At 39.9% G+C, this 288,358-nt stretch overlaps 9 protein-coding genes and 3 long non-coding RNA genes across 19 annotated transcripts; 8 read left to right on the plus strand and 4 right to left on the minus strand.

Moving 5' to 3' along the window:
• Positions 1-3,963: 3,963 nt before the first annotated feature.
• On the minus strand, positions 3,964-15,362 carry LOC146491218 (tetratricopeptide repeat protein 39C-like). Its single transcript, XM_085150139.1, has 14 exons — positions 14,805-15,362; positions 14,034-14,082; positions 13,071-13,199; positions 12,512-12,626; positions 11,010-11,370; positions 9,848-10,016; positions 9,441-9,534; positions 9,235-9,342; positions 9,034-9,143; positions 7,159-7,282; positions 6,974-7,071; positions 6,780-6,884; positions 6,639-6,677; positions 3,964-6,542 (listed from the first exon to the last, which is right to left on the minus strand). The coding sequence occupies exons 1-14, from the start codon at positions 14,954-14,956 to the stop codon at positions 6,453-6,455; spliced, it is 1,743 nt and encodes a 580-aa protein (XP_085006265.1). The 5' UTR covers positions 14,957-15,362; the 3' UTR covers positions 3,964-6,452.
• Positions 7,282-8,115, plus strand: LOC146491219 (uncharacterized). Its single transcript, XR_014872202.1, has 2 exons — positions 7,282-7,701; positions 7,792-8,115. It is a non-coding gene; the product is annotated as an uncharacterized LOC146491219 (long non-coding RNA).
• An 82-nt stretch (positions 15,363-15,444) lies between the features above and the next one.
• On the plus strand, positions 15,445-24,368 carry LOC146491220 (allantoinase, mitochondrial). Of its 5 annotated transcripts, none has more exons than XM_085150142.1 (11): positions 19,542-19,931; positions 20,081-20,232; positions 20,718-20,832; positions 20,947-21,093; positions 21,224-21,266; positions 21,408-21,501; positions 21,651-21,837; positions 21,929-22,067; positions 23,100-23,272; positions 23,340-23,372; positions 23,472-24,368. In XM_085150142.1, exons 1-11 carry the CDS (start codon positions 19,722-19,724, stop codon positions 23,619-23,621), a joined length of 1,443 nt encoding a protein of 480 aa, XP_085006268.1. In that variant the 5' UTR covers positions 19,542-19,721; the 3' UTR covers positions 23,622-24,368. The 5 variants fall into 5 exon arrangements, with proteins under 5 accessions (XP_085006271.1, XP_085006267.1, XP_085006268.1 ...); XM_085150144.1 differs by having other exon boundaries at positions 19,543-19,931; positions 21,224-21,268; positions 21,407-21,501; positions 23,446-23,543; XM_085150145.1 differs by lacking the exon at positions 19,542-19,931 and adding an exon at positions 15,445-15,556 and having other exon boundaries at positions 21,224-21,268; positions 21,407-21,501; positions 23,100-23,372.
• A 246-nt stretch (positions 24,369-24,614) lies between these two features.
• Positions 24,615-29,384, plus strand: agxta (alanine--glyoxylate and serine--pyruvate aminotransferase a). The gene is made up of 11 exons (XM_085150148.1): positions 24,615-24,902; positions 25,044-25,236; positions 26,565-26,629; positions 26,721-26,821; positions 26,897-26,967; positions 27,056-27,140; positions 27,223-27,321; positions 27,413-27,482; positions 28,640-28,735; positions 28,833-28,961; positions 29,058-29,384. Exons 1-11 carry the CDS (start codon positions 24,744-24,746, stop codon positions 29,163-29,165), a joined length of 1,176 nt encoding a protein of 391 aa, XP_085006274.1. The 5' UTR covers positions 24,615-24,743; the 3' UTR covers positions 29,166-29,384.
• Positions 29,385-29,507: 123 nt separating this feature from the next.
• dtymk (deoxythymidylate kinase (thymidylate kinase)) lies at positions 29,508-35,431 on the plus strand. The gene is made up of 5 exons (XM_085150149.1): positions 29,508-30,574; positions 30,672-30,780; positions 33,045-33,135; positions 33,234-33,431; positions 34,296-35,431. Exons 1-5 carry the CDS (start codon positions 30,349-30,351, stop codon positions 34,419-34,421), a joined length of 750 nt encoding a protein of 249 aa, XP_085006275.1. The 5' UTR covers positions 29,508-30,348; the 3' UTR covers positions 34,422-35,431.
• Positions 32,891-44,255, minus strand: atg4b (autophagy related 4B, cysteine peptidase). Its single transcript, XM_085150147.1, has 13 exons — positions 44,121-44,255; positions 41,115-41,216; positions 39,964-40,035; positions 39,772-39,870; positions 39,568-39,669; positions 39,401-39,473; positions 38,336-38,415; positions 37,816-38,012; positions 36,612-36,690; positions 36,323-36,468; positions 35,783-35,839; positions 35,584-35,677; positions 32,891-35,219 (listed from the first exon to the last, which is right to left on the minus strand). The coding sequence occupies exons 1-13, from the start codon at positions 44,128-44,130 to the stop codon at positions 35,146-35,148; spliced, it is 1,185 nt and encodes a 394-aa protein (XP_085006273.1). The 5' UTR covers positions 44,131-44,255; the 3' UTR covers positions 32,891-35,145.
• On the plus strand, positions 40,016-41,275 carry LOC146491224 (uncharacterized). Its single transcript, XR_014872203.1, has 2 exons — positions 40,016-40,119; positions 41,078-41,275. It is a non-coding gene; the product is annotated as an uncharacterized LOC146491224 (long non-coding RNA).
• A 742-nt stretch (positions 44,256-44,997) lies between the features above and the next one.
• Positions 44,998-57,083, minus strand: boka (BCL2 family apoptosis regulator BOK a). Of its 2 annotated transcripts, none has more exons than XM_085150151.1 (5): positions 56,894-57,083; positions 56,332-56,664; positions 53,663-53,791; positions 51,617-51,780; positions 44,998-46,960 (listed from the first exon to the last, which is right to left on the minus strand). In XM_085150151.1, the coding sequence occupies exons 2-5, from the start codon at positions 56,543-56,545 to the stop codon at positions 46,835-46,837; spliced, it is 633 nt and encodes a 210-aa protein (XP_085006277.1). In that variant the 5' UTR covers positions 56,546-56,664; positions 56,894-57,083; the 3' UTR covers positions 44,998-46,834. The 2 variants fall into 2 exon arrangements, with proteins under 2 accessions (XP_085006277.1, XP_085006276.1); XM_085150150.1 differs by having other exon boundaries at positions 56,332-56,667.
• A 5,339-nt stretch (positions 57,084-62,422) lies between these two features.
• Positions 62,423-95,887, minus strand: farp2 (FERM, RhoGEF and pleckstrin domain protein 2). 3 transcript variants are annotated; one of them, XM_085150138.1, is made up of 28 exons: positions 95,751-95,887; positions 94,951-95,171; positions 88,085-88,189; positions 85,448-85,490; positions 85,288-85,366; positions 84,649-84,746; positions 84,022-84,136; positions 80,205-80,352; positions 80,007-80,102; positions 79,750-79,913; positions 79,592-79,660; positions 79,387-79,444; positions 78,962-79,220; positions 74,358-74,494; positions 74,002-74,091; positions 72,819-72,952; positions 72,557-72,638; positions 72,229-72,466; positions 71,472-71,602; positions 71,316-71,384; positions 71,136-71,225; positions 70,915-70,935; positions 66,952-67,034; positions 66,246-66,364; positions 65,892-66,055; positions 64,171-64,278; positions 63,937-64,088; positions 62,423-63,853 (listed from the first exon to the last, which is right to left on the minus strand). In XM_085150138.1, the coding sequence occupies exons 2-28, from the start codon at positions 95,149-95,151 to the stop codon at positions 63,760-63,762; spliced, it is 3,147 nt and encodes a 1,048-aa protein (XP_085006264.1). In that variant the 5' UTR covers positions 95,152-95,171; positions 95,751-95,887; the 3' UTR covers positions 62,423-63,759. The 3 variants fall into 3 exon arrangements, with proteins under 3 accessions (XP_085006264.1, XP_085006262.1, XP_085006263.1); XM_085150136.1 differs by having other exon boundaries at positions 74,310-74,494; positions 95,751-95,886; XM_085150137.1 differs by lacking the exon at positions 70,915-70,935 and having other exon boundaries at positions 74,310-74,494; positions 95,751-95,886.
• A 12,905-nt stretch (positions 95,888-108,792) lies between these two features.
• Positions 108,793-127,454, plus strand: hdlbpa (high density lipoprotein binding protein a). The gene is made up of 28 exons (XM_085150135.1): positions 108,793-108,927; positions 112,601-112,672; positions 116,017-116,131; positions 116,222-116,388; positions 119,147-119,362; positions 119,448-119,654; positions 119,762-119,977; positions 120,188-120,394; positions 120,484-120,591; positions 120,687-120,791; positions 121,102-121,180; positions 121,262-121,401; positions 121,481-121,585; positions 121,719-121,832; positions 121,942-122,028; positions 122,124-122,255; positions 122,374-122,592; positions 122,913-123,134; positions 123,237-123,455; positions 123,540-123,678; positions 123,911-124,062; positions 124,142-124,246; positions 124,330-124,464; positions 124,759-124,902; positions 125,029-125,208; positions 125,474-125,590; positions 125,673-125,813; positions 125,919-127,454. Exons 3-28 carry the CDS (start codon positions 116,056-116,058, stop codon positions 126,006-126,008), a joined length of 3,822 nt encoding a protein of 1,273 aa, XP_085006261.1. The 5' UTR covers positions 108,793-108,927; positions 112,601-112,672; positions 116,017-116,055; the 3' UTR covers positions 126,009-127,454.
• An 85,547-nt stretch (positions 127,455-213,001) lies between these two features.
• LOC146491228 (uncharacterized) lies at positions 213,002-218,690 on the plus strand. The gene is made up of 2 exons (XR_014872603.1): positions 213,002-217,670; positions 217,941-218,690. It is a non-coding gene; the product is annotated as an uncharacterized LOC146491228 (long non-coding RNA).
• Positions 218,691-278,471: 59,781 nt separating this feature from the next.
• On the plus strand, positions 278,472-287,137 carry sox14 (SRY-box transcription factor 14). Its single transcript, XM_085151521.1, has one exon. The coding sequence runs from the start codon at positions 281,253-281,255 to the stop codon at positions 281,967-281,969; it is 717 nt and encodes a 238-aa protein (XP_085007647.1). The 5' UTR covers positions 278,472-281,252; the 3' UTR covers positions 281,970-287,137.
• Positions 287,138-288,358: the final 1,221 nt, after the last annotated feature.

Here is a 288,358-nt window from a genome sequence, read left to right on the forward strand (position 1 = left end):
AAAGTTATTTGTTAATAGACTTGATAAATATATTGAGAAGCATAATCTCCTAAGTGATAACCAATATGGCTTTAGAGTGAAAAGGTCCACTTCGATGGCAGTGATGGAACTTGTAGAAGGGATATCTAATGCTATAGATAATAAGGAATATACTGTTGGTGTTTTTATAGACTTAAAAAAGGCGTTTGATACGATTGATCATTCTATATTAATGAATAAACTAGAGAGATATGGCATAAGAGGGTTAGCATACAAGTGGATGAAAAGTTACCTGGATGACAGATATCAATATGTCGAATTCAATAATGTAAAATCTAAGCAGTTGAAGGTAACTTGTGGTGTTCCTCAGGGCTCCGTGCTGGGCCCTAAATTATTTATATTATACATAAATGACATATGTAGCATTTCCAAACTGTTAAAATGTGTATTGTTTGCTGATGATACCACTCTGTATTGCTCAGGTAAAAACCTAGAACAGCTTCTGACTACAGCGGAAAAGGAGTTAAATATATTAAAAAACTGGTTTGATGTAAATAAGTTATCATTAAATATAAAGAAAACAAAATTGATTATTTTTGGCACTAGACAAATGAAAAATGTATCTAAAATCAGGGTTAATGGAATTGAAATTGAAAGAGTGTACGAAAATAAATTTCTTGGAGTGATAATTGATGATAAGCTGAGTTGGAAGTCTCATATAAACCATGTGAAAACAAAAATGTCAAAAACCATTGCTATTCTCTATAAAACAAAGCATGTCCTGAACAAAAAATCATTATACACACTCTATTGTACTCTGTTGCTTCCATATATGACTTACTGTCTGGAGATATGGGGTAATGCATATAAAACGAACACTCTTCCTATTTTCAAGTTGCAAAAAAGAGCTATAAGAATTATAAACCAATCAAACTATATAGAACCAACTAACATTTTGTTTATTAATCTGAATACCCTGAAATTTTATGATTTAGTTGAATATAAAATGGCACAGATAATGTATAAAGCACAAAATAACTTGCTTTGCCCCAGTACTCAGAAGCTGTTCAAAGTCAGAGAGAGTCAATATGACTTAAGGGGAACAGATTTCTTTAAAAAAAACAAGATAAGGACAAATATAAAGCAGAGATGTGTTTCTGTTAGAGGAGTTAACCTGTGGAATAGTTATGACAGTGATTTAAAAAGGTGTAGTTCATTTTCCTTGTTTAAAAATATGTTTAAAAATAGAGTATTAGAAAAATATATATATCAAGAATGAAAAGAGCAGAAAAAAAACAAAAACAAAAAACAAAAAAACCTCTTGATTCTTTTGCTTTGATGTAGTTACTTACTAAGGTGGAAAGTTTTTTGGGTTTTTTTTTGTTTTTTTCTTGTTTGTTTGTTTGTTTGTTTTGTTTTTGCTTTGTTTGCCTTCTCTCACCCCAACCGGTCGCAGCAGATGGCCGCCCCTCCCTGAGCCTGGTTCTGCCGGAGGTTTCTTCCTGTTAAAAGGGAGTTTTTCCTTCCCACTGTCGCCAAAGTGCTTGCTCATAGGGGGTCATATGATTGTTGGGCTTTTCTCTGTATCTATGAAGCGCCTTGAGGCGACATTTGTTGTGATTTGGCGCTATATAAATGAAATTGAATTGAACTGAATTGAATTTTATTATTTGCTTCGAGCCCTGTGTACAGGAGCTGCATGCTAAAAGATCTTTTGTTAAAAGGGTTGGCGTAATAAGCAAATGCTTCAGCCAATACCTTTTGATTAGCCTTGTCTCATGCTTTCTTGCTTTGTGGTAAATCTTTGTTCTGTCTTCACTGAGATATTTGAATGCTAATCAATAAAAAACATATCACTCATATCACTCACTCTCTCCCTCTCTCTGTTACCCTCTAACTCCCTCTCTCTCCCTCTCTCTCCCCTCTCTCTCCCTCTCTCTGTTCCCCTCTCTCTCCCTCTCTCCCTCCCTCTCTCTGTTCCCCTCTCTCTCCCCTCTATCTCCCTCTATCTGTTCCCCTCTCCCTCCCTCTCTCTGTTCCCCTCTCTCTCATCGTAAATTCCCACAGTGTGCACTATGTGCTTCGAATACTGTGTGTAGTTTTTGTTTTATACAGTTTTCAGCCAGGCATCTAACTATGAAAAAATTACACTCCAAAAGACCCCTTTCTTCTGAAAAAACAACCCGGGCTTAAGCCCAGTAAGCCACCCCCCCCGCTCCGCCACTGGTCTACACAGTTACACATGGGCACTTTTTTAGTATCAGTTACTCCTGTATGGACAGATCACATGGTTATAAACCTGATGTGCTGATGTCTTTGGAAAAAGATTTCTTGATTGACAAGTTTGGATTTAACATGAGAAATCTGACAGTGGTTAACACAATGTACCACTGAAACAACAGGTATAATTGCTGAAAATGGGCCTCTGTAGATGTCATGGTCCCCAAGCCCTCTTTTCTCTGCCTGCTTTTTTCTCTCTCTCCTCTGTCCGTGTTGTTGTCCGTGTGCTTATCTTTTTCAGGGAATGCCCCTCTGCCTTCCTCTCCTTTGGTCACTTGTCAACAATCAGCTGATTGCTCCCCTGCTCCTCATGAGGTGTCCATGCTGTCTTCTCAACAACCAGATCATTACATCACCAAGGTAACATAACAGGCCACAGTCATGTCATATTTTCCATTAGTTCTTTCCTTTGCTTACTCTTTGTTTTTGTGCAGACCTTTCAGCCTTTTCGGATTCCTGCAATCTTCTGTGTCAGTGCCTGAGTGTGCCTTCAGACAACCCATCCTTTAGTTATGCTTTTATAGGACACAAGTGCTAATTAACTTCCCATCATGCACTGAGCACTTCTGCTCCACTTCCGTCTTTTACTCTCAGTGTGTTAATTTATCACTACTGCATGTCAGTAACGTTGGTCCTCTTCCTCCCATCATGTGGTTTGTCCTGTCCTCGTATGCCCTTGATTTTTTTTCTTTTTTTGCCTTTTCTTTCATCCCCAACCATTTGCACCGTCCTTGAGCATCATGCTGCCGAAGGTTTCTTAAAAAGGGAGTTTTTCCATCCCACCATCCCCATTTGATTGTTGGGGTTTGATGAGCACTTTTGAATAATTTTCCATCACTGCATATTTTCAGCGAGTTCACATTATTATCGTGACTGTGCTCGGCTGTCATTGTGATGAAGGTGCGGTAAAAATCCAGCTTATCGTATTCTGCACGCTTACTTTGAGATACATACATACAGCAGGATAAAACACAGCACAGGCCACAACGGTGTGATTAAATATACGCAGCATCTCATCACACACCAAGGGACCTCTGCCTCTGCAGGAAGAAGAGGCGGCTCTGTCCCTTCTTGCAGAGCATATCGGTGTTCAGGGAGCCTGTGATCCAATAGGACTGCGAGATATTTATAAGAGTGCACATGAATGGAATTAAAATTTTAATGAATGTAATGTATTGCCATTTACATAATACGTTTCTGGTCATACTGACTATTCAAACCATGAACTCATTTAGCACATTTAGGCCAATTTAGAATAACTAATTCACCTAATCCCAAAAAGTTGATATAATGACTGAATAAATGACAAGTCAGTTTACCTAGTATGCATATTTTGGACCGTGGGAGGATGCTGGAGTTAGTAAAGATAAATTCAATGGGAATACATAGAAACGTGACAGCATACCAAACAGTTTCACAGACCATCCATCCATCTTCATCCGCTTTATCCGGGGCCGGGTCGCGGGGGCAGCAGCCTAAGCAAAGAGGACCAGACCTCCCTCTCCCCAGCCACCTCCTCCAGCTCATCCGGGGGAACACCAAGGCGTTCCCAGGCCAGCCGAGAGATATAAATGTCAGTTTCACAGACATTTTCTTGAAAGTGCAGTTACTGTGTGTCTACCAAAAGTCATCGGTGCAACATCACTTTTCGAAGCTGCAATTTCAGTCCAGAGTGAAGAGAACAACACACACTGTTTACCTGGATTAATGGAGAACAGTTTATTGTTCAGTGACACATTTGAAAACCATCATCCTGACTTGTAACTTTAATTCCAACATAATCTCGTGACAAAAGAAAATCTTTTGGTGACTGAAGTACTGGGTGCATTCAACTGCTCAACATTTACCACATGTTATATCCATCACAGCCACAAGGGATGACTAGCACTGTCTTACCAGGTATGTCAGCAAAATAAACCTTTAATTTTACAATGTGATGTAATGAAGAACACAGAGTCGGTGTGGAAAGCCTTTTTAAATGACTATATGATACCCTTCATTTGCTTGTATTGCTCGGATAACAAAAGCCTCGGAGTGCTTGTTCATAAAAGACAGTTCTCTGCACAGAAGTTTTCATATGTACAGTGTTAAACTGGTTAAAAAGGTTGTCAAAACCACTCTCACCAATGTTCTTTGTCCAATACAAGATCATACTGAGTCAGTTCAGCTGCTAACGCCGGCCATCACAGCAGTCAAACTAAAAACAGCATAAATACTGCTTGTAAAAAGTGCACCTCCTCTTATGTAATATATAAACTTGCCACTATTAAGAACTAATTCAAAAGCTTCAATCACTAAAACACTAACAAAAGAAGTCATTTAGCTGACATTTAGCAGCACCTTTCAAGAGGTAACATGACAGCACTGAAGGTACTGTATTATAATACCTTCATATATATATGCAGGACTGGACACACAGGTACATTTGACTTCAGTACAGTCTTAAAGCCACTGTTACCCTGCCATGCCATGCATAGTGCACAGGAGCCACGCCCAATGTCTTCACATAGCAACACCATGAGGGCATTGTGAAGTGTGGTTGTCTCATTTGTTAAAGGTCCAGCTACTTGAGCTGCTGTAAGATTAGGTGACCAGTGACGTTATTTAACTATTCCCATGTTAGTTTGCTAGTTTATTTCCACTGTGAATAGTAATGAAACTGTGTGATACGGTATGACTCGTTTCAATGTAAATTTTGTTCAAAGTCCACAGGCAGATTACTAAAATTTAGTCACCAAAAGCATGATTTTAACACTGAAGTGACAGTTGAAACATTAGCAAGCTATTTAATCATTTACAGACAGGTGACAAATGAAAGGAAAAGCCAATATTAGTAATTAATGAGGCCATACGACGGGATTCGCATAATATTTGTACTTATGGATCAACTCTGTGACCCTCATGTCTTATAGATGGAGGCACTGTCACCCTGGAATCGCCTTTAAGGATTAAACTGTTTCACTATAGGATAAAGCCGTACTGAAATGCAAAAATCTAGGGTTTGTTTGAGCAGTTTTTTGAAGTAGTTGCAGTGATTCATATCTCTAAGAGGACAAGTGAATCAAAACCAAGAGATCAAAATAACCCTCCACAGCATAACAGATCTCTTGGATCCCCTCAGGGCCCACTTGTGAGGAACATAACCGCAGAGAGGCCGAGGTTGAAAGTGAAACCAGGTTTATGTAGGGAAACAAACAAGAGTTTGCTGATGTCATAGTGCTGAACCGTCTGTTACTAAAATTCAGCTTTGTTGCTTTTTTATTCAAAACTGCTGATTTAAAAAAAAACATTTCCGAAAGGTGACACGATAGAAACACCACTGCTCTCTTTCCATTAATTTGTCATCTGTCTGTATAAGAATGTATTAAATATATCAAATATTACATTTTACTCACTCCTGTTCACAATATGTTATGTGGTAAAAAAAAAAAAAAAACTGAATTTAATTTAGCATTTTTTTTTTTATAGTTGGAGTGAGATGGCACAAATGTAAAAGCAATATTAACTGTATCGTATCCATTTTAAAACTATTATTGAGGGAATTCCACTCTCATTAAGAGGTTGTGTGCTGAGTAAACTGCTCACTGAAGGGAGAGGCTTCATTAAAGTCATCCAAATACACAAGTTAATGAGGTACACTGTTACAAGCTAGCTTACACGTATGCATGAGAAAAACACTTAAAGGAACAGTTAAAGATTGGAGGAAATGAGTTTGTTTGTTATTTTTCCCCAGGGATAAGGACTCATTTAGTTTCATCTACGTGGATCATATCCAGAAACAGGACATGGATGCCTTGGAGGTGAACTAAACTAAAAGAAACACATTCGTAAAGCTCCCAGATTTTCTTATTTAGATTTTAGCTTGATGTCTATGATTCACCTCATCATACAATGAAAATAATCTGCCCTAAAGTTTTTAATATTTCTTGCACCATGCAGCAACAACATAGGTTTTGGTGGCTAACTTGCTGGCTAACAATATACATCTATAAAAGTATAACTTTGAAAACTTTAGGCATAGTTTTAAGCCTGCTAGTAATAGCCACACTAGCTATTTTTATGATGACACTTGGTTGTCAGTCTGACTGGGTGGGGTAACAAACATGTATTTCCCCAAATCCTTCACTAAGACATCAAACAGTTACTCTGAACGGCTTAAAAATTCAGCCATTGATGCTCATAGTTGTCTGGAGTCACACAGGCACTACTTCCTTCAAAGAGGCCAGGGCTGAATGGATGCGAACATGAAGCCGGTTCTCAAAGTCGTAGCCTGTAAAATCCTCCTAAAACATAATATAGACATGTATTAAAATGTTTATTTTGAGAAAACTGCAAATGAGTTCATTCCAATTCAAATAACTTATAAGTTATTATTTTACCTTTGCTTGAAGTAGCAGTGATCTACCTTTTCCCACCGTCTGAATAGCAGCACAAAAACCATGGGGTTATAATCAGGCACAGCATCCAACATCTCAGACAAATTTAAAAAAAAATCTAAAAGCTGTGACCAGCAAGCTGACCTCTGGCTTTGCAAGGAGTACACATCCCAGCTCATAGACGGCATACGGCTGAACGTATGAGTTGATCTGTCGTCCGTACTCATCTCTAGCAGCCAGCTGGAATGACTGGAAGGCCACACAAAAGAGCAAAATGAGTAAATCTGCCAGTGTGGATCCACTGCAAAGCCTCTCAGTGTGTCGCTGCAGATTGATACCTGAACAGCGTCTCTCATATTTCCATGACATTTATGAATGGCACCAAGAAGGAGGTGTTTCAGGCCTCTGCACGAAGTGTCATCTATAGTCTGCAATACTGAACCCCCCCCAAAACAGGAAATGATTACACAGGATAGATGATGACAAAGGTAATGCTGATCTGAATCGTATGGGCTACGCTCACCCTGATTCATTATCTGCAGTTTAGATGAGGAGCAGTTCTGCAGTGCTTTCCACAGATAAACAACTTCGATTACGCCAAGAATGCATAGCTCTCTGGAGGGCGACATCTTTCTCAGTCTCTCAGCCTGCAGGCAGGAGACAGAAAACATAGAAAAACATTAGAGAGGCTGTCGTACGGTGGAAGAGTCAGACATTTCACCAGAGGTCACCACTTACCACCACAAACACTTACTTGGCACAGAAACTGATTTCTTTTGGTTTTAATAGAAAGTCCTATTGGTCACTCCCAGTCATTATTATACGTAGAACTACACAGGATTGCTACATAAAAAGGCTTTTTTAATGTAACTCTCAAATGATTAAAACAAACTTGAAAGGCTAATGTTACTGCTTTTAATTACAATTTTAATGGTTGATTGTGCTGTTAAAATGTGTCTGTGGGGGAATAGCTGCCAGAAAGAAGAGGAAACAGCTCCATTTCTAAACTGAAGAAAGCTTCAACCTAATGTGAAACCCAAACCTTTAAACTGATCAACAAACTAGAGTAAGATTAAATAGTTCCTTCTTTTCGTTTAAAAGGATTCATTTTTGTCCTCTGTTGAGTTAATTGTTGAGGCTAACTCTCTCTTAACAGCTTATGTTTTTCCACCTGAGAGCTTCCATGATCCATCCATCCATCCATCCATCCATCTTCATCCGCTTTATCCGGGGCCGGGTCGCGGGGGCAGCAGCCTAAACAGAGAAGCCCAGACCTCCCTCTCCCCAGCCACCTCCTCCAGCTTATCCGGGAGAACGCCAAGGCGTTCCCAGGCCAGCCGAGACATATAATCTCTCCAGCGTGTCCTGGGTCTGCCCCAGGGCCTCCTCCTGGTGGGACATGCCCGGAACACCAACCCCAGGAGGCGCCCAGGAGGCATCCTTGTCAGATGCCCAAACCACCTCAGCTGGCTCCTTTCGATGTGGAGGAGCAGCGGCTCTACTCTGAGCCCCTCCCAGATGGCTGAACTTCTCACCCTATCTCTAAGGGAGAGGCCAGCCACCCTTCGGAGGAAGCTCATTTCCGCCGCTTGTATCCGCGATCTCACTTCCATGATTTAAACTCAAAATAAAAACAAAATATTTTTGGAGGTCTAAGACCAGAGAAGTGATTATTTAACTTATATACACTAGGTTTATTTTATGAGCATTAAGTTATTAGTTTATTATAAATAATGCCTTTCTGTCCGCATGCAGTACCTTCACAAGCCACCAGGGTGCTGGAAAAATCCACAGAAACTAAATTTTATAAACATGGTTTTAACCTCTGAGTCTGAAAAGTGAAAGCAAGTCGCCTTAGTCTTGCATTCTTTCTACTGTCCACCAGGTGGTGCCCAGGGTGGCAGAAACACTGTTCCTGCACTGTTTTAAATGAATGAATGCTGAGGACAGCGCAGTTTGTATGTTTTTGCTGAATGACAGTAAAGTAGTCATTCTATTCTATTGTATTCTATTCTAAGTTGTATTTAAGACTATAGGAAAATGGGTGTTGGCTCTTTTCTCCTTTGACCTCAATAAACACCGTCCTCACAGGCTCACAGTCATTTTGAATAAAACATTTTGAATACAAGTCCAGCTTGTAAAATATGATCATTATAGAAATTAGGCTTATCCAGGGCATGCTCGCTGGCTAAGAATAATGTGACTACTCATTAGTCGTGATGGCTATGTTCATGTTTTGTACCGTCCATGAATTAAATCAGGTACTAGATGTAACTTCTGTCCTGTGAAAATGTCACAATTGACTTCAGCTGTGCAGTGAAGCGCCACCTGTGACCCTCACTGGCTCTACTCTGTGTTAAAAAAAGAAAAGATAAAAAGGTGTCATCAGAGTGCCCACCCTTTTCACAGCAAACTGCTCAATCTGGTTGTTTTTTCTCTTGAAGAGCTTCTGCACGTCTTTGAAAACTCCACTTGCTCCATCCAGGTCTCCTGAAGCACCCTGACACACTGAAAAAACACACCAAGAGGACCATTTAGGAGCTAAAGCAAAAGGAACAGCATCCTAACAGTGTCGCTTGTTAGTGTATGCCAGACCTACCTCCGGTCAAATACGCATAGTAGCACTGTGACCAGCGAGACTCATTCTTCAGTCTTTCGAATGCCCTGTATGCATCCTCAAAATTCAGCTCTATCATGCTACACCAGCCTGTTCCAAAGACAAGCAGGCAGAATGCAATTAATCTATCACTGCAGTCTGCGCCAACAGCCAGTATGTCACGACTAACCTGATGAGGAAACACGTACCAATCTCATAGAGACACACATGCTGGATCTCTCTTTGGTCTGATGCAAGTTCTAATGCATCATGGAAACAGGCCAAAGCACTGTTGATATGGCACTGGGGACAGAGGAGAGAGCACACACACCAACAGGTAACGGTAATCATGTTAGACAGACTACATGCATGCGCTGGGTGATGGATCAGTAGGTGGTTGATTAGATGCTGGTGAGTTAATGAACCGTCTGACATGCATATTAAGTGCATGTGCTCAAAACACAGAGAGGTGAATGATATTTTTCATACTCTACTACAGTGAAGAATGTTTTGTCTACTGTGTATTTCTCATGGAGCACAACACAAATAAACCATCTGCAGCTAATATGGACTTGCTGACTGATCTGTCGCCGACCATTACCGAAAGGTTACATACCTCTAGCCTTTGGACTCGTCCTTTAAAGAACATGAAAAGAGAGGAGTTGGGGTAAACCACCGACTTTCTCTGCAGAATAGCTTTAGCTTCCAGCAGCCCTGCATGCGTATCCGAGCCCTCCAGAGCAAAGAAAGGCAGCACTACGGTGTGGTACCACAAGAGGGCCAACCTGAGCAACAAAACAGGAGATTGAGCCCAGAGTGGTCAGATAACAGTTCTCACTACTTCAGGCTAAATCTCTGAAATGGAATTAAGTTTATAAACGTCTTGTCAATGTGGCTTAAAACTTGAGATTAAAAATTAATTCCCAAATCTGACACGCAGCTGTCAAATAAACCCATTAGTGAGACTCTATTATCAGCTGCTTTTTCCAGGGTGAAGATAGGACCCTGATTGGCTAACAAGCTCTATGTTATGTAATCAAAAACCTCAAAATAGCTGTTAAATGACCGTTGGTGAGACTGTTTTAAATTTAGAAGAGGGGGAAAAGAAGAACTCGTATGTGACGATCTTTTACACATATACATATTTACTTATACACATTTATATGCTTCATATTTTGTGAAAGCTTAATTAACAAGTAATTAAGCTTAAACAAAACCATTAAGAACCACTCAGCAATTCCTAATTTGTTTATTATTATTATTAATAATAATATTATTATCCTAAAGGTCATTTTCTACCGCAGGAACTTGTGGGCCATTTTAGGGATGCAGGCATCTTTGCATGCTGTTTGAGTAACAGTAACTGCCCCCACTGGACCTCTTCAGGATTGTTTTAAGAAAAAGGGAAAGGGTACACGCTTAGATGAAGGTACTTCTGAGTGCCGATGAAAAACTGCACTGTTTGCTTGTTGCACAAAACATTTCTAAAAGATGATGAAGAACAGCAGCTGCATTGCTCAAATAGCAGTATTTTTACACTGAAATATCACCATCAGATATCAACCATTTCTGTTCCCTTTATTGTTGTTAATATTTATGTTGTTTAAACTAACAAAATATGTCACCTCAGTTAGTTTTATGGATCGTCGTTTTCTGCAATGGAATTAGAGGGTTGAAACAGCAGATTAGGGAGCTGCTCACATATAAAACTTCTGCTCTGAGTTCCTGCTGTAGAAATGAGCCTGATGTAATAAACGGTAAGACCTCCGCTCACTCACGTAGCTAGAGGGGCCTTCATGTCCTTGCTCTCGCTTGCATACATAAGGGAGGAGAGGCCCTGGAGTCGGTCCCCAGGGAAACCCAGCAGGTTGATAATCTTGAGCAGGTGTGGCGGTACCATGGAGATGCACAGGTGGAAGAGGCCGTAACCGAAACTGACTGAGCCCTTGAGGCGGTCCAGGGCTTCGGCTGTGACACCATTCTCCACGGGTGTATTGTGGTTGGCGTTGTCTGCTGAGAGGGAGTCCTGGTTCCCAGAGGACCTCCGCTGATAGGCCTCCTGCAGCTGGCTGATGTCGCTGTGGCACTTATTGTACATTTTCCAAGCCTTACGGAGAATCCAGCCTCCTTTGATATACGCTGTCAGTGGAAACAGGAAATAAGAAATTTTGGAGGATGCTCTGCACCGACATGCTGAGGTGGAAGAACAAACCCAGAAACCCAGAAGACAACTATAAAAACCTCTAAATCTTCTGTTATGGTTTTGAATTTATTGCTAATTTGTCTAACTGATTGCAACAACCCATCCATGAAAGTAAGTCTTAGGCCTGACTATAAATTCTTACCATTTACTCAATATGTAACTTTATTAAGTGCCAAATTGTGTCAATTTCAGACCAGAAACAACTATACTTCATTTAGTTTGCTGTAGCCAGATTCTCACTGCTGGAAATACTGTTAATACACTGCTGGTGTATGATTTGTAACAAAAATGCTGAGAATCAGAAGAAGCTGGTAGAGTGTGCAGGAGAACAGGACAAAAGATGACAATTTAATCACTGCAAACTCTCCAAACAGTTACTTGCACTATCTCACACAGTCTCACATGGATATTACACAGACTTCGTGCTACAGATCTTTGAACGTCTAATCTTGACAGCATCAGACATTTGCACTCTCACATCTTTCAGGCGGCAAATTACATAAGAAATGAGGATCACCTGTGAATCATTGAGCTGAATTTCTGTGTTATTATTTCATTAATCGCTTAACACTTTTTAAAACAAAACTCATCTGAGTAAGTGGGTGTTTGGTGACAAATCTCCATCACACTGTGTGATGCTATTATACAGATTCGCCAAGGCAGGTGAGTCTGCTGCCTGACCTCCGGTGTAAGACGCTTACACTGAAGGTCGTGGACAAGCATGGACCATCTACTGCACTTGCAAGACAGGCTTTACTAACCAAAACAACAAGACTCTTCCTCTGAGGGCACTAACAGCCAACCCTGTGTCTGTCACCACTTGCACCTCTCTTAGCTTTTCACTTGAGTTATATTTAAAGTTCAAGAACATCCCACAAGTTCGTTAAGTTAATGAATCATGCAAAATAATCAGAATTATAATGTCAAGTACAAGTTCAACAATCAAGCAAACCTAGTCATGACAGACCAACAGCAATCCCCCCCCCCCCCCCCCCCCCACACTTTCCCACACTGGTTTACTTCATGAATGATGCAGTTTCAGATCATACCAGCTTGTGATGGTTCTTTGTTTATTACCTGAGAGTTCCTGTTTGACAAAAGAGAGCACAGCAAGGTATACTTGGCAGTCGGCGACTATTATCTGTCTTTGCAGGCGGTCCACGACAACAACGCCGGACCGTTGAGAGTCCATCTGTAACACGCACACACAGGCACACGTCTTTAGTTGCCAGCATGCATCTCGTTTCCCCAGCGGTTGGCAGGCATGAGGGACGGGGAGTTTCCTGAATGACCCTCCACTCCTCACCCAGTTTGTTGATTAAATTTCCCAGGAGTACTAATTGAATCTGCGAGTGAGTTTGGCATGATCTCATTGCTGCCTGCATCATTACGCCTAAAGCTGAGGATCCTAACATAGTTATCTGAATTGCAGCCTGTACCGGCCGTGATACAAGAAGATGCCAGCAACAGTGGAATCCATCTAAATCTGTACTAACAGTATCTCTGGATTTCAGTTCAGCCCCAAATTTAATGGAAGCTCTCTTATCAGTTCAGTCTACAGTTTTTTTTCAGCGCCCTCCAGAAAGCCCTATAATATACACTTTGAATTCTTTTTTTTTAATAGCGTTGCACTTACACTCTTTTTAATCTTGTTCCTGATTGTCTCTATGACTCCAGCGCTGTCGCTCTCACACAGTTTCTCAGTGGTCCTCAGATCATCACAGGCAGTCTGCATCTTCTCCTCCTCAAATGTCATCATGGCATTCTGCAGTGAAAGGCAGGAAAAAAGTCCTTGTCTGGTGATATTTCATTGCTTTACATTAGTACTATCTTGATATGAATTTGTATTGTTTTGTAAGGCATGTTTATGCATTAGCTAGGTTACAATCTAAGAGTGAAGGAGCATTATGTAATAGCTTTAAAAGCAGGAAAGGACAAAGGGTTCTTTCTACAAAATAATGAATGGAGGAACACGGTGACATCTGTGCAGCTGTGTTTGGGATGGCTGAAAAGATGCAGCCCAGCAGAATACACACACAGGGTGAAATGCTAAATATAAAACAAGACTAATTTCTTACATTGACATAAGAAATTAATTTTGTGGTTTTATGCTAGCTTGTAATAATATTATGCATGATGCATTAAATGCCACTGGGCATGTGTGAGTGCCTGCAATGATTGGTCAGATGTCAGCACCCCAACAGCCTTCAGGGCCATTTAGCATCTGGGGACACAGCATGACATCATGCTGTGCGAGTGTCGACACGAGTGGGAGTGACACAGCAGTGTCTGTGAGTGTGTGTGTGTGTGTGACAACCATGCTGTGAAAAATGTCCTTCTGCCATTATTGAAGCATTTCAGTAATGTGCTTCACTGCAAGAGTGATGCTGATCTTGAGAGGAGGAAGCATCCATTATGTTAATTGATTTAAAAGCAAATCAAAGGAGAGGATGCAGTGGTGACAATGAGGTCCTAATACCTGGGTGAACTGTGATGGGATGGCCATTATTTTAACTCTGCTCGTGCATCTTTCACACCTCTTTCAGTGCATTGCTATTTTTTCTACCAACTATTTGGACTACTGGCTAAGAAAACTCACCAGAAAGCTGACAAAACTGGCCCCAAAGCTCATTAATGGGCTCTGGCCCCTGTGGAGAAACAAAAAACCAGAGAACAAGAAAAAAACCTTTATTATGCTTTTTGTGTATTTTTGGGGTGTCCTGCAAAACCAAGATGAACATTTTTAAAAGGAGCTGCAGACAGTAACTTTTTCTGTTGGCACAAACAGAGCAGAAACAAGTCTCATCTTAAGCTGTCATGACCGCTGCCAAGGACTATCTGTCTGACATGCAAGGAGGAAAATGCAAGTGTCTCTGTGCATACATTTACCGAAGCCACGTAGGGCTGCAACAAACAAGTATCATTAATCTGTTGTGCCTGAAAAAATATCCTTTATCCTTCACAACTCTTCAGAGCTAAAGCTGAAATCCCAAAATGTTTTATCTCGACCAATAAGTTAAAATACATTTGAACTGATTTACATTTATTACAATGTACTAGAAAATCACCAAATACTTTCATGATAGAAAATACAGCAATAAAGTAACTGACATCGTTTAACCTTTTCTTTGATTTCTTAACTTTTTATGTCTGTCACCTGGTTTCTTAATTTCAACTCTAGTGCTATGACTTCCATTTTAAAGGTGGTGACATAAATCAGACAGATCCTCAAAGATAGTAAAGTTCTTTAAAAAATATTCTTCCGTTTGAGGTATATGTGGATCCATCGGGACATACTGTACTGTGTATATAGTGTTTCAGACTTGTAGGCTTCAGCAAGATTGCAGCGATTAATGCGCAAAATAATTACCTGTATCTCCTGAACAGCTCGTCGCTTTCCTTGAAGCCGTTGTTGAGCAGCATGTTAATGCCTTGCAGAGCCATCTCAGCATCATCTATGTGCTCTGCCTTCTCCTCTACCTGCTGCTGCTGCTGCTGCTGGGACTGCTCGGGACCCGCCATTGTTTATACCACAGCTCAGCGGCTGTTGGCTCAAACCAACGCAATAAAGAACAAAAAACGATGTTGTTTCTTCCGTCAGCCAAACCCGCATTGGTTTATTTCCACTGAGATAAGAGAACACGTTGAACAGAGACGCGCCAGCGGCCGGCTAAAAAAAAAAAAAAAAAATTACAAGATGTGCAGCTTCCGCAGGCTCCAGACGTCTGTGCACCTCAGGGATGGGCACCGATGTCCCAGTCAGGCTCTATTACACTGCACTCCTACAGTTTACATTTAGCATTGTAGTTGTAAGCTCAGTCAAACGCCGGCACGCGGTTATTTGTTACCAAATCGGCCATCCGTCAGTTTTTCCTCCAGATCTTGAGATCCGTGCAGCAACACCCGATGCATTACATAACGCGGCTGCTGTGCTGCTCTGACAGCCCCACGTAATGCGCTCGTCAAACGGCCTGGCGTCATAACGCACAGCGCATCGCCGGGAGGATGAAGGGATGAGGGGTGGTGAGGCCTGCTCAAGCTGAATCCTGTCAGCCTCCATCCCTCACACTCACCCCACGCCCACAGACAGCCAAAGCCAGCAGCAGCCTGCAGTGATGACAGGTGAGGAGGATCACATCTGTCGGATTTGCGCACGAGATTTTTATTTTTTTAAAATACTTGTCAGGATCGGCGCAGATGTGTGCTCAAAACTGATTCGGTTTAAAAAAAAAAGTGTAAATCTGCATTTTTAAGTTAAATCCGTTTCATTGTAAAATACAATCAAACAAATAATAGATTATTGTAGCGCTTTTACCCTACAGTATAAAGTGCCTTGAGATGACTCCTGTTGTGATTTTCGTTATATAAATAAAGTTTAATTGAATTAATTTTAAAAGTGATATTGGTCATCATATCTATTACTATACTATATTCAGACATTCAAATAAGCCCCCTGAAATATGTTAAATGAAATATTTAAATGGAGCTGAAAAAAATCTATCTCAAACATGAGTATGAAAATGCCTTTAAAAGAAAAAGTATCAGTATTAGTACATGCAGTGTCAGACACCACTACTCAACATGCTCACAATTTGTCATATGTCCTCTAGAATCAGTATATTTTATGGTCCTACTTGTGAAATTTCATACAAACCGTGCATGACTGGCCCTGCATGTCACGTGGCCAAACAAAGGTCAATAAGCCCGTTCAGTAGAGGGTTGTGCCTCCACATAGGGCAACTGAGCTGCTCAGATTTTATCTAGAGTTCAGAGGAATATTAGTGAGGGTCTAGCGCAAGGGCGTAGATTTGGTTTTGGCATTGGTGGGGACGGATGATTCAACCACTGAACCCTGCCCTGTTTCTTATTTTTGTCCTTTTTGTCTTTGCTTCTTTTTTTTCCTGTCCCATTTGGTTCTTTAGCCGTCAGAATTGTTGTCTGAAGACCAACAAGGATACCCAATGGATTTATTTTGCCAAATGGATCATCATGGCATTGCCGTATTGGTCCATTTGATCGACCTTTGTTTTTATTATTTATTTTATTTTATTTTCAGTTGTTACAGACAGGACAGACATGAGTGAGGGATAGGAAAGGGAGAAAGAAAGAGGAAGGAAAAGAAAAACAGAAGGGGAGAGGGACAGTGAGAAAGGGGTGGAAAAAAAATATCTCCGGGATCACCTGTTGAGAGAAAAAGAATAGAAAACAAGCAAAAAAAAAACAAAGCAACATACTAAACACAACACCATCGCATTAATCTAGCTAAGTGTAAACAGCAGTAAATACTAAATATTGAATGTTGTTGTGCAGCACGTAGGACAGACAGCGCTCAATGTGCTTTGAAGTAGCAGCCAAGAAAGGTGTGATTTAAGTCTACGAACAGTGAACACCCGTGTGCACACCTGTGTGGATCGGCGCGCTTGTATTCAAATGGTTTCCCCATGTAATGGTCTGCAAGAGGATGTAGAGAGCCATAGCCCTGTCCCCCAGGGCATGAAGCAGGCATGGAGGAGATCCAGGCCCCAGACATCCAGAGTCCCCAGAGTGCAAGAGCCCAAGGAGGATCACCGGAGGGGCATCCGTGCCACCTTCATGGGAAGGGCTGAGGATCCCCAGACGAGGGGTCACCCAGTAGCCACCGGGCAGAAGCTAGAGGGGGCTGCACCGGCGTACCCGCCGGCTCCGCCGGCAGCCAGCTGTGCCAGAGTGAACCGAGCTGCAGGCACAAAGGCCGGAGGCCCGAGGCCCCCCCGTGCCCCGGAAGAGGCCTGACCGAGCAACAGGCGCCAGGCCCCACCAAGTAGCCACCGGGAGTGAGCTGGTACATACCTGAGCGCCCAGCCCCGGACACCAAGAACCACCAATGCACCGACCCCTGAGGGCATCAGTCACCGGCAGGGAGTGTGGTGAGGGGAGATAGGCCTCCACACTTTGGAGGGCCTGGGAGTTCCCAGAGAGGTGGAGTCTAAGACCCGACCTGACATATAGACACAGACAAACAGGCACACACAGACACAGACTTGCATTCCCACCCTCATGCACACATATACAAACACTCAGCACTCACCCAACGTAGGGATAAACGTAAATGGACATATACACACAATCACACTCCCCAAACATACTCTATACCCCGGGTCCAGGTACCCTCGCCCCCAGAGGGGGAAACGGCACCCAGACCCAAGAGATGTTACCTTTCCCTCCGGGGTGGAGGCAAGCAGACCGTCCCAGGCTCCGCAGCAGCAGGGAGGCCAATCGGACAGCCAGCATCTCCTCCCAGCCCCCCCGCCCCGATGGCTAGCAGAGAACGGGGGTGTGTTAAGACCCCATACCTCCCTCCTCCCGCTCAAGTGTAGTGTTGCTGCGTGTTGCTCTAAAGTGCATTTAAAACAAGGGAGAGCATGGTGCTGCTGCCAGAGAGCAGCAGGTGTTAGCACGGCCCCTCCCGAGAACCCTCAATGTCTACATGGATTTAAAATTGAGAGGTGGGCACCGGCGCCAGAGGTAGGTTTGAATACACAGACCGTCTACTGGACGCCGTTAATGTGCCCACCCTCAAGGCCCTATATATATATGTGTGTGTTATGAGAGTGTAAGTAATGTGGATGTCTAAGTTGTGAGATAAAATTGAGGCACAGGTGGCCAGGAGAGGACGGGGGGGGGGGGGGGGGGGGGTGAATGTCTCCCCTGCACCCTGGTGACACACCCGCACCCCAAGGCCCTACCTGTGTGGGTGGGTGTGGTGGAGCGGGAAGAGGGAGGTAGCCAGGGATGGGGAGGAAAAGAAGGGAGGGGAGGATGCCCCTCCCTAGGGCCAGCTCCCCCGTTGACCCCAGTAGGCACCCCCGTACTCTGGTATCCACCAAGGCAAGGGCCCATCCAGACCGGGGCCTACGGCAGCAGCACTGCCAAGCCCCACAGGACCCGGGGCAGCCCACCCTACCCCACCGCAGAGGAAACTGTACCCACCCCAACATTCAATCATCTCCCAGACTACACAAGACAACAGACACCCAGGTTAAGTTTATTCTCCACCTCTCCTATGTCTCTCCCCCACCTGCAGAGTGGACTCCTGCAAGGATGGAACAACCTCCCTGCCAGATGAAGAGCCCCCCAGTTAGGCCGATGCACAAGAGGCCCCCTTTGCTTCTTGATAAAAAAGGAGAAATATACTTGCCTACATATGCTATTCTACATGCTTTTAAACCATTTAAAATTACAATTCATAGTTTTATATGTGAATTATATAATGTTAAATTACTATTAAACAAGTGACTGACTAAGTATTTTAGGCTTTAGTTTACTTCAGCCATATTCCATATAAATCAGGTATCATGCTAATATAAAATAGCTTCAAATACAGTCATGACAATAAAAGAATATGACTTTAAGGACTTAACAACATTACTTCAGTTATACTACACCAACATCTCTTATACATTAGCACAAAATGAACACTGAATGACCTGGTGGGTTTTGTCCATAAAACTACTCGTCTAAGATGACCACAGAGTAAAAGATCTCTCAGCAAGATTATGCAACATTTTAGGCACTATTGCCCCGATCAAATCAGTGAGCTGGGATGTTTTATTCTAAACATGAACTACTGTTACAGCAACAGACATGGACTACTGATGTCCCACACAACAACTCAATGTCCTCTATGTGAAGGAGCCAAACACATGCCTTCTCTCATTAACAGAGATAAACTGCTGGCATATTTTAACGTTAGACATATAATTTTAACAGCCTCTGTAAACTAAAATCCTGGCCTGCTCGAGGCTGCCGTTTTCTCTGACAGTTTCAATCAAAATTAGAAATGCTGCTCTGAAACTGAGAGAACTAATAATGCTGCCTGCTGTGCATTTAGTTTCCAAAACACGTTATTCGTGGTTACATACAGTTTTAGACTGATGTGGGCCAAAGCCGAGCATAGCCTGTAACGTGATTATGACGGACACATTTTATGAGTGAACTTGACTTTAAGTGAGTTACAGGTTTCTTTGAAAAACACTTTCTTATATCTAGGTTCTTCCTCTTTGCTGCCGTCCTCCTCGCAGCGCAGGGTTAACAGGTAAACAGAGCTCCCTGAAAGGCTCAGCCAATCACATTGGCCAAGTTTGTCACATGACGTAGGACTCCAGTAGAAGACGTAATTTAACTCTTTCTGACAGATAGTTTTTTTTCTTTCTATCGGGATTGTTGTTCTTTACTCGAAGAGATCTAATTATTGGTGGGGACAATTCAATAATCGCTGGATATTGGTGGGGACACGTCCCTGCCGTCCATGCCAAATCTACGCCCTTGGTCTATCGTACTCAACTCAATAACAGTCAATAAAAAAGAAAACATGGAACTCGGATCAACAGTCAGTGCTGTGAGGAGTACGAGGGTGCTGGATGGTGACAAACTACGTCCTGCAGTTGTAGTTATAAAGGATGGGAAGATACATGAAATAGTGTCGAGCTGCAGCTTTTCTGAGGATGTGGCCTGTCAGGTAAGCTGGGTCTCACTCCTCAGAACACTGCTCAGGATAATTCGCCTTTCTGTAAAATTGTAATTCACTGATTTAACACTCCTGAAGATCTTATTTCTCTCAGATGCTTGATTCATTGCATTGTTAAAAAACTTTTCTGTGGTTGGAAGGTGCTGGATGTGGGTGACAGCGTGGTGATGCCAGGCATTGTAGACTGCCACGTTCACGTGAATGAACCAGGCCGTACCTCCTGGGAGGGTTTCTGGAGCGCCACCAGAGCTGCAGCAGCCGGAGGGGTGACGACAATTGTGGACATGCCGCTGTAAGTTGGAGACTTCACCAATTCAGAAATCAGTCCCTGCAGTCTGATCATACAAGGTCACTGGTAGAGCGTGCAGGGTAAACAGACTGCAAAATAAATGTTGTTTTCCTCAGGCAAACATCAAAATGAATCTGAGAAGCACTGTACGTCCATGGCTTGGTTTAAAATGTCAAGGCTGAAATTTTAACTTAACTTTTAACTTTAACTCTTTATTCTAAGAATTATACTTACAGTGAATGAGTTTAGGGTAACTGGAAAAGGTTTAAAGCTAGAAAACAAAACATAACGATGCAGTCTTGCCTGACGGGTTAAATATAGCACAAGTAATGAAAACAGTAATAGTAATGTAACATGTCTTCTTTATCAGTTTTATGTTTTATTCTATGGCTGAAATGATTTTTGGCTTTGGCCTGAGACCATTTGAGAAAGATTCTTTTTTAAACAGTAGACGTGAAGCTCTCATCAGGCCTTTGTTATTCACACAGAAACAGCATCCCTCCCACCACAACTCTTGGCAATTTTCACGAGAAGCTGCGGGAGGCAACAGGGAAGTGTTTTGTGGATGTAGCCTTCTGGGGAGGCGTGGTCCCTGGCAATCAGGTAATGTGTGCACAGCTTTAGCATGATGAACTCTACAAACAGGCAGGTTGTAAAAAAAAAAACAAAAAAAAAAACCAAGACTAAAGCAAACACTCCATGAATGTCTCCTTGCAGCTCCATCTACGTCCAATGATCCAGGCTGGAGTGGCTGGCTTCAAGTGTTTTCTCATCCATAGCGGGGTGGATGAGTTCCCCCATGTAAATGACAGCGATCTACATACAGCCATGAAGCAGCTGCAAGGCACAGGAAGTGTCCTGCTGGTAATTTACAAACCAAAACATCTTACGTAACATTAAGTTCTCTTACTCTGTGTGTGATTTGCCTTTAGTTTGCACACAAAACATTGCCAGATGAAATAAAAAATAAGCCTTTTTCTCCTGTCTCCTCCAGTTTCACGCAGAGAGGGACGTTTGGGAAGGAAAAGGAGAGACTGGTGGGAACAATCATTACAGTGTTTTATGAAAATACTTAAAAATATAATGTAGTTAGTGTCCAAAATTCATTCACCCTTTATCCTTTTTATTTGTTTTTACACTAATAAACACTGATATTTTCTTACCCAACCCCATGTTAGACCCTTGCCAGTACTCCACCTTCTTGCGGTCCAGGCCAGACGTCATGGAAACTGAAGCTATTCGTGTTGTCACAGAGATTTGCCTGCAGTACAGGTGAGAAAATCAGCATGTTAACGAATAACCATAATATCATAGTTCATATATTTGTATAGGTTCTGTTTGTAGCAGGAAAAATTGAGTCATTCCATAAGAAAATCAACCAAAGGGAGATGCTGATGTTTCTTATAATATCCCTGCTCCAGGGTTCGCTGCCACATAGTTCACTTGTCTTCTGCAAAGCCACTGAAACTGATTGAGGAAGCACGGCAGGCTGGAGCTCCTCTGACTGTGGAGACCACCCACCACTATCTCAGCCTGTGTGCAGAAGACATACCTGCAGGGGCCACGCAATTTAAGTGCTGCCCACCCGTCAGAGGATCTGTTAACCGAGTAAACAATCATATGTACAGAAGACACAAAGTTGACTATTTTCAGCAAACAACAACAAAAAGCTACTCTCTGACTGATTTTCCCCCACCAGGAGCAGCTATGGTCTGCGCTGAAAGCTGGACAGATTGACATGGTGGTCTCAGACCACTCCCCCTGCACCACCGACTTGAAGAAACTGGACAGTGGAGACTTCACACAGGCTTGGGGAGGGATTTCTTCTTTACAGTTTGGTACTGACTCGTGCAAACACAGATGCAGAATATTTAATATACAGTAGCAACTATCAAAAAGGCAGGCAGACCTTAATGTCTGCCACAGTCCCGGGACCTCAGCAGCCTACATCAACCCCTTCTGCATATCATACCGGCAAAGTTGATGCCACCTGCCTGCAGTTACTGCTGCCTCAGCAAGCCTCTCTCCTCCATTATTAATGTCATGTCAGATGCGTGATCTGTTCTGTATCCTGAGGAGGTCTTGCTGCAGCTTTCCAAGTATTTGTTTGGTGCAATGGAAAGACCAAATGCCAAAACTGTATTTGGATGACAGTAATGTGAATTGTTAACAAGCATTCGCATCAATAATAACTGCAGATGGAGAAACTATTCTACTCAACTACCGCAACATAACGTAGTGTTTCAGGCAATACAATTATAATCACAGCACTTTCAGCACTTTTATAGTACCTCGTATAATAGTGAACGCTCTAGTGAGAATCAACCAGTTGATATGAATAGAAGAGATATGATGTCTCTGTGTGTTAGCCCTCTGACAGACTGGTGACCTGTCCAGGGTGTAATCTGCCTCTCACGCTATGACAGCTGGGTTAGGCTCCAGCACCCCCCCACCACCCACCCCCTGACCCTGAATGAGATAAGCAGAAGAAAATGGATGGATGGATTACAAATGAATTCTAATCCGTGGAATATTACAGGGATATGCTTCTTTTCTTTTGGGTTGGATTAGCTGCCCCCTGCCCCCACGTATCCCCATAATGCTTTTGACAATCACGGACAGTCAGTCAAAGTTCAAAGGAAGGTAAATATGAACGAGTTCCAGTTTAAAGCAATCATTTACTGTTCTGCCTCAGTGAGAGAGCGGTCAAAGTCTGACACCAACACATCTCGTGACAGTGATACGCAGTGTTTCGCCTCATACAATCTTATTATTAAAGGGTAAATAGAATTAAGGAGTGGAAAAACTCTGATTTGATTAGTCTCAGTTCAGTTCTCAGTCATCTTCTTTATTACTCTCATCGTTTTCAGGCTTGTCTCTGTTCTGGAGTTCAGCCAGTAAAAGAGGTTTTCAGCTCCCTGATGTTGTGAGGCTCCTGAGCCAAAAAACAGCTCAGCTGTGTTGCCTCGACAGCCGGAAGGGCTGCCTTGCCCCCAGTTATGATGCTGACTTGGTTGTATGGGACCCAGAGAGAGAGTTTGAGGTAAGAAACCATAAACAGTCATCATATCCTGAGGCAGACGTGTTTCATCCTTTGCTCTGTTTCACAGATTCAAGAAGAAAACATACATCACAAAAACAAGGTAAATACAATCACTGAGAAAATTTTAACATAAACACTGTGTGATGAGTTGACGAGTGTTGTTTGCATAACAGTTTGCTGTTTGTGACTGTGCAATCAGCTGACTCCTTACCTTGGCCTCAAACTGCAAGGGGCCGTGCGCGCCACCATCCTGAGGGGACGGCTCGTGTACAAAGATGGCAGCTTCTGCGCCGAACCTCTGGGGAAGCATCTCCTCATCCCTCAGAAGACAAATCAGGCCCAACTGTGAAGCACAATGACAAGCTGTCATAATAAACCTCAAATATTCAATTCACCACTGATTCTCACTGAGTGATGGTTAAAAAGTTATTGACCTCATAATAATGGAAAACAAAAACTGGCTTAAGGGTCATTTAAAAAATGAAAACTTCTGCTGAACTTTAGCATTTTAACTGCACAGAAAAATTGAATTACGATGCCGCATATTTACTTCAAAAGAATACTCAAACAAAAGCTTTCATCTGTGCACTATCTCTAAAATTAGAAACATCCTTTCTCAGAGTGACGCTGAAAAACTAGCTCATGCATTTATTAATTCTATGCTGGACTGCTGTAATTCATTATTATCAGGTTGTCCTAAAAGCTCCCTGAAAAGCCTTCAGATGATCCAAAATGTTGCAGTGAAAGGACTGACAGGGAGTAAAGTGAGAGCATATTTCTCCCATATCGGCTTCCTTTCATTGGCTCCCTGTTAAATCCAGAATCTAATTTAAAATCCTTCTCCTCACATACAAGGTCTTGAATAATGACAAATATCTTAAAGGGCCATACTCTCCCAATAGAGCACTTTACTCACAGACTGCTGATTTAATTGTGGTTCCTAGGATATTTAAAAGTAGAAGGCTGTCCACTGTGAGTCTTGTTTTAACAGGAGATCCTGTTAAAAATGAGTTTCTCCTCATCAACTATTTCCTTATGAGAGAATTGTTGGGTTCTTAATGACCCGAGATGTGATAGATTTAATTAAGGTTCATTAATGCATTTCAAATATCATCTTACAAAGTGATTTTTTTTTAGCAAACAAACTCTGTTAATGTTTTAGGAACACTGCAGTTTAATAGTTAAACCTGAGACTCTGGTCAGTTGGTGGTCAATGATTAACATCTCGGGACATGCTGGATCACTTGGTTATCTTGAAAAATGAGGACACATCAAACTACATGAGCTCGTTACGCAGAGAGACCAACAGGTGTTGACATAAGAAGAAAAAGATAAAAGCAGAACATGTTATGATGGTCTTCTGACCTGTGGTGCTCACTGGTCAGAAAGAGAGGTGTGTTAAGCTGAGGTGTGGTTTCTCTGGTTCCACGGCTCTTTGCGGTTTTGTTTTTCTTGTTACACTGCTGGGAACATGTCGTCCATCTCTGTACCACCACCAAAATGCCTGCAGAAACCTCTGACTGTTCCCTATCGTCACATGTTTGGACCAGGACCTTCAAACGTCCCTTCACGGATCTTGGAGGCCGGTGCCAACCCTGTCATTGGACACATGCATCCAGAGATATTCGAGGTAACTTCAAAGGTTTAACACCAATGACTAGGATCTATATTTGGGTTGCATGCTGTCTGTGCTAGAAAAAGATTGGGAATGGTTCTAACATCAGATAGATCGCTACTCGTTTCACCAAACCCGGCCCTTTTTCAATTACAGATAATGAACGACATCAAGAGTGGGATCCAGTATATGTTCCAGACTCAAAACAAAATGACTCTAGCTGTGAGTGGCACCGGCCACAGTGCTATGGAGTGCGCCATCTTCAATGCAGTGGAGCCTGGGGAAAGTGTGCTTGTAGCTGTGAATGGAATCTGGGGAGAGAGAGCAGCTGAGATGGCAGAGAGGATAGGTAAGGCTCATTGTATCATTTGTACCTAACAAATCCTGGAAGATAACCAAATTCAAAAATATAATTTCCTACAACAGATGGGCACTGTTCAAAAAGAGCTTTTGCTGTGGAATACTTTCACGCCTTTTCCAAATGTACAGCAAAGTTTATGTGTGCCATCTGCTAATCTCTGAAATCGCCTAAGAAACTGTCTCTCTCACGCAACTGTGCCTCGACCCGGGCCATTGTGTGAGTTCCAGGTTACACAAATTGTGACAGGCACAACATACATGACACCAAAGCACACTGCAAGTCAAGCTGAACATTTTCACAGACGCCATCATAGCTGTTTAAAACATTAACTTAATGTTGTGCTAGCAGCTGAACCTATAATCTCATGAGAAAGGTTTTTACTGAGGTCATACAATAAGGGAACCATGAGCCATATATGCAGTCTATGGTGAATACTCATTAGCTGCTCTAGTATTTGCAGCATGGCGGAGCAAGTGGGCCTCACTCAAAAGAAACTACAGTGGCCACGTCCACAGTAACGAACATGTCAGGCAGTGCATTATACTGACTTTTAGGAAAATAACAAAGCATTGTGGAACATAAATAAATAAACTCCCATAGGTCTTTTCACAAGAGTACTATATCATTGTAAAATTCCCTAAAGGAAAAAAAAATTAATGATCTTATGTATATCTTTCGAACTTTCTAAATCCAGAGTATTTACAGAGTATTACTGCTGCTGTCTTTTTTTTTTTTTTTTTTTTTTTTTTCGCCTGTCCCATTTGGTTCTTTAGCCATCAGAATTGTTGTCTGAAGACCAACAAGGATACCCAATGGATTTATTTTGCCAAATGGATCATCATGGCATTGCCGTATTGGTCCATTTGATCGACCTTTGTTTTTATTATTTATTTTATTTTCAGTTGTTACAGACGGGACAGACATGAGTGAGGGATAGGAAAGGGAGAAAGAAAGAGGAAGGAAAAGAAAAACAGAAGGGGAGAGGGACAGTGAGAAAGGGGGGAAGAAAAAATATCTCCGGGATCACCTGTTGAGAGAAAAAGAATAGAAAACAAGCAAAAAAAACAAAACAAAGCAACATACTATACACAACACCATCGCATTAATCTAGCTAAGTGTAAACAGCAGTAAATACTAAATATTGAATGTTGTTGTGCAGCACGCAGGACAGACAGCGCACAATGTGCTTTGAAGTAGCAGCCAAGAAAGGTGTGATTTAAGTCTGCTTACTGCTGCTGTCTTTTAAAGGTGGCTTTCATTGGTGTAATTAAAAAAAACCAGTTAATTAAGAAAAAACATGTGTATCAAACCTACAGGTGCGAGAGTAAACACTATAGTGGCTCCTCCTGGTGGCTGCTTCACTATTGAAGAGATGGAAAAGGTACTGTTTCCTGATGCTCCAGTTATCAGGCTACTTTAATCATTTCTGTCACTGCTGCCACTTGTGTAATCAGACTGTTATCTCACCGCAGGCTTTATCCAAACACAGGCCTGCGCTGCTCTTTGTGGCACACGGAGAATCTTCTACGGGAGTCTTGCATCCTTTAGATGGCATCGGACAGCTGTGCCATAAGTAAGACACAGCACTTTGCAATCACCACATCTGCAGCTAGACAGATGATATAGGTGTTTTGTGATTTGCTTGCAGGTATAACTGCCTGTTTCTTGTTGACTCTGTGGCATCAATTGGAGGAGCCCCTGTTTACATGGACCAGCAAGGTGCACTGAAAAATCCTGCCAGATGTTTCCAGTGTTTATTTTATGACATAATATATATGGATTTTTCTGTCGATGTTTGTACTTTTAGAGATAGATATCCTATATACAGGCTCCCAAAAGGTTCTGAATGCCCCACCAGGTACAGCACCAATTTCCTTCAGTGAGAGAGCATGGTAAGAACTGCACATTTTTATCATTTTTATTCATTCAGAATAATAGGGTACCATAAGTATTTAAAGGTAAATTTATCCACAGCCAAAAAATCTTCAGCCGAAGGACAAAGCCCGTGTCATTTTACTTGGATTTGAGTTGGCTGGCAAACTACTGGGGATGTGATGGAAAGCCATCAAGAGTGTAAGACTTTCTCTGCAGATTGGACCGTGTTTCAGGCTCACTTTTAACCTATTACTAAGATCATTTGGTATTGCTTTGTCTCTTTTCATAGATATCACCACACAGGTCCTGTCACTGCTTTTTACTCTCTGAGGGAAAGTTTGTCTGTCCTTGTTGAAGAGGTGAGACATGTCTAGCAATTAAAAGGGTTCATGAGCCTGCAGTTTTAACATTTTATGCAATTAACTAATGAAGCACAGAATACAGTAATGGAAACAGAGCGTATCTCCTCTGTGGAAACCTGAGATAAAAGCACTGCAGCTAAAACATTTGGTGTCACTAAGGAAATGTCACATTTTTAATTAAAATCCTGACTTTTATTAAACAGATGAGCTGCAGAGTGAACGCAACATATAGACCCCTCACTTTTCTTGAATCAAAAAAGAGAGAATAATTAGTCCAGCTGCAGCAGATGCAGAACTCAGTTTGTTGAGGGAATCTGCAGACACCTCCCACCAGTTGAGCACTTCTTATGGCCCACACAGTTAAGCTCCAGTTAAGCAGCTGGATCCTATGTGGTTCAGTAACTGCCTTGGGAATCCCATAGAGGGGAAAAAAATATCTATTATCCTGCTTATCTCAGTCTGAGTTGCACGACAGGAGTTTAAGCAGGTATGATCAGACAGCCCCCAGCCACCTCCTCAGGTGAGGAGAGGGAAGTGGCTTTTGTAGTTAGATGCCCAAACCACCACAGCTGTCTAGATCCATGGTGGAGGGGTTTACTTGGTTAAGTGATCCCAAGAGTGTTGATGTCAGGGGCAATTTGTCAAAACAGCCACACGGTAGTGTATGAATTCATTAATAGTTAATTAAATAATGAGTGAACAAATGTTTGGTTTTTGTGCAGGCTAAAATATTTCAGCCTTGTACTGATGTTCCTGTTCAGAGAATTAATCCTACCAACTTTAGGATCGTTATATTTCTATAGTCTCCAACAGTTATCAGGCCAAAATTAATTTATCCACAGCTTTGATTGGAATACCAACAATGTGACATTCCCACCACACTTGGTGTTGTGTGCCTAATGCTAATATGAAAAGTGCTAACACACTAGTCTAAGAGTGAACATGAAACACTTTCCCCTGTTAAATATTCATGTCATCCAGCATTAGAATTTAGCTGAACATGCAGCTTCACAGCACAGCTGTAGAGCACACTTTTGTGATCAGTACTCTGAAAATTGAGATATGGTTGATGAGTAAAGGACTTGCAGCTCCCTAGTGTCTGCGAATTGTCTGTGAATATTTTAGTTTTAATTCTATAATTCAATTTTTTTAAGGGTTTGGAGAATTCATGGGAACGACATCTGAAGGTAGCCGAATATTTCCATGCTGGCCTGGAGAGCATGGGTCTCAAGCTTTTTGTCAAAGAAAAGGTAAGTTTTAGAATAATCATAATAATCTGTAAGGGAATTTACATCAAGCTTGCAGCTCTTTCTTATATAAGATTAAATAATGAGCTGTTTGTTACAGCGTCTGAGGCTGCCAACAGTCACTACAATTGTTGCTCCTTATGGATATGACTGGAAAGAGATCACAAGCTACATAATGAAAACACACAATTTGGAGATTTCTGGGGGGCTCGGACCATCAGTTGGTTTGGTAGGAGAACATGATGATCGAGTGCCAATATGCATCATCCAAACACATTTGTTCCTGCCTGTGTGTTTTACATTGGATGTTTTTGTCGTTTTCCAGGTGCTCCGCGTGGGACTGATGGGATGCAACAGCAGCAGGGAGAACGTCGACATGGTGCTGGCAGCACTGAAAGATGCTCTGAAACACTGTCACAAGAGCAAAGTGTAACACGTGTCTAATGCTGTAAAGATCATTTTCTCATAAGGATGAAATCTGGTGCTCATGTGTTGTGCAGTTAAATATTGGCCATTTTTAACAATACAGTAACTTGTCATGACAGTCTCTGGGAAACAACCTATTCCACCCCCTCCCATCTGCTTTATGGTCTTTTGTTTTTGCTGTGTTCATTCACAAAACAAACCAACGTATCAATAGGCTATAATTTAATATATATATATATATATATATATATATATATATATATATATATACCTAATTATTTAACTAAGAATTAATGATTCATTTCATTCATCGTGTCAAAGGGAGTGAAACAGATTATTTCCCTCCATACTATCAGAAAAAGAAAGGTGTTGAATATCACCTTTAGCTGGAATTAGTTTTAAGTGATCACCTTCATCCTGATGGGAGTGTTCCCTTCCAGGATGCCACCGGACACAAAGGGACAAAAAAGGGATAGCAAACAATAAAAATATATAGTCTTTATGACCTCCAGCTCTAAAAAACAACTAAACAGTTATGGGACATTTTGTGTCTTTTTGCTATCTACCACCATTATCAAAACACCAAATCTGGGAATATCTTTTAAAACGACATCCAGATACCTGGAGAGTCAACGCCAACTCTTATAGAAGGGGTTGTCATCTTATTTCGCCGTATATATAAATCAATCTCTAATATAAAGCATATCAAGGAGATTGCTGTTGTGATTTGTTGAGATTTTCTGATGAAATTGAATTGACAGACTTGACAGGGGTTCAATCTGAGAGCGAACTTCGGGACACTGCACACTCACAGGTGAATCAGCCAGTAAATTGCCCTGTGCTAATAAAACATGTTTTATTCAGCATAACCGTTGCTTGTGATTAAGTGTATGAAGTTCTAAGTACAGCCAAGGAAGTAGAGAGCAGTTTTCCATAGATATTGGAACAGTTGTAGGAGTTTTCTTTCCTGCATTTTTGCTTTTTTTTGAATAGTCTAATTCAAACAGACTGACGGAGTATTTACACGGTGTTGTAGGCAAAATCTAAATGATCTGTGAAGGGGGATGATGGGTAAACGGTAGAGGGCAGCAGTCGGAGAGCTAATGGGCTGGCTGAAACGTGACGAAATGAAACAGGAAGTGCGTCACTGTGTTTCCTTGTTGACGTTTTGTTTTAGGAAAAGGCGGTAAATGGTGATAGGGCACAGGTCTGTTTCTAGGGCTTGGCTTCAGTTTGTTCGCGGTTTCTGCAACGTTCACCGCAGCACTGACGGACAGTGGTCGGAGATGGCGGGTAAGAGAGGAGCGCTCATCGTGCTGGAGGGGGTGGACAGGGCCGGGAAGACCACGCAGTGCAGCAAGCTGGTTCAAGCTCTGCAGCAGAGCGGCAGGCCGGCTGAGATGATGAGATTCCCCGGTGAGAATGCTTTCCGTTTTTCACCGAAGGAGCTTAAAGTTCTTCTCTGGCTTTAACGTGTCTGACGTGTTGTCCCGGGGCGGTTTTCTTCATGCAGACAGGACCACGACGATCGGACAGCTGATTGGGGCTTACCTGGAGAACAAGAGTGATTTGGAGGACCACACGGTGCACTTGTTATTCTCTGCAAACCGCTGGGAGATGGTGTAAGACTCTCTACGTTAGTGTGAACATATGTGCCAATGAAAATCTGTGTGGAAAGAAAATCTCAGGTGTGTTCAGTACCTTTAATCAGAAGGTCTCCTGAGGTCGGCTTCCTATTGGCTGCAAATCAGTGTCAGTGGACTGATCCTCGAGCTAACATGTAGGAAGTGACACGTTCCCAAGTTACTCTGATGACAGGCACTACAGTAGGAATGATACAGAGAAAATGGGAAGCAGTCCATGTTTGGACTTTTCAGTGCTTTAGGTTTACTTCATGCAGTCTTAAACAGGGGCGGATCTACAGGGGTGCCACCCTATTTGCATATGACAGTGTTGTTTATTAAAAGAAGCTAGCATTAACACCTTGAGCCTAGCTACAATTAACACTGAATATAATTTCTAAAACTGAATATACTGCATATTGTCAGGCCTGCAGGGTTAAGGCCTGTGGTGTTATGTGGCAGACAGACTACTTCACTGGCACAATCAATTTGTGTGACATCTGATTGAGATGACCTGTGTCCTTCAACCTTTCATATTTCACTTTTTCATCAGAATTAATGGGAAATTTTGGATTTTAAATTTTGGTAGTTTTAAATTGTTTTACAAAAACGCCCGATGCATTGGCTGCATTTTTAGCTAAATAGTTGTATATGTCTTTGTTTACAAAATTTGTGCATAGGTTTTTAAAATGTACAATTTATATTTGCATTTCAAGTTATGAAAATAATTAACTAAACATGTTTGTGGTTTTTACAGTAAAAAATAAACTGATTTCATATTTTTTGTGATTTTAGATCACATGTATTATTACACTATAGCAATGAAAAAATAACTGTAAATTCAGACATGTGAGGTTGTGCTAAAAATAATAATACCAAACTAAGCAAGGCAAAAAAAAAAGGATCAAGCTGTAGTCAAAAATGGTAGTTATACCCTGGACCCCAGAGGGTTAACCTAATAAAACATGAAATATTAGGTTTAAATGTTTGGTGATAAATGTGTTCATGACAGTGCAGATTTCTGGCATTTTGTTTACATTTAAGCACAAAACAATCTGATTATTTCTGATATAAAAATGACTGTGAAACGTAAGTTAGACTTGTGATTGGAAATTAACCGCCCCATGTTCTGTAGATTTGTGGATTTTATAGTTATTGGGCTACATTAATTTTTATTATATAGGCTATGTTTTATGTAACTGAAATATATAATTATGTGGGCTAAAGAAAATAGTGAAGTTATAGAATATATTTATATGAAAGGTGTATACTTATTGCAGTTGACTTATTTTAATCATATATAATGCATTTTACAGAATGTAACACCTGCATATGTGCCTAAACACTAATGGTCTGGCTCAACTGGAGACACCAGGTTAATAAAACCCAACAGTGTAATCAGCAGCTGGACGAGTGTTTTAATGTCAGGTGTAAAACCTAAAGCAGACAAACGGGTGGATGAAGAGGGAGCAAAGATTTCTGATCTTGTCTTTCTTTTTAAAAAATGAAGGGACAAATTCTGAGAAAAACGCTAACAAAGCAGAAACCCAGTGATTTGTATTGATGGCTTTGTTTAATTTATTTCAGTAGCATTTTTTTTTGTGTAGAAAAACTCAGATGTTAGTTTTTAAAGGACCCAGAAAGTTCATTGGAAATTTTATGAAACAATAGCTTATTACGTGTGATTTTTAAATTTTTTTAATAATGTACATTTACTAAAAGAAAAGTCATGATTTGCAGATAATTGTAGCAGTTTGGTCCTCTTGAGATCAAACTGGGCTGCCTGTGGCACGTGAATTAAAATGGTTTGAGACCCTGTAACACAGGCTTTGAGCCTTATGGCTGAGAGGACTAGCTGTTTATTGATGCACAACTAAATATTTCCTAAATCAATATCACATTTTTAAGGTTTCCTAAAAAGTAAAATCCTTCTATGACAAAATCAGTTAGTGCTTCCCACCTCAGAATCAGCTGATTTATTTTTTTTACAGCAAGTTTAGTACAATTAGATAAGCCATGTTCATTTTTTTTCTTCATGCTATGAATGTTATAAATCACAGGTCCTTAAAAGTGCATAGTGGTGAGTTCAGTTTCACGCTTTTTTAAAAAATTTTATTTGCATTGGTTCCTTCTCCAGTTTTTTAAGTGCAAATGGACTGAGTGGCAAACACGACAGCAAACATTGCTGGTTGTATCAAATGTGCTGACATTTATGTTTCATTTCCTTTAAGTCTTTACACAGCCTAACAGATTCTAACCCACAGGCCTTTAATGAAGAAGAAGCTGGAGCAAGGCATCAATCTGGTTGTAGACAGGTATGCTTTCTCTGGAGTTGCTTTCACCAGCGCTAAGCCGGTAAGTGCATTTATTCTGCTTTTCAAACTCCATCCATCAGTTTGGTATTGCAACATGCAGTCGAGCGTGACAGATGGAGGTTTTTTTGTCTTCTTCAGGGCTTCCGCCTGGACTGGTGCATGCAGCCTGATGTGGGACTGCCAAAGCCAGACCTCGTAATGTTTCTGCAGCTGAACCCAGCCGAGGCTGCTCTCAGAGGACAGTTTGGGCAAGAGAGATACGAGACGAGCGTCTTCCAAAGAACAGTGCAACAGCGGTTTGAACAGCTGATGAAGGATCAGACAGTAAACTGGCAGGTATGAGGGAAGCCTGAATGGAAGATTTATTCCGACAGGATGTTTAAAACGGGGATGCATCGGGCCAATATCTGTGTGATCAGGTGCCACCTGTCAGCTGCAAAGCACCACCTAAACTCTATTTCATGCCTGCGACACCAACAGCTTTTCTTCATGTCTTTATAGTTGCACTGGCTTCCCTTTTCTGATCAGTCTGTGCAATCACATACAGTAATGTATCATGTTACCACCTCCTGGGTTATTTTACTTCACCTGTGTTCGTCCACTCCACACTGACAGGTGTTAGTGAGAGCAGTATAAAGCTTGACTTGCACTGCAATGAGACTGAAATGAATAAATACTGTGAACAATGAGTATGCTTTATCATACTTTATCTTGGGCCTAGTGTTATTTATTGTTCTAGAAATAAGAATTCAGAATGTGAATTCTTGGATAGTTTTCATTTTTACAAAGTTATGAAAGCAGTCTGAGGTTCTCTTATGGGGCTTTCACACAGGATGTATCATGCACCGAGCTGTGCTCACTACTAGAATCAGCGAGCTGCAGAGCAAAGAGCTAAACAGGCAAAGCTTCACTACTGTTAAACTCCACAGCTGCATCTATTTGGATAGAAACCCGTTTCCAAGGAAGTCTTTTCCTCCTGTGGTTCTGATATGAACTTTTCCACTCTGTCTGCTGGATGTCTTCTTTCTACTTTAGGGCAGTCCAAGTTTATATTTGCTGAACTGTGGCAGCGGTGTCCAATGCTGCCTCCTGTGTGAAAGCACCTCCACAGTCTCTTCATTGCATGTTATTAACGTTAAACTATCTGGAAAAAGACTAAAGTCGCCGATTTGTTCTAATTATTGAAATTTTCTTCCTCAGGTGATTGATGCAGCACAGAATATTGAAAATGTTCACAAAGACATCACAGCCCACAGCCTCAATGCCATCAACAAAGCACAGAACCTGCCGCTCGGAGAGCTCTGGAGTGAAACTCTTAAAAACTAGAGTCCTCTCCTGCACCCCACAAACTTTATCCCACACGTTTACTTGAGTAAAATATTACGTCCCACACTTATACAAGTCAAGAGAGCTATACAAATTGAAATTCAGCTCTTTTTATTTTTGCTTTTTTCATTCTTTTACATATCTATTGTTCTGTCACCTGCCTATATACTGCTTTGATTAAATAAATAATCTTCCAATGGATGAGTGTATATGTTTCAGACTTGGCGAGGATACAACTAAGACAACTTGTCTTCAGATTTGACTAAATTTGGTTTCGTTACAGGCTGTTACAGACGTCAGTTATTAGTGACAAACCGCGTAAGCCGTGGGCATCATGACCGCACCGTGTTTCTACACAACATAAAACTGTTATGGCAATTTTACTAATGGAGTCAGGGAAAGGCACCATATCACTTCAGAAGAAACATTTAAAAGTGTTAAGACTTAAATGGAAACACGTGTATGTGAAGATGTGCATACAGAATTTATCCTGAGCTCCTGCTACAGCTCCCCTCCACCCCCTTCCTTCCCCTCCCTCAGGCAGTCTCAATGATGGAGCATTCAGAGGCTGTGTGCCACACACTGACTACACCACTGGAGCTGGACTGGCTCAAGAGTTTTCCAGTTCATGTTCCTTCACTCAGGCTTCCCTTCTGGTTCAGAGAAGAGACGGTGAATCTCCCGTCCGCCATCGAGAACAGCAAATCATTGTTCGTTATGTTCGTCACAGGGAAAGGATTTCAAATTCCTCGTCCTCTGAATCGAAGAATCGTTCCAACCTGTCTGAGTCTGAGAAATCTGCAAAGGAAAATTTTAAAGAAAAATTTAGATTCATGTTTATTAACTCTGTGAGTTGAGACACCAGAAACAGTGTTTTATTTATCTTTAGAGGGGATTCACACATCTTCCTTGCTGTCATGCATTTTCTTGTTTGGTGAGCTTTACAACCAATCAGTGTAGCATTATTGCCACTGGCCCCCCTCTTAAAGGGGGGTAAAAAAAACCCCAAACATTTTAATTAACACCCATCAAAAACTAACTTTTCTTACCAAAACGTCCTCTTCCTCCCAAAAGAAAGAGCTAAAGAGTAGCTACAACACTCCCCTCACAGAGTTGAATTAGTTTTTAGCATATTTAAGAAAATAATTTGCAGTATATTTACCAGGAGTAAGGTTAAGGGTGTCCACGCTGACCATATGAGAGGGCTGGCTGTCTACGAGTTCGAACATAGGCAGGGTCCCTCTGTTGCAGGACAGCTACAAGACGAGGACAATTATTTTTGCGATATTCCAAAAACACAGCGATGCCTTTATTAAGTTGTAATAAACAAAAATTAATGTTACAGACAGAGAGAGACACACCCTTCTTATGCGCATACACCAGTCATCAAACTCATCCTCTGTTCTGCAGAAGAAACCCTGGAAGAGCACAGAAAACACATTTATGTCTAACTATTAATATTCATATCTGCACACAACAGCCTGTGTGTCATCTGATATGTTGTTCTGTTGATTGTTGTATCAGCCGGAGGCACTTCTGAAAGGTCTTTAGCAGCATCTGGACACAGTATGACATTTTTTCCAAGCCCGTCGTTATTCCACTAGCTCTTTACATGCCTCCACTGCCTTATCAGACTCTTTCATACTTTCCAACAAATGCTGGACAAACTTGGGATGAGATCTGTTAACATCTGTTAACCTAATGGAAGGTTCAGCTATGGATCTTTTTTTTAGTTAGTGGGTAATCTGTTTTCCCCTTTATTATCCTCTTTACTGTACGGAGGAAAATGCTGTCAGACATAAACTGCTCCGTGGCGCAAAAAAAGGTTGGGGACCGCTGGTCTAAGAGACGAAGACTGTTCTAAGAGCTCTGCACTGTCAAACTCTCCCTGGCAGTCCTACCGCTGCGATGGATGGGTCCAGTTCACAGATGTGCATGCGACAGGGTGGGTGCTGGCAGTGGTACGTCTCATCGGGGACCTGACTGTCTTCAGACGGCTCCACTGCAGGCTGTGTGGTGTGTGGGTCTAAATAGATGAGTTCTTCTCCTGGGGACAAAAACAAGTGTTCAGACCCAAGCGGGTAACTTAATGAAGGTGTTTAAGAAGAGAAGGAAAAAAAAGAATCACATGATGAACATGAGCTGTTTAGAATGCACAGTTTATTTCACAAACACAGAGACTAGACATACCGACATAACCAATGAAGTAATGGGCACTGTTGGGTTTTCCCCCAATAACACCAAGGGACTGAGGCAGCATGAAGCATTGCTGTGAAAAGAGACAAGAGGGTTTATCTCACCCCAGCTGTGGCTGAATTTGGCTTATATATATTTATATACACCATGCTGGCACTGAATGGTTCCTCAAAATCCCTTTCACTAAATTAAAATCTATGATAACGTACCGGGAGTTTTATTCAGGTACCGTTCTTGCATTGTTGATCTCATAATGCTGTCAGTCATGAGGGGTCATTAAATTAATAATGAAGCTTTTTATTTCCGTTTCAGCTGAACAGAGATGTGCTTTTTACTTCATGTGTTAGAGAGACGCTGGGATTGAGAAGCGGGCAGTGGAAGGCTGTGCCTGGAGTTGTGGCATACATAAATTCTACAGCACTGAGACTATTGAATCTGTGGAAGTGGCTTGTAATTCTGGAAGTGGATAGAGATTTAAATTAGCAGAAGCTGCTTTTGAACACTTTTGTATCTTGGCACTGCTGATGAATTATTTATCTTGTTCCCAAACAGACATCTGCACTACCCACAACCCTTTTCGAATTTTAGTACGGATAAAAGTCAGGCACACGGAGACTACATCCATTATCTGACTGAAAAGCCGAGGACACTACATGCTCAGACTGTGGTAACTTTTAAATAGTTATTTTCCTGGTCACTAAAATAAAAGAGCATCCAAAGACAAAGCATTTTGCTCATTGTGCGTGACTTTCTGACTGGTGGTTGGTCACACTTGCTCCAGGCTCCAGTTGCCTAGGTAACTGTCTGTAAATGTGTGTACCAAGCTGTTGCGTGTCAGTCAACTGTATCATTTGCTCTCATTGGTTGTCATTTTGTAGTTTAGAATAGTTTTGCCTGAGCCCACTTTAATTCACCAACAGTTATATCAGCTGTAGTCTGGGCTCAGTGTCATTGATTTCCAAGGTCTCTGCACTGCTACTTCCTTCATGTGTGATTCTCCTTAACAGTATTGGATTTCTGATTTCTAAATGCCTCACATTCTACAGTTTGTCATTATGTCACTTCTTTGTGGTTATCTGTCATTTTTCCCATTTTGCAAATCACATCTGCACTGACAGTGCTCATTTTTCATGATACAGTGGTCATAACTACTCACAGAATTAGTTGTGTCATTATGCTGTACATGCTAGTTTCTCACCTTGAGGGTATCAATGTAGGCATCATTTATATCGCTCAGGCCCAGCCTGAGGGGGATGAGCAGTACCAGAGGTCTCCAGAGCGCCGTCTCCTCCTCAGCCATAGCACACGCTCCCTCCAGGCATCCATTAAGCTCCCCAACTCCCTCCGATTCTCCATAGGCTCCTGCAGCATCCAGCCAGGGCATGCAAAGGCGCTCTACAGAACAATGATCACAAAAACCAGAAAATTACTCAGATTACTGTCGACCATGCTGCCATTACAATACAGTGAAGGAAAACTACACCAGATACAAATTAGGTCTGAGTAGAGTTATGCCTCTACTGGTAAATTAAGTAGCAGCATAACTCTGTCTTTGGATGAACTTTGTTTCTTTGCAGAGACTCATATCAATCTGCAGATGTTTACACACAGAAACTGTTAGATTTGGTCAAACAGGAACTGTGTAAACAGTCCACAGTGACATTTATGCAAGTTAAGCTAATGAAAGAAACACCAAGTTACAACATAGCTGCACTCACTGATCTCCTCGATGACCACAGTGTTGTCCATCGCCACGTGTACAACTACTTTGCTCCACGTATCAAACACCGCCAGCTTCCTGAAAGCAAAACAGCACAGGACAGTCACACGTTTTAATTTTACCCCAGCGCTCCGAAACACTCGAGAACTGCCCACCCTCTGGACCTCCTGATCCACTGGGAGCTTTGTGAGTCAGTCTGATGGAAGTGCAGCCCAAAAATGTAAATTTCGTGGGGCAAACAGGAAATTTTTCATCAAGTTTCAAAACATGGTGGTTCCGTGTTTCTAACATTTTTGTGTTTTGATTAGCGTGAAATACGATTCTGAGACTATATGTGATGTCACAGCACCGTAATTCACTTTAGCAGCAAGCTCCTGACAGCATCACTTTTGACAATCCGAATCAGCGCTTTCTTTTACATCCATACGAGTTACCCCTCAGACATAAAAGGCTTATGGGGTATAGATGACACCCCGCTGGGCAAGTGGCGTGGACACCAAAGTTGTGAATGAGATATCTCCAAAACAAGTCGATGTAGGACTTTCTCAGACCAGTACAAATACTGGTGACCTTGAACTCAAGGTCAAGTGATATGAGAGTGGGATATTTCATTGGGGGTTTTTACTCAGCTTTCTTTTTTCCTGTTCTTACCAGGATTCTTTTTGATTTTCCTGCAGTAGTGATAAATGTCTGAAAAATGAACATAAATAGCCGACCAATGAGCAGAAAAAGCTAATGGATTAAAGTCCAACAAGTAGCAACAGGTGGATCCCAGATTTGTCAAGGAGTCAACAATTACCCCATAAACTTGAGAGCAGCAGAAATGCACTAAAAATGCTTTAGGCCTTAAAGACACAAATAATGTGTGCTTAAGAGAAATGCTGAACACAAAAACTGTTGTTTGCTCACAAAAATGCTGCACAGCACAGCTTTAATCTTTAATTTACAGAGCCAGTAATTCCTTTGTTCCAGCTTTCAAAATGTGGGGATTTCTTGCTCATTTTGGCTTTGTGTGTTTGCGTGAAGTCCACAATGGACCCTTGTGGTACTTTCCTGTACTTACTTTAGAACCTGGGCAACTGTGTTTGGTCCATACCACTGGCCAATAGGCTTTCCCTCTCCAACTCCCATTTGAGCTGCAGCATTTAATAAGAACAGAAGAAGAATTTCCTGTGAAGTTGTTCACTCAAGCCTTGGTGTAACTGGAATGGTTTGAAGCTCACTACTTACCAATTTGATGGATGGAATAATAGCTGTCTTTTTTGTCGATGAAGGCGTTGAGAAGACTGATGTACTCCTCTCTTTGTTTCTGTCCTTTGGCCCATCTCCAATCTGAAAACAAAAAGGTCAGTTATGAATCTGTCAAAAACGACCCTTGTTTCTATTCACTGGAGACGGGCTGTTGGTGCCACGCAGAGATAAAGTCCGCCTTACCTCTTCCTAAAAGTCTGCACACCAAGGCCTCGCCCAGAATCATCTGGCCACACCGTAACATACATCCCCACCCTGTGTCTGATGTTGGTCCGGTCCCCCCTGTAACAGATTCATGGGTCACCCATAACTCCTTTTGATAGCCAGAGGTCACATTAGAAACGTGTGACAGAAGTTATGAAGACCAGAACTTACCAATCGGTGGGAAGTTTTTTCTGTATGTGAACCACAGCCGTGAAGTGACATCTGATAAAATCTCATCTTTCTCTACAATACAGACATCGGCACATTACAACATATCCACATCATAATGACAAAACAGAGTGGCTGACTTTGTGATGTGTTTCATAGGTAGGGATGGGTATCGTTTAGGTTTTATCCGATACCGGTGCCAAACCGGTACTTTTGAAACGGTGCCGGTGCTTAAACGGTGCCCAAACCGGTGCTTAAAGAATGGAAAACACAAAATTGGTCCAAAAACCTCTCATGTTCAGCTGTTTTTTTGTAAAAAGATAACAATGTTAGTCTTTTCTGCAGGTATACGGCATATATGGTATCACTCTGGGCTGGAAGCAGTGCTTAAACAATGGAAAAAACACAAACTTTGTCCAAAAACCTCTCATGTTTAGCTGTTTTCCACTTTTTCTTCGGTCATTTTAGCCTTTTTGGCCAGGGTGAAGGGAGTATCTGACATCAAACAAGAAGACAGCCGCATGTAGCTATGATGGTGTTTGCTAGTTCACGTTACATGCATTAATTTAATAACGCGGTTAGCTTACTCAACGTAAATTACACATGAACAACATTAAGCTACTCACGCAGAGAAGAACGGCTGCTGCTGCCATCATCATTTCTGCTACACTGGCAGGGCTAGGTTCATCGGATTTAAAGTGTGACCTCCTTTGACAGTATCAGCTTAAAGCACTTGTTGCAGGCTGCTGAGTTTGCATCTTTTGCTGTGAAGTACAGCCAGACTTTTGACCGCTTTGCCTTGGGCATTTTTAATCTGTAGCTCTGCTCTAAAAGAACGTACGTACCTGGACCCGCCTACTATCCTCGAAACGTAAAATGATTGGCTAGAATCTAAAGTGTATCATTCCATACCAATTGGTGGCGGTAATGCACCTTTCAGTTGTTTGCCAACCGCCAATAGAAATGTAAGGAAGAAGAAAGTGTATCACAGCTCAGGAAAAAAAAGCACCGAAATAAAGCACCGAAATGCGCGCTGCTTTTCGGTCTGGTTACTACCGTTTATGTCAGAACCGGTGCCATGATGGCACCGGATACCGGTACCCATCCCTATTCATAGGTATTGAAATTTTTATGCGAGAAGATTCAAGTCCCACCTGTGAGTGCATTGTATTCTTTACCCAAGATCCACACAGGCTCCGAGGTCTCGGGAAAATCTTCAAACTCAACAAATCGAAGTGTGTCGTATGTCAAGGTAGCTGCAAAAAAAAAAAAAAAAAAAAAAAAAAAAGAGTCTGAGGGAAGATAAAGCTGTTTTCACTCTACTCAACTCGGGCAGCTTACACGCTGACAGCTGAGGTGGTTTATCTCTTGCTGTGCAGTGCATGTGAGTGAGGACCATATTCAGACTTGTCAGTAAATGTCAGGTGATCACCAGCATTATCACAGGCCATTTACTGCAGCTGATAAACATGAACCTATCTCTCAGGGAGTTCAGATGGAGTATCCATTAGTTGCTGGAGTGGACTCTAAACCACATCCAGGAACAAAAATTTGGGGGCTTTTAAGAAACTGATTAAATCAAGTGCTCACATTTGTTGCAGTGTCCAGCCTTTAAGCACTTAATATCCAAACCATTCAATTCAATTTATATAGTACCTAAATCCAAACAACACTTGCCTCAAGGCACGTGAAAATGTAAGGTAAATACCTCACAATAACACAGAAAATCTCAGCAATCAGGCGACCCACTATGATTTAGCACTTGGTGACAGCGGAAAGGAAAATCTCCCTTTTTACAGGAAAAAACCTCTTGTTTGCAGTAACTTCTCTAAGTCAACATATAATCTTCTGCAGACTGCCTGCCATGCACACGATCAGCAATCCAAAGTAATGGACAGTGCACAAGAGAGGTGAAGGGAGGGCATGTAGGACGGAGTGGGTGGAGAAGTGTCTGAAGTGGTTTATGTCAAATGCAGAAAAAACAAAAGGGAAGGTTAAAAAGATGGTAGTGAGACCTGCTGAGATGCATGGTTTTGAGACTGTGGCACTGATGAAAAAACAGACCGGTGATCTGGAGGTGGCAGAGCTGAAGATGTGAAGACGCTAGATTTTCATTGGGCGTGACCAGGATGGATGAGATTAGGAACACATACATCAAAAGGGCAGCGTACATGTCACAGTTTGGAGACAAAGTCTAAAAGTAAGGCTGAGAAGGTTTTTGACATGTGCAGTTGAGAGACAACAGATATATGGGCAAAAGATGTGGAAGGCTAAAAAAAAGGAAGAAGACAAAAGACGTGATTTGTGGATGTAGTGAGAGAGGACATGGAGATGGTTGGTGTGACAGAAGTGGATGGAAGACATAGTGTAAGATGGAGGTAGATTATCTAACATGAGGACTCCTAAAAGAAACAGTCGAAAGAAAGAAAAACACTGCCACAAGACCAGGAGAACCTGTATTTGTTTAGTGTCAGGTTAATGTGGTTAACGACTGTCTATTTGTTTCTTACGATCGCTCACTGCTTACATAACACACACAGCGAAATTCCCTAAAAAAAATTGTTCTCAATTAAGTTTTTTTCCTGTTTAGTTAACCCCAATCTGAACCAGCCTATCTAAGCTTAATCTAGCACACCCTCTAAAACAACCAGAAAACTGCCTTTTGAGTCATGAGTAGCTAGTAACCACGAAGAAAATGTATGAAGCTGAATTAAACTCTGGAAGTAGCAGCCTTGCTGGGAGCTAGGAGAAAAGAGCAGGTACCATCTGGATCCTGTAAGCTTCTGGTGCTTCATTTTAAATGTGAAACAAAGTTGGAGACAGCAAGTCAATCAATATTTGAAAGACAGGTATGGAGAGGTCACTTTTATATTGAGAGGACTTTATTTTGAAAGGCCATGCCACTTGAGTCAGTGAAAAACACTCATCTATCAGCCTGAAAATGATTCCTCCATGCTCTTACTTTAAACTCAGAGTCAGATAATTTTACTGATCCAAAAAAAAGCAATTCATTTGCAACTTACCTACACAACCTACTTGCAAAATAGCAATAAAGTGAAGAAAATGGACAAAAAAAACATAATAGATTGACAAAGAAATGTGTATAAAAATTAGTAATCATAAAACGAAGTTATTCTAAATTACCACTGCAAAAGTTAAGAGATTTAATAGCTGATACAATGAAGGATTTTAAATATCTCTACTTGTTCTACAGTGGGTTACAAGGTAGTAACGACCTGTTACTTCCTGAACACAAAAGATAAAACTTGGTCAAGATGTTTAATAATAAGTGAGCACAAATTTCTCTGCCTAACCCCCGTGATTTTGGAGCAAGTGCTAACAATGCTGCTGAGGGAGTTTCTATCATTAAAAGCTAAAAACATTAAACGAGCAGATACAAGGAACTGTTAAGGGACTTTCAATAACTGAATAACAAAAAAACATAAAATTTAATTTTTGTCCCTAAAGACTTGATGAGGATGGTCAATGTCCAACCACAATAACAGGCTAGATTCAGGCTTCTCACTGCAGCTGGAAACACTGCGCTCAAAGCCAAGATAAACTTCAGCACAACAGTAACAAACATCAATAAATGACCGAGTTCTGATTAAAAACAGGAGCAAAACTCCCATTAAACCTGTTATCAGACACTAGAAAATATCTTAACATGCCTTAATATTCCCACCGAGCTTTAAAAATACGTGTTGCCCACATAATTAACAAGAGTCAGGCTAACAGCAGCTTGATAACCGATGTGATGGTGACAGCGCATCAGCAGGGATGCTCATCTTGGGCGTAACAAAACGTTAGCTAAAAAGTCAAAAGATCTATAGAGGACAAATTATTTAGAACAACATATGGCATCACAAGAAACGACACCTTAATGAACGTTTTGTGATGACACCACAAGTTGTCAAAGCGGGAATCCCGCAGATTTAGCAACAGTAGCAGCAAGCTAACGATAATTAGCAGTTAGCTTTAGTCATCACTTTAGCAGCTAGCGTCACCGAGGCAGGCTGCCAGCTGGCGACGCTGATCCCAAAGCGACAGAGCAGAAGTGCCACCGCCAGGTGTTAATGAGTGATGCTGTAGTCATTATGACTTCTAACGAGATTGCTAAGGGAGTAAAATATAATATTTTCCTGTAAAATCTCGCTTACCTGCATCCATCCCGACGGTCTTCACCCGATCTTGTTTGTTGTTCTCTGCACTCGGACACGCTGGACCAATGGGAAGAGAAACCTGCTGCGGAATCCGGAAACAGCCGGGACGTTTCTGTCAATATCCAATCGAATCTGGCGTGGCGGCTTTAGGACCAATCGGGAGTGCGTGACGTATCCATCCCGTGGAAAGCGGTTTCATGGTGCGTTCACGTACACAAATAAACACTAAAGGTGCGTTCAGGAGAAACCCTTATTTCCCTGCTGTATATAACCAACTGAATGTCAAAACATCTAAAGAGGCACGGTCTTTAGAGGTTTATATGGAAACTAATTAAAAAAAATAAACCCAACTGTTAGCTTATTGATTATATAGAAAATATAGACTTATAAATGATGAAAATTGTAGTAGTAGTGTTATCAATAGAAGAGTGTAGGTGAATGGGCTGTAAACAGCTTACATTAAGTCAAATGAGGCCAATTCTTTTCTGAAAGGTTTTCCTGTGAATGAAGACCCCAAAATCTGACTTTATTTATTATAAGAGTTTAACAGATATTTCACTGAATGTGGTTCAGCGGTAACAATAGCCTTCAGTGTTTATGCAGTTTCTTTGCAGCCTACACATACAACAGTAAGTTTACATTTGAAAACAATTCAGTAAATGATGTACAACTAGAGATCAGTCCTGGGATATGAAACAAAAAAGACTGAAACATAAACACTGAAAAAAACCCTGTAAATACAGGTGTTTTCATTTCATGCACATAGACCACTAATTAATACTTTGTAACGAGGAATCATTTATTCAGGGTTTACAAGCGCTCCTCCTTTGGAAAACAGCTGAAAATCATCATTAATGGCTCCAGACTTTACAGATTGCTTTAAGAATATTTTATTTATGTCTGCACATTTACAGTCAAAGACCATTCACAAACATTTATGTATTTAACATGCCATATAAACAGTGAAATTATTCATGGAATAAATTCTACTCATGAAATGAAAGTGCTCAGAAAAAAACATGTTGCAACTCACTGCAGTTTTCAGCAATATAACAAACTCCCTCACAGTGACCACTGAAGATGAATTAAGGGGCTGTACATAGAGACTTGGTGTAAGCATCAAAGCCCATTAAAAAAAACTAAAATGTTCTAATTTTATATCCTAATAAAAAAGTATTCATAAATAACTCGGGATAAAGCTTAATCTCAGCTTCAACATTTGTAATCTTAATGTTTACTATGGATTCACCAGGTAGAATAAATGTATGGTCTACCCTTTTTATAACAAAGGTACATTTCACCCCAAAATCAAAACTGCATTGATTCCCTCTGGTCTATGGTCTTATTGATCCTTCTAGAGTTTGGCTCAATGCCACCCGTTTCATCCAACTGTAGAACCAACAAGCTTATGCCACGGTGAGGATTACTCCTCCTGGAGTATTGATCAGAATGTAATCACACTTAAACACAATGATCACCTAATGGGTTTCCATCCAAATTTGTTTCATCAAGGTCAAGGTCACATTTGCCATTTTAAAGATAACAGCACACCATGCATCGTTTTGCAGAAATCATGACAGGGTTACTCATTTAAAAAAAAAAAAAAAAAACTATCTGCAAACCTTGTTGTCAGCAGTTTGATGAGAGACTGACTTTCTTTCTACATTTGTTAACTGTTTTTTGTTTGTTTTTTTACAGTTAACATTTGTTAACTGTATCGCTGGAATTAGCGATGATGACATATTCATGCTATGGTAAAATTTTATTTTGTAAAAAGAAAATAGTGAAACAGGGCTGATGATTTAGCGTAAGAGGCATTGCTGCTGAGTTTTTGATGCTTTGAGCATCAAAGGGCCGTTGTCATTTAATTTTATTATTTTCAAGTGAAAGCAGACATATATAAACCTGTCACCTCCAAAAACAGCAACTCACGCCTGAATAATGTAGACTGACATACAGCATAAGAGGGCCAGAGGAAAATCTGTCAATCTGACATTGGGACGAACTGTCACTTTAAATGCTTTCAGAACAATGTTGAAGAGTGACTGTAGGAACGAAGAGAAAATGTCAAAGCTGCTGCCAATCATGATAAGAACAATAAAGGCCTGAAACAGAGAATGTGCTGTTCTGAGCATTTCAGACTGCAAAGTCAAAAGAAAAACAAATACACAAACCATGTTTTTTCTGATCCCTCGATAACAAGGAATTTTGTACAGTCCTTAGTTGGTCAAAAATATGTTGAATTTTCTCTTTATCTAGCATGAACTATTACAGCCCAGGCAAAAAGTGTAGATTTCCTCTAATACCAAGTTCTCATGAATGGCCTCAGGATTATCCTGAGTTGACTTCTCTGTGTATAGGCCTAGTAGTTACCATTTGGTACCACTAGGAGCAGCCAAATACCTGCAAAACAGGCACCAAGACTGGAAGCTGTGCAGTTTGATGAAAAATGAAAAGCTAAACTTGCTCACAGATGCAGTTTTTATACGTTTGCATCCGATGTGTGCCATTATATAACCATTAATAATAAATAGACAAGGGGAAGCCAAAGACGCGAGGAAAGTTCGCTGTCTGTGAAATGGGTGGGTGTTCATCAACGAGGCTCAGTGCAAATAAGTGTAAACATATTCCAAAGCAGTGGGTGCTTTAGTGGTGTTGGTGGTGTGCAGTGCCGGGCAGTGTGCTCACAATCCACTGTGTCTCTTTTTCTTTCACTTCTCGCGGAGGAGGTGTAGCACGACCGTCTTCAGGTAGTGTCCAAAGGCACAGACAGCAGACAGCAGCCAGTTCGAACAGAAGTTTGGGTCAGTGCTCACCACGCACTTTGTTACATCCACCTGCAGGGGGACACAGAGGAATAAAGATAAGTTTCACACAAGTGGCAACCTTTGTGGCTAAAAATAAAAAGCAACCAAGAGATCCAACTTTTCAGGAGAAATCAACATCTTCACCACCTGATACAGAAAACAGTTTGAGCCAATTTCCCCCCTTTATAACAACTGTACAAATGATTTATTTATTTATTGATTTATTTATTTTTACATAATTCCCCTGTTGTATGGTTATAATCAATTTATCACTAATCCGGCCCACTCAACATGTGACATGTCTCAGTTTTAGCTGTTTGTGAAGTTTGTGCTACTGCTTAGGTGAGTCAAATGTAAGTATTTTTTGTGTTACTTAGCTCTAACAAGTAGATATTTGTGTCTTCCAGATGCATCTTCTGTGAGTCATGAACTGTATATAAAGAATGAATGTAGCAACGATAACATCAACCATTTGTTTTGGCATTTTGAAGTCACCATGTAAATATTTTGAAGCTAGAAGAGAACGTATTTGAATAAAAGACTGTAGTGCTAAGTTATTAGCTAAAGCTAGCTTTTAACAAGCTGCATCCATATGCTGTGTGTACAGTAGCCCTGAAAGGTCAAACACACTGCAACTCAAAAAAGTACCAGCAAATAGGAAAATGCTGCAAAACCACACAAAGGAAGTTCCATGAAATACAACAGAAGTAGAAAACAACAAAATCTAACAAAACACCTTGGAAATGTTTCTGGGGAAACAATAACACTCCCTTTTTCTATTTTGTTTTGTTTAACGTTCATTGTGTTTTGTGTGCTTTTACAGCATTGCTGTATTTTCTGGTCTTTTCTTAAGTTACAGTGCACTTGACCTCACTGTCTATATGGGTGCAAAGCAAAGACACAAATACCTGCTTATTAATTTTAAGTAGCAGACTAATAAAATACTTGTCATATGATGCAGGTTTAGAACCCAGGAGCCAACTCTAAGTGAGGGAGCGCTAAACACAAAACACACCTTTAAGAGAGTTGATAAGCAGTCCCAAAAATACAAAGTCCATAAGACAACATACCGACAAAACACAAAGGAGAGACAACACACTCACACACTGAGGGCTAATATCATGAGGATGAGACAGTTGAAATAAGGCAGAGGAAAGTTAAGAGTTTGAACTAAACACTGTCCATAGAGGGCCAAACTGTTTTGGAGAAGGCTATGAACAGCATTTCTAGTGCTATAAAGCTGACTTGTTTTTCAGTTGATTGCTAATCAGCTAACTAACTTTAACCAATAACCTGGCACAATACACCTCTAGCTCAAAAAAATCAAAGCTGTCAGTGGCTGTTAAGTTTTCTTTCATAGCAGAATTTCACATATCATGATGTCACGGTGGCTATATCCATCGTTTATTTACAGTCTATTGTTTTAACCCTCTGAAGTCTAAGTTGCACTGTCCCCGGGCTGTGAGAGTATGTTATTTTTGAAAGCTGTTCTCCCAAGTCTTGGTAATCAGGGGACAAAAATAAATAGAATAGAAGAAAGTAAACCTTCTGACTGACACACATCAAAAGCTAATTTTTACTTTTTTTTCCCCCCAAAACAGATGGTTAGAGTTTCTCTTCGTGAATGATGACTTGGTTCTCACAGGGTTTAACAGACACAAGAAGACCTTACAATTTCAACATGTGTCCTTCATTTTCCACTAATCTGACAATCTGCAGATATGCAGCTAGCCCACAAGAATGCCATTTTAAAGCCAGAGCCCACACTTAATTCTGAGCACTGCTTACAATACGAGGCCATCTCCTCAGACTTTTACAGACAATGAAATACCACAGAGAGTGCAGTTTAGTGTCAGCTCTGACACTAAACACTTCTCCTCCTTCAGCTCCTGCCGCTTCTCCCAGTCACACAACGTTATTTAGGTTTTCCCCACACACTGACATCATCTGTCAGAGCAGACGTCTCTGGGTTAGAGTGAAAAACAGGTCACTCATTTGTACTCAGGAGGTCAGTTATACAATGCATCGCTCTCCATTTTGTCACACTCCACTTCTCTCTGAACAAAACAGGCTCGGGTGCCATGTTTCAGATCGCACGGGCCTGTGGTTCGCTCTGCTGGAAAGGCATTAATGTGCTCTTTCCAGCAGAGCAGAACGTGGACAGAGGCACGTTGTCAGGCATCGTTCCATTTCACACACTAATGTTTGTCCAGGACTTTATCAGATAGGCTATTCCTATAAACACAATTCTGCAGAAGATCATCCCCTTTCTGTCTGAACCATTTGTTCCAGGTTTTTCCATTTTTTGTAAACAAAGAATTTGAGTTATTTTAAAACAAAAGGATATTGCAAATCTGATCTGGGTGGGTGTAACACGATATGACACACCAATCACAGGTTTAAAACATGCTGTTTTAAAATTAGGCCGACAAGCACTGAGAGGATTAATAACAATGAAATATAGTTAGCTTTGCTGATTTGTTTCCTCCCAGCCTCTGCTACTGTTGTGACGAACTTCATCACAGCTAAATAAAACAAAAATGTTATTTTTGAAATGAATTTAATTTAAAGTATTAAATACAATCTTTTTGGTTTAACTTCAATTGAGCCAAAGCAGATCGCATAAAAGACAAAAAAAACAAAAGACACACACACACACACACACACACACACACACACACACACACACACACACACACACACACACACACACACACACACACACACACACACACACACACACACACACACACACACACACACACACACACACACACACACACACACACACACACAGAAAAAATAAAAAAAATCAAGGTTAAAATCAAAAAACGTTAAAATCAAAAGTCAAACAGTCAGACTTTCGGCAAGCTTTAACCTTTTCATGCATGAATTATGACAACCTCAATCAACATTTTTATTCATCTTTAGGCATGAAAAGAAAAGAAGAAACTTAAGAAAAACTTAAGAAAAAAAATCCTGATTGAGGTTGTCATAATTCATGCATGACAGGGTTAAATAACAATTACAATGAAACACGTCATACATCTATGGTAACATTAAACGCCCAGTGGGTGGCAGGGTATGGGATGTGTCCAGTGTAGTGGTTTATGTGCATGTATACCATCAAAACTGACACAAATACAAGAAAATAGCCTTTGAATAGCTGGCCACTGTAGTGACCACCATGTGTGAAAGGGTTAAGGGAATTCTTAAGTTTATTTGACCAACAAAAATGTTTTCATTTAAAACTGATTTTGGCCCACAATTAATGTGATCAGTTGAGATTACTCTGCTAGGGCCTTAGGAGTAACTGACCTTATGTATCCACTATAGTTGACCTGGATGCCAAAAAGTTCAAAAAAAGGAAGAGCTGTGAGTGAAAACACAAAGCAGTGAGGTTGAGCCAGGTAGGCCAGCAGCAGCTTGGAATGAATGATAAGAAAATGCTGCTTCAGAGGGACTATTTAGATTTAAAAGTGTGCATGTGCTGTCTTTCTTTAAAATAAACCCTATTTGCTTCAATAAAGTTGTTATCTAATGAAATAAAAATCCCTGTACGCTGAATCACACACGCAGACACACACGTTGCGATTGATAACCACCACGCCCAGCACAGGAGGGTGTGCGCTCTCAGTGAAAATGTGAGATCAAGCTGTCAGTAAAAATCCTGAGCTCGGTAAATCTTCAGAAAGCTTCTGAAAACATGCAACTGTTCATTAACATTTGTCGGTGTATGACAAATAGAAAAGACCTGCACGTGATGAACTGAAATGTATCACGAAGGCTGAGTGAAAAGAAAGGAAAAATTGCCTCACGTCAACTCAAAGCACAAAACTGAAAAGCGGGACTCTGAAGTTACATGTCCACACAAAGCTCCAGTTTCAATTTCAACCCTGCTCGAACAGCCTAAAGCAAAGTTTCTGACTGCATGTAAGTAAATCACACATAGCGTGGGAAAAGGGGAAGGTGAGCACTATTTTTACAGCAGCCATAAATCCCTTCTACACGTTCACCGTCTCAGTTCAGTACATTTTTACAAAGAATAAAATATTTCTCAGCATATGTGGAGGGAGAGTTTCCTAATGTACATACACAGATACCTGAATATGTAACAGAGGTCTTACTTTGCATTTAGGAAAGCCATTTTAGTAATGGAAGAGCTAAATATGAAATAATACATTGAAATATTGCACTAGGTAACAATAGTTGTCTCAGGGCACTTTATATTGGAAGAAAAAGTTGTTACAACATCGGAGAAAGAATGCAACAATCAGATGATTATAAATGAGCAAGCAACTGGTGACAGTAAGAAGGAAGAACTCCGTTTTATCAGGAAGAGAGCTTCAGTAGAATCGGGATCAGGGAGGGGCAGTCATCTGTTTTGCCCGGGGGAAAAAGAAGACTGAAAAGAGCGGCAAAGAGAAACCACAACACATAAGCAGGCTGTGGTTGGTTAAAGTTATAGTCATTGTGGGGAACTGCATTAACTTAACAGACTAGACTAGCTGATGGCTTCCTCTCTTCTTTGGTTTTATGAGCTCTTACTGACACTTAACCGAACCCACAGATGCCGGCTATTCATTTTCAGTTACTTGTCTCATAGCTGCCACATAGTCCTACATTCATACAGACTAACACACGCTTACGGAAACATACAAACAAGTAATAATAAGTCATCCTTACCCAGCCTCCTCTCTTTTTTAACCAGGAAGTCAGGCTCTTGCGGACAAACTCCCCCATGCAGTCGACAATGATATGGACCATTGCTGGATGACCATGGCGTACACAGTCCACCGCCAAGGCTCCCGCCACAGCGTACAAGGAAACCACCTTTCCCCATGTCACACCTTATGAGAGAAAATAAACCACATCTTTACTTAAACCTATTCAAGCATCAATGTCCTGCTGTCTGTTGTGTGAGCACATACTGAAAGTCATTGTTTCATAAATGGAGAGACCCTGCTCTCCACTTGAATAACTGCAGTAGGATTTAATTCAGCAAATGTGTCTGTCAGCAGCTTTCTTTAAAGGTGGATGAACAAATTATTCAATCTCAGCAGGAGGCCTGCATGCCTTTCTGTCCCACAACGGGGAAAACCCAAACACCAGATCTGGGACGGCAGGCAGAATGCCTCGCTAGATTAGTGAGCACATCATTTCTCCAACTAAGCTTGCGCGCTCAGTAGAGCTTTCTGCCGCCACACCATTTACAGTCAGTGCTTCGGACTATTTTTGTCGTGTTTATATGTCCAACACATACAAACCGAGCCCCGGCTTCATCCATCTCCTCTAACTGTCGTCTGATCTCTTTGAAGAGGAAATCTGGAAACTGGCAGGATGATACTCTAAAAGTTTCTGCATATTTCATACTACTATCAACATCTGATAGGTCAGGAATGTAGTTTTTTTGAACTGTTCAGAAAGATTTTAAATGTTTGAAAAGGACATGAAGGTATGAAGGTAAAATATAATGGAAATTAAGCTGTACTCGATACTCGATAGGAAGTAAACCAAGTATGATCTCCCTGCTGCTACAAAAACAACACTATGTAAGTTTTAGGTGCTGTGAATGAGAAAATCAGCTGGAGTTAAATAAGGCTTTCACTTGTGGTTACTTTTACAATAAGACACACAACATCAGAAGGGGTCTAAAATATCTATTATTATATTATTATCTATGTTTACTTTTATATAATTAATATATACTTAGTACTACAGGAAATGGAAATTGTAACAGTGTAGTCGTGTAGTCTGTGTGTGTGTCGACTACATGACTAAATGACTACAGCTACACTGTTGCGCGGGTTGCGTTACGATGCCTGGACATATTGCCGCTGTAGTTTATCTTTGTCGTGCGGAAAGCCAAATGACATTTCTAACTGTGCTCGTGCAGATTACACAAGTTTGTGGTCATAATCTGCTGTTGCTCAGGACTTCCTCTTTGTTCTCTTCTTCTGTCGGCACTGCGGTTTGTCCATGTTTACACTGTATTCACTGATACGCAAGTTTTCAACATGAGACTGTGACGTGAGACCTTTTTTTCCCCTTTTTTGCTCGTGGTATTGAATTCCCTTTGTAAGTTATCATAATCAGTTGTGAACTGTGAGAATTAAGGCAGATAATCTTTAAGTTCGCTACATTTGAATTACTAAGTAACTCTGAACTTTACTGAGGACCAGACTGACTGGATTTTCTCTCGTCTCCAGCCAACTGTTCATTACCTTTTCATCAGACTGCTTTGTTAAAGTTCCCTGAAGAATAACCCAGCTGGGACTCATGTCTGAACTCCTTGGGTGGGGTCCAAACTGTCTGTAACAATCACTCGCTCCACCATCATGTTAACCTAATATGGACTGAATGTTTTCCCTCCAGCTCCTTTCATTTGAGGGGGATAATGGCAGCCCTAAAAATGTCTCTCACTAATGGAGAATCCTGTGGTGAGCCTAAATAAGAAGTGTTTACACGACAACAGGCGGCATTATCACTTATACAAAACGTTTTAGCCATTTGCAATTTGTAAAAATAAGTAAAGTAACTCAGTTCTCCAAACTTTCAGTACATCTTTATTTTGTCTGTCTCAGGCTTCCTCCTTCCCAGTGATAACCAAAATACGTTCCCTTTTTTCATTTTGAAGTACAGGTTAGTACAGGTTAGACCAGTTAAGAAAGCACCAACATTAGTTCCTGTGATGCAGATCTACACGGCTTGATTTTCCAGATTTTGACCTACCTGTGGAGAAAATGTCTGCAGCGACAGCCAGGAAGGCGTCGGACACCACGCTCTCCGATGCCACTGTGATGTTCAGCTGTCGGGCGACGTTACGGTACACATTGGGACGAAGGTACTCCAACTCATCGCCTGTCCAAAACAAGAGAAAGCAAACTCAGTCAAAGCTCTCACTTTAAAAAACTCTCAAAGGCTTTTAAAAGTAACTATTACACATTATAAGCCACAGCTATCTCATCCAGTAGCTAGTCATATGGCTAATAAAGGCAATTTTGACCACCTTAGATAATGCCGTATAAAAGATATGACTTTTGAGAGATATTACTGAATAAAATACTTTGCATTTTACAAAATACTTTGTATTTGATCTAATTGGAAAAATGTTGTCAATTGTTTTGATTTACTGGGGAAGCACTTTTGCTCAGTTAGACACCCTGGCTTGGTCAAAGAGCAAAGATCATATATTAAACATGAACAATGTCACTGTGAAGTTGAACCCAATGTAAAGATACCCATTTCCTTAATCATGTTGTTCCTGAAAATGGCTGAAATTGACCTCACTGAATGCAAATCTACTTCTGGCCAAAAAAAACTAAAATAGTTTAAATTATGCGGCCTAATTGAAAGGAAACAATAATAATGTTCTTTAATTACTCATACAGTGGTTTTGATATCAACAATAAACTGCTGGTTAGCCTACATTCTGCTAATGTGGGCTAATTGGTCGGTTAAGACTTCACAACAGGGCCTCCTTCCATGGAACTGTTTTTAAATAATAATGATGACAAATAGCGAGACAAATGACAAATAGGGAGTGTAGCTACATCAAAACAGGAAGTCACGTGTTTATAAGAAGCAGCTGGTTTGACCGGTAGTCAGGAGGCTGGTCCTGAAAATGGCCTGCTCACCTGAGGTGTGAAACCATCTTGGTGCATGCAGTAAAGTGTCCCGTATGTCATTCCCTAATACTCACAGAAAGATATTTTACTGCAATTAAGACACTGTAAAAAATCTAATCTACAGACTCAACCTCTTCTATCAAAGAAATAAGGAAAATTGAAAAAAAAATGTTTACAGTGTAAAATTTATATTAACAGGCAACAACAGCGTTGAGCTGAGCTTGGACTATCTCGCAGGCAACCCCCTATTAAGCCAGTCAGTCCGTTTTTGAGTTTTCAGAACTTCTTTGGTGAAGTTGTGAAGCCTCAACTTTAGCATTTTCACCGTCACAAGCAAGAAGTGACAATCACAACACAGCCATGCCCTAAAGGATATCACGCTTTACTGCCCCTTTGGACTCCAGTGTGGACCATAATTTACCTAATGAACATCATGTTGTATTTACTAAGAATTGAAACTAGGGATTGAATTCATAAACACATTAGGAAAGCGTTTGTAGAAGTCATAGGTGCAGAGAGCAGCGGAGACATTTTCTCATAGATTTCTATAGAACCAGACGACTGTTCAAAAGAATCAGGTTTAAAGCACTTCTGTGTTGGTCTGACTTTTCCAACCCAGAAGCTGTTTCTATCTGTTACATACATTCATTGGCTGTTCCCATCTTTGTATTTTAAATCAGGGTATGACAGCCAAGCACCGGATCTGACTAAGAAACAAAGGGACACTGCCCGGTGATAAAACACGGATTTATCATCTCTTTGAATCTTAATGGAACCCTTTTAACAGTAAACACTTTAGTGAAAGTATTAACTGAGCACTGTAGAAAGACTGAAGGCAGAGGAAAAGAGCTAAACTTTCCAAAGATACCAATAACATCCTGGAGTCTCTGACCCGGCCAAAAAAAACCCTCTGTGACATAAATGTTTTTACACAACATAGTTTTTGTTGAGATTAAACAAACCAGATATGACATATCAGTTAGTGAGCTTTTAAGATGCTGGAATTAAGTGAGTTTGGTCAGAACATGGCTAGACTGGTCCTCCCTGTTTGGAGTTTTTCTGTTATTTTGCCAGATATTAGTCTGCTATCAAAAAAGGTGAACTATTTATGAAAAAAGTCTCATTATTGTCGAAGTGTTTTGTAACTCTATTCTTAGAAGGGTACAAGTGGTTTTGTTCAATTTCACTATTTAGCAACAGTGTACCCCCTCCAGGATTTTCAAAGCTGAGCAGCCGCGTTTCAACATGAACTTCCAGTGAATTATCTGGAGGTGGGAAGTTGCCCACGCATGGTAAAGGAATCCTCCCAGAGGAAGGAAATCCACCACACCAGTTTTTATACTGGGCCAGCATCCAGAAAGAAAAATATTACGCAAACTAAACGGTGACCTTAGCTTTATTATGGTGATTCCTGGGAATCACGTCATGATTCTCTAAATAATAAAGGTGTTCTCCGATAAAGTCGTTTACGTGTTTATTTATTTATAAGTATAAATATAAAATAAAGACATATCTTTATCATAAATCCCAATCTGGCCATTTAAATGAGTAAAAAATATAGATATATTCTATAGAAGATAGAATATTGTGGCATTTGGCTGCACAAAAACGTGAAAGGTGAACTCAGCGCTCTCGGAAACCATATTAGGATTTACCAGGAATATGACACATTTTTGAATATTAAACACACATTTGAAGGTGATCGCGGGTCTCTGTTTGAATTAAGTGTACTATTGTGCGCAAAAAACGCACGAACGTTTCCCGAAAACTTACCCAGCCACAGCAGGACCGACGATATCTCTCCCAGTGTCCCACCTGATGCCGCCAGTCCGTGTTCAGGCTTGGACCAGCCGATCCCGGCACGGTTCAGCCTGGAGTGGATGTATTCCCTGCACAGTGCTTTGGCTTGGGACACCAGCTCCTTGTCGGTGGGCGAGCGGTCAAACACTTCAGAGGCAAACACAGAGGAGCGACGCAACATCTCCATGCCCCCGTCACCCTCCTCTGAGTGCCCTCCTCACCTCACCGCCTCCACCGCCTCGCTCAGCGGCCGCTTCTCCCCAGTGGACGCCCCCTCTTCGAACCTTCTCCTTCTGCCCCGTCTCTCTGCTAAGAGAAAGGAAGACTTGTGGAGATTATCCTGCAGAACAAACACGGGGATTAGGTTGTGAATATCTTTTGATAGCCTAGTTAAAGCTCCAGGATCCAAACGCAATCAAAGTCTGTCGAAAACCCAGGATGGAGACTTCAAGGAGAAGCTTGGCACTATACCTGAAAAGTTGTGTATGAATCCTTAAAGGTGTGCGGGCATCAAACATCATTCAAGCGCACTTACCCGAAGTACTATGTCGAGAAGGTAAAAAACCCCGACATCCTAAGTGTGCTGCATTTTAATCTCGCGGTGAGTAGAAAATGTTTTCACTGACGTTTAATGAGTTACTGCCACGCTGAGTGTAAAAAATGCTTTCCAGTTTACAGTCAGCAGGCAGGCTTTCCTTCTAAGGGAACTTATTGTGGAGTGAAAGGCGGAGATAAGCTGTAGCAACACAAGCACCGCCCCTCTGCCCCCGTCCCACCTCATATAAAAGACACACATACAGGACATGACCCAATTGTGTCTCAGCTGTTAATCAACAACTGTTTTTATTAAAGGTGTGTCTACAAGAAAAATTGTAATTTAAACTTAAGTAGTTCTGATTTGCGGAAAGCAATGAAGCATTTAATGTAGTTTAAATGAAAACAAAACGTGCGTGGTTAAATCAAGTGTGGGATCATACTGGAACATGAGAGCGGTATTTAGTTAACTGAAAGCAGGTTGTGAAGAGATTAGAGGCAGTTCAACAGTAAAATGTTAATAAAAAGCCCTCTGTCTCAGATTAGAAAATGAAAATGGACATGATGAAAGCAGTATTTTTTTTCTTTTTTTTTTGCTGTATTATGTGATGTAATCTTTTACTGCACACAATTTTTCTTTCACAACAAAGCCAAACCCATTTAATAGCCACCATTAAATCGCGTGACTTTCTGACAGCGTATTAAAGACAGCAGCACACATGCATGTTAATGACATGCAACAGTGGGATATAAATGCACGAGGAGTTAAAAGAGGTGAGTGGAACACAAATACTCAGGGTTTATGGTCACCTGATCCAAACTTAACTCTATGCTTCATCAAAAAGGAAAGTTTGAAGGCTAGTAGGTGTCTGCCTCCTGAATCCAAAGTGGGGGCTTGTTCCAGTGAAGAGGGGCCTGAAAACCGAAGGCTCTGCCTCTGATTGTACTGTTACAAATATCTACAAGCCACAAGTAAGCCTGCGGTCAAAGGGCAAAGATCTATGTTGGGATAATATGATGCTACATGATCATTCAGGACTTTGGATGTGAAGAGAAGACTTGACATTCAGTTCTGGATTTTAAAGAAACCAGTTTAGAGAAGGCAATATGAGATAAATGGGATCTCTCTTTCTCGGGCCTTTTAACACTTTTGTTGCACTGAAGGCTGAAGGAGGAGTTTGATATTTGATATTAAACATATTTATTTATCTGGAAGTTGATAACACTTGTGCCTGTTTGGCTTAGTCTGAGAAAGGGCTAGCCTTGCCGTGTCCAAGATAACATTAGCACTCACTAGAGCCATTTTCACATAAAACTATATATCAGATTGTCAGTACAACATACTACAAAGTCATTCTAATCTTTAATTGAGTGCACAAAGTGTTGATTTGGTTATTTGTCTAGAGATCTCACAGCCAGAAGTGGCAGGCAGTATCGTCATCGACTGGAGTATGTCCAGTAATGGGAATATATATGATTTGTTTCTGGCTACGACAAACACAAAGCTTGGTTCACGTCAAGCGTCTTGTCCAGCTCAGCAAGAAAACAGGTTGGCACACATTTCTTACATAAGTAAATCATTCCTTTAAACCAAATAGGGGCTGGGTGGTTGTGGTGGACTCACAGCTGTTGTTGTACATTTCACAGGAGGAGATAAGCTCAAAGTCACACGGTGTCCGCCTTTTTCATAATGTACTTCAAATGAGGGAGGTCGCTTTTTTATGGGAACCCTCTGTGACACAGTCGTCCAGCACAGATAAGAGTTAGCCGTGATAAAGAAAGCAACACGGTGCACAACTTTACTCAGTTTATCAAGGCAGAAATCAGAAGCTGTAATCTTAGAACTCTGTGTTAATGCAGATAAAGGTTGTGAAGTGAAGAAAATGAAAAAAAACTTAGCGACAAAGGTAATCAAACAAGAACTAATTCAGTCATCATTACTGACAGCCACAAAGACCCTTCTGAAGTGGAGGCACATTGTTGTCTGAAAAGTAAAGGAGACACGCCTTCACCACTCCCCAGCAGAAAAATGTTTGAACACATCAGCTTGGCAGACGAGCAGTATCAGCATTTCTGGGGAAGACACCACACCCACTGCTCAGTGCTGTTTGGACAAGCCTGAGGAATGCCCTGCTTTGTTTATGACTGACTGGGATTATTTTTTGCAGATCCTCTGTAATACACGAGACATAAAAAAAACAACAACTCCCCAAACTGCGAGTCTCACCCTGAACAGGGAGAAGGCTGATTTCTCTTATCTTCAAAAAGTCCAGCACAAAGTGTATACATTTTACCGTCGTTGTGGTTCAGGTTATGCAAGCTGTGCAGATCTGATGCTATTTCTCAGGTGAGCAGCAGTCTCATCAATACTGCTGTACAGTCAGGTGTAAAGTAAAGGCTACACTTCCAGCTCACTATTCCTCTTTGGCATTTTCTTAAATATGTTGTTTAACCTCATTATCCTATCTATACATGAGCAAATGCTTAATTTGATTAATGGGGGATGTGGCTCGTTCCTTGAAATCCAAACTATGAAATTCTGCATGTTTCAAAGTCGTCTCGCTCAGCCAAGTCTGGCATAAGATCCAGCAGTTAATATGAGAAAATACATGCCGTGATCAGCGTAGCTGTGGGGAACTAGTTTGTCACGCTAGTTTTAATTTTGTGTGTTTATTTTCTGACAGTCTCAGTCTCAAATCAAGACTAAAACATTTTGTTTTGTACATATAAATTACAGTGGGGCAAAAAAGTATTTAGTCAGCCACCGATTGTGCAAGTTCCCCCACTTAAAATGATGACAGAGGTCAGTAATTTGCACCAGAGGTACACTTCAACTGTGAGAGACAGAATGTGAAAAAAAAATCCATGAATTCACATGGTAGGATTTGTAAAGAATTTATTCGTAAATCAGGGTGGAAAATAAGTATTTGGTCAATAACAAAAATACAACTCAATACTTTGTAACATAACCTTTGTTGGCAATAACAGAGGTCAAACGTTTACTATAGGTCTTTACCAGGTTTGCACACACAGTAGCTGGTATTTTGGCCCATTCCTCCATGCAGATCTTCTCAAGAGCAGTGATGTTTTGGGGCTGTCGCCGAGCAACACGGACTTTCAACTCCCGCCACAGATTTTCTATGGGGTTGAGGTCTGGAGACTGGCTAGGCCACTCCAGGACTTTCAAATGCTTCTTACGGAGCCACTCCTTTGTTGCCCGGGCGGTGTGTTTTGGATCATTGTCATGTTGGAAGACCCAGCCTCGTTTCATCTTCAAAGTTCTCACTGATGGAAGGAGGTTTTGGCTCAAAATCTCACGATACTTGGCCCCATTCATTCTGTCCTTAACACGGATCAGTCGTCCTGTCCCCTTGGCAGAAAAACAGCCCCATAGCATGATGTTTCCACCCCCATGCTTCACAGTAGGTATGGTGTTCTTGGGATGCAACTCAGTATTCTTCTTCCTCCAAACACGACGAGTTGAGTTTATACCAAAAAGTTCTACTTTGGTTTCATCTGACCACATGACATTCTCCCAATCCTCTGCTGTATCATCCATGTGCTCTCTGGCAAACTTCAGACGGGCCTGGACATGCACTGGCTTCAGCAGCGGAACACGTCTGGCACTGCAGGATTTGATTCCCTGCCGTTGTAGTGTGTTACTGATGGTGACCTTTGTTACTTTGGTCCCAGCTCTCTGCAGGTCATTCACCAGGTCCCCCCGTGTGGTTCTGGGATCTTTGCTCACCGTTCTCATGATCATTTTGACCCCACGGGATGAGATCTTGCGTGGAGCCCCAGATCGAGGGAGATTATCAGTGGTCTTGTATGTCTTCCATTTTCTGATGATTGCTCCCACAGTTGATTTTTTCACACCAAGCTGCTTGCCTATTGTAGATTCACTCTTCCCAGTCTGGTGCAGGTCTACAATTCTTTTCCTGGTGTCCTTCGAAAGCTCTTTGGTCTTGGCCATGGCGGAGTTTGGAGTCTGACTGGTTGAGGCTGTGGACAGGTGTCTTTTATACAGATGATGAGGTCAAACAGGTGCCATTCATACAGGTAACGAGTGGGGGACAGAAAAGCTTCTTACAGAAGACGTTACAGGTCTGTGAGAGCCAGGGATTTTCCTTGTTTGAGGTGACCAAATACTTATTTTCCACCCTGATTTACAAATAAATTCTTTACAAATCCTACCATGTGAATTCATGGATTTTTTTTTCACATTCTGTCTCTCACAGTTGAAGTGTACCTCTGGTGCAAATTACTGACCTCTGTCATCATTTTAAGTGGGGGAACTTGCACAATCGGTGGCTGACTAAATACTTTTTTGCCCCACTGTATGTCAGTTCTATAAATGATACCTGTATTTTGAAATTACTCAGTGAAACTTGACACATTTTTCTGTTTGGTTACTTGTGGGATAATGTGCACTTAACTAGGCAACATGCAAGTGAAACCTCTTCTCATCCCAACACTTTAGATGCTTTTTGTCTGGTTTTATGTACAGTTAAATGCCTCCTTATGTTTTTATATTAAATTTTTACAAGTAGTCATATGTGACCTTAAGGTTTTATCTAATATTCATTATGTAAAGCAACAGATCTGAGATATTAAAATGTACTTAGACCCTACAAGAAAACCATTATTAGATAAGTTCCACTCTATTTAATAAAGTAATTTCAGAGACAAATGAAGAATTTCTTTCAATGCTTTCAAAAGCTAGTCTGGTCAAATGTTAGTGTTGCATAAAGACGGGCTGACTTTTATAGGAAGTGAAGATTTTGTGCAACTTGTCTAGAGATGATCATAAAGGGGAACTATTATGCTAATTTCTTGGGGGTTATTGCAGTAGATTTGCATGATGCAGTGTTAAAAATAATTTAAATTTATCTTGTATTCAGCCTTGGGGCAGCCCCGGAGTTCATCCTGCATCTAAAATAAATAATTGTGGTCCTCCTCTTCCTCCTTTAAAGCCTTTCTTCCTTAACGGTTGATTTTTGAAAGAGGGTTTGAACAGCAGAATGGTGATTTTTTTTTTTTTAATTTGTTTGTTTTTTTTAAAAACAGAGCCAAAGCTCCACCTTGGTTGGAGACATCTATACAGATTGTGCATGCTCTCATACTTGCACAGGATTTCTCAGCCATATGAATATGAAGCTCAGGTGGCTGTTTATTGCAGCGATGTTAATTTCTTTGAAGTTCACATCTTCAGAAAAAGTAAATTCAGTTGCTTTGAAAATGCAATGTGTACTTGGGTCCATGCTGCTTATCTTGACAGCAAAAGAGATTAAGACTTCCTGGGTAAATAAAGATTAAACAAGAAAAATCATTAGGTGGGAGAGCCTTCTGTGCCCACAGCATATCTTTTGAAAACATTTAGGTATTTTTAAGTTGAGCATTCACCATTGAAACAATATACACATGACAGTAAATGAGGCAAACTTTATTAGGTCAACTGAACCAAATACATATAACTGATGTCTTAAACGTAAAGTAGTAAACGGGCATCAAAGCACAAAGCCACAAGGAGTCTGATTCAAATTATGCTTTATTTGTTAGGTTTTTAAATGGAATAACATGAAGACTACATGAGTGTATTCAGGAGCCTGGCCCTGACGACATCCTACACAATAAATAGGAATAACATACTGGTTAAGTGTGCAGCAGAGTCTGCCTCTTACTCGCACAGAATGCCTGATGGTTCGGAGATTACCTCCATCATCACTTTCTCTTTAAGCTCCAGAGGCGGGGAGGGAGGTGCAAGTAGAACTGCACGCTTGGCTTCACCACAAACACACACAAAAAAATATATATAAACACATCACACACAGAGTGACAAGATTCCAGTCTTCTTAAAAATATATAAACCAAATAATACCATGGATTCATGTAAAACGCTACATTATCTGTGCAGCTCCCATTCGTGTAAAAGTCTGACATGTGGCAAGTCATCCTCAAACGATTACTTAAAAATATGTTCTCTTTAGCTTTTAGAAGGAAAATCTGCAAATTTCACAAAGTAAACACTAGAAAAAAAATTGTTGCGCAGCATGTCCTCAAGTAGTTAATCCCTATGGGTCATAAAAACAGGAAACATGAGATATTAAAAGAGAGAACTGTAGCACCAGACTGACCTTAACGCTGCCTAACTAACCAGGCGCATAAAACACAACAGCTCCCTTTTAAAAGTTTCAAACACTGATTGCATTCTCCCACTCAGAGCAAATAAAGCAATCAGGTCTGGCCTCAGAGTATAGAAACAAATAATGCTCACAACAAATCCCAATTCCTCGCAGCAGCGTGAATTCCCTAAAACTTCCCAAATCTTCGAGTCTCCCACTTGCTTCAGCATCTCATTACCTTCCCGTTCACCTCTTCCTCGCTAATGCCCTCAGCGCTTTCAAAGTACAGTTTAGAGAGCACATACAATTTACAGTACCTTCATTTCCCCACATACTGTATTTCATCTGTATCCCAGTCAGTCCCGGTACAGTACTGTACCCAGTAAAGCTTCAGTCCTTCAGAAAACCTGAATTTAAGCCCTTTGTGTTGGTCCCATAAAAACAGCATCTCCCATCAGTCTATGCAATCAAAGAAACAAGAACACAACATATGCAGGAAAAAAAAAAAGCTCATAATGTACACCTCTCCCTTTCATTATATCCTGTATAGTGGGAAAAATGTTACCATTTACATCATTAATCAAGCAAAATGCAGAGACCATTAGAATCAAGAAGAAAAATGTTAACACTTGAAACTGGCAGTATCTTTCATTTGTTAATGTTTAAATGTCTATTTCACATAGAAATGACAACGACAAGTCTCTGATGCCCCAGAGGCCCAGCCTCCAGATACACGACGCTCATTTCAGTTTCCGTTGATCTCCATGGGACCTCCTTTAGGTATGAGGAGGCTCATCCTGCCTGTAGTGCTTGCTGCACTTTTGATCACCTCCATCCATCTGTGAAGAGCAGACATGCTACTGTAATCTGACGGATGAAGAACTGCACGGTTGGAGGAATCAACTGACCTGAATCAACGTACCTTTCAAAGGTGTACTCGCTCTCTGCTCTGAAAAAGTATACGTGAGACTTGAACTGAAGTTTGAAGACGTACTCCTTGTGAATGCTGTCCGATTCCTCGGGCGTGCTGACCGTGTAGCCGAGCAGTGGAAGGCTAGCCAGCGGGAAGTCGTCCTGCAAACGAGACATCGACAGACACCTCAGTGACGTGCTTTTACGTGGGCTCGAACTCTGTCGGAGATCTACGAGGGCTGACCTGATGTGTCTTATAGAAGAACAAGCAGAAGTTGGTGAAAACGACCCAGAGTTTCTGCCAACCGTTACTGTTCTTGAACTTCCTCAGGAGGTAACCCGAGAGCTGGTTCTACAGAGGAAAGAGGAGAAAGAAACAAGGTTAGACACTGATGATTGCTAAAATTAAATGGATTTAATGCTGGAGTTTTAAGTTTAATTCATGTGATCTGTAGATAATGCATGTTTGTGTGTTAATTCTAAGGGGAAAGAGTTAATGCATGCTGGTGCTCTGAAGGTGGAGTTTGATCTGTAGTAATTATAACAGTAGTTTTGTTTTGCTCATGCATGTCCATGTGATACACGGCCTCACTAACCCTGCGTTTCATCAACAAGTGGTTGTAACTCGGTTGGTTTTGCTAATGTGCTTCTACGTTAGCTGCCGAGTAGAAGATTCATTCAGTTTGTTCAGCGTTACCATGGTGATTTAACCAGGTAAGGAGAGACCTTCCTGGCACAGTAAACTCTGGCTTGCCAACACTCAGCTCTGATTTGCATCTAAAAATTTGAAATCGCCACCATCTTAGTCCAACCGAGGAGAGATACAAGCATGAGCATATCAGTTCTTGCTTAAACTCTGATTAAGATTTTGATTTAAAAAACCCAAACCTTAAAAAACAAACCATTTTTGCTTTCATGCTTCTGTTAAATTTTTATATAATTCTATTCAGTACACTAAGGAGTCTACCCAACAGGGAGAATTAGCCGTGGAGCTGAGTCTCAAGCGCTACAGCCTGAGGTAGCCTGGCTCCTTCGCTCTGCTTCCAACTTTTCAATCTGGTATTTAAAATATGCATTTTCTGTTCTTCATTATCTAAATGCTCCTGTTGCCTTCATTTTTGCGTGCTTTACTTCTAATAATTCTTCTATTTAACATCATTTGTTTTGGTAGGAAGATCCAAACTGAAATGGAGACTTTAATTTGTTTTGAATGCATCCCCTGGGACACAAAGTAGTAATTCTAGCAATAAATTAACAAATAAACACTTTAGATGTTTGTATTTCTTGGAATTCCACCATCAGTGTTCATCAATTCTAACTCCTTATGACTTTAGGGAGGGAACACAGTCACTGTGTAGCTCAGTATTCTCTTTCGGGTCAGTGGATCGAGTACCTGGTTCATGCGCAGGTAATCAGTGAGAGAGAGGTTCTGGTTTCGGTACCAGCAAACATGTGTGATGGTATTTGGTCTTTGGCCCTGACCGAGGAGATAGCGAGGAGGAAGTTCTGGTGAGACAGCCGGAGAACCGAAGACTGAGGGAGGTCGAAGAGAGAGAGAGGCGGGGAAAAAGGAACAAGAGGGTGCAGAAAAAAGTGTTAGCATGTTAGCTCTGAGAAGTGGAAAGAAGAGCATGTTAGGAAATCCTTCAGGTCTGTTGGGTGAAAAGCCAGTGTCAGAGGAAGGTTCTTGCATGCACATAAAGAACAGAAGATGATCTATCAAGGAGAAATTGACTGTTAGAGCCTTAAAGAACTTAAAATGGAAAAACAAGGTGGAAAAAATGAGCATTTAAAAGGTGTTAAAGGGTTCACAAGAAAACAGAATGCAAAGCCATTTCCGCTCACTCCACTGATGCTGGTATGAAGATGGGAGGTTTGATGTACGTGCTGTTGGTGTGTGTCGTGTGCATGCTGGTGTATGTAAATGGCCGTGTTTGCATGTAATTGGGGGCAGGGGAGGAGTACCTCCACAGCCAGGCTGTGGTCAGACATAGACACACTGGTGTTGCGATGCCAGCACACATGCATGGTTGTGTTGGCACGGTGGTGTGTCTGCTTGTCCAGTGAAATGCGGGAGGAGTTCATGTCATCCTCAGACTCCTGCTCCAGAGAAACCTCGTCGGACGACCCTAAGGGGGGGAGGATGGAGGACAGGAAGTTGTGTAGAGGAGAGGAGGGGGAGGGATTAACAGCACGTTTGGGGTGTTTGTGTCCAAACGGGATTTTCTGCTCACTAAGCTGAGAAAAAACGCAAAATAGCCACAAAAACACACATTTACACTCAAGGCTGTGTAGGTATCGAGTTTAAAGAAAACTTACGGTTGGAGCGATCGCTGAGTCCAGCGTCAAGAAAGATGCTGGATTTCTCTTGAGACTTCTTGGCCATGTCGATAGCCAAGTTCAGATCCTCAATCCACTTTCCCATCTCCACTTTAGAGCTGAAATCACAAACAGACACATTACGGCGTTGCGGACACATTTTTAGAGAGAACAGAGGATGATGTAACCCATTATTGGGATACTTCCAGTTTATTATAACAGGGTTCTTTGTTTCTGTGCTTTTGGCCTGAATTTGTAGAGATTTTAATCGAGACCATAAGAACTTTAGAGATCTAAGAATGTGGTGATGTGGCCAATGAAGTCTGACAGGCCAAAAATAACATAAGCCACTTTACTTGGAGGAAAGACCCACCAAGTATTCAGACTACTATACTAACAAGGGCAGGTCAAGGCAAACCAGAAACATGACTCGTATACTGATGGAAGTTTACAGTGGATGTTTCAGGTAATGTTTATATTACAGTGAACACACATATTTATCACTCGTGCCAATAAAAGGAGCAGTATTTGACTGGATTCGGGCACCTGGTGTTTGCCGAAGGTTCACTTAGAACACCTGTTTGGATCTGCATTAGATTTACTTGCATTTATTTGATGTTTATCTGTGATGGTAATAGTTACATGGGAGTGTGGAAGTACATATACACACAAATGTGCTGTTCACTTCTCCCCTTCCTAGTCTTACCTGGCAGCCACCACAATGGTCCTCTGAGCAGAGTAAATAGTGAAGCAGTGAGGCACCGACCATTCATTTTCACTTTCCTCTACCTACAAGCAGAAAAAGGAAACGATTAAAAGAAAACAAAAATGCAAGCTAGCTAGAGGAAACGGGTGTAATCCAAATAACCTTATTCACCATGAATGGTTTCAGATCAGGAGCAGAAAGGGAGAACAAATGTAAAACGTCTGGAGTCACACCGAGACTTGGCAAAGAGCCTCTACTGAAGCATCTATGTGTCTGGAGGTAAACTGTGGTGGGGTCATCTTATCTTTCATATCCTAATGATATCCACGTGTAAGTCAAAACACACATCACCATGCCCTGCTGATAGTTAACCCTTAACCCTAGTTAACCCTATTTATTTGTATAGAATTATGAGTAGTTATGACAGGCAGAGGCCGACATGTCTGTGTGTCTTGAGTAAACACTGTAGGGGAGAGTGGGGTAAGTTGTCACACTTTTCACACTGACTAACTTTTACTGAGCACCATACATCACAACGTAATAAATGTTTCACCAAATGAAAGAAGGAAGTCTCGGGCACATATGATGTATTCATTACATTTTCATATCTTATCTCATTACGGAGTTGTAGACTGTTGAATGGAGAATGTGAACTTGTGACAATTTGCCCCATCGGCAGGTAAGTTGTCACACTAGATTATCTTAAAATAAGAACACAAATACTTAATTGTGATTATTGATTTTAATTGTTAAATTCAAACCAAAACTGGAAATTTGAACAATTATGCCAAGAGAATTTGGAAAAAAACAACAATTATTTCAATCCAATACACATTTTAATCAAAACATTAAGTAGAAAGAAAACTTTAGTTTGAACTTTAAACTCAAATGTTCTCTGGCTTGCACATAAATCCATCATAACTGAATGGAATGCTGCAAATAACTTGCTTTACTTAACATGTTTATCCTCTGAACAAAACAGATGCCCTATTTCTGATTAATCAGACTCAACTTCAGAGTCACAATTCTGGCACACATAAATTGCCTGGCCTGAGGTGCAAGCATCATGGGCCCATTTGTTGCATTTTACGCATTTTACCCAGGTCTCTTTTGGACGACTGTTTGAAAATGGCTCCACACAGACAAGGCAGAAGCACTCTTCATCATCTGATGATGACTCTTAAATTATTTTTCTTCTTTTAGCTGCGTTGTTCTTCATAGGTCCAGATGTTTTCCCCCCTCGCGTCCCTCTCTTTTGAAACAGCTTTTTGCTAGATTCAGCCTTATTCTTTTCTTTTTCTAGTTGCTGCTTCACTGGCGTGTCGGTTAGAATTGCAGATTCGCGTCGTTTTCTTCCTTTGCTGGATGGTTTTCGGCGGCCAGCTTTTGGATATGGCCGGATGTCCTCTGGAGTTGGTAGTCCGCTGTCAGTAATTGCAGTGCTGGGTAAGGGTGAGCTCGTGATAGAGGTGGTGCTGGGGCCTGGCAGTGCAGAGGTGGTGCTGGGGCCTGGCAGTGCAGAGGTGGTGCTGGGGCCTGGCAGTGCAGAGGTGGTGCTGGGGCCTGGCAGTGCAGAGGTGGTGCTGGGGCCTGGCAGGGCAGGGTCCGGAATAGGGCGATCTGTGACGTAGGATGGTGCAAACTCTGCTTCCAGAAATACATTTCTGTTGTAAGGTTGAATCCCAGCCACCCTAAAACCAGCCTGAATGTTCAATGGGGTTGCAGCCAGAAGATATGCAATTGCCACAATCCCAGGAATGTCATAAATAGACATTGTCTTCCCAGGGTTGTTCCTCATCCAGGCATCACACGTGCTGTTGATGTGCCTCTTTATTGGCCCGTAGACAGACCTGTCTAATGGTTGGAGCCGATGTGAGCAGTGGGGTGGGAATGACAGCATGATTATGCCATTTTCTTTGGCATAATTGAGTCCATCAATGGACAGATGAGACTCGTGGTTGTCCAAAAGGAGTAAACAGGGCTTCTCCTTTGAACACTTTGTATGTTCATTGAAATGTTGCAGGAAGTCAACAAAGTGTGTGTCTTTCATCCATCCAGAGGAATTTGCCCCTCCTTTGCTGCCGGGTGGCCCGTTGATCAGGAAATGGTCACGGAAGTGGACACGCGGGAAAATAAAGTATGGAGGTAAACTATTCCCTATGGCTGAGACAGCACAGGCCAGTGTGACAAGGGTTCCCCTTTCAGCAGAGGTCAATGACCCTACTTGTTTGAATCCACGTCTGGCCAACACTTTGTCTGGTTTATGTACAGTGGTGACCCCAGTTTCATCAACATTCTAAATGTCTCCTGGTCCAAACTCATATTTGCATAACACTTTCTCTAAGTTGTCAAAGAAAGCATTGACATTCTCTCTGTTGAAGCTACTTGCCCTGGCAAGGCTAGTTGCTTCTGGCTTTCTCAGTGACAATGTTGTATGCCGCTTTAAAAAGCCTGTAAACCACTCTTTGCTGGCCTTTTCTTTTTCTGCCCACAAAGGCACAAACTTCAGTTTGTGTGCCACAGCAAACTGGTAGGCAAGCTTTCTGACCTCACTTGGTGACAGACCAAAATAAATGTCAGCTGACCTAGTAATATACTCAACAAGCTGCTTTTCCAAATCAGGGGAAAAAAATCTTCCTTGGCGTTGTATAACCAACCATTGTTGTTGGCATGGCTGTCTGACTTTCAATTTCTTCTCTGGTAATCTTTTGACAATACCGAGTTAGAGTACGGTAATTTATGTCAAAATCCTTTGCTGTACTTCTGATTGATTTGTTCTGCATCTTTACCTGCCTGACTGCCTTTAACATAATGTCAGGTGGTGTTCTGCCACGCTCTGTCTTTCGTTGATAATTTCGAACCATCTTACTTTCTTCCTTCCTTAATTCCTGCCTCTCCTTCCTTTCTTCAAAAACCTTATTACAAATACAAATGAATTACAATATCACAATTTTTTTGAGCATTTATTTGTACTGGGGCAAGTTGTCACATGTGACGACTTGCCCCAAAGTTAATGAGACAACTTGCCCCAAACTGACATTTATGCTAATTTTGGCTAAATGTCAGGGTTAGCTCAACATAGCACATCAGCTGAAGTATCAAAAGACACGTTAATGTCTCCTCTATTTTGTGTAAAATAATAATTTGTAACATCTATACCTAACAAAGTTGTACTGAAGAAAATTTAAAGTGATTTATTTTTCCTTTTAGGTCAAAAAAATAAAAGAGATGTGCTCACCTCAGATTAGAGCAGTCTTGACCACATGTGAACAGGAGGTTGACTATAGAAGAAGTCGTCACACAAAGTGGCTATTTCATTTTTGAGATAGAGCCTCTAGTGTTGGAGTTATGAACAGTGTGACAACTTACCCCGCTCTCCCCTATATTTAATTTAAAAAATGGATGTAGCCATTAAGACATCACCCATTGATTTGTGATCATTTTGGCAGTCACCACCTCAGTGTTTTGAACCTGTACAGATGATGGAGGGGTGGATCTGACTGAGAAACCAGCAGAAACTTGTCCATGAAACTTGTCCTTGAAAAGCACTACCAGTATATAAATCCAATCCATTATTATTATCATCATCACAAAGTAGTCACACTGAATTCTTCTTCAAGTCTCATTTAAAGTAAAATAGCTGATAATTTAGTAAACATGTGTATTAGGTACACGGGAGTGTGTAATGCTGTCATAAGTGAGAAGCAGGCTCATTTTCTCAGATTTCTATGCAGTGTTACTTTTTTTTGGAATCAGAATCACTGCCCCCTGCTGGCCATAAGAAAGAATGCAAGTTTAGGCTTTTATACATTGGCTTCATGTTTCAAAAGCTGAGGCTATTTCCATTTCTTTTTATATGCAATCTACTGTCTTAAGATGAGCTTTTTGCTTTGTCTACACAGGCGTGGGAGGAAAGAAAGGTCGGGTTTGGGCATCCAAGCTGGCAAAGCTCAGAGGACTTACCGGCGCATCCAACACTATGAGCTGCAGCCAGGAGCAAAGCAGAGACATGTAAAATTAGGAGACCCTCACCCTCCCTTCTCATCACTTTGCGTGTCAGAATAATTGGAATACCTGATTATGAGATGTTAGCTTTTGTGTAAACCTAACTACAGAGTCTTATTGGGAGCTTTAATGGTTAAAAGGGGGATGGCAGAGGTTAAGAGAAGAGACTGTAGACTCACTATCATGCCATGAAGGGGCAGCTGTCCATGGACTTTGAACTGATTGGTTGCTGTAACACCTTTGCTTGTGTAAAGGAGCATGTCAGAGAACTGAAAAGACATGAAAACAAAGATTAAAAACTGCTAACAATGATTAGAAGCTTTAGATGTTAAGTGGAAGTAGATTTTGTTTTTACTAACCAGGAAAAACATCCTCTGCTGTAGCCCCTTTTTGGTGAGCTTGTACAAGCACCCCTCTCGAATGAACTCCTATAAAAAAAATTAAAATAAAAAAGACAACCTTGTTAGATTGTATGCACTTATTTCCTGCACTTTGCTCTGTGCCACTGCACCCACCCTGCCTGGTGCAGTCAAGTTCTCGATGCCGATCAGGTCTCTCTGCAGCTCTGTGAGCTTCTGGAAATTCTCCAGCCGGATAAGACTGCTTTGAAGCTGAGTGGCTATCTCCGCCACTTCCTTCAGAGCCTCTGTATGGGTAGACAAATGAATAACCAGAAGATGATACATGACAGACTTATCACATTCCTGCTACAGTGACGACCAAGTAAAGTGGAAATGATTTTCCACATGAATACCGTTTCCTTTGAAAGTTTTAATATTTCTCTTACACATTAATATATGATGTATTAATCTTGTCTCAAAGAATTATGAATAAAACTAGACTATTTCACTACAAACCTGCTTGTGATAACACTCAATCTAAGATAGTAAATATACTGAAGCATTTCCAGATTAATAGCGTTAGTCGTTGCGTTTTCAGTGGAGAAACGTTTGTCACTCATCCAAGCGTCTTTAGTGTCAGCTGACTGCAGCTTTCCCCACCTTATAAACTGTACATTTTCATAATGCATATTATACAAATGTACTACATATTATATAATGCATATGCAGTGAATAAACTTGTGAATACTTGATTAGTGAAGACCGCTTACTTTCACCCAGAGGGACAATGTGCTCTTGCTGCATGCTACCATTTGCAGTTCCCTTGCTTACTACTAGTTGATGCATTCGAATGTTACAATGGACTGATGCTGTGAGATGGTGGGGTATTATCATCACCGTCATGACGTAAAAGAAGCTTTAGAAAACTCACCCTTGCAGTCGTCATAATCGCGGTGGGCAGGGGAATAATGCTTGCACAGTCTCTCCAGGATTAGCTTGTAGTGCATGAGTCGCTGGATGGGTTTGAGCAGGAATGTGTTGAGGGGCAGGTAGCAGACCTTCTGCAATTCAAACTCTTTGTAGACTGTCTCCAGCTTCTTAAGCCTCTTGGAGGCCTTCTCCAGCTCTGTTAACACTTCATCGTGTTTCTGTAGATAACTGGTGAATTCCTGGAGACCAAACGAGACTCGGGTCACTCTGGTTGTCAGCCAATTGCGAAAGAATAAATAAACATGTTAAACTAACTGAAGTTGTCCTACCTTAAGGGCACACATGTTCTTCAGCATCACGTCGCCAATCCTCTGGTAGTCTCCTTTGACGTGAGCATTTGAACGCCCCTCCCTTAGGAAAAACAAACAAAAACAAAACACATGTATGGAGTTTATCTTCTCAGTGAAGCTCCTGCCTGATGAGATGGTGTTTCTCTCACTCTCAAACACAGAACTTTTTAAATTGCAATGACGTCACTCCCCAATTACGAAATCCAAGGTACATTGAACACCCACAACCAGAAGCACCTACCAGAGAGCCAGTCTCTGGTCCAATTCCTTCAGGAAACCTCGGTGGAACTCGTAGATGGGGTCGATGTTGGAGAACAGGAGGGTCATCAGGCCTTCGGGCATGGCGTTTTCTTTGATCACAGCACTACGGAACCACTGGGAGCAGCCAAACGCAAAAGTCACGTTAGTACATGGGTGTGAATGAAAACAACAAGTCTGGTTTAACGCTTGCTGATGCTGAAGAAAAGTGTCCCAACTCTTCTTCACAGCGTCCTTCCCAAAAGAAAATCTCATCTCTAGGCAGTTATTTAGGCAGCAATTCTGAAGGATAAACTTTATGTCTCAGTAACCATGAAAATACACTGCATGTGTTGAATCCCCAGTGAAACCTGATTGCAAAAAAATCAAGTTTAGTAAAATTTGCAAAGTTTGCATGTGCAAAGTTTCATCACAGCTTCATTAACCAATCAATCCAAAGCACTGCTCACGCCACCAGAGCCCTGAACAAAGGCCATGCTAATTCACACTATGCTAGAAAAAGTACATGTTGACTACAAGCATAAATGCCTTTAAGGGGAGAAGTGTTACAACACATCTGGCTTTCTGAGATTTCATTCTGATGCCAGTGTCCGTCTCTCTCCCTCACTTATCGCCCGATCATCATATATTGGTAAAGAATTAAAAGCATGAGGATATTATTATTCCAAATTTGACTTTCAACCTATGAAAGCACCTCACACTGACTCACTATACATTAAGGAGAAATGGGAAAGTGAGTGTGTTCGTAAGATTAGCCAAAACTATTCTACAAACAATCGTATGGCATTTAAAATAAAAGGCCTTTTATTTCTTTATTGGACTTCAGAAAATATAAATTATAGGGTTTGATGCCAGTTTCGCATCTTAAGGACTGAAGCCTGAATTACCCACTAATATAAAAACACCAAGAAAAACATCCAAAACAATTAGCATCATCAATATGCAACACACTACTGAGTTAAACTCAATTTTACACATGGAAACACTGCGTGTGCATGTATTATGCAAAATAATATTACATTAATAGAAGTTCATACATGCATGACCCAGCAGAACTACACAATTTCAGATTGATTACCCATTTTTGCTCCTACAGCTTTTATTTGTTTATATATTTTTTATTGGTTTTGTACAAATATCCTTAAAGTTTCAAAAGAAAAACTTACCACAGTGATGACCTCGAGGTCCTTCAGGTATGTTCGCTCTGTGGTCAGAATCTCTTTGGCAATGAAATAGGCCTTATCGGTGGGATATCGCTGCGGTGAGAGACATCAGTTAACACTCCTGCTGTCAAAAATAAACTCAAAACTTTTAAGCGAAACTAACTTTCCCTCCACTGAAAAAACAAACAACAACCCCCCCCCCCCAAAACCTCCCATCCCATTAGAGGGACTGACTGACTGAGTGAGTGTGTACTCTCCGCTTTAGGGTTGTGAGGCAGGTTGTTGGAAGGATTGGCATGTAAGAGGTGTACCTTCCTCCTGCCTTCCTCCTCCTCCTCTAGCCTGGCATTGCTGCCCACCTCGCTCAGGATGGGGCTTTGCAGGGGCGACGGGGTCTGGCCCGGCAGGCTGAGGTTCGACATCTGGAAGGAGGGCGACAGGCAGAGGGGACCTTTGGAGGCGACGGGGGAGAGCTGAGGGCTGTCCACCACTGAATCTGTGGAAGAGGGAAAATTAAAATTATAAAGACAAACATTTTATATCACCTTATATTATGTCAGTATTATTTCAGTAAAAGGATAAAAACAAAGACAGGTTAAAAAACTAATTACACAGATTAAACATGAGCTTTTCAGGGCGGAGCTTAAGACAACCAAGACCTCTGCGTGTAGTTGACCTCCTTCAGAAACTGTATGTAGCTATTAAAATTGATCTTCATCCAAACCATTTTTTCACCCCTAAATTATCTCATTTCCTAATAAAGAAAAAAAACAAAAAACAAAACAAAGCCACAGATTCTAACAAATCCAAGTTCATCACACACAAGCCACAAATAAAGGGAAGGCAACAAAGGCAAGTAATAGTTCCCAAATTTTCCCCCTCCTGCCCTCACAAACGCCCTCTACGAGGAAGACAAACGACAAATAGTAACCTACACAGGCTCTATTCACGGCAGAGAACTGGCTCTGCTGCTTTTGTTCTGCACAGAAAATCAGGAGACAAAACAAGTAGATGAAACGCCAGGCCATTATCTTAACCGAGTCATGGGTCACCACAGCTGTTCTTCCACTTCTATCAGAGAGGGAGGGGGGGAAGGAAGGCTGGGAGGAGAAATAAAAAAGAAAAAAAAAAAAGAAAAAAAAAAAAGAAAAAGAAAGACAGCTCCACGACTCACTACTCGACCCGGAAATAATTGCTCATGCAAAGAGTTATCAGGAATGCGGCCTGTCTGGAGGGCAAACAGTTGTTTATAGTTTATTTGAAGTGCCCCCACCACAGGGACTGACACGAGGGGAGGAGAGGGAGCGGACGTCGCGCTCCACAGCGGGAGGATGGGGGTTTGCTGTGGAATGACTTGGCACAAGGCCAGTCCAAACAGAGCGCGAACACACACTCGCACTCAGCTGGAATTAGGTTGAGGAATCTTGTGTACAAGTCCGACCCAACCCCCAACAGCATGTGCGTCTGTTGCCTCAAATATGACGGAAAACTGCTGTATATCGAATTCTTCCTCTAATAACGTTAGCAGGATCCCTGGAGTGTCATGCGATACACTCGGAACACACCAGGGAGTGGTGTCAGTGTAGGATATTAATGAGTCAATGCAAACATTTTGGCTGAATTACAGATTTGTGAGCAATAAAAAAACTGATTTGTAGTTGTTCCTGCAGCTAAAACACATTCGGGATACAGCAGCAGATATATTATATGCAACATACATAAACTTCATCCTCCATGTTCTTGACCATTAAGCTAATATCCAACACCAAAAGGGTTTGTGTTCCACCCTTACTACTCCTTTGAGTTTAATCTGCAACTTTAAAGAATTTTAAGTCTGACATTCATGGTACCCAAAAGTGATTACTTTATTCTTTAAAGTAAAAACATACAAAACATTAAGTACAGGCTGTTTATGATTAGTAAAAATATACATGTTCAGGATTAAGGTGTGATTACTTGGTGTCTAAGTGCAGGTTAGCTGGTTATAATTGTCAGCTAGTCGTTAATGAAAACTTTAAGTGGGAAGAATCACATAGTAGAAAAAAAATAAAAATAAAGAGCCATCAAGACAAATCCTTCAGATCAGAAAACTCTGAAGCAAAATACGATTTCTCCATGGTGAGAAAGACCCGTCCACACCCGTGACTGCAGAGTCTGCAGAAACACTTTGGGTGTGTTTTGCCCATCCTTCAAAATGACAATGAGGACAGATGAGATTTATCCATGTGGTGTCTACTGATTACAAAAAAATAAAGAGAAAAAACTGCATTGAGGTGCAAGTGCTGCACACAAAAAGGAGATTCTGTAAAATGTACAGAAAAATCAGGTAGAATTGAGTTCGGGCACATTAAAGAGATGAAAATCAAAGCTTATATCATCGTCATCTTAGTTGGGTTAAATGTAGAATCAGCCCTTACAAATCCTTACACCAGATATATCTCAGTCGAGCAAACATTACAGAGAAATATTCTGTCCACACTGATGTGTTAATAACCCGACATGCCTGGATTTTTCCTATAAAATTACTTAGAAATGTGCAAAAAAAACCCTGTTTCCTAAAAAAAGTTATCATAAAGGATTTCCTGTAAGTTTTTAGGTCTGATCAAATGTTTGAAAAGGTGCTTCATTGCTCTGCTTTCATTTGTTAATCAAGAAGTTTAAAACACTAAAGCCTTACATATAAACAGGTGATACATTCATTCTGTAGAGAGTGGTGCTAACGGTGCACTTAATGGCTCATTAGTACACTGTTTACATTCTTTTTTTTCATGTTGAGCTGAGTTAAAATGTTAGCTGGTGTTGGCTTTGTAAAAATATAATTATATAGGCATTCTAAACCTATCAAAACAAAAGAAAACTACCACAGCTGGGGATTTTGGGATGTGAACAATGCTGACTTTCGCCAGCAGGTGGCAGCGAGGTACAAGAGGGGGCAGGCAAAAAAAAGGAAGAAAAAAAACGATTTAATGGCATGCCCTGTGTTTTCTTTTATTTTTATTTTTAAAAAGGGGGGGAGGGGAGGTTTTAATATTCATTTGAACAGGGACTAATATTGGTTTCATTTTTCAACCCTGAGATTAGACACAGATTACCATCTACCAGAAAACTCTACACTGCCCAGTAAGTGCCAGATATTATTTTTAAAAACAAAAAAGTAGTTAAGAAGTTAAATGCTTGTTAAGTACTTTAAGTACATTTAGCTCATTTTTATTGCAACCTGTAGGTCAGGACAGAATTTTTTTTTTTTTTTTTAAAGTAGAAAATTAAAGATTCTGCATTACTTACAAGCTTAAATTATCTGAAACCATCATCTCAAGTGATCAACTTTACACACAGAAGAATAACTTTTCCATTAAACACTCACTATTCAAGTGGAAGGTAACTTGGATAACTTGTCCTATGCTAATGTGTACATTAGCGTTTTAACAGGAGTCATGTTGTGTCTTAAAAAGATAAAGCTTCCAAAATAAATGCTTTTTTTCCAAAAAGCATTTCAATATTTTCTCTTAAAAGGCTAAATGTTACAGAGAAGACAACTGTAAAAGAGATATGGCATTCGAGGCTCTCGTAAAAATAAGAGCCAAATTCCAAGAGAAGATAGGAATGATGTTAAAAATAAAAGAACCTCCTCAACCAGACAAGGCAGGAAATAAAAACTAAGATTATAGCACTGCCTGCAACTAAAGTTGTATATGGGGAAGGTTAAAGTGAAATGATGTGGTGTCTTCACTGAGAAGCCTCAAAGTTCAGGTGATGGCGATGATGATGAAGAAGAACCCATCTTTTTCAACAACTACAAACATCTTTTAAGTGCTGGTTAAATGGTGAAATGTGCTGAATTATGCTTCAGTAGGAAATCTGCCATGTAGCCAAAAACTCCTCTTAGCCTTTCACATAACCAGACGTGCACCTCTTGAGAAATGCAGCCCGCAGAGGCTGATGTGGAAGGTTATGGTGTAGGGTTAAGAGGGGTTTCCGGTTACCACACAGATTTCCCGCTGAAGCATAATTCAGGTAATATAATGTTATCTCTAAATTTGGACAGCCCTAGACTGTCTTCAAGTGCTTTACATTTTAACATGTGGGGATCCAGAGGGGTCTGGTAGTGTCAGAGCCTGCAGATTGTGACACTGCAGGAGGAACCCCTCGATTCCACTGTTCCCCGTCAAAGGATTGCTATAAAATAGGTTCTGCTCAGGGGGAAGGATGCTGTCAGAGCCCCAGTCGGAGTCTGAATCTGAGCTACCATTCCCTGAACCCTCTGTGGCAGTGGGCGGGTAGCTGAGCTGCTCCAGCTGCTCCACCAGGTCACTGAACTGCACCGCGGAGCTGCTCTCCGAGCGCACAGAGTACGCTGGGAAGTTGACCATGGAGCTGGCCTCCGACTGGATGTCAGACCCAGGCAGGCGAAGCGAGGAGGTGTCAGCTCCTCCGTAGCCCACTGACATGGACTCCCCTGCAGAGCTGAGCCCCAGGTTATCCAAGGAGCTGCACTCTGAGCGGTTGTTAACCAAAGAACTAGTCTCAGAGTGACCTACAATACTGTCAGGGAAGGGATTGGGGTTCCCATTCAGATCTTCTATTCCCACACTAAAGAGCCGGTTTTTGCTAAGCTCAGGTTCCTCCATTAAATCAAAGTTATCTACTTTATCCTCCAGCCCATAAGAGTAGGCCTCAACACCCCCGCCATAGAAGGAAATTTCAGTGGGATCATCATCAATGAACTCCTCAGTAACCTGTAGTGGTGAGCTGGACAATGAGAACATGGGGTTCTGTTTAGTACGCAAAAGCTCCGCCTCAAAAGCCTCAGGTGTAAAAAACCCCGTCCTCTTCCCTCCACCCCACTTGGCCCCACGCTCATTATCCTCATTGCCATTTTTGGAGGGCTGTGACTGAGCGGTGTCACTCTCTGAACACACAAACAAGGGGCTGCAGTGTCCTGCTGCCTGATTGCTGGGGGCACCTTGAAAAGCGTAGGGTGACGGGGAAGTAGGCTTGATGGGCTCTTCCTTCGGAGGGCTGGGGGGTCTGGTGGCTTGCAGAGGGGACTGAAGCTGCTGCTGCTGAGAAGGTGCTGGAGACTGACTCAGTGCGGTCAAAGGCTGGGGCTGAGGTTGGCGTTCTGTTAGCGGGAAAACGCTAGGGATGTGCATTGACTGGAAAGTCACGGCTGCGGAGGAAGACAAGCCCGGGGACCTGAGACTGTCATTGAATGAAAAGCTCTGAAAAAAAAACAAAAAAAAAAACAAAGCAACACAGAAGAGACACAAAAAAAAAAAAACAAAACCAGAGAGGACAGCAGAAAGAAAGGGAGAAAAAGATCTGCGTTAGCTTATCCATTAAATACAAATCTATGGCTGTATTAGCACCACATGTTGCAGTATTTACCTGTTTTGGCACATCGGTTGCGAGGGATCGAGCCGACATTCTTACTTTACTGTTCCTTCTGAAAGAAAATAAGATCTCCATGTCATCTTGTAACAATTACCGTTATGATTTTATGCAGATTTTTCTTCCAGTGGATGCTTAAGAAGAATTAGAAGAACTGCTTCTCTTTGTGTTAAATTGTGTGTCTAAACTCAAACACGCATACCTCTGGTAAGGGGTCCGCTTTGCTCCATTTTCCCTGACATATTCCACAAGCTGCTTCTGGGTCCTTCCACTGGCAGAAAGAGTTTTAATTAAACCACTTCAATGTACTAAACCAGTAACAGTGACACATGGCATTATTTTTATGTTTTTAGTCAATACCTGTATCTGAAAGAGGAACCTCTAGTGAAAAGGACAGCTTTGGATTTGGGCTGTGGGTGGTCAAACAGTCGGAAGAATGAGTGGTACTCCACGCAGATCTTCCAGAAGACTTTGCACTGGTCTCGACTGCCCATCAAAAATTCAAGAGTGTCCTGATGGGGGCCCTAAAACAAAGATTAATAAGAAGCAGAATGCATACAGCCATCTGGTCTCAGTGTATATGAAATCTAAGATTGAAGGACACTGATAACACTTACATGAACTTCTGGGTGAAGCTTGATCAGGAAACGTTTTCTTTTGAAGCTCAGTTTGCGAATCTTGGACCAGTTGAAGGTATTTATTTTTGTGTGGCCCTGAGAGAGAAATACAGGTGGAATAAAAGACAGACACAATCATCAGTAACACTGTTAGGATATATGCAAAAGGAAGACATTTGGATTTAGAGCAGCAGTCACCTGAAAAACCTGCAGGCCCATGTGAGCGACAGAGAGGTTGATCTTGGTGCCTTCGCGATCAGCTGCTGGGTGGAAGCGGACGCCGTACATTTCCAGTTTACGGGCGATCTCTAGGATCTGGAAGTCTGATTCAGCAGGAGTCTGCCCCCTGGTATCAACAACATAACAGAAGTTATTGATACTCACTGTAACAGCAGGTCCTCTACGTGCTGTTCTTACAGTGCACAGGTGGAAGGGTTCCTCTCAGTGGTCCACTGACAGGTTCAGATTTATGTGCACATAAATAAACCCTTTTTTTGGCTCTACGTTCTGTGTAACGTGCTGGCTTTATACACAGTAGATTTAACAAAAAGGAGGAAAAAGAAATACTATGATGGGCCTAATGTAGAGTAGGGCCCGTCACAGATTTGTTTTCTGCCAAGTTCAGTAAATAAAAATTACTGATGCGTTTCAGTGAAGGAACTGAGACCTCCCAAATAATTGCATTAGCACTGTGAACAAGCTAGATGCCAATTACAGCCCATTATGGCTTGTTTAGCACAAAGACAATGCCTCTGTTAATCACAGTCAGTGCTTACACTACAGATTACAGCCAAGCAGCTCAATCGCATTTGTTGCAACAAAATTGGGAGATGAGCTAAAAAAATAAAAAATAAAAAATTTCAGCGCAGGGTCAAAAGAATCACAGTCACCGACTCAGCCGTGACGCTGTCATTCAATCCAAATGTACAATTTTGATCAGGCGGAAGTAAAACTGTAAATGTCAAATTTACTGATATGAATGTCAAGTCGTTTTGTGTTAACAGTGTTCCCACGTAGTGTCAGTCCTTGGGAACACCATTTTTAGCTTTCTGGCTGTTACCGATTAAACTTGGGTGTTTAAAATAAAAAGCCTAGTGCCAGAGGGCTTAAAACGCTGCTTTTTAAAAATCTTCCCATCCGTGTAGTGAAATGATTAAAAATAATAATTTTGTAGTATCTCATGTAGTGTTTGTAATTTAGCAACTTTGAGTTGCTCTAGATCACTTGTATAAAACACACCAACATGTCACTTTACGGTCTTGTGATTCACATCTTCCCTTAATCAAATTCACTGTCTACCCCATTAATTTATTAAATTATTTCTCATCAAGTTGGGCAATAATCATCTACAGCATTCAAAGTGTTTGGTTTAACACTACACTATATTTACGTACAGTTAAATAAAAAATAAAAAAGTTACCACATAAAATTGAAACAGAGCACAACAGCATGAACTTTAGAGCGAGCAGCGCGACCTTAAATCCCTTATAATTTCGAGGATTTTAGTCATCTAAAAATGGTGTGATTACAACCAAACAGCATGTTAGGAAGACATATCCATCCAATCATCACAGTCTTCTAATTTTGTTCATCTGTTAAGCAGTTAAATCTCCTTAGGATCCTCCCCTGCCCTACTGGCCTTATGGCTAATAGACCGGCCAGAGCAAAGGATTAGGCCAGGGAGCTCGTTGCTTGTGCTTCCACGCTGGCAACCAAGGGAAGATTAGCAAAAGTCTTTAGAGCTGCCTAACACACTGGGTTGAAAAGAGTCCCCATTGGCCACAGGATAGCACTGCTTTTGCATGGGAGCCAATGGTGGGAAAAGTGGAGTGAGGGGTTTTGTAACACGCTGAAAACTGGGAAAAACCTCTCACTGTGGTTTGTTTAGCAAGAACACTCAATAGTCACACTTCATTGACCTCATTACAGTAAACTGTGTTCAACATCATTAAAAGAAAAAACAAAAAAAGTGCACTGCGCCTGGGTGCTAAAGTTTCAAGATCAGTTTTCAGGAAATGATTATTTATTCGAGCTCATCCAGAAACAAACACCTGAACAAATAAACGTGTTGAATAACTCTCCAGCATCTTCCTACATTAGGGACTTATTTCTTTATAGTCGTACAAGGCTGGTTGAGGGCGGTCACACTAACAAATTGTTTTCACACATGAATTTTAAGCTATTTCGGGCAAATATGTGTTTGTTTTTTTTTCCTCCCCACATTTACTAGTGGCACACAGCAGGAACTGGCATGCTTGTGAGGAGTTTGCACTGCTGGAAACACTCTGTGGGGCTGTCTGGGTAATGCATGCAGCAGGGATAACATGATTCCCAAACGTAGCAGTGAAGCCTCAAACATGCTCCTCTATCAGATGTTTTGTAGAAAAGTTCAGGGCTACAGTGCAGTGGAAGAATGGCCACAGACAGCCAAACATGAGTAATCACATGGGATGGTTTTATGTAAAGCTTAGGAAGTGACACTTAAACACATTTTTATGCCCAAATAGCTGGAACCCATTTAAAGAACGGGACGAAATAACCAAGAAACTTTATACTCAACATGCTGGAGTGTTTAGTCAAATGCTGAACACTCAGTGACTCTTTTCAGAATGGTTTAGGCATGTCTGAATAAAACCAAGGAGGCACAGTAATGCAGAAACTCAGATGTCTGAAAGAAGCAACACTTAACAGGCTTATGCGGGTGTTACAGTTTCCACATCAGGGAGGGACCACTTCTGTCTGAGTGACGTAAATTTAGTCATCAAGCAGAGAGCGCACGGCTCCGTCTGCACGCTCCGTCTTTAGGCAGACTTGGAAAGAGACAATACAACATAATGACTGCTTGCCTGTGGTGACTGCAGCTGTCTGTTTGCAGCTGAGTATAACCCCTGCCTGTCAAACCAACAAGGCTATGCATCCCATGTCTTATATAGGCCAATGGTACGTTCCATACAAGATGCATCTGGATTTTTGGGGCTCACTGCTTTGGTTTTGTTTACTTTGCACAAATGCGTTTCACAAACAGTCACACAGCCTTGATGCGGATTCTGCAACATGTGCTGCAGAAAGCACAGAGTGCATTATAAAAACACAGCCAGAGTCCATCTGCTGGAAAAATTGTGCGATAACAGTCTTACACAAAGCATACTTCTCAGCATGTTTCAATATTAGAACACGTATACGCTGATAATGACAACATGTGTCGCTAGCGGTGAGCTGTGATCACCGACTGCTGGGTTGAAGCAAGGGGAAAGGAGCTAAAATGGCTTGTTTCAGATAAATGATCGACTGTAGGGTAACCCAGTACAAGATAAAAGAAACAAAACCTTTTTGCTGTGACTCCACAAGCAAAAAGCTCCACAAGAAGAAAAGGTCTAAATAAAGGAGCCAGTACTACAGTACGTGCTGTGCATGTGCAGTTTTAAGAGGAAAAGCTAAAATCATTTGTTTAATCTGAAGCTTGCATCTCATCTGCCAGTGAAATAAACCCAAGCTATTTTTCATCTACCAGTATGAAAATTCAGCTTTTTATCATCCATACCAATCATGGTATCACAGTGATCGTTTGCATTTCCCTTGCATTCTCACTGCAGGCCAATCTAACAAACCCTCAATATGATGGCAATGCCTGGAAGTGACTTCGATGTCACAGTTAACTTGTTTCAAATCGCCTCAACATGTGGTCATCTGGAGAAAATAATGAATTGCATTTATTCTCAGAAGTGCACAGTCAGCAGCTGCAACAGAACAATCTGCAGGCAGCTGGTCTACCGTGAAAGTCGCTACATGACCGTCTGAAGAAGCTGAAAGTCTGGCTGACTTTAATTTTGGTAATGACATCAGGAACAAGGCTCGCATCCCTGTTTACGTTTACAGGTCAGATTCAAGTATTCTGAGTGCGCGAGGAATGCGAGAAAGGAAAGCAGCCATAAACCGAACTACAGGAGTCAGACGATTAGAGCAATTTGGAAAAGAGGGAGAAAGATTTCACTTAAGACAAAAAGGCAAAACTTACAGGTGCCTGCGATGGAGTTCCATGATCCGTTCTTGTACTTTCTCTTGGTAAGGTAACAGCTTGTTTATCCTCAGGTATTCCCTGTCTGCTGTGTCATCGTAGTCGCCGATCTCCGCTGTGATTTATGGAGAGAAAACGAAGCGAGACTACGCTCATTTCAGGTTTTAACAGATTGTTTCTATTCTTTTGTGACCTGTAGATTTGCTGTTACTTTAGATTATAGCTCACAAATTATTTCCTACACAATTTGCTGCAAATTACCATAAGAATTGCTTTTTGAATCTAGACGTGCGCTTTCTCATCTGGTCTCTTAACACCGTTTTACCATGAGGTTTTTAAAGACCTTTAAGAGGAGGTATAACACACTGAACCCTGGGATTTTTATTTTTTTTATTTTATTTATATATTTATTTTTACAGAGTACAAGAAAATACTGAAAAGAACCTTTTAAGATCTGCGGTTTCTGTGAACAGGATTATGTTCTGAAACAAATCGAGCAAACCAGTTACTAGAGATTTTACAAGTGCTCTTACTACTGCATAATTTAATTTAGTCTGATAACACGATCGGCTTTAACAAAAAAAACAAAAAAACAAAAAAAACAAAAACAAAACAGAAAGAACCTACATTGGACAAGGTGAGAGGCCAGCAGGGCACCAGTATTTTCTGTGCAGATCAACCTGCCCTCCATCAGATCCCTTTTCATTTGCAGGGAGAATAAATACCTAAAGGAGAGGGGGAAAAAAAAAAGCACGTACACACACACACACACACACGCACGTACACACACACGCACGCACGTACACACACACGCACGCACGTACACACACACGCACGCACGTACACACACGCACGCACGTACACACGCACGCACGTACACACGCACGCACGTACACACACACACACGTACACGCACGTACACGCACACACACACACGTACACACGTACACACACGTACACACGTACACACACACACACGCTTAGTGTCCATCTATTTATGTTCATGAGAAGTAAATAAGCACAAACTAAGCTCATTATGGATTAAGCATCTTTAGGAACCTTAAGTGCCATTTAAACAAATAACTCTTGGAAAAACAACGATCACAAAGTTTTTAACTGCAGAAAAAGTATTTTTAAAGAAGACAGAATAACAGCTTCTAAAAAAAAAAAAAAAAAAAAAAAAGGAAGAAAAAACAGAAACCATGTTCCTCAAGCTCCTCATACAGGTAGAGATAAAAGTGATATTCAAAAGGAAATTACACTGACCTGGTGTACTCCTCCTGCAGCTGACCCGGATCAGGGGGAAAGAATTTCACTGACAGTCTAAAAAGTGTATTTGCTGGTCCTGTAAACGCACAAGCAGATTATCAATGCCCAAAACACTTTTTATTAGGTGTATTCAGAGCTAAGAATCAGCCTCACTTACTTCTGACTTGTTTTGAAATGGGTTTTGTGGGTTCCAGCCAAACCTAAAGAGAGAAAAAAAAAACATAAAAATAACAGAACATAATGTGAATTATAACTTTGACAGGTGGTGGCAGGATAACTTCAGTGACTCCCTTGTAACACAGCGACTGTTTGCTGCATCAGCCCCATTTGAAACAGGAGAGAGATGTCACAATGCTGTTGCTAAAACACTGGATTCAGTGTAGGAGGCTGCTCAAGCCGTACATCTGGGGCTGATTGAGGGAGGAATGCGCTCGATCCAGACAGATATACTGAGAAATTGGTATCAGCTGATTGCTGCCTGAATTCTACTCAATTCGTAGTCACACATATGCCAGTTTGTATAAAAATTTCTATTAAAAATGAAAAAAAAGCTTTCTGGTTTCTGCTTCTACTCCAATTCTACTGGCTAACCACACTTGAGCAGGCTTTGGTAAGTGGTCAGTGTAGAGAGTAAAAGAGGGATTACATTTGCCAAAACATTCCTGAAACCATCAGCTATCGTCTGATGTTGTTTTAAGTTTAAAAACAAATAAATACATAAATAAAAACCATCTGCATTTGACCTGGATATCCCATAGCTACACTTGAACTTTAAAAAAAAAAAAAAAAACTACCCACAAAGACGGACTAGTAGCAATGTGCTGGTCGAGGAATGTCACTGAAATTTAGAAAACACTGGGGACATCAACTATAAGGACAACATTAAAGTTAGTGTCAAGCCAACTACACAACCACTACGCAATCAGTGATGGGTGTGTCGCTCGATACGTGGGCAGGATTACGTCAGCAGACTGGCTGATTGGTTCTGGAAGTGTACAAATGAATGTGTAGAAATAATCAGAGGCAAAGTACTGATACCATATCTATGGGAAACCCAACGAAATGAGTAGAATGCAAGTATTCCAAGTATTGATTTACCAAACATGTAATAAGCAAACCCTCCAAACACACTAGCTTTTCAAATGTGCCAATTTGAGGCTTATTCTTGTCTTACTCTGCAGCACTGAATATCTGAGGATTTTGGACCATTTTCACAGCTTTTTTTGGTACGTCATTTAAAATCCCATGGTGCAGTGGTTTACACATTTGTCTAACAAGCAAAATATGCCCAGATTGATTTTGGGAGGAGACATAAACCCCTTATTGTTGCATGAGGAAGGCCATCCAGTGTAAAAATCTGCCAAATCAAGCAAGATTTAGAAACTTCAGATACGCAGTGCCATCATGAAATTTGGGGGCGACTACTCCTTAAACAATGCCTGAACGCCACTTTGACCATTTTCCCTTCAAAGTCACCTTGTTCACCTGGAGACCTTATCAGGTTCTGCTACATCTCTGAAGTTGTACATTTTGGATTTCATCCAAGTTCTCAAATGTTTTGCAGACAGCAAACAACAACTCGACTTTCATGCCATTGATCATCACTGGTGATCAAACTGCAGTCCACAAGATGTTCGTGGAAGAGTCTGCAGTGCATGAGCAAGATTGACGCTATTAACCCTCTCCCCATAAGTCACAGGACTTGTTTAGTTCTGCTTTAACACCTTTTGGCATCTGGTGGAGAAGATTCTATATAAGCAGAAGTAAAACAATCAAACCAATGCTATTCACATGAAGTGCCTCTCATTGACTTGACATTTAATGGATGTAGAGGAGATCAGGTGAGCAACACAGAGCCTCAAGATCAACCAGACTGAACAGGACCTCTGGAGTGATATAGAAACAGCAGAGGTGCACACAGGGGGTGACCCCGTGGGACAGATTAGCCCAATTTAAATTAGTTTTTGGTTTTATGAGTACCGAATTCAGTCCTCACAGCTGGGAAGCTTTAACAGAGTGAATGATTCATGACTTGGATGATTAATCATGAAAACATTTTCCAATTATTTGTTAAACTCTCAATATATTATTATTCTTCTGAGTAAGAGCTTCCTGAACGATGAAATAACTGATGAGGACACAGCAGCTACTCCCATAAGAATCTCAGTGTGTGCCCTGCTGGGTCACCGACAGTTCATGACATCAGCTGCAGCTAAGCTTCCTTCATACGCTCAGTAAAAATTCACTGTGTGTAAAAGATTTAGTTTGTTAATGGAAGAAGCTCCTTTAAAAACCAGACTGCAGAGCAGCAAATGTAGTGTATATTTAAACACGGTATAGTTTTCAGTCCTCGGGCAGCTGAGCGTACATGAGCAAAGAGGCCGGTGCGTCTTATTAAACAACACTGGCCTCATTCTCTTTGAAGATGATATATAGTGGGCTCCATAACTCCTCTCTGCTGCTTTACAAAAACTTCTAGGTGGTCTTGAATTCCACTTATGTTTCTGGAAGAGTAAAACAATGGAAAGTCTGACATGTGTATATGAGCACTGCTGCCAGACAAGTTAAAAATATTCCAAAGTTATATACTACTCAAGTCCAGAGAAAACACTACCTCACTGTTTGCATTGCTGAAGTAGAGCAACTAATGACTTATAACTCCATGTTGTTCCCCGAATGCCCATCCTGTTGTCATCAAGCATTTTAAAAAAGTTTGCCTCAACCAATCAGTGCGCAAGTCAGCTCCTCCATGTCCAATGCATCCGCTTCAAACAGGAAATAGAGATGTACGTACCCAGTTCATCTGCATGTTCTGAAACTCGAGGCCAAAGTAATCACTCTCTATGAGGTTGCCTCTGTGGAAAACCTCAGCGAGAAGGATCTGTCCAAGAGCCTTTTGCTGAAAGAAAAAAAAAAAAGAAAAAGCAGAAGAATTTCATCACTATGTCAACACAAAGATTTCAGAAGTTCTGTGACAATAGATCTTATGAGCTTTATGAGAAGCGAAAGTGCATTGCTTTAAAAGACAAAATATTCACAAAGATTCCACAGATGGAGAGCATCATCAAAAACTAATTTCAACTAAGCCCGAAGAGACCGAGGACACGCTTGTGTTCAAAGCAAGCGCTGAATAAATGCCGTCTGCCTGTGTGGTGCAGAAAATATTCGCAGCTGTAAATGATCCACTCCATTGTGTGTTTTATGGTTGCATATGTTCCATCTGTCGATTTAAATACTTTTCTCGACTTGGATGAGTGTCTGAGCTTACTGTATTTCGCCGTTTATCTGGGCCTGAGAAATGTGCATGCGGGAATTCTGCACAAGTTTACCATCTCAATGCTCTGGGGTTTGCTTTCACTAAATGAAGAACTAATTACCATGTATGAAGAACACACTGCACTTGAGGTTTGGAATCCTAGCTTGCGACTTTTTGAGAAAATTATAGCTTGAAACATCTGGTTGTAATGTAAAATAGTATTTTTAAAAGCCTTATAAAAAGTACTGCTTTGCATTGGCTAAAGTAAAGGATTACAACTCAAAGCACGCCAGGAGATTTACTGTAGTCAGTCTTTTCATTACTTTGATACAATCACATGTTCTGCATTCAGAAAATCTATAAATTGCAGGTGAAACCTACTGACACAACATCCATAAATTTAGGAATCTCTTGTAAAATTCCCCCTTTTTCCACACATTCAAGGTATCTGATTCCAGCTGACCTCAAACGGAGAACAAAAACCGGTGTGTTAAAATACTTTGTCTGGGCTGCCTTTGAGTACAGGCCAAACATATGATCCAGACAACGTCAGCGAGATTTTTTACGCAACGACTCGGGAGCCAAATGTAAGAAACGCTTTGAGGTATTTTGTCAATTTGACTCATTCAGTGAGTGCTTCATTAACAAAGTTATTAGAGCAAAACCAAATCTTCCCTGTGGTTAGACAATGTTTCCATACACTAATCCTCATTTCTTCTCAGTGTTCTTGAGGTTTACCATGTATACCTCATCCTGTTATAAGTCGGGGGAAAATTCAGTCTAACCAGCAAACAAAGTTTAAAACCACAGTGTCAAACAGCTACAATCAGCCTAATCACCACACGATTAATGTTTAGGTTTAATCAAACAGAACTGAGCCTGCTAGTTCGACAAGAAACCCAGAAGCATTTGACAGGTTTGACCTGCTGAGGATTATGTTCTCAATGCAGTAGCCATGAGCAAACTACTTAATGCTATCTTCTTTTTCTTGGCACTTTGTCATTGTGTTACTCATTAACCCTCTGCTGGAATTGTGAACGTGTGTTTAAGAGCACAGTAAGATCAAACTTTGACATGTAGCATTATCTTTTACAGTCAGACAGGGAGGGATAGCATTTTCTCATTGACCCAGCTAGCCTCTTTGCTAGCTGCCAGGTGAAGCCAGGCAGCTAGCAAAGAGGAAAGGGTACAACTACTGCACATCATTCCCCCATTTCCCCCCTAGGAAAGTTCTTTCCAGCATCACTGCAGTGAAATTCCATGTAGCCCACAGATAATATTTCCCCCTCAACCAACTTCCTCTTATGCTGTCCAATTTGGCTTATCTCTCTGTGAAGTCACTAACTGTTTACTTTGTGGGCACACACTTAAATGTTGGCAACCCTGCAGCAGCTTAAGTACAGCTGAAGTATTTTACAGTGGAACAACAAAAAAAGAAGTAGTAGATGTTATGAAAAATGCCTGAATTTAAAAGTTTATAAACTACAAATATAAATTGGCCAATAATGTACCAAAAGCAAAAATTTTGGTACAAAAGCAGTCTTCAAGTTCAGACAACTCCAAGAAGCAACCACGGTACGAATGAAGTTTTACACTACGCAGACATCAGAGTTAAACGTCTTAAAAATGAAATGGACTTTTAGTCGCAGTTACCAATAAATCCATATTTTAGTTGTTGAATCACATGAGTCATTCTTTTGGAAGGGCCTGGAATCTAAACTGGTTCCAAACTGTCCAATCCACCTGAATTGTTTGCCCCCGAGCTTATCAGCTCCTTTATCAGTGCTGGCTTTTTTTTTCCTGACAGTTGAAAATTGCAACACTGTGACATCAGTATCATGGTGATGGAGCTTTTGCACACCTGAGTCACATGAAAGCCTTTAAAAGAAACACACTATTTGAGTTCTCAGAGTCATAGATAAGAAAACAATTGTACCGACCTGTGAAGGCCTCTGACACAGAAAACTAAGTCGAAACTAAATGGCATGGGCATATCCAGCCCCATTTCTAGATATAAATATCTTTTGAAAGCATGAAAATCTACTACCAAAACTGGCCGAACTGATTAAAAGTAATCCAAATTTACTTTGCTGTTTAACTCCACCTTTAAACATAATTTATCAGTTCTTCTTTGCCGCTAATGTATCATAAACCAATGGGCAGCACCGCAGAAGCCCTCCTGGCAACTTAAGTAAAGTCACATCTGTGATGTGACAGCGAGATCATGCAGAGTTTGTTCACACCCTACTTGTGGTGTGGACCACAGTCTCATCTCCACACCAACATTAAGGCAGGTCAATGGGTCACCCAATCAAGCTCCAAAAGCAGCGGGGGATTATGGCAAACAGATGTTTCTCTGGAAGACAAATCTCCCCTTGTTTGTGTGTGTGCGCTGGGAGCAGGGGTGAGTATAAGTAAAAGCTTAAAAAACAGCCTACTATAGCAGAGGACTGCCTTTCTCATGCACAGAGAATTTCAAGGGGGGAAAATGAAAAAAAATACAGGTGCAACTCAAAAATGCAGGGATTTGTTGTACCTTGCATAACAGGTTAAACACTGTTTAAAGATCACGGTGAAAGGCAGAGGGCTCTAGCAGAACCTCCCACTGACAGCAGGGGTGTGTTGGGGCTTGCATTTGCCACAGTGGGAGGTACGCTGTCATTTTTCACAGCGGTATACATTTTGACGTTAAACAGGTTCTTCGATGGATTTTATAACTGAATGGCAATTTCCCTTCTTCTCGCTGCCTGGCTTTAGGACACGCCCATGGACAGCTGGCAGTCATGTTGTTTGTTGGCAAATCAACTCTGGAAGGTGGTAATCGGGATCAGATGTTTTACAGAGTGCCTTCTGCTCAAGTCACCTGTGTAACCCAGATAATTTACAGCCTCGGCTTGGCATTTAAAACATGAGGGGAGAAAAAGGAGGAAAAAAAAATCTCAGTAGGTGGATCCTCCTTAGGTGGTGGTAAATTACTCCCTGCAGCAGGAAAGATTACCATAACAGTAAGAGCAGAGATGAGTTGTTTGAGGTATTTAACAAGAAGTCCTTCAAGGCACAGCCATTAGATAGTTTAGCCACTTCAGTACACAGTGGGGAAGCGTGAGTGCTTTGTGGGGATGAGAGCCGAATGCTTCTCAGCCTGTGTTTGGTATGAAGAACAAGATTACTGCTTTTGTGAGCATGTCTGCGTAACCGACGCCACAGATTATAAAACTGACCACAGATAACAAACTGAGATACACCACTCTGACATTACTTTATCAAAATTCCCTCTGGAAGAAAGTCTTTCCACTGGACAGCCATCTTACAACACTTCCAGGAACTTATTTAGCTATCCATTTCAAACAATTATCTAAATTGACTTTAATTTCAAACATCACGCAACATAAAAACTGCATGCATAGAATCACTAGTGAGATCAGATGGGAAAAAACTCTTAAAAATCTTTGCTTTTTCTGCTCCCAAAATAAGGTTTTAAAGTGTTTTTCCTCGATCTTGCAATCTCTTGCTAATGCCAGAAACTTCCACACAATTTAAATAAATAAAAATCTGTGTGTCCCCCCCCCCCCGGATTGTAGTGCCATTTATTCATCTAAATTGTTCAACACACAAAACAATTATTCATTAAAAATCCATGTAAAAATGTCTCTAAAGAAATGACAAGCTGAATAAATAACACTCTGGGCCAGAGGAAAATTGTGTATTGTTAACTTTAGTGTAAACCATCCATTTTAAAGGATAATTAAACACTTTGTTGCATTTCACACTGACTGCATCGTTGCAAGAACGGCTCACTGATGAAACAGGACTTTAAAGCACACATCACGGTTGAATTACACTGTTTGAGTTATCTAGTTAGTCCAAATGTGATTTCAGGGACAGACCAGGGGGGTTTGGAATTCCTCGGCCCAACTTTCGACGGGGCTTCACTCCTGACTGTGTCCCCTTCCCCCACCACCTCGGCTCAAACTTTGTACTGGCCATGACTGCTCCCTGTGAACTGCCCCTCTTGGTTGTCAACCTTGCTATTTATGTGCTTGTTTGCTAACACTAAAGCAAAGCCTGCCTGGATTCCCTCCCACCAGCACCCTGACTATAAACGCATTTTCACACAGCTAGGTTCCACAACCCACTCTCTGCCCTTTTTTTTTTTTTTTTGCAAGTTTTAAGCTGGAAGTTAAGGCCAGCAAAGGGGCTGGCTGTGCTGGATAAAAGAGGCCTGTGTTTCCCCTGCCCCGCTGGCCCAGCCTCCCTGTCCAGAAACCACAAGGCTGAGCTTTCTCCTGTGCTTGGTGGCTGTGGGAGGGGTCTGTGGACAAAAGTTGTGCAAGCAAATGTCTGCTGATGATGACCCATGTCAGGTAACTGCAGCAGAGGAAGGCCAGCAGATCAAAGACTCTGATCTGATTGGACTGTCTTAGGTCCAGGCTAAAGACATTATATGGCCAGAAATACACACACCTTCGCACGCAATATGATTTTACAGTTCAGAGTTATCACAAGTAATGAAAGATGTGATGTAACGGTAAAGAAATAAATATGGAGAATGACAACTGTTATTCTAGGAATGCACCAATATATCAACAGAATACTGTAATCATAAGACGTCAAAATCTATAAATTATGCGGCATCTACATTTTAAAAGCACAACGCAAAGCAGAAATACTCCAAATATGTTCCCATACATTTATCCCCCGACTCACAGAGAGAAACCACACAAAACAAAGCAGAAAACAAGAACATCTATATCAAGCAAATTTGCACAATGGATGAATCCCTTGTGGCTTTCCTGTGTGTCATTTTGAGTGAAGTGTATTTTTGCTTCACTGTACAGTAAGAGGGGCAGTAAATGGCAGGTGATGGAGACTGTACACAAGATATTTGGGCAGCTGAGCAACCAAAACGCCACAATGAGGGGAGGCAGTTACTTGAAGGCCACAACCATGGCAAACATTCCACACTGCAATTTTGTACCTATTTTTGCACACAGACTCCACAAGGGAGAAAAAAAATATAATTAAAAGCATAGGAAAAGTTGTGCTGGCTCAATCAGTTCTCTTTGAAGTGACTGTGGACAGATAGAGCACAAACAGAGCGCACATTTCTGATGTGTTTAGCTGAGCAGCCATTCAATACACAAGGATAAAAAATATTCACCCACCAGCCCACGACTCCTCACAATGAATGAACAGAAATATTAAGCAGTGAACAACAGAGCCTCTCAGAGGCCATCTTGTTCCTGGTAAACTCCAGTCTGCTTGACAACAGCACTGCCGTCATTCTCTTTTTGCAGCCATGTATTTCGGTCTGCCACCTCCTATCAACACCACGTGCGGAGCCGCGCTGAACTCAGACCTCAGTCAGCCTGTCAGAACTCAGAACAACATTTTTTGAGACCAATTAAATTTTCTTTAGACTGAACAGCACACAGGTCTGCTTCCATGCAAGTCTAACATATGCCCGTTACGCTCTATTAGCTTAAGACTTTGAGACAACATATGGTGCATAAGATTATGAAACGTCTGTCTCAGCAGTACTCCTGAACTGCTACTCTTGTGGCTACACAAGGATTTAGGATACACACAGGAAAGTATAAATATACAAACCTATTCGAACACAATTAGCAGCTGCCAGGTCTTCTTATTACACTTCATCAACCAGCCACTGAATTGAGCATTTAATCATTGTACAGACTCTATTTAGATTTGTTTTCCCCTTCACATAAAAAAGTCAGGAAGCATGCTCTGATAGAGTGGCTTCCTTATTGCTTCCTATTGGCCTCCTCAGTGACTCCTGCTGCAACTTGGCAAGTAGACATGGCAAAGCAGAGTCACAGCATGGATCTCAAAGTTTGTTCAACAGCGAGTATTTAAATGGGATCAACTTCTCTAAAGTAATTCCAATGAAAAGAAGAAAACAAAAGCAAGAATAGTTGGCTAGGATTTATACACTGTATGTGATGACTGTGTGAGTAACCAAATGCTTCTGTAAAATTTAGACTTCGTAAACCCCCCCCCCCCCCCCCCCCAAAAAAAAAAAAAAAAAAAAAAGATTTTTAAAAACAACCCAGAAAGACCAGACTCCTAACTTTTAATACCTACTCCTTTGGAAGTCAAGCTTTAGGGACAGTAAAGAGAACTGCTACCACTTGGACCTGGAGCAGAAATCACAGCCAAGAAACCAAGAGGCGCCCTGCTGAGTTACACTAAGTTGCCCCAATAAGAAGTCTTAAAGAGGAAGGGATTTCAGCACCAAAGCCATGTGGCAGCTGTCACCAAGACACACACAAACCAGGGCGACCAAGGCCTCCAAGGTATGATGGAGCCTTCTGTGGAGCAATCCGGGGACATATTTTAAGTAAACAAACGAGGATGCACGAACCACACACAGTAGAACCTACTTCTATATCAAAGAACTCCTGAGAGTCGTCCAGCCCCTGCACACGGATCTGTATTCCTCTGCCTTGGCTTATTCTCCTGTTGACCATGTTGCCACTGAGACTCTGGCCCGGCTCCAGAGTGCTGATCCCAGCATTGAACTGGGCTCCCAGTCTTGTGCCAGGGGTCTGCAGGACCCTGTATGAACCTTCTATCTCCCCCATTCCAGCTCAGGGAAACGCTCCTGCAAATTCAGAAAGCAACAAACATTAACACAAAACTTCCACTGATCAAATATTTTCTTTGTTCTAAGGACAAACTATTTGGGCATAAAAAACAAACAAACAAACAAAAACAGTCCAAACAGCTTCCTGCGAAGTTGCGAAGCTGTTTACGCACACCTGAGGCTCATTCATAGGAAATGTACCGCATTACGCTGACATACAGAAGACCATAAAGTAATACTGACCCAAACCATTTATATTTACCCTCAAGCAGAAGTGCAGGTTGGCACAAAAGACGGCCTAACATACGAAAAGAACCGACGGCGCACCGATTTTGCGCTTCATGTGGGGCCCAAAAGTCCCACCAAGACGTAAACCACGTTTACAGCAACACTTAAAGCCAGAAAAGCTTTCGGGGAAAGCATGAGGAATGTGTAAGGTGAGGTTTGTTTTCTTGATGAGAAACTGAACTCAGTGGATTCCAGTGTACGGTCGAGAACCGAAGCTAAGTTAATTATCTTAACCGAGAATTAGATCCGAAAATGTCGCCACACGAGAAAACAAAAAGGAAATTTGCTCAAAAGCGGTTTTAAACTTACCGTTCTGCCCGAAATGAAACTAAACGCTAAAAGTTTGAAACACCGAAGAGGACACGACTCCGCTCCATGGTCGTCGTCAGCCAAACGAGTGCGCACTCAACAGCGGTTTATCATTGGCTACAGCAGAGCCGTCTGTCCTGCCATTGGTGCAAATGTGGCTAAGGATCGTAGGCAGGAGAGCCAAGATATACTTTCTTCTACTTTAAATGGCTTTCACGGATGGAGAAGAAGAAACTCACCAGTCGGAATATTTCTTTTACGAGAGTAATGTTGCAAAAAGTAAATGGGGATTTGCGCCAAGAGTCAAAGTCGATAATAAGAAGTGTTTTATATCATTAGTTTGGTCTGATTTGACCCACAAAGCGAAACTGCCATTATTTAAGTTTGGGCTAAAGTCTGACCCGTAGGTGATGTAAATAGACTACACTGTAAACTTCTAAGTGGTACAAATTTAGTAACACAGTTCTCCGAACACATTGTGTGAGAGAGTGTGTGTTATCCTATTTAACCATCCCGTCTGATCTATAAGTCTTTAAATGCCTCAGATCTGAATTACATCAGGACAATGGGCACTTTGCACTGCGGTCCGATGTCTGGTAAGCCCATTTTAAAGACAAAAACTATGTGAGGTAAGGAGGAGGACTTTTTTTTTTATTGTGGAGGCGCTCCCCCTACTGTTCTCTCTCAAAAAATCCCAAACAACGTTGCATCATGCTTTAAAAATGCTTTGATAGGTTCTATAATTAAATCTGATGTATATGCACGCATTTCCACTGAATGTGTGTTTCTCATAAACCAAAATGTGTACCAACACACCGCAGAAATAATGTTTATGCTGAAGTACAAGTATTGATAATAGAAATCCTGTTTGGAATGAGGATAAGGCGAGGCCATGGGTTACTAATCGAATGCAATCAATTAACTGATCATCAGTAAGCGGGAGCACCTCTATGAAAGCAGAGGTTTTGGCAGTCAGGTCAGACCATTTACAAGTGGAAAACACTCATGGCACTTGTTAGTCCCCCCCCAGGAATGGACGACTCAGCAAATTCACCTGCAGCTCAGAGAAACTGCAGAAGACCAAAGAGCTACATGTCAGACGCTACAGGCGTCAGTTAGACTTCTGAAACGATGTCATTTGGACAGGTAGAATCACATTGGAGACACTTGGCTATAATGCACGACATGTAATTTAAGCCAAAACAAAATACAACCTATCAACACCTCAGACCAACTCTTAGCATGGTGGTGCTGACATCTGGGCTTGTTCTGCAGCCACAGGACCCGGGCACTTCGGAGTCATTGAGTCATCCATGAACTCTTCTGTGTACCTGCTGATTCCCCTCCCCAACTGGGAGGAAAGTTCCTGTTTGAGCCATCCGTCCCATAGCTATTCTGAATATAGAAATCAATTGTTGGCTATATTAAAGCTAAAGGGTTCCCCAGTCCTCTTGCCAACATAGTGATAGGAAGCCCTCTTCTGTTACTAGTTTGTTTTAGTGCTCTTTGCCTGTTAAACCTGTTTCTCTATCCCCCTTTTCAGTCCAGACTCATTCCCGGAACCCTGTTTGTTTGGTACACAACTCACTTGTGGACTGTGGACACCTCCAGCAAATTTTGCCTGCTCTTGCTTGTTTTCTCTGCTACTTGCAAAGGAAAGGTATTAGCCATTCACAACCTACCTGATCCCCCACCCCCCACCTCTCTGACACTCCTTGATTTTCTCCTGCTGACAAAGTGTTCCTCCAAAGCTTCAATTTACCATCCTAACAAATAAGACTGTCTGAAACATTCATAAGCTTCGCAATAATCAATTCCTCCCGCCTGGGCTGCAGTTAACACCCTCTCCGCCCTGCAGCAGAGCTCCTCTGCATCCCTGTAGTGAAGCCGCTCTTCCCCGTCACTTACCTATTGCCCATTAATAACTCACTACCATTCAATGAACTCTGTAAAGCTGCCAATCGTCGCTGATCTTTGACTCTGATCTTTGCATTTAGATTCAGACTAGTTCATGACAACACTAAAATATTCTAGAACAGATCTGTCTGCAACATAAAGCTTGGCTACATCTTTTTCTGAAGACCAGAAAAAGAAAAAAAATAGGGTGTCAAATGCTGTGGCAGAAGCTTAAGAGAGCTGTCCATAAACGAATGGCCAGGAACCTAACCTGAACAACCTGAAGCATCATTTCAAAGAGGAAGAGTGATATGACTGATAAAGACATACAGAAAATGATTACTTGCTGCTGAAGGTGGTTTTGTGAGTTAATGATTCACGACTTTACTGCAGACAGCCCTGTGAAAACTTTTCCACATGACTGTATTTGAATGTAATGTGCAAATTATTTTCGTAATATGAAAATGTGTATCTATCATCTGGTATTTCAAGTCTTAACAAACACAGACATTCAAATAACATAAGACACTTTTCATGTTTAAAATAATTTATTTTTATCTAAGATATATTTTCTGCTATTATATGTTGTGTTTTATTGCAGGACTTTAGTATTTTTAGTATTTTAAAGCAGACGGTGCCCAAAGAGAACTGGTGCTTTTCATTGGAACGATGACAACTGACAGCTGAACCACTATGAACTTTGCATATAACCAGCTACAGTCCTGGCCATAATTATCAGTTTCCCTGAATTTCAAATTCCTAATTGAAAACCTGAATGCAAATGAAGCTATTTTGTTTATACAAGCCAGGTCAAGATGATCACCATAGCATCTGGAAATGTTGTAGACTTCAGGGAGTAGTTGACCACAATTATTAGAAAGTATTTGTGGCGGAGGTGTGGTTTGCAGCTCCGCTGCAGAGGTCGGGTGGTCCAGTGGGCTCAAGGGGCAGTGCCAGGGAGACTGGCAGGGCAGCTGGAAGCAATTCAGTAATTACACTGTCCCTATTTCAGTGACGTCAGGACCTGGAGGAAGGAAGGACAGGTGAAGACAGCTGGAAGTCTGAATAGTACTGAAGGGATAGAGGGATTTGCTACAGCAGCATCTCTTTGAGGGAAAGGATAAAGGGACTGAGGGACGCAGAGATGCACATTTTGTAAATAAACACACGGTCACAAGCATGCTGAGTGTCTTGAGTCCTTGCTGGGGTCACATCATTATTTAAAATTATGCTATTTGTCCAAATACTTCTGAATCTCTGAAAATGGGAGACTATGTATAAAACCAGATTGACAAAAACTGTGTCACTGTATAAATAGTCGTAGACATAACTGTATCTGCTTAATGTCTCAACAAGAGGCCGTCATTCATCCTTGCTTCTTTTTGGAGAGAAGTTTTGATGATGTTTTTCTGATTTTTGTTTATTTAAAACAACATTTTATTTGATGCAAAACATTAAATGGAAAGATAAAAATGATCTGCTAATAGAAAGACAAAGAATGCAATCTGAACTGGATGACTTTCCCATGTTCCACACTGTCATTTGATCTGTGTTCATTATCTGCAAGAAGCCCTGGGCCTCATCACAGTGCCCATCATGTGTGATGAAATTAGTCTGGTAGATCTGAAGCCTCGGATTTGTCTGAAGATACAGTTTGTGCTGTTTCTTTATACGTGATATTATAAAAAAAAATTGAGCATAAATTGAAAACAATAAAACATAAAAATTAACTGTGTGTGTGTAACAGATATTAAACATGACCAAACTTTCAAATTATGATGCCAGTTTATTTTTGGGTAACCCTGTGAACTAAGACCTCTAAACATTGGGTTTGTTTTTTCAGCTCTTTATGATATAAGTGAGAGCAGTTAGCCCTTTGTATAAATCCAGAGACAGACGCCACAAATTCTCTACTCATACAAATATCTAAAATACTGAAATAAACTCTTTTCATTGACAGACTGAATACATTTATAACTAAGCACAAAATATTACAGATCAAGATCCATTGCATTAACTAAAATTGTATCAATCAAAGAAAGTATGCAGCTGGAGCTTTTATCAGCTTAAAGAAAGATTTTGACACAACTGATCACCAGTCTTTAATGAATAAAGTGGAAAGGTATGGTTTTAGAGGGGTGGCACTAGACTAGGTGGAAAGCTATTTAAACAAAAGGCAACAATTTGTGGAGATAAGACAGCACTATAAAAATTTGCATTTCCTGCAAAAGTGCTGTGTGAATGCCTTGCAGTGGAACAATCTGCTGAAAAGAGCTGAAGAAGCTGAAGTTTGTGCTGAAAACAGCTAAAGAATCTGGAATTTTTGCTGAAAAGAGGTGAAAACCAAAAATTCTGCTAAAAAGCGGTGAAGAAGCCTAAATTTGAACTGAAAAGATGTGAAAAAGTTAAACTATCTCCTGAAAGGAAAGTTTGCCACAAGCTGGTTAGTCAGCAGAATTTGTGCTGAAAAGAGGTTTCTGCTGAAAACAGCTGAAAAAGCTGGGATTTGTGCTGAAAAGGGGTGAAAAAACTGAAAATTCTACTGAAAAGGGGTGAGAAGCTGAAATTTGTATTGAAAACAGTTAAAAAAAAAAAAGCTTAACTGTGAACTGAAAAAAATTGTTGCCATAAGCGGGATTTGAACCCGGGCCTCCTGCTCTGAGAACGGCTGCTCATCTCACTGAGCTAAAACACAGCTCAACCCGGCAAGCAAAATCAGTGACCACACTGATGGGTAAAATGATGATCAATGGGCAAAAAAAATGCATAAAAAATTCAATATCTCAAAAAGTATAGAATTAATGAGCACCAAAAGTCATAGCCGGCATTAGCAGAAAGAGCAGAATTTTGAATGGCGAAAATCGGATAAAACTGTGGAAGTAGTTCCACGGCGAAGAATCATGGAGCAACTAGAATAAAGTATAAAGAATAAAGAGAAACAGGAACTTCACACAATAATTAAAATGATTGAACATTGCTTGTGGAGTCCCACAGGGGTCAGTATTGGACTCAAAACTCTATGTGAGCAGGGATGTCAAATTAACCTGAGGCAATGGGCCACACTTCTGTCAGCGTAAGGAAGTCCAACTACACATTTAGAAATAGAAAAGGTGTAGTTTTTCTACATGACAAAGAAATGCTGCTGTAGTAAATGAAAGAAATGTGTATTTTTTTTTTTTTTTACCATTGGTCCATTCTAAAAATAAACAAAAACTGATTTTTTTCATAGTAAATCATAAAAACAGGACTTTTCTGTCATGTAATTGTTTATTGATTACCTAATTGATTACTTAATGGTAGTATGAATGGCTATGGGGAAGGTCATTATTAGTAGGAGAAGCTGCAAAACTTACAATTAAAAGTCCAAAATTTATCTTCTCCTTCTTTTTTCCAAAGCTTTCCAGTGGCCCAGATTTGAGTCTTCGTTGTGCCAATTCTGCCTTTTGTTTGACACCCCTGATGCAGATCATCAGATACTTCTTGATGCATTCTCAATCATCCAGGAAAGTAAATCTCCAAAAGTTGATTCTGTTCATCTGGACGCACGCACGCACGCACGCACGCGCGCACACACACACACACACAGGGGCAGGAGCCCGTAATGAGCACCGACCCAGCAGAGGAGAGAGACAGAGAGAGCAAAACCCCCCAAAAAAACCAAAACATGTTGCCTATCACAGAGTCAGCCAGCAAGGCACGGGGACCATGACACTTGTAATGCAGGTAACGTTTCAAGAACACAATAACATTTTATTTTTGAAATTAAACTTGTTCAAATTTATGAGCCTTGTTAAAGATCATACTGCACAAGTACTGTACACTGTAAAATCTAATTAGTTCACAGAACTCTGCAAACTCGTTGCCTCAAAAAAATTGAGTAAAGTTTTACTTAAGATGATTAAGCTAAGGCAACTTACTCATTTTGAGTACACTCTGCAAACTAGTTAGTTCCTAGAACTCAAAAAAACTATGCAAACTCATTGCATACAATACAAATTGAGTACAGTTTACTTAAGGTGACTAAGTTAAGGCAACTTATTCACTTTGAGTACAGAGTAAAAATCTATTTAGTTTCCAGAACTAAAAAAAAATGCAAACTCATGGCCTCAAAAAAACTAAGTAAAGCTTACTTAAGATGAATGTTAGGACAACTTATTCATTGCAAGTCTGCAGTATTAAGAATAACTTGATTTTTCTGACTGTATAATACTTATTGTTTACCTACTGACAAACATTTCAAGTTCAACTAAATGAAAAAAACAATTTGTGGTAACCTGAATATGATTAAAATAATTAACAACACTTTTTGTAATGATGTTAAAATCAGCCCAACTTTTATTTTCAAATGCAAAAAAGTATAACAGCCAACATACTGGACACTGTTCTCTTGAACAACAAACAATTATATTGCCATCACTGTTATAATCTTACAATGAAACAAAGTCTCAGATTTAATTATTCTGAAAATAAGTTTAGACCTACCACAAGTTTGTTTTGTACTTACATTACTTATATAATCAAAATAATATATTTATTGTTCTGTCACAAGTGCAGTCTCTAATTTAAACAACACATTTGTTTTTCATTCCAACACATGAGCTGGAATGTTGTATTATTTTAAGGATGGCTTGTTTCCAGTCCAGGCATTACTGCCTGAATGACTATCATGGATCGAGGTGATCCAAATGTAAGTGCAGAAGAAAGTCTTTAACTTCCCTTAAGTACAGTGGCAGTGGATGTGGGTTGGAGATGCAATGAGCTTGAACCTGCAGGCGACCATCTTCACTGACCACACTATCTGTGACGGAGGACTCATCTCTCCTGTTGTCCTGCAAGCAAACAATCATATTTTTTGGAACATGAACTTAATTGCTTTCTTAAAACATTTTTTTCTGCATTTGGTATAAAACAGACTCCAATTTAGGCAATCTCAGGCTCAGGTGAATTGGAACAGCCCTTGTTCTCCGACCTATCACAAGTCCACGAGACCAGAAGTACACACAAGTATGGATACACAGGCTCTGACAACTGCATGGACAAATGCGATCCTCCTTTTCCCCAGATTACCCTTTCTGGGTAACAAAATAAACTTTTAAGATATTTTAGCTGTGTAATGCTCAAATATCTACTTAATTTATCAAAATATCACATATTTGCAAAAGTGCTTCAACGTTTTTGGAGAGCTCTGTTATCCACCACCACGATAGCTGACCGGAGGTCAAGGCTCGACAGAGCCGGTGAGCACAGCTAACTCTTGGCTTATAGTTTTCAACCCCCCTGCGGTCTTTTGATACTCAGGTTAAACATAATATATATAATTAGTTAGTTAGTTAGTTATGGCTATGGATTGAAAATACCCCCCACACCCCACCCCCTGCACCTCCCGAAGAATTTTGTCTGGGCTCTTATCTCACTTTTTTTATTTCAAACAATCAACAGAAAATTTCACAGACATATTTTTATATAAAGTTTTTAAGTAACATGAGCTCAGCAGCAGCAGCAACGCTAGGCTAACACTAACTAGCTAGCAAGATTATAAACCCGGTACTAAACTAAGAGAAGCCACAAAATCAGTTTGAATAAGAGTAAACATTTACTCACCAAGTCAGTGTATCAGGTAAAGATCCACAGCAATGAAAACAATAATATATTGAGCTGAAGCTTCTCCAGGTTTGCTCAACACATTTCATAAAAAAGGCTGGTACCATGAACATCCGGACTGATCGGTGCTAGGGAGGAGGACGGTAGTGACATGGCATTTTCAAAACACATCTTTCATCCTTCTGCACCGAGAAGCAACATTTCCAGCTTACTTAGTTTTTCTAAGTTAAGACAACTCAAATAAATTGAGTTGATCAGCATTTTTTTTTCATAAAAAGTACTGGTAACTTACTTAAATTGAGTTCTAATAACAATTTGATTAAAAATTGAGTTCAGCCTACTTAATATTTTTAGTTAAACAGAATATTCGGTTTTACAGTGTATGAAACGTAGAATAACCTGTCACCAGCAAATATACAGAAGATGTTCTCTAGAGATGGGTTATAATCAGTGTTGGGAAGGTTACTTTTAAAATGTATTCCATTACAGAATACAGAATACATGCCCCAAAATGTATTCTGTAACGTATTCCGTTACGTTACTCAATGAGAGTAACGTATTCTGAATACTTTTGATTACTTAATATATTATCATGCTGTTTACAACTACATGAATGTACTATTGCTGTGATTTATTACTCTTACTGAAGGTCCGCGGCTCCGAACCATAGTAAAGGGACCTCTGGCTAATACCTTGGGTTCCGTGTCAGCTCGTAGCTGAAAACTAGCTTTACTTTGTTGTCTGGGTCAACTTTGCTTGCAAGAGACAGAGAGAGGCGTTGAAAGGCTGCTCCAATGGAACTTATTGTTTCGGAGGAAAACACGAACACGGTGTACAGTCGAGTCTTAATAGCATACTTACAACTGGGCTCGTCAGACACTCTTCTTGGCTGCAGTGGTTATTATATTTACATGCTTCCAGCTCCCATTTTTGCTCGATGACAGCTCGTACTTTTCCTTTTTCTCCCTCCCTCGCTCACAGACACATAATGTGTATGACAGTCCATTCTCCCTGCAGCACGGACTACACTGCCTATGATGCTACATTCTTTAGTGCTATACCTGTAGCATTCTGCCTATTAGCTTAGCACAACAACAACAAAAGGCCTCTCTCACCCAGGAAACACGCAGAGAGAGGTCACCCTGTAACCATGGCAACCGAAACGCTGCCGCCTGGAACAACAGAACATAGCTGTCAAACAAAACCCAAACAGTCCTGACCCGCGACAATATGAAACAGGGAAGTACCGCCGTGTAATCCATTTATTTCAACAAAGTAACTGTATTCTACATACCACCTTTTTAAACGGTAACTGTAACGGAATACAGTTACTCATATTTTGTATTTTAAATACGTAACGGCGGTACATGTATTCCGTTACTCCCCAACGCTGGTTATAATCTAAGGAGAAAATATAATTTAACACTTTGTAAAGCTCAGACAATAGAGAAAATATTTTGTGTTTTTATCTGTGGGGTCAAACTATGGATGAATCATTCAGCAGAATAAAACATTTAAAAAAAACAACGACTTTCAATTCAATTCAATTCAATTCAATTCAATTCAATTCAATTCAATTCAAGTCAATTCAATTCAATTTTATTTACAGAGCACCAAATCATAGCAGCAGCCATATGATAGTGAGAAAGACAGCTTAAAATATAACAGGCAAATTTACAGATAATGAAGGCTGTTGGAAACTGTAAAACATGGAAATTTCAACATCTTTGACAAGAAATAAAACTGGAAACAACACTACAAGGGTAGCTGACTTCAGCTGTTACATAAGTTCGGGTACAACTGTGCAAATTACAAATTCAGTGGATGGCAGCACCGTTGGGGCTGATGCCAAATTTTAGGTTACTGCCTGTTCTGCTAGAGAACAGAGCAAATATTATCTATACTTACTTACTTATTTCATTACAAATATCTGACAGCTTTAGATTTTACAGCTAACACTATTAGGCAGTGAAAATATTTGCCAAGATCTGCAGTAATATGTTTATTCAGCTTCTAAAGCTAAAGAAACGAAACATTGCCAGGTTAGTTGAAAAATGCATAGCCAGAAAGATGACAACAAGACTGTTGGGATTACGGAGAGGAACCTTATTGTTTGAATAGCTTAAGGGATATGATGTCTAATCAGTGTATTAAACTATAAACAATGGTAATATGCAACAAAAACATCAAATATAGTAAAATACTGATAGGACAGATTTGCTGCACAATAAAGACTTTTAGTGCACACTGCTGGTGGTACTATCTGTCATTTGTTAAGTAGGTTTAAGAATGCAAGATAAATATTAGTGTATAATTAATAATTAATAACATAACTATTGTTCATAATTTTACCACATTAATCATTATTCCTCTGCTTTAGGTAGTTCCTAATATATTTTGAGAGTTCTTTACAACACTGTCCTATTTCAGAAACTAACTGCTTTTCAGTATCAGTTTCTTAACTTAATTTGTTCATAGCACCTGTTTCCAAAACCACTCGTCCAGATGTAGCTTTGCATACTTAAGATACTGACCTTTGAGAAAAGCCTGCAATAAAGTTTTCTTAACTCTTTCACTGTTTATGGATTAGCTTTGGGAAATTCAGCGGTGTAGTATTTCTCTGTGCTATGCTGCTGCTCCTCTGCAGTCCTGTTTTTGTTTTCTGAGAGAAATTCAAGTTTATCTGTACATTTTCTTTTCTTGTCAGGTCTTGAATTACACAATTTTCCTTAGATGCCATTACTAAATCAGGATGTACAGTTGTTATTGTCAGCTTTGTTTTTATTCAGCATTTCCATTAGAGTAGAAACATATCACACCATAGTTCTTATACTGGATCTTGGTGCAACCCATCACAGCCTGTCAATAGAAATCAATTTTCTTCTGATTGGTTACCCCCTCCAAACAGAAGACGTGAAGCGCAGGTGGACGAGGGTTCTCTATTCACAGCCAGAGTTATGGGCCTGAGATGACCATACAAGGGATATCCAGTCTCCCCGACACTGTACAGAACTATGATAGATGATCCTGACTGACTATAATGAGTGTCAGCTTTTTTCTACATTCACAGGTGTTGGCTCTGTGATGTCAGAGATGGCTTGGTGTGTCTAAATGTTTATAAAGTCACATGGCGTGTAACAAATAATGATGCAAACTTTCTGTGACTTTTGTTTAAGGTGACGCTTAAACATTCAGCAAAAGATGCCAGCGCAATAGTCTTGAGAATGTGACTAGACAAGTTTTGTTGACTTTTTAACAAAGATAATAAAGGTAGATACTGTTAAAACAATTACACCAAGCCCAGTTCTTTGGTATTGATTCATTATTATGAGTCACCTCCGCAGGTTATTCAACAACACCTAAGCATGGGTTTATATGATTCCCATGTTGTCATTGCTGCTTGTTTGACTTGGGGATCATGTCCATCACTGTCGAGGCGGTTTGACCCTTTAAACCTTACCTAACAGCAAGGCCGACTGCCAAGCTTGTCAAAATCAGTGTCCTTAGTATGAGTCAACCTGCATGGGCTGGGAGGGCGTTAAAGAAATATGTTGTCCATAATTATAATATAGATCGTGGAATAGACATGAAAGTCATTTGATTCATCCATCCATTCGCTTATCCTTTTTCAGGGTCACGGGGGATGCTGGAGCCTATCCCAGCTGTCACCCTATCCCAGCGGAGTACACCCTGGACAGATCACCAGTCTGTTGCAGTGCTAACACATAGAGACACAGACGCTCTGACATTCACACCTATGGGCAATTAAGATGAATCAATTAACCTATCCCCACTAGCTGCATGTCTTTGGACTGTAGGAGGAAGCCAGAGTACCCGGGGAGAACCCACACAAACATGGGGAGAACAAACTCCACACTGATGGTAGAACTGAACTTAGGACCTTCTTGCTGTGAGGCAACCATGCTACCACCGTGCTACCGCGCTTCTATTCAATTCAATTCAATTCAATTTTATTTATATAGCGCCAAATCACAACAAATGTCGCCTCAAGGCGCTTCATAGATACTTCTGTGGTTAGATTCATAACCACAAAATTTAAAATAATAATAAAAATGAATTAAACTCTCACCAGTTACTTTTTTGTTTTTTCTTTAAATTGCAGAAATTTCCTTTGTTTATGCCTAATATTTATTTCACTTGAACAACAGCCATCTCACGGTGCTTTAGTAGGGCCAAGAGCCTACAATATCGAAATATAAAAACGAAAACTCAGATGATTACATATGAGTTGTATTTGGGGTTGTATGAAGGAAAAAAAAGACAACGTTTAAAAAAAGAAGGAGGAGAAGGAATGTAAAGAGGGAAGTGGAGAAGGTAGGCTTAGTGTATAAGAAGTCCCCCAGTAGCTGAGTCTTTATAGCAGCATAACTGAGGGATGGTTCAGGGTCACCTTTTTAAGCCCTAATCTTAAGAGATGACCTGGATGACTGAGAACCTACACAGATAATCTAGCACTAACTATAATCTTTATCAAACAGGAAAGGTTTGAGCCTAATCTTAAAAATAAAAAGGCCGTCTGTCTCCTGAATCCAAACTGGGAGCTGGCTCTGCAGAGGAGGGGCCTGACAGCTGAAAATTCAGCCTCCCATTCTACTTTTGGATATGGTAAATGGCCTGTATTTGTATAGCGCTTTACTAGTCCCTAAGGACTCCAAAGCGCTTTACATATTCAGTCATCCACCCATTCACATACACATTCACACACTGGTGATTTACATTTACTTTGTTACAACTTTGCAATTAAAATGGATGGAAAAACTAATATGCATTTTTTTGTGCACAATTTAACTATATTGCATATTTGGAATTGTTAGTTGAAATTGAAGAGAATCCATGCAGGTTCATGCAGAACAGGGAAACTTCACATAAAGGCCTGAAGATTAGAATCCAGGACCTTCTTGGTGTGTCTCCCTTCTTATTTATTATATTATTATAATATATGATTTTATATCATTGTTGCTGATTATATAAATAAAATGTAATAACAATGTAATTAAAAATGATAACAAAGACTTGCACTTAATTAGGCAGGATTCACATAGCACTTTGAGAATGGGCCCCTATGTGTAGAAGCATAAATGGGGTACATGGTGTAGCCTATAGATAAGGGACCACTCTGTGCTACCTGAGATAAAGAAGACTGCGGAAAACGTGTGTATTTTATGTTTGAGTGAATTAATATTAATGAGTTCTGGCAATTTTCCTTTGGGGAAGGTCAAAACCTCTTTGGTAGGTCCCCAATTATTTTATATGTAAGAAACACTTATGAGTTAAATGTTATACTGATCACTTACTTAAAAGCCCTGTTTATTTCATATTTAAATGTGATATTGATAATAACAAATGAATTTGTAGTTGTTATTTCATTTTATTAATTTATATTTTACTTTAGCGGGACTTTGAACTGTTTAGAAGAGAGGACAACTTTAATCCCGTTTTTTATCACATGATTTTCTTGCTCAGTGTGATCAAAGTTCAGAACTTGTACTGCTGGAGATGAGAAGAAGTTATTTGTAACCAGACTCTCTGGAGTGACGTTGGAGGACGTGATTGGTGGGCGGTTCTGGTATATATCCGTCCGGCTTCCATCCCACCTTCTCGCCAGTGGAATTTCATCTCAGCTTCTGCACCTTCAGGGCAGACGAGAACATAAAAATAAGTAAGTACTTTTTAGTTTCCTCCTGAACGTGACTATATCCTCTTTACACATGACTTCAGTTTTTTATGTCATAGCTGTGCTCGTTAAAAGCGGACAGTTTTCCCGTGAACCCAGATCGTTATAGCGTGCTCTGGCCTGACTCCGTGTCATTTCTCCCGTGCTCAGCTGTATGCCTACGTGGACTTAGCCAGCTAGAAGAACCAACTGTATTCGAAGCTAACATTAGCACGCTAGCTAAAGGCTCCCAGTTCAACTAGTTTTAACGAGCTCAGCAGTGTTGGCTAAAACATATAAAAACGACACCACATCGGGTTGTGAATGTGTTCAGAGTTACGGTACTGTTTTAGTTGTTGATTCGCTGCCATCTTAATGCCGTTAGCTGTTTGAGGCACAGCCTGAAGTTGTGTGTGGGTCTCGTTGAGCTAACTTCACCATTAGCTGAGGGGCTACGTGTCACACGCCGCATTCAAAGTTTTTAGCAAGTTTGCTAACCAGCTAAGGGTTTGGATTCAGTAATCCGTGACTCACTGATTATCCCGGTGAATATCCCACCTCAGATAGGAGACCCATATATTTACAGTAACCCCGACAGTAGGGACAGTGTTAGTTTGTCTCGATCTCTTACATTTTTTTTAATGGTTGACCAATGTTAGCCAAATGACGGCAGCTAGCATTAACTAAAATGTGTCGTTGGCAGCTGTCAGCTTTTGGTTAACTTGATATCGTGTTAGCTGGCAGTCACACTAACCAGCCTCTTAAATCCTTAATCTGGGATTGGGGTATAATGTCATAAAGGCTCGAAGGTTGTCATGCTGAAGCTAATGGGAGTTTAACTAGCAAAGGCGAGCCAGGCACTCTGAACTTGTTAGCAGTTCGTTAGTACAAATTGTCTCCAATACGTAACGTAAAATGTCATCTAGCTGCATTACACTGGTTTAAACTAGTAATAAGTCTAATTAATGGTTGCCACAGCTGTACCCGTGGCATGTTTATTTAATGTTCTGGGGTCTCTCTGGTGAATGCTCTCCACTTACTCTTATTTTGGTTTTAGGCTACACATTTTTAAGAAAGCGTGCCACATTTTTCTCTCCTTGTTGTTGTGTTTTTGTTTTGTTTTTTTTTAAAGTAAAAAACAACCTCTTAAATTCTTTATCTTGTATCATTGCATTAATAAACATTATTACATTGCACAGGTTCTGCTGGAAGAAGCGGTTCACTTGTATGGTTTTTAATATTGACTGTGTTATAGTTTGTAGTAAAAAAAAAATGAAAGAATTTGCTGATATCTCGGAGGAGAAGGCAAAGTAATTTGTCCTTACAGTTGAGGAATTTGCATGTTTCACTTCAAGCAACGGATGTATACTGTGGTTACATGTGAAGAGGTGACGGCTGCAGGACAACTTCAAGTATAAAAAGAATCTCTCATTGCTTAGCACTGTAAATATGTGGCCTCCATCTGGGTCATGATCCTGTTTCTGGACCCCCCTTTTCTTTCCTTTTCTTTTTTTGAGCAGACTTTTTGCTCTGGAATTGCCAAAGTTGTGCCAAAACACACTTGCGCTTTAGTGCTGTGGCAGCTATTTGTTGAACCAAACTGCTAATCAAAAGGCCTCTGGCCTTTCAAGGGCAATTATCATATCAGGCCAGTTCTTTCTTTTCCAAGGAAAATTTTTTCAAAGAAAAGGGTTTCCTGAATCCTGTTGCCATTCTGGAGTGCTTTCCGTAGTGCATATAGGCTGGTCCTATACCTGCTTACCTCCAGTAGATTATTTTAAAAGAGATAATAGTGGTGTCCTGATACACAAAGTGACAATATCATGAGCATGCCTTAAACATTTGTTATTTCTAAAAACCACTTTATGGCTGTGTAGAAGCCTATAGAAAAACAAGTCCTTTCTGTGTGGCATTTGTAAATGCCTGTTGACTTTACTGAGGATAATTTCAGATCATACTGAAACTGAACATTTTGTAAATGATATTGTAAATTATGGCATCTGAAGCAATCAGACTTCCAATTTTATTTTAATTATTAAATGGTAAATTAATAAATGGTGACTACAAATGTAACTTACCCTGTTTACATAAAAACTCTGTCAAATCAACCATGTGGAGCTATCCGCTGGGGCGATCCTTTGTGGAAAAAAGGAAGCAGACAAAAGTATCTTTCGTTTGCATAGTGTCCAGACTATGCTTTCGGGCTCTTGGAAATACTCCTGATGCTGGTTTAGTTTATAAACTGAGCAGATAGAAGCTGAGACATTTTGAAGACATTCCTCAAATACCCATGTTGGATTGGGTCTTATTAGTTTGAGCATGCATCAAGACATCATTGGTAGGCTCACTTGCATTTGTAATTTTATCCTTGTTGCTTGGTACTCCCACCCACTGAGATGCCGTCCTCTGACATGTTGTCCCATTTGCTTTGCAACAAGTCAGCCAAAGTTTTCCTCCGCCCTGACCGCCTTATGCTGGTGTTGCTTTCAGAGAAGTGTATTCCTTTTCAGTTCCACCTTATTGTTTCTTCACACAAAGAAATCTCAGGTCTTTTTGCCAATGCGGTTCCTTTTTCCTCTTCCTTATGGTTTTTCTATGAGCAGCCAAACCTCTGCACCCTGTAACACCAGCACGTGAATGGTCAATTAGATAAATGTACAGGCGTATTTTTTTTTTTTTTTGGGGGGGGACTCTTTATTAGAAACTATTTTGGGCTTGTGATTTGTCTTCCAAATAAAAACACAAGTGCTAAGCTTTATTAACAGCAGCTGTACACGGCCATTCTATCACTAGTCGCTTTAGTAATATTAATGAGAACAGGCCACATGTTGTCACTTCTGCCAACGCTAACAAATGGAGTTAGAAACCTACTTTTTAGTGCGTCGTCTTATAATATTGGGCTTTCCAAAGAAAGTGCCTGGCAGATCGTACACCTCTTCCCAAACAACACTCGGTGAGTTAATAGCGTTCGTCCTTTGGGAGTCTGTCCACACCTCAGTGGAAAATTTGACTGTTTCCAAGGGTTGTTGAGCAAGTGAGGAAATCTGTGACATCAAACTAGCGAAATGAATCCCAAGTGTTTCTGAGACCTCAGCACAGTTATGTCAATAAGGTCATTTAATGTGAATCGTTCACTGTGTGCTTTTACAGGCTCTTGCGTGAGAGCCTGGTTACCTGGCTCACACACAGCAGCTTCATCACTTGCCAGCTCTGTCCTTTTTGTACGACAAGGCAGCGTCCTGATTATGAAAGCCAGATGCTTGTTGAGGAGAGCGAGCTCCAGCGGCAGCTATGCTTTACTGCTGTTCACTAATGCATTTCTTGGCATCTGCTTTATCTGAACACTTCTTAATTTACAATTTGGTTTCAGCCATGAGTTGGCAGTGTTTATCTTACCGGGCTCATCAGAACCACAACTATAACAAAATGTGCAATTAGGCCTGACGAGTGGATATGTCTGTGAAGCATGAGTGTGTTTTTTCTTTTTCCTTATATTGGCTCTGTTTGTAATCAGTATCCACTATTACTATGCAATTTAATGATCTACATCTTAAATGCAGGTCATGGTGTAAGACGCATACACAGACGTTTATCTGAAAACATGGTTTTCTTTGTGGATTTAAACTGAGGTCCCAGACTTTTTAACAGTTGTTGTTTTTTTTCTTTTTCTGCTTTCTAGGCAAAAGCTGGCAGGCTGACGGGAGCTTTCATCTTTACAGGACGGATTATCTGGTAACTGACCATTTAGCTGGTAAGTTTGTACAGATTTTTATATTGGCACTTACTTTTGCCAACATAACATTAAATCTTCTTCTTTCTTTTTTTTTTAAAGTTATTTAGCAGGAAAAAAGACAGTTTTATTTAAATATTCATTGATTAGTGAGTAATTATGGCTTCCAACGAAATGATACATCGTCATGAACTTAGATTTAATGCATTAAAAATGCATCAGCGCAGGCCCTGGTTTGTGGAAGCAGCCAGGTTTTGCCTCCATTTTTAATACTGTAGTGCTGTTCTACCTAATCACTTGTGTATAAACAGCTGCCACATACATGGTGCAACTAGTTTAATTTAACAATCGCAAATACATTTTTCAAACCATAATAAGCCTTTAAGTTTTGTACATGTATTTTGTATCTGTCCTCCCGCATTTCCTTAACCTCCTCACTTCAAGCCTGATCCCCTGAACTGTGTCAGGGTTCTAACACAAATGTGCAAAAATATGCTTATTTATTCATATTGTCGTCGTAATTACTAGTTATCAGATTAGCTATACGATCCTCTCAGCTCCGTTTAGCTGATAATGAGACTGCTAAACAGTAGCTGGTTTTAAGTTAACATTATGGCAGCTAGCATGAGTCCTTAGAAATCACACTCTCCCTCTGATAAACGGTTTGATCACATTCTCACATTATAGGAGTTTATTCGGTAAGAGTCCAGGTCCAACAATTTTGGTTGTTTAGTTAGGATCTCCTAAACAACTCGCCTTTTCACAAAGTTTTACAGCCTCACCCAGAGTAAATAGACATGGACACCCATCATATTGACAATCAAAGTAAACAGCAGACTGACAGCCTACGCTCGTTACAGATGAACGGCAGCCAGAGTTGCTTGTCATACAATATACATTAATATAAATAACTCAAATATACAGTGAAATAACTGCACAATAATTTAAACTTTAAAATAATTTAAATTTTTATTCTGCACAAAAAGCAAACTGGTACAAGATGTGTTACTGAAATGTCCATTAAATAGAAGTTTGTTTTACATGACATGGTTCAATATTACAACTTATAGTCCACATGTGAGGATTGTGTGAGATAATAAAATGCCCTTAATGCTTGACCTGGGCTTTTACCTTTTACACCCCCCCACCCAAGTGACAACTAGGATAGGCTCCAGCTAAATTTGAAGTGGATAACTGGCTAACAAAATGTTTTTTTTGTCTTCCTTCCCTTCATGGATAACTTTGGATTTAGATCACTGGTGCTTTAAAATTTTTTGCAGTGAAACACTTCAAAGTTACCTGACAGCTTCACTTAAAATAAGTTTTCAGGCCAAGAATGATCAGTTGTAACCGTAAAGAGATTTAATTTATAGTGCCGCTAATGAGCAGTGGGCACAGGAAGTTTATGCAGTCTGACAAGGAGGAGGCCCCACTGCAAGGGTGTTCATAGAGCAGCTAAACACACAGCCACATGGAAGCAAATTTCCCACAATTTACAGATCGATGACAAAACAAAGTCAGGATGCAGTCTTTATGCTTTCAGATGAATTTCAGTCACGCTTGGGAGGGAAACTCCTCACTGAAGCAACTTGCATTCTTGTGCTTTAGCTAGAATTTATGTTTGTCTACAAAGCAAGAAGAACGAGGTGATGATTTTGGCTGATATCAAGTTTCATCATTGATGGTTAAACCGAACTGACCTGTAGTTGGAACACAGAGTGTAGTTGTTGTTTTTAATGGAACTTGATCATCAACTTTGTTTATAATTCAGAAAGCCGAAACATCAACAACATCAATTAATTTCATTTTGTTTTTTTAAAATAACTGTTATAGATAAGCGGATTGGCCTTGTGGTTTCTTTCTTGGAAAGAATTATTGGTTCAAAGATCCTAGACAGGGCTGCTGAGCTTTATGTTGGCGGATTTTTGCTTTAATCCTATCCAGCGTGGACATGCAGAGGGGTCAGTGGGGTAAAATCCTCTTAACCTTGCAGCCTTGTCACTTGGCTACATTTCTTAGAATAGAACTGGAGAAGATGGTTGAACAGAGTTCCTGTTGGAAAAACAAAATGTGCTGTAGCTGCAGCCCTGCCCACACCACCGCTCTAGGACGTAATCTCTTCAGTTACTCCCTACTTAGACTCGGCATACATTAGCAAAGTGCTGACGTGTGAATGTGATGAGTGACTATTCTGTCGCACATGGCTTTCTCTGATAAATTTAGATTAGATAAAGGTGAACATCCCAAAGTCCGTGTGTGATAAGCTTGTTTAGCACATTAAACCGTGCTTGTGACACTTGCACCACTTGAAACAAGGGCCTTGCTAAAATTGCCTGTGAGTGCATGCAAAACTCAGTTTCTTGGTTAAACAAAGAGTGCATTATAGCTATCACTGTCACTGCTGTTATGCAAATTACATACACAGGGCTAACTGACTGGTTCAATCCAAAAAGTTACAACACTTTGCCATACGTCTCTGGGTTTTAACAAGCATGCACCAGTATACCGTATTCCAATATAATACCAGTATCCTAGCTTTGGGTGTCTGCTGTTAGGAGGGTTATATTAATACGTTGTATTTATCATTGGGAGAAAGAAACAGGAATTCATTTTTTTTTTTTAAAAGAAAAAAAAAGAAAAGTAATGTAATATTAAGCTTTACTTTTATGTAGTTAATAAAATGTGAAGAAAATAAATGCATCAGAATATAAATGTACTGAATTGGTAATTGTTGATACAATAACTGAAAACAGGCTGAAGATAAAAGCCATGGAAAAATAAAATTCAACTAGCTTCATTCACCTAAATTATTTGCTCTAGTCTCCTTTCAGCTCAGTGTGAGTCATAAGGCTGCAGACTGCCAGTTCACCTCACACATTTACGCCCATGGTGCTGTTATAAGTGCAGTGCAAGTTTAACACTGAACAAACATCCTTGATTACTAATATTTTATGTAATGTTTGTCTGATGAAACATGACTGAAAGTGAATGAGGGAGAGTTAAGCCGACTCGTCAAAGCTTTTCAGCTAACTCAGCCAGTTTGAACTAGAGTAAAGGAAACAAACAAACTTCAGCACACAGAAAAGTTATTGTAGCAGGTTATTCTAGCTGCTACGGTTGACACAGGACGAAGTAAAAACAGAACGACAGAACTGAGCGACCTCCATTTTGAGCATCAGCTCTGTCCATCCTTAATTTCTACAAATCAACCAGAAAGAAATCCGACGAGATCTCTTGTATGAACGAGGTGAATTTGAGAAAAAGCTCAAAATGAGCAGACTACGTCTCCTTTGAGACTTGTATATATTTCCTTGCTACGTGTACTGTTACTAAGCTTGTGAAGATAACGTAAGCTCTTCTTTTAGTGGCACACTCGGACTCCGTGTTAACGTGGGATTTCGACCATGAGCTCAGTCGCTGTACTTACGCAGGAAACCTTCAATGCACACCGCAGTGGGCTTTTGCCAGAGCAGGGTGGTGGTGAGTATTTGGACATAAGACTCTATGGCCTGTAAAATGCAAGCCGAGCCACAAGTGGCTTCATGGTGTATGTCTTTCCTATGTGCACAGCTGCTGTGGCAGGACCCAGTGCTGGAGAGGATGAGGAAGCCCTTCCTACCTACAAGGAAGCCTTCCCACCTCTCCCCGAGAAGGCGGCCCAACCTGAGGGGACCCAGGAAACTTCCAGCGCCTGGGCATCAAAGATCCGTCCTCTCAAGTCTTCGATTATCACCCAGGTACAACTTCTCCTTAAAAAAAAAAGTTTTATAACTGCATTACTATTTCAGAGTCTGCCACAGGATCTTAATTATATGATTTGAAAGTAAATGACAAAGACATTAATTAAGAGTTTACTACATGCATTATATATTTAGAGAGATGTGTAGCAATAGGAGACTTAAATAATCAAATGACAAATATGATCCTTCCATGTAAGTGGATTGTAGTCATGTATGTCAAAGCTAAAATGTCTGTTTCCTGCTGATGATGGATTCTTCTCCACTGGGCATGGCAGCTGTTTCTGTGTACAGGGCGACACTGGATGTTGTAAAAAGACGAACCTTTAAGAAGGGTTTTTCTCCTCGTCGTGTAATAACTGTCTTCGTATGTTCTGTGACACTAGTGGTTGGTACGAAGACAGCATGCTCTGCAACACGCAGCAGTAAACATGGTAAAATAAACAACCATAGCACAGACACATACAGCTACAGTGACAAAGGAAGCCTTATCGGTCATTTAGATTCAATTAAAGAAATGATTACCCATAAATAGCAGGAGATTTGTGTGACTCAAACAGTTACCTGTGGAAATTAGGCTTCTGTAAGCAAGTCAGGAGAAAAACTGACTCAAAGCTTAAAAGCATCGGAGGGTCGAATTTTTCTTGTTCTTTCTGTTTCCAGATTCTTCTGGAAAATGACTTAATTGATTAAACTTGGGGAGGAGAGAGCTTGAGCCTTATCTAATAGATGAGGTATAATGCTGTTTACACAAATGCTATGTTTAAAGGCCATTCAGAACAGTAAGTGTTGTTTGATGACGGCCTTGATTTAAATAGTGCGGAAGCATGTGCCACTTGGCTCCCTAAATAACAATGCATTTGTTATACATCTGTTAAATTGGCTAACGTTAGTAATGCTAGCACTGCAGATTTATTTAATTTTTTCCCTGTGCAGGTTAATGTGAGCCTGTGTTGTTATAGTCATGTTATTTACTCTTCTTCTAAGCTTTCAGCAATCTAAGCACTGCGCTGGTTGATAGGGACATCATCAGTCTTACTTCCCACTTGCCTGTTTCATAACTTGCCAAACTTGTCCAAAAGAGGGTTGCTGTCGTCTGCTTCCGTCAGTGTGGGCAGCTAGCTGTGTTGACCCGATGGTTGACGGGTGTTGTACACAAAGAAAAGATGAATCATTAGTTTCCATGTCTAAATTTTTTGGTGCTGATTACTGCAGTGTTTAAATAAATCAGATGTCTACTTTAGGGTGGGGGATGGGTGTGACTAGTGAATTAATGGATCATTATCTTTCCTTTTTAAATAAAATGTTTAATTCATTGGCATGTTTTCAGTATGATATAAAACAGAAGGAAAAACATTTATATTTGAGAATGAGAAGTGTTTTGGTAGAAGTAGGGGTGGGCGATATAAACGATATACGATAGAAACGATAAATTTGGCCAACGATAGAGCGATATAGTCAAAATCTCTATCGCGATAGTGCATGTTGATGATGTCATAAAGCTGCTCCTGTTTTGGTCGAAAGCATCGCAGCGGTTAAAACCATTATCATCTGCAAATTATGGCGGGCGACAGTCATAGCAAAGAGATGAAGCACTTTTGAAATATGGGGAAAGCCAAAACTGCGCTTTCTCCACTTCCGTAACATTGATTCCTTCATGTTGAATTCTCTTGCAGCTGTTCTATTCCCATGTTGTTGCAGTATATTAATAACTACCTTGTATTGTGGAGGAATAATCTAAGTTGTTCTCCTGACAGAAGTTTGCTCAGTTTATAGCATCCTGCTATGCAATTGCATTTGTCCCTGACCACCAGAATCCCTCACGTTAACTTTTATCGAGTGGAAAAAAAGTTGACGTTCATCCTCCAGCTTCACTGAGCTAATGTTATGCTAACATAGCTGTGTCGTTAGCAATCATTATATACCAGGTAGTCCAACTTCAGTAACCCTGCAAACGCCACTGCTGTTTAGTTTCCTGTCTTCATTTATGTTGGAAGTGATAGCAGAGCTGTACGTTTTAATTAGTTTCAAAAATCTCTCAGTCAGAACATGGTATGAAATGTTTAGGTGTAAACTAGCGAGCTAACTTCCTGTTAACTTCTAACTCCGTTAAATTTAATAAATTCTGTTTTCATGGATGCCAGGATGTTAAACTTAATTGTTACACCTGGTAAAGCAACAACGCTGATGATTTAATTAAAGATGAAAGAATTTAGACCGTTTTTAACTCTCAGTGTTCGTTTGACTTTGGGACCTGAAGTAGACTGAGTTTTAGACCCAGATTACTCCGTGAAGCTCCTCACTACGGCAGCCGTAATGCTCTGACAATCCATCAAAACATTTTTTAACAGATTTCTGCTCGCCAAAATCGGTTCGAGGTCAGTAAGCACAACCAGAATTCATACATAAGGCACACTCTCGATTTTTGAGAAAATTAAAGGATTTTAAGTGTGCCTTATAGTGTGGAAAATACGTTATACAGAAGAAAAGAATATATCGTGATATATATCGTTACAGCACGTGCTTCAAATTAAATCGCGATATGAATTTTAGGCCATATCGCCCAGCCCTAGGTAGAAGGAACATTTTTGTGTATTTTGGTTACAGATCTTGGTGAGGATGACCCGAGCTGGTGGTGTTCTATTTGAACGCATTTGTTTGCCTCACATTTTAGGTTTTCTTTGTGTCAAGCTAATCCTGTTTGTCACTTTTTTTTTTTTTTTTTTTTTTTTTTTTTACATGAACTGTGTTTTCCTAGGTTTTCCATGTGCCGTTGGAGGAGCGCAAGTACAAGGACATCAACCAGTTTGGGGAAGGAGACCAAGCAAAGGTTTGCGTAGACATCATGCATAAGACCGGAGCCCACCTGGAACTCTCCTTAGCAAAAGATCAGGGTCTCTCCATCATGGTGTCTGGAAAGTTGGATGCCGTGATGAAGGCCCGTAAGGAAATTGTGTCCCGACTGCAGACTCAGGTTAAGAGATTTGCCTTTATTGGTTTTCTTAAATGATAAGTTGCAGACTGTGGTACCAACTTTGCCTTCTAATCTAAACCAACAGGCTTCAGCTAGTGTTGGCATCCCCAAGGAGCACCATCGTTTTGTCATTGGCAAAAACGGGGAGAAGCTTCAGGAGCTGGAGCTCAAGACTGCCACCAAAATCCAGATCCCACGACCTGACGACCCCAGCAACCAGATCAAGATCTCTGGTACCAAGGAAGGGCTGGAGAAGGCAAAGCATGAGATCCTGCTGATCTCTGCTGAGCAGGTAATTTACCACCTCACGCCAACACCCTTTTAAGGATATCTGAATATAATTTGTTAAAAGTTTGTTTTATAGCTCTTCCAAATCTGATACAATTTTCCTCTTTTTAGGACAAGCGTGCTGTGGAGAGGGTGAACATTGAAAAAGTGTACCACCCATTCATCACCGGTGCCTACAATAAGCTAGTGGGCGAGATGATGCAAGAAACTGGTGCCCGCATCAATGTCCCCCCTCAGAGTGTGAATAAGACTGAGATCGTCATCACTGGGGAAAAGGAGCAGGTGGCCCTTGCTGTGACTAAGATCAAAAAGGTTTATGAAGACAAGGTATGCAAATAATCACTGAGAAATTGTGCCAGACTGCAGCAACAGTCAGATTTTCCTATTTTTCTATAGCTGGTATTGCTGTTTATCATCTAGATTGACGCCAGTAATTGTCCTGCCCTGCACATTGTGTTCCTTTGTCCAGATAAATTGCACATAAAATGAAAATATTTACTTTGTGCAAAGTCCCTCACCTTCTTGTCTGTCTTGTAGAAAAAGAACACCACCACTATTGCTGTGGAGGTGAAGAAGTCTCAGCACAAATATGTGATCGGCCCCAAGGGAAACACCCTGCAGGAGATTCTGGATAGAACTGGCGTCTCAGTTGAGATCCCACCTTCTGACAGCAGCTCAGAAACTGTCATCCTTCGTGGAGAGCCCGACCGTCTGGGTCAGGCTCTCACTGAAGTTTATGCCAAGGTACATTTACCATGTGAAGACTGGTAATGTTAAGAGTTATTTAAACATATGAGAATTGAGGAGTAACGACAGCATTTTTCCTTCTACAGGCAAACAGTTACACTGTTTCCTCGGTCTCAGCTCCTTCTTGGCTTCATCGTTTCATTATTGGGAAGAAGGGCCAGAACTTGGCAAAGATCACTCAACAAATGCCCAAGGTGTGTTAAATGCTCTTAAATAAAGTACTTGTTTAATTTTTTTTTTTTTTTTAAAAACCTGCTTTTAACTTCTGTCTCATGTATTTTGAGTGAAGGTGCACATTGAGTTCACTGAGGGAGAAGACAAGATCACCCTGGAGGGTCCTACCAAAGATGTGCAAATGGTGCAAGGCCAGATTGAAGCCATGGTTACAGATTTGGTAAGTGTGTTGAATCTTCAGTCACACAGAAATTTGTCAGGCTATGTTTCTCCCTGAAATTAGCTGATTAGGAAGGCCCGGGAAAGCCTGCCACCTCCCTGTGGCCTTACACACGGTAATGAAAACTGTAAGCTTCAGCGAAATTTATACACTTGTGTTGTAATTTTTTGTAAAAGGCTGTAAATGTGTTTATTTCTGCTGTAAAGTTGAACATTTTTAAATGTTTAAATTTGAAGCCGGAATCAAGTGAGAATGAGCAAACCTTAAGTGCTAGACAACAAGCTCTTCATGATTTTTGTTGTTTTGATAGGTAAGCCGAATGGACTACGCAGAGATTAGTGTGGATCCCAAATTCCACCGTCACCTGATTGGAAAAGGAGGTGTTAATAGTGAGTATATTGTTGTCAGATGCTGCTGCAACAACAACAAGGAATATTTTTCTGAAACAATGCATTTACTTATTAATTTAGTCAACCGGATCAAAGAGGTGCACAAGGTGACTGTCCGCATCCCCCCTGATAATGAAAAGAGCAACCTGATCCGCATTGAGGGGGATCCCCAGGGTGTGCAGGAAGCCAAGAAGGAGCTGCTAGAGCTTGCGTCACGCATGGTTAGTTCAAGCTTGAGTTTACAGGCAAACCTCTGCAAATGATTTCCTGTTATGTCTCTAATTGCATGGTTTCATGTAGGAGAACGAGCGTACAAAGGACTTGATCATCGAACAACGTTTTCACAGGGCCATCATTGGCCAAAAAGGGGAGAAGATTAAAGAAGTGCGGGACAAATTCCCAGAGGTGAGCTGTAAATCATTGTGGTTGTTTCTGTGTTTTGTTTTGTTGTCCCTTTGTTTTGTTTTTTTTGTTTTTTTTCTTCCCTCTGCTTTAACCTTGGCAAATTTACTCCCTTACCCCTAAATGTTTGTTCCAGGTCATCATTAACTTCCCTGACCCAGCACAGAAAAGTGACATTGTTCAACTTCGGGGCCCAAGAACTGAAGTAGAAAAATGTTCAAAGTTTATGAACAAGATAGTGGCTGAAATGGTAAATCTCAGTTTGACTTGAAGTTTAAAATACTGTGCTAGTGTATTTGTATTTTATTGCAGTGTTGAAGTGTCATTAAGTGTTAACCTTCAGTGATTCCTTTGGTCAGGTGGAGAACAGCTATTCTGTCTCAGTCCCCATCTTCAAGCAGTTCCACAGAAACATCATTGGAAAAGGAGGGTCAAACATCAAGAAGGTACTGCACGTTTTCTGATTCTGAATTCGCGTTAAATCGGCGTGTTAATTTGTTTTAAGTTTGATTTGACACCTCCTTTATTTTTTGCTTTGTAGATTCGAGAGGAAACGAACACCAAAATTGATCTGCCTGCTGAGAACAGCAATTCAGAGATGATTGTCATCACTGGGAAGAAGGCAAACTGTGAAGCAGCACGGACTCGGATCTTGGCCATTCAGAAGGATCTGGTAGGCACTCATTTTAGCATGTGTGGGGATTTTTTTTATTTTTATTTTTATTTTATTTAAACTGGGGTTGTTTTCAAATCTTGTCTTGTTTGCTTTAATCAATTCTCATGTTGTCCAGGCGAACATCTCAGAAGTGGATGTGTCCATTCCCTCGAAGCTGCACAACTCCTTGATTGGGTCGAAGGGACGTTTGGTGCGATCCATCATGGAGGAGTGTGGCGGTGTGCACATTCACTTTCCCACAGAGGGCTCAGGGATTGATAAGGTCACCATCAGAGGCCCTGCAGAGGAGGTGGAGAAAGCTAAGCAGCAGTTGCTTGCCTTGGCGGAGGAGAAGGTTTGTAAATATGTGTCTGAATTAAAGCTGAACTTTTGAACTCATTGTTTTGACGTTGTGGGGTGAAGAGAATGAGAAGGTAAAAAGGCAAAGAGCTCCTTTTGTATTAGCACATGCTGAGCATTTGTTTTAGTCATCCTTTTAGTCGCTCGCAAATGGCTAAGAAAATGTTTCTGAAGTTTGATTTGGTTAGTTGTTATCCCATTATCAGGGAGTTCATGCATTTCAGTTGGAAAAAGACTTGAACAAAGACCTTATGTAGTTAAAAGCTACTTGTAATAAATGTCAGTCTAATTTTATCCACTTTTTTTTTTCCTTAGCAAACAAAGAGTCACACTGTTGAGCTGCATGCAAAAGCAGAGTACCACAAATTCCTTATTGGGAAAGGTGGTGGAAACATCCGTAAGGTTCGTGACAGCACCGGCGCCAGAATCATCTTCCCCACCCCTGAGGACAAAGACCAGGAACTCATCACTGTGGTTGGCACTGAGGAAGCAGTGCGGGATGCACAGAAAGAGCTGGAGGAACTCATCAAGAGTTTGGTAAGATTTCAAAAGAGTTCTGTCAACAGTTAGATGAAATGAACCAACAATTCGGTTAATTTTTTTTAAACTTCTCTCTTTTTTTTTTTTTTTTGGTTACAGGACAATGTTGTTGAGGACACTATGAACGTTGACCCCAAGCATCATCGCTACTTTGTAGCCCGCCGTGGCCAAGTCCTTAGGGACCTTGCTGATGAGTATGGTGGGGTTATGGTGAGCTTCCCCCGCACAGCTTCTCAGAGTGATAAAGTTACCCTTAAAGGAGCCAAAGAGTGTGTGGAAGCTGCCAAAAAACGCATGCAGGAGATTGTGGAGGACTTGGTTAGTAGTGTTTTGTTAAGGGAAGTCTTTCTGTTTATTCTCATCTTTGAAATGTAACAAGCTTTTCTTCTTTTTATTTTTCAGGATGCTCAAGTGACTATGGAGTGTGTAATTCCTCAGAAGTTTCACCGTTCAATCATGGGTCCTAAGGGCTCACGGATCCAGCAGATCACTAGAGATCACAACGTGCAGATCAAGTTCCCAGAACGCGAGGACCCACAAGGTAAATAGTAAAGACCTGCAGTGTGTCTCTTACTTTAGTTTCTGTCTTAATATGACTTTCATTATGAGAACATTGATATTTTTATTTATTTTTAAGTAACACTTTATTTAAAAATAAATAAATAAAATAATTGTACTTAGTTTTGAAACTGATGGTTGATATTTTTAGCCAACAAAAAGCATTTGGGCATGCACATTTATTTATTTTTTTGAATACTCTGATTTTCTTTTAGCTGCACCTCCTGCAGAGGCTCCTGTCCAGGAGAATGGAGAAGCTGACGGTGAAGTGAAGGAGCCAGTTGATCCCAACGCACCCAAGAAGTGCGACGTGATTATAATTTCTGGACGCAAAGAGCGGTGCGAGGCTGCCATCGAAGCACTGAAGGTTGGACTTCATATTCAAGCTCAGGAATGTTAAAAAGCAACTTTTTGAAGAACTACAGCTAACTGTCTTCCTTCTTTAGGCCCTGGTTCCTGTAACTATTGAGGTGGAAGTGCCTTTTGAGCTTCATCGCTACATCATTGGACAGAAAGGAAGTGGAATTCGCAAGATGATGGAGGATTTTGAGGTGTGTTGCAGATGTCCATATAGGAATGAAGGAGCCTTGATGTTTTACTGGATATTTGATCTGGCATCACTGTCTCTCTCCAGGTTAATATTCAAGTGCCTGCTCCTGAGCAGCAGTCTGATAAAATCGCCATCACCGGCTTGGCCAGTCTTCTCGACCGCGCCAAAGAGGGCCTCTTGGAGCGCGTCAAAGAGCTGCAGGCTGAGCAGGAGGATCGGGTTAGTATTTTCTGGCGTACTAAAATGCATCAATTGTGGCACTTGGTGTGTGTTGAGGCTGAACTCTTTAGTTTACATGGTGTCTTTATTTCTGTGTTGATGATTTATAGTCAAATGGTGCACTTATCTTTTCAGATTAGCTCAAAGGGCACCCTTATCATAATCCTCAAGTGAACAAAGGGCTTCATAATTAGTCTTATCTTAGGCAAACATCAGGTTGAGTAGTAGTGGGAAATGGCCAGCTGTCAGAATTCCAACCCAACATTTTGCCACCTTTTCTCAAACCCTCTGCAGGCACTCAGGAGCTTCAAGCTGACCATCACTGTGGACCCCAAGTATCACCCCAAGATAATCGGCCGCAAGGGTGCCATTATTACAAACATCCGCACTGAGCATGATGTTAACATCCAGTTCCCAGAGAAGAATGATGAAAACCAGGTATGTCTATGGCTTATGGTATTAAATCGAAATGGGCTTCCTGATAATGGTGCTCGATATCGGGCCACATGCTTGGTATAAGGGTGTTTTTTGTTTTTTAAAATTAATTCTGCTGTGTCTCCATAGGATCAGATTACTATTACAGGGTATGAGCACAAAGCCATAGCTGCACGAGATGCCATTCAGGCCATCGTGGATGAGCTGGAAGAGATGATCTCTGAGGACATCACCCTGGACAGCAGGGTCCATGCTCGCATCATTGGCGCCCGTGGCAAGGGCATTCGCAAGATCATGGATGAGTTTAAGGTGAGGATGGTGAAACGAGAAGGTGTAGGTAGCTGCTCTACAAATCGGTGTATAATGACAGAGACAAAGACGTGTGGGGGGGAAAATCCTCTCCCCCCACACAAAAAAACTATCAGAAGGGAAAAGGTTATACCTGCCAGACAGCACAGTCACAGCTGTGTTCACATACAGAAATGAATGATATTGTAATTAGTGGAATAGGTCATTCCAAATACTGCACTTTCTGTATTCTTACAAACTTTAACTTCTCTTTTAAACTCTTCAGGTTGATCTCAGGTTTCCCCAGAGTGGAGCTGCAGACCCAAACCTCGTGACAGTCACCGGTCGCCCTGAGCTTGTGGATGAAGCCATCGACCATCTCCTCAACCTGGAAGAGGAATACGTAAGCTTCCCTCTCCAGATAATGTCAAAACAAAAAGTGCTTTGTGTGAGTTATTTGGTACTTACAGTTTGTTTTGTGTCAGATGGCAGATGTTGTGGAAAATGAGGCAAAGATGGCTTATATGAGGCCTTCTGGCAGTAGCGCTGCTGCCGCAGACGAACAGCGTGGCCCATCCAAAGGCTTCGTGGTGAGGGAGGCTCCCTGGGCTACTGCCAATGAGAAGGTGAGGGTCTTCTAATATCTAGGTCAAAAATCTGCAAAGTGGTCACGCCCTTATCTTTTTAATTCCTCATTTTCCTTTTTTTTTTTTCCCTTCCCTACTCTTAAGGCCCCTGACATGAGCAGCTCTGAAGATTTCCCAAGCTTTGGAGCCCCAGTGGCAACCAAGGCCTCACCCTGGGGACCAAAGCGCTTCTAAGCCGTGCTGCTACAGACGGGCCTGAAATTAACCAACACAATCTACCCCGTTATTCTCCCCAACCCCCTCTTGACCTGGACTGACCGCTGACCCTAAAAGTCTTCAGTTCTGAGACTGTCATCCTTCTGTCTACTTATCTCGGTCTAGCCTCGCAGATTCAGTCTAAAAGTGTTCTAAGATACCGTAATTGACTTGTGAGCTCTGTTTCTGCATTAAATACTGTCTTATGCTTAAAGAAACAAACAAACAAAAAAAACCAACCCATTGTTACGGTGAAGTCTACAGTCTGTAAAAGACCGATGTTTAAATGTTGATTAGACAAGACATTTCATTGTGGTTTGAACTGTTATACCAAATTCAGTGGTGGCCAGACATGAGGTTCTTTTTATTTTATTTTTAATTTTTTTTTTTTTTTTTTTAATTCTTTTTGAGCTGCCCTTATCTTAGTTGCCTTCGCAGGGTGGGGTGAAGCAATTGAATTGCTGCTGGTAACCTATTCAGACATGAAGCCTGACCAGCAAGGCCAGCTGTTTCAGTATCCCACCCCTCTCCTGCCTTATTCATGTAGCTGCGTTGAAAATTGTCAGTCATTAGCCCTCAAGCACACTCTAGTGGTTGTCCTCCGTCATGTCGTTCCATTTGCTTGTAACTGTGCTTCTGTGTATACGGTCAAGTAGTGGCACGTACCTTGTAGCCTTATGAATTGGTGAACTTTTCAAAGGGGGTGTGGGAGTGGAGGAAGGGTAGGGAAGGGGGCGGGGGGTGGTTTTAGCCAGTGCAGAATGGCACCTACTCAAACTGCCAGATGCTTGGAGATCATGCCAGAACTAAACCTCTTGCAACACTAGGCCTAGAGCTCCAACGTATCCAACCTCACACTAACTGTTGGACCTATATATTTTTTTTTCTTTTCTTTTTTTTTGACATTCAAAAGTAAGTCACTCTACAAAATAAAATGACTGTGTGTTTGTGATCAAAACGGCAGACCATCGTGTGCCAACTACCTGTCTAGTGATGTCCTGTGTTACTCATCCTCTGTATTGGGTCAGTGTCCAGTCCTTTTGTCTTCCAGTTGCTATGCAGATTGCTCTGTTAAATAGCAATGGCCCTTTTTATTTTTAATCAGCCTTACAACTAGAAAGATACAAACCAGGTAGAGATGATGTTGAGGTGCATTTTTAATGGACAACTGGAAGGTATGTCTATTGTTTCCTCAAACTCTCGGGACAGTCCCGCCCCCCCGCCTCTCCTCCTCAATTACTAGTTTACTTTGCTGGAGTGGAGATTTAGCTTGTCAGCTGCTAATTCAGCATCTAGCATCAGCCTACCTTGGTTTCTATCCTCCTAGTATTGAATGAAAGATTATGCAAATACCATTGAAGTGAACGGTTATGGATGACACTGGAAAAGAAATTGTCCAAAAAAGTCAATAAAAATTGAAAATGCTCTGTGCTTCTTCATCAGTTTTTTTTCCCTCTATCAAGCAGAATTTCTAATTTTTCAATGAAATCTCACACAGAAAACACGATCAATATAATAATCTGCCCATCTATATTACTGCCATGCAAGGAGACTCATCGAGATTGTTTTCTCTTTTCTAATTTGATGTCCGTGGTGATCTAAAACTAGGTGCAATGTTAGTCAGATATTGTATTAATGAACAATAACATGATTCCTTTTTTTTTTTTTCTCCCCGCCTGTCCCATTTGGTTTTTTAGCCGTCAGAATTGTTGTCTGAAGACCAACAAGGATACCCAATGGATTTATTTTGCCAAATGGATCATCATGGCATTGCCGTATTGGTCCATTTGATCGACCTTTGTTTTTATTATTTATTTTATTTTCAGTTGTTACAGACGGGACAGACATGAGTGAGGGATAGGAAAGGGAGAAAGAAAGAGGAAGGAAAAGAAAAACAGAAGGGGAGAGGGACAGTGAGAAAGGGGGGAAGAAAAAATATCTCCGGGATCACCTGTTGAGAGAAAAAGAATAGAAAACAAGCAAAACAAAACAATGCAACATACTATACACAACACCATCGCATTAATCTAGCTAAGTGTAAACAGCAGTAAATACTAAATATTGAATGTTGTTGTGCAGCACGCAGGACAGACAGCGCACAATGTGCTTTGAAGTAGCAGCCAAGAAAGGTGTGATTTAAGTCTACGAACAGTGAACACCCATGTGCATAACATGATTCCTAATATTCAGAGCAAAAATCCCAGGAATTGTATCACTACTTCTGTCTTATTTTACCAAATTTAACAGTTTTAAAGTCACCAGAATTTATGTTTTTATAAATAGCCTGATGAGAAATCCCTTCATTGTTGGTGTTTATCCTGTTAAAATAATGTGATGTTCAGGTCCCGGAGATGTCACAGCATATCTTTACTAGGCAGCAAAGGTGATGCAAAACTTAGTGCTCATCATGGTGTTACATAAAAACAAGCAAACAACAGCAACAAAAAACAATTTCAACAAAAAGTGCAAAAATAAAGTCACAGAATATAGGTAAAACATTTCACATTCATCAAATAAGAAAATTTATTTTAAGCCACAGATTTATCAATAAGCCAAAAAAGAAAAATCCAGGTAGAAGATGAGCCTGATTATTGGTAAAAAAAAGAAAGAAAAAAGAGAGAGACTTTTCATAACTTATGAGCTGCTATCCCATATGGTGATCCAAACCTTTAAAGTTTACCCCAAATGCCAGTTTTCAGCTTTTCTCCAGTGAATTAAAATAAAACACATCAAACTTCCAGGGTATCAGTGCTTGTTTCTATTCCTCTAATGTCCTAGACATGAAACTGGTGTAGTTGTACTGTTGAAACTACAATACCTGTGACACTGATACCTGTGATACTGATGAAATCAAAAGGTTATTACAGAAAAATGCTTATCAGAAATCAGGTGTTGTCATCAGGCTGTGACGTAAAATGAATTTGGTTGTAATGTTTTTCTTCAGACCTGGAAATTTGATGTTGAGTTCTGACAAAAATAAACAAAAATTAAGCACATTTAAAACGTTTGGCCTGTAGTTTGGAAAACACTCATTTTATGAGGGCAAAATTTTGTCCTCATAGTATGAACTAATGCAAAAAACGGGCTGGCTCTCAGGGTCAGGTGGAAAATGGAACCATCTTTGTAGTCCTTACCCTTTTCTGAGTCTGGGCAAATGTGTGAAACAGCGCCCCCTGGGTTGTAAAGGGTGATAAAAATCAAATGGCCTCAAACGGGAGTAGGGTTGAATTGATGAATTGTAGCAAGGTGAGTTCATAAGCATTAAATAAATAAGAATAAGATAGTTACAGTTCAGGTCAGTCTATAACTGTGGATGGGAAGGTCTTGGGACAGAGCGGTCACACTTTACCTGAAACAAGCCTGGAATTGTTAGCTAGCTAACATCAGCATTCTGTTTGCTAACAAAAGCTTTGGACAACTTCCAGCTGTATCGAGTTTATTTTTTATTTATTTATTTTCAATAAAATCGTCGGACGTAACATAGTGTGGATCCTTCCTCATGAAAGACACAAAAGTGGACGGGACATCGAATAAAGTGAGTAAAAGTATCTCTTCTCAGTTTGTGGTCACCTGGTCACACCTGTGGCTGACAGTGTTGCCAACTCCTCAGTAAGGAAAATCGCTATTGGCTGTCCTAAAAGTCGCTAGAAGTCGCTAAACGACGTCATTACCTAATTTGCATAATTGGTCATGCTAATGTAAATGTAACCTATGTTGTTGGAGAGAGAAATAACATCGTGGAAGAGACATAAAGTGAGTAAAAAACGTCCTAAATGCATTTAGAGTTTATTTAGAACTACAAATTAAATTTCTTTTAGCAATTATTGTTTTTTTTAATGTCACAATTCCAACCCTGCTCCTTTACCCGGGCTTGGACCGGCAAAAGTGACCCGAAATTGGCACTCTGGTGGAGTTACTTTGTGTGTGTTTATAAGTAGTTTTAAACCTTGTGATCCACAAAACAGCATAAGAGTAAAAGAAGAACTGACTGCGTTACAGCACCCGCTGCTTGTTGAGAGTAAAAGCGATATGCGCTTTCACGTCTTTTTTAGCGACTTTTTTTTTTAGAAAAAAAGTCGCTAGGGGTCTGAAAACTCGCTAAATATAGCGACAAAGTCGCTAAGTTGGCAACACTGGTGGCTGAGTGTGAATTTAACTACGTCTGTTTATTTGGTGTGGTTCGTATCACACGTCTTCATTGGGTTTTAGTAATATGCTGACGGTAATTTGTGATTTAAGCCAGAACACAGTGTATTTAAAAAAAAGCTTTAAGAAAGCAGAAACAAACAAACAAACAAACCCAAAATATAATGACAACACAAAACAGCTCAAGTTGGTAAAAAAAATACTAGGAAGTAGTGAAATAAAATAAATAAAAATTAAATAAAAAAATTAAATAAAATACAACTAAATGTCAGGGGAGTGGTTGACTGTGTTGTAATAAGGAGCTCAACAAGGTTACAATCTAGAGTGAAAATAAATAAAAATGGAAATAAAATTATATCAAAACTTAATATCTTCAATAAAAAAATGTTAGATTTTCTTGCTGCTTCATATTCTGTCCTTCATTAACAAACCCCCCCCCAAAAAAACAAATAATACTGTGTTCAGTTTCACTTAAATGCAGGTCAATAAAACGGCACCAACACACTGTTGTGTTCATTCATGACAGTTTCGGTTCAGGTTTTTCATATAGTTGTCTGGGCTCCATGTCCAGTGGTTCTGTGCCCCATCAGAAACAACATGCCCCTCAGTTTGAGAACCACTGATATGACAGAAAAGTGTTGAGAAAGAGCAGGGTTGAATAAACTATTGACATGAGCGAACAAATAATTCACTGCCAGACTGATGTGGAGGAGTTCCTGTGTTTGTCTGTGAAGATTCTCAGTCACTTCCTGTGTTTGTCAAATATGCCTGAAAGGTAAACTAAAAATGTTATTTAGTGTGATGGCCAGCATCATACTGGAAAGATAAAATCTGTAAAATTAGTTTGTTCTGTTTGCTGTTTGTTATTGAATTTGCTGATAGAGCAGTATATACATTCATGAGAAATATTCACCACAATGTAGAGCAGACGACAAAGAAACAAAATGTAGGGCAAAGATGATGTGTGTTAGATAATTTGAGGAACGATATCGGTGCTAAGAGGTCGTGTAAATCCTAATAGAAAACACCGTTGGTGTCACCATTATCAGGTCATTGTTTTGGAAATCAGGTCACTGTTCATACAGATTTCATTTAAAGTCAAATGTATCCATCCAGCGTGCTGCAAATGAAAATTCTCCTTCCTATTGATGCTTCTGAAAACTACTGAAAAAGGTAGTTTGTAATCACTGTTGAGTATTCCTCTGCTGAGCTCTTTCAGTATCACAAGGTTCAGAGCTCTCCTCCCTTTCGTGGATTACATGTGTACATGTTTGTGAACAGGCAGCAAAGAAATGGAGATGAATGTTTTCCTCTCTCCCCGGTCTCCTCTTGAAAGCTGATAGTCGCACTTTCAACACTCATGAAGCGCTCCTGTGTTTGAAAGGAGCAACGTAAAGCTCTCACCAGAGCTCTGAGGCATAATCATGACACAATTAAGATAATTTCCCAACCACTGCTGGTGGCAAGAAAAGCAATTTTTACGCCTTGTAATCGAGTCTGGCTGTCAGATTAAGATAGCAGGTGATTTGAGGGAAATTGTCTTGGCTAACTCTTTGGAGTGGGATCCAGGTGGCCTCAGGTATCTCTTTGCCCATTGAAGTTGCCTGGAAGGTAATGCAGGTTTGATTTTGAAAATGAAAGAAACATTTGAGTGGTGGATTTGTGTCTCTGGGCATTTGTCATCTTATTACCTGCCTCTGCTGCCATCTACTCCTGCATCTTGCCACATGAAAGAGCCAAGTGGCCTGTTATCTCTCTCACACTTTCTTTCTCTGTTTCCCCTTTTCTGTCTTCGACTTGCCATCCAATGACAAACTCCAAATTTGACCCATACTGTATGAGATTACCACATGTGGGGGTTGGAAATCTTGGCCAATGTTAGCTTCTTGTGGTTGATTTTTCAGCCATTTTGGTTTTTAGGAATGTCAGAATGGGAAAAAAAAAATGCTGTCCTACTTGGTCAAATGGATCTGGTTTTGGATTATGGCAAGTTAACTACTTCAAACAATACAATTTAAATATCTGTAACAATTATTTGATTAATTCAGCCAACTGACAAACGAATCAGGAACTATTAAAAGCAAAAAAACAAAAATGACAACAATAATCCAAAGAAATATAACTTAATGATTTTCAAATAATCATTAAGTTATAAATGGTCTTTGTATTTCTTATTTTAAAATGTACTTTTCCCCCTTGTTTCCGTCATTGCTTGGCAGTTTGTAACATGCTGCTACATCCAAAAGGTAATGCACCTCGAAGCTGTTTGCCAGCCAGCAAAAATAGACGAACAGCTGCTCGCAACCAGGTGGCAAGATTAGATATTGCCTCTGTACATGCAAAGCCAAAGATGGCTACTGTGGAGCTTCTTCAAAATATAAATGCGAATGAAGTCCAGTCCAAACCAGGTGAAGCTACCATGTTACAAGTTTACACCAACTATGCACACTATCATTTGAGAGCAGTTTGGGGTCGTTGTTCTTTAAGGATCTGAGCGAATATCGAGTAATATTTCTGCTTGAAGTATTTAGCAGTATTTAGCGACTTTTTTCAAAGAAGCACCTCGTGAAAATCTGGCAACTTTTCAGAAAATCCTAATGCATTTTTCAGTATAAGAATTGGTTGCTTTATTTGTTTTTGTTTCTTTGCAGCTGGCACCATTCAGTGAGTAACAACGGTTTACACAGCTTGATATCCTTAATGAATGTGAATTAGCTGAAGATTTTAAAATGAACTGTCTGATCCTTGATGATTTTACATGTAATTATATTCACATATCTACACGTTCACATAGTCATGTCTATGAAATTTGTATCTTAGCAAAGCAGCATGTACTTAGCTAACAATGTAGTGTTTAACTTCACTGTTTTATACTTGTTCTGTCATCTAATAACAGAAAAAGCAACTACATAAGTTAAACATGCATCCCATTTCTATATGGAGAATATAGTAGTGACATTGGTACAGTATTCCTGCAGCAGGCAAGTGGGCCATGACATTAGCCTCCAGAAAAGAAGGACATTGTTGGGAAATTCACAAAGAACCCAGTGACTGGATCAGGAAAATGTATGTTAAGGTCTTCATTTTGTAAATTTGGGTGAATTTGCCAAAAAAAAGGAAAGGAAAATAATAAGACTGCAAAAGACCTTTCTAAAAAAAATCCCCAAAGTTCTAGTAAATTTCTTTTTATTATAATTTCAAATAGAAGTATGAACTGCATAGCACATGTGATGGAGAATGAAGCTGCAGTTGAAGCCACAGTTTAAATCCTTATATCCACTAGATGGCATCGATAGACTTGAGTTTGATCTCTCAGCCAGCAGCAGCCTCTATACTACTGTCCAGCTCACCCCATACATGTTCACATATTAAATTCATTGTAAACAGATGTGGATAGCCCCTCACTGTTCACTGAAATATCCTGTTTACTGCTGTTTTTCAGGTATTGAGAGGAAATGCTTGTTACATTTTTGAAGTCTTTCACCCGCTGTGACATTATAAGTAACATTTCTTCCTTTTCTCTTATTTTGTTAAATTTGAATTCTTGCTTTCCTGGTAGTTTTAACAGAAAAAATAAATTGACAAGTTTGACAAGTTGACAAGTACATTCAGACCCTGAGTGTACATTTTACCTGTTTTTGCATACCGGCTGAATTTAGTCATTTTCATCTAGTTTATAATGAGTTTGATGGTTTACATCCTGTGTGTTAGATGCATCTAGTTGAACATTATGGTGTTCATCTCAAGCTATTCTACATGATTGAAATAGTAAATAGTTAAAAAAGAAAAGTAGAAATTGCCATAGTGTCTCCTGGCTTGCCTCCCTAATTTTCATATTTTAGTTGCTAAAAAAAAGTCTCCATCTGTCTGTGTGTCTAGGTCAATTTGGATTTTAGGGCCCTGGCAGTAAATGGCACTGGCAGACTGTGGAATCCCCTTGCGTTCAAGACTGGCAGGGCTCAATCAAATGATGAGAGGCGACACATTCATATGCTGGTGAATACAACATTCCCTGACACACGCTCTCGGAAAAGGCTTGGCCACATGAAATATTGCTGAACTTGAACACTTCCATAAAAAACCCTCCTTCAATTTGCCTTCTGATTTGCCTTGCATTGGGTTTGACTCGGTCAAGTTAATAATAATAAAAAAAAAATCAACAACCACATTTCGGCGAATTCTTGAATCCGTTGACAGGATAGGAGTACCGTATCCCAAGATTTTAGCGTGAGAATGGGCAGGCCACATAACTCAAATATTTATTTGACTGTGTCAGCACTTCTGGAGTAAAAAGGAGCAAAGAAAAGCAGGCTGTGATGGTGGGGAATCTGTTATACTGACCAGTAGGGGTCACATTTGGCCAGGAAATTTTTTTTCCAGCCATTTCCATGCCCTTTGTGCAATTAAAATGTAAACAAAAGAATCTGCAAAATCAAAATCCTTTCTATATTTTTTAATTTAAAAAAACAAAAATTGCAGTTTTATTTCTAATGTTCTGTTTTTTTTACCCATTAGCTGATAGCTTTGTTTGTTTGTTTTCCCACCATGCACTAGACAACAATCTTCCCTACCACATTTTTAAAACATACAAAAACAATCAGTTTGAATAATATCCTGCTTAACATGGATAGCCAATACAAAAGTTCGATAAGATACTCCCATATTTTCGCAGCAGTCACACAGGAACATTCTTGCTCCTGCTCACATGCTTCAAACAAACTTTGACATTACATATTGGACCACATTTGGCTGCCAGACTACTTGTGATTTCACAAAATCAGACCTGCAGGTGAACATCTTAAATTCGGATTCAAAGCAAGTGGAAATATACTTTTCTCCCCTTCAGCATTTGAGAACAGCCCGCATGCGTTTGCGCGTCATTCTGAAGGGTGAAGCTCAAACATTCAAAAATAACACACTTCGAGTCGAGGGGGGTGGGGGGTGGGTCTTTAATATCCTCATGAGCTGGCAAAGGTGTGTTTGCATCAGTAGTGTTTGTATGATGACGCCGATGTTTTAACATGAAATTGGACATTTCATATTCATAATTTCATAGTGGATATAATGGGTTTTTTTGGCTGTGAAAATCATGAAGTGAAGTCTTAGTGAAATAATATCTACTTAAAAATGAATTTGCTAAATTGCCTCTGCAAATGTCATTGCTAACATCGTAGAGGCTCTATAATAATGGATGGTTCTGTTGATCACTGTGCACAAGAGGAAAATAAAGGATCATTTATGAAACTAACAAGCAACAAGAGAATAGAGCCTTTATGGTCCTTGGTGTATCAGCTGAGATAGTGCATGGTTGACCAACCAGAGCAACTTTGAGTACTTTAAGAGCTGCTGAAAGAGGTAGAAGAAGTGGAAAGGAGAGTGAAAGAAACTGACATGAATAAAAAGCACACATAAGTAAATCTCTGACTGGCAGAATAATATGATAGTTTTCAGTTAGCATTAATTCCACTGAATTGGCTAGAAACAAAACCTTGCTACTTATTAGCTGAATAACTGCTTAAAACTGAAAGCCAGGTTTCCGTACAGACATGCCAAGAGGGAGGTTGTCATTTGATGTTTATTGCTACTTTAATTTATATGATTCAAAGCGAGCCTTTAGCACTGTAGTGTGATACTTGAAGAAAAAAAAAAAAAAAAACCACTGCAAAATGATAAGACCGCGGGAAATGTTTGACGCTTTTTCTTCCCAGCATTGCAGTCTGTTAGCAAGTTATTTTCTAGGTAATCTGATTTGGCTGCTGTGCCGAAACACAACTGGGTGTTGTTTTTAAATTGTTTTACCACTTAAACAAAGCACGGGGAGAGAAAAAGAGAAAACTTCAGGTGAGTTTCTACATAAAAGGTGTTAGATAGCACGCATAGCCTCATGTTCCTGCACGCTCCAGCCCGCAGCTGCTGCCATCTCTCATTGCTCAGCCTTGTTTTTAAGACAAACCTTACCACAACACACTGATGTACAGACAAGATGGCACAGAGCATTACTGTTTGTTGTTGCATCTCAAACTCATAATTTAAAAGTCGTTTTTGTTTACTGACATTAAAGGTAACTGTTTGAATGGCAATTAACTTGACTTTTGTGTGAAACAGTTGATTCATTTTGCAATGGGTCATAAACCTGTTAGATACATAAATAATAGTTATATTTAAAGGGGCGTACCAATGTTTTTTAAGCTTTAGCTCTTATCATGACTCATGAATACTTAAATGCAGTTTGTTCCGTTAATTTCTGTAGTGTTTAAAAGTCTGTTTCTCTGAGTTGTGTGAGCTATCACAGAAACATCAGGTCTGAAAAGCTGTTATGTTAAGTAACAATTATTTATTTTGTTGCATTCAGTAATTATTTTAGATTACCTTGGCGAAAGTAAGTAAAAGCAAGAGTTTACTAGTATTATTTTTTTGTTGTACATAAAGAAAATGCAGCAAATTTGAGTTACTTTATCTTAAAGGTGCCCTGTGGATGTGCAGTTTGTTTTGTTGTTGGGTAAATATTTTGTTTGTTGTTCTTACATGCAAATATGCAAACACGTGGGCGCCGTGACACACATTCCTGCTGTCTCGTTAACACTATTAAAGTGACTGACAGGTGGCAGTACATTAGTTAAGAGAAACACCCTGACAAATGCAGGGGCAGTTTTTTAAAAATATGTTTTGTTGTCATGATTTAAACCTGAACGTGTGGGTTTGTAAGAGACCCATACAGGATACCTTTGGTCTGATGGGATTAATGCGGTATCAGAACTCCTCAGCATCTCTTTCCCTGTCCTGCAGAAGGTTCATGCTAGCTGGTGATGAAAAATGACTGCAGGAAAGGGGATCTGGTGAGGCCCTTTTGCACAATGACAATGTCTGAACTACAGCCTCCTCGACTTGCCGTGCCTCAGCGACAGCCCTTTAGTATTTCCTGTCAAACAGAGCATTGTTGCTTTTAGTTCACCTTAAGTGTCTAGACAGTGGTTTTCCTGCTCCGTTGGTTCTCTTGGATTGAGGCCAAATCTTCACTCTTGGAGGTGATAAGAGTCTTATCTTGCTGTTAGAGGGTCTAGAGACTGGAGCAGAGCTCAAGTGAGTGTCACTCAGGTGGGAGTGTGGGCACCTTTTAAGAGCAGCAGGGGGATAGTCAGCCAACTTCCAGTATTGACAATGAAATGTGCAAACATCAGACCTGCATAGTCACATGACTTTTGCCAAGTTTGACGTCTCCAAGCTCTACAGAAAGAACGCGTGCTATCCCCGTTTTAATTGATATTTTCATTACCATTTGTTCATCAGTTTGCGTATTTACACGAGTAGGCAAAAGCAAAGTGTCCGATGTGTCCGAAACCCGCTAGAGGGGATCACTGACAAAAGAGATCCCATAAAATTTTAGATCTGGATTGCGCTCTTTCTCTGCTCTCCAAATGTCCTTCTAGTTTTTTAATTTCTCTGTATTAGTAACGCATTGTACAACGTACGGGGGCATGTAAAGGTGCCCAGAAATATTCAGAAACTAACGAAAGGGCTGAACAATGGAAAACAACAGTTTCCAGAAACAGCCTTTCACTTTCCAGCACGACTGTGATAAATTATGAGATTGAGGTCATCCGTTGACGTACAATAAACAGCCTACGTTCTTGCTGACAAAGGCCAAGAGGGTAATACAACGAGTATTCAGACGCTTCCCTTTATGCTTGTCTTTGCTGAAGACGGTTTGTTGTGAAAAGTCCAAGGTCCCTCAAGTAAAAATCAGTCTGTGGATTGTATGCTGGTCCTTGTTTGAAGTCCTTTGTGGCGAAATTCCCCAGCCAGGTAACACAAGAATGCTGCTTTTATTCTCAGCATAGTTGATCCACAATATTGGCAAATGGTCCTTAATTCCTCTCCATGCAAGGTAACTCTTCAGCTTGAAGTAATTCAGACTCTTTTCTTTTCACTGTGAAAGGTGGGCTTGTGTTGTGAAATGAAAAGGATTCAATAGATGTGGATGATTTATTCAAGGAAAAAGCACTAAGACTTTGGAATGAGAAGCATGACTGTATTCTTTTGTGAAGGACACGTTATTTTGTACACACAAGGCAAAATCTATGGCTGCTCAATTCATTCTGTGCCGCACAAAAGAAACTGAATTGATAAAAGGATGTGAGGGGAGGGGGAAAAGTTTGTCTGAATTCATAGAGGCCCCCCCCCCCCCCCCCCCCCGCACCCGACGTGTTCAACCGATTGATGCACATTTCCTTCCAGCTCATAACCTTGTGGACCATTTTGGGCCATTTGAGATAAAGGCAGATAAAAGCTGTAACCCTGCACGCGCATTTTGATTCATACTTTTAATGATTTATTTATTTTTAATACAGCTCATTCTTTAAAAAGTTGTTTCCAGAATCCATCCTAAAAATACATGGAATAATGGGGCATATTCAGCTCCATTTTCCACCATTTTTCATGTGAAAATGACATCAGATAATTGAAAGTTGCCTAAAATTCAGACTTTATATTCTTAAATTGTGTTATTTTTTAATTTTATTTTTTGCCATATGTGTTGTATAATCACTGTTTTGATGCTTCAGTGGCGCTGACATTTGATGGCGCAGGCTGTCAGGCCTTGTCTTGGATTAAGGGCAGCATCAGGCAGACATATGTCCTTTCTGCTTTTGTAATGGTTGGTTTTTTTATCTGGGTGAAATATAATTTTTATCTCACTTCATTCAGTATGACAGTTCCTCAAAATCGCTCCACACCAAGGGATATTCATTACTTTTTGTAGACCTGCCTGGGTAGCCCGTCAACTTTTCATCTCCCTTCATCTCTCATCTATTTCACTCTCTCAGAAAGCCTGTTTTTTTTTCTTTCTTTTTTTTCGTGGCAATTTTCCTGCTTTACTTTGCTATGACCTTCCTGCTTAAATTGCTTGGCTTGTGTTATTCACAGTTTGAGATTTACAGAGAATAATATTGCACCATAGGATTTCCCACACTCTTAGGTGCCCAATAACTTGTGACAGAATTTCTGTGACCTGGTTGTCTGTATTTTCTCAGCTTAGGTGGAGGTGATGGGAGGCTGTAGTTCTCATCTAGCTTCGCTGAACAAAATGCTCAACCTGTCACGTGGAGCTGAAACTGCGCCCCAAGTTCAAAGGAGCCGATTCATTCAAGAACACTCGATGAAAAACGGAACTAATAAAGCATATATTTCAGCTTTTTAAATAATTTAATCAGCAGCAGCAAGGCCTGAATGAGCAGGTCCCTGTATAGGTTTGCGTTAGCTGCACATATTGCAGTGCGGCTCTGGACTCAGAGGTCAGCAGGAGTAGCCAGTAGCAGCTGCACTTGCAAATATGGAGTATAATAACAGCCATAATGGGTGATGTAAAAGCCTCTTTACACTTTTTTTCCCTCTTTTACTTCATTTGAGACAGTGAGCGCTTATCTCTTGTCTTGTCACTACAACACAAGATGTATGAAAGGAGATGTGAACAAGTAGACCTGATTCAAGTTTCTTTCCCTCTATCTTGCAAAGAGGCTTTCACATTGTCAGTCTCTTATTTGTGGCACATAATGGTGTCTGGAACTCTCTGTGGTCCATTGTCAACTACAGGACTGGTTGTCCATTTGGAACATCTAAAATACTGGGAGGGCTTTAATCTTTCTTCATTATTTTCCAATTTTGGATAAATGTGCTCATAATGCCCCCCTCCTCTTATAAATGAAACTCTTTGACTCTCTCTCCACATCCCTCATTTTTTCCTCGCCACACTTTTCACCTGCTTTCATCTTTTACGCAGGACGAATAAGTAGTCCAAGTGTACGCTCCAAATGTGGAGATAGAAGGATAATTGAGTCGATAAACATTAGGGTCAGGGTGAGATCATTGTTGTGGCTTGTTCAGGAGGTGCTTAGTCCAATATCAATACGCATATTACCATATTTTGGTTATTTGCCATATTTGCCAGCAGGAATTGACCCATGAAGGGCTACTTCGCAAAACTGTGATTGTGTGGATAGTTAACAGGACACTTAGGGTCACATTGTGACTGCCTGCCTGCTATAGCATTTTCTGTACAGAGCAGCATCTTATAATGCAACATGCAACCAGTCTGCAATTTATTTTGATATCTGAGATGAAAAATTGAAGAAGTATGACCTCTCTAATTCTGCCGCAGACTACATTTGTGATGTGAAAATTTATATAATTTGCGACATGCTCGGTAGAAATAGGTCACATGAAATATCAATGTGCCTTGATCTGACCCCAGAGAATGTTGCGAGTGTGACAGATGTGATTGGTTACGAGTATGCACATCAGCCTGAACGCTTGGAGCTCTCGCTGCTGGTCACCAGCACTTAGAAGAGCAGATATGAAGCACAGAGTGACACTGCTAGCATAGGGATTGAACCATGGTTTCAGAAAATTACAGGTTACAGATGTAAACAAGGAAACTTTTGTATAGCCCTAAGTAATGAAGATGCATCAGTACATGTGTGCAATTATGAATTATCTGAACCGGAATAGGGAGAATCCCCCTCCCACCAAAAAACCCCCAATAACAACAGCTGTAAGCTAATGCTGTTCCACTGCCTGGAGGTATGTATTTGGAAATAGGCTAAAAAAATCCCAACAGATGCTCATTTGATGCCCATGTCAGCCATGTTGATTCAATAACTGTGTTGTGGAATGGTTATCATGCTGAGTTTCACTGGGACATGCACAAATGTGACATTACCATATCATGTATATAAATGAAACCTTATTTCTTTCGCCAAATGTGCTTTCAGTTAAGTGAAAATATCTGTTAGAAAATTGGAGCTACTTTTTAAAATGACAACAAATTAGAAGTTAAAGGGACAAGCAAGGGCAAGTTTTTTTTTTTTTAACTGCCACCACTGAATTTTAATATATCACATATCTTAGTCTGGAGGGTTTAAAGCGATACTTGGAGGAAAACCTAATGCCTTCTTTTCATTAACTGTAATAATGTGGCAATTGTGTGGCAGTCGCCTAGTTTGAAGTCTCAGCATTAGCATTTTGACCATAATGTTTTTTGAATCTACTAAACTACGCTAAACAGCAGACTAAGAAAATAATTGAACTACAGCAAAACTGAAGCATAAACTTTGTCTATAATTCACAGCAAGTCATATTATTTATTAGAAAATTTTCCAAAACAAAGCAAAATTCCAAACACTGTGAAGGCGTCCCGGTCAGTGAAATGAAGTAGTTAAGGTGAGGCCTAGCTGACACTGACCAGCTACAGCTGATGTAGGCAAACCAGTCTGTCAAAGTGGCCACACTGACAACTTCGGGCCATACCAGTATCCACATTGATGTTAAAAAATGATTTAAGGGGACAAAACCTTTTCTTGTTCCAGGTATATAAAAGTGCTTTTTCATGTCAGTCAAGCTTAGCATTTTAACAACACTCCAAGAAGAACAAACTACTAACCACAACACTTAAACTACACTAAACTGTAACTGTAATCTGACTGAACCAATGCTCTGTAGTTTTTATGATATTATTGTGTTAGAGCAGGTTTTAAACAACATCGTACTCCTCTGGTCTCTAAAAAATCTGAACACTGGTCTGAGGAAAAAACATCAAACACCCTTCGCTAAACCAGCGGTCCCCAACCCCCGGGCCTCGGACCGGTACCAGTCCGTGAGTCATTTGGTACCGGGCTGCAAGAGTTGAGGCTCAGGTGTGAAATGTATAGTTTTCAGGGTTTTTATCGGTTTTCAGTGTTATTTTGTTATCGTTTTTATCATTAACTCTGTTTTCCTGGGTCTTTTCACATGTGTTATGAATAAATCTTCCTTTTTTCGGTACCGGTACTAGTTTTATTTTGTTGTATTTATCTGCGACACCTTAAAGGCCGGTCCGTGAAAATATTGTCAGGCATGAACCGGTCCGTGGCGCAAAAAAGGTTGGGGAGCGCTGCGCTAAACCATAGTTCGCACACATTTCATGTTTTCTATAATAAGTATAATGCTTTAAGGAACATATCTCTGATTTTCCTTTAGTCATTAAATGTGTGGTCTTTAAGCTGCATCCAAGGTCGTTTCCCCTGGCTTTAGACTTAAAGTAGGAAAAACTAAGCTTCTTAATGTTTTATACTCATAAGAACAAAGAAAACAGGAGTTGTTTTCCTATATTCTAAAATGTCATTATTTGTTCCAGAAACGTGTTAAAGATGCAGTCAAATGACAGCTAAATGACATATTTTAGTCTGTACCTGCAGTTTTACTTTAAAGACCTTAATCACTCAGAAAGTTTCATATCACGAGCACAGTAAGTGAGTCAGTAGCCATTTGTCAACTGACTTCATTAAAATCATACAATAGCGTCTGCTGCTGTTCACTGTTGCTCACAATCCTGCTGCTGTTGTTTGATTTTCTTTGTGTTTCCATTTTAACCACCTTCTTCAGTTTAGCCTTCACCTGCTTGGGTTTTAGTTGCACATCAAACACCTTGCTGCTCATTGAAGTTTGAAATTTTGCCAACAAGCTGAGGGCTGTGGGTGGCTTTAACCACAGTTTTATTGCAGACTATGAGGAAAAAGGACAAAAAAGGACAGTGTTTTTACCCTTTGTCCTTCAGTGATGTAAATGTTATAATTTTTTATCACTTCACTGGGTAATACTGTAAGTGTGAAAATTAAGGTGTGACATTAATTTTCTTGGTGTATTCTTGTCTTTATTGCCTTTAAAGAGCTTGATCACAGGGGGGCATGTGATTGTTGGAGTTTTCTTTGTTTTCTATGTATTGTTATAGTCTTTACTTTGGGGTGGCAGTAGCCCAGGTGGTAGAGCAGGTCACCTACCAATTGGAAGGTAGGCTGGTCTGAACGCCAAATGTCCTTGAGTGAGATGCTAACTTGTAAAATTGGATTTAATTAACCATACTTTGACAGGAACTTATGTAAAAGGCTGCAAATAATAGAGAGCTTGTACCTTTGGTCCACTTTATAAACAATGACCAGCCACCTCATTAGGTACTGCTTGTTAGCATTGGGTTGGACCTCCCTTTAGCTTCAGAACTACCTTAATTTCTCATGGCACAGATTCAATAAGGTGCTGGAAACATTCCTTTTGGTTTATATTGGCATGTTGATAGCATTACATGGTTGCTGCAGGTTTGTCAGCTGCGCATCCAATTGCAAATGTCCTGTTTCACCATATCCCAAGGGTGGTTTATTGGAACGAGATCTGGTGTCTGCTGAGGCCACTTGAACCATCTTGAGATGATTTGAGCTTTGTGACACAGCACGTTATCTTGCTGCTAGAAGCAGCTGCCAGAAGATGTGTACACCGTGGTCATAAAGGACGTGGTCAGCAACATAAGTCTGGTAAACTGTGGTAGTTCAAGAAGGTTCAGTTGAAACAGTTGACACAAGGCACGGGGAATTCATACTTTCATGTTTGTGTCAAATTCTGACCCTAACAGACTCATCATATCAGCATTTTTCTAGTCTCTCTCTCTCTCTATATATATATATATATTTCTAATATTCTTAACTCTGTAACTTCTGTCGGTGCTGTGCTTTTTGGAAAACAAATTTCCCAGAGGAACCCACCCGAGGGATTAATAAAGTTTTATCTTATCTTATCTTATCTATTATCCTATTATCCTTTTTTTGTGAATCGTAGCCTCAGTTTCCCATTCTTAGCTGACAGGAGTGGCACCTAATGTGTGAATATTAATGCGGTGTGGTCTTCTGCCTCTGTAGATTCAAATATGTTTTGTGTTTAAAGATGCTCTGGCTATTCTCTTCTGACCTTAAGTAGGCATTTTTGGATATTTCAGTTAAGTTGCTGCCCTGTGATTGGCTTGAAATGAATTTCTATTTTCTTTTAAAAAATCCTCCAGTATTGAAGATTTTTTTCAATTTAACCATTAAATATATTAAGAGCTTTTGTAAATGTTTTAGAGCACAGTTATTACTGGGACCATAAACATTGCTAATGAGAAAAACTAGTTAACCAGCAGAGAAAAACTAGTTAAAATAGGTCCTACCTTCACCTGGTTCAGTAGTTAAAAAGTGACTTTCACACAAAAGCATAAATGCAGGACTTATTTACATTTAATTTATGTTTGGTGTTTCTTTATGCCTCTGAGATCACTGCCATACTAAAAAAACAATTTATTGCTACCACTTTTGTTCACTTCAGACGTTATAACTGTAAGACAGGGGTTAGACGTAGCAAAGTACGTCTCTAATCCCCGTCTTTCTCCTTGAGGAGTCCTTAATTCCAAAGAGCACCTGAATTTGTCAAGTAGCACTCTGGCATTTACTGTTTCTACTGAAGTGAAGTAGTTTATACCTTATCATTGTTACATTTACTTAATATTTAGCCAAGAGCATACCTATTTTACCATTATATTAAGTATTTTGTTTCTGAGGAACCATCACCTGTGAAGATGACAGGCATTTTAATGATTGTACTGTACTTTTCAGCCTGCCTATCTGCTCACACAGCATCCTGGATGCTTCATATTATGGTGTGACACAAAGAGAATGTTAAAATTATCATATGTGCTGCACCTCATGAGCAATAGTGAGTCAACAGTACAGTCATGTTTTAACAGTAGCGATGAGTAAGTGAAGTGATAATAAATACAGTGTATGATACTGTATGAATGATGGAACTTATGGATAAAAAACATCTTTTCTCTGAACAGTTGGGAGAGAGACATAAAGCGTCTTTATTTCCACTCGTATTGGGTGGAAAGTGAGTTTGGAAAACCGCAAATCTCTGCTTTTTGCAAAGCAGTCATTGAGTCATTGGTATTGATCAATAATCCTGCCAATCCATCACAGATATCTGCTGAGCTGTGGGGCAGTAAATCTGACTCATTGCCCCTTAAAGCCTCGCAGAGGGATAGTGTTTGAGAAATCGTTTTCCTAGAAATAATTCAACTTTAATTCTTAAAATATAATAAACAGCACAGTTTAGGCTGTAATAGCAGAACATGTATATCCTGAAGAGAATCCACCACATTTTTTAGAGTCTGGTTCCCCATCCCAAGGCTTTTAAACCTGGTCACCTTTCACCAAAGACTTGCCCTTCATGCTCGACTGCTTACCAGCTCAGTAGTGCAGGCTGGACATCACCTAAGCTAAAGAGAGCAAAATGGTCACACATTATATCCCCCTTGATAATTTTGCTCTTTTATTTTTCATTTCTGGGATTTCTCCTGACATGTTCTGCAATCACAAACCCAGGGCAAGTCAGATATTACAATAATTACATCAGATTTGTCGTGATCACAGGACACATGCTTGTTGTAGCTCAAAGGATCATTTGTGCTGTAGATGGTTTAGTTTTGGTCATAAGGCAGAATTAATACACATTTACAGATTAGTGTTAATATATTGCATCTCTCAACAAAGCGGTTAAAAGAGTGCACACAGGCATATTTTCACCAGTGCACACGGTGATGTCTTGTCAACCACATTTGTACCTAAAAATGTCTGCACGACATGGAAGCTTATAAAGCTGTCAGGAGAAAACGAGAGACAAGGTATAAATTATCAATATAATATGGAGGTGAAGATGAATAGAATAAAATGAAAGCTGGTATGAGGCATGCAGAAGGGAGAGAAAAAAACAGTTTTGAATTAAGCATTCATTGAAAAAAAAAAAAAAGAATCTGAATTTCTGGGTCCTAATCTTTCGCTCCAAGCACTGCACTGCTAAGCTCTGGTTTGGGATGACAGGTCCCCCACCTGGACAAGCTTGGACAATGTCTCTGCTATGTCTCATTTCTGTGGAACAGTGCTGCACAGACAGCTAATCACGTCCGGAACCAAAGGCACCTGCCCTATCTGCCTCTACATTTGGTCGGGAATCTTTAAAGAGGCTAAACCTCACTTTCATGCTTGTCTTTTATTCACGGTAAGTGCTTATCGAAACCGAGCTGTTGCCACTGCCCCATCTTCCCTCCCACAAGCTCTGAGAATGCTTGACGTAAGTACAGCCAATCTGGGTAAATACGAATCTCTCCTTACTGTCACTGCTGGCATATTATGCCCCTGAGGGAACATTCTTTTCATAATATCATAAGCTGCTTAGCGGTGTGCTTCTATTTAAGGCATACATATTAATAGCTATAAGGAAATCATATTTGAACTGTTCCCTGCAATCAATGTCTTTGGGTTTGCTGTTATACTTTGTATAAGAAGGTGCTAATAACTTGAAGGCACTTACACTGGGCAATCTAATCCCTTTGTATGATAAAGACTTGTCTTGGCAGGAGAGTGTGCCAGATCATAGGACAAGGTGCTGCAGAGGTTTAGTCCCTCAAATCACAACCCCGCGCTTTCTTTCCCTCCTCTTTTCACTGGGAAATACAAGCAATTTGAGACGCAGCAGCCAAAGTTATTACACTAATACAAAAAGTTGTGTGATGCACTTGACAACAGCTGATTTAACCCCTTGCTGTAATGTGTGTTTGCAGAAAATTTCAGCAGTGCCAGCAGTGTCATGGCTTCTTCCTGCTTCATGCTTGCAGCGGATTAAACGGCAGTAAATTTGAGCGAGAGAGCATTTGGAGGGAATTCTAATGAGCAGAACTGGATCTTTAGTTCAGGAACAAATATCGGCGTTATTAAAGAATCTATTATTTATTTTTGCGATTAGTTGTTTTCTGCCTCAAATAATAAATGGTGAAATATTTCCTTTTTTGTCTCACAACCATTTAAAAATCTAGAGAAAACCTGAAAACTCACACGTTGGAGAAGGAACATTATTTGCGTCTACCTAAAAATATTTTAAACAAACGTTGCTACAGATTAATTGAATAAACTCAGAATTTGCTGGAAATAACAAATCTTAAACTGAGAATTCTTCGCTTGTAATTTGAATGGGTTGTTGTTCTTTTTAGAGAAAAGAAAAGCAATCACAACATGTACAAAATAACATCTGAGGCACTTCAGTAATGAACACACAACTACTACATGTTCCAAATAATACTAGCTTGCGTTGAAATATTAGTTTGTAGTCACATATTAGACTCGTCTTTCTACTTCACAGTGAACATGAATACTCAGCAATTAGGTCTTTGCAGGAATCGAGAAGGAGAAATTGTTACACTCTCACGGAAGTTGGTGATATTTTACATTTTTGAAAACGCTTTGATTCTTTCTCAATTGAAGTTCAGGACAAATCTCAGCGAAGCTTTATAAGCTGCGGGAGTCAGATGATTCAGGGTAGAATCAGAACTCATTAAAACACTGATATTAGTCTACTCTCCTCTCCATTTATACTCCAAGGATATTTCTATAATAAGAAAAATGCATTTGAGACGCTTTAAAACTGCACTCGCATGCAAGGCGCTCTTATAGACTTGGCCGCTGGCACCGGAGAACACAGGTTCAGTAAAGGCTAATGGTGTAAGAAAAAATGGACACTTGCTTGAAAACTATATCACCAATGACAAGAAAAAAAAAAGACTCAGTGAGCAGCTATGTGAGGTCAAAAACACATCTTCTGTACACCTGAAAACATTTTTTCTTTTATTGATTTCTAAATCATAAGGACCTAACTCACAGACAGCCATCCAGACATGGATGAGCATGGGAACGTCTCCTGAATGTTAGCTGATACCATGGCAGCGTGTCCCTCGTCCAGCAGGGGGTGCTGGCTCACAGTACTTAGAGTCGGCAACCAGGAGGAAGAAATTGGCGCCGGTTGCTGGGGCACAGCTCTCTGAGCCCAGATGAGTGCTTCAATTGTAGGGATATTTTCCTCTAAGCCTGTGGTTGACAGCAACACAGTGCACTTATTTAAAGCAATTTCAAACATGTCTTGTCTGACAAGTTTTAAATCCTACTTAACACCCCGTAACAGCCACGAGTTTACTGTCAGAATTAAAGAAGAGAATTCTCAAAGGGAGAGAAATTATCACTTTCATTTTGTTCACCGCTGTTGTTTATAAAGGACATGGCAGGGATGTTTACCTAGGGATGAATATATTATTACCATTTTGCTACACAGTGTTTTTCATCTTGGAGAAAGGGCTCTTTAAAAAGTTTACCATATATTTTTTTTAATTGCTGCCATTACAGCTGAAGGAATAAAAGCGAGCCTTAACCTTCAGTGGCTTTCAGACTAAAAGCTCAGATTTGAATGGAAAGAAAGCCCTTTAATGCGTCATATTAATAACAACAGTCTATACATTTTCATCTCTCTTTGTCACCTTCAGCATAAAATGATTCTCTTTTTGATTTAATTTCATGATCTAATTTTCAGCATTTGCTTTGGCTGCGTCTTCTCCGGCTCGCACCTTTTGTGTTTATTGCTGTTACCACCCAACAAAGCATTTTATTTACATTAAGACATAAGGGAACAAATCTAGGCCTGCCTTAGCACCGGCTCATGTCGTGCCTGCAGAGACGGGCTTTTCCTGCTCAGATTCCACATTTTTTTTTATCAGTCACCAAAAGAAGAAGGAAAAAAAAACAAATCACCAAATGTAACAATCTTCCTCCTGTCCTCCTTGCGATTGCATGTTAGGAACTGAGGTGATAAGCACACTGGTACGTGTTGTTGCTGTGTGAAAGACACCCTTTATCGGCTCATACCTCTGACTTGTGCTTAGTCTAGTCAGCCAGAGAAATATGACGGAAATCTGATATGGGAATGGTCCCATCTCAACATCAGCGCAAGTGCACGCCTTGCAAGCCAATGTTTATGCTTCCTGGGTCTTGTGTTCTCAAGGGAAAAATGTCAATAGAGTGTCACGGGGCGCATCTTGCCAATGAGAGGGTGTCGTCTGACCCATGAGCTGAATAATACTGTCGTGTGTGTGTGTAGGTAAAAAAAAAAAATCAGACAACACTTTGTATTTTGGCATTAAAATTGGGAATTTTTTGGAACATTTTTGTGTTTTTATTGTGTAAACTGTACTCGCAAAGCTCAGATAGTGATCGTTTTGTTAACATCTGTCAGTGCATGTGGATATAAAGGATATTTTTCTCTTGTCAAACAGCAGTATGGCAGCTATGAGATCGGGACAGAGCGTCTCTAATTACAGCTGCGGTAGAGGTCAGCACATCTTGCCTTTTCTGCTTTCTCACATGAATCACTGCATGTTGAAGTGTCAGGTCTAAATTTCACAGTCAGTTCAGTCATTTTCTGACATACTGCACGTAAATTTAGTGTTTGATGCTTTAAAGTCGAGGATGGCTTTTTCCGGGGTGTGCAGTGTTGATGCAGTTTTTGAAAGATCACTTCTTGATATTATTGTTTCTTTTTCTTCCTGGATAACTTCTCAAAGGTTATCCTGCCCCCTTATCGCACGGTGGTCTTTGCACCTCGCCCCTCCTGACTTTGTGTCGTCTCCTTGAGCACCTTTTGATTTCTCGGCTCTTTCGAGGTTTGTCAAAAACGACCGGGGGGGTCTCGGAGAAAGACTGAACAAAGGCATTTGTTTCCAGCTATTTTGCCACCATCAATGGCAACATCTTGCTCGCTAGCTGTGCAGAGCGAATGGCAATGTGGATGGGGGTATTTGGAGGTGGAAGAAAGAAGATGCTATCCGGGCTAAATGAGGGAAGATTCACACAGTATAATGAAGGCTGGACCCATAGCTTCACAGCTGATGTGTATCTAAAAAGGCCTGGTAAATACTGTTTCGGAACAGAAGGCTTTATCTGCAGATATACATATCCCCTGCAACCACTGGCCCCCACATGAGGGCCAGAGCTATCTCTCGGATCACTTTTATTCTTGTTTTTTTTTTTTTTTTTTTTTTAAATCTGAAAGGGTGAAAATGTGAGACTTCAGTTTAACTCTTTAAGAGTTTGCATAAATTCAACCGAACTGGAAATCTAATACAGAATCTAAGAAAAATATGGGAATCTTATTTTTTCTTTCTACATTTTTATGATAGCAATGCATCATTTATTTATGTATAAACTAAGCAGGCAGGGTGTGTTCTGCAAGCCCAAGTTTCTTGCAAAAGGCTGCTAGTAGGATTAAAGCTGATGTAAATGGAGCTTCCAAGCATTTTAGAGCATTTCATTTTTACATGTCATTTACTTTGCTGAGGGCTGGTGGCAGTCCCACTCCCCATGTTTCCTATTTTAAATGACTATAGATAATATATACAGTACATGATTCAGAGTGCACACGTCTTGTAATGTCTCCACTCATTATTTAGTTTACATCAGCAGAGATCCCTCACTAAAAGAATAAAATGTGTATGATGCACATTTAAAATTAACCCACTGTGGCCAGATGGGTGGTTTTAGACTAGATAAAAAGATTTACATTAATGTGTCTTATTTATATTGTATTTTGTTTTTTCATCAAAGCTAATGAAGCCACACTTTACATGACCTAAATATGTTTAGGTCCATTTAACCATTTTTTTTAAAGGTTTCTTTTATGAATGAAACATTACATTTAGACAAAAATTATCCTATCTGCCAAAAGCTAAAACAGAATGTGAAATATTCTGTGAAACTTTATCCTTGTTCATTTTTTACTCAGCATGAGAAAATACATAAAATGGGAGAGATACAGTAACTGAACAAACATTATCTAAGCCAAAGTATGTTTTCTCTTGCTTTTCTCAGAGACAGATTTTATGTATCCTTGAGATTTACCGTCCGTCCATAAATCCATCCATTTTCTTAGCCGCTTATTCAACTCAGGGTTGCGGGTGGACTGGAACGTGTTGAATTAAAACTTTTTTACAAAGACAGTTTGAATTTTATAAAACATGAATTGTTTATGTTTGACATTGGCTGCAAGTTGTTTTTTTTTTTTGCACCTTTTCATTGCTGAATTTGTTAGCGTTTCATTCCTTTATAACAGTGAAACCCACTGCTGCCTGTTTTTATATGTTTGTCCACATAAAGGTGACCTTCTTATAGAAACATCATTCCATATCACTTTTAGTGGTTAGAAATTTCACAGGGTACCTTTATGCGTATGTGCAACTTGGTGCTTAGAGTTAATGAACCAGAAATGTGCAACTGCAGTTAACAAATGATACACTGTGCCCATCACTGCCGGAGTAAAGTCAGATATTTCATACATTTCATATAGTTTAAACAGTTAAAAAAATGTGCTTATTGATGGATTTGATTAAGCGTATCAAATGACTTTTAAAAAAGTGGCCTGGTGCTTATGGGGTTTTTCCATAAACGTCATTCACCCAGTCAAACACAGATGTTCATACAAGTTTTTTTTCTACTTGGGCAGCTTGTGTAACCATTGCACATGCCAGTGGTACTTCCCACCACAGTAGCAGGGGACTTATTTCACCGACCTTCCAATTGGTAGACAATCCACTGTACTTCCTGAGCCACATCCACCCCATATACACCTCGGTGTTTGACCTCCTCCATTTATGCTTTTAGACCAGTCAGTTTCTATCGGTGAATTAATCACATAGAACATTTATAATCATAACACCGATGGTGATGAGATAACTTGTGCTCCGCTTCTCGTAAAACGAAGCTGGCGAGAGGGTCAAGCTGTCAGACCTCACAAGAATGAATATGTGTGTATATATAATATAACAAATATTATATTGTAAAATGAGTCAGATGAAGTCAGATAATGTTAGCACCAAAGTTTAGGTAGTTTGAGGCAAACTTCTTGAGGGCTTGTTGCTCTCAGAAATTACTCAAAATATCCAGGTCATTTTAGGGTTTGAAGCACAGCTTTCAAGTTTTACAATATTTTCGTAACCCTGCCTATAAAGTTGTTTGTAAATGTTGTACAAAGCGCAGATAAAATTGAGGATTTTCAGATGTTTTGCTGCCTTGTGGCAAACAGCCCCCGGCACAGTGCAGCTCTCAGACCGGACGGTATGGAATCTCAGCTTTAGGCAATAAGATGCAAAGAGATGTGGAAATTGACAGACATAAATAATGAGTAAGCCTGAGCAATCCCATTTAGTTAGTTGAAATCACAGTATTGCTTCCAAGGAGCCAAGACCTTACCATTCAGAGAAGTTGGGCCTTGGCTTAGATGGTGCAGGTTGTGCGTCCTCTACAGAAGAGATTGTTTCCTCCTGTCACTGCAATTGAGCTATTGCAAAGGTGTGAAAAAAGAGTGGGGAAAAAGGTCAACTGGATGTGAAGCTACTATTATCAGCAATCTTCCGCTGGCTTCCATAAGCAGCTTGTTTCTAAGCTGCAACCTAGCCAAGCAGGAAGAGAATATAATTTTAGCCAATCTCCTGGTAGCATGGGTGCACAGAAAGCCATTGTAAAGCTAGCAAAATAGTCACAATAGAGTCACTGGCCTTCCAGATAAAGATCTGCATAGGTAATGCCAGGGCAGCGATGAAGGCAATTTTTAAACTCCACTCCCTCACTCTGACCACAATCCCCTGGCAAAGGAAGAGGGGGATGGCAGGTTTTATTGTGTGTAATTATGAGTGGTGCAGAGAATAGTGAACCACCTAATCTTTAAACCTACTCTAAACTCTGCTTGCTTCACGGGCTCATTGTGTTTTAAAGGACTTTAAATGACCTCCAGGACAGACTGTTTTTGTTTCAGTGCAATTAAGAATCGACAGAGGTTTTCTTACTATATTTTTTTAACAATGTAGTTGCAAGACCAGCTTTTAGAAATGAACGAATTAAAGCATTAGGGGAAATTAAAGAAAAAAACAAAAGAGAAAAGTGTTATAGTGAGTTAGCCAAAGTGATAAGTAAATTGGAGCTGTGATCAGACACATACAAGAAATAAATATATATAAAATAAAATGTAACAATACATAGAATTGTAGGTGCATTATAACTACAACACTGCTTTACAGAGGCACAGAGCAAAGTAAAGAAAATAAACTGTAGTTTGAAGGTTTTTGGTCGAATTGTGTAACAGACAGACTGCTGCAAAGCTGAATTTAATGCCTCTCATAGAGTGTTTGTTCATCATCCTTGCAGATTCTGCATAAACTAATCAAACAAAAACAACTGCCTCGTCCAAACTGTGTGTGGACATTCTATGAGAAATTATAAAAGACACAAATGCTGTCCTTCGTTCATCTTGAGCTATTTTGTCCATTTAAAGTCATATATTGGCTCAGTATATTGAATTATAACAGTAATTATAATAATGATTAATTATTTCCCCTGGAGTAAGAAGTTCTAGATCTACATGTTTGACTCTTAATCCAACAGGAATACTTTTGCTCAGCAGTCCACCTGAAAAATCAATGGTAAACTAAGTTGTGTTTTGAACTCGCTGGTTTGATTCCTGTCTCCTACAGTCTGCATGGTGAAGTGTCCTGAGTCAAGTTGCTGAATTTCACACCCGAGTTGATCAAAAAAAAACGATTGGTGCAGGAAAAAACAGGGATGCCAAGCTAGAAAACTAAAAAAAGTCAGGCGACTCATTTTAAAAGTCTTTGATGTCAGAAATCCAACCCTAGGTTTAGTCAAGAAACTGTCGGGTCATGTTAGTTATATCTCTTTACAGCAATTATTTTAAAAAATTGTGCTATCATTGACATAAAAAAAATACCTGTTTCTTGTTCTGGTGTCCATTAAATTTGCACTAGGACACCTTTGAGTTCTGCATTTAATCCTTATCATGGAAGAATAAAACTGTTTTTTTAAAAACTCAACATCACAAGTCACAATAACATGTTTGTCTGAAAGGATAATAAAAAAACACAACCTCAAAACTGAAACAATAATGTAGAAAAAAAATATTATTTTCAGTATTAAATGTATTCTCTATCAACTTTCTTTCTTTGTGTTGCTTTATCATCATGTGCAGCTAATGCTATTAGCTGCACATCATGTGCAGCTAACTATTTTTTTTTTTTAATTAAATATCAGAAAGTGAGTTTTTAGCATAAATCATGCTCATTGTGTCAGTGGGTGTTTTTAATGCTTTAGATTCCCTCCATACAGAAGCTGTGATGTTATCTGGTATATGAAGAAAACATTGATACAAAATCATTGCATTCTTTTTAGTGTTAGGGCATAGCTGATAAACAAGCTTTTGATTGAGGAGGTTGACCTCTGACCAACAGGCTGAAAAAATGTAGCAAAACTATGCAGCTTGTTGAGGGTTTCTTGCAGTAGCCTTGTGGTGAGTGATGGCGGTGATGGAAGTTTGGTTCACATTATGAACCAACACCCCCCCAACTGGTTTGTGAAAGGAACATGAAGTATCCATGCTATGGAGAAATTTATTTTGAGCGAAGAAAAGCTGAATTTGAGTGAACAAAATTTTATTTCACTAAAAGTGACGAAATAACCAATTTCTGCACCTCTTGCGTGCTAAAGCTCCCTGCCCATTTGGCATCGCTACCTGACAAAGTAATTCATTGATCATGCTTGCATGCCATGTGAGCACAAAAGACGAAGCCATGCTAACTTCATCTTCTGAGTATAGCCATGGTGGACATTGTGCCTTAAACAATGTACTGTATCTCATAATTGAGTCCGGCACTTTCATCCTTTTTAATTACACAGGCACAAGCTCTAACACCTCACCTGGGACTCTGGGCTTTTCTCTTTACTGTTGTCTTCATGTAGCTGCAAGGCTTCACTGAACCAGTAGGAAGGTGATACTACTCATCGTCGGTACGTTTAATGGCCTTGAGCATCCTTCGTTTACCCACACAACACAGGTGCAGTCCTAGTATATGCTAATAGCATGCAAGTTTTATAGCTACAGTTCACTTCATTTATGATGCCAAAAACAGCAGTTTTCTTGCTGCGAGGTCTGGCAGATGGTTGGCAGTGAATACTAGGTGTGTGTTCACTTCTATATCCCTTATATTTACATTGGATCCACAGTAGTTATGAGCTAGGTGTAGGTCTGGGTATTTCTATCTGCTAGGTCTGTGTTAGCATCACATACTGTGTATGAAGGACATTAACCTTCATGGGTGCTTGTAAAAATTGGAGCTGTGTTGGCACCAGTTGATTTTTATTAGTGGTCTCAACACAGTTTGCTATTTATTTAACATTATCATCTATTGTGCAGTTAGTGGTAACTTGTATCACTACTAAAAGTTGCCATTTTTGTTGCATCGCCCCCAGTGAACTGATGATACATCAGGTGTTTTTATGTAAATTTAGAACAAATCAAGAATAAAATGAATGAAAATGAATAAGCTAAATAAAAAGAACATCAAGTCACTTGAATTGACATGAACCTGCAGTCCTATCACTCCTTTCTGACTATACGCAATCATCCATTGAAACTGATATAGATCAATCATATCAAGCTAAATAAAGTCAAACACATTTGTTTCTTTTAAAACGACTTATTTTGCCTTCAGCTAAGCTCACACCATTCTCAGACTGAAGTATAATGTGACAGGTAGCCTGTGTTAATGTTACTGCTGTTAGAAATAGCTCTTTAGCTTCACCAACTTTATACAAATCACACCAGCTTAATCAGTCTTTTGGTATTTGCTGCCACCAGTAGAAATGAGGGAGTATTAGCACTGCAGTTCAGCATGTTTTCTTTTAGTTTTGTTGCTAAAGTGCTGCTGGTCCTGAACCTCAGCTAGGCCTGTGTTAGCCAAACAGCTGCTTGGTGCTTCATTGTTAGTTTAGCATTAACATGAGATTCAGTTGGCCTCAGACTAGACTTGGCAGCTTTCAGACTGCAACTCTTTTCATAACTTAAAGCTGGAGAGTTCATCAACAGCTAGCAGAGCCAGGCAGAGAAGTTTTTTCCCCCCTTTGAGTAGCAGTGAGGTGCACTCCTTTCACTTTTGTGTAGCATGAACAGAAACATGCCTGTAACACGCCAGTAAATGTAGCTGCCCTGTGCTGTCCCATGCCTTCCTGCCTATGCTTAAATAGCACAAGAAAGCTTTTTAGAAAGGAGCCACCATTTACACAGCAACATTTAGCAAAAACATTGCTACTCAGTGTTTCACATTCGATCCTCTGAATATGGAAACTCTAAGTACATAAGATTAATGATAGAGCTGTGTGCTAACAAATACTTATTTCTGGAAATTAGCATTCTGATGCAACTTTTCAAAATGAATTAAACCTTTAATAGTGCAATAACAGCAAATGATGAAATATGACTAATGGCAGAGCCAAGAAGAGTTGTTTGGCTGGCAGCAAGGTTGACTTTCAGGGTTTTATTCCTCCTACTGTTTCTGTCTTAGCTACTAATTTCCTACTGTTCACATGGTTGCTTGGTATTGCATACATCGTTGCCTCAGTATTTAAGAATGCAAAGCTCACAGGAGTTAAAGAGGAGCAAACGCATTCTCAAATCAAGTCACAATCTCTCAGAGATTCTCTATGCCCACACTTTGAAAACAATACATGAAAACAGAACAATTCAACCCCCAACCCCTCAGAAAAACAGCACTATACACTATACACAGCTGAATAATTATGCTCTTAACTGTTCATCTATCATTTTTGTGTGGTTAATCACAAAAGGGTCAATAAAATAGCACTATAAATGTTGAATTACAATAAAATCATTCACACTGATTTATCAGCACATTTTAGTTTATTGAGCTCTAGAAAGACTTGACTTCATGCTGTTCCAACATTTAGATATTTTTCATTGACAAAACAATTAATAAATGTAATTAACTGTTAAACTTTGTTTTCGTTGGCATTTTTTAATAGATTCAAGTGGGGAGGCTCTAATGGGGATCCCAATTGACAAAATCAACATGATGTTGTACTCAATACGACTGAACAACAAGCAACCAAGTAGCCTAAAAGCTTATCATCAGAATGTTTACTGAGGTCACAGGCTAAGAGGGACAACATCTTCTGTAAAACCAGACTTCTTTTTGGAATTTACCTTGTGCTGGCAAACGCAGACTGACTAAAATATGTATATAGACTTTGTGATTTCACTCACTGATTAGCCAGTGTCCCCAGCCTTGATCTGAGCATTTGCATTATCGTGTTCGGGGTGGATTTAACTGTCATACCAGGGAGATTGCAGGATTGTAAGCTTACAACCCTACCATTCCCTGCTTTATTGTCTCTTGATTGCAAAAGGAACCAAAACTTACAAAATAAGACTCTTGCAGCTAAGGCCATAAATTCATTAGAAAGGCCACATTTTTGTGTAAATGTCTGTAAAACTGGACTTTTGTAACCACAGAAGTTGCTTCCAGTCCAGAGTCCAGACCTATTAGCACGCCTGTAAACCGAATCTTGTTCTTCTAGTCTTTTTTTTAGTAATAGAGTTTTGTCACTGACATTGCAGCTGGTTAGAAAAGTCAAAAAACCACTGACATTATATTTCTCCATTGTACATACTGCGTCTTGTTTTCCAATCTTTTATGTGTCATATCTTGTATAATGAGCTGCGAGAGAGGTTTGGGATTCGAGGCGACTGTTTAGTGTTTACAGAGGATCATATTTACCTTTACATATTCATGCTTTTGGTTTCTGGTGGTTTGGGATTTTTTTTTTAATTAGAAATTAATACATACAGTTTTTAAATCTGTTTACTGTATGTCCAGATTATTATACAGATCAGTTTAGTGTTTGAAGATAACGCACAGACAAAACAATTCAAGGTTGTTGTGGAATTCCAGCATCAGGCACGAAGCAGATAAAATTCTTGAGATCTGTAAAGTATCACTTCCAGCTGTTGTTAAAATCATCACAGCTGTCTTCAGTTAAAACACTGTATTGTCTGATGCAAAGGTGGCTATAATAGAGGCCTGTGATTGTAGCCACAATACAGATGGCATCTTCCTGTAATCTTCCACAAAATCCTAACAGGACAAGGAAGGTGAGGTTTCAGGCTCGAGAAGAATGCCGGGACTACATGTTTCAATGTTTTTGAAGACGAATCGCCATCCTTTATGTCCCACTGTAATATTTGATTACGGTAAATGTTTGTGTGTCTTGCAGCTGGTGGTAGAGGTACACAAACCTAATCAGTGCTAAAGCTGCACATGTTATTATTCATGTGGGAAGCAGTGAATTGTTTTTCCGTCTACATACCGGAAAGGCATGTTTATGTGTTTGGAATTTTGCAAGGACAAACCAAAGTGAAAATAAGGCTAATTTCTCAATGTGTGCTATCTAATTAAAAGCTAATTATTTGAAATAGGCTTTATAATGGCTAGTCTTGACCTTTTCACGAAACAGTAATAGGAGAGGCATACGCATGCAGCATCTCGATGTTTTAGAATAATCTCTGAAATACTCTAAAACAGTTTGTCCTTAACCACGCCAGATACAGAGGTGCTATCTCACTGCTTTTGTTTCCTTAGTTTTACTGTATTGCAGGGTTCACTGGAAGAGGTCACAGCTTTGTATCAGCATTGTGGGAGTAGAAAAAAACCCATTTTTTTAAGATAAACCATTCTTTTCTTCTCGGTGCTGAAAAAAATAGCTTTGCGCTCACACATCTTGTGCAGCATGAAAAAAAAGCCACATTCTCTCATATTGGCCTGTCTGGGATGGAAGAATGCTGCTTTGCTTGAGGTAAGGAGAAGCAATGGCCATTTAATTAACCTTTCCTGCCTCAATCTGCTCACAACAATTTTGCCTGTGACTCCCTTTAATAGTTTAATGACCTTGCTGTCAGTAAGACTGAGAAGGACTGAGTCAAGGTATGATTTAATTAAAAGAGTCCATATGTTTAAGACTGTACCCACGGAGATGCAGAAACATTGGGGTTCGTGGTAGTGACAGAAGTGACCTCACTATTGAGTTTCAAAATGACAGCGTGCAGCGCAGTGTAAATAATTAGACGGGAAATGCGAAAGAGAAAAACACCCTTTGAATAAGTCGTCTGTTTGTTTGTCACTAGCCTTAGGTAGTTTTTGTAATCAATGTCCAGTAATGCTGACTTTATCCACAATATGGTGCTAGTGTCCCTTTCAGAAAAGACATTGCTTCCATATGCAAAGTGGTTGCATTGAAGAATATATATGCAGTAGCCAAAGCTTTATTATTGCGGTGTGGGTTTGGAGAAGGTTAAATGTTCCCATTACTGCTTTTCATCGGTAGGTCTTGATAACTGTAGATGCAAAGGTTTTACATTTAGATAGCTTTGTTTCTGATTACACTGAAACGATTTAGGAATTTTCACAAGGTTTTGACAATGCTACATCTTCCTCAAGAAAACCGACCCATTTACTGCAGTCCATATTTGCTTATAATATCCAAATACCTGCTATGTTTATCATTCTCATCATTAAAATCCTGCTGCCTAGTGTTCCACTGATTTTCCACGTACTGCTGGTAAGTCATGTCTAACAACCAGTTGTGTCCTGACTTCATCCTGCTGTTGGTACTCAGACTAATTTTGCATTAGTCATTTTTGTAGTTTGAGACACTGGGAGGATAGGCTGAACCTCAGGTCTACTAATAGTGTTGTCTACTTACATTGCACGGAGATGGAACATTATGTATGTCAAATAGTGGTTTTGGGCTTTTGGAGAATAAGTTTAGGTTGCAGGTCTATATAGTGTTTCATTTCAGGTGGAACCACAAAGTACTTTACAAAGCGTTAGCTACCATGGACCTAACAGTCACCAAACTATGTAGACAATGTAAAAATTAAGTCTGTAGAGCTCAGCCATGAGCACCCATTTCTTTAAGGGTTTTGGTGCATTTCTCATTCATTTTCGTCACTAACGTCTTAGAAAGTCTGTTTACAAAATTAATTTTAATAATGAACTACTAATCCCACAATGCACTGCAAATCCCAAATTCCACAGTAAAGAACCTTAAATCGAATCAGTTTCATTCAACTTATAATAATAATCTAATTTGTCATTTTTGTGGTGTGTGTGTGTTTAGTAAAGTATAGCCTGGTTATCAATATGACACAGTGGTTCATTTTAGACTGTGAACACTGCAGTTTTGGACGTTTGGCACTTGCAAAGAACCCACATGTTTTTGGGTTGAAAAAGTGGCCACCGATCTGAGATATTGCTATTAGTTTAGGATTGTGGATACAAGAGTTTGTTTCCTTGGTATTGTTGGTAAAATATGTTTTTGTTAAAACATGATTGATTTTATTCGGACTTGTGGTTTCTACAGGAACACATACAATTGTTTCACAATGTTGTAACCTTTAGTGAAACTACTTTGAAAGGGTTCAGTGTTATGGCTCTTAATCCTAATCCTAATCCTAATGGAGAATATGAGTGGATTTTTTTTATTTCAGGAACATCAAGACTCAATTTTCAGGCTTTTTTCAAGGTCCTGCTATGGGCCATTGACATATAAACATGGGTGTAGCCACCTTGCTGCCATCCATTGGTTTTGCAATCTGCATTTTGAACCTGTAACATTGACATTACTTTACTTGCCAGGGTAGATAAAAGCTAAATTGTCAGCTACCGCTAGCAAGCTTGGTTGCATTCACAAACTGTATGTGTGCAAATCACAGACACATATAATAGAATGTTACTCACCAAAACTGAAGGATAAACTTCTGGGATGGACAGTGTAACAAGCCATATTAGCCATAATATTAATCAGTCAGAACACTGATCAAATGATAAAAAACAACTGACGTAAACAAGAGCTTTCATAGTTAACCCCCCCCCCCCCCCCTAAAATCTAAGACTAAGACTTTGAGTTGTTCGAGCAAATGTATAAAATATATTTGCTTGCAGTTCTGTTCAACTTGCTTCTAGGCATACACCTCATTGTGAAGCAATTTAGAGAGAAAAGGAGAGGCTGAAAGAGGATTGCAAGCAAATAAAGAACAACACGAGGTGATGTTTCTTAGCAACTGCAGGATATCGCTTCATAATAGCTGTTAGCAGTGCTAATGCTAACTAAGATTTCATCAGGACATCAGGGTGAAGGAGGCTGGAGTTTCATCTTGGTCCAAGAAATTTCATGAATGCAGGGCTGTTGGAATACATGGCAGGGGGTTTTAGCCAGGTGGTAACTCTATAATTGCTATGACCACTTACTAACACATAATAACATGGTCTTTTATTTTCTGGTAAGTAACCCACTGTGGAGCCAAAATGGCCACTCTGCTGTAATCATTGTTTAGTCATTTAATGTAATAGCAACACACTGGGAAGGTAACTCACACATAAAAAGTTGCAGCAGAGATCTTAAAAGTTCATGTTTGGAGACAATGACTTTAGCTTCTTACGTTTTCTATTTCGTGGTTCAAACGGGACACTGGCTCTCTATCCCCCCTCGCAGCAGACTCTGCCTGCTCAGAGAATGATGGAAGACTGCCATGGTCACCTGTGACAGCTCAGCTGACTGTCATACACAGTACCGGTCCACTGATGAGAGTGAAATTACTTCATAATAGTAGGGGTGTTCCTGGGTTTATATAACGATATGATAATCCTCTTTTCACACAATGATGATAATGATCATTATTATGGCAGGGGAGTAGGGGGCGAGGAAACCGCTTGGAATGGAGACTTTGCTGCATAATCCTCCTGCCTTGAAAGGTTAAATACGGATTTGAATATTATGATCCCCCACTCTGAAAATGATAGTACCGTATTTGAAGCAAATGTGCTCATTGTGCACTTTACCTTGTGGAGCAGCATGAGTGGCACACTCCACCAAAGAAGACATGCTTGCAGTGCTGTATTTGCACAAATGCTAGTGGAAAAAGAGCATTATGAAGAATAACTGACTGGAGAAATACACTGTTAGAGGCATTGTTGTCATACTTAAGTTTAATTGGGGCTGTAGTAGCCTAAAGGTTTGCAAGACAGACTTTGGACCAGAATCACCAGAGCAGAAAAATATGCTTTGGGAAGTAAATGTGCGATTCTTTCTGGTCCTTTAATGTTGCCCTACAGTGTCACCATGCTTTCTAACCTCTAACTTAGCTACAGCTGTTGTAGTTCAGTAGTTTTGTGGCCATCATGATAACGGTTTATTGAGCTGCTTCTAGATGCTAATGTACAGTATGATGGGGACATCAAAGATTTTAAAGGAAGAGTGTTTTCATTCTAGCCAAGTGTAGCTGCTCAGTGTAGAAAGGACAATACTTCCTATATAAAACCACTCTGTGTGCAGGTGGTATGAAGTATAGATAATTTAGTTGGGAGTCTTTAACTCACGGTGATGAATTGGTGGCGTGTGGAGGCTATGCTCCGCCTTTCGCCCTATCACACCATGAATATGGTCAAGCCATTAAGAAAACAGCTGTATGGGTTTTTTAAGCCATTCCTTTTAAAACCACTTCTCATATGTCATATTTTCATCACAGTAGCTTGTCAATGAACAAAGTGCAAGTTTTCTGTGTTGTAGCTAGCTAAATCTAATGATAAGGAACACAGCTGTTTATTGCTTTAGCGGTTAGCAAACTCCAGATTTAACATGAGAAATCTTTGAAAGACTCAGTGCAGGTTAGTGTGGGTATCTCATATTCAGTAAAAAGCTGGTTAAAATGGATCTTTGCTTATTTGTCTAGTGCACTGCTACATCACTCTTGATCTGCCACAATCTGTTACTGTTGGGTGTCATCAAAGTATACTTAAATATAACCACAGACAAGTTAAACCAGTGGGGTTAGTAAACAGATTAAGCTGCTAGTTTAAGGAAGTATGCAATGATTGTGATCTTTTGATTTTTCAATGCTTCAAAAATGTTGCTAAAAAGTTGCCACTAACTTTCCTTTTTTCTAGAATTCTAATTCCACTGTGTAATATTGTGTTACCTAGCATAATCATTTACTCTGCATGGTGTAAATGCTTTTCTTTGCTTTAATGTAGTTATAACTCGATAATTAGGCCTGCAGGAGTTTAGTATATCCAACAGCTTCTATTCAAGAGTGTGTGCTGACTGGCTGAGTTGAGTCACTCATGTTTGTATAAAGACCTTGCTCACATAGTCTTTCAGGATTCAAACATCCTGATTACTGATGATAATCAATAACTGGGATTGGACATTTTTAAATATGTGACTCACCACTCAAGGATTTAATAATTGTGTAGAGACCTTGAATATTATCAGCGTATTATTAACTGACTGAATTTCCTTTGACTATATGTGTACATGATTTGGTTCTTGGATTCTTTTGTGTTTTTGTTACATGCATCTGGGGTCCACACATTTTAGAGAGCTTGTGGGGTTGGTTTACATCCATGATGAATATGGAGTATTAGAAGTTTTTAAGGTACACTTACTGTTGTTCTAGCAACAAACATGCTGCTGTTATTGGCAGCAGTCGACAAAATTGCCAAGACTTGCCACAGAGCATTTGCCAGAGAAATGTCTTTATGTTGCCAAATAAATATTGCTTTTTAAGGCACATAATGCAGAATAGACTGTTTGCTTGATCTGCAGCAAATGTAGCAGAGTAGCATTGCAGCTGAGCACAGAGGTGATAAATTATCAGTGCACCTTGAGTAACAAGTTTGTCAAAGATATTCCTGGAAAGGTAATAAATGTTAACCTCACCATTTTCCCATCTCAACATAACTAATGTACTCTGTCTGTGTGTGCGTGTGTGTGTGTGTGTGTATGTGTGTGTGTGTGTGTGTGTATATATATATATATATATATATATATATATATATATATATATATATATATATATATATCCAGTGTGGTTGAACTGCAGTGCATTTCAGTCAGCATTGAAGGAAACGGCCCTGTCTTTAATGGATGTAGTCAAGTGCCAGGCTAAACTTTGTTGTTGTTGTTGTTGAAAGAGAACTATAAATGTAAGTATTGATTGTTGATGACCACTGAATGTGAGAAGTTCTTGACTGACAAACTTGTTGAACATGCAGACATTTTTCCAAAGTACCTCTGGTCGCTCACTTGACGAAAAATTGAATGAACTTTGGGTCAACTATTTTTATGTGTGAATGAAGTGTTTTTGCTCCATCTTTTCTATCACAACATCACACACCTATTGCATTATGTGCTGAACAATTTGTCTGTGAAGGTTCTCAGTCATCCAGGTCATCGTAGTCAAAGGAGCTTGCAAAGAAAAGCGTCTGGACTTCTTTAAGTTACTTGAAGACATTTCACCTCTCATCCGAGAGGCTTCTTCAGTTCTAAGGTCAAATGGTGGAGAGTCCCAGATATAAACCTAGTGGGAGTGTCCCCCCACAGAGGGACAAAAGGACCCCCTGATGATCCTCTAATCGCCTGAGCCAAGGTGTGGAACTGGGTGTGGGTCCCAATCAGCCAGAGTTTCAGGTGAGTTCATTGTGAAACCTGGCCCCACCTTATCATGCGAGTTCCTGAGGTCAGATGGCCCAGGGTGTGAGTGGGCGTTAAGGCGTCTGGGAAGGGATCTCAAAACTGGATTATAGATGGCAGAGAGTTGGTGTCGTAAACCACTGCCTGTGTTCAAAGATGGTCGTTCACAGTGGACATAGATGGCTTCTTTTACTCCTCTTTCAAACCATCTGTCCTCTCTGTCCAAAATGTGAACATTGGCATCCTCGAAAGAGTGTCCTTTATCCTTAAGATGCAGATGGACAGCTGAATCTTGTCCTGTGGAGGTGGCTCTTCTGTGTTGTGCCATGCGCTTGTGAAGTGGCTGTTTGGTCTCTCCAATGTAGAGGTCTGGGCATTCCTCGCTGGAATCCTTCACTGCGCACATCAACGCTGTGGATAAAAACATCAGGTTCACCAGGGAAGACACAAAGGACGACTGTTTGCCTTTCCTGGACTGCGCTGTGCACATTGAAGAGAATGGCAACCTCAACATTGAAGTTTACCGGAAGCCCACACACACGGACCAGTACCTCCTGTTTGACTCCCATCACCCTCTGGAACACAAACTTGGAGTAATTAGGACCCTACACCACCGGGCAGAACATGTTCCCTCTAAGCCTGAAGGGAAAAAGAAGGAACACACACATGTAAAGGAAGCACTCAAAACGTGCGGCTATCCTAAATGGGCATTCTTAAAGTCAGCAAAGAGGCACAGAAAAGAAGATCAGACACCAGCGAGGGAGGATAAGAAGGACAGACGCAACAACATTGTCATCCCCTATGTAGCCGGTGTATCAGAGAAACTCAGGAGGGTTTTCTCCAAGCATGACATCCCGGTGTACTTCAGACCCAGCAACACACTCAGACATAAACTGGTTCACCCGAAAGACAAAACGCCAAAACACAGACTTAACAATGTGGTGTATGCCGTACAGTGCAGCGAGGAATGCCCAGACCTCTACATTGGAGAGACCAAACAGCCACTTCACAAGCGCATGGCACAACACAGAAGAGCCACCTCCACAGGACAAGATTCAGCTGTCCATCTGCATCTTAAGGATAAAGGACACTCTTTCGAGGATGCCAATGTTCACATTTTGGACAGAGAGGACAGATGGTTTGAAAGAGGAGTAAAAGAAGCTATCTATGTCCACTGTGAGCGACCATCTTTGAACAGAGGCGGTGGTTTACGACACCAACTCTCTGCCATCTATAATCCAGTTTTGAGATCCCTTCCCAGACGCCTTAACGCCCACTCACACCCTGGGCCATCTGACCTCAGGAACTCGCATGATAAGGTGGGGCCAGGTTTCATAATGAACTCACCTGAAACTCTGGCTGATTGGGACCCACACCCAGTTCCACACCTTGGCTCAGGCGATTAGAGGATCATCAGGGGGTCCTTTTGTCCCTCTGTGGGGGGACACTCCCACTAGGTTTATATCTGGGACTCTCCACCATTTGACCTTAGAACTGAAGAAGCCTCTCGGATGAGAGGTGAAACGTCTTCAAGTAACTTAAAGAAGTCCAGACGCTTTTTTTTGCAAGCTCCTTTGACCCGTGCTGAACAATTGTATCTGCACAATTTAAAGCTGAAGCGTTTGATTAAAGCCGCTGCTGGCTCTCAACCCCATTTTTTTTTAAAAAATTCACTGTAATTAAGGAAGAAGAAGAAAAGCTTTTGTGCGGTTGAAACTGCCACATACTGATGTTAGCGATTCATTCAAAAGGAAGGTTAGGCACCACTTCAGAGTAAAAAATTGCGAACTGCTTAGTACGTGCAACAGTGAGGCATCTAGGAGTAAAAGTGAGCACAGCAGGCTTCTATGTGGGAGATAAACAATGTGTTTCATGCTTAGACCTCTCCTTCTGGCAGCATCCCTTGATAGTAATCCTGACATTCGGACTTCACACATCTCTCTGACTGAATATCCACCCTAAATTCTGGTGGTTGTTCCCATTTAATAAATGAAAAGAAAGCTTAACTCATGGTTCTAGAAAGTAGATAGGACTGGTTGTTGATTGTTTCTAAGTCAAACAAGTGCCAGTTCATACTTTTGATCTTGTTTTATATATTCAGTTTTCTGCATTTGTCAATCATTATCAATAAAACAATGCTGAGCGTAGATGGATTTTTTTCTAAATGAGATGGAGAGATATCTAAAGAAGACCATGTGACATGTACACAGCACACTGGATAATCCACAACACATAGTGTAGTTGATCAACTTGCTTGATAATTTAAATCGCCACTATAATATATGATATACCATAACCAATTGTTAGGGATTACACGGGGAACAAGTAATATCTTAAGTGGACGTCTAACAAAAACAACACAATACAGATGTACTGTTTGTTTTGGGAAACAAAGCATCAACTGATTATGTGTGCACCATGCTGCTCCCATGAGACGTGATACTGAAGAACATCACCGGTGTCAACCATCAGCCTCTTTATTAATGCTAGAAGACACACTCTACTGATGTTGAGCAGTATTATGTGTCGTGGTACGAATAGTTGTTAGAATTATGTGTTTTTCCTTGAATAAATCATAGTAGGTAATCATAGCATGCCTCATCCTCAGTCTTTTTGTTATTTTTGTATTCTGTGTTTTCTTGCCATTCAGAGTTCTTTATATATGTTTCTTTGTGCTCAGATTTAGTCTAGACTCCCCAATGACTCCCTGGTGTCGCCTTGTATCTTGTGACAATACTTTGTAGACTTAGTCTCAGTGTTAGGTTTTTCTCTCTTACATTACTTCCAGTTTCATTTTGATACTCTCTCTTGTCTCCTGTGTTTAGTTTTACTTTCCTTGTCTGATTCTTCTTAATTGTCCTTAATTTCAACTGTCTTGTTATCAAAACAAGAATCCTGGGGTTTCCAGGTTTCCAGTTCCCCCATTAATCTCACATCTGCATATGAATATATAGCCCCAGTTTTCCTTTGTGTTTGCCTGTTTATCAACCTTGTGTAAGTTTATTTGAGTTTTTGTGGTATTTTGTCTCATGGACTTTGTTTCATGTGTGCCTGAAGGACCCAAATGCTGAACTCTCAAAACAGAGTTCATGAGTTCAAAACCTTTTTTTAGGTAAAGAACCAAAGTCCAATGAAGTCCACATAATAGAGTGAAAGTTGAATCCCAAGTCTTCATATGGTGATACAAACATGAAGATTTGCAAATGAGAACCGGCAGGAAAAGCAGGACATATTGCTCACACACACTGAGAACCAATCAGGGAGACAAGACCCAGCAGGGGAAATGAGGAGCAGGTGACAAAAACGAGACGAGGAAAGTAAAACTAAATGCAAGACATACGAGACAGTTGACTTACCAAGATAAAACAGGAAATAACCTAACAGAAATATACCTAAAATGGAGACAAAGACTTGACAAAAAGATACAAGGAGACACTAAGGAAACAAAATCTATGGAGCTCATATGAATAACTCTAAACCAACAGAAACCACAATACAAAGTAACAATAACTGAAGACTAACCACAGTGACATTGAACCTACAGTCTAAAGATACAGAATACGTAGGAATAAAAACTCTTGAATACTAAGCAACTAGAAATGAACACTAGAAATAATAGACAAAAACCAAAAAAAAGGAAAACGCAATCCTAAAAGCCATATGACAATGATTACGCCCATCGTGGCGCGATCGTGGCTCAAGAGTTGGGAGTTTGCCTTGTAATCGGAAGGTTGCTGGTTCGAGTCCCGGCTTGGACAGTCTCGGGCGTTGTGTCCTTGGGCAAGACACTTCACCCGTTGCCTACTGGTGGTGGTCAGTGTCAGTGTCCAGCAGCCTCAGCTCTGTCAGTGCGCCCCAGGGTGGCTGTGGCTACAATGTTGCTTGCCATCACCAGTGTGTGAATGTGTGTGTGAATGGGTGGATGACTGGATATGTAAAGCGCTTTGGGGTCCTTAGGGACTAGTAAAGCGCTATATTAATACAGGCCATTTACCATTTACCATATTTATCTATTGTTATTAGGTTGTCTCAATCACAGCATGACTATTATGTAATTTCTTCTTTGGCTTCTGTTTTACTGGCAGTTGGCAACCAATTTTATTAGAGCAGGTAGTTGTACTGCCCTCTAGTGGAAGAGAATGTAATTGTTCTGCCCATTACTCACGCAGATCGCTTACAGTACTAATCAGGTGGAACCAGATAATCTTCCACGACACACCTGATTATGCACAATGGTGGGAAAACACTACTCTAAACAATAAAAACTAGAAAACCATAATCAAACAGGATATTTAATAATAACCCAGAATTCAGCGTCCCAGCAAACCAAAACTTTAGGTTCAAGTTTTGGTTTATTGGAAAGATGACACCTGGAACCATTTTATTAATACCATTAAAACGTGTGTTTTGAGTTTATTGCCCCTGTTTTGGAGCACTTTGTCCTGTATCTGAACATTATCTGAATGCAATAATAGACTGGAATCCTTGCTGTGAGGCGGTAGTGCTAACCACTGCACCACTGGGCTACCCCCAAGTAGCTTTCATCTATCTCTCTATATATGTATTAGCACAAGAATGACTGTGATGCCAGCCCATCAAAAAATCCATTATTAGAGCACAAACCAGGTTTAATGATTGATGGAACAGAAAAAGCTAGAATTAGCACAGCAATAAGGTGTTCGAATAATTATTCATAGTTAGAACCTGTAGCAATTATTGATGATTGAAAATGTGTTTTCAATAATCCAGTTTCCTCAATAACATTGGGGTTAGCTGCTGAAACAGACAGCTTCAGAGTAATTCTTTGCTCATTTTCTACATTTTATTATAATATTTCTGTACTTTGCAAATTGTTTTCTAAATCTTCCTTTTCTTGAGAGCCATTGTAATTTAATGAACCAATAATTCTTTTTAGGGCTTTATGCTAAATCACAACTTGATATCAGATTTTAATTATGTAATCTTGTGACTAAATTATCTTTCTTTAAGGCAAAAAAAATCCCTAAACTGTGCAACTTAAAGTATATTCTGCCTGCAGAATATTTAGTGTCTGCAGAGCCCTGGCTACAGTAGCCTGTCTGCATATATGTGTGCCTGTGTCACTCTGTGCTTGCTGTACACGTGTATAATGTGAGACTAGTATGTGCAATACAGTGGGAGAGAGTGCAGTAGAAGCTGTGCAGTTTGTGCCAAATTTCAAACATGATTTACATTCTCAATGTAATGTATTAAAACGTTGACAGGGCAAAAGGGATTCACAAGATGCTGCATTAGAAACTCAATTTCTGTGATGAATTGCCTGAAGCCACTGAATTACAAACTGCTCCCTACCACCTTCCTCGACTCACCCCCTCCCATGGCTCAGAAGTTTTTTTTTGTGCGTGTCAAAATCTTCTTAAACCTCTCTCTTAATCTGATCTGCTGAATGTGAGAGGGTGAAAGGATTTTCAGACTAAAAAGCATTCATTTTTCGTCTTGTTGTGCATTGCCTTTTCCAAGTGCTGGGTCAGTAATATTCAAAATTTGCTGCTTGGCTCTTCCGTCTCCCCAGCAGCAATCTGCTTGTCTCAGGCTTATGGACATCCTTTCCAAACCTGCATTTTTTTGTCATTATCTGTGACTGGTGAAAAGCTGCCACTAGACTAAACTAAGTGTAAGCATTATTAACTAAGTCGTTTATGTTGGTGATGACAAATATTTGTATGGGTTTTAGTACCATATAATATACAGCTATGATATACCATTTACATATATCCTTTATAGACAGGGTGACTCTGAAAAGCTAAATAAAAAGTAACACCCTTGAAAGAAACATTAATTAAAAGGTAAAACAGTCATTATATGGCTTTATACGATGGTAAATAACATCATTATCATCAACATCACTAACATCATCAATAACAACATTACACACTAGTTCTTTAAGATTAGCATACTTTGTTATGCATTTATTAGGCGATAACTATGCCCATTTTGACAGTTAACTATGCTTTCTGCAGCTTCTGGTTCTCAATAGAGAACAATAACATACTGTGGTTTATAAATATATTAGGCTAGACAATTTGCAGAGCCTAAACACTGCCTATGGAAGACCGCAGGAAAACAGTTGCCAACAGAAACACACAACATATAAAATTAAAATGTTAAAAAGAGGGCAGCTATAAGGCTATATGTGTGTTTTACTAAATATATGTGTGTTATTGCTAATAAAAAACACATGATATGATCCTGAAGGGTGATACTTATTCTGGGAATACACCAAACATGGCTGCATCGTGTTCGGCTCTGCTGTGGGCGCTAATGCTAACTGTTAGCTAATGGGTTGCTGGACATGTCCATGGTGCCTCTTCTTTTTGCTCTGGGTTATTCTTGATATAAATCTTCAAAATAAAAGTCTGAAGTTAGACTAAGACTGCTGTGCACTACACACTCACAGTGTGTTTTGAAGCTCTGGAGATGATGGAGCAAAACCTTGTCTTTTGTCACATCCAAGGTAAATGAAGTTGCATAAAAATCATTCCGTAGATTTTTGAAAGAGCTAAATTTACAATAGAAATAAAGCAAACAAAGCTTCAGTAGAAACTTCTCTAACTTGTCCTTGCAGTACAATACCTTTCGTTACTTTTCACGCGCTGTTTCAAAACACTGTTTTGATAAAGTACACGGTTTTGTTTCTTCGTGCTCATATTAAGACTGAAGTTTTGATAGAATGCAGTGTTTAAATGTATTTTCATGCAACCATTTGGAACACACTGAGCTTCTCTGCTGGGAAGGACAACAGAGAAATCGATTCGGTTGCTTAGTAGTTCGAAGAGGTTCAGTGATGTTTATAATTCAGAAAAAAAACCCACTGAGTTTGAGATGAATACAGCTGCTCCCCATTGAAACACAGCAAAAGTTTTTTCTTCTTGTGAACTGAAATAAAACCGTGCGACAACCTTCAAAACTGGATCGAATCTACAAATGACAGTGATTTAAACTGTTTGTGCGTTTTGGATATTTGGATACATTAGAGTTACTTGTGTTACTTGAGTAACCTGTAAAAGATCCTTGAATAGTGACTGGTTGGAGACACGTATCTTTGGTTGTGATGTCAAGAAGTCTTTTATATTTTACAGAAAAAGAGGAATTTGATATTAAAATCATGTATCTGGAGATAATGGTCATTTCAATGGCAAAATCATAATTCCCTGAATGCATTTTATTTGTTAAACAATCTGCATGAATGCTTGATTTGAGTCTGTTCTTTACAAAAAGAGCTGCCATGCCTCTGTTTCAGTTGGAACTCACACACCATTCTCACCCACCCAGCATGATAGTTGTGTGGGAGAAATGATTGTATTATACTATGTCAGGTCAGGTAATTACAGCAAAACATTAATAAAGGTGAATCTTGACCCACAGTCATTTTGAGGTCCTTTTGTCTTTCAGCACATTATTTCCTTTGCTTTACTTACTCCCAGATTGTGGCATGTGCAGTTCATTTCACGTTTATTGACTTATGCAGTTTTGAAGTTGAAGGAAATTCAGTGAATCAAAGGGCATTTTGTCTTTAGAAAAAAAAATGAATCCAGTTTTTCTTAATTCTGTGAGAAAATAATGTTTTATGTACAGTTTTAAAAAAGTTATCCTCCTAATTTTTATTTATACTTTATTTATATAGCACTTTATAAACAACACATGGCCGACGAAATGGCTGTACAGCAGAAATATAAGAAGTACAATAAGAATAATAAATACAGTAAATGCATAACAATAAAATAACACTGTCAGTTGACCACTGAGTCAAAGGCCAGCAAATAAGAATGTTTTTAACCTGGATTTAAAGACTATGGCTGAAGTAGATTGCCTAATGTGAAGAGGAAGATCATTTTAACGCTTCGGGGCCACAACAGAGAATAGATACATGGTCCATATGTTTTTGGACACTTTGTAGTTTTGCATCTGTACATCACAACAGTGGATTTTAAAAGTTATCATTATGGTGTGATTGAAATACGGATTTTCAGATTTAATTATGTGGCTTTAACAAAGTACTGTATTAACTGTTAGGGAATTACAGCTGTTTTTATACACAGTCCCCCTTTTTCGAAGGCCCAGAAGTAATTGGACAGTTGAGTGACTGGCAGTTTTATGGGGAGTAGAGTTGCCTGTTGCCTTGTTATTCCATGAAGAACTGAACAGATAAAATATTTGGAGATGATGTGGTCCAAATACATTGATGAAAGTAATTCAAAGCTGGAAGCTAACATGTTCTTTTCCTGTCTAGGACCGTTAGCACCCGGGGAATTATGACTTGACGGTGAAAAGCAAAGGTGGAAGTCAAGGCTTGGACAGGCAGGGACTTTGAGTGGGTGAATAAGTCAAAACGGGGTGTGTGTTATACGGTTATGGATGTAACATCCGAAGACGTTTGTGTGATGCTTCATTTTCTCTTTTACAATGGAGGACAACAGCGCTAGTCATTGGCTTAGTTGAATTACTATGTGGATGTCAAACTGAATTTTACCTTTGGCAGAGAAGTATCAGAAAAAAAATCTGATTTTGCAATTAACTTGGTTAGTCATTATGAAAATGTAGCAAATGTTAATTTTAATGAATACGAATTTAAAAAATTCTTAAAATATCCTTTGCAGACGTGGCTTTTGCAGACTGTAGGGTGCCCACCCAGAAAAACAAAGTGTACGCTCTCCTTTTGTATTTCTTTTGGCTTTGAGATGCATGTGTCAGAAATAGGAAAATAAAAATCTAAAAATTGAATTGAGAGCTAGAAGATGAACACAATAAGTATCCGGAGGAGGAAAGTACTTTTTCACACAAGTGTCTGATTCATTGTTCTTTGGGTTCATGTTTTATAAGGATGATGGTGCCGGCCCATGTGATTGTGCCTCTCCTCATTGTTCTTGTTGATTTACAGCAGCAGTACAATGGTGTAATAGGAGTTTGGCTTTGGTGCTTGAGAAGAGGTTTTGAGTAATGCAAGCGGGGTCTTTTGTTTGTGAGCTTGATTGTGAGGAGTGGGGAAGCCTCGGAGCTGTCATCCCAATAAAGAAAGCTCCTCTGCACAGTGTTAACACCAACATCCACTCAAAAGAGGGGGAAAACAGATTTAGTTCACTGCTGTTTGCTTTTCACACAGAAAGGCCATGCATTAATGGAAATCCAAATATTCCAGCATTACCAGAGGATGATAATGTAAATTCAAGTTAATATTGGTACAATGTGTGTGTGACAGTTTGCCATAATGCGCTCTTCCTGGATTAGTCATTCATTAAACAGGTTTGCCATGCAAAGCCACTGTCAGATTTTTGTCAAGGAGGACAGAAAAAGAGAGAAAACAGTGCCAGCAGAAGCTCTTACAATTAAAATCTGTAGCCTGATTATGGTGACCAGTTTAATCTCACGCATGTGAGTTCCTCTGTAGAATTGGAGCAACAATTCTTTGCAATAATAGAACAGAAGAGACAGGCAAGACAAAGGATTGTATTAAAGCGCTCTGTTTGGTGTAAAAGAAGCTGGGAAGCATTGTCAGGAAAATTATGTTGTTTCACATTAGATGCTTTAGAATAACAGCATCTATTTATACCTCTTTTCTACTCCTTCAATGCGGCAGCTATTTACTTTGCAGTGCTTTATAATGTGAAATCTGAGAAAAAGATCAAGTGCTTTTGTGTTTAGTGTGCAGAGATCTCACGGTGATGTATGGGTTTTGTGTTAAAGAGTCCTGTTTTGTTGTGCTTGTGGGTTTGTATCTATGGTGACACATAAAAGTGGTTCTCCTCTGAAACATTTTACCAACATCTTTTATTTTAAATATTTATTTTAAGGTTTGTATGCAATTCTGATTATAGCTTTCTTTGGATCAGACTATCTGTTGCTTGATTTAAAATTTGTCATTATATTTATACTGTGTACAGTGGGGCAAAAAAGTATTTAGTCAGCCACCGATTGTGCAAGTTCCCCCACTTAAAATGATGACAGAGGTCAGTAATTTGCACCAGAGGTACACTTCAACTGTGAGAGACAGAATGTGAAAAAAAAATCCATGAATTCACATGGTAGGATTTGTAAAGAATTTATTCATAAATCAGGGTGGAAAATAAGTATTTGGTCAATAACAAAAATACAACTCAATACTTTGTAACATAACCTTTGTTGGCAATAACAGAGGTCAAACGTTTACTATAGGTCTTTACCAGGGTTGCACACACAGTAGCTGGTATTTTGGCCCATTCCTCCATGCAGATCTTCTCAAGAGCAGTGATGTTTTGGGGCTGTTGCCGAGCAACACGGACTTTCAACTCCCGCCACAGATTTTCTATGGGGTTGAGGTCTGGAGACTGGCTAGGCCACTCCAGGACTTTCAAATGCTTCTTACGGAGCCACTCCTTTGTTGCCCGGGCGGTGTGTTTTGGATCATTGTCATGTTGGAAGACCCAGCCTCGTTTCATCTTCAAAGTTCTCACTGATGGAAGGAGGTTTTGGCTCAAAATCTCACGATACTTGGCCCCATTCATTCTGTCCTTAACACGGATCAGTCGTCCTGTCCCCTTGGCAGAAAAACAGCCCCATAGCATGATGTTTCCACCCCCATGCTTCACAGTAGGTATGGTGTTCTTGGGATGCAACTCAGTATTCTTCTTCCTCCAAACACGACGAGTTGAGTTTATACCAAAAAGTTCTACTTTGGTTTCATCTGACCACATGACATTCTCCCAATCCTCTGCTGTATCATCCATGTGCTCTCTGGCAAACTTCAGACGGGCCTGGACATGCACTGGCTTCAGCAGCGGAACACGTCTGGCACTGCAGGATTTGATTCCCTGCCGTTGTAGTGTGTTACTGATGGTGACCTTGTTACTTTGGTCCCAGCTCTCTGCAGGTCATTCACCAGGTCCCCCCGTGTGGTTCTGGGATCTTTGCTCACCGTTCTCATGATCATTTTGACCCCACGGGATGAGATCTTGCGTGGAGCCCCAGATCGAGGGAGATTATCAGTGGTCTTGTATGTCTTCCATTTTCTGATGATTGCTCCCACAGTTGATTTTTTCACACCAAGCTGCTTGCCTATTGTAGATTCACTCTTCCCAGTCTGGTGCAGGTCTACAATTCTTTTCCTGGTGTCCTTCGAAAGCTCTTTGGTCTTGGCCATGGCGGAGTTTGGAGTCTGACTGGTTGAGGCTGTGGACAGGTGTCTTTTATACAGATGATGAGGTCAAACAGGTGCCATTCATACAGGTAACGAGTGGGGGACAGAAAAGCTTCTTACAGAAGACGTTACAGGTCTGTGAGAGCCAGGGATTTTCCTTGTTTGAGGTGACCAAATACTTATTTTCCACCTTGATTTACGAATAAATTCTTTACAAATCCTACCATGTGAATTCATGGATTTTTTTTTCACATTCTGTCTCTCACAGTTGAAGTGTACCTCTGGTGCAAATTACTGACCTCTGTCATCATTTTAAGTGGGGGAACTTGCACAATCGGTGGCTGACTAAATACTTTTTTGCCCCACTGTATATGCCCAAACACCTTCATGTCCTGTCAACGTCAAGCATTCCTTATTGACTTAGGTACATTGAGAGCTGCAGATCCTAATTCAAACTGCTTGTCTGAGTACACAAAGTTAAAATTATGGGTAGAAATAACTGCACTCCTGCCATTCTTGTAAATTAGAATGTTTTATTTTGCAGTATGTCCTTTTTTTCCGTAGTCTGTTTGCTGGTCTCCCTCTAGAGTCAGCAGTTCATGAAAGGTTAAAAATGTTGGCCTTAAAAAACTGTCAGTTGTTACACAAAGCTTGGCCAAACTGTCATTTTCATCACAAAAACACATCACACCCAAATAACCATGTAAATCCACTGTTTTCCATTAAACCAGATTACAAGTCTGATTCCAGGCTTTTAATCTGACTACTATATACACACTGCAGCATGACAACCACACACACACGCACACACAAGCCCGTTCAGCTATCTTAGTGGGGACCTTCATTGACATAATGGTTTCCCTAGCCCCTTACCCTAACCATTAAAAATGAATGCCTAACCCTAACCCTTACCCTAATACCTAACCATAACCTAATTGTAACCCTGACACTAACCCTGACATTTTGAGCCTCAAAAAGGCCTTCAAACTTGTGAGGACCGGCGAGTGTGTCCTCACAAGTGACTGTTGGTTCTCACAAGTATAGCAGAATGCAGATTTTGGGCCTCACAAAGATAGCTTTGTGGGAACACGCACACACACAAGCCCGTTTAGCTATCTTAGTGGGGACCTTCATTGACATAATGGTTTCCCTAGCCCCTTACCCTAACCATTAAAAATGAATGCCTAACCCTAACCCTTACCCTAAACCTAACCATAACCTAATTGTAACCCTGACTCTAAAACCACATTTTGAGCCTCAAAAAGGCCTTCAAACTTGTGAGGACCGGTGTGTGTGTCCTCACAAGTGACTGTTGGTTCTCACAAGTATAGCAGAATGCAGATTTCGGTCTTCACAAAGATAGCTAGACAGGAACACAGACACACACACACACACACACACACGATGGATACAATTCACTGATGGAAACTAAAGATGCACATAGCTGCCACGAATTATTGGCTTTTTCTAGGTGACAATAAATGACACAGACATGATTACTTAGCAGCTTCATATATTCACGGTTTGTAATAGCGTTGGACATAACAAGAGTGTAAAAAATGAAGAATTCTCAGTTATCGCTGGAATCTGTGTGGATGAAGGTTAATTGAATTTCTTTACACAATGTATGAGATGCTTTAAATTGTAACACACAGCAGGTAGCTTATACATCAATTTGTAGATTTCTTTCAGTTAAAGACAAACTAGCTTAAAATATACTCCAACACTAATGATGTTTGCCTTCTTGTAAAGACATAACCTACATTTTTACTATACATTAACAATGCAGATAAAAGATGTCTATTGCCACCGTGACGTCACCCATTGGGTAATAAAACTGTGAAGTGATTTCTCTGACAGCGTCATGGTGTTTTGAAGATTAACAAGTTGTCAGTCAAAAGCTGTTAACCAATGAGCGTGCAGTGCCCCCAGAGTCAGCTCACATGCTAATTTACCCTCCTTTCTCTGACTCTTAGAATGTCCATAATTTACCTGACGTGAAAGTAGCGACTGAGCCCTTAAACTCTTTGGTAAGGTGTTTACTGAGGGGACAGAAAAAGGCCAGTATGAGTCTGTTTTAAACGGGGTGATTGTAGTTCAGGAGGTAGAGCAGGTCATCCACTTATTGGAAGGTGGTGGTTTAATCCCTGCCTTCTCCACTCTGCATGCTGAAGTATCCCTGGACAAGATACGGAACCCTAAGTTCCTTTCTGATGTATCCTTCAGATCCGTGAGCGCTAGATGGGAATAGCTTTTTTGAATAAAGCACTTTGTTTTAGTGCTCCACTATAGTAGAAAAGCACTAAAAGAAGCAGTCCATTTGCCATTTGTAACTATTTATTAGTGATTGTCAGTTAAACTAACTAACAGCGTATAATATGGCCTGCTTGTTATGTAGCTTGTTCTGCTTTGCTTGAGCATTCTTCTCTCATTTACCCATTAATTTCATTTCTATTCAGTTCAGTTTTATTTACAGTTATCTCAAGATGCTTTATATTGTAAGGTAAGGTAAGAAAACAGAGAAAACCCCAACAATCAGACTACACCCTATGAGCAAGGACTTGGCGACAGTTGGAAGGAAAAACTCCCTTTTAACAGGAAGAAGCCTCCAGAAGAACCAGGTTCAAGGAGGAGTAGCAATCTGCTGAAAATAACTGGGGGTGAGGGGAGGAGGACAGGACACACTGTGGAAATAGTAAAATAATAGGAAAAAATAAAATAATACTGAAGTTAGTATAACCTCAAAAATATGTATAAATAAAAAAAGACATCTATATAATATGTACAGTTGCATTCAGTTTTATCTATATAGTGCCAAATCACAACACGAGCCAACTGAAGACACTTTATATGGTAACGTATACCTTACAATAATGATTCCTCAGAGAGAAAAAGTCACACTTTTCTTTAACATGTTAAGTTACTGACTTACATGTTTAGCTGTCAGCTTCATTTTGTGAGGAAGGCACACTTTCTGCTTCCATGAGGCTTGAAACTATAATTACGGCTGCATCAGGTGACGATACTATAGAGAGGTTTGTTAGACCCATGCAACTAGTCAGCATCCTACCTTCACATATAATGTTGACATTTTAGAGGACAGCTTGCAGTCATGTTTCCATAGCCCTGTCTCTATATATGTAAATGGACACCAGCTTCGAACCATAAATCCTGCTGTTATGCAGGTATAAGCTCAGATTGTTGGAAGACTTCCCCTGATGTGAGTGCGCTGAGCACTTCTCTAGTCTCTTTTTTCGGTCATGTGCTCTTTCATATGCTACTACTTCATATCATTTTTTTTGCTTTGCCTTCTCTCTTTTGTAGTTGCGTTTCGTCCTGTTTATTTGTTGTCTCTCTGTGTTCCTTTCGTACCTTTCTCAGCCCCAACTAGTTGCTACTTTAATCCAGTGTGAGGATAAAAATATTCATTTTAGCAGCTTTAAGTAAAATTTGAATAACTGTTTATTGGGTTTATTGTGTAACCAAAAGGTTTGAGTATTTCTTCTGCCACTATGTTACAGTATTCCTACTTTTGTATCTGCAACCAATAAATGCAATCATTCTTATTCATAGTGGATTTGGGCATTTTCTTTTTCTGCCGACACATTTCTTCAAGGATTTTCTGTAGGGTGCGGCTAGTGCCTCATTCATTTTGAAAGAAATAACGAGATACAATGCACCCGTTTGGATAAAAAACGGCAGATAGTAATACAAGTTTGTTTGACTGCTTTTGTGATCACCACCTTCAGGACGCACAAGCATCATAAATACTCCATACATCCTCTCATACAATTCTGGCTTTGGGTGGACGCTGTTTGTCACTCTTTGGATTTGATAAAAAAAGATTGGTCTCTGGAGAATGTGTTGTTACTGTCATAAAGGGAAGGCCATGTCCACATTATTATATTTCTCATCACGGGCAGCAGTGTGCAGCTTTTCAGAGCACTTTAATCTGCTCCCCAGCCGGACACGTGGGACTTGGCCTTGCCCCCTCGTCACCCCGGCTGACTCACGGTGGTAAATATCAGATGGGGGCTCTGCACAGCACAGACACGATACAATCAGCATTCAGAACAATGCCCGGCATAATAGGAGTTTTTCAACTGGTGGCTACAGCCCAAAGGACCATTCTGACATGCATATATGACAGAAAATAATAAGAAAAGAAATCTTCACTACCTTTTATTACCCTCGCAGCTACCTGGAATGTAGGTTTTGTGAACTTCTGTAACACATTCATGTCTACAAGTCATTTTTCTTTTCAGTTTTCTGACCTTTCTTATAGCAATAAATTTACTTTTCTATTTTTTTTTTTTTACTTTTTCTTAAATAAAGACCCTTTTCAGACGGCTTTGAAGACGTATAAATACTTTCTTTTGACTAAAGGTCTGCATATTGTTGTTGCTGTCTCTTCTTTGGTTTTCCATGTAAAAAGGCTTGGCTCCCTGGTTCCCCTCCATTATCGAAAGAAATCACAATCTTTCAGTATGTGAATGAGTGATGACCATGGTTTTCAATTATAAGCATTTTGAATATATTATATGATTTGTTTCTCTTGCTGTTGTGTTGAGGCGGTCTCACCAATCATGCTCAAACACATTTTATCCTGATTTTTGGTGTGCTTAAAAAGCTCTGCTATATGTATCTTTAGATCTGAGATGTAGATCTTGGACTGGTAATTTTTTACAAAATCAGTCAATTTCTACCACTAATCACAATTGCTTCCCTACTCCTGCACAATTATCCTTTCAGAAGAAATGTTATTTAAAATCTGTTTTTAAAAAAATCATTAAAAACTAAATCTAGGCAAACAGATTTTCTCAGGAGAAGACGCAGCAAACTTTTAAGATCTTGTGTGTGGCACCAATTTTTTTAAAAAGCTGTAAAAATTGCAGAAATGCTGCTGAATAATTGTTTTCCTTTCATTCTGACTGACACTTATTGTTATTCCTATTTGAGCACCGTTTTGTTATTAATCAGTCAGGTCATGTGGCGAGTGCTGTCACTGTTGAAATAGCTTTAATATGGACTGCCCCTCTGGGACAAACTTGGTCATTAACTCTAATGCCATTTTCTGCTACAGAAACCTTCACCCCTCCTATTTCACCCCCTTCATTGATTCCAAAATCAAGAGGCAAACGACTCCCAAGACATTTAAGCACACTCAATTCCCCTCCTCGGAAACTAAAGAGGCAGGATCGAGTCTTTTGTCTGAACTCTGACCTGTTACTCCTCTGCACATAATCTGCGTCAGCCTGAGGACACAGGGACTCACTTCACCTAGACTGACTTAAACAATTTGTGTCTTGTTAAAAGCACGTGGGCACATCATTTACGGGGCTAAGTAGGGAGGGGTGCAGGGAGGGCGTTGGGAGAGCGAGCCACAAAGCCTGTGATGAGGATGAGGGGAGGACAGGTCAGATGGTAAGCTGCATCTTTAACATAGCTGCTATTGATTTTAGATTCTCCCCATGGGAGAGACAAAATGTCAGATGCACAGAGTGAACAGTTAGCACTTCTGTCTGTGTCTCTATTTGTGCTAAAATTGACTGAAGGCTTCAGGTGCACAAAATATCTAATTGACCCTCATAATACAAAGCTGACAACTTTTTTATGTCCTGCTCTTCAGACGAGTTTGTTCTGTTTTGTGAAACTGGAACTGCACTATGTACGTATGTAGTGTAACAGAATTTTAAACTGGATTATTTTTGTGCTTAGGAATCATCTCATACTCTATATCCTTTAACATTTTTAGACTTCTGTGCTTATATAGACAAAAAATTACCTACAAAGAAGAAAACCTTGGTTATTTGTTGACAGTCTTGGTATGGCAGGTGTGTGAATATTTGACAATGTCGGGAGACCATCGAATTATTTATTATTTGAAAAAATATTAGCATGGAAAAAGGCACAAGAGATAATTTTAATAGGCAGTAATCTAGTTAAATTAACGCTTAACATTGTTGGCCATTTGTACACCCACTGAAAGGTTGTCTCATGCTGACATATTGTCATGTTTATATGCGCTGGGTACTCCTTTAGCATCATTGACCTTTGTCTAAGTTAGCATTTTGCTAGATGAGGGTGTCTAACAACCAATTATGCCACATTTGCTTCCTGTTTTAGAAAAGTGATTGGCTCTCAAATATTTGATAAAAAACAGCACAGTCATTCAAAATGACTTCTAGCTGAAGTTCTTGAGATATTAGAATATTTGATGTGTATATATATCAAATAGTTAAAGACAATATTAGAACATAATTGGTCATCTGTAACAGACTCCAACAACAAGAAGGCTTCAATGCACTGTAGAGATCTGTTACTGTTATAACTGAGATCCATAACTATCCAACCTCATACTTAGTCACTCTCCTCCTCCTCAGCCAAACCTCCAAACCTCGTACCTACTTCACTTTACTATGTACATCTTGCTAGTACCAGGTCAGACCCACTTCAGAACTGCCTTAAGCGTAGCTTATACTCCGTTGCAAACACAGTCTAGTTGGAGACCTGACATCTTTGAAGTTCAAAGTCTTTGAAGTCAATGACCACAGTGAAGATGGGCACACTGTGGTCATTGAAGACTGAACAGCAGCAACAATGCTCCTGTAGGCTGTGGTGTTTAAATGATGCTCAGTTGGGACTAGAAAAGCTGCCCAAAGTGTGCCAAGAAATATTCCCTACACCAGTGGTCCCCAACCTTTAAGGTGTTGTGGATAAATACAACAAAATAAAACCAGTACCGGTACCAAAAAAAAGAAGATTTACTCATAACACACGGGAAAACACGGAAAAAACGGGCAGGGATAGCTCAATAGGTATAGTGGTCGCCTCATGATCAGAAGGTTACCCTGAGGTACCCATGAGCAAGATACTGTCCCTACACACTGCTCCCCGGGCGCTAGATTGGTAGCTGCCCACTGCTTCACTGAGTTAATGGGTTTAATGCAGAGAGGAATTTCCCCACGGGGATCAATTAAGTATACATTCTTCTTATTATTATTAAAAGACCCAGGGAAACTGAGTTAATGATAATAACAATAAAAACCGATAAAAACCCCAAAAACCATAAATTTTATACCCCGAGCCGATACTCTTGTGGCCCGGTACCGGTCTGTGGCCCGGGGGTTGGGGACTGCTGCCCTACACCATTACACTAAAACCATCAGCCTGAATTGTTGATATGAGGATCCACAAACGTTAAAATCCACAAAAAATTTTGACCCGACCATGTGAAAGTGGAAGCAGAAATCATGACTCATCAGACTAGGGAATGTTGGTCCAATCAAAGTCCAATCTTGGTGAGCCTGTGTAAAGTGTAGCCTCACTTTCCTAATTTTAGCTAACAGAAGTGGTACCTGGTGTGACCTTCTGCTATTTTTCTGCTCCCTTTCTTCTTCAAGATTCAGTGTGTTGTATATTAAGAGATGCTCTTCTGCATCTATCAACTTGAAGAAATCTTGCCATTCTTCTCCGACGTCTGACATCGACATGGCATTTTCTCACAGAGAACTACCGCTCACTGGATATTTGGTCTCGTGTGGGACAATCCCAGTAGATCAGCAAACACTAAGATTGCCTTTAGGCACGAATATCCATACCACATTCAAAGTCACTTAAATCACCTTTCTTCTCCATTCTGATGCTCAGAACGAACTTTAACTCATTGCATTGACAATCTCTATTTGCTTAAATGCATTGAGTTATTGTGATATAATGGGCTGCAAATGTTTTCATTAAAGTGTAGTCGAACAACTATACTTAATGAAGTGGCTGTTGTAAATTTCTTATTGATAAATCCTTGTATCCTAGTGAAAAATAGTAGTGAAAATAGTAAAAAAAAAAGTGGATAATTCAGTTTCCTGTTTGTCTTGGGCATCAGGATACGGGCATCTCTCACCGTTACAGGAAGTGGTATTCTCCTTCAGTGGACCTGTACAGGGCATTCCAGCTTGATTGGATAGCTGTCAAGATCAGTGTTAATACCAGGTGTTAATACCTGGTGTGCATGCTATGTAAAGCTTTATCGGGGTTTAGGAAAGGCAAATATCTTACTAGCATTACCTAAAAGAAGTCCCACACTAGTGAGAATTCTTTACCTCTCAACTGAAGGTATCAGCACAGCGTTAGCTCTTAAATATATGAACTCAGATTTTTAATAGAAATAACTTAATTTCCATTACTACCTTTTAGAAAAACTAGACCTAATCTAAAATTTGTGAAAGTAGTTCCATAAAAGGATGTATGAACCAAAAATGAAAAACATACTCAAAAGCATGCCTTTTATAAACTACCAATTCACTATTGTATACTGAAGAGGTCAGAGAAAAATGCCTGTACAAGTGCTAACAATATAGAGAGTATAGTAAATAAAGCATGAAATCCCTCTCTACCAAAATGAAAGGTACTAATGCCCGTTGAAATAAGCAATAAGGCATTGAAAATGTTGCATTTAAGAGAAAATATATTACCATTTGAAATGGACTCAGCTGTTGTCTGTTAATTAGATGTCCTTGAGCAATAGAGGCTGTCTTCAAAAGCAACAATAGATCTTTTCAGCATGTTTCTATGGCTTTGCTATTTAGGCCTTCCCTTCTAGACTGTTCAAGGCAACCACGAGCCCCTCTTTGGACCGAGCATGTTTTCCTTGTTGTCTTTATCGTTTTGTATCATTTAGAGTCACTGTTATCCTTATCGAGATATTTCAATTACATGGCTTCTTTGCCACAATGTAATTTATTGAATCACTGGTTTGCAGGAGATGTGGCCTAATCACGGATTCTTTCTGTACTTATCAATGAGCTCCAACAGGAAAATCATTTCAGTCAATAAATGCATTTTTGTTTACTATTCATATACCATTAAAAAGTATTTCTGCTTCTCTGAAGTTATAATCCTTGAAGCTTTTCATCACATCACAGTGCATTCTTGATACTACATACAAACTTTTATATTTACATCCGGTAGTTACCTTTCTGAAATCCTCTTTAGTTTTAACTCTGTGGCATGATACATCATTGCTTTTGAAAAAAAAATCATGATGCATATGCATTTTTTTAAACTCTTGGAGCTGTATGATATAGTAGACAAGGTATATTCTTGACAAGATCATCTCAGGTGTAGATCTCTGGCCGTGTGCACCCCCCCCCCCCCCCCCCCCCCCTGCTGTTCAGACCCTTTGTTTGAGATGCGAACCTAGTTGAAAGAAAGTTGTCTTAAAGGAGGAGGAGCTAAAATTGCTTTTTTTCAGACACGATGAACTGAACTGTGTACTACTACTACTACTGCAACTACTAATAGTAATAATAATTTTTAATTACTGCATTTTAATCTTGTATCTACCTAATTTTACTATATTATTATAGTTTATATTATACTATATTTGATTGGGGGAACTGCTGTATCAAAGCAGATGGCACCAAATATTACAATAAAAACACACTTTAACAAGGACAGATGTGAAGTTTAAGAAAAAGGTGAAAACTTGCAGTTTCAGATATCTCCTCCGTGTCACCTGCAGGGGAGTGCCACCTCTATTTCAAGCCTAAGCTTTGAATATTGCAGTATTTAAAGAGCCTGTCCAGGGTGTAGACAGGTGGCCAATCTGGTGCACAGCTAACACAGACAGACACACAACCATTCACAGTCAAATTCACACTGATGGGCAATTTAGAATCGCAAATTAACCTAACCCCACTAACTGAATGGCTTTGGATTGTGGGAGGAAGCCAGAGTAGCCACTCAAACGCGGGGCGTACAGGCAAACTCCCCCACAGAGAGGCCCTGGTCCTATACTCAAAAGAATTCATGCCACAATTGCTTTATATATGTCCAAGAAACAAAAGTATTTTGTTTCCAGAGCTGTAATTTTGTAATTTATTACTTATTTATGTATTTTTTGGGGTGGGTGGGAGGTGGGTTGGTTGGGATGTTTAGCTGTTTGCATCAACTTCCTGCCGGCGGAGTAAGAGAAGAGACTTGACGCAGCAGTCTGGTGTGGATAAGAGGTTTCCCTTCCCTGAATCAGTAGTGCACAGAGCAGGTTAACAGTCCTGTGCCCAGGGAGATGAAAAAGCATAAATTAAAGCGCTCCCTCAAGGAGAAGAGGGGGTGCTGGGTTACCACGGCATTATCAGCGCCGGGTGAGAAGCACACAGAGCTCAGTTTCATCCTCATGTTCTTTGTTAACACAAAGGGGGTCACCTCCATATGAAAGGAAATATAATAACACAGAGACCCTCGCACAATGGCCGACTGCTGACAAATTCTCACCTAATTCTGCCCTTATATTCGCCATTCTAAACTTGGGAGAGGCATCAAGGCTGATGTGATACAGAGCAAAAAAAAAAAAAAAAGAGAGAGCCATGTGGAACACAATATATTTGCTGATGGAAAAATATAGCACGAAAATAAAACAAGCATGCACATGCTCACTTGAGAAATGTTTTAATTATATACAAAAGAATGTGGCTAATAAAGGAGGGAATTAAGGCAAATGCTCAGAGCGATTGTGGGAATTTGGCCAAAAGGAAATGAGTTGCCTCACAACCTCGCTCCCTCTCCCTCTCTCCTTCTCTCTCTCACTCCCCGCCATTAAAAAGCATGCAACTTCAAGCAGTTTTTTAATCAGCTAAAAAACATATGTGGCTTTGCAGCTAAGACAGCTTGCCCAGGCGCTGATAAATGCCTATCACTAATTTGCATACGGTAGAAGCTACCCTTTAATCAGAACCTCTAATCCCTGACGGTATTAATGATTTTTTTTTTCCTGCTCGTATAGTATCATGTTTGCTAATTCCAAAGTGATCAGCTTCTTGTATGCGTCTCTTTTTTTGTGCTGGCATAATGGCCGAGTTGAGAACTTCTGTTATCCTACTTTGGCACATAATTAGGACTACAAAGGGGGACAAATCATGCTGAATGGGACTCACAAAGAAGCGCTCCTTTTTTCAACCCCTTCTTTTTCTGCTGAGCTCTCGCTAACAGTTGTGTCACTTCATATATAGCCGCAGAAATGGGGAGAATTTGATGCCAAATCTCGAGCACGCGACAGCGCTTAAGAGTTCTGCCCAGGCACTGAGAAAAATATCAAAATTTACCATGTAATTAAAATGTCTATCACCCTTCGGCTGCTTTAGAGGTTGCATTTTCTCCTTAAAGTGGCACTCTAGGCTACAACACATTCCTCTTAATTTCTTTGCTAAGCACCTTGCTGAGTACTTGTGTTTGACCTTATTTTCTACTTTCATAAAAATAAAATCTGCTCTCATTTTACTGAATTAAAATGAAAACAACCGAAGAGAAAATATCACCGGCTTGACGAGGACCGTTGCTAAAATAATTGCCAAGTAAAATAGTCCTGTACTGGAAAAGTAAATACCTCAAAAGCAGCGTGGCCTGTAGTTTTGGGTCATGATGCTGTGTGTGTGTAAGAAGTGGATTAAAAATGAAATAGAATGTCAACTAGGTACACACGACAGCTGATTTATACAATTCATTTGGACCATTACTTTTCATTAAAGATCAAATGAAATGGGTACTTACTTACTAAGAGGCCTTTGGGGAGCTGAATTGCAGAGAAGAAAGAAGATTAAACTTTACATTCAGCCCCAAATTTAATTCAGAAGTAATCAATCGCATAATGGGCCAGCAACTGTAGCCGGGGTGATTGAAATGAAATTACCATATTTTTAATCTTAATTTTCCACACTGTTTATCTGACACTGTCAATATAAAATACAAACAGATAATGAAATAGCATTATATTGACACTACAATCATCTCTCGAGCAGCCCTCTGTGATTAAACCGCTGGAATGTTTGATTACATTTTGTTGGCTGACATTACAAATGACACGGATGCTTCGCCGAGACTTGCTGCCGGCTGGAAAATGAGCCTATCCATCAAGGACTCCTGGCAGCTTCTCCCTTCCAGTCGATGGCTACTGCCAACGGTCTGGGCACCCTTCTGTCAAGCCGTTTAGCACCCTAAAGAGGGAGGGAAGTGTGGTGGTGTGTGGGAGCTCTTAGGGGGTGGAAGGAGGTTGAAAAAGATGGTGGTGGGTGAGACAAGTGATTCACGGCTAATGATACAAAAGCAAAGAAGCCACAGAGTGAGAGAGAGAAAAATGTCTCAGGCAACATATCGCCCATGCAGGTGTCTCTTGGCCTACCATAAAGGGACCATAAAGCCCTCACAATGCAAGGCCCACACTCTGCAAATCAACAGCTCAGCCGCTGCCCTGGATTTGGTCTGCACTGCAGTCATCAAGCCCTGTCCACAGCTATACCTAACCGACTCCATGAATAGCCTAATTACTTTTTAAGGGGCCCATCAATTATTGGTTTGCTCTTTGGAAATCAAGACAACGGGAACAATAGGACTACTTCATAATATTCACACAGGAGGGTATTTCGTTCTTATTCTTAAGTTTATTTTACAACTTTAGAGTTTAGGTGACCAGCTGCCTGTTTAATAAGGAACATTTTACTATAAGAACAACGATTGTGAACAGTTCTCAAACTAACAAATTAATATTGCATTTATTTATCAAGGGGAATACATAAGTGAACATATCAGATTTAGCTTAAGTGATCATTTTCAGTTGCAGATTAAAAAAAAAAAAATTTTTAAATAGCTGATATGAAATGCTTTGAGTCCTACAAACCACAATTGTTTAAAAGAGACTAAATAATGGCTGTCCTCCAGTGCAACTCATTGTTTCATATAACAACAAAAATGAAAGAAAAAGCTGATCTCCAACACAAACGCAGACAGATGAGAAAATTGTCTGCCTTTGCACATCTGCACTGTCAAACTGTGGGAGAAACATTAATCTGGCAAACCACCTGTTGAGGTGACACAGCATTTTCTCTGCCGCTGAAGTGCCAACCTCAGATAGCGTTATTAATCTCGCTGCGGTTTGCTTAAGTGCAGCAGAAGCCTTTACGATGTCTGTCGTGAGATTCGTCCTTACTCTGCACTCTTAATATTGCATTCTGCATTAACAATGAAAGCACACTATTGTTGTTACATTGTGACAAAGTTGCAGGAAGATGGCGAGGATGAGCTGAAGCAGTCGATCTGCAGCTGTCACAGCTGATGGATGGAGGAGCCGCTTGACAGAGGGGTAGTTACCATAGCTGCACTCTTCTTTTCTAAAGAACAGGCCTTGAGTGTTGAAAGAGGCTTTTACCAGGCTAAATATGGGACTGTCTCATTCCCACTATTGCTACTATTGCTGCTGCCGCCGCCACCTTTAGTGCTGCTTCCGAGAGTGGGAGTAAACTGTCTGAAGTAAGGTCATATAAATCAGAAACTATATCATACATCAAAATTACAGACATTACTGTTTTTGCTTTTAGAACAAAAATGACAAAATCATGGTTTGCAGAATTCCTAAATAGTAAAAGTCACAGTGTCTCAGAGTTGGAAGCAAACGATGGCCGCATTTGTGAAATCAGTGGTAGTGGCAGTACTGAAGGTCACGCTGATAAGACCTAAGATTTTCACCCCAGAATTGCATTGTGTGTCGACCTTGAGGCCCCCCGAAGTCGATCAAACCTGCATAGCGGCTGCTCCACCACAGGACAGCCAAGTTCAGAGAGATGTGGAATAACTGAGGATCAGTGCTTAGCCCGGGACCTGGTGAGGCAGAGCCTAACAACACACTGAAATTATTTGGGTCAGAGAACCTCAAACCCAGACTCACGTTCCAAGCAACTATGTTCAGCATTCCTTTGATGTGATGTCTCATTATCTGACTGATATGCTTTACTTTTGTGAAATTTCACTTTCATGTAAAAGGTTTTAAATGTTTATAGTGTATTTTAATGTAGTTGTAAAAAAAAAAATCTTGTTTCGTAACAAGTGTATGAAACATTAAATATCAAAATCAAGCAAGTTAATTTTACCTGAAAAGTTGGATGGATGGATGAGTGGATGATTATGTGGGTGGATGGATATATCAATGATACGGTGTTAATACTTAAAATCCTGCACTTCATATTTGGTTTGAGCAGTAAACATGCTATATCTGTGCTGAATATTGTACATAAAAGTAAAAGAAATCTATTTTTGTCAAGTAAGATCTTGAGACTTGAACAGGAGCCTAACTGAGCTAAGCTCTGTTTTTTCAGCTGAGTAGATATGATCTCTTTCCATGAGATATGAAGCTGTGTAACTTGCTTGATTGTACTTTACATAACCTGTGTTCATGCTACATTTTGTTTTGACAATCAACAGTAGTATTATCAAATACATCATATGCTTTCTTTTAGATTGTACTCTACTGTGATTAAATAATTTAGTTGGTGATTAAGACAAGTTTTAGACACTTTTGCATTTTGTGTTACAACCTAAAAATAAACAGTTGTGAATTTTGAAGCTTTTAGATGTCCCAGACATGCTATTTGCTAAATGAGACTGCAGAATCTTTAAGGACATTCAGGATCATAATGATCATAAAGTCATGTGACCATACTGTAGCATTTAAAAACCATAAAAGTAAAAGTAAAGTATCTTGCTGAACAAAAAGTCTAATTATCACACACGTTTCCCCAGTTATTTCAATTTCTTTTTTAATTTCTGACGGGAAAGCCTGAGATCATAGAAAATAGCATTAGCTGTTTGTGGGAAGCAGGATGATGCTTCCTTGTAATTTTGCCCACAAAAAACTGGCTTCTTTTTTGATCACTTGCATATCTTTTCATATACATTTTAGTTGTTGACTGATAAACACTAGTTATATGTACTTATAGCAAGTTATAGAGGGCTATAATTACTACAATTATTATTAATATTATTATTATATTGTAGTGATTTATAAAAGTTTAAGCAAGTTGTTAGGCACTTTTGTACAGCTGGAATAGAGGAATACTTACTTTGAATGCTGATCTATTTCTCAGTGCCCAGTCACTGAACCGTACTGAGGCTTGTCATAGTGCTGTTATGTGAAAAAAAAGTTACATAACTATAAACCTTATATAACTAAAATACTTGCAATAGAAATCTTGTGCTTAAAAATATCCTCCCCTTATCAATATCTATACCTGTATCGACTCTGCAGGGAAATAGTTCCTATGCAGAGCTGAAAACCTCGCAGTTGGATCAAATTTGATATCACAAATTGGGGTCTTAGTAGATATCCTGGATTAGATGCTTCTGGTACAAAATGTATAAATATATATATACTGAGTTGTTATATACCCAGATGCCTTAGTCTGACCTGAGCAAGATGAAGGAGACAGAAATACATCTCGCAAGCCCAGATACAGTATCGCACCGGACGTATATAGCTTTGGTTGTAGTACAGCTAATAGGCGATGTTCATAAATCTCAGACTGGCCTATCAATGTTTAATTACAATATTAGTGCGCTGGTGTACGGGAACTGTTAATCTAACTATGTGGCCGAATTGTAAGTGACCAAAACATGCAGAGCTGCAAAGCGTTGTTCACATGGACTTGTTTTGTGTCTAGAGACTCCAAAAATATAAAGTTAAAGGACATTCATGCAGTGCAGGACTCGATATGCCTCACAAAGCTGTTGCAGAATTATGATGTTCACTCTAAATGTTTAAAAAAAATTTATATTATGGAACTAATATAACTATTATATCAACATGATATAAGCATTTCGACATGAAAGTTGCAATTTAAACATAAAGTGCAACTGAATTCTGTATCATAAACAAGTTTCCAGCATCAGTAATAAAGCAAATCATAGCTGCCACTGATACAATTTTGTGGAACTTCCATAGCCAGTCTCACATCTGAACAATTGACAGTTCATAGCGTACGGATAGTTGATGCAGTCGGTTTTGACTCGTGGCTGACTTTAGGGCAGGTCCTACTGTTGGCAGCAAAAGGTTTCACACCAAGCATCAGAGGTGTGAACACAGAAACGATCCTGAGGCATGTTACTGTTCAGGTTTCCTTTTATATTTCTGCCTCCCTCTGTCTTCCATCTCGTCTTCCATTTAATTTAACATCTGTAGACAGGTGTTCCCCTAATATTATTCCTCGAGGTAATCCAATCTTGTATTTAGCTGCAAAGTTTCCCCAGAAGAGTGAAAAGTAAGCGTCACACATAAAAACAAACCAGATAAATATTTGTAACCCTGCTTCTGTGCAACTCCTCATTCCTCAGCATATCTACAAAAGAGGTGAACACTGCAAATTTCGCATGTTAGCATCCACACAGCAACAACAGCCATATTAATGAGAAATATGCTTAGATGAAACAAACCAAACTTGTCTTTTCTAATGGTTGTTTAAAGCGAATTACTGTTCTTTACTAGAATATGTAGTGCGGTATATCCAGATATTAGAAATAAATACATATCACAGTGCAAGGTGCAATCTCCTTTTGGGAGGTTGGAATGGCAGATAGACAAACACTATACCCCACTTTCATTTGCAATTAAAACTTAACCTGTGTTAATTTACTGTGACCACTTGTGCTAAATATACCACGGTCACTGACGCTGGACCTTGTGGTTAAAAAACAACAGAATCCCAGCCTCTGGGATCCATATCACACTCTTTGTATTGAGTGGTGTTGTCACAGCACAACAGTGTCACACAACTTCAGCCTTTGCTACTGAGACAGTGTTGTGTGCTCGAGTGCAAAAGCTTGCTTAAAAGGAATTATAGGGCTCCACACAGAGGTGTCTTCATTCAAAGCTGAACCTATTCCACCTATTCATGAAAAGTCGGACCCGTCCTTGGACACTGTGGTATGTTTAAATAATTACATTTTTTATTTTTATTTCTGTCTTTGTTCAAGTTTTTTGTGTAGATTTAAGTCTTCTGTATCCAAAGGAGAACCTTGATCTCAAATATAAAGGAACAGAAACTATAGGAAGCCTCTGTGTAAGAAAGTACATAACATGAAATATAAGGAAAAGGCCAGTTTTGTAGATCCGTGGGTGTACTCACAATGATGGATGAATACTGCAGCATTTAAATCCTCAGTCATATCCTGCAGGTTCTGGAACCTAGTATGGTCTTTGCAACCTGTTGATGCTACGTTGCTTCTAACCTTAGTAACATTTACGCCACCTGAAAATTATGTAATTTCATAATCATTTAGAACTTGTTGACTCCTTGAAACCTCCTCCTCTGCATCCTCTTGATGCTTTTGCAACATTTTGTCCTCTGTCTCTACATCTGTTGATACTGTTTTGCTCTTCCAGCGACCTTTTACCTTTTGCAAATTATCTCTTGTTCGGAGACTTTTCGCTACCAGGAATTTCCAGCATCACCCTAGTCTGTTTCTCCTTTAGCTATTTTTAGTCCTCCTTTACATGAACATTACATCTATAAAATACACTTGGGTTGCTTGTAAGGCCGAATGCCCTGCAAAGATGAATACCTGAAAGTGAAAAAAGAATAAAGGTGTTGTTGTTATATTATATAGCTGTCAGCAGAGTCTTGCTTGAACAATACTGAAGTAAAAATGTATGCTTTAGAAATGTCAAAGTGGTAAAGAACACTGCCTAGTTAAAATGAATTGTTGTTTTTCAGCATTTCCCTGTTTTTCACTGTTAAACAGTGAAAGGACGGCTTTATTCAGTGCTGAGATCAAATTAACCTCAAAACACTTGTTTAATAAAGAGCTTGTCAGTTTTTTTAAATTCATAAAGTCTCTGGGTACTGCCTTTGTGTTTCTTTTACAGAGATTCTCTTTAACCCAAGGACTAAACATTTTAAGAAATTTGTGAATAGCCTTTGCTTTAAGACTCAGTTGAGGAGTTTTAAAGCTAAGACCGTACATCTAGAAAGAATGGAACAAAGTTGCATGAAGAATCAGGCTCATTTTTAAAATCATTTTGCCTGCTACAACATTGGCTCTGTAATTTAGGTTGGCTCATAATTTATTATATATTGCCTTTGATGTCTCAACAGATTTAGTTTGGATTGCATTAATATTTGATAAAAATGTTTATTGTGAGGTAGTGAATTCTGATGATTTCTTGTGACCTCATCTCATTTTTTTTCTTCAAAAAGCACCAAAATTAAGCTGGGAGTTTGTTCTAAAAAGTCTTCATAGTGGATTAATACTGCTGTCCTTCAAGGATATGTATTTCCTTTGGTGCTACTAGTTAGTAAGAATGAAAGGTGGAATGGTTTTTATGATCACCTAGCTTTCTGTTGCCTTTTCGGTGAAGCTTTCCAACACATTGAATGGAAGGCCGTTATAATGTTTTAGACATGACCGAAAGATTAATTCCTCAGGTATTCATCGTCTTTTTCTCAAGTGCCATCAGTTCATCAAAGTTTCTCATTATTTACATTACTTTTACTGGGGCAATGTGTTAGGGTGGTTTAACTATAGATATTGATGTATCAGTCATTTTTCCTGCATGGAGTACACAGTTATTTTGCTTTACTCCCATTTTTGGTCTGAAAAAGTGCTGGTGTCATTAATGTACATAAATGTCCTCCTCTATCAACACAAGGTTCACATCTACAGGTGTAATAGACTTGAAGTAGCTTTAAACAATACAGACACTGGAAAATCACCCTGCCACTCCATGGCCCTGAAGCAAACTGGTAACAGTTGTTTTATATTAAAGCTTTTGAATTCATACAAACTTTATCATGCAGACTCAGAGCATCGTATACCTCAAATGTATTGTGTTCAAGTGAAAAAGCTACCATTCATATCAGTATGCTCTGTTTAGCATGTTCACTGGCATTTTTTAAGTGTTTTTGACTTGCTGTCAACCGGATCTGGAGCTCAAACGCTGAAGCTCAATTTGACCAGAACAGAATTAGAAATTTTAAAAAAAATCTAAAATAATAAAATACATCAGCTCATTGGCTGGTAAATAGTGATACCCCAGCAGACTAGTGGATCAGAAGGTTAATTAGCGTATAATCTCTAGTGATTTAAGATACATTGGCTAACAAACAAGTACAAATGACCAGACTAAGTCACAGCAATGGCCCCACATTATGAGAACAGTTTGAACTTTTGTTGTATTTCAGTGTGATTTAAATTCGCATCACTGATTTGTGTCGTGAAATGACCTCTTCATCTTCTTTCTGTTGTCTAATTAGGCTTTTGATGACAAACCTGCGTCTGTGTGAGCGCATTGTAACATCATGACATCAACAACACTGGACATAAAATCTGTTTTCATTCTAAGCTGTAATGTCATCAGTGGAACAGTTAGGAAAATATAACATTTGAAGACATCTCGAGAAAAAAAAACAACCCTGCACTTTTTATTTTATTTATTTTTCTTGAACTCAAGGAAGACTAAGGCGGAGCAGTCTACCATCGTGGGTGATGGGTTAACAATTTAAAATGGATATTAGGAGCAGAGTTGAATTACAACAGAAACTTGCATGTGTGTATGAGAAGGAGGAGCTCGTGGTGGTGGTCGAAGGTGTCTACTATCAAAAAGCTGTTGCTTGAAATTCCTTGCTGCTCATTTCATGGCTGAAATCAAAGTGGAGGCTGGAGGTGGCTCATGGTGCATGGTCCCGCCTCTGATATTTACAGAAAGGAATTTTACATCATGTGAAAAAAACCTTAAATATATATTTTTCCAAACCCCCTTGATCAAAACCATAATGAAGACTTTCAGAATCACAGTGTTTACCCCTGAAAGTTTGCAGTTTCAGGCTACAGCTCTATGGGGGCCCATTTATTGTCACGTATGTAGTGATGAATTTTGGTGAAAAAAGACAGTGAAAGAGAGGTATTTATTGCAATTAAAAGGGTTGTGTTCTAACATTATAAGCTAAGATGATGAGCATGTTAAACCTAGCATAATATAAGCATGTCGACATTGTGATTTAGCATGTTAGCTTTAAGCTTGGGGCAGTGGTAAGCACTTTGCACAGCCTCACAGGCAGCCAGCATGGCTGTGGCCTCTCTGTTAGTCAACCTGGACAAAAGTCACACAGTAGTTGAACTCCAGCCATTCTGACAGAATTTCAATGATGGAAAAAAAAGGAAGCATTTCACAGTCCCCCTGACAAGCTAGCTAAGGGACAGCGGCCACTTAGGAATCACGCCACCTGTTGGAGGACAATGAGCCTTTCACATAAAGTGAGACAGACATCCCCTTACTCCCCCCTCATTTTGTCAAGGCATAACCTTTTTCCCCCTTCAAAATGCAGCAACTCTTTCCAATTGAGTTGTTGTTGCTGCCATTGCTATTGGCTTTCAATAAGGCACGGGGTTATCAAAGAGTGAAGGAGAAATTGCCTTGGCTCTGCCGTAGCCCTGATTGCACTATCAGAGCCGTCAGGGAGGTTCTTTATAAAGGGAGGGCACGAGGGAGAGCGAGGTGGTGGCTGGCGTTGCCCCCCTGATAAATCAGTGCGTGCTGGCAGCCACTGCTTAGTGCAGCCAGGCAGCACCAGAGTGTCGCAGTTCAGGGTCGGTACTTGGCAAGCCCCCCTCTCAAACAGGGCTGTCTGCACCCGACCGCAGACCGCGCTGCTCCCCAGCCTGATCCTCCACCGCTGCCCTTGTCAAGGTTTGTTTGTTTATCCCTCATCCCCCTCTACTCTCACCATACAATACTGCTTCCCGCCATGCCAAATTATTCTCCCCCTTTTTTCTAACTTATTCTGCATATTTCTCAACTTCATTTATTAAATTAGAAAACTCTCGTCACATGAATTTGAAACATGCCTCTGTTTTGTTTTTCTTTATTTTGGGGTCTTGCAGCTCTTTGCAGAACCAGAAACGGTTACCTCATAGGCAGAAAAAGAAAAGTTCAGTTTCTCAGTTTTAACTTTTGTTTTGATTCTTTCTTTAGCTGGCAGGGTTTTATGACTATACACCGAGAATATTACAGTTTTCAACAATGAAAATCCTTTTCTTCTTATTTGTTTTTAGAAAAACTAAGAGAAAGAAATGCAGAAATGTTTCCAGAGCTTACACATTTATGATTAACAAGATAGTATATTTGTTTAAAGTACATATTTAGATAAACTTCAATAAAATCTCACCATCTAGGGAAGAAATTATGCCACCATTAACATTTCTCATAAATTTGTCCTCTTCAGCTCCCATTGGATGCTCAAGTTTATAACCCCCAATAAAATTCTTGATTTGTTGTGCTCTCAAGTGTTTGCTTGATAAGGCCACAGCACAGCCATAACTTCCAGTGAACTGACAAACCTACACCTCCCTCCCGCTTGTCTTCCACAGCCGTTTTCATTCTGCCTTCCAAAGAAACGTGATTCCGATTGTTGAAACTCATGAAATCAAATGAAATTAAAGCGTTGCAGTGACACATGGGGGAATGAGAGCAGGGGAAAAATATTTAATTAATCCTCCACTCCAAGTGCAATGGGTTAATGCAGATGCTTCTTGCTGCTGCTGTGAGATTGCCCTTAGTGTTCAATTACACATACCTAAAAAGGCATGGGTTTACTTTGAGTCCTGATTAATTTCAGATTTATACTGTCATTTGCTTTACCCCTCTAATTTCTCCTGCCACCAGAAATCAGTTTGGAGATGCACTGCACCTCAACTTTTCCAATTAGACGGACATGAATATAGTGGTTGATGACATTAAGAGTGTATTGATGTACATGAAGCGCTGGGGCTGTGATGACACCAAGAGACCAACCCATCTGCAAAAATGTTAATATTAACAGGCCAAGTTCTGTTAGCTTCGTTTAAATTTACATTTAAAAATATGCATTGGAACATCTGAGCTGATCATTGATGCTTCCTTATGTATCTGAGATTCTCATTTCTCATTAGGGAGAGCTGTACATGTTATACATTGGGGAGAAATGCATACATTTACATGACTCTTGTGTGCTTGCACATGGATGCTGCTTGAAGTGAGAACAGAGTGAGGAAAATGGTAGTGCATAGTTTAGAAAATGATGCATAAAAGGTTGAAAAAGTAAAAATAAAATATATAAATGATTTGGTGGGCATTTACCTTGGAAGGATTTGACTGACGCTCCAGGGTTTACATGCTAGGAGCTGTGTGCTACAGTATATTCAGCGAGACGACAAAGAATTGGCTATCAAACACAAAGTCTGATGTTAAGAGTGCGCATTTAGAAACTCAGTGTTTAGAAAGGTTTAGAAACTCTAACTTTTATAAATAAGATAAGATAAATTTACAGTCCTGAGGTAACTACTTACTACTGAGTCCCATGCTATTGGAGGCTGTATCTATCATCAGTTTTGGTGATGGTAAATTGTTAAATGTCAGAGAAAGTGTTTTAAACCTGCATTCTTTCTACTGGCCTGCAGGGGGCAACTCAATTTACAAAAGCACATCCAGAAGTCTATGATAAAATGACTCTTGGCTCTGTTTGTCTTTGACCTCAGTAAAGACTTTCCTGATGAATTTCAGGCATGAATTGCTAGTTTGAACCGTTACCCAAAAAGACATAATGTCTAATTTATCAAGTATTCCTGTTAAAAATAAGAATAAAGCACAACTTTACTTCGCGGTTAAAAACTCACTACAGTTTTGCCCGGTTTCTCAGTCAGATCCACCCTTCGTTCGTCATGCTTTAGAACAGCGATCCCCAACCTTTTTTGCACCATGGACCGGTTTATGACCGACAATGTTTTCACTGACTGGCCTTTAAGGTGTCGCGGATAAATACAACAAAATAAAACCGGTACCAAAAAAAGAAGATTCATTCATAACACATGGGAAATGGAAATGGGAAATGACCCAGGGAAACCGAGTTAAAAACAATAAAAAATAACCCTGAAAACCATAAATTTCACACCCGAGCCTCAACTCTCGCGGCCCAGTACCAAAGGACTCACGGACCGGTACTGGTCTGTGGGCTGGGGGTTAGGCACCGCTGCTTTAGAACACCAAGATGGCAACCATGAAACTGTGCTCAGCTTGAGTCTTCACATGGTTGTTGTTGTCACGTTGCAGAGCTTTTATTGCACTCATAGAAACATGATGAATTGTTGTCTCACTGTCTTACCTTTACTATGCTTCGATGTGCTGCTCTGCTCCGTGTGTCTTCTTTCAAAGTGACGCACTCAGAGTGTATCAGAGCAGAGGAGAGACATACTCAGAGAAACAGAGAGAGCAACAGAACTGCAGCGATCGTCACAGTGAGCCAAGACTCCAAACTGCTTTGGACTGTGCTGTCATTTTGCTTTTACAGTGAGGTGTGGAAGTCGCCCTTTCAGGATCTTTCATTATTAGTAGTAACATTTTGCAAGGCATGGACTAACGTGCACTAACATACCAGCCATACCAGCTGCCTGAATAATTAACAGAGAAGCTCAGATTCCTACAAAAAAAGGTATTGACACAATTACTCCTCTCTAATGTAACACGTATAAAATGTTTTAAATATACTTCTACAATCTTTATTTTTATGTGTAGATTTAATATGTTGCTATAATGTTGTTAAAATCTAAACTCTATTTCATTTACTGCAATATTACTAAATCTAATAATATATTAGGTTTGTTTAAATAATCACTTGTCAAAATAGTGTCAACAAGTGAGTCTCATCATCCCTAAAAGATCCAGAGTGTACTCCGGCAGCTTCCTGCAGCACTGGAGACAGACCCCTCGGCTGGGCCTCCTCCTCCTCCTCTTCTTCCTCCGCCCGAGCCATGAAGCCAAGGGACGCGTGGGGCCCTTTGTCTGTGCAGTGTGGGGGGCCGCAGATGTCATTCCCCAGAGACATGGCGGAGGTTAATGATCTCACAGCCTCTGCTAAAATAAATAAATCATTTCCAGCCAGGAGTGTGCATAAATCTTCGCTCATACGGCGATTTGCTGGAGCAAGCACCACCAGTTGCTAATGACTGTGTTTTTTTTTCCTTGATTGCCCGAGGGGATAGGCTATGACACAGATGAGTTCTTTCCCTCACTCTCTCTGTTCCCTTTCTCTCCCTCTTGCTCTCTCTCTCACTCACACACACACACACACACACACACACACACACACACACACACACTTTTTGTAGCTATTTTAATTCCCAGCATGTTTTGTCAGGGGACATTAGCTGGCTGACGGGCGTCTGGTTTGGATTGGGGGGGGGGATTGGTAGTGACAGTGGTAGCTGTTTCTTGTTATAGTATGAGATGCGTGTGGGGGTGCTGCTGTCATGCGCAACACAGGGCAGCATAACGCAACACAACCCTTCACTCACAAATCTGTACAAATCCGTTTTTGTAGCCTACATCAGCGTATGCTTTCCTTAAGTCTGCATACCCAGAGTAGACAATTTTAACATTACTTTGAGCTCTGTTATTGTTATTGTGGTGTCATGCTGTCTAGAATTTATACTCATTAGCTGAGCCATTGATCAGCAGCTGTATCATATCTTATACTATACTTATACTAAGTACCAATAAGTAATTTTATATTTTTTAAAAATAAAATTTTAGTTTAAAATGATCTGTTTACATACAACAGAAATTATTTTTTAGTAATTTTTCAAGCATATGGCTGATATTTTTAAATGAGGATTTCTGTATTATTATTATTTTTTTTAAAGTTTGCTAAAAATGATGAATCTGTTAACTATTAGTTGCAATATTGGTTTTATTCTCTTAATTCTCTCACATGTTTAGAAACACAATAGGTCACTTTTGTTCTTAACACTGACAAATGCATTAACCTAATGATGTAACACATGCTTTTATGTGGTGCCATGCAGTGGTCCCCAAATTATGAAATGATATGGTAATTTATGCGTGCACTTACTCTCAGTCTACAGTATGTTATAAGATAATGACTGACAGGTTGAACAAACACTGTGCTGTATAATGACACAGCAGTAACTTGTGTCACTAATTAGAGAACAGCCTCGTCTTGTGTGGCTTTAGCTGTTAGCTGCTTAAGTAGTCTCATCAATAGACATGGTTCAGTAATCAATGAACACATTCAGAGCTAATTAAGAGAGTCACACTCAATTAGTAAAAATTCACAAGATGAATGATTTATCTTTATTGTAAATGACTGAAATAGAAACATATTTTATAGAATGATTCAACACGTGGAGCATTTAGAGAAATGCCATGAATTTGCTTTTTTTTAAGCAAATAAATTACAACCAGGGTTTTTATTAACTTACATTTTCACATGTTGTATTTTAATATATCAAAGCCAACTCGAACAGTTTTACTCGTGGTACACTACCTCGACAAAGAAAATACATGTATGGATCTTTATTTCAAGGTGAACGGGAGGCCAAACACTCCTAGAATTCATAGATCAAATCATAACTGTATTGACTGGTGGGTTTATTTTTTTTCCTAAATAAAAAGCAACAACAAAGTAAATAAATAAAGTCATTACCAGAGCTTAGAACAGAGGCACCCGATTTTCTCTTTTATCCTGCAACAACAAAAAGAAGAAGACAGAGGAGGAAGAAATAACAAAAAAAAGGAGAGAGAGAAAGAATTGCACAGAGGCTTTTCTTTTCTTTAAAATGCTGCATTAGGTCTTTTCCTACAGTCAGTTTTCATAGTTCAAAGCTGGCAGTTCAATAAATAGCTGGAACTGGCACATCTCTGTTCTTGCAAAAAGAAATCAATGTTAATCCTATTACCGGCAGTTATCACCTAGCCCAGAAACGGTGGCAAGTAAGGAAAAAAAAACTGAGATGTCAAAGCGGGAAGGGGAAAGAGAGCGAGAGAAAGGGAGAGAGAGAGCGAGTCACCCTTCATTCACTTTCAAACACAGTTTTGATAATTTACTTCTGTAGAAGAAGAAGGGAGGCGGGGGGATGGGAGGAGGGGAGTGAGCTTCAGTTACTAGGAAATGTGTGTGTTTATATGTGTGTGTGCGTGCGTGTGCTTGTATGCCTGTGGAGAGGGGGGTCCAGGGCTACTGATGTATTCGCACATAATGCTTGGATCAGACCCTGCTGCTGTAAGCAAGATGTTTGAGGCACAAAACATCATTTTTGAAAAATGTTCACACCGCTTAGCAATCCTCTTCCTGGAGCGCCCTGACATCTGGCCTTTCTCCTTCTCCCCTTCTCCCACTTCCACTCCATCCTCTTTGCTTCTCAGTCGGTTTTTGGAGGAATTGAGGGCTGGTACTGTGGCACATTTGAAAGAAAATTATCACTGTGCTAAATGTGTAGGTGCTTTCCTTCCATTGTAATGTTTTTCTTTTTTTAAAAAAACCCATTGCAATGGAATCAATTAACAGGAATGATTCCGGTGGATTTATTTTGGGGTGCCGTTCCCTTTTCTTGTGCCTTCTCTCTCTCGTCTTTCCTTTGGATAAGACACGTGATATTATCTACAACAATAAATTTTTTTAATAATAAAATCCTTCTTTAGTCTACTGAAATTTCAGAAAAAAAGCCCAGTATTTCTTGAATCCAGAGGTGATGCCTTCAGATGCTTTTTTTTTTTTTGTAAGAGCAGCAATCCAAATATATTATGCTCGGAGTCACATAAAACAGAGAACAAGGACCAAGTATTTATAATCAGGAAGCTGGACCTGGGGCATTTTTGTTTAAAGCAAACCAAAAACCAAAAACCAAATCAGTTATTGAAGTATTTTCAGATTAGTCGTGTGCTGATCAGAAAATCAAGTATTTAATCTCAAAACAAAGGCAAACTTCCAGTGAACTCAATGATTGACTGAATCCAAATGATTAATAGTAGAAAATATTTATGATGGTAAAAAAAACAAAGGTTTTAGAAAAGGCACAAGGCTGGTCCCAGCTTGTCCAAAATGTATTTTACTCACTTAGGTTTTAAACATTCAGAAAAGAAAACAATAGAAAAGACATTTTAAATTTAAGATGTCTCTGCAAGATGATGTTGTCATTTTATAGACAGAATAATAAGTAGTTGATTAATCTGTAAAGAAAGTTCATGCAGCTTTATAGGTAAGTACTATGCTCTAGGACAAAATTCAACCAGAAAACTTTAAATGATTAGCGGATTAATCAGTTTGCAAGAAAATAAGCGTTTTTAACTGTTAGTGAGACAAAACAAGCACAGTCTGTGTGTATTTGACAAACCAAACAGCCTTTTATGAGAGAAATTTAAAAAGACAGTTTTAATTAATATTTTGTAATAAAAATTGGTATTTGACTTTTGTTATCGCAGAAAGTAAAACGTTAAAAACAAACAAAAAAAGCCAAACATTTGCTGTTTCCTGCTTTTCAGATGTGCAGATTTGATGCTGGTCTGTCATATGTGATGGTAAACCTTTGGGTTGTGCACCTGGTTGGAAACAATGAGCTTCAGCTGTTATCGGAGACTTCATAGATGAGAGGTAACGATCAGCAGACTGACTGTTAATGAAGATCGTTTTTAGTCGCAGCCTTCCTGCCCCTCTGCTGAATATCAGTGCCACAAAAGATGGATTGCACTTCACTTCAGTGTTCTATAACTGTATATACTGACTGCAAATAAAACTCTCACAAAACAAAACACGTTGCCATTTAAAATCGCTTTTCTCCAATGAACACACCAAAACCCCTAGATTAGGCCTAATCACTGTCACCAGGAAGCAGAATCGGGCCCTCTCACTGGCGGATTAAGTCTTCTGTTGTTGTTGTCCTTATTGTTATTGCTGAGAAATAATTACAGCTGAATCTCATCAAAGCCAATTCAATTCTTGGCAGGACTCTGCTCCGTTTTTCTCTTTCTTTCACAGAGGAACCTGAGTTTTCCCCTGTATGAAAGTAAAGATTAAAGTAGTTAAATATTGAGGGGAAACTGAGGAGACGTGGATGGACGCAGGAAAATTCTCGTTGCTTTCAAATACTGTTGTTCCAAAGAATGACAAAATGCATCTTGCTGACATAGCTTTTCACCTTGACTTGAGTGACTTTGTATGAATTTATTTCCTGTGCCGCGTGCAAGCAAGTGACCCCATTCCAGACTAGCCCATTCTATATTCTTATAATAAATTAGATGGCGATGCGGGGGCTTTAACATGTAAAATAGTGGTGACATGCTAAATAATGAGGCAGGCCAGAATTATGTAGCCCTGGCGTGCGGGCTCTGGGGTATTCCCAGGCCTCAGAGTAGCCCCGGCCTCCTCCTCGGTGCCTGCTGCTCTGAGAGGAGAGGGCTGAGCGTGAGGAGGGGAGGGGGGGACGGCGGAGCACTGAATATGAAAATGGAATTAATGTACCAACGCCCAAAGGTAGATTACACTGTGGCATCCCTTTTGGCCATGCTTCCCTCTGTTTAGGACTAACAGCAAAAAGAGAAACGTTTTATTCATCATGGAAATTGGGGTTTTTATTACTCCCCGGTGGAATTTGAGATGTATTATGCTGTTCTTTTTTTGATGCTGTAGGTCATTTCAACACAGCGTGTTGAGGTGTAATGTCCCGATCATCTCGCTCATGTTTGGGCAGTTCATAGGGTGCTTTTGGGAGTGATGCACATCTAGGAGTGAGTAATGATTGCGATAAAGATGCAGAGCGCTGTGAATTCTAGCCAGAATGTAATCATCTTACAATGACTTTGTGACTTGGACAACTGCAGCTATTTGACTAGTATCATTGTTACTTCTGAATACTGAGTATATTTGGCGCTTGAGTGTTGTGCAACCTTGAAGCTCTATGGTAAACTCTCCTGTTTTATTGCCATTGTTGCAGCAGGAGACAGATTTACCAGGTTTAATACAGGCGATTTTAGTTTGCTTGTAAACCTGCTTTACAACCCCCCTGGCTTTTTGTCTGCGGTGGGGGATTAACTGATGAGCATTGCTTGTCCTTCAAGTGACAAACACACAGCAACCCAAACTCATATCAGACACTTTATTGCCATCTCTCAGTAAATACAAGAGTGACTGATCTGTTAGCCCATTAGGACATTTAGCAAAGTAATTCCTATCTGAAACACAAATGCTCGCATTCTTTGAAAAATATCTGAGCGATAAACGCAGACACACTTTGGGATTTGTTACAGGATGAAAAATGACCTCATCCTCTCTGTTTTCTTTCACTTTTTGCCAGCTTTCCTCTTTGGCACAGACACTGCCCTGGCTGTTATAATGGGTGATATGTTATATGTGTGAATGCTGGCTGGATTAAATTTTTAATGGCTCCAAGGGCAGTCATCCTGACCGTTAGGGGGGGAAAAAAGGAAAAAAAAAACCCTCCCTTGCTGCAACAGTGTGAACGCACGTTATTGCAAATACATTCCTGTTCTTCTCTCTAAGGATTGTTAAACACCTTTCTCCTGCGACAGTTGTCACAACTTTCTGATACTGCTGCAAATTAGAAAGCTGTCTGTCTGAGCTCAGGATCAGCAAGGCAGAAGTTGCATCAGATAAATGGCGCGATAAGAAGGCAATCAGTATTCAAGGGGTGATGTTATGAAGTGGGAGATCACTAAAAGCCCGACGTGAGTTATGTGCGCTGATTGTCACCCAACATTATGCACACTGTTTGAGGCTAAATAACCCAGTGTGTGGATCATAAACTGTTCCTCTTGCATGCCACCTTGAAGCAAGGGAGGCACCCCCTTCATAAACAACTCTGTCATTTTAAGTAAGTATCACCCTGCTTACCAGGCACCTTTCGTGCGTGAGCTGCACCTAATTTAGAAGCTTTTAAATCTTTCGCAAGTGTTGTTGTGAGAAACGCCTGGTTGCAAATGTCTTTTATTGAATGCTGACTCTGTAGTATTACAGGCTTGCAGATATGCCTGGTGTAATATGTCCCTATAGCTTTATCTTGTAATAGTAAAGTGTATTAATTTTCCTGGACTGGAAGAGAGAGAGGGAGACAGTGTGTGTGTGTGTCTGAAGGGTTAGAATTGACTCTATTTGGGATTGGAACGACTTGCCTCGGACGCCAAACACGGTTTTCACGCAAGGACTGCAAAAGATGAAGTGTTTAGGGGGGGAAAAAACGTGCTTTCAGCTGATAGATTTCTTAAATAAGCCTACTGGTTTATCACAATCCGCAATGAAGAGCAGGATCGGAGTAATTAAAGACTTTTACAAGAGTAGCATTCTCGAAATTGGAATTCAAAGTCTACTTAGCATGGTCAGTGGCAGGGGATTCACCTATGACGTTGTGCTTCATACTAATTTACTGTATAGTTAAAGTACATACAGAGCTATTTAGACAGGCCAGTGTGTGCATTATACATAGAGTACAGAGGCAGACTATGAGGTGCATGTGAATGGTGTGACTTTATGTGAACTGCTGGTGAGAGACTCTTATAGCTGCCTACTTTATAAGTAATTTGATTTGCGCGCAGAATTCATAATTCGACCCTGTTTGTGACTGGATTTCGGCTAAATATAATGAACCAGTAAAAAGACTGTCACGCATGTACGTCCTCAGAGTTCGGGAAAAAAAATCACCTTTTCTGTTTTATTTTAGTCATGTCCAGACAATAAATCTGTCATTTGTATATTTGGAAGGACGGCAAAGCTTCATAAACTCTCCACAGATTGTCCCTTATAGCTGTTTAAAGTCGCCCCTAAAATCAAGCTGACTAAAGAGTCTCGTATTTGCTCAGATAAAAACACTATACACACCATTCTAAGCAGTGAGGAAATGGCAAAAATGGAGGAGACTGCCGGTGGTCTCCCAAGTTTGTACAGCAGTGCTTTTCCTGATAATGCCACACATTCGGGTTTCTGCTTTCAGTAGCCTTCGCACGAGTGCTCCAGTCTCACACGGCACTTAAGTGTGATTAATAAGGTGCAGCGTTGTGTGTATGTGTGAGTGTATACGTGTGTGTTGGGGGGTGGCGGTGGTGGGGGAGTTTATGTCAAGATAAACGTGGAAATGACCTAGCAGTCACCAGCTTTTTCCTTTCGGCAACTGCACAGCGCCTAGCTCGAGAACAGGAGAGGCTGGGGTTTTTATCAAGCCGAGGGCTCAGACCACCAGAGGCTCTTGTGAAGGAAGGAAATTACCGAGTGCAAACATTCACAATACCCCAACTCAATTCCCCCTCCCTCATCTCTCTCTTTTCCTTCTCTCTCTGACTTCCACTCTCCTGTCCCTATGTTTATCAGGTTTTGGGGCACTGTATTTTGATGTCAATAAGCAATTTTTCTTGCCTGGTCTCCTGCCTGACCCCTTTAATCCATCAATATATTATTAGAGATAAAGTTTTGTGGACGCCTGCTGCAGTCACAAGATAAATGACATCTCTGAAGTCACGCATTAAAGACTAGATTAAGGCCTTGTGACTGTGTCTTCAGTGCTCATCTGTGCGCCTCTGTCCAACCTATCACACTAAGTGACAAGAAAGAAAAATAATGAACTGAGGCAGAAAAAGCAAAGAGATATTTCTTACACACACAACCCGCGTCTGTCTTCAGCCGGGATTAGGACGCATTAGAGGCGTGCTGGAGAAGAGGAGAGAGGCAGCGAGGGAGCGTCGCTGTTTGTGTGTGTCTAGGCTGAAAGAAAGGGAATTTTAGCCCTCTATCCCCTTTAAACCAAAGGGAAACGGGCGCTTTGTCTGAAACATTGTCAGCCTTATTTGTTGATCCAGCAGATGGAAAGATTTTATTATATTTAACACGCACAGAGTATTTGTATGCAGTCCATATTTAAGTGTGGTGTTTATTTAAGATTCAAATTAGATTCTTAGCTTGATAAATTAAGGGACTCTGTGAAAATTATTCAGGTGGGGTGGAGAGAGAATTTTATTACATTTTCCTCTTTTCCGGCATCGCAAAATAATACATTATAGAAAAATTGTAGTATGTTAATGGGACAGCAGGTGAAATTATCAGAAATCCTACTAATTTGGGCCAATTTGAGGGTGCAGATTGGTTGTTTTTCAGAATTTAAATTAGCTGAGATCGGCATGATATCATATGTCAAAATCCGAATTTTGTCAGTAAAATGCGATTTGTTAGGCAACTGCAGTCATTTCCATGTTTCTTCCTCTGTTCTTATTGGGTATGTCATGTTGCCGTCTTTATAAGAAGGAATGTTTTTAAGTAGCACTGATACTTCTTTTTTAAAGTAAAGTAATATTTCATATCCTTTCATACTGAATATCTGTACATCGAGGCTCGTCACTGCTCTCTTTATTCGACAGTATTCCTCTAACAAGTAGGCCCGTAAAACCTCTGACTAATAGACAGGATTACAGACGTAAAGTGACATTTTTATAGCTTAAACTCCTGACTACCTGGACTAGCAGATATTAAAAGCATATCTGGTAGCACTTAGCGTTAAGTGGGACCAAGTGCTTATTAACTTTCTGATGCTCTAAGTCCGTGTCTGTTCCAGCCTGGGCTGATACGAGTTGGAAGTCCACGGTAAATGAATGCGGATGGATTTATGCTGGTCTTAGACCCGGTTATCAGCAGTTGTCACTTAAAACGGCGCCGGCCACGCTGACATTGTCACAACTGTGCAACGATGGGCAATATTTGAATTTCCCATTAAACTCTTCATGCTGCTTGTGTTTTCATGTGGAACCCCTTACCTGAGCAGGCTTTCCCTCCAAAGAAACACAGCTATATTCTCCCTCCAGCAGGAAAAGAGAAGAATCTGTTGTAGAATTATTCTCGCTCACATTCACACGTAACCTCTTTAGTGTTTGCCCTTTGAACCCGTCGACATGCATTCCTCAAATTCTGCATCCATTCAGTGGTCAGTTATTAGTAAGGAGAGGGCATAGCATTGTTGTGTTTGTTTTGTGCAGAAATACATTGAAAAAAATCTAACTTCTAAAATCAATTAAATCCTTTTCACATGAGGTTGAGATAAAAGACAGGAAAGAGAAAGCAGACATGAAGCAGATGAATGCCTCAAACTCAAAAGTGTGAATTCATTTGACTGGCTTTAAGAGACAAAATGCTCAAGGTTTTTCTGCAATAGCCAATTATATTAGATCTGCTCGTTCTCTGTATTTATCGTGACTTTAAAGGTGAGGACTGAGGTAAATGGGGCCCTTCCGTGCTCACATATTGTCCCCTTGTTTCTTTCTGTAGACAGTTATTTAATTTCATGCATTCCATAAACTCCATCATACAATTACAAATTAATTTCTTTACCACAGTCATTGCTTTTAGAAGGTTCATCCTTTCTCTTTCACGGTGATTTCAAACTTCATCTCTTACATAGTTAACTTAGTTCAAGCTGAATATGACTGATGTTCTCTCTGTTATAAGAATCTCACTTCATTGAATGGTTTGAGGCCTTTGTCAAAGAAACAGTCCTTTTAGCCTTTAGCATTAAAGTCTAACATTTAGCAAAACCATAGAAATAATTGTAATTGTAAGTGAACTGCTTGTGATACAAATTGCAGCTATTATTCATTCAGTTTTCATATAACTAGATTTAATTTTATTATTTAGTTCTGCTACGATTCACACTGAAATTCTATTGCGTGCTGCTTTTTTAAATGCAGATTCCTATGTTCTTACTTGGCACACTTAGCACTGTATACAACAAGTATGTATTTACACATTTGAAAAGTTATAGAAAAGTGTAGCTGTTTCCTATTCACCTTACCTCAGACTTTTAACACAGCTCCAGGTCATGACACCTACAGAAATACTCTTCTATATTGGTTGGAAGTGTAAGTGATGAGCAGCAGGAGTACAGAGCACAAATACTGTAGATCATTTTGCAGAGTGGTCTGGGAGAAGTCATCTGCCTCTGAATGTGAAAGACCAGAGATTGATGACCGTCTTTTGAAGGAAGAGTGAAGGAAGACGACAGCTACACGGCCTTTTCCTGTCCCGAGACAGGATGTTGATATGGTGGAGAAGTTCAACTACTGTGGGTGTCCACATTAGCAACAGGCTGAAACCAACACAGAGACTGTATAAAAGAAGGGGCTGGGCCGACTGCAATTCTTAAAGATGCTGAGATTATTGCTGAAGTATGCTGGCAATAAAAATTAAAAGTGTAGATCTGTTGAAACATGTGCCAGGTATAGCAGCATTGTAAGCAGTGATACAACATTAGTCAAATATAAGTACAAAAGTATTTTAAGTTGTGTAGTTTAAGTTTCCCTCGATATTTTAGTAAAACCATTAAAATCTGTTTAAAACCTTAACTAAAGTAACTTAACCTTGTACTCCTGCAGGAGCTATTTTATTATGTGATAATATTTCCACACATTAACTTGAATTTTTTTTTTTTTTTTTTTTTTTTTACATGTTTTTACATCTTGAATGTTTAATGTTGGCTTTTTAATCTGCTACTGAAAGCCCTGCTTTTCAACCATATAACTGTTGTCAGTTCCTGTCATGCGGAGTGGAACTGCTGAGGTTAACTATCAAGTGTTCCGCCAATGCTCTGTGCTGTCATTTGTTTACATTTTCATCCCTTTTGCCGCCTGATTGTGCTCGATGTGTTTCTGCCTCAAGTAGTGAAACAAGTTGTTGTTTCCACTGTTAGAGGGAATAACCTTCTTGCATATTTTGCAAAGTACTGTGCTTTGTTGGAGGTTGTCATAGTAGCTTCCTTTTGGTAGAATTAAATCATGCAGACATGCAGTTCTTATTCTCACACATGCCTGGGCTTGTCTCATTGTTTTACACTAGGTAGCTCCATGATGTTGCTTGAGCATGTTATACTGACATATTATTGATAATATTATATGACATAGCTTTATTGACCACCCTCTGTATCACTTACTGGACAGACAGCAGAGCACCCTAACAGACTGATTCCTCTCAGCTGCCACAAGGACAAATACTGGTAATCTTTTATACTTCATGCAGTAAGCCTTTTAATACTTTTTTTAGTACTCCAACTGCTGCAAAAGAATAATTAATAACAGGATAAATAGAGCATTTCTTTTTATTTCCTATTTTATCAGAATGTTTTAGAAGTCTGTTCCTTATGGCCTTTATAAGGCTTAACACATCTTTTCTGAATAGTGTTGATTCATGTAAAACAAATGGTTAAATCTTTTTTTTGTAAATTGAATCTCCACCTCGTTCACAGGATACTGCTGTGCTTAAGTTTTGCTAATAAGTTTGTACTGTATTGGGAATAGATGACACTTAAACAACTGACCATGTTAATCTGGCTGATATGGTTGAAAAAACATTTTGGCTTATAGCCGCTGACTGATGGTTGATGTCAGAGAAACAAAAAAAGCTTGGTTTTATAAACAACTGACATATTTTAAAGTCTTTCGTGTCTTTATTGTTCAGTTTTTTGAGCTGGACTGTGCAAAACTGATAAATGTTGGCAGCTGACATGAGTGACTACCATCGTATTTGTTGCTACTGTATATCTTTAAGCAGGGCTCATATTTGGTTTTATATTCATGTTTTTAATGTGTTAATGAGAGCCAGTTTCCTCAACACGTTCTCCACCTTAATTACTCGTATTTCTATCTACTGCTAACATTTTAACCTCGTATATAGTTAAAAATGGAAGACCATAACATTCTATTTTTTTCTACACTTCCCTATGGCAGTGAAAACAAGGATTGCAAGAATAAGATGTGAGTGGTGGGTATATAGGTAAAAAATTCAAATCATGTAAATAAGCCCCACCCACCTGTTGTTCAGAGGAACTACCATTTAGAAGACAGCTGTCTTAAATAGGGCTAAATCTGCTTGTTTCACACTCTGGGTAACATGAGGGACCACATAGCCTCAATATAAGGAGGATTATTTTAAACCATGAGTCATACAAAGCTACTCAAGAAGAGTCCAAGAATAGAAATTTAGAGCTTGAAATGAGCAGAAAAGATGCCTTTTCAGATACTAACAGCACTCTCCTCTAAATTATATCAGAAAAGTTGTGTAGCTCATAGTTCATTTGCAAAGTTTCCTTGGTTTTAGTACTTTCTCCTTCATTAGTCAGCAAACAGCTCAGCACTTCCTTCCTAATATTTGCTTTTTTCTACTCAGCAATAATTACCATTATGAAACCCTGCAGTGGAACTTTACTTTTCTCGATCATGACTACTTAAGGAAGTGCCCTCTTTTTCTATGCACGCATAGTTTTTTTTTTTTTTTTTTTTGCTGGGTGAATTTATTTATTTATTTTTGAGCAAATGAATGTGACGGCACTTTAATAGCTGCATGTTCTTGGACATACAATAGCAGCTCTTTGAGTGTGGTGGGCTGGGGCTGATGGCATTGTGAGTTATGTGCACCCGCCCCCTATGAGAGCTAACCAAAACAGATCAGTAGATAGCCTTTCTGAGCATGCTGAGTGTTAATCTACACTGCAGGGCCCTGTGGAGTGCATGATGGATCTGTAGTGATCAGTTAAAACCACATTGATGATAAACTAATGAATCAAGGCCTGCATTAATCACATCGCAGCTCGCACAGAAAAGACGAATGGAAATGCAAAAGTTCCATGCTAATGATGAACTACTAACAATTTGCAGGTGCACAAGGAGAAGGGGAAAATTACACACCGCGGTTTCATGCATAATCTTGGAAGATATTAATATATCTCACCCCCCTCCGCCTTTAGAGGCATAATCAAATTTCATTACCAGCCAAACCGACATGATTAAACAGAACAGAGTCGGAGTTCAGAGCCTCACACTGCGGCACACGTTGGCTGCCACTCACAGACGTCTCCACCCCCTTCATCATTCACAAACTCCTGCCCCCACCTCCACCCCTGCACCCCAGCACGGCCGGCCCCACTGGCTCACACAGATCCAAATCAGCATTTCATGTCCAGCCTCACATCTTTGACCACAGGTTTACTCTGCTTATGCCTTTATCTGTCAGTCATGTGAGTCCCGGGAGAGCAGCTCATCTGGAGATTCTGAAAAACCTGGTTTCTCTCAGGTGGGATAAAGACAACAGTCGTACAGTGAATACCTGCCCTGAATCATGTCTGACAAACTGATAAACTGCTGTGACGTGCTATGAAATGCATACCGGCTATAGGTTTTTTGAAATGAAATAGTTTCATGTAAGAGTATGATTCATGCCATGTAGCATTAGGAGGGATAAGCCTACAGTAAATGCCGTTTCTGTTCAAATTTCTGCATTGGTGCTTCGTCTCCTTCTGAATTCATTCCTTCACATAAAACGCCCGACTCTTATTTTCTGTTCCAGCTGTCTGCATGTCAACTACGGTTAAATAAAGTCAAGCTGTTCCCATCCTAGTCTGAGTTGGGTTGGGGTCAATCCACTCTGCTCTTCTGCTCCATTGACCCCTCCAGTTTCTGTTATCATCTCCCATCATGCTTTTAGAATAAGAGTATCTGCTTGTGACCTGTTTCCTGTTCGTGCTCTTCTGTTTTTTAACAACTCATTTATTAACTTAACTCTGGATCATATGTGTTTCCTCCTGTAAATGTGTGTGATGCAGAGTGAAAGGGATATTCTATATTTTTTTGTATCTGTCATTTTCTTTCTATCTCCCGTATGACTTCTTAATCCATCTGAATGCATAGAAGATAATGTTTTGGGCGAAATAACATAAGAGGAAAGATAGACTCCCAAGGACCAATATCTTTATTGCTTGGAGGATAAACGGATTATGTCAACCATTTTCTGCTGCTGACAGCTTTTCTTATTAACCGATTTTATTTTTAATCTGCCAAGGAAGAAATGCGGTTTTATGTCACAATAAAACGCTGGTCACATCTAATGCTGCCCTCAAACAAACAGATTTCTCAAAGCCATGCTGGGAAATTTGAAATAACTTTAAAGAGGGGTTTTGGGGAAAAGGGTGGTGGTGGTGCTAGAAAGGGGGTGAGGGGAGGGGGGGCCGGTCTTCATCCACAAGCTTGTTTAACTGAGGAGTAAAAAGATTTTTAAAGTCCTTCACAGCTGTATTCTTCTTTTAAATATTTATTTCTTTATTTTTGCTGATCTCCGTAGAAAAAGCCGCATCCATCATGACAAAATAGCTTGCGTGTGGGCTCTGCTGAGTCCATTCACGCGGCTCACATTAGGATAATACAAAGAAAAGAGCGGATGCTTCACTTAAGTGTGTGTAAGAAGACAGCAGTGGCTTCAATAAACAAAAGTGGGCATCGTAACGCTGCTAAAATCAGGCTTTCTATCTCAGGTGAACCTTCTACCTCTCTGTTAAGTGTGTGCAGGTGATTCTGGGGATCATCTAAAATGAAACCATTTGACCAGATTTATATGGAGGGGGTGCTGGGTGTGTGGTGCCACGGAGCTATCGTTAACCTCGGGGCTTTAGCGCTCACTGCTCTCTCATTTCATGCTCGTGATCTGAGGGTGTGAATTAGCCATTGCCCCCAGCAACCCAACTTAGTTACCGGCTGGACAACATGAAAGCAATACACAGAGCTGCATAAAGAATCCTCTCAAAGCCCCCTCCTTCCTCCACACCCTACATCCCTACCTTCTCCTGGGGGACTGAGAGGGTGGTGATGGGTAGGTGGGGGAGGCCCGTGTCATGTCTGTAATGGACAAGTGGCAGGATCATCTTTTTCTGGGATGGGGAGCTTAAAGTAAAAATATTCAGATTTACTTTGTGATTTTCAAATGTACTCAAGCTTCTAGTAAGTCAGAAATAACACAAAGGGAAATAGCGCATCAGGAAACACAGATCATGACTGAGAATAGAATCATTTTTAATTTCTTTATGAACACAAAAGACTTTACTTTTTTCCCCCCTTTTAGAAAACTGAGAAAGCCCCCCCAAAAAAATGCAGAACAATTTGATCAAGAGCTAATGTATTTCCAGCCATATTTGCCTACATTCACTTAACCCATGTGGTCATAAAGCAAATGCAGTTCTATATAGCGTAAGTCTGTATTTTGGTGAAAGTATTTCAGCATTTTAAATGGATTTGGTTTGTGTGCAGACTGTTCCAATGATGGAATAACAACGCTGTTTTTTCAGGAAGGAATGATTGAGCTCGATACTGTCTGTGTGTGTGTGTCTGTGTGTTTGCACTGCTGCTGCAGGAGTAATACTGACATCAGTGCAGATATGGAGGCAGACGCCGGAATCAAGTCGCATGTCATTAAGGCATCCAAATTCTTCACAAATACCCATGACTGCATGCTGACACACTCTGTGACAGGCAACAGTTTGCCTTAAGAAGGAGCAATATCCACTCCTGTTTAAATGTTTATTGGAAACTCATGGAGGCAAAAATAAGGAATAATGCATAAACAGTAAGTTACAGGAACACCATATGGACCATTTAGAGCTCATGCAGGAACTTCCTTAAACTTGCTTACACATTTAATAAAATCTTGTCATTCTGATTACTGTGATTATGATCCCATTTTTTTGAAATCTGCTTTGACGTCATCTACTTGTAGGTGTTCTGTGAGTGACATTACCTATGATTTTTCCTCCAGCCACACTGTGGCGCTGCTTTGTGAAGCTGATCACACTATGGATTCATTTCATTTGGCTAATGCGACACCTCGCTTCCTCTTGACTTGGCTCCTCCCAGCGGGAGATATAAGGGAGAGAGAGAGAGATGTGAGGATGGAAGAGTTGTGTTTACCACACAGGATAACCTCACTCCCTCCCTCCAGCATCATTTTTGAAGAGACGGCAACTACTCATGATTCACAGCCTCTCAAATGTCAAAGAGTTCCTCTGAAAAATGCTGCGTGCCTCTTGACACAAAATCTACGACTCAGATAGTCTGTGAAACACTGCAACCGCGTTCTTTTTGGGCTCAGGCTGGATAATCATAATAAACCTCAATATTCTTTATTTGATAATTAATATGCTGCTGGTACTGCCTGTTCTGTTTTACCTGCAGTATTAAAAAGGATCAAGTTCTACTACAGTAACGCTGTTTCCACAACTGCTAATTAGATAGTGAAGATCATTATGATCAAAGGGGGGAGACTGTTCATTAAAACTAGAACAGCAGAATACACCAATTCAATTGAATTCTATTTTATTTATATATCGCCAAATCACAACAAAAGTCGCCTCAAGGCGCTTCATAGATACAGAGAAAAACCCAACAATCATATGACCCCCTATGAGCAAGCACTTTGGCGACAGTGGGAAGGAAAAACTCCCTTTTAACAGGAAGAAACCTCCGTCAGAACCAGGCTCAGGGAGGGGCGGCCATCTGCTGCGACTGGTTGGGGTGAGAGAAGGAAGACAGGATAAAGAAATGCTGTGGAAGAGAGAAAGAGATTAATAACAGATATGATTCAATGCAGAGAGGTCTATTAACACATAGTGAGTGAGAAAGGTGACTGGAAAGGAAAAACTCAATGCATCATGGGAATCCCCCGGCAGCCTGCGTCTATTGCAGCATAACTAAGGGAGGATTCAGGGTCACCTGGTCCAGCCCTAACTATATGCTTTAGCAAAAAGGAAAGTTTTAAGCCTAATCTTATAAGTAGAGATAGTGTCTGTCTCCCAAATCCAAACTGGAAGCTGGTTCCACAGAAGAGGGGCCTGAAAACTGAAGGCTCTCCCTCCCATTCTACTTTTAAATACTCTAGGAACAACAAGTAGGCCTGCAGAGTGAGAGCGAAGTGCTCTAATAGGGTGATATGGTACTACAAGGTCATTAAGATAAGATGGGGGCTGATCATTTAAGACCTTGTATGTGAGGAGCAGGATTTTGAATTCAATTCTGGATTTAACAGGAAGCCAATGAAGGGAAGCCAAAACAGGAGAAATATGCTCTCTCTTTCTAGTCCCTGACAGTACTCTTGCTGTAGCATTTTGGATTAGCTGAAGGCTTTTCAGGGAGTTTTTTGGACATCCTGATGTCAATAAGCAATAATGAATTGCAGTAGTCCAGCCTGGAAGTAATAAATGCATGAACTAGTTTTTCAGCGTCACTCTGAAACAGGATATTTCTAATTTTAGAGATGTTGGGCAAATGGAAGAAAGCAGTCTTACATATTTGGTTAATATGTGCGTTGAAGGACATATCCTGGTCAAAAATGACTCCAAGGTTCCTCACAGCATTACTGGAGGCCAAGGTAATGCCATCCAGAGTAAGAATCTGGTTAGATACCAAGATTTTCAGGGCCGAGTACAATAACCTCAGTTTTATCTGAATTAAGAAGCAGAAAGTTAGCGGCCATCCAGGTCTTTATGTCTTTAAGACATTCCTGCAGTTTAACTAATTGGTGTGTGTTATCTGGCTTCATAGATAGATAGAGCTGGGTGTCATCTGTGTAGCAGTGAAAATTTATGCTATGTCTTCTAATGATGCTGCCTAGGGGGAGCATGTATAGTGTAAACAGAATTGGTCCTAGCACTGAACCCTGTGGAACTCCATAATTAACCTCAGTGTGTGAAGAGGACTCTCCATTTACATGCACACATTTGAGTCCATTAGATAGATATGATACAAACCACTGCAGTGCAGTACCTGTAATACCTACAGCGTGCTCTAATCACTCTAATCGGATATTATGGTCAACAGTATCGAACGCTGCGCTGAGGTCTAGCAGGACAAGCTGTCCACTGTCAGAGGCCATAAGAAGATCATTTGTAACCTTCACTAAAGCTGTTTCTGTGCTGTGATGAGCTCTGAAACCTGACTGAAACTCTTCAAATGAGCCATTCCTCTGCAGATGATCTGTTAGCTGTTTGACAACTACTCTTTCAAGGATTTTTGATATGAAAGGAAGGTTGGAGATTGGCCTATAATTAGCTAAGAGTGCTGGGTCTAGAGATGGCTTTTTGAGTAAAGGTTTAACTACAGCCAACTTGAAGGCCTGTGGTACATAGCCGATTATTAGAGATAGGTTGATCATATTTAAGATCGAAGAATTAATTAATGGCAGGACTTCTTTGAGCAGTTTTGTAGGAATGGGGTCTAAAAGACACGTTGATGGTTTGGAGGAAGTAATTATTGAAGTTAACTCAGAAAGATCAATTGGAGAAAAAGAGTCTAACTTAACATCAATGGTACTAAGAGTAGCTGTCGATAATATTACATCTGTGGTATGATTATTGGTAATTTTTTCTCTAATGATAAAAATTTTATTTGTGAAGAAGTTCATGAAGTCATTACTAGTTAACGTTAAAGGGATGGTTGGCTCAACAGTACTCTGACTTTTTGTCAGCCTGGCTACAGTGCTGAAGAGAAACCTGGGGTTGTTCTTATTTTCTTCAATCAGTGATGAATAGTAAGATGTTCTGGCCTTGCGGAGGGCTTTCTTATAAATCAGCAAACTATTTCTCCAGGCTAAATGATGATCCTCTAAATTTGTGACACGCCATTTCCTCTCCATCTTATGAGTCATCTGCTTTAGGCTACGTGTTTGAGAATTATACCACGGGGTCAGGTACTTCTGATTAGAGACCTTAGTTTTCACCGGAGCTACAGTATCCAGAGTCGTACGTAGTGAGGAGGTAAAATTAGTAACAAGATAATCGACCTCTGTTGGGGTAGCGTTCAGATAGCTGCTCTGCTCTATGTTGGTACAGGGCATTGAAGATGATAACAGTGGGTGGATTATATTCTTAAACTTAGTTACAGCGCTTTCAGAAAGACATCTACTGTGATAGAGTCTACTCTCCACTGCTGTGTAATCAATTATTGTAAATGTTATCAGGAAATGATCAGACAGGAGAGAGTTTTCAGGAAACACTGTTAAATGTTCAGTTTCTATGCCATATGTTAAAACAAGATCTAGAGTGTGATTAAAGTGGTGGGTGGGTTCGTTTACATTTTGAGAGAAGCCAATTGAGTCTAATAACAGATTAAATGCTGTGTTGAGGCTGTCATTTTTAGCATCTACATGGATGTTAAAATCACCCACAATAATTATTTTATCTGAGCTGAGAACTAAATCAGATAAAAAGTCTGAGAAATCAGACCGAAACTCTGTGTAAGGCCCAGGTGGACGATAGAGGATAACAAGTAAGACTGGTTTCTGAGTTTTACAGCTGGGGTGGACAAGGCTAAGCATCAGGCTTTCAAATGAATTAAAAGTCTGTCTTGGTCTTTCGTTAATTAATAGGCTGGTGTGAAAAATTGCTGCCACACCGCCCCCTCGGCCTGTGCTTCGAGATTTCTGGTAGTTAGAATGACTCGGGGGTGTTGATTCATTTAAACTAACATAATCATCCTGCTGCAACCAGCTTTCTGTAAGGCAGAGTAAATCAATTTGTTGATCAATTATTAAGTCATGTACTAACAGAGACTTGGAGGAGAGAGACCTAATATTTAATAATCCACATTTCACTGTTTTACTCTTTGGTTCAGATGTGGATACTGTATTGTTCTTTCTTTGTGATTGTTTATGTTTAAGTTGTTTATTGCTGGTTTTTAGTTTGTTTTTTGTCTTTTTGGGAGCTGACACAGTCTCTATAGAGATGGGTTTTTGGTGGGGTAGCAGGAGGAGAGAAGCTGCAGAGAGGCGTGTAAGACTGCAACTCTGCTTCCTGGTCCCAACTCTGGATAGTCATATTTTGGGGGGTTTAATAAATTTGTCCATATTTCTAGAAATGAGAGCTGCTCCATACAAAGTGGGATGGATGCCGTCTCTCCTAACAAGACCAGGTTTCCTCCAGAAGGTTTGCCAATTATCTATGAAGCCCACATCGTTTCTGGGACACCACTCAGACAGCCAGCAATTTAAGGAGAACATGCGGCTAAACATGTCACTCCTGGTCTGATTGGGGAGGGGACCAGAGAAAACTACAGAGTCCGACAAAGTTTGGCAAAGTTGCACACGATTCAATATTGATTTTAGTGACCTCCGATTGGCGTAACTGGGTGTCATTACTGCCGACGTGAATTATGATTTTACTGAATTTACATGAAAGGACTGATACATTTTTGATTATGCAGTCTTTGCTGTATGGCTGTATGTTATTGATCGCTGGATGTAAAACATTATTGTCGATGCTAAAGCTTTTTTTAAATATAAAGTACAGATGTGATGTGTAAATGTTTGGATTGGTGTCTTAACATGTCCGGATTAAGCTGTTAGGGGGCCTAGGGGCAAAAGTTTGTTGTTGGGCCCATTTGATCCCTAGGCCCCACCTGGACTTCTATGGCTGAAAGGATTCAATTTGTTGATTATCTGAACACCAAAATACAGATAATCCCCAGGGAATGGAGCAAAATAGTCATAAATATAAATTATTATTTCAGTATCACTTGTACATTTTCTTTAAAAAATTATTTAAGTCATATCACAATTAACTTTATTGTAATCACATCATTATCAAGATGTGATTACAAGACAGTGCTGACCTGTATTTTATTATATCTGACTGTGGATAGGTTTAGGCAGAAAGATGGCATGGTTAACTTTAGGAAAAGGTCAAGACCCAGTTACACACTTGCCTTAGACACCTGTCGTCAACCACCTGGCAACCACCAGTTGCTAGGGAAAAGTGTAAATTCTTTATCTGCTTGGGGAGTGCTTGCTGGAGATTTCTGGTATTGGTTGCAAAGAAGTGTACGAAACCACTGATGTGACTACTTTCATTGCTAGAAGGTTTCTGGGGTTGGCAGTAGTTTGCTTGGAAGATTTGTGTGATTTGTCTACAAATGCTTGTAAACTACTTGGAGCCGCAGTGAAACTGTGAAAGCTGGATTCAAACCAGAAACAGAGAACATTCACTTTCAATGTGAAAGATTTGCTTTTTGAAATCTGTAGGTTGGAGCGGCAACACACAACTTTTGCTCCGCATCATCAGTGTGTGCAGACATATCAGTGTCTTGCATCTGCAGCTTTCATGACAGCCAGCAACCACTCAGCAACTGGTTGGGGAATACGCATAGGTCTCTAACCGGTCTCTTAGCATGTGTGACTGAGCCTAAAAGTTTCTCATTAATTTTCCTGGTTACTGTAGTCAGGATTTCAGAAAAAATACATTTTACACCAAGGCAAGATGTTCCAGAGCTGAACTTGAGTCTGTACTTTAGTTGTGCAAATTTAAAAATAAATGTAAAATGAATCAAATTGGGAACAACCAGCTTCATCCGAACTGCAGCTGGTAACTGTTTCATAAAACAGTCTTATCTTTTCTTATTTTCTAAATGCATCTACTGTAAATGCCGTGTGTAATTTACATTTACTTTTGACATTGCACCATTTCTCCGCTTGGACTGTTTATTTAAGCAGTTCAAGTGATGCTGATCAGTCTTATCTGTAGAAAGGAGAGCAGTGGAAGAAACATTAACAGAATTAGCGGAGATAGATCCATCCCCTATCATTAATAACAATCCTCCTCAATTTCTCCTCAGACTTTCAGATGTTTGCATATCATTTGTATTTTTAATTGGTGAAGTTTGATTAAACCCAGCCTCTAGTGTTATATGGCATTAGGCACTGCCATATGTTTAGTTGTATGCAGATACCCATTTCCATAATCATTTTGCCTGTTTGAGGCGCTCGGCTTTGATTGCATCTGCCTCAACTTAAATGATGCCTTGTGAGTTTTTCAGTTCATCGCTGTGACCTTTAATCTACGACTTACAGAATGCTCCCATCTATCATGGTTGTCACTTTGAAATTCCTAATCTCGTCTGAAAAGTCTTTACAAGTGCAGCTGGATTTAGTCTGTGATAATTAAACATATTCAAATGCATGAAAACAAATTTTGTTTACATGTTTGCGATCACCTAAAATGAGAAAAATGAGGGAGGAGTGTGCGGCCCTGTGAGTGAGGTGAGGTGTGCATTTGCATAACATTTAGTTTAAACAAGCAAGAGGAGGATGATTTGTTTAGAGCAGCACAGAAATGAAGGGGGGGGGGGGCGATGTGCTTCTTTAATTTTTCATTCAAATTACATTCAGATCAGAGCATTTTATTTTTCTTCTTATATTTCTTAAAAGCAGAGCTGTTAATTTGACAGATCATGTTCATTTTTTATTAATGTAAATGCTGTTCGGCTGCGTTCCACCAAAGGCGGCAAAAGTTAATCTGCTTTATCACACAAGCAACAGGGGGCAGTTTTTGTTTTACAACTTATAGAGTCATTAAGTCAAGTCAAACATGAAATTCAGTATTTGTGCTACAGAAGTAATCCTTGTGTGCTTATGGGGTAATTACACTTCTGCCTTGATTTCACGCATTTCAACTTAATAATAAATGCCTCCACCCAATCGCTACTCGCTCGCTATCCTAAATATACCATACAGTTAGGGAGGCCAGATCCCTGCAAGCTAAATCTGTTGCAAAGAGTCAGTTTGTGTGGGACAGTGTGGAACATGTTGCTGGAGCTCAGACATACATATGTGCAAACAAATTCTGCAGATTAATGACTTTGGTGTTCAAATACACTGTATTTTATTTTCTTGCAAACATAATGAGACGACAACGTTTCGGATTTCTGGTCCCTCTAAAGAGCGATAACATTTTTAAGCGTTTTGAAAAATCTACACAGATATAATTGACATAGTGAAAAACATCAGGACAATGTTTTTTTTGCATTGTCACCATTATCTTCAAAAAATAAAGTTCCTTAGCTGTACTTACTTAATTTAAGGGTGTTTTTTTTTTTAAAGAATAAGTCACATGAACCTATATATACAGAATATTAAACCAAACCTATTTAAAGTCAAATGCGCTTTACACAGCCATAGTTTATGGCTTTCTCACACTAGAGTAAAAACAGGATGTCACCTTCCTTGTGACTATGTGAATCAGGTTTCCCGGTGATTACACTGAATTTATTTCCTGCATCATGCAGGCAACAGAACAAAAATTAAGAAAAAATATATTTAAAATCACTAATTTAAATGACGTAAAGGCGTTGTTTGCAACTCAGTCTTGACAAGCTTAAATTTCTTTAGCACTTACTGGGATGGGTTCACATTTTTTCAAAACAATAGCTGCACACCCACATACGCACAGAGCCATTATTACCAGGTACAACAACGTATCTGGAATTTCCATCTTCGTAAACATGTACTATTTTTGAAGATGGGTGAGGTCCGAGAACTCATTAGCATTTCAGTAGCTGTAATCGCATCTAAGGGTTTACTATAGGGTGTTTATTTATTTATGAAATAGATTCTTCTCTAATAAATCTGACAGTTTTCCTTTCTATGATCAAGAGCAGCTCATAACAGATTTAGATGTACTGTAAACCAAGTGTTTCAAACTCACTGTAGTTTTTGGGCAACCTGCAGCCCAATGTCATGTCTAGACCTTTGAAACCACTGCATTTAACTTTGTCAATAATAATAATAATAATACTGATGATAATACCTAAATGTTCTTCATTTTGTTTGCTGTATTAACACAATCATATTTATTTGTGATTAATAGCTTGCAATGTCTGTTTTCCAGTCAATAATTTCACTGTCAAATTTAGTATAATTTAAAGATTGTAGTGGATCTGCATAATCACACAATTCCCATGGAACTAAACAACAATCCCATTTGTATTTATTTATGATTTTGGAGACCCCTAACTCTTCTTTTCCACACCTTTACATTACATTACAATATGAGATTCAGCAGCGTATCAAAAAATTTGATTAATGATGTTCCATATGATTCTCACACAGTCTTGGACACTTTGGCTGTGTGTTCTAAACTATGACCAATTTAAAGCGATTGTGGCTCAAGAGTTGTGTGTTCGTCTTGTAATCGGAAGGTTGCTGGTTCGAGCCCCGGCTCGGACAGTCTCGGTTAGGGATGGGTATTGATAAGATTTTCACAATAACGATTTGATTCTCTTATCGATTCTTTTTTTAAAAAGGAGAACACTAAGGTCGATTAGCTTAGAACTTTGTTTTATATCTTCTCTTTGAACAAGATAGAAATTTAGGAGTAACATGGCCTTACAAACCCAACAGTGAGATCTTAAGAGATCCAGCCTATGGCTCTTCAATGGGGTGTCACAGGGTCCCCTGTAAAACTATAAAATAAATATTCTTCTGTAGCAATAACAAAGTATAACATAAATTATTATGTATCAATTACACAAGAATATCCAGTAATGTCCCTGCCTACAATTAAACACATTCACTTACCGAAAATTGGGGGCATCTGCTGTGGCAAATGGGTTCAAGCTTTTTACCACAGACTTAGTCACTGCGCGGTGACATTAGTCTATCCTGGCCTGAAAGGAGACGCTACCAGTAGACTGCAGTGAGAACTGCCAGCATATGATTCACGAGTCCGGAGCGGAATTAAAAACATGACATTCATTTAAGGTTATGTTTTGTGAGCAAATGCTTTTGCATATTTGTAGTGTTTCCTCCCTTAAAGGAAATATCTACTTTGCAAGTATTGCAAGTTGCCCTGTTGTCATCCGTTCTCGTAAAGTATAATCAAACTTTTGAGCGTTTGAGCTGCCATGTTTTCTGCCAGGTAAATGACGTTCCGCAACGTGGTGACGTCATTTGGGGCAACTGGAATCGATAAGGGAATCGTTTGCAAAAATGGCAAACAATTCCGAGGAATTGAAACAGTGGGAACCGGTTCTCAACAAGAACCGGTTTTCGATACCCATCCCTAGTCTCGGTCGTTGTGTCCTTGGGCAAGACACTTCACCTACCGCCTACTGGTGATGGCCAGAGGGGCTGATGGCGCAATATGGCAGCCTCGCCTCTGTCAGTCTGCCCCAGGGCAGCTGTGGCTACAACTGTAGCTTGCCTTCACCAGTGTATGAATGTGAGAGTGAATGAATAGTGGCATTGTAAAGTGCTTTGAGGGGTCCCGAAAAGCGCTATATAAATGCAATCCATTATTATTATTATTATGAAGATGGCTAAGGTTGAAATTCCCCTTAGATGATTCTCACACAGTCTTGGACGCTTTGGCTGTGTGTTCTAAACTATGACCTATTTAAAGATGGCTGAGGTTGAAATTCCCCTTAGAGATCCCACTGAACAGTAAAAATCAGACTGCTTGAGACAGTTTTTTTAGATTTAGAATCGCACAGATTGATTAGGAGCAATGATGACAAGAAGCAAAACCTGTTCGAGTGCTCATACAAGCATGCAATTATTGGTACGAAGAAAAGAAAACATGATTGCAATGCATTCTTTTCAAGTTGCCTCAAGTGATATACACCAATGCAATAATCCTTTACTAGACTATGATGACTTTCCGCCTTTGTCTTATGCCCATGATATAACAATGTTGTGCAATGCTCCAACACCAACCATGCGGTATAAACAGTAACTGCAGTTTATTAAGACCGACTTCAGATTTTTAAAAATGCATTATAAACTACCAAGAAGTGCAAACTTGGAATTTAATTGTATTTATTAATTATTTACTTATTATATTTGTTAATCTTAATTGTGTTTCATTGATTGAAATTGTAGATTAAAATATGCAGTCAACTTAATATCATCTGACATTAATTAACAAGGCATTTCTGTAGGTTTAATGTACGTTTTTTTGAACTACCATTATTATGTGGTCTTTACCTATAATTACCTTAAGGTGACTGATGTGATTTGGTGCTATATAAATAAAACTGAACTAAACTGAATTTAATTATATATTTATCTAGTTATAAATGTTTTGCATTGGTCTATTTCTGTTCATCATAGCTGTTTTCACTCTGGATGGAAAAGTTTGCCACCATGAAATCACTCAGAAGTTTAAGACTCAACATTTTGGAATTTTGGCCATCAGGTTTTTATTTTGTGTTTGAAGAAAACAATACAGTATGCTGATGGAAGCTCTCAGCTAATGTTAGCAAACTGCATCCCCAAACTGTAAAGTGTAAAGGCACAGATACATGCATTGGCTGGTTAGTGCTTAGTTACAGACTAATGAAATATGAAAAATCTCTTACAAACCCACACAGTAATATTATTTGTCAACTGAAATGAAAAACAAAAGCACAAACACAGCAGAGAGGTCTGCCTTTGTGACTCCTGTAAGATGTAACTATGCTTAAAATGTTTGTCAGTTGGACGTAGTTAAATAGAAGTCTGTGGGAAACCAGCCTCCACTGGCAGTTTTTGGCTTTTTGACAATGACTTTATTTTCAGTCTTGAAGGTTGTTGCTTGGTTTTTGCACATAAACCTGAGACCACAACTTATCCAGAATTGTGTTTCTAATTAGTTAACAATAATTGACATTCTCACTCATGGTGCTTTATGTCATTTTTTTCAATATAAAGATACTTTCCGAATAGATTCTGCAGGAGACAAGATAGAGTTTCACCAGCTATGAATACACTAGACTATAATCTACACTGTTCTCATGCAAGTGCAGTCAGATTTTTTACCTTTGCGCTCTTCCATACATCTAAGTTGGGTAACATCTTTTAAAAGTTGCACACCCATATACGCACTGAGCCATTGTTGCCAGGTACAACAACTAATGTGGAATTTCCACCTCAGTAAACATGTACTATTTTGAAGATGGGTGAGGTCCGAGAACTCATTGGTATTTTGCATCTAAGGGTTTCCTCTAGGACGTTTATTTATTTATGAAAGAGAGCTTTCTATAATAAAACTCAGCTATTGTTTCTAATTAGTTAACATTTAGAAAAGATTGTTAGACATTGTTAGAAACACACACACACACACACACACACACACACACACACACACACACACACACAAAGATGCTTTTCGAATCTATTCTGCAGGAGGCAAGACACGAGATGGAGTTTCACCAGCTATGAATACACTATACTATAAACTGTTCTCATGCAGGTGCAATTAGATTTTTTACCTTTGCACTCTTCCATGCATCTAAGTTGGTTAATATATTTTAAAAGTTCAGGGCTTCACTGTATTTGTGAAAGTGTCTTATGTCTATATATTGTTCATGTAAAAACTCTGAAATACTTTAGACAATGAAGCCTAAGCATGATGACCCTCTAACAAAAACATTCACTTTTTGTTATATTTTTCTACAATTTGTTACCTTTCGTATGTGTATTTTTTTTTTTGCATCTTCAGATTCTATTGAAGTTTGTAGTGTTTTCCTTTAATAAAGAACAGATTGAAGTAGAAAGGACACTCGCATTCATGAAAAATGAACCACATATTCCGCACAACAACAGCGTTTTTTTTTTTTTTATTGTACGTCTAAACTGTAGTAATGAGAAAGAAGCTGACCTCCAATGAAAGAAGATTGATATCTTTGTAGACTTTCTCTGCTGTGGACGCTCCTAAAGGGTATTTCTTTAGCAGAAGCGTGTCCTGGTTATGTTTTCTCTTTGAAAAAGACACATTCTTTCTAAAGAGGAAGGGAAAAAACATTTCACTTTTCAATTACCCCCAGCTCCTTCACCTCTCCCATCCTCCCCAGGTTTAGTTTCCAAGGAGAGGAGAAAAAGAGAAGGGATGCTTTTCATTGGCATGGCAGCAACCCTCCCTCTCATTCTTCTCCTATCATTCCAGCTACCACTTTTATGCATGAAACAGAGAGGCAGATTGAAAGCATTCACTGGCCATTCAGACAATGAAGAAAGGGGATCCTCAGAGCTTTATTAGATATGAAGATCTACAATAAAAATCAATTTCTGGGCTCTTTATGCAGTTTAAATGACAAAGCCTCAACCCATTCAGCCATTGTGTGCAGGAAAGTAATTCGGCAGCACCGGCCGAGACAAGAGCACCGTATACTTTCTGACCTGCGATTGCAGATTCTAATATGATACAGACCTACTGAGATAATAGGAGGCACTTAATATCATCTGTTGAGAAGAAAAAAAGTTATCTCATATCTTTTGGTAGATAGATGGATGGGGGATGAGGTTTAAACCATTTCATGGGCAGAATACTAAACAGGCTGAGATGGACAGTTGAGCATTTCACCCTAATGTATAATGTCTAATGTAACACTGAATTAGGCTAGATGGTTAAGTACTGGTGGGGAAATTGGTAATAACAAGGTATGGTTACTATATGAGTTTATATATGATCTTTTTTTTTTTTTTTATCAATCTGTATGTTTGATTTTTGTCCTGGCCAGGCTAGGCGCTGTTAAAGAAGACTGATAAGACAACGTCAGCCTGTGGACTTCGGATGATTAGATTTTGATCGCCTAATGCCATCAATCTGATTGGTCCCCAGATTCATGCAGCAACATAATAATGAGCCCAAAATACTGTCAGAGTCGTGATTGAACCTAGAGTTCTGAAACGCATCATATTGTGTTTCACCAACAGAACCATGACTTCAGTATCATTAATCAGTGCATGATTACATCAAGAGAGGGACCCGAGCCAGTGTAGGTCTACAAACAACTCTGGAAATGTCTTAAAAAAATGTGCAAAATATGCCTTAAATTTGGGCTTTTTTTAAGACAAATTATGGCAAAAATATTTTTTTAGCTCATCTGGCCAAAAGACAGATGAGCTTGTCAGTCTGTCCAGACTGACCTTTATGCACACTACTTAAAAGTTCACCAAATTCACGCTCCTGATTTATTGAACAATGTTAAATTCAAACTGTTAAATAGGTCGTTAACGTAAGATTCTCCACAATGACAAAATCTGAATGCAAATAATCATAAAGAAAGAACTTCATGAAACTGCAAATTATGTGATAGCTCCAAATATCACTTTGCCAGAAGTGTTGCATATCATTTGCTTCCTGTTAGATGGTATTGATCATGATCATAAAGGGAGTAGTCCTACTGGTTGACTTCCAAATTAGGAGGAAATGGTTAAGGCTTCTCTATCATTATTATGTTAAAATCAGTACCGTATTTTCTGCACTATAAGGCGCACTTAAAATCCTTTAATTTTCTCAAAAATCGACAGTGTGTCTTATAATCCGGTGTACCTTATGCGTGAATTCTGGTTCTGCTTATTAACCTCGAACCGATTTTGTGGTGCACAGCGCTCAAAAACCTGTCAAAAAATGTTTTAGTACGACTTTAGTAAGCTACGAAGCCGCACTGCTTGATGGATTATTGGAGCATTACAGCTGCTGTAGTCAGGAGCCTCACGCAGTGTTGCCAACTCCTCAGTAAGGAAAATCGCTATTGGCTGTCCTAAAAGTCGCTAGAAGTCGCCAAATGACGTCATCGCCTAATTTGCATAATTGGTCATGCTAATGTAATTGTAACCTACGTTGTTGGAGAGAGAAATAACATTGTGGAAGACACATAAAGTGACTAAAAAACGTCCTAAATGCATTTAGAATTTATTTAGAACTACAAATTAAATTTATTTTAGCAATTATTGTTTTTTAATGGTTGTGTTTTTGTGCCACCGTACCACCGTTGCCGCACAGCAAGAAGGTCCTGAGTTCAATTCCACCATCAGGCCGGGGTCTTTCTGTGTGGAGTTTGCATGTTCTCCCCGTGTTTGCGTGGGTTCCCTCCGGGTACTCCGGCTTTCTCCCACCATCCAAAGACATGCAGCTTGTGGGGATAGGTTAATTGGATAATCCAAATTGTCACTAGGTGTGAATGTGCGAATGGATGTGAGTGCGAATGGTTGTCTGTCCCTGTGTGTTAGCCCTGCGACAGACTGGCGACCTGTCCAGGGTGTACCCTGCCTCTCGCCCTATGACAGCTGGGATAGGCTCCAGCGCCCCCCGTGACCCTGAAAAGGATAAGCGGAAGTGAATGGATGGATGGATGGATGTTTTTTAATGTCACAATTCCAACCCTGCTCCTTTATCTGGGCCTGGACCGGCAAAAGTGACCCAAAATTGGCACTCTGGTGGAGTTACTTTCTGTGTGAGAGTGTGTGTTTATAAGTAGTTTTAAACCTTGTGATCCACAAAACAGCATAACAGTAAAAGAAGAATTGACTGCGTTACAGTCAGTGCGGGAGCAGCGGCTTCGCTCATGCGCGATTCATTTGCCGTTTGGACGCACAGGTGTGAACGTCTCCTGCCCTGATAGCAGTTGGGGGAGGACTATCCTCCGCCTGGGAGCGCTTTGGCACGGATGAGGTGCCCAAAGCAGCACCGCTGCTTGTTGAGAGTAAGAGTGATACGCGTTTTCACGTCAAAAAGTCATCATAAATAAGTCTCCAATAATACCAGAAAAAGTCGCCAGATTTGTCGCTAGTCGCTTTTTAGAAAAAAAGTTGCTAAGGGGGTCTGAAAACTCGCTAAATATAGTGACAAAGTCGCTAAGTTGGCAACACTGGCCTCGCGGAGTAATCCGGGTCCAAGCTCCGCTTCAGGTCCCAAAGCCAAACGGAAATTGCGGCATCACTGACAGTTAAAAACTGTCTAAATTCTTTCATTTTTAATAAAATGATCAGCGTTGCTGCTTTATCGGGTGTAACAATTAAGTTTAACATTCAAGCATCCATAAAAACAGTATTTATTAAATTCAACGGAGTTAGAAGTTAGCAGGAAGTTAGCTCGCTAGTTTACACCCAAACATGATATAGCATGTTCTGACTCAGAGGTTTCTGAAAAAATTAAAATGTACAGCTCTGCAATCACTTCCAACATAAATGAAGACAGAAAACTAAACAGCAGTGACGTTTGTAGGGTTACTGAAGTTGGACTAGCTGGTATATAATGTGCTACGTGATCGCTAGCGACACAGCTATGTTAGCATAACATAAACACAGTGAAGCTGGAGGATGAACGCTAACTTTTTTCCACTTGATAAAAGTTAACGTGAGGGTTCCTTATGGTTAGGGACAAATGCAATTGCATGGCAGGATGCTGTAAACGGACCAAACTTCAGTCAGGAGAACAACTGAGATCTGCAATACGAGGTTAGTCATTAATATACTGCAACAACACAGGAATAGAGCAGCTGCGAGAGAATTCACCTTTAATGAATCAATGGTACGGAAGTGGAGGAAGCAAGAAGAATGAGTTGAGTAAAGTTTGACTTATCTGATTGTTTTGTTTCACTTAATGCGCCTTATAATCCAGTGCACCTTATGTATAAAAACAGACCCGTTCATCGATGGTGCGCCTTATAATCTGGTGCGCCTTATGGTCCGAAAAATACGGTATTATGGTCATTGCTATGCTGATGTGTTCACGTTTCCAAACTTTTTATGGTCATCGGTACTTCTGACAAAATACTCATAGTACTCGTAATATTTCTCAATCAAATCCTTACATTTGTCATGGATATGACTGTTTGTGAGCCAACCAATAACAAGAAAACATAATTTTTTTCTGTACTTCACCAATTAAAATAATTTATGAACTCTAATGGATCATGTGCTGGATATGCTTCTGGTTTTATGATGTTAACCAACTAGAAAAACACTGAATTAAAACACAAAAAATAATAATGGCCTTTTTTCAAAATTTGGTGCCTATACACTTTATGCAGAATTGAAACTGTTCAGTTTATACTGACTACTTGATGTGTGATGGCGCACTCGAAACTACCATGGCTTTAAGTAACGATGTGTAGATGTGAATTTTAAGTTCAAAGGCTGCACTGATATGTCAGGTACAGATTAAGATCAAAGCTGGTTCTATTGATACAGTCATGAGTTTGGAGGCTCATCAAATACTTTGCACGAACTCACTTTAATTCTTTTGAGAGTGCTTTTTCTGTGTCTTTATATGATTTAGTGATTTTTCAGAAACATCAATAAAGCAAGTTTGGCTCACTTTGTTTATGCTATTAAATTGTAGTGAGCATCTTTAACTTAAGACTTTTCAGAATAAATGACAAACACATTAAGTAAACAAAATACAGCTTCTGTGGCAACATAGTGGCCTCATTCAAACCAAGAATGCTTTTTTAAAAATGTGGCACTAATGAAGCTTTACACTATCATGTGCCCAGAAGATGATGATAGACTACACCCCAATTTCCAATCACATTACTCTATCTCAAATGTTAGGTCTTTCAGTGTTTTAGGAGCACTGTGTATCTTACCAGCTGTCAGATACAAGCTTGCAGTGACAGTAACTTGAACTGCATGTTGCTGTAAATATCTAATGTTTAATGAAGAAAGTCATTTGATAAAAAGGAGCAGCGGGCAGTGCAGTAATACAGAGATAATGTGTTTGAAATGAAGATGTAATTGCAGTTAGAAGGCTGTGTTTATGTTGTTTTGAGCCTTTCGTAATAAAGTACATTAATATATAATACTATAAATCAAATATTTTCCCTGTCATATTTATATTCATTTGTTCTGTGCCTGTAGCTCTTCTCTTGGCGTCTTAGATGTTTTTGTTGCAACCCCAGCTGTCGTCTCACATTTCAGATGATTAGTTGTTGTGTTACACCTTCCCGCTTGTGACCTGAACTACTGTGTTCTACTGTTTCAAGAAAACTCTTGTAATCGATGACATGTGATGGAGCAAACTCAACATGATAAATGATCCATGTAGCTGTAATGAAAAGGACTCTTTTTTTGAGACCATGCTTTCATTCTTCTCTGATGGAGACATGGATGAATTGGATGTGCGTACCACATCTCCAAGGGCAGGGAGATAAATATTATGCTTTACTTCTCCTCCGAAGTGTCACCTCAAGTCTGGTTACCAGCGGAAAAGCAATTGTTTCACTTCGGTGTCTTGACTGCAAGACATGTGCTATTTCAAATTAAACCTTCAAGGTCCCAAAGTCATTTATTTGTGTCAAAACGGAGGCAGAATGGAATTCTGAGAAACAACAATAAATTCACTGCGGATGTAAGAAATCACAATAAATTCTCAGCATCTTAGCAGCAAGAGCTGTTTGCTTGTGGAGCAGAATAATATCCAGGATGCAGCACGCCATTCAGGGCCTGAAAATGTGGAACTAATCTTCCTAAAAAGACTACTATTTGGCTTCTTTGTTTTTTGTTTTCATTCAGCCTTCCTCAAGTGTCGGATACCCTAACGTTCGTCCATGGGGAAAGTTGATGAATATGACTAGCCTCCTCCACCTCCTATGCCATGAGAGTGTGAGAGGATCCTGATTCAGTGATAGCGCAGAGAAGCCTCCTTGAGTGTTTGCAAAGTGTGGACCTTGAGAAGAACGGCTTTGCCAAAAATCCTCTTGTGGCCCCAGAGACCACAGCACAGTGCTCAGTGAAAACAAAGATGTTATAAGCTAGCTTAGCTATTATCGCGCCTTTGCACTACATCTCCCCTGACGCTGCATTCAAATCAGCCTCTATTTATTTGCTTTTTTATTTATTTACTACCACATTTTTCTCCCTTTTTCTGAAGCAAAAAATCACTAAAAGGATTATTTGTGGAATAGCTACAATAATTAGCAATGCTCACGCCTTTTAAATTCAGGCAAACTGGGTTGTATTTTCCTTCAATCCAAGCATTACCATTAGCATAGAGTAGGTGAGAGGCACAAAGGGTTATGAGTCTGTGAAACTGACAAAAGGGCGAAAAAGGAGACTACTGTACTTCAGTAACAGGCACACAAATTTTTAAAAGCATGAAATAATAACATCAGAATTTAAAGAATCATATGTTTGTATTTAAAACGGTAGCCTCAATAAAACTGTGTATACATCAGTGGGGTTCACAGTTCTTCCGATCACTTTAGAGCAGATATTTCAGCATAATATAAAATATTGATCTACACAGATCAGAAAAATGCTACTAAATGGTGACATGTGAGAGGAAATATCAAAATCTCCACAAGCAACTTTCCTCATCCTCCTGGTAGGTAATTTAGTAACAAAATGAAGAGGACTATAAGCAGAGGTGGCAAGAGTGCAAGTCAGACACTTAAAAAACAATCTGGTAAAAGTTCAAGTACTGATTCAACTTCTTCACTCAAGTAAAAGTGAAAAAGTACAGGCTCTGAATGGTACTCAAAGTAAGACAGTAAAAAGTAGCTCTTTGAAAGACATTCATACAAGCTTCTTTTGTGCAAAGCTAACTGAACTTTGTGCTATATTAATATACTCATATATAAATACAATAATATTAACACACAGGAATATAAACTTACTTTGTATTGCCAATACAGTGGGGGGTTTAAGTAGGTTATGGCAGGTGGGGAAGCTGTAATCTCAGTTGCAGTAGCCCAACATTGGGAAAAGAATCACAACTCACAATAATTTCTGATGTGAGCTCCAGTAGATTTTTTTTTTTCTGTAGAGGCGGCAATCAGCTGACCCGTGCTGGTGCTTTTATGGCTCTGAGGTTTACTGCTCTTTGTGGATTTTCACAAATGAATTCAACGCGATGTAAGCAAACACTTTATCGCTAACCCTTAGATTGACAGGATACCATTTATACTGTCCTTATACTAGACAGTATACAGTTGGTATAAAGACTTAATTCAGTGAATGAATCTAAGCATCATCAGCTTAAAGTCAAATTAATCTCTACTGTAGCTGGCCATGAACTGCAGTCCAACACAAGGCTTTCCTGTAAATTCAGTACATTAAGGTAATCTGTCCTGCTCTAAACTGCCAGTATTTGAATAACACAAAGTCAGTATGTCAGCTTGTTTTCACAAGGCTGTTTCACAATATGAAAAAAAACCCAAGTTCAGATCCAGTATCTGATTTTTAAAAAAATGCCACTGAGCAGTCTTTACCTTTAAATATAACCTCTCTTTTTCCTCTCCCGTCCTGTGTTTCTTACATCTTTCTCCATCTCTGAGTGAAGTTATCTCTCACTCTTTTCTGTTGTTAGGAAATACAGCAGGTGTACCTTTTGCTAGCGACACACTGTGTGACAAACTGCACACAGTTTGTGTGTTTGCTGATATTTGTTGAGCTGATAGAAACGTTGCATTTAAAATTACCTGCCACTTAAGAAACATTACTCCCTTTATGCTCGCTCCTCTTCAGTAGCACTAGCTAGATGCTGAAGTACCGCGAGCACAACTTATGGACATTTGCACCAAAAAGGCTGTTTGTTCCAGCCCACTTTACCCCCTGAGTATAGTGTTACAAATGTGATATAGATGCATAAATTACATATTGTTTTCCCTTTCATCTCTTTGTATTTGTTAGGCCCCGGTGATAGATAAACCAATTCTCTTTTATGTGTTATTGTTCCCTCCATTTAGTTTGATGTTTTAAGGCACGCAGTGATGGGAAATAATAATTCCCCTCAAATACATTAGACTAAAAGTAATGAGCCTGGTTTGTAAGGATGTAGGAAAGTGCAGATATAGGAAGTAAAAAGTTGTCAGAAAAATAAATAGTCAAATAAATGCTCAACAAATTACTTCCCACCTCTGATTATAACACTATAAATAGATACAACAAGAGGTGATGTTGCAGCATCATCTGTATTGTTTAGCGCAGCGTCATGCTGAAATAAGTATATACCAGTGAAATCTGTGGATTTGCATGAAACTTGTAAGTAAAGTGAGGTCAAAATGATTCAATAAGAAATAATTTCTAGGATATTACAGTGTACAGTTGGCTAAAGTATCATTATTCTGCATTTCTAAAAGATTTGTATGTAACACAGACTCTGAGGTACATGCCTTGTGGATCTTGCAAGTCTTTTCCATTGTAAATAAACTTTTTGTGTTCCAATTAAGGTGTGAAAATAGCAGTTAAGTATCAGCGACATGAGCTAAAAATACTAATGTTGGTGACATAAGGTTCTCTCACAGTGCTTGAGTTGGAAGCATTTGTGAGCACCAGTTGACTTGGCTACCAGTTTCCGTCTGCTTCCTAATTACATGAGCAATGTTTTCTCCAACTGTCTTCTCAGTGCACAACCACACAGCTGCAATTGCATGATGGTTCCCTGAAGGCAGACACCAGCTGTTGTTGCTTATAAAAGTGTGTTTATACAGCGTGGTAGAATAATGTATAATGTGACATATGATTAGAAAGGAACGGTAACAAACAAAACAATCAAACACCTGCAAAGTAAGAAAATAGAGAAAGAGACTGTAAATGTGTTATTGTGAAAGGACAATTTAAAAAAACTGCCTATAATGCACTAAACAGCAAGAATATTTGGTAATTTCGACAAAAAAATAGATTTCAATAAATTAGAAAATATGCACATACAAGCAAAACAAAAGTGAAATGATATGGTTATAGAAAAGAGGGCAATGGGTTAAGACAAAACAGTGGGATGTGAGGATAAACCTCATCGTTCCAGTCATCCAGATTGGATTTTAATTTAATTTGATTCCCTTATGATTAAGAAACCCCGCTTATTTAAAGAAGAAGAAGACGGCTTTTTGAAAAACAATCAAGCTGTATTGCACTGATTTTTAGACAGTTGTTTAAATGAACCAGTGAATCCTCGTGTTATCGTGAACAAAGACCGTGATCCTGCTATCAGACACTTCATTCATGTCTCCTCAATGCCTGAAAGACAAAGTGGGTAGCACAACAAATTCATTTCGAGCAGTGCTAAAACATGATCGGCATCTGTATAGGCGTGGGGTCTTATTGCCAAGATTAATTATATTCATTATACGGCACAGTGCATACAAATGACCTCGTTTCCTGTTCGATACATGCTCTGTTTTTGAATATTGTGCTCAAAACAGATTTGTTAAGCCATAGATACAGCAAGTTGCATTAACTGTGCTTTTTGCCGGTTTATTTTAAAAACAAGGGCACGTCTTGTTTCTAAGACGTGTAGTATGTGGTAAGTTCTTTATTCACAGGTTAAAGATGAGCGTATCATGATCGTGTCGTGCTCTACTACTTATCAACTCCTGTGCCAATGTCCTCACGCTTTCTTCAGTTATGGAAAGTGTGGCTATAAAGCATGGAGGCAGCTCTTCTATCTGTAGTGTGTCATTGCTGGTTTATTTGAATGAACAGAGAGCTTTGATCAAAATCAACTGAAAAGATTTAAATAGGAGCTACGTGCTACTTTTTGTGTGCAGAGTATGAACTCTTCTTTCATTGAAGATGATGCAGGGAGCTGGAGGTTAGTGGCACTGCTTACCAATGTTTTCGTATGAGATCACAACCTGGGTCATTCAACTCAATACAATATTGTAAACCGTTAACAATGAAATTAGCTTACTTGATGATATGTATGTTGGATAGAGTTGATATATTCTAACGAGGTTTGCCGCTAAGTGTAACTCAGAATAAGTATACTTCAGATGAAGCACACTTGAACTGCACATTTTTCCAGTGACAGTGTAGTAGCCCTTAGAAAAATTATACATTCTGTATTACACTTAGTATTTTTTTAGAAAAAAAATGCAAAACTAGCAGACTCTTTGGAGAAAGTGATTTGGTGCAGATTGTCCTACTTCATTAACTAGGACAATTTAGGAAGATGGCTAAATCTATAAGAGTTTGTAATTGATGGATTCAAAGTTGTAAGGAATAAAATCATCGATTAGTTTGTATGTTTTATGAAAAGAGAAGCAGCCACATTTTTTAAATGGATTATTAGTTAATACTCTGTATTTTGTAAAGATAAATAGTGGATCAGTTGTCTTTCAACTGTGTGGACGCACTCCATCTGCACTGTCAAAGACAGCCAGTGACGTTTTTCTGCTGTGCAATGTTGATGAGTTCAGTAAAACTGCACTTAAACTATGTCTGTGAAGGTTCTCAGTCATCCAGGTCATCGTAGTCAAAGGAGCTTGCAAAGAAAAGCGTCTGGACTTCTTTAAGTTACTTGAAGACGTTTCACCTCTTATCCGAGAGGCTTCTTCAGTTCTAAGGTCAAATGGTGGAGAGTCCCAGATATAAACCTGGTGGGAGTGTCCCCCCACAGAGGGACAAAAGGACCCCCTGATGATCCTCTAATTGCCTGAGCCAAGGTGTGGAACTGGGTGTGGGTCCCAATCAGCCAGAGTTTCGGGTGAGGTCATTGTGAAACCTGGCCCCACCTTATCATGCGAATTCCTGAGGTCAGATGGCCCAGGGTGTGAGTGGGCGTTAAGGCGTCTGGGAAGGGATCTCAAAACTGGATTATAGATGGCAGAGAGTTGGTGTCGTAAACCACCGCCTCTGTTCAAAGATGGTCGCTCACAGTGGACATAGATGGCTTCTTTCACTCCTCTTTCAAACCATCTGTCCTCTCTGTCCAAAATGTGAACATTGGCATCCTCGAAAGAGTGTCCTTTATCCTTAAGATGCAGATGGACAGCTGAATCTTGTCCTGTGGAGGTGGCTCTTCTGTGTTGTGCCATGCGCTTGTGAAGTGGCTGTTTGGTCTCTCCAATGTAGAGGTCTGGGCATTCCTCGCTGCACTGTACGGCATACACCACATTGTTAAGTCTGTGTTTTGGCGTTTTGTCTTTCGGGTGTCTTTCTGGTCCACAATTGTGGAGCTTGTCCAAGTACAGGTGTCTTTCTGGAGAAGTGAATGGAACTCCACAGCGGTGAAATTAGAGGGGAGCATGACACAGGAAGGACCCAGGCTAGTGAGTTACAACTGACTAAGCTTTCAGTTCACTAGTAAACTGACTGATTGATGATGATGTTCTCGGATGGATGAAACAATCAAGAATATGCTAAAATGAGTCACAAATGTACTTGATTTAGATGCTTGACTGCTATTATATTAGGGCTGCCTGCTCAAGTAAAGTGTGCTGTTAAGACACTTTCTAAGAGCTCATTAGTATATGGTGGATACTGTAGATAAACGTGTTTTGCAGTACATGGATGGATTCAGGATGAGTTTGTATTATTATGCATCTTCAGCATCACTGCTTCTGCTTGAGTTTTATTTCTAAATTTTTTGCTCTTAGCCATGAGCCTGCAGTCATCTAAATCTAAACGTCCCCCTGCAGAACCTCGTTACGGTTGACGGACGCCTCTGTAAAGATGTAACGTCAGTACTGGCCTGGAAGTGCCTGAGCTGATTATTTCTTTTTTTTTAATTTTAAATTCGAGTCAGCTTTGAAGCATTTGAAAATTAGTCCTGTGTTTTTGTCTCTTTTTTTATTTGGGTATTCACTTGGGACATCAAATATGTATCTTTTAATTGCTTGCTTGCTGTGCTCTGTTGTGCTGTGTGACACAATACTTGGTCTGTTTGTGTTGCTTTTATTATTGTTGTGTTCATATTGTCATTTCAGTGTTCTTTGAATGCCTTTACCCAGGTTTCTTTTGAAAGACAAAAAAAAAGAAAGCCATGCACAAGTCCTCTCAGTGACTCGCAGCACTGTACAATCTCAAAGACTCTCAACGACTGTCAACATTCACTTTAGCATCTTAGTTTTGACTCTAATGCTGGTCTTGCTTTTATACAAGTCATTTATGAGGAATACAAGTAAACTAGCTATTAATGGGCTTGTGTTTGTCATCACATTGTGCAGGTTTGTTTTTTAATCATCTGTATTAGCATTTCAGACAGCTTTTTCCAAGCTTCATGCATGTTTTGAATATTGGACAGAGATCTGGGTTTTAACATTGGGATGAGAGGTTTGAAATGACAGCACACAGATATTCCAATCAGTTAAAACATGTAATTTGCCCACAGATACAAATGTGCATATGTATATTTGTAGTAGCATTTATAGGTTTTAGGACACTTCTTCAGAAGTCAAAAGTGTAAATTTGATCAGTTTGATGTCTAATAGCATGCAAACAATTGTATAATGAACAATGTTAATAATAGCTGCATTTCACTTTAGTGTATCATGGCTGGTTATTGCAAAGTCACATGAAGTCAGTGGATTTGCTGTCAGTGGTTATGTGTATTCACACAGGTTTCTTTGTGTTCAGTTCAACTCTGGTGAACGTCCAGAAATTCATTGCACTGACCCACAAAATATTCCTTTATATGATTACAAATGGTCTGCAGACAGTTATTAAACAACAGTCTGTGGTTGTATGACTTGTGTTGATCTGTCTGCAGCCAGCAGTTAGCTCGGAGAGCTTTTCATACCTTTTCAAAAGAAAATCAGAGTGAATTATTAGCTGCATGGATAAAATGAATTGATCCACGATCCAAACATGCCTTTTTTTTTGGCCTAGTGGGATTGTCAGCACGATTCAGTAGCGGCATCATAAGTGCATCTCTTAACACATATATACATATAAAAACATTGTTGGATTCAGATAACGTCATTGTTCAGAAAAAGGAAAAATAATTGAGTTGTTTTTGTAGCGTTTTAGCATTTAACTTGTCCACTAGCCCTTCAGGGCTTGTAGAGCTCAATTTTCTTTTAATAATTATTAACATTTCTTTCCCTAGAATGAGTTTGGATAAGGGCACAATCAGTACAACAAACCAGCAGAATGAATAAATACGAACAGCATGATAAGAGTGTAATAATGCTGTTAAAAATACGCACATCATCCCTTAATTTGTACTCTAAGTATCTGTATTTTTTATTTTTAATACTGAGCAGAAAAGCACTTTCTTTGCATGGCACTGATTATAAGATATAAGCAGTACGAGTTGTTGTTTAAACAGAATAATGACAGACAGCCTCGGGTACACTTCTTAGTAATACCTGTGCTTCATAATGCAGGGCATACAGTACAACCTCTGCAGCGTTTATGGAGTAGTGATGGCATGATGGGACCTTAACTTTCAGCATTCTTATCCATCCAGAACTATTACCACACCAGTCCTCCGCCTCGCCTCTCCACACTAGAGAAAAAAAAAAAAAATCAAAGAGGGTATTAGGCAGCGGGGTTATTCCTGACACTTTGCTGGAGGCTGGCGTTAATCTGTGCGTTTTGGAGAAACGAGGTTAGTTAAGCATTTTAATGGCCCTAGCCCTGTGATAATTAGGCCTGCCCTGGAGGGAGCTCCAGTTGAGCCACTTGGGCCTTGAAATGGAGCCAGGGAACTAAAGCCCTGCACGCACACAATGATCCTGAACTAATTCCCTGAGTAAATATTTTCTGCTGTTCACTCCACAGCCTCTTTCTCTTTTAAGTTGTAAAAGGCCTGTTTCCTTTTTCTTTCACACTTTCACTTTTTTTTAAATTCCCCCCTCCCTCTGTGGATATTTTTAGTACAGATACTTGGAGCACTTTTATAGATATTTTAGTCTTTTCTTTCTTTCTCGCTTTAGTTCTTTCTTTCTTTCCTTCTTTCTTTCTTCATTATGTGATAAGGCTTTTGCGACATAGTTTTGAACAGTTTTCTAGCGTACATTTTTACACAATCAATGAGCACTTAGAGAGACTGAGACATTCTGTTGTCTTGTCTGACTGGCATGGCCCTTGACCTCGGGGCCCGTGGAGGGGCCGTCTGACTGACTGATCCGATCGTCCTAAAGGGGATAGGAAGTCTCTGAACATTGTGTATCCTTCCCTTCCTGTGTGTGTCTGGGGCTCCCACAACACCGAGAAGCCCCTGAGCTACAGCTGTTATTGTTTCTCTGCACAAAAGACAGACATCACATTAAAAGTCCTCTGTATCATCTTGAACTCACATTAATCTTTGTCAACAGAAGAATCAAAAGCATGCATCGGCCCTGACAATTGAGCATAAAAAAATTATTCATGAATATCAGAGACGTGCAGTAATAAGTCTATTAACGTGGAATAAAATGCACAGTTCCTGATTTGTATTTGAATGAAGGCATCGGTTTAGGCGGAACATATCCTGCCATTAAGTTGTCAATCTACAAGTTTGTGCCTGGGTGATAAAGTTGGTCAGCTTTCAGAGTGGCTGTTTGGAGGATGTTTTGAGTGACACGTGGCCCTCGAGCAACAGAAGTCAGCGTCCGGGTTTCCCGGGGACACTACTTGTTTGGCTCAGGGAACCTTTGTGAGAAGTATCTTCATCTCACTGCTGCTCATTCGGCCCATTTCTCCAGGCCACAGTGTCAGGCATCATTTATCTCTGACAGTGAAGCTGTCTAGAGTGTGTGCGTGTGTGAGATCAGGCTTGTGTGTTTGTGCGAGTGCGCGTCTGCCAGTGTTTCTGCACTGGCTGCGTGTCGCCGCGTGTCATATGGGTGTCCCAAGGACAATCCCCAGCGCAGGCCACAGTGGAATGAGAGGGGAAGATGAATGTTTTGTGAACATTGGAAAATACCATTAAAGCTACCTGTGCTGTGCTTGATTGATTTACTGAACCACAGTGGCTGGATGTTAACATAAAACCAGCAAATGGCTTCAATTTAAATATGTTACTTATCAACGCTCTACAGTCCATCAATGTAAAAAAAAATCTTTAATTTAATAGGAAGTGTGTAATTTTTCATTATACAGTAATTAGATGATATTAATTACAAAACATTTGTTAAGTTGGCTGACATGTGATGGCTGCCAGGCTGACTAATGTACATGCTACTTCAACTCCACCAATGCAGAGGGGGAGCTGCAGGAACAGGTGACGGAGGCAAGTGTAACAGGAACTTTTAATTGTAGTTTAGCCCATTTAACCATCTTGTAGACATAAATGAATGCTAGCAGGAGCAAAGGAAATAAAATCTGTGAAGTCTAAGTGAGGTCAGATACAATGACAAGGTGTGCCATTCTATACTTGTGTGATCTAATATACATATAGATTTTTTTGCTTTGGTATGAAGAGTAATACTCTGGTGTGGTGGTATATTTCTCAGTCATGTAAAGTCATGTATAGGAAAAACACACCTCCTATAATCTTTTTTTTTTATTATCTTCGGCTTTGTAGTGGATCTATTCAGCTTTTGTTATTTGTCTTTATGTTGAACATGGCCAAAGTTTCTTATACTAAGGTCAGTCTATGCACAAATAACCCAATCCAAAATCTTAAGTGCTCAATTTCATGCTGTTTTTTTCTCCTCTTAATTCTGTATGATGTCACAGAGTTTTAAAGGACAGCCAATCAGAATAAAAGTTGGCACTATTTCTTAATACAAGATGAAAAAGAATTATTTTCAACTTTGAATCATGCAGAGCTACTCTAATGGAGTCCAGGCATTAAAATATGGAGCTGGAAATGAGCAGAATAGGTTTCATCTAAACAAATCCGATCGGTTTTATCCACATCTGTTTCAAACAGGAATTAATAGCTAATTCTGTGAGCGTTTGATGATTGGCTTTAAAAAAATGTAAGAACGTATTTCTTAAAAGCTATTTTTTCCTACGGTGTCAGTCTCTAAGAACCCGTCCTTTAAAACATTCAACACTTTCATAAACAACTTCAGATACTGAAGACAGCTTTTTATGAACATGAGGTACATCTTATCACAGTGTATTAGCTGAACCCTTGCCATGCACATTCTCCTTTTGTCCTGCACTTCCTCTTCAATCCCTCTTCTTCTCTGTGAGTCCTCTGTACCCCGCCTCTTTGTCCCATCTCAAGGCCGTGGCCAGTCTGGTCTCGGGCCCATGCTCCTAGCAGCTACTGACCCTTTGTGCCACCTTTATCACAGACTTCTTCACCGTGGGCTACTTAACCACAGCGCTAACTGCAGGTCCTGCGGGTCTCTGTGATTGTGCTCTGCATTGAGCAGAGAGATGAGGATTAACACCGACACTCGATAAAGGGGTCAGAGGTGTGCAGTGATTATTTGTGTGTGTGTATTACGGGAACGAGAGAGAGAAAAAGAGAGACGGAGGGAGAGGGAGTGTGCGCAAAAAGGTAAGCCTGTGTGTGTCTGTTTGTGTATGTGTGCAGCCCTCACAGGATAGAGGATGAAGCAGGTGGAAGGGGGTTGGGGACATGGCTGCAAGGTTGAGGTGAAATAGATGGATAAGGTTAGCTGAGTTATCAGACAGGAGCATCACAATCAAGCTGTCAGCTCAATGCCTCCCTCTCTCTGCTCTCTCCCTCTTTTTGATAAACAGAGGAATAGGATTACAATTTGGACTGGTCCCGGGGCAGCGAGGAAGCCTGCCCTGCCTTTCAGCTGCATTCTCTGCTCTATGAAAGGAGCACAAGAAAGGCACAAATCTGCCAAGCAGGGCTTTCTGGGTGGGGAAGCCTAGTGGAAAAATGAAGAAGGGCATTTTGCCAAAGAACAAGGTGTTAAGGTTAGATCATAATAGAAAAAATCTAAATCCCAAGCATTTCTTTAAAAGTCGTGTTCATTGACATTACACCATCATTTCTCACTCACTTGCAATGAAATGTAGCCATTCGTCCATGTGTCACTTTAATAATTTGAGTTTGTAATGCTTGCACCACTAAACACATAGAAATTTCACTTTTGTGCCAACCAGCGGGCAAACTTTAGACATTACAATTCATTTCAAATTAAATTATCTCCTCTTTTACTCGTTATTTAAATTGCTTAGATATACTGTATTTTAACCTGTTAATATGAAGTTTAATTATGTGATGTTTTATCTCCATTACTGGAGATTTAGAATTTTTTAAAGAAACCAGATGACAGCAAGTACTTTATTCTTGCATGTTTAAATATATTTCTTTAAAATAGAACATTGGATGTAAACACAGTATAAAAAACATGATTTTTTCTTATTATATTATATATAAAAAGAGAGAGAGACAGATAATATTCCATTTTGTAGTGTAAATATCTATTCTGTAATTACTAGTGTATTTTTTAATTTAACTCTTATTTGAATAGCTCAATCAGCAGTCGTTGCGCAATAACACACATGACATCTGCATAGATGAATTACAGAATAAAATACAGGCACATCAAATTATTATAACATTAAAGAAACATAGGGGTATGCTCACATGTGACTTGCCTGTCTTTTAAAATGACCCCGATTTAATGTAATGAGATGCGTAATGAGCTCCCTAAAATTCAATTGCTCTTTAGAGCTGATTCCCAGCAAAGGGTTCAAACCTTATTTGAAGTTCATTTATAAAAAATTAACATGTGATGCCCCAAATAAGAAGAAATTGGTTATTTATTAGTGTTGATAATTCAATCTCAGTGCCCTGAGACATAGTGAGAGGTAGAGAAAGATCAAAGGCTGAGAATAACATTAACTTACATGAATACTAAATATTGTCATTTCGAACAAGTTAAATATATTTCTATGGCGTTTCCTGGTAACTACCGCTGAAACCATTCAACGCATTAAATGCTGCAATACATTAATATTAATTGGATGACACTGTCCTTTCTTTTCTAAAAGTAATAAACATTATTCCTGTGATGACAGCACAAAAGCCTACGTTGTGGTTGTTTTGTCTACTTTGTTCGGGACACAAAAGGCTCACTGTTCCTGCGGTCCCATTGCTGACTGATCAGAGAGATTTTTTTAAGCGTTAACTCTGCAGAGAGTGGAGAAATAATGTTGGGACAGCGACCAGAGCAGCAAGGCAATTAAAACAAATTAATTATGGTTGGGGCGCACGAGCAAGACCCGCTAAAGCGTGAACTCACAGAGGCATCGGAGCCTCGTATCAGAACCCTTCAAGAAAAAGGGCCGGGCATTTGCTATCTCATTATCTACAAGGGAAGAGGACTTCCACCCTGTGACCCCAATGTACAGAGACCCTCAGTCCCCGACTATAGACACAGCGAGAGTGGCCGTCTGCTGTTCTGGCTGGCGAATGCATGGCTGAGCAGGAATTAAACCTGTGCTCCTGCTCCCCCAGCCAGGGTCCATTGCAGTCACTGACCCGTTTTTCTTCTCCTCATCTGCATGTACATAAATTCACTTTTCAGCTAAGAATTACTCACTGAAATATCTATTATTCTTCCCTTGTTCCCTTGCCATTTTACTGGCGGGGGTTGTCCAGGGAGCCAAGTGACCTTCATGTTGTTTCACTCAGTCCTGTCTGCAGTGCAGCAGTAAAATCCCACCTTCTCTTTGTGGGACAATAAAATCACTAAAACTTGGAGGTGGCCAAGTCTGGTTACTTCCATATTTACATTTCTTTCTCCCATGCACCGTATTTGTGTCACGCCCAGATTTTGTCGTTTTCAACCGTGGAATCAGATAAACAAATTAGCATTGTAGCAGCAGCTGTAGATTTCCACATTTGTGTTCCTTTTGTTTCATGGAAGTAAAAACTTGTTTGGCAGCTTTAACTCGGAGCAGCGACAATTGTTTTGTTCAAATAGGATCAGTAGCAGCAGGAGAATCATGAACATCTCATCATAAGCTCAGGCAACAAGTGAATCGTCCCCCAAAACCTGAACGAGCAGAGACACTGACACAGATCCATGTGCTATTCTTTTGTAAAAACCAAATCCCTCTTTTCCTCCTTTCTCAGCCATAATATGGCTTCCAAGCAAGGTCCAGCCAGAAATCTTGCCGCATGGCCGTGAAATAAAGGAAGTGCTGCCATGCCTGACTATGCCAGTGAATAATGCCAAAGCAAATTGCTTAGGGAGAGTTTGGTCCAATTGGATGCCATCCCTTGGTATGTAATTCCCATGGCACGTCGTTGGCAATAGCGTTGCACGCCTCAATCAGGTGTGGGGGCCTGGAGGAGACCCTGCTCATTTGCATGTCCAAGTATGAGGGGAATTCCTCTTAGGAATGAGCCAGCCTTTGATGTGGGCATTCCCACTTGGATTACTGGACTAAAATAGACAGTAATGGATCAGTGAAGTCATTCATCACCAGTGTGTGGTTTGCCCAGTCCTCCTTCACCTCCTAAACCACACTTGGCTTCAAAGAGAGCCATCATTTGAGCTTCTTTTGCCAGGACACTTGCTGGAGAAGAGACTGATGTTAATGACAAGTGATGACTTTAATTTCAGATCAGTTTGGTGATCGATCGCTGTCATAAGGTGACTTCCAAATAATGTCTGCTTTAGATGCTTTTTTGCTTCTAAAAAGGTTAGATTGTCTAGAATTTGTGTCTTTGTAAGGGTTTCTAACCACAACAGAAATGTACATACACAATACTGTGATAAATTGCTGTGTTTTTCATACTTCAGAAGATACACTAGGCAATGCTAGCTTAACAGAGCGAGAGACCGAACTAAGCGGTAAGTTGCTATCTTTTACAGAATTTATAAAATGGCCTTTAAGTCAAAATAGAAGTTGTATTATTTAGTAGCATTTTGTTTTGTTTTAGTTTTTTTTTCATATATGTTTTGATATAATCAGGAGGGTGCTATGAATATAACCTGCCTTTAATACAGGGAACAGAGTGGTAGTACGTGACATATTCAAACTGTCAAGATAATTTTTGAAAAGAGTGTGTGTGGAACACAGTGTACAAAACATGGACATAGCCTCAAGATTATAAAATAGCATTGTTTCTAAAGACCAGCAGGGGGCGACTATTCCGATACAAAGAAGCTAGACTGTGTAACGTGCTACAGAACTACAGTTAGCATTTTTTTAGCTGCTTATTAACATTTGTTAGCACTCTTAGGAGCTTGGAAAGAAAAGCGTCTGGACTTCTTTAAGTTGCTTGAAGACGTTTCACCTCTCATCCAAGAAGCTTCTTCAGTTCTAGGGTCAAATGGTGAAGAGTCCCAGTTTTAAACCCCGTGGGAGTATCCCCCCAAAGAGGGACAAAAGAACACCCTGATGATCCTCTACCTTATCACATGAGCCAAGGTGTGAAAGCGGGTGTGGGTCACAATCAGTCAGGGTTTCGGGTGAGCTCATTGTGAAACCTAGCCCCACCCTATCATGTGATTTCCTGAGGTCAGTGGGCGTTAAGGTGTCTGGGAAGGGATCTCAAAACTAGATTATAGATGGCAGACAGTTGGTGTCGTAAACCACCGCCTCTGTTCAAAGATGGTCACTCACAGTGGACATAAATGGCTTCTTTCACTCCTCTTTGAAACCTCTTTCAAAGAGGAGTGAAAACAAACCTCTTTCAAAGAGGAGTGAAAGAAGCCACTACGATGACTTGGATGACTGAGAACCTTCACAGACATTTGTTAGCACTGTTGCACTGTTTACCAGCTGTTAGCATTTAACAAATGTGACTGCTGAAGTTGATGCGGACATTCAATATCATCACTACAAGCACTGTTGTGTTGCCTGTGTAGATCATTTAAAACTATTGTGACAGCATTTAAAAAAACAGGCTAAAGTTGTAAATGTTCAAGTTTTCCTGTTTTTTTCCTGATATTGCAAAGCTTCTAGATTAACATGTTCAAAAAAAAGTCTCCTTTTGTTTGTTTTTTCTGTAGGCTTTTGACTTAAAGATGGTCAAATGTGCCTGTTCTTTTAATTCCTGTGATTAATAATAATAATAATAATAATGATCTCAATATAGAAATAGTCACTCATTGCACATTCATAAACAATTAAACTCTTGATAAAAACTCTACTAAGTTTATTAGAAACTGCTGATCAATCAAAGCTTGCATAGATTTATCGCAACAGGCTATAGAGGGAGAAGCGCCAAATTTCTCTGGCTGCCCGGTCAGGTTGCATGTGTGGGTGTGCTGAGATGATTCAATGATTTTTGGTTAAATCGTGCATTGTTTACTTGCAGTTAATACACTTATGAAACTGTTCAATGAACTAATTTTTTAGGACATAGTTTTGAGATATATTTGAGATATTGTGGAAGTTAAGATAAGAAACAGTCGAACTATTGGAAACTTCAGTTGTTCCTGAATGTGTCATTGCTTTGCTGTTATTGTGTTTAGCTGGCATTTTCAGTAACAGGCTTTATACTAAGCACACTCTTACTTCCCTTTGCATTGTGTGCACAGTACAGAATATGTATGCAGGGTCACGAGTGCTGACAGGCGTTTGTTGAACAATGCTCACTCATCCACGGCAGAGCGAATGCCTCTCAGTGGAGCTATTCTCCATGCAATGCTCAGGACACAGAAGGGACAAGCACTTGGGGTGTGATATTTCACTCACTGTTGTTTCAGTGAATTAGGTGACTGATGCTTGAGGGCCCACTTATTTGATAACCTAACATATGCATTAGGATGTTATAATCACTATCAAAGCAGTGGAGTTGGCTCGATATGGATGGCGTGGAGCTTTTTGTTCATTTACTCTTGAATTTGACTGTCACTGCAACTTCCATCATCTGAAGAGTGAAAACTAATTATTTGCTCACCTTGGCTGTAATATATTGGAATAACCCTGCCGGTTTGATCTCTGACTGAATTTCTGTGGCCGTAAACCTGTCTGCTTTCCATACAGTAACAGCTACCAAAAGAGTTTTTTTATTGCGGCTGTGTATCTTACCACAACAGGTAAACCGAGAGAGGACAGTTGGAGAAGAATGAAGGAGAGGGAGAGACATGGGAATAAAAAGATAAACAGTTCGACCTTCTGTTTCTGCCAATTTCCAGTGGTCGCCCCCCTCCTTAGCCTTCTCTTTCCCTTTTTCGCCCTCAGCCCTGTGTCGGACGAATCCTTTTTGGAGGGATAAATAGCACTGCTGCGCTTTGATAGCCCCAGTCCCAAACAGCAGCTACCGATAAATAAAAGGAACTTTCTCCATTTATCTCTGTGAGAAAGAAGTTCCTATTAGGGTCCCCATAGCCACGGGGCCTTTCCCTCCTTCACTGCACAGCTTTGTAGATTGCCTGCTTGGTTTAAGGTGCTATTGAGTGCTCACCAGGACAATTACATGCCAGGACCCCCCTCCGGAAATGTCCCTCCCCTCCACTTCCCTCACCCGTCCTGTACCTCTGTGCCAGTGTTGTGGGAGATGCTATCCGTGATAGCGTTGGATGGGAATGGTGTGCGCGGCGCGTTGTGTAATTGCGAGTACGTGTGTGTGTGTGAGTTCCCTGTTGGAAGAGGGGACAGAGGGGGGAGAGTGATAATGGCCTCTCTGAATGGTATGGAATAAAGTATCATTGCTTAGTGCCTGGAGTCAGACAGTGATGCTAATGCAAATGGTTTTTACCCCCACCTTTCTGTCTGGTATAATGATAGCCCCACAAACAGTATGTATGAAGAAACAGAGCAAAGGAGGTATATAAATAAAAATAGCACGCACCTCAGTGAAAATGACTTTTTGTTGCCTTCAGGGAACTTAAGACACACCTTTACACTTTCCCTCTGGGCCTCCTCTATTTCCTTCTCTTGATATTTTTTTTTATCATTTGATAACATATAAAGTAGAGATTTCTGCAAGGAGCAATATAGCAGTTAAAAAAAAACGTGTTGGGTTTTAGAAAGGCTTGGCCCTAGAACCGGGCATGTCAATCTCATTTCCAACAGCCTCACAAAATCAACGTGTTTTCAACACATAAATTAGATGTGTGTATTGGTTATAGGGTGCACAAGTCCAAGGCTTCACCTTGAGAAGATACTGATATTTTCCAGTATATTGTTAAATCATAAACAGCCAATTGGTTGACACGGGTGTGCTTTTCAAACGGCGCATCTTGCCGGATGAATGTCTGCCGAAGAAAAAGCAAAGAGTCTAAAGCCATTGTCTGTCTTTCAGCCGGAGTCTCGGAGGAAAGTATCGTCACAATTGGAAGTGTGGGCAGTTTGAGCCGGAGCGTATGCAGAGAGCGAGGAAGACAGAGTGGGAAAGCGATGCCATAAATCTCTGACCACAGAGGGGAGAGAGGGAAGGCTGATCCAGGATCGAGCCGAGGATCTTAGATTCTAGAGTACCACAAAAGGCGTCTATCAGAGCAAGGACAGCCTCAGCGCTCATCTCTACAGATGCGTCATTGGGATGCAGAGAGTGCCGGCGTGTCGACTGTATCAGCTTCCTACCCTGCAGCACCGCCAGAAGAGGAGTTCACGGACACGGGGAGGAGGGGGGGCCTGCTGCCAAGAGGTTTCTGAAGACAGCCTGCAAACTGATAGAGAGGGCAGCGCTAATCAAGGAGCCTGCAGGCCCTTGTGCTCATGCTCGGGCCTGTTTCTATATCCCCACTCCTCCGTCTGCTGCGTTCACTCGCTTTTGCTCTCGGAGCCTAAGCTCCTTTTATTTCATGGTGTCAGTTTTCAAAGGCTCGTCTTTTGTCTCATGAAAAGCTGAGTGACTTAGCCATCCATTTGTGGAGTGGACTTATTGTTGAATTGCTGAAATTGTCTCTTGTACAGAAACACTGACTAAATCTTGAGTGAAACAAAGCAAATAATGATATAATTCATTATTAGAAATGACTCTGTTCTCTTCTGTATTTATTACGGGCACAATCAAAATTCTCAGTTTTCCTGGGGCTGAAATGATAAAATGTCCACCTCGCTTTTTCTGTTAAAGGCCAAAATAGTAACTCTGCTTCTTCTGACAGCTGGGGCAGCCTTATATAAATACTATAAATGGTCACTGCCTTACACAATGCCTTTGTAATATATCTTTTGGCTTCACAGTGCCCTAATATCTGGGTAAAGTTTCATAAGGGTGCCTTTTGGCGGCCTGAGCTAAGTGGTCTTAGCTGCCTGTGATAGGCCTGTGTGCTGAGCAGGTTCTGGAGATAGCAGCTCTCTGGTGGCATGGCTTCTCTCACAGGTCCCTCCCTGGCAGAAAGCAAAAGAAAGGGAATAAAGAGGGGCTGGGAGAGAAAGGAAGGAGGCAGGAGGGAATTGACACAGAGCTTGGCGAGGAGCCAGAGCCGGCCTCCTCGCGTCTAATGTACGAACGGGGATTTATTTAAACAGTGAGAAGAGAGGACAGCTTCACAGTGCCAGATTAATTCCGCTTTTTATTCAGAAAATAAAAGAGACTTTGAATTATTAAGAGATAGCGGGATTAGAGGCCTCTCTTTCCAACCCCAATCTACGCTCCTTTTAATTTCCACTTTATTAGAATTCTTTTTGAAGTATTTTAATGTGGACAAAAGGAGAAGAAGAGAGAGAAAGCAGAAAATATTAAATATCAGTTAAACTGCATTAAACATAAGCCCAAGCCTCCATTTTTTTCCACAGTCATATTGATCCTACTCTTTCACTTCTCAATTATCAACTTTTATTGTAGGTTCAGCCAAGTGCAGAGGCCGATTTTGAAATGAAACGGCTTCTATCTTCTATTCATCCTCGGGGCTGTGGTGGGGTTTCTCGCTCCCTCACACTCTCTCTTCACTTCACTTCCTTAAACCCCACTCAAAATGTGTCAGCGAGGGCGATTGTGTAGCACTCGGAGGAGGAGGAGGAGGCTGCCGGTTCTCACGTCTTTCTCGGCTCGGGTCAGCACAGATGGTCGGCGGTATCAACAGGGGAAGACAGGCCCAGGTCAGATTGTCCCGGTGAAGTGGACCGCAACTGCCATCTTACTTGGGGAAAATAAAAAATTCAAACACCATTTTTCTGCCACCATTCCCAGCTATAATGCTATATTTTTAGCCACCCCCTGTTTACTTACTATGCACTTCATGCTATATTTGCTTCTTAGCTCTCCATCGAGGGAGAAGCTTGCCCTCACATTACCGGCGAGCCGAGCAGTACAGCATTGTGCCCTCTCCAAATCTCAGCAGCCATAGGAATTTGATTGTGCCGGAGGATTCTCTCTGTCAGACAACCGGTCCATAATCTCTGGCAATTCTTTGTGCAGGAGGATTACCACTGAAAGTGTTACCACATATTTACAACTACTCCACTAACTCTCAACAGGCTCTCCTGCATCCAGCCCAGCCACAGCTAAGCCACAGTTAACATAGGAAATCAAGCTGAGATTTAGGACATCGCCTTCTAAATCTAAGTGTGCGAGCTCTATCTGTACAAATAATAAAACGCTGGTTCTTTTTCACTGTTGAGTTTAGCTCAGATTTAACCTCAAGGATTACCTGAGTGTAAAAAAAAAAAGAAAAAAAAAAGAGAAACGGGTGAGGGGTACACATCTGTTTATGTGTAAAGCACTTGACATCGTCCTCCCCAGGGATAGATCAGTTGCCCCACAGTAAACACAGCCATTCATGTGAAAATGATTGCTCTGTAATTAACAATTCAGGTTTACACAAAGCTATATTGGTGGAGAGGATGTAGCTTTTTAAAAATATTTTTAACTTGATATTAATACTATTTTCCTATGTTAATAGATTGAGCTTAAAGGATGAACCAGTTCATGAACCATGAACCGGTTCATTAAACTATATGCCATTTTTACCAGTATTTACCATGTTCATTTGCTCCATGAAAACAAGCAAGGCGAGGGTCAAGGGGCCGTTCCAGCAGTCCTCCTTTTTTAGCATCTGTGTCTTATCGCTCCATCGGAGCCCAAGTGTTTCATTCAAAGTCCAACTAGATAGGCCTTGTGTCTGGCTGTTGTTATTGAAATAAACTGGGCCTGCGCTGCCACCCCGGCCTGCCCCCCTCTTGCCCCCGTCTATTCTGAACAAGTGTATCTTCAGAAACACGCCAGCTTGTTATGGTAATGACCTGCATGCCCCCCCACCATTCTGTGTGTGCCGTTGGGGGTGAGGCTTTGCTCTTTTTTAGGGGGGGTGTTTAGAGGGGACAACCCAAAAGGATGTACGAGGGCAGGGCTTGTTATGACAAGGTAAAGCTTGAGACATAATAATAAAAAAGAAAAGATGCCCCACTGTACATTATAATTTATGAGATGTTTGGGTTTTTTTAAAAAAGTAATAATTATTATAGAGTTTATTTCATTGCAACACATAAATACATATCTTTTTGTTGTTGCAGTTCAAACATGCAGACATACACACACACTCACACAAGCCAAAACCAAACTATTATGTCAGCTCGACTCATGGCATATGTGAGATCTTATTTCCATCATTACAAAAATGCTGGGCACAAACTGACAAGCATAACCTAAGCACTAAATGGAAATCATCCAATATCTGATGCTAACAACAGCCAACAGTAGGGGGAAAAGTGTCGCTTCTCTGACAAGAGAAATCCCTGGCAAATAATCCGCTGGAATGTTGACTGGATGGGTTTAGGAAGAAGAACTACAACTGCAGTCGGGCAGGAAATATTCCTCACTCAGTCGGTCCTGCTGCACTGAGCGGCTATAATTAAAATAGCAATGAATTCAACCCCTGGACAGGAGCCTCTCTAAAAGCCAATTGTGTGGCTAGATAGCGCAAAAAGAATTGTGTGCAAAGAAAAATAAACAGAGAACAATGTCAAAACTCTGTGTTGAAAGAATGCCGATAAGGATCATCTATTTAAACAAACCTAATGCTTGACTGCTTGTTGTGAGCTACATTTCATACATAAAATATGTTCTGTCACTGATATTGGCCCTTATCTAAAGGGAGAGAGGCAGGCGAAATTTGCAGCCTGTGTGGAAGCAATGGGCTGTTTGTGGAGAGTGATAGAGGCCCAGAGCTGGAGATGCACGCCAGATAGCATCTGTCTGTCTGTCAGGCGTGCAGGCGGGCTGGAGCGGTGGGGAAACACAGGGAGACAGAGACAGAGGAGGGGGCAGGAAACACACAGCGCGGACCAGCAGACCAAAAGGACCTGCCTCCCGAGGAAATAGGTGACTCCCAGCACACTGGGCTGCCGCCTCCCCCTCCCCCTCCCACATCATACGGACCCCCGTCAAATGCCAGTTCACTTGTAGGATGTTCCCCAATGGACCGTGACAACAAAGAGAGGAGAGTAAACAATACGCAGGCTGCCAGCGCTGCGGTGGGTGGTGCACTGTATGTGTAACAGCAACAGGGACATGTTAAGTTAAGTCGCAGAGGTTGAAGGGTAAATGTGAACCTGTAAGGTGGTCGTCTTTGGGCCCTTTGCTGCGATCCAATCAGAGCTTTACCTTTTATCACGCTGACCCGCCTCATTATGAGAGCGACCTTGGTGTTAGCGGCGTGCTCGTGATGAATTAGTCTGGTGAACTGAGAATAGACTAACACAGCAAAGTCAAGGCTGCAGCAGCCCAGGGGCAGATACTGTTAGCTTGTAGGACATTCCATATAACAGAAGCGCAGAGGTGAGGTGGAAGCCGAGCCCCAAATGGAACAGGAAATACAGCAAGCATCCTTTCTGTTTGTTTTCCTATAGGAACTGATCACAAACCAACGTAGATGTGCACTTTTGTTCGTGTTGCATTCATTATATGTAGGTATGTGACAGAAGAAGGTTAAACACGTGCATAAGTATGCATGTCCAAGTGTTTAAAAGCAATTTGCAGATCTTTCCCTACCTGGGCTGTGTAAACCAGGCTGGATATTTAAACAGGATTATCTGTTGGAATAAGGTTTGAGATGCGAGATGCTACCGTGCTGAAAAATTCCATTTGTCAGATCACTGGCTTTCATGAATACTTAAGAATGAAGGAGGGAAAAAAAATCTACTGCTGAGTATCCTAGACTAATTACACTTGTAGAACACAGTGAGGCATATGAACAAATTAATATATGCACTTAATTTAAAGAAAGAGAAGCGTTTTAAAGTCAAAAATCCCATAGATTTGGAGGATTGTCGCCGCTTGTGCTAACCGCAGAGGTGAATGACGACACGGGAGGGATTACCAGGCAATGTCACGTTGCACATCAGTGACCTGAAGATGAACACTGCTTCAGTTCCTTCAACCTATTTGCACACAACTATTAAGAGAACTCCACAGTTTACTGAGCCTGATGGTAAATCACAGTTTGATCTGTGAAAAAACAAGTGCAGACCAGTGTGAGGGCGCCTCTAGTTCAAACATTAAAAACATACGGCTGCTTATAGAAGTCACTATAGCTGCTGTTCAAGACATCAGTATGCATTGATTAGACCTTGCAATGACATTCATACATTATACACAACGTGACTAAGGACCTTAAACTTGAAGGGGAAAAAACTCCTTTAAGATTATTAGGATCAGATATGACAGTAATGCAAACGACTGCCTTAAAAATCAATAACATACTAAGCTCTGGTGAGTAATTATTTCTGTGATTAGTATTGATCAGCCGCTATGTCGAGTTTCCATTTTATTGGTAGAACATTGGTGAGACAACTGACACTGGAGATGTGTATGTGTGTGTGTGAGTCTGCAATAGAAATTCAATCATAAAGTGTCTGCATGCGGTGAATTAGAGGAGAATATTTAATCCACTCAAGTGAAGTTTTGCTTCTTTTCTTTTGCACACTTTTAAAGATACTATTTTATTCTGTTGCCCAAAAATTCTATCTGTATTCTAATTTGTTTGTCCTTTTTTAAGTGGACAAAGTTCTATATTTTCATATGACATGAATTATAGGGTGGAGGTCAGAGTAGATGGTGGGTGTATGAAGCACGACACTGGGAATTGCATCCTGACAGTGAAAGCAGGAAGTTGACAAAGTAGCAGAAGTTTCTGTTTTCTGTGTGTGGACTGAGTGATGATTTAATTTAACTTTATTTCATTTGAGTTTTTAAGTTTTGCATGAACTTCACTGCAGTTTTCATGCAGTCTTATGACCAAGTCTTGGTGCCCATTTGCATGGAAAAATGTTTTTTTTGGAAGTTCAATCCGTTCAGAGAAGACTGAGACAATCTTGTGTCCCCTATTATGTTTAGGTTGAATCTACAAGTTTTTGCATACTATGACCAAAAAGCCATGATCAACATAAGACAATGTCACGCAACATCAACAACATGTGGCTGGTGGACCTAAGAGCAGACCACAGCGACCTCACAGAATGAAAACCAGTCAACATCCCAGGTCTCACGAATGAAGAGCTGCACAGAACTGGGACCTGACATGATCGGCACTCTTCATGAACACCTGATAGCACAAATAAGGCGGCTGCTAACAGCCAGGCAGTCATCTGGACTGGCTAATACAGTCACGACCATCAAAATACCAGCCCCAACACAACACGGGAGCTCCTCTCAGGCATCGTATCAACCGAGCTGAGTATGCACATATGTCAACAAATGAAAGCAGCTCATAAGGGCATTGCATCTGTGCTGATACGTTGAACGCTTTTTATATAAAACATAATTCAGGCACATTTTCTTTCAGCATCTATAATGTACATCTGCAAATTATTATAAAAAAAATTATTTTTTCGTATTAAAGTTCTAGTTTAATGGTTTAAGTGTTGCAGTGTTTTTTTTTGTTTTTTTTAATTTATTTATTATTTGTGCAGTTTTAGCATATTTCTTCAGAACTGAAACACACATTTTTCTCCATCACGTTTCCGTGGTTATGCTAAAGGGAGAAGAGGCTGAGATCAGTAAGACAAGTGAGTGATCTATAGTTTTTTTCCTGAGACAGATTGTGCGGAAGGTTGCAGAGATTAGTCACATCTGGGGCTTTTAAGAATGCTGCAAATTGTGGCCTTTCTTTAACGCAGCCGATAAGGCATTAAATGAAGGGAGCTGCCTTATCAGCCCGCTCCTACCCATAAATCACAATTGCCTGCTCCCCTTCTGTACCCCTGGTGGTTTCTATCTGCATCCTGGGGCTGGCAAGATCCCACCATCACCGCCACTACCACCACCACATCACACAATAATCACACCATTTGCCTCCTAATTCACCCTCTACAGACAGTGCATTAGAAGCATTCTTCCATTATGTTTCCCACTCATCTGTTCTCACTCAGTCTCTCTTTCTGTCTGTTCTCCTCTGCCTCTCGCTGTCTGTCTTGCCTTGTGTGTATTCACAAGTCTTCAAACGGGAGGAATCATTCTTCCTGTGAGTGCTATCAGACTTTAATCCACAGAAAAACACTGACACTTCACTACCAATTCAAATGAATAGGATGTGGAAACAGCCTTTAATGGGATATTGTTCTCTCTTTGTCTCATTCAAACCAAAAGGAAAATAGAGTGGATACCATAAGCTTTAATGAGCTTGTGTAACTGACTCACATTTAATTATTTCTTTATTTTCTTCTCAATAATTATATGGCACTGACAGTGATTTTGTTGTGCTTGCCTGACACTTTAAATTGCCTGAGCTCAAGAGTGACTGAAACAGAAATATTACCAATCGAACACAGGAGTCCAGTGAAGAGTGTTTGGCTTTTTCTGGATATGAGAGATAAACCGACTAGAGGAACAACAGTTTTATTCAACATACAAAAAAATAGATTAGCATATTGTTTGTAAATGTATGGCTAACCTGATATTAGCAGGATAGAGAAACAGTAAACACAAGTCAGTAGTTGGAGATGCCGCTTGGCTCATTGTTAGTATGGAGTCAGGCTGTCTGTTTGTATGATAAGCTACTTGTGCCCAGCCTTTACACATAATACACAGACATGAAAGTGGTATGGAGCTCTGGGTAAAATATTTTAGTTAATTGATATAATTACTTGGTCACAAATATATAAAGACCCAAGATTCCCACCAGTCTGATGAATTTAAATGGTTTTGTTTCTTTGTTATGTGTATTATTTTTTCATCTTTATCTTTCCCTCATAACATTAACTTATCTAAGAGTCAGGTTAAGGGGTTTACCTTAAGTTTTCCTTGTCGTAAGTTGATGTTAATGTTGAAAATTAAATACCAGTGAAAATAATTGTAAATATTTGTATAGATACTTTTAGATACTTTTATGTCATAATGCTTTTTTTAATATACTTGTGCTTGAAACTATCTTGTCACCTGACTCTCTTTTCTTGGGCTGCAGGACTAATTAATCGTTTTTTGTTTGGTGGTATCGGGAGACATCCACGATTGTGTTATGCAGTTCTAATATGTACAATTTTGAATCTTTAAATCTTTATTAATATGTCTTTTACCATTATCCAGTGGAATAGTGTATAGGTTTTAGTGTACATGAAACGAAAACATCAAATCTGCACCACTGATAGATTGAAATGAATTTTGGCAATTTTTTAAATAACTATTTGATGAAGCTAAATCAACTAAGTGATTAGTGTTTTAGCTCGGCGTTTGGATGAAATAATCTTAGTTTTATTCATCCACATGATATTTCTAGAGAAAGAAACTCCAAAGCAAGTCTTCAGCAGTGCTAAAATAATGGATTTTCACAAAAGCTGTAAAATTTAAAATTCATCCTAATTACTGGGAGAGATTTCTGTGGCTGTGTGCGCTTATCACCCGGTACCTGTGTGGCAGGTGATAGAGGTGAGAGTGGAGGCAGCCTACGTGGCAGCAGCAGGGATGATGGAGCAGCTAAGCCTGAGGAGGAGTGAAAGGCGTGGGCCTGGCCTGTGTTGTGTTGCTGAAGCCCTAACTGGAGACAGATTAAGGACTGTGCATTTATCTTTGCTTGTAAATGAGTGACTGGCCAGTGTTGTTACTGCCAGGCCAGGGTATTGGAACAAGAGGCTTAAGATGTTATCAGCGAATGCTGTGCCTGCAGGCACTCTGAAGATTATAAGGCATGGAAAAAGACAGTGGGAAAAGTGTTGACAAACAACCAGGGGTTATTAAACATTAATTATATGCTAAGCTAACGCTCTCTCTGACCCATCAACACAAAGCTTATGAGACCTTAGGGGTTCAGCGTCCCTTTTATCAAGGTCAAAAGTCATCAGTTGAGTTTGATTGGCTCTGAGCGTCGTGTGTTAAACAGACAAAGAGTATCAAGGTCCTCCGCTTGTCTTCTCCTGTTTCCAACTGAGAAAAGTCAACAACCTCTTTTTTTGATTTTGTCGATATGATCAAGATCTTGTCACATTGCGCTGTAACATTACAAATAAGTACCACAAATATTTAACCAAGTAAGGACAGTTGTTGGCCTTGAATCATATTTCACAAACAACAAAAAAATGTATTCTGCAACTAGAAATGGTGGCCACATGTTGTTGTACAAGTTCTGTATTTTGTCATCATTTTTTTGTATTATGTAAGTAAATTGGCACCAGTTTTATCCTTCAAGTCATCTGACCTGAAAAGTCATATAGGTCACAGTCCCTATCGCCTGATAGGACCCATGGGAGCTCTTGCTGAATAAGCTTCCTGGTCTGGAAGATATACCGCACAGATATTATTCCTTGTCTGTTCACTTTAAAGGATTAAGTGGGTAAAAACTCAGTTTAAAGAAAGACTGGGGGTCTGGTTGAAAGCTTCATAGCTGAAGTCACCTGCCTGTCAGTGGCAGAATATCCCTAGTAGTTGCTATTTTTTCCACAAATGTTAGTTTAATGTTCAGTATGATTGCTTTGACCATGGATTACAGTGCTGAGTCATCCTGCAAATAAATCTTCTACATAGCATTAGCTAGTGGTATGTTATAAATTAACATTACATTAGGTAACTGCCGCTATTAGGATGAAGTAACAAAAAGTAAATATAATGTCAATATGACTTTAATACAGTTCCTTATTAGTGAACACCGTAACAGCTTGAGTAATGCTAGATAATAGTATGTAATATCATGATCTCATCCTATTGTACCTCACGACAATCACTGGTTACATTTTGATTGAGAGAACTGTACAGGCACTGAAATTTGTTGCTGTGGGTTTAGAGTTTTGTTTATTTTCTTGTAGAAAGATTGATTTTCACATTGGAGACAAACAAAAGTACTTTGATGTCAAGGTTACAGCAATAGACGGTTAAGAGTTTGGAGTGGTTAAGGTTGAAAGTAACGTTAACTTTCTGTTTGAAACAAAAAACAAACAAACAAGCAAAACCATCTTTTGTAGAAGGCTGAAGCTTGTTCAACCCGCACATCCACCCAGACAACCTCCCTTTGTGAATCTTCCAGGTCAGAGGAAACACCTCACATCATCCACAACAACACATAGCTGTGTGGCAAAGGCACTTCACAAACAACAGATGAGATTACTTATTTATGGGCACACAGCCTCGATTTTAGAGACTCATTCTATTGAATTAATTAGTCCAGGCTGGAACCGTGGAGTATTTTAAAACTAGACCTAGCGGTCTTAAAAGTGATGCTGATAAACCTTAAACCTGTTTTTTTTTTTAATAGTCAAGGGAGTCAATGAGATTGAGATCCCTCAGCTCAGCCCCATCCAGAGGTGCAATAGAAGGACGTAATATTTATCCTTTTGACGTGTTAAGTGATACAGAGTGTTATAATAAAGTTGATCTGTATGCACATTGCTAATAGTAAATCATCTTTTTTAAACCAAAGTGAAATGAAATGGTTGTAATACCTGACCTTCTGACCTTTTACTGTGATTTGGTTTGTGTGTGTGTGCTTCTGTGCTGGGCTTGTTTTGCACCAGCAGGGAATGTAAACATGGCACATAGCCATAAATGAGTTCATCTGAGGTCTGCAGTGCTTGGTGTGAATGACTAAGCAAATATTCAGAGAAAGTTTGGTTTTAACATTTAACATGATTTAATAAGAGAAACACATACGCTTTATGAGAGAAAAAGTATTAATGTTACTGAATTAACGAGATGTCGTGTAGTAATGAAGTGATTTTAAAGTTTCGATTTTGTGCTAAGTCATGTTGAAGTGAGCCCACAGGAAGACAGAGAGGGTGGGGAGAGAGGGGACGATAAGGTGTGGCGGATATCGGGTGACTGGATGTCAGGAACGTGATTGGATAAACCTGGAAATAGAAAAAGAAGTTTGACTGTTGATTTGGGAAAACGACTCTTCTCTCAAGAAATGCTTTCCTGGTGGGTTTATTGCCTTAATCAATACAACTTGATGGATGAAGACTGGAGATTGTTTTTAGGCTGGACCTACCTTGTTATTATCCAACATATTCAGCTTGTAGCTTCAAGTTGGAATCACACTAAATTTTATTTTGTTTAAAAACAGTATTACTATTACGGAAGAGGACTAGTGCCACTGGGGGAAAACGTGGGCACGTTTTTCTCTTTTCCAGAATTCTGAAATAATTCTGACTTTATTCTGAGATTAAAGTCAGAATTATCTCAGAATTCTGGTATTTTTTTAAATTGAGATTGGGTTCTAATTTTCAAGTGAATGCTGTGTATAAAATGGTACACACAAACATGCAGTCACTTATTACAAGAACACATAATGCATAAATTAAGCATAAATTAAGGGAGGTAAACATAATAAAAATGATCGACACATAACAAAAAACATTTTTATGTATAACAAAGCCTCTTCCCTGGCTTTGGATATGATATTTTCTGATGTTACTTCTTATGCGGCTTATTTACATGTGTTTTTTTTTACCCTAGCATCAATACTCTTAAACTCCATAAGTCTAATATTGTGGCAAAAGCATTATAGACTGCTTCAGGTTTCTCATTAACTGATGTAAAATCGCTCCATATGGCCCAGACTCAGAAATTAGAGGACTTCATACTCGACTCCTCAAATTTAATCAGACTTGCGACTCTACTTTAATTTCAATGCCTGTGACTCATGACTCACTTTGGGCTTGACAGCAACTGTGACACCTTGACACCTGTTCTGACAATCTCTCTTTAGCTGTTAGATAAATAAAATACTGTGGGTTTTTTTCTCTCTTCAGTTTCACATCCCCTCTGAACCAAAGCCACCAGCAGCCATTCAGAATAGAGCGCGAGTGGAGATTACCTCCTGAAATCTCCTGTATCCCTTCTAGACACCACCCAGCTGCAGAGACAGTTACAAATTGGTATTTGGAAGACATGCTTCTGAAGATAATTAGCTTTACTTTCAAGGATTACACTGTCGACAACAAAACAAGAACTGCAATTTGCAAGACCTGAGGGTGGCAGATTGCAGGCAGAAATACTACAACTTCAAAGTTTGTACTATTTGAGATTTCACAAAGAGAGGTTAGACTGAAGGGTTGGTTAGAAAAGCTTTGTGTTACAAGGTAACTATTAAATCTGTACTTGCACGTGCCCGAAACTGCATTCATACTAAAATAATGCATGAGCAATGGTCCTGACAAACAACACAGACAATGGAGATAGTCAGTGCTAAAAGTATGAGTAAAATACACTTTACAGTCTTCGCCATGTGTGGTGCTTCAACAACAATGCAGCCTACCTATGAGCTTATCTGCTTTATTATATAGCACATAACAGATTTGATATGATTTCACACTAGTACTTTGCAGTGTAAAGTGCAATTACACGTTCCCAGTGTTCCAAAATGAATACTGCCTGATCCTTATAGCTGGAACATACCGTTGAATCACAACATTGAGCCTTGAACTTTGACCTCACATATCCGTCACTATTTGTGGCATAAAATTGTAAGTAAAAAAATATGATCTGGCTACATCCTTTAAATCATCTGTTTGTGTTCTCTTGCAACATATACAACATTCTGTGCTGTGGAGAGGAATGTGGGTCAAAATGGCTAGAAAAGCATGCTGGCTGAAACCATCAGGGCATCCTGCTATTCATAACATACCAGCATGCCAGAAAATCTTTTTCATGTACACATAGCATAGAAGTATAGCTATATTCTTAAATAGCACATACTCTTATATAAAACATAATTAACATTGCAAAGAAAGAATTTTATCTTTGATACTCCAGCGAATTGAACAGAATAGAATAGACCTCTATTGTCTATTCTATTGATCAATTGCTGTTTATTCTGGCAATGGAGACAAAAAAGGAATACTTACTTTATTATACCATGCAATAATATGATCACTTGCATTGATTTAGAGTGCATTTCCCTTCTTAGGGAACAAGTAGACTCAACCTATGCCATTAATAAAATACCCACACAGCAACAATCAGTGTTTCCTTTCTCTGTAGGAATCAAGAGTTGAGATTGTTCTATAATATTCGTACATCTGCACATCCTTTATACGAGCACAAAGCAATAACAGCCAATCAAATTTAATAACAAACAAGAAAAACCTCAAAGACATGATTTATTGTAACATGTTAATTTTAACAACAATCCTGTCTGGACTCAGCCCATACATAGACTAGACAGACAGATAGAAAGATATAGATAAAGGTATAGATATAGATACAGATGGATGGATGGATGGATGGATGGATAGATAGATAGATAGATAGATAGATAGACTGTATCTCATAGATGGATGTAGCTTCCAGGTCTAAGGGACGCTGATGTGGAAATGCCTATCTATCACATGCTCACATCCTGATGAATGCATCAAAGGATTCAGCATCTCTCCCAAGGACACTTCGGCATGCAGACTGCAGGAACTGGGTAGCCACAGTTGCCTGTAGAAACCTATGGAAGAATTCAAAATTCAGACAGATAGTTGATGATTCACATTCTTAAGTGCTGCTGCTCCTGATCTTAGTCCAGCTTATTGCTGCCACTGGTAACCGGTCCAAGTTCAAGGCTTGGAGATAAGAGTATTTTACCCAGTTTATTTGTGTTAGCTTCAGCGTAGCCTGTTATAGATTTATTACAGCAGCGTACGTTTCATATCAGTCTTTCTCAATCTGCCTCCCAGGGCATTTCAGGGAATCCCAAAGTAAACTTCTCACATGAGGATAGATGGAGCATATAATAAAAATGTACACAGGATCATTTCGTTTACTTTGTTGAAACAAGCTTAAGGGGATAATAACTATACTTCTAGCAACATATGTCAACGCATATGTGAACACTAAACCTATAATGTGTGACCGCAGGTCATACATTCACATTTATTTTGAGGGTCCACAAGCTAATGGCAATGACTTACCATGTAACAAGCAAACAGAATACCAAAAGCACTCTGGAGCTCTGCAGAGGCACATTTTGAGAGACACGTTGAAGGTGGAGGAGTATGGAGTGGTAACAGAGAAGGGCCCGTGCTTCTGTCATGACACCAGCTGACCTCATACTGTAGGTAAGGACTCGGAGAATACGGATTCAAGAGATGAAAGAAGCGACAGATGTAAAACCCGGGCTTTTGGGCATTCTGAGCAAGATTATGCTTGCCCTTCTCCCTGTGCCCTCCCCAATGCACTGTACTTCAAATAATCCTGTAGCAGTCTGCGGACTGTGTCTTACTTGTTAACTTCACTGCTACTAGTCCTTTAAAAAGGTTATAGACTCGTAGAATGGATACCAAGAGCACAGCCTGAATAAACGTGGCTGACACCCCGAGGCGGGTTTTGAATTTTTCATTACAGGTCACAGGAAAGCAGAAGAATTCGGATGTCAAAGGTCATGTTTTGGTGTCAGGCCTGCAGAGTCTAAGTGCAAGGACTTCTTCATACACTTGCTGCTGTCACACAGTAAGGAAGACAAACCAGTTCCTGCACAGACTTCAATAGCTCACTGCAACCCAACCTCAAGACACATTCAGTGTTTCGTGAGAGTCTTAGCTGTGAATGGATACACACCCCAGAGAATGCAAGCTTGCTCCTAAAACACAGCATGTGACTAGTGAAAAATGACATTACTTTGCATAAATAAACTCTACAAGAAATACAATCCCTTATTGCTCGGTCACGCTACCTGCCAGCAACCTCCTTGCAACTAGGAAAAACTGGTGGTCAACATGGTGTTTCCTTCAAAACTATTTAACCTCAAAATTCTAGGAGTGTAACAGTATCTGCCTCAAACTGTTTCGTACAGAATCTTTACTTTAGTTTAAGGCTTTCTTGGTGATCCGAACAGCTACTTTCAGACACCTGCTCATGCTGCCGTACTTGCGTAGCTGTAGATCGACTGAATTTTTTGCCCTTGCATTATGAGAGATGACTTGATCGAAGTTATTTTTGGGTGTCTGTGAATCAGGCTCTTTGTTATGTTACTTATGCTGCACCTGATCAGGTTATTCTGTAGGGTGGGACGTATTGTTGGGGAAACGGTTGCTGTTAGGGAGTGTCAGTGCCTTCAGGGCTGAGTGCTTGTTCTGCTAAGAATCCAAATGAACCGCAGGACCCAAGGGTTCCCAGCATAAACTTTAAATTTATTGATATGATGAGTGTTCTTCACCGCTCATCATTCATCACTAGTTTTATTGTTTTGATCGATCGAGGCGAACAACTAAGCAAAGTAGCCGTTCCACTTTTATCTGGGACATATGGGATCAATGTGCCATGTTGGTTTTCATGTCGCTCTCCATCTCTTTCTATTTGATGAATTTCCATACTTTTCCCAAAGCCTACCTGTACTTTCAAAACATAATTGAAATGAGAACATGTGCTTCATCACATGGGTTTGATGAAGCCTTTGACAGATTGTGATGAATAAGCTATATTTTCTCAACATTAGGTTAATTACTGTCATTTGTAACAAATGGAATTTAAGTGGTGCCAAAGCAAATACCGGATTCTGACTAAATATGAGTAATCTGTCACTCTGAACGATTTCAAATTTCATTTATGTCACAGAGTATCATGTAGTCACCACTATAGCTTGAAGGAAATTAAAGATTATGGCTGTGAGGATTACATTCAAGAGAACCTATCTTGAGTTCATACCCTGTTTGTCTTGTCTTTAATTTTAGTCATTCATGTTATATTATGGGAATGCAAAAGAAATGTTTGATTGAGATTATCTTTATTGATTTTAAATGATAATAATAATAATAATTACAAACGAACAAATAAGAAGAAACAAACAAACCAAAACAACAACCCTCTCCTTCTTTTCAATCCGCGGCAATTCACGTCTACAAATAAAGTCTTCTTCAGAACACAAAAGGACAAGCAAAGGAAACAAAATGTTCCAATTCACCCAGTAAATCCTTCTCATCAGTTAAAAATACTGCAGGGTTATTAACTGGGCCACTAAATCATTTTAATCAAATTTTCACATGAATTAAAACCTCAAGTATATCTTTCATTCTCTGTTGAACCTCTTGAAAGAGTTCTCCACTGGGTTTTCATTTTTCTTTCAACTACATTTTAATAACATTAGTTTATAACACATTTCTTCTTTAAAACCATTTTTCATGACAAATTGCACAGTGGAATAACCTTTTCGCCTTCTGTTTCACAAGGTCTCCTGTAAACTTGTAAAGGTCGGCTGGATGTTTATCAGGCTCCTTCCTTCCGTGCTCTCTGCCGACACAAAACTCACCCCAGCATTTTGCAACTCTCAGCGACACCCAGCTGCCTTTTCCTCACCTTTTTTTCTCAGAGCAACATGAAACAAACCAGAGAGCAAGCAATTTTATTGTTCAGTGGTATCTTTAATTGTGATGAAAAAGGATTATGCAGATTTCTGTAAGCCTCCCTGACAAGACATATTTCAAAGTGAATAGGCCATAGAACAGGAATATGTGTCAGTGGTGGAGGCTTAGTGGAACGTCTTCTCAATAATAGGGTAATCCTGGAGTCTAGGGATCCCTCATTTACCCTCTCAGCCGAGAGATGATGTGCAATGGTCTCCAATTATAGCCCATGGTGTCTTTAAAGACAAAGGAAAGGACTCAGACTGTGTGACTAAATGTCATAAAGATATTGCTTTTATCTTAATTACTCTGACCAGAAGTATAGGGTAGCATTACCGAAAGAAACAAAATAAGTCAATTGTCTGTAATAAAGACAGACAAACACGTGACAGTGTTCAGTTACCTGATTGAGAAATCAAAAATGGCAAATAAACCTCATAAACAAAACTTCTTTTGTATCAAGTTCATCAAGGTCCTGTCAATAATGGGAGGGTAGAAACCTTGTTATTACAATGTAATGACAGTATAAATGATAGATATAAAAGAATTATATTTAAATACATACATAAAATAATAATGCTATATATTTTTTCCTCACATTTGATAAAATAACACCTATATTTGACAAATTATTGCCATGATAAATTATTTCCTTCTTCTTTTTCTTCTTCTTCTTCTTCTTATTGCCAAAGATATTTACTAAATGCATTCAGAGACATCAGACAGCGAACACAGGCGAAATGAGGAAGGAATGTATCTGACTGAGAAACAGCCTTGCTTGCTACCATAAACTAATCATAAAAAATATTTTCTGAAATCACAGATTAAGCGAGTTGTGTTCCTGATACAGTTCTGTATAATTGGACTTCTTTTTGATTAGATTTTAAGTAAGACCTTATTTACAGCAAATAAAGTCATCATGGAAATTGTAATTAAAGCCATGAATGAAGTACACAGTAAGGTCATTTTTAAACAGTGTGACTTTTTTGGAGCCAGAGGAGTTGCTCCCCTGATGGCCATTAGAACAAATGCCTGATTAAGCCACTGTTACAGCAAAGCTACATCCATCTTTGATATACAGTCTTCGATCGATGCTGTTGCCGATGATATCACGTGTTAATCAGATTTCAAATATCTGATTAAACAAATTTTTTTTTACAGTCATTAGTGTTGGTTTTGAAAGCTCTTCTTACTGCTCGAAGCATTCTTATAACTGTTTACCTTTTGAATGTAAAGTTGGTGTGTGTGTGTAAGGAAAAGAACTGACTAGCTGTTGTCTGCGGGCGCAGGCTGATTCAGTCATTTAATGCTAACAAAGAGAGTAAAATGAAGAGTGAAAAGTGCTGTGTGATTTCTGAAAAGGATAAACAAAAACTAAGACTAATTGCTGCTGGAGGTCAGCATTTCAAATGCATGTTCAAAGTGTTGGGTGTTGCCATACATTTATAGCAGTCACAGTTATTTATTAACCTGAATGGGCAATTTCGCAGTGAATCTGCAGAGAAAGGGGACATGAAAAGTTGTGAAGAATTGATGATGGACTCTTTGAAAGTGAGCGAGATAAAATTGGCCATGAAATCTGAAGCTTGGAATTAAATTGGCTGGAAGAAGAGGAGGGGGAAAGGTGTGATGCGTGATCACAAAAACATAAGTGTCTTTGTGAAAAAGCCAAGTTTAATTTGCACATCAGTTAAATGCATAATTAAAGAGGAGATCTGTTTGGCTGAAGGAAAGCCTAATCAGGAGAAATGTAGTAAAAAGCTGAGATACTGATAGTAATTTGTGTTTGCTTTGGTGTTTGTCTCTCAGTGCTCTTCCTCATTCAAATTCACCCACAGTTTTCCACAGTCGTTAGCATAGTTCACATTTAATAGCAATAAGCTCTATTTTGTTGTTTGTGTTTTTTCAACTTGAGGGAATACTGTTTTATTTTTATGGTGAAGCAAAAGAAGAAGAAAGGCTGAGAGGAATGGCTGTAAATTGTTGTGAAAGAGTTGTGCTGGATCAGTGCACATTTTTCAGTTGTGTCAGAAAACCATACAAACATGTACTGGACATCATACAGAAACAACAGTTGGCGCATGCACACATTTTAGATCAACATTCAGGAGTCCACCACATGATCGCGGAACCACATTTAGTAACATAACTTGAAGTAATAATTTTCTTTATCAGCATCTCACATTGTTACGGAAACATTTTGGCCCAGTCTTCTTTGCGTTTTTGCGTCTTTTCATTGAGTTATTGAGGTTTTTGTTTATGCACAGCTCTCTTAAGGTCCAATTACAGCATTTCAATCAGGGTAAAGTCTAGACTTTGACTGAATCATTGCAGCACCTTGGTTCTTTTATTTTTCAGCCTTATCCTGTGTTTGGTATTCTCCAAGTGTGGCGCTGTCCCTTTGGCCAAACATGTCCACTTTGATCTTGTTTGTCCAAAGGGATATTTTGTCAGAGTGGTTTGTTCAGATGAAACTTTGCAAGCCAGTCCCACCATCTTTGTTCTAGAGGCTTCCTTATGGCTACCCTTCCAAACGAGCCATATTAATTTTCACGATTTTAACATTTAACATGATAGCCGAGGCCTGTTGAGTTTGAGCTGTTGTTTTTGGGTTTTTTCCAGTTTCTTTCAGGATTGCACAGTCTGGCCTGGAGGTGCTTTTGCTGGGATGTCCACTCCTGGGAGGATTGTTGCGTTGTGTTAACACAGACACGAAGGCTCAACTGTCCAAACCTTTGATTTTTTACGACTGTTAAAAATGATGATAAAGCATTGTTATTAAAGATCTTCCAAGTTTTATCTACCAGTAACAAACTTTGACACAATGACAATTACAAAGCAAAATAAATTAATACAAATCATCAAAATTGTATTATAATACAATAATAAAGAAGCTTTTGTGTTGGATTGTTCCAAACACAATATATTTTCTATGGTTCAAGTTACACTGCATCAGGCAGTTATAGCCACGTTAAGATTTTTGTTTTAAGTGTATTTTTCAAAATTTAGATGTTAAGAATAATATTGAAACAATGTTTTGAAGAAAAGTCAAAAGGGTGAAACTTCAAAAGCTAAAAGAGAAGTCATTTCCTGCTTTATGATAACATGGAAAATGAACATTTTCATGTTATTTCTATGTAACTTCATTATATCAAAAATCATACAATAACAGTACAAAGTAGGACTAATAGAACTTGCTGAAAATGTTTTTATTTTTCATTGAACAGGTGAGAAATACATGCAGAATACAAGAGAAGTTTTGAAATCTCGTAGATGCTTGAACTAGAATATATATTTTTAAAAATCTATTTTTGTTCCTTAAATCATTCTCTTAATATAAAAGTTCTGTTTTTGTTTTTTTTGCACCTTTTAGGCAATGATGGGTATCATTGCAGGTTGCATTCAAGTTTTTAAAAATTGTGCTTTGTTTAGTATTTAGGGGATCTCATACAAAATGCTTTCAACATCTTAAAAAATCTGTGGAATACTTTGAGGAAGAACAGATCATTCTGATTGTTGTTTAGTCGCTACGTTGCACAGGTGAAAGTCTAGTTAAGTGTCTGATATCAGAGGTATATTACCTCTTATCTGTGTGTTGTACCATTGTTTACTTAAAATGTTTTAAACTGCTAAAGTTTTCTGCACTTGACAATTTACTTTAAGTACTTAATGTTAATGTAAATGTTCAGGAATGTCATTTAATATTAAAACCGTAACCATTAAAATGTTCAGTACAGTTATAGATCTTTGCTTATTATAAGGAAGGGTCTGCTCAACATTTGCATTTAAAGGTGAATGTAAGTTTAATCCCGTACATTCCAAGGCGTTCACATGTAGGGCGTCAAATGCAGCTGGCCTGTCAGACACGGCTGGATTCGCAGAGATACAGAGATCGTACAAGGTGTTCTTTGTCACTGTTGCCCGCCATGGCAGTACTGGATGCCCAGAGATAACAACCCCATTTTAAAGAGCTACAGTCCACATTAGGAGGTTGAAGGGATGACAGTGGAGCCCATCACAAGTGTGTCAGCCAGGAGACTAGATTCAGCTTTGCACTTCAGAGCTCATTTTGGTTTTTGTTAGGTTTGGGGTTAAACTTGCACTTCCACATTGTTAACTCTGTGTCATGAAAAATTAGACTTACTCAATAAGTTTAAACATGATACCAAGACAACCTTAACAAGAATCCATACTAAAAAGATCAGGAGCATTTTGTTTCTTGAACTTTTTAGGCTTTTAGGCGATTCAGTATCTGTGCATCCCTGCAGATGGCGGAAAGCTAACACAACATGGGTTTTCTGTATATGCATTGTTATTGCACAGAACAGAACTCATGTTGCATTGAAATGGGGTAGCTGCAGCTCATGAGGTAGAGCAGCCCATCAGAAGGTTAGCAGTTCAGTCCCTGGCAGCTGCTCCAGTCTGCACGAGCAAGATACTAAACCTCAAGTTGCTCTCCAATGTTCCAAGTTTGTCAAATTTTATTCTGAATTGTCAGATTCAAATTGAAAAACCAGCACAATCATTTTTACTTTTTTATTTTTGGGCCGGTTAGTGCTCAGCTGGAAGTTGACAAATATGCAAAGACTGCCTCTTTTCCCCTTTTGTTGGTCATAGACCATTATTCAGGTGTAGTGTGTGGTCAAGGTCAGGCCAATGGAGCTGGATCACTAACCCAGCAAAGCAGTTCCACAACCCCAGGAATCTGTTTACAGTGTGGCTGTTGTTTTGTGCTCATTCCCTTATACATTTGTTTTAAAAAATGTGAATGCAAAGAATTAAACAATGGTAGTGATTTAAGTTGCTCGCCTTATATTTGAGAAAAATTTCAAGTCCCAATAAGTCACTTACGTGTGCTCTGGTTGCCACGTTACGTGCTTCTAATTGCTTCTCATGCAGGCAGATCTTTAAGACACACTTTAAAGCTTTAACTTAAGGGTGAATGTTTCAAAATCTAGTTATAATTTAATTACTGTTTGCTTCAAATTCATTTGCATACAGCACGCTGCAAACAATATACAAATGAAAGGGTCTGGGTTACAGCAGTCATGTCCTTTTTATCTCACTGATTACTTACAGTTTGTACTTCAAATCATTTTATTGGGTTGACTTGAATTTTTCTACAGGTGCTGAGTAATTCTGTGATTGGACAATAAAAGGTCAAGGAAATGTGTCCTGTAGCGACATCACTTTGTTCCAGAAATGCTGGGATGTTCTTTAAAATGTCAATAAAAAAATAGTTTCACTGAAACTTGTGAAAAGCCACAGTTGAATCAGAAGGGGTTTTTTTAGCTACAAGTTGGGACAAGGCCATGTTTCCCATTGTGTTGTTTTACCACCTGTTTTAACAACACTCTGTAAGCCCCGTGGAAGAGAGACAAATGTGGCAGTTTTGAAAGAAAAGTGTTCTTCCATTCTTGCTTGTTTTAGGATTTCATCAACACTTCACAGCCTTCTTTGTTGGGTATTTTGTTCCATATTCCACCAAATGCCTTTAATAAGGCACAGCTCTGACCTGCAGATAGGCTACATTGTCAGTCGCGCTTGCAACTGAGCCTGGCAGCTATAATGAAGATTACAGTTTGATGTTTTCTCTACAGATTTACAAGTTTAAACACATTTTTGAATGATTACAAATCACCATTGTTTGTTTATGTTTCCATTTTACTTAGCAAAACAACTTCTTTGGACACGCTGCAGCCTCACTCCTTTAAAATCATATTTATTAGCTATACATTAAAGATCATTGATGGTAAGAAGAAGAATGCAGAAAATGAAACCACTAAAAATAGAAAGAATGGTTGGCAGCAAACGATTAAAACAACTGCCCACTTTGGTTTTCTTTAGTCTTTGAAGCTTTATATAAAACTGCAGTGCACATACAGTTCTTATAGTAACAGTCTGTCTGAGCTATCGAATCATTTTGTTCAGTTGTATTCATTCTGTGCTGGAACTCTGTGACTGAGTGGCTCTCCAGTAGCTGCGGTTTGTTGCGCTCAGATGGGACGGAGACCGAGATGGGTGATATCAACCAACTTATCCAAGATTGCTCGATTCAAAGGGGTGCGTTCAATTGAGAATCAAATCAACCTTCTTATTAACACGAGACATCATCTACATCAAAGTCCCTTCCTCAAGTCTGTCACTTGAAAGAGTCTGGTTAGGACCAGGGTGCAATCCGCTGCCCGAGGAGGTCCTTTGTGCATCATGGTAATAGAGAACAAAGAAGGCCAAAACCTTATGCTATTAAAATAGATTCACCAAAACCAATTGTAGTATATTAGCTCGGAAATGACACGGAGGAACTGATGAGGGTTTTTCGTGGCAGATGGAGTTTCCCCATACCATGAAATTTGTATACTTGGCTACTAAGAAAACAATTCTTGCTGGTACGTTGAGCAGCCTTCCTGTTTTCACAGGGAAAGTGACACTGGCAGAGTGAGAGAGTGTGAAGCCTCTTTAATTGCCTTCGGTCACCCACAACGTTGAACCGAAGTGCCACGCAGCTTAGCAAAGGAACCGGGCAGAGGGCCTGATAGATATTTTATCGCCCAAGTTAACGGTTAATGAATTCCCAAAGTGAAATCTGTCACTTCAAAAATAAAGAGGAAGGCAAATTAAAGGGAGATAGAGAGAGACAGGGGAAGAAAGGGACTGGAGAGGGTGACACAGTTTTAGAATGCCCTATCTTTTGGCCATCCCCGTTTTTCAATGGAATAAAGAAAACTCAGCCTCTTTCTTCTCCTCTTTTCTTCCTCCACTTCTTTTTTCTCCCTCCCATCCTCCTATCTCTCAGACCGCTTTTCTCTGAAAAAATTCTCATGAATGATTTATATGTGTCTTGTTATCAGCAACGATTTCTATAGACCCCAACGCATTCACCAAGACATTTGTGGCGTAATTGTTAATTTTAATGCCATAATGGCTTCAGATGGGAGCTCTGATTAGACATTTATTACACAATTAAATGAAACATACTCAAGAATCACAAAAGCCTTCCGTAATTATTTCAGGCCATTAATAAAATGGGCATTAAATTATATTGGACACAAAAGAGAAGTGAAATAGATTTCCATTAGAGCAATAGAGGCAGAGAGGGGTAATAGATCCTGCCTGAATTCACTCTGAAATTAATTGTTGCCCAGCCTATTTCCACACACAGTGGAATAAATGAATGAGAAAAGAGAGGAAGAGAAGAACGAGTTGGTGGCCAAGAGAGCGAGGGGAGGGGTTACATTAAGAGCCTCTGATAAAACCCTTTTGTTTGACGTACTACAATGGCCCCTCAATTCGAAAAAGAGAGGGAGAGTCAGACCAATTTCAATCTTAGTCCACCCCTCCAGAGTTCTGACTCGAGGTTATATCCTCTTTTCAAGTTCGGTTTGCTTTTGAATAAACAGCTATCACCTACCCGCAAATGTGTATATCGAAACGCGCCGCTTATTAGAAAATAATGTGTGGGGCAGCATCAGCCAAACCAGCCAAAGACAACCGCTAGTTTCAAAAAAAGTGGAATAAATGACAGGAAATCAATCTTTCCTTTGATTAATAAATGACCCGCCTTTGACATCAGGCTGCCTTCCTGCTGCAGCCTGATGTAGGTCAGGAGATAGCTGTGATTCAATCAAAATAGAGACAGAAATGTCAGGAAAGATGTAGCTCAAGTATAAAAAAAAGAGAGCGTTTACAATGGACCGCATTTATTTTCCCCATTTCTGAACACTGAGATTATGACAGTTAAAACACATCAAAGCCCGATGTATGGCAAAGACTTTTTGAAGCCGTTTCCAATGGGAGCTCTAAATTGAACCTCCTTTTGAACTACCAGTCTCTTGAGATCTTCTGCAAAAGTGTAAAAAAGGAATGGAAACTGATATCTCATAAGACTAGGACAGATCATTCAACAAAAATTAATTAATCATCCACTGATACAGATTTGGAGAATTGTATTACTCTCTCGCTCTGTCACTCTTCCTGGCTTCAAAAGCTCTTGGATTCTTCAGCTGTCTCTTCGATGTTATTGCACATTTGATTTTTTTTCATGTTACATTACCTACAGTGCAGCTTACTGGCTGTGCTTTTCTTTCCCCCCAATAAAGCCTTTTTGGAATCATAATTCAGGATGCAAAAGTCTGTAAACAAAGCAGAGAGAAAACATACCAGCAGAGGCTGATTGATATGTAGAATTTGGTGGTGTTAAAGAGTCACGGCGTGGAATATTAATTTTTAATTTCAGTTTTGAATTCATCACCTGACTCCCAGAAGCCTTACAGCACATCTTGAGGTTCAGGTCCCAGATCAGTCCTGTGGTGAAAGATAAAAAAGACAGGCCCGAGGTGAACAGGAATCTATGAATATGGCTATAGGATGTAAAGGATGATCTGGCCTTTACTTGACTCTTTATATGTTGGGCCAGACACTTTTACAGCACAGTCGACCAGCAAAATGTGCTCGCCTGCCTTTGCTTTACCCCTGGCAGTCTACATTATAACCGGCAAATCCAATTAATCAAAACATTATATTTCATAAAGTGCCATATTAAAAAGCATTTTTTCAATAATTAAAAAGGTCTGACAGAGCCTGAATGCCAATGCTGGGCATGCACTCCAACAGACAAATTACATCCACTGATGAGATATGGCTCGTGGCTATAATGAGAGGTAATAAATGTGTCCGAGGTGTTATCGCGAATATTTTACTTAAAAGGTTGTAAAGCAGCTGTTAATTTGAAAACATCCCCAAATACAAAATGTCGTCGTGCGACTAAAATAAGCTGTGATTTGGGAGCTCTTGTCAGGAATGAGTTCTGTACATCATCATCTCGTTAACCATGTTGGTATTTAGTAATTAATTTTACCTCAAGCTTTGCTTGGCATTAGTGAAGTAAAGCTTTCTCATATCTGATTTTTTTTTCCAATATAGAAGCAATAAGTGAACAACTGAATGTGAAATGATGCAAGCTCACTGGAACTCAACATGGAATGAAAGCTATGTTGGAGCTATAAAGAACTCCATCTTCATTTTACGGTGAAGGTTTTTCTGGTATCGTAGGATGAAGTTTTTTTTCTTTCTGAAGTTCTGCACCTGTTCCCAAAAGATTGGGAAGGACAGATGAGGACTTGACAGTGAATATTTTGTAAAGGTATTTCATACATGGTCCTAAAGCTGAATATCAGTTTCTTAAGATCCACAATTAAAGTATCTATACTAGGACTTTTGCTTTGTTTTGATTTTGCAAACTCTTTATCCTGTTGATGGAGAAAAGATTATTTGTTGTATTAAAACTTTATCGCAAGTTTCCCTTATCAATATAAAGTTGTGGCATTTGGTCATTTTTTTTTTGTAGAAATCTAAATTGTAAATAAAAAATCGGGGCTTACTGAGTCAAAAGGAAGAATTCTAGACGTGGTACAGTTGTGACAGATCTGTTTTTCACATGCAGTTTGATATCTGTAGTTTCCTCATGATGAATCCAGTCAAGTCTGTTGTGGCATCTGCATCCACCATCTGCAAGAAAGGATCGGCAGACATGATCCCATAAACTCACTCCTAAGTCCTTAGAAGTTGTTTGGTAACCCAGGGAACACAAAAGAAATTCCCTTGGTGATTTGTCTGATATGTGCGGAAGTGAGGACAGATGGTAGAAGATCTAACCTCACAGAATCAAAACATGTCGTAGGAGAACTGTATGTCAAGAATTTAGAAGTTGTGATTGTAAAAGCCGCCTTCTAGCAGAATTTCTATATACATGTATTTTATTGTTGCTCATTGACCATTGCAGGAAGGTCAGGTCAATGGTTTACAGGATTCATTTCCATAAGCAATTCTCTTGTATATTTCTATTCACCTCATATGTTACTCAGCGATATTCTTTACCACTGATTGTTTCTTTTAATCAGTCACCTGAAGGTTAGTGTAACTCTTATATTTCTTATATTTCTATAAGTTGCAAATTTCATTAACATTCCATAGTCTGGTCACTGTGTTGCTGTTAGTCGTTTTCTGTGTGCGCTTTAAGTTGAACTCTATCATTGGCAAGAAGACGATCACGGTACCAGGCAAAGTAAGCAGATGTCAAGGAGATGATGATCATGAATGTCAGTGGAGATGCTTGGCCATCGAGCAGAGACTGACGATGTCTGGATACTATAGTTGCTGAATAGAACGGAAAGGCGAGGGTGAGGTGAGGGGGCATGTTGAAAGACTAAAGCTCTGGCTCTAGGGCCTTGTAGAGTTGTTTAACAAGTAAGAACTCAGATCAGTTCTTTAATTACTTAACATTGTTGAGTTGGTCAACTGGCTACCATAAACTGATTTATTTGGGTCTTTGTCTGAAGGCTAGGTTCTTATCATCAGTCCTTATAACTTTAGTACCTTCAACCAGGTCAGTAGTTAACAGTTTCTATTTTATTTCTATCCTCTATTGTTTTGAAATGACAAGAAAAACATCTGGACCTGGATAGAAATTCTAAAGAATAATATGAGCGTTGTGCGTCAGAGGTTCTGTGATACTACTGAAGACATGCTGAATAACTATGGCATCTTGCAACATGGCAGCTTCCCAAACAAAGCTCTTTTGGTTAGTTCTTCCCACTGACTCTGGATATGTTTTTTAGTACCCCCTAGGCATCATGTGACCATTTCAGAGTTACCTGATAGGTCTGGCATACCCAGTAAACATACTCATCAGTTAACCTGATCTGGGTGACGAAGATGTCTAAGGTTGAGCGTCTTTTGGTTTTACCTGAACTCCGCATAGACTTGTATTCTGGATGTGTTTAAGCTCTTAGAAAACCCCGGAACACCACGTTAACAGTCAGCAGTGTCAACGTGTCAGCTTATTGAAATATTCTAGATTATTAAATAAACTGTTTAGCGTCAAAATAATAAGGTTTGCATAACACCAGTTAACCCTGCTTTGAGATGGATGTATTTGGTGTTTAAATCGTATATACATATGCATCGCTACTTATTGAATTTTTTTCTGAATATGCATCTTATATTATTGTTTGGTAGCAGTTCAGATTCTCATTTATGCTGGTTAAATCTTATCTACTGAGTCACAGTCTCATGTGAAAGGCTGAAATCCCCCTGCAAGGAAGGCCAGCTCTAAATGAGTTTTTTTTCTCTTAATGAAGGTCAGGAGAGAGTCACATCTTTCCTTTTGTGATAATTTATCCCTATCTCCTGTTATCTCTGTTTTGCCCCTTTAATCCTAATTGTATTGTATAATTGTGTGATGTGGACCTCTTGGTCTTTGAAGTATTGGCCCTATCCTTTCATTATTACCTGATGCCTTGAACCTCCGTTAATTTTTTTTCAGCTCCGTTCTGCATTATCCAGTGTTGGAGAATAAAAGCGAGAGCAGCTTAAGTTCAGTCATTTTCAAATTTTATTTAAGTCTGATTTCTCTATCTTCCTGAGAAATAATTTCACCACAAAGATATATATTGAGCTTAGTAATATAGTCTGCATGTTGGCAGTACATCTCAAATGCGGCTCATTGCTGTTTTGATTGCTTCTCAGTGTTAGTGAATGGTACTTGTAAAGGGATAATGTAAAAAGATCTGCCCTATTGTATGCAGAATTTGAGTTTTAGAATTGCTTCTATATGAGTGAAAGAAAGCCCGTTTTGTGTCTTTAACATTGCATGTATAATTATCAACAGCCAAAGTCTGAATATACATTTTTTGTGCCATTGCTGGGGATAAACAGCTTGACCATGAACACTCAGTTTTCAATATATGAAGCTATAAATTAAGCTGATAGAACATTTTTCTCTATACATGGTTAAAAAGACATTCTACTTTGTGCTTTAACTGTTAAATGCTTTTACATTCAGACTGAACATTTCATAGAGATGTGTGCATATAAGGTTCTGCAAAATTAAAGCGAAAGAACAACTTTCAAGGAGAGCTCACTATTATCTGTGCAAACTACTGAATAAGTATTGAAGCAAAACTGTAAATGGCATTGTCTAATTGCTGGTACTGTGTACTGTATGGTTCTACTTTAATATTAGCAGATCGTCACCACCTATGAGCCATTCATCTTGAGAGCAATGATTCAATATAATAACATAACAGATGATGCTGTAATACATGCTGTATCCAACATGCACTGGCCGAGTTAGACTTAATCCTGCACTGATGCTACAGTACAGGACACGCAGACATATTCTGACAACATAAAAATGTTTGTGTGCCTAAGATAATTTCTGTTGCCACAATTTATTAGTTCCAAATATGCCTCAGCAGTAGTTCTTCCACACTGTGGAAAAAAAAATAGGCTTAAAAACATTCTGCTGGGAAGAAGGAAAAAAGTTAGGAAAGTTGTAGACCATGTGAGTTGTCTCGGTTTCTAATATTTTATTTTTACAGAGAACCATCACTAAATAGGATGGAAATACAATAAAAGGCATTGAAATGTCAACCCTAGCTTTTAAGAGTTTTTGAGGGGAGGACGCAAGTGTGCAGTAAAGAAAACCTCTTACCGCTTCAGCACCATGGACAGTTACGGTAGGGGAGCTTACCTCAATGCTCTCCACGGGAACCCAAGTTGGCTAATAGGCTCTCCGTGTGTCAGGCCGCTCCCCATTCACTTTTTAAGGCGAGATGGATGGACATGTGTCCTCAGATAATCCTAGTTTATGTGTGTGCGCACGCATGGGTGCTGTGTTTGTCTCACGCGCTCGTCTATGTTTGGGTGTGATTTAAATTTATTAGACTCAAAATTTAAATTTTGTTCTATTTCCATAAAAGCCAACATTAAACTTCCCAGTAGGCTGATTTTCAGTGTACAATACTGATAGTGTGTTTCATTTTGGGAGTCATTTCTAAGCCAAATATATTCCGTTACAGGCATTTTTTTTCACTTTTTAAAATTCTGTTTATATGTTGTTATCAGATCTTTTGGCATTTCCAAATAACTTAGGTTTGGACATCTTTTTACATTCAGGTGTAAAACCCAAACCCCCAAATTTCTTTATTGCATTTTTTTATTATTATCTCAGAGCAAAAATATACCGCGGCTGCATGTAATAAAACTAAAGATGGAAATAATAATCATCATCTGAGTCCTTGACGAATCAAACCCTATTGCATTTCTCATTATCCCGGTAAATTGTCGAGGGAACTTTCAGGCGTGCATTTATTAGACAATCAGTTTTTGAATAAGAAACATAGCCGACTTCTCCCTCGTGAGTATAGGAGGCTCAGCCCCTAAAATAATTTCCTCTTATCTAATTCATTGATCATAAAATGAAGCCGGTGTGGGCATGCAGCAGCAGCAGCAGCAGCCTACATGTTAAATTGCATGCGCTGTTCTGCGATAGATAGCATAGCACAATTTAAAACTTCAATGCAAGCCGAAATATACAGTGCAAACATGCGGCATACTACCTCGCGGTTGCAGATGAGCGTCATATAGCCTGCCGATTGGGAGGATTGTGTAGGAGCTGTTTCTTTCTCTTTTTTCTCCCTCTTTCCCCCCTTTTTTCCTGCCATCCTGCCATCGCGGATGTACTGGGAGGGGGAAGAAAAAAAAAAGTCGGAGACGTTCTCAACTGATTGTTCTCTGGGTCGGGGTGAGGAGGATCTTTCTCCCAAAACGATCATATTTTAGACGATATTTTCAAGTTGTTGTTGTTGTTGTTTTTTTTGTAAAGACAGATGTGATGGAAATCTTCTTGTTCCAAGCTGCCGATTGACGCATGCGTGTGCGAGGAGACAGGGAGCGTAGAGAGAGCGTGAAAAAGAGACAGAGATGGGGATGAAATGTGGGAATATCAGACAGAAAAGCGAACTATGCTTTGCTTTATTTTGGGTCTCGAAATAAAACGAGGTTTGGGTCACGATAGTCAATGTATATCCCGCGGACGTGTGCAAAAATCTGCGGGTTTTTAGACGGGTCATTTAGAAACACGCGTGTGAGTGCGATGTGATGATATGTTAAAGAACCGAAAACCATCTTTAGAGTATCTGTTTACATTAAGCCACACAAAGAAGAGAGGAAGATGAGATGATAATACGCAGCCCGCAAAATACACACATGTACAGAGAGAGGATGAGAGAGAGAGAGAGAGAGAGAGAGAGATGGAGGCCAAAGACAACCTTAAATAAATCTGCTTAGCAGTGTAACTAACTGGGGTTGTATCTCCACTTACAGCATTTTGACGGTGTGTGTAGGGGGGGGGGGGGGAATCATCCGTCTGCCTTTCGTTTAATAATCACAGCTGAAAGTATCATATATCAAGCACATTAGCCCGAGGGCTATTAGGCAGTGGTCCTGGTTGACATTTGCATTTTAAAACGATCACTCTGCGCCTCTTTAAAAAGAACAATCTGTCAAATCGATGTGAACTAATGCAGCAATTACAGACGCACAATGACGGCTCCTCTTAACGTCTGTAGTTATTGCTATATGTAATATTTCCTCGCTGTTTGTAATTCTGCCGATGCCTAGTTTTAGTTTTACACATTGGCACGCGTGGGCCCAAACCGTGTGCGCGCCCGCGTGTATTATCATATGTGCTTGCTCGTGGGAGTTAGGTGGTTTAAGGGAATGCTAACAAAAAATGGAATTGTAAAAGGTTTTTGTGACCCCGTCCACACCCCCAGCTACCCCACTGGCAGCGGGATAACAGAGGTTAAAACCGGCTGAAGTGTCATTGAGCAAGAGTGGAAGACCTCTCGGTTGCAAATGAACTGTCGTGCTTTTATTATTATAATTACTATTTTTAATGTTATTTATTTATTTTTATTATGTGAAAATGCGAATAAAACCGGGTTCCGCTGTATTAAAGGCCCACATATACGTGTGCATTTTTGGGGGGCTTTACGTCCAGAGTGCTCCCCGGCGTCTGTGCGTAAAGCTGTACAGTAAATTGGTTGCACGGTATAGTCACCTCTCTGGATTGAAGTCAGGTTTTAACTGGAAAAGAGGTTGAAGGTCCATGTTTGTTGCGATTCATTACATTAAATGGAATCGGGAAGGGATCCTGGGTATTACCCCCCTCTACACACACCACACACATACACCCCTTTCCTTATTTTTCTTCTTCTTTTTTTCTACTACTACCTCCCGCTCTTTGTTTATGTTGTAATGTACATATTTTTTCGTGAAGGTATTATAATAGCCGCTCTCCGTGCTGATTGGGCGCTCAGGTTGGTGAGTGAACGCCCTGCAGATTATGTCAGATTGCGTGCAGAAACCAAACCAGCCCAGCCTTTGAACTTCACCGCTTTTGGCTCGTATTCACGCTCTTCCGCTCATTTCCAAGCCAGGTGCTTGACGACAAACCTCAGAGAGAGAGAGCGCGCGCGTGTGTGGCAGAAAAAAAACACCTAATACTTTTACGACTCCAGCAAACTGACTGCGGAACATCGCTTTCACCTTTGTGGATTTTTTTTTTACGTGTGTGCGTCTCGCATGTGTTTTTTCCCGTATTGCCTGGCGCAGGTCTGACAGAGTTGTTACTGGACTTAAACGAAGGCGCACCAGTGTTTAAACTCGGGGAAAACGCACCGGGCGCTGGATTTTTCTTTTCTTTTCTTTTGCTTTTGTTTTCCAGAATCTGAAGATCCCAGGCGGGGCATGACTGGTATCGGGCATCTAGACAGGTGAATAGTTTGCCTTCTTTCCGATCAGAACTTTTCCTCGTCATTAAAATTGGGGATAAAAGTATAGTCTTAAGATGTCAAAGCCTGCTGATCATATCAAGAGACCCATGAACGCGTTCATGGTTTGGTCCCGGGGCCAGAGGAGGAAAATGGCACAGGATAATCCCAAAATGCACAACTCTGAGATCAGCAAAAGACTGGGCGCTGAGTGGAAGCTGCTGTCAGAGTCTGAGAAGAGACCTTACATCGATGAGGCCAAGAGGCTGCGGGCTCAGCACATGAAGGAGCACCCCGACTACAAGTACAGACCCAGGCGCAAACCCAAAAACCTGCTCAAGAAGGACCGGTACGTTTTTCCGCTGCCTTACCTCGGGGACACCGATCACTTGAAGGGACTTCCCGTGTCGGCCGCGGACTCTCTTTTGGGCTCTTCAGAGAAAGCCAGAGCGTTTCTGCCGCCGACATCCGCCCCATACTCCTTCCTCGACCCGAGTCAGTTCAGCTCCAGCGCCATCCAGAAGATGACCGAGATGCCCCACACATTGAGCACCAGCACTTTGCCGTACGCATCCTCACTGGGATACCAAAACGGCGCGTTCGGCACCCTTGGGTGCCCCAGTCAGCACACCCACACCCACCCGTCGCCCACAAACCCGGGCTATGTCGTCCCGTGTAACTGCACAGCCTGGTCAGCGTCAAGTTTACAGCCCCCGGTGGCCTACATACTTTTTCCAGGTATGACCAAGACTGGGATAGACCCATATTCATCCGCACATGCCACTGCCATGTAACCCTCAAGACTCATTTGCTCTTTTTAATTCACTTGAATACTGAAATGCATGTAAATATATTATGGACAGCGCGCCCTATTAAAAAGGCATGAACAGTGTTAACTGCCTTGGACTTGTTATGGCACAAAAAAGAGGAAAAAACAAACTTTTGCAGAAATCCACCAAGTTCCTGCCTGAGCAAAGGAGCTGGAGTTTGGTGTAAAGGACGGAGCCCTGTGAACTGTAAGAAATGTAAATGTTATAACGTTTATGGCAACCAGAAAAGGAGGCCTTTAACTTTATTTATTGTGTACATTTCAGTGCTGATATGCTGATTTGTGTTGATTATTGATAGGCTTCACTTTTATTTTGAAAAATTGGCTTGCACAATTAGCGTTCATATTTCCTGTATCAGCCTAAGGAGTCCACATTTTGGCAATTTTATGACGATGTTCTGGACATAGGGTCAAAATCGGGACATGTAGGCTGGATTACATACGGGTTATATTGTTATATTTATCACAAAAAAAGAGGAAAGAAAAAAGAAAACTGGCACATAAAACTATACGGTCTATTTAAGAAGACACAAATGAGGAAAAAAAATCATTTACATCCAGATGTTTCATTTTGCATTTTTACCTGTGGTTCAGTGCTAATATAGTCACACGCGTCATTTTAGTTTGTTTTTTGTTTTTTAAGGATAACTTCTATTTGAATTCAAGGAGTTCTATGTGTATTTTCTATCTAAGATGGTAATTTAAAACCTGTCATGTTATGGAAAGGATAATGTATCTAGAAGGTTGATACCTCCTGCTCTTTGTTCAAGTGCCGAGCAAAGACATTTTCAATAAAGACAATCTGTCTTCAACCAGATCAATTTCCTGTATTTGTAGGTTATTGAGACCACAGAGATAGCGTTATAATGTGCACGTGCTGCGGGGGGCGTTTAAACCGCCAAAATAAAAGTTCGATTAAATAGATATAAAAGGTTTAATGATCACAAACTAATAATTATTTTAAAATTTAAATTAAAATAAATATACAAAATTGAAGTTATAAATTATGAAAATACTTTAATCTTTTTAAAGATTAAAAAAATACACCCGAGCTAATCAATACTGTTGATAGTCTGCACATTAGAACAATAGCATCAAATCAATCCTCTTTTCCCTCATCGATTCCCTCTCCCGTGTGCGGTAGTTAAAGCTGTCAGTTTCCGGCCCTTTGATCATTCCACAAAGCTTTATTCCTTAACTGCTTCTTTTTCTTTCTTTCTTTCTTTCTTTCTTTCTTTCTTTCTTTCTTTCTTTCTTTCTTTCTTCTTTTTTTTTATTTTTTTATTATGATGATTGCTCTGGTGCGTGTTGCAGAAGCAGGGTTCAGGCATGTTCGGCGGTGCAGCATGATGAAGGTGTGTTTGTGACACCGGGATGAACCGGTTTTTGATGTTTGACAGTTCAGGAGAGGCCTCCCTGGAGGGATTCCGCCCGTCCGACTCGTCTGACTGCTTAATCACTTCAAGAAGCTGCTTAATTATAGGTTTAACTAATGGAGAATACTGATTTTTTTTCCCCCCCCTCTCTCTCTCGCTCCATTTTTTCCCACCCAATCTGCGACTTTTTGGTTAGTTGTACAGCAGCCTACCACTCGACTGTGATGCGGTTTAAAAAATCTCTGCGTGTGCGATTTCTGCTGCAGCCAAAAACTTCGTTAAAACCTCTATCAGCGCCGAGTCATCTGCACGTGTTTAAACCTGCAGCGACCTGTGAATGAAAAAGGCCCCGGCTCTCATTAAGACAGCAGAGAGTGAGCACAGCTTTACAACTCACCCCCAAAAAAACAAGCAGGAAAGAAAGAAAACTTAGACCCAGCGCGGGGTGCGAGGGGGTCTGTTTCTTCTTCTATTCTTCTTAATGGAGACTGATGGATTTGCGTACCGCGCGCGCGCGCACGTGTGTGAGTGTGTGTCGCTTGCCCATATTAATACTGTAGTAATAATTAAAAAAATCATTCCACATCCAAATTGTTTACTTATCTGCCAGGAACATATGTGGAGAGAAGTTACCATTCTGCACTATTGCCCAAGGTGCAATTCCATCCTGGGGAGGAAGAGGAGGGAGGGCAGGGGAAAGGAGGAGAGGGGGGCAGATTTTTATGACAGACTTGCTTCTTATCTGGAGCTGTAAATTAGGGTGATACTTCATTGAACCGAATGTGAAGTTTTACATCAAAACCCTAAAGCGCTCTAATTCAACTTTGAAATGAGACAATTATAATTACTTTCAGGAGTAGCTGCGGACTTGGATAAAGGCCCGTCTGTATGTATGTGTATATATATATATATATATTCATTTTTTAAAAATATATTTAAGACAGTATTGTTTGCAGTCTCTTTTATTTTTAAGTTTTACATCACAGGATTCACTCACTACCTGTAATTATCCAACTTAGTCACGGAAATTGAGTGCGGTTACAACGCCCTGAAATAAATAACGATAAACGGCATGTGAGAGGTATAATGGGAGGGAAATTATGATTTGGAATTATAGAGGGAAAGGGTGTGTGTGTGTGTGTGTGTGTGTGTGTGTGTGTATGTGTTTAAATCTCTCTTCCCCCCTTGACGTTTTTATTGGAGCACAACAGAGAGAATTCAATCTGCCTTATCTCTCCAGGACTCCTTTTCAGCGCGAGATCAGAGGAAAAAGGAGAGGATAATTGTTCTTTATTTTATTTAATTTAACGCGACAGCCAGCGCTTTCAGGTCATTTATATGCTTCATTTGGTGATAAAAGTCAATGAGGAGGGGAAACACCGAGTAAAGCAGGCGCTTTGACTTCTTTTCATTATTATTTTATTTCTCTCAGCAACATAAAGTATATAAAAAAAAGAAGTAAAACAGACGAAACAATAATTGGATGAGGAGGTGAGGAGGTGGACATTTTTAATTAAAAGTCATGGGTCATTTACATTATTGTGTTTTAATGTCACCCTGAAATCATCAGCAGGAAATGGACTTTGATAAGTGGCTTTGAAAATGTGGTTTTGTATTTAGGCGTGCTAATTTTCTAAAACAGAGGTCGAAGATTATGATGATGAAGATGATGATGGTAGTGTCATTGTTGTTGCTTCTTTGATGGTGATGATGATGATGATAGAAGAAGGGGAAAATATGCCAAGACACAGATCGGCTTATCACAGCTGAATTCATTTTTATTTCAACGCGAGATTTCACATTTTATAAAAAAAAAAAAATGCATTTTTGTGAGTGAGTGTGTGTGTCTGTGTAAAAGCTGATCTCATTTCAGCATATTAAATATTGTCTAAAAAAATAAAAAAGGAAGAAGTCATCACTGGCTAAATCCTGGTCTATCTAAAATTGAATCTGGGATACCATTTTGACGGGAGAAAAAGTAAAACCGTACAGTTTTGTTGTTTGAAGACGCGGGGGCTTGAATTTGGAGGTCCCTGAATTCTCATTTGAAAGAAATGAAATGGTGAACGAGCTGATAAAGAAAAAAATGGGAGGGGGGCGGCTGAGCTGAGAGAAAAGGAATCATGGCACGGCTGTTTAATGCGCTGCACCAGTCGGAAAAGTGATTTACACCAAGACTTTATTCCCCCCGACTGATGGAGAGGCAGCGCGAGCTTTCTTCTTCTTCTTCTTTTGCGTTATTGTTTACATATACACATGCAGGCGAGCACACGTGCACGTGGGCCTGTGCGGTCAGTTTTCTGGAGATGATCGGATACAGATTGCTGGGATACGGACGCTATGCTTCACCCACAGAAGCGAACTGCATCCATCAGGTTCAGTCTGTGCAGCGGACAGTTTGCGCGAAAGTTTATTCTGCGCTCAGTTAACCCTTCATTTTCGGATAGTTTTCATTTTTATTTTGTACGTCCCGTAATTTCTGTAACATCTGTAACCCTCAAAAGCCACAACTTCATTTTTGCCTCTCTTATTTTTTTTAATATTTTTAATTATTTTTAAATGAATGAAGTAAAAATAAACGAATGAAATAAATTTAGTGCATATTTTACGTTAAAATGATTTGTGTGCAAAAATATTTCCTGTATTTATTTGAATACTGCTCAATAGTTTTTTCCACATATTAAACCAAATCATAATTTAAACTCCTCAACTCAAAGATGCCCCCAGACATGGATTGCACACTTTTGCCACCAAATGAGAGCATTAAAAAAAATCCAATTCATGCCAGTGTATAAATCTTTTAATCTGACTTATTAAAAGTTATCACATTTGACCACCGTTACATGCTGCATATGTCAATGATTGAGACACACAATGAGGTAAAAGTCATGATCTCAGATCAGATAAAGATCTCAGATCAGAAAAAAATAATACTAATTTTGTCTGCCTGGATTTACATTTTCCTCTTTCCTACCTTGTAACCTCTCAGATTTAATGGTTGCAATCCACTGTTTCAGGTTCATTTCTACATCAAACGTTTTTCTGTCCTTTATTTTGTTTCTCTGATTTTCTTCTTTTTCTCTCTTTATTTATCTGCATGATTTATAGACTGTTTAGCTGAGACGAGCTGTTGTTTCAGAGCCATGTGACCTGCTTTATTTTAGTTATTCATCCTTGTTATCATTATATTATGATGATGACGATGCATATGCTCAGATACCTTACATATACACTGATGTCGTGATGTACAATGAGACATCACACACCTCCACAATTGTGTGTATGCTTCTTGTGATACTTTTAAGCCATTGTCTTGTCTTTGTCCTGAATGTTCATGCCATATAAACTTTCCAGTCATGCATGTGAGCTTTTTAATATTTGAGATGACTTTTCAGACATCACACATAAAACTTTATGTCAATAAGAAAAACATAACATTAATTACAAAATGCAGAGTCTGGAGTGTTAAAGCTAACTTCTTATACTTAAATTACACAATTTTGAAATATTCTGATATTTGATATAAACCTTTGCTTTTTGCAAAACTGCAAATACTTGGTAAAACTCAGTTTCCATATAATATAATTTTTATGTTTTTTATTTTTAAAGAATCTTGAAGGTCTTTTTAGAAGGAAAAGGTTGTAAGTTTGTTACATATATGGAAGCATAGTTGATTAAAAAAAAAAACTCTGATATGACCAATGAGCATTCTTCATTCCTTCATTATTTATAAATAAAGTTGCGTTTTTCAGTGAAATTACTGCATTTATTTGTTTCATTTTTAACAGTTATTATTGTATGTTGTGTTATATTGGATTTATTTTTCTATTCATGTAAGCTGTGCACAGTTCAGTGGAGGCCTCTATACTGTTATGAGCTCATGTGACTCTTTTCTTTAATCACAGGTTACTTCTTTAACCAAACAATCTCCTCAGCTAATCTTTACAAAATACCCTTTTGGAAACATGCCACACCACCGGATGATACGTCATACCAGAGAACAATTCCCGCTATAATGAAATGTGACTAGTGTTGAATATAGAAAGATGAATATAATCACATTTGCCAAGATAGATGCTGTACATGTATGGCTGCTGTACATGTATGGCAGCTGATTACAGTTTAAAGCATGAAGTGGTCTGTATTTGTCTCACTGCACAGGGTGTAGCTCACTGAGGATTTACTGGGTTCATAAGTATCTCAAAAGATTTTTTTCCAACCAAGCCGAATTGCAGAGACAAAAACAACACATTTAAGCAAGGAAAGATGGGGTAAATCTCCTGATAGATACATATATTTTTGGCTGGTCTCTAGTGCAGCCTGATTGTTGCCTCATTCATGACACAAAATAAAGGAGAGTATTGCTGCTCACTGACTGCAAAGCAAGTAAACAGAAGAAAGTCAGCTTCTGACATCAAGTTGTGAAGGGTGGATGCAAATGCATACACACTCTGTCTCTCTCTCACACACACACAGAGCTACCTGGCTGTTTTAGTGCCTTCAGCGACTCAGGTCGAGGGCAGCACTGGCAGTCCGAGCCAATGGAATCCCTTGGTAAAGAGGATGCTAATCGTAGCTTCTTGTGCCTGAGCATGTCTTCCTGGGCCAAATGAGATTAGAGGGATGTGGGGTATGGCGAAACGATGTGCGTGGGGTTCTGGAGGTGAAAGGTAAAGGCACTTATCAGGAGGGTTCCCCTCGGGGTCCTCGACGGCTGACTCAATCAAAACCCTGCACGCACTTCTCACTGGATTAGACTAATCAGGAAGGAGCAGGGGATGTATAGACCACTTATCTGAAAAAAAACATTGGGCTCTCTTTCCCTCTGAAAAGACCCTACAGAAATGTTTGTTAATTTTATTTATTACAGGAATGCTTGTCGATGTGGCAATCTTCCATGGAATCATTAAAAAGGGCTCTTCCACTCACTGAAGGCACGCACTGTTTACATGCTGCAAAGATAGAGGAGCCTTTGATG

Source organism: Neolamprologus multifasciatus, chromosome 23 (genome assembly GCF_963576455.1).
Source record: "Neolamprologus multifasciatus chromosome 23, fNeoMul1.2, whole genome shotgun sequence".
NCBI classification, from domain to species: Eukaryota; Metazoa; Chordata; class Actinopteri; order Cichliformes; family Cichlidae; genus Neolamprologus; species Neolamprologus multifasciatus.

Bases quoted from the DNA above. Each gene is read 5' to 3' on its own strand.
- LOC146491218 (XM_085150139.1), bottom strand. From the start codon at position 14,956: ATGGCGGGTCCCGAGCAGTCCCAGCAGCAGCAGCAGCAGCAGGTAGAG. The intron at 9,343-9,440 runs GTACGTGTTTCC...TCTTTGGAACAG, and splicing joins TGTGTGTCTCTATGAGATTG to GCTGGTGTAGCATGATAGAG. The intron at 9,144-9,234 runs GTAGGTCTGGCA...GTGTTTTTTCAG, and splicing joins CTATGCGTATTTGACCGGAG to TGTGTCAGGGTGCTTCAGGA.
- LOC146491220 (XM_085150141.1), top strand. From the start codon at position 19,722: ATGCCAAATCTACGCCCTTGGTCTATCGTACTCAACTCAATAACAGTC. The intron at 21,094-21,223 runs GTAATTTACAAA...TGTCTCCTCCAG, and splicing joins GCACAGGAAGTGTCCTGCTG to TTTCACGCAGAGAGGGACGT. The intron at 23,373-23,471 runs GTAAATACAATC...CTGTGCAATCAG, and splicing joins ACATACATCACAAAAACAAG to CTGACTCCTTACCTTGGCCT.
- agxta (XM_085150148.1), top strand. From the start codon at position 24,744: ATGTCGTCCATCTCTGTACCACCACCAAAATGCCTGCAGAAACCTCTG. The intron at 27,322-27,412 runs GTAAGACTTTCT...CTCTTTTCATAG, and splicing joins GATGGAAAGCCATCAAGAGT to ATATCACCACACAGGTCCTG. The intron at 28,736-28,832 runs GTAAGTTTTAGA...TGTTTGTTACAG, and splicing joins AGCTTTTTGTCAAAGAAAAG to CGTCTGAGGCTGCCAACAGT.
- dtymk (XM_085150149.1), top strand. From the start codon at position 30,349: ATGGTGATAGGGCACAGGTCTGTTTCTAGGGCTTGGCTTCAGTTTGTT. The intron at 30,575-30,671 runs GTGAGAATGCTT...TTCTTCATGCAG, and splicing joins TGAGATGATGAGATTCCCCG to ACAGGACCACGACGATCGGA. The intron at 33,136-33,233 runs GTAAGTGCATTT...TGTCTTCTTCAG, and splicing joins CTTTCACCAGCGCTAAGCCG to GGCTTCCGCCTGGACTGGTG.
- atg4b (XM_085150147.1), bottom strand. The intron at 38,013-38,335 runs GTGAGTGCAGCT...ATTGTTCTGTAG, and splicing joins TGTGGTCATCGAGGAGATCA to AGCGCCTTTGCATGCCCTGG. The intron at 35,840-36,322 runs GTAGGACTGCCA...GTGCTCTTCCAG, and splicing joins TGGACCCATCCATCGCAGCG to GGTTTCTTCTGCAGAACAGA.
- boka (XM_085150151.1), bottom strand. From the start codon at position 56,545: ATGGAGATGTTGCGTCGCTCCTCTGTGTTTGCCTCTGAAGTGTTTGAC. The intron at 53,792-56,331 runs GTAAGTTTTCGG...TGTTTTGGACAG, and splicing joins GTCGGTCCTGCTGTGGCTGG to GCGATGAGTTGGAGTACCTT. The intron at 46,961-51,616 runs GTAAGGATGACT...GTCCCCCTGCAG, and splicing joins TAAAAAAGAGAGGAGGCTGG to GTGGATGTAACAAAGTGCGT.
- farp2 (XM_085150136.1), bottom strand. From the start codon at position 95,151: ATGGGGGAGATAGAAGGTTCATACAGGGTCCTGCAGACCCCTGGCACA. The intron at 66,365-66,951 runs GTAAGACTAGGA...TTGTGATTTCAG, and splicing joins ACCATTGTGGTGGCTGCCAG to CTCTAAAGTGGAGATGGGAA. The intron at 64,279-65,891 runs GTACTCCTCCCC...TTTCCTCTGTAG, and splicing joins ACCACAGCCTGGCTGTGGAG to AACCAGCTCTCGGGTTACCT.
- hdlbpa (XM_085150135.1), top strand. From the start codon at position 116,056: ATGAGCTCAGTCGCTGTACTTACGCAGGAAACCTTCAATGCACACCGC. The intron at 123,135-123,236 runs GTAAGATTTCAA...TTTTGGTTACAG, and splicing joins AGGAACTCATCAAGAGTTTG to GACAATGTTGTTGAGGACAC. The intron at 125,814-125,918 runs GTGAGGGTCTTC...CCTACTCTTAAG, and splicing joins GGGCTACTGCCAATGAGAAG to GCCCCTGACATGAGCAGCTC.
- sox14 (XM_085151521.1), top strand. From the start codon at position 281,253: ATGTCAAAGCCTGCTGATCATATCAAGAGACCCATGAACGCGTTCATG.